Raw genomic sequence first — 288358 nt, 5'->3', positions numbered from 1 at the left:
CTACCTCCAGCCTGCCCTGAGGAAACAGCTTCCAGATTTCCAATCTATTCTAAGGAGTCTGCCATCCAAACTCCACCTAAAGAGATTTTTTCTTATAGTAGTAAATATTAATTTTATTTAAATAAACATGACATTCTCAAATCTGATTCTTCCCGTGTAGAAAAAATCTCTTAGCTGGTTTATATGATTCTTGGATCATCTGATCAATCCTGAATACTGCTGCCAGATGCTCCTTTCTTAAAACTGTTTTGATCACTTCAGGTTCCATTCAAAAACCTTTGATGGTGTCATTTCCTATTATATTAAGTACATTTTCTCTGCTTTGATTTTCATGACTCAGCATGACTTGGCTTCATCCCATATATTGATGCTAGACAACATTCTTTGGATTAAAAAAAAACATAAAACTACTTTAAAAATTTAAGGAAAGCATCATGTGAACAACAATTTTTCACATTGCAGTAGTCCTTGTCATGAACATAAAGCCTAAACAATAGTAATGCTCAAGAAATGGGGCTGGGAAGCAATTGGGGAGGAGCCAGTTCTCCAGTGGCATATCCTCTTCCTGTCTGCTTCCATTCTACCTAAGGAGTTTAACCCTTCTGTGTCTGCTAAACACGTAACCACCTCCCCTGGGGAAACAGCCCTCATTTCTTTGTCTGGAGACATTAATCCTGTTTCACCAGATGACACTGCAATGGAATGCCTTGAGGTAATTGGCTTGAAGAATATTTCTAATTCTTTTCATGACTCACCTCCACAACCCCTCTTTTATTCAAGACCTATAACTAGACTAAAGTCCCAACAGGCCCTGAAAGGTGAGATACATTGTGTAATCCATGAGGAAGTATGCTATACTCCAAAAGAACTGGATGAGTTTTCAAATTTATATAGGAAGAAATTAGGGGAATATGTGTGGGAATGGATATTAAGGGTGTGGGATAATGGTAGAAGAAATATAAAGTTGGATTGGCCTGAATTTATTGATGTGGGTCTAATCTCTAAACAGATTCTGCATTCAGTGCTGTAGCTTGAAGGGTTAGAAAGGGCATTAATTGTTTGGATGGTTGGCTGAAACATGGGTCAAAAGGTGCCAACATTACCTAAGGTCAAAATGCCAGAACCACCGCAGTATAATGTAGATGAAGAGATTCAAAGGCTTAGGGAATTTGGAATGGATTTATCATGAAAGACCTGCTCACACACTCCAGAAATGTCCAGAGGACACACCTTTTACCAGGACTGTGAAGAGTGAATTGGTGAGACTAGCTCCATCATCCCTGAGCAGTTCGGTAACGGGAAATGCTGTCACTGAGCTAGAATCCTTTTGCAATGGGGATGATCAGATCCCAAATTGGCAGAAGCCATGTGACAACACTAATTGCTAAAGATAAAGTGCACATGGCTACCATAATAGACAGAAGGTACAAAGCAGTAGTCAAAATAATCTGACTCTCAGAGACCGATGGCATTGCCTACTAGATCACAGGGTACCTAGAAGTAAATTATGTAGGCAATCTACTACATTCTTGGTTGAGCTGCACAAGCAGAAGAATTCTAGGTCAAGTGAACAGCAGTCTAACTTTAATTACAAAAACAGAGAGTCACAGTTTCTTAATCAATTACCAAACTTGCAGACTCAGGGCCCCTTGAATGAAGGGAAGACCAGGTCCCCTTGGGGAAGGACCCTGTTACACTGCCAAAAATTTATACTGTCAATCTTCCTCTCAACTTTCCCAAGGAGACCTATGGCCTTTTACCGTGGTAACTGTGCATGGGGGAAAGGAAATGATCAGATATTTGGGGGGATTATTAAACACTGGCTCAGAAGTGACATTAAATCCAAGAGACCCAAAAATCACTCTGGTCCACCAGTCAGATTAGGGGCTGATGGAGGATAGGTTATTGATGGAGTTTTAGTCAGGTCTGTCTCACAATGGGTACAATGGGTACCTAGACCCATTCTTTGATTATTTCCACAGTTCCAGAATGCATAATTGGAATAGGCATACTCAGCAACTGAAAGAACCCCCACATTGGCTCCCTGACTTGTGGAATGAGGGCTATTATGGTAGTACAGGCCAATTGGAAGCCACTAGAACTGCCCCTACCTAGAAAAGTAGTAAATCAGAAGCAATACTAGATTCCTAAAGGGATTGCAGAGATTAGTGCCACTCTTAAGAACTTAAAGGATGCAGGGGTGGTGATTCCCATCACATACCCATTCAACTCTCCTATTTGGCCTGTGCGTTAAACAGATGGGTCTTGGAGGATGAACATGAGTTATTATAAACTTAACCAAGTGGTGATTCCAATTGCAGCTGCTGTTCCAGATTTGGTATTATTGCTTGAGCAAATCAACATATCCTCTGGTTCCTGGTATGCAGCTATTAATTGGCCAAATGCTTTTTTTCTCAATAGCTGTAGTAAGGCCATCCCAAACAGTTTGCTTTCAGCTGGCAAGGCCAGCATAATACCTTCACTGTACTACTTCAGGGGTATATCAACTCTCCAGCACTATGTCATAATCTTGTCCTCAAGGAACTTGATTATTTCTCCCTCCCACCAGACATCACACTGGCCCATTATACTGATGATGTCATGTTGATTTGACCTAGTGAGCAAGTAGCGCAATTCTAAGCTTATTGGTAAAGCATTTGCATGTCAGAGGATGGGAGATAATCCAACAAAAATACAGGGCCTTCTGCCTCAATGAAATTTCTAGGTGTCCAGCAGTGTGGGGCATGTCAAGATATCCCTTCTAAGGTGAAGGATAAGCTGTTGCATCTGACCACTCCTACAACAAAAAGAAAGAGGCACAATACCTAGTTTGGGTGTGCTACTCTGGCCCATTTACCGAGTGACAAGAAAAGTTATTAGTTTTGAGTAGGGATCAGAATAAGAGGAGGCCATGTGACAGGTCCAGGCTATTGTGCATATGATTAGGCCATATGATCTAGCAGATCCAATGGTGCTGGAAGTGTCAGTGGCAAATAGAGATGCTGTCTGAAGCCTCTGGTAGGCTCCTATAGAAGAATTACAAGGTAGGCCATTAGGATTTTAAAGCAAAGCCTTGCCATCCTCTGGAGATAACTATTCTTTTTGAAAAACAGTTTTTGGCCTGCTACTGGGCTTTAGCAGAGACTTAACTCTTAACCATGGGCCACCTAGTTACCATGAGACCTGAGTTACCTCTCATGGGCTGGGTGTAGTCTGACCTGCCAAGCACTAAAGTTGGGTGTGCACAGCAGCACTGCATCACAAAATGGGAATAGTATATATGAGATAGGGCTTAAGCACATCCCGAAAGCACAAGTAAGTTATGTGAGGAAGTGGCCCAAATGCCCATGGCCCCCACTCCTGCATTAATACCTTCTCTTTACCAGCCCAGAGCTATGACCTCTTAGGGAGTCCCTTACAGTCAGTGGACTGAGAACGAGAAAACTCAGGCTTGGTTTACAGATGGTTCTGCATGATATGCAGGTACCACCTGGAAGTGGACAGCTGCAACACTTCAACCCCTTTCTGGGATGTCCTTAAAGGACAGTGGTGAGGGGAAATCCTCCCAGTGGACAGAACTTTGAGCAATGCACCTGGTTGTTCATTACACTTGGAAGGAGAACTGGCCAGAGGTGTGTTTGTATACGGACTCATGGGCTTTGGGTTATGTTTGGCTGGATGGTCAGGGACTTGGAAGGCAAATGATTGGAAAATTGGCAACAAAGAGGTCTGGGGAAAAGGTATGTGCATAGATCTTTCTGAGTGGGCAAAAAACATGAAGCCATTTGTGTCCCATGTGAAGTCACCAAAGTGTGACTTCAGCAGAGGAAGGTTTTAATAATCAAGTGGATAAGATGACTCATTCTGTGGATACCAGTCAGCCTCTTTCCCAGCCACTACTGTCATTGCCCAATGGGCATCCCTACCATGGAGGTAGGGATGGAGGTTATGTATGGGTTCAGCAAGGGACTTCCACTCATCAAGACTGACCTTGCTAAGGCCACTGCTGAATACCCAATGTGCCAGCAGCAGAGACCCACTCTCAGTCCCAGATATGGCATCGTTCTCCAAGGTGATCAGCCTGCGGCCTGGTGGTAGGTTGATTACATTAGATCACTTCCATCATGTAAGGGGCAGCGATTTGTTCTAACTGAAATTGACATATACTCTGGATAGGGGTTTGCCTTCCCTGCATGCAATGTTTCTGCCAAAACTACCATCTGTGGACTTACGGAACACTCTATCCACCATCATGGCATGCCACACAGCTTTGCTTCTGATTAAGGAACCCACTTCACAGCAAGTGAAGTGTGGGAATGGGCATGTGCTCATGGGATTCTCTGGCCTTACCATGTACTCTATCATCCAGAGGCAGCTGGGTTGATAGAATGGCGGAATGGTCTTTTTTTTTTTTTTTAAATAAAAAGCTATTTTATTGAGTTATAGTCACATACTATGTAATCATCCAAAGTACGCAATCAATGGTTCACAGTCTCATCATATAGTGGTGAATTCATCATCACAAACAATTTTTGAATATTTTCATTAGTCCAAAAACAACAACAATAATAATAAAAGTAAAAAAGCATGCCCAAATTTTCCCATACCCCCTATGCCCCCTTTATTTATTTATTTTTTTGTCTTTATTTTCTTACTCATATGTTCATACACTGGATTAAAGGAGTGTCAGTCACATGACTTTCACAATCACATGGTCATGGGTTAATATCTATATAGTTATGCAATCTTCTTCAGGAATCAAGTCTACTGGATTACATTTCAATGGTTTCAGGCATTTCACTCTAGCTGCTCCAATACAACAAAAACTAAAAAGAGATATCTATATAATGCATATGAATAAGCTCTAAATGACCTTTCGACTCTATTAGAAACCTCAACCACTGAAACTTTACTTTGCTTCATTTCTCTTCCCCCTTTCTGTCAAGAAGTCTTTCTCAATCCCATGATGCCAGGTCTCATGTTTCCAGGGAGATTTATACCCCTGGGAGTCTGTCCCATGTAGGGGGGAGGGCAGTGAGTTTACCTACAGAGTCGGCTTAGAATGAGAGGCCACATCTGAGCAACAAAAGAGGTCCTCTGGGGGTGATTTTGAGGCATAATCTTAAGTAATCTTAGCTCCTCCTTTGTAGGAATCAGTTTCAGAAGGGCAAGCCCAAGATCGAGGACTTGGCCTATTAAATTGGTAGCCTCCAATGTTTGTGGGAATATCAGGTCTTCCCCAGGTGAGGAAGTTTAATATTTCCACATCTTTCCCCAGTCCATTAAGGGGACTTCACAAAAACTTCTTAATCTTCTGCCCAGTTTACTCTGGAATGTATCAGGTACTAACCTGTACAAACCAACAAGATCTCAATTGCTTTTCAAGGTTCCATGTAATTATGGTGTTTGCATAAACTGACCATACAAGTTAAATTACAGAGTGTGCTATAGAAAATATAAATTTTGCACCAAATAAACATCTCTTCCTTTGGTCTCACACAGATGTTGAAGTTTTACAATATAGTCAATATCATCCTTTACCCTTTAGTTTGATTTACCTTAGTCCTAACCCCATCAACTTCATTTATATTTCTAAATGAAGTCTGGTCTCTTTTTCAGCTTTTAGAACAGTAGCTGTTTGGGTTAATGCTGACTTTCATAGCTGCAGAATTCCAGCTCTGAGTTTCAGGTGTCACCCAGATACCCGAAATTCCATGGAATGGCCAGGTTATACAAAAAGACCTCAGTATCTCAGAATTTAGAAACAATAATTACGACTCAGGATTAGATGTGACTGTTCTAAGAGGTTACAATCTAGAAAACTTTACAATAAGGCTTCCCCTGATAACCTATCATCTCCAGTTCAATTCTTAGAGTTTACACATTGTAGTTACTCCATATTAGTGAGGCAGTATAATATCTGTCTTTTTGTTTCTGGCTTATTTCACTCAACTTACTGTCCTCAAGTTTCATTCACCTAGTTGCATGCCTCACAACTTCATGGAATGGCCTTTTGAAGACTCAATTACAGCACCAACTAGGTGGCAAGGGCTTGCAGGGCTGGGGCAATGCTCTCCAGGAGGCTGTGTATGCTCTGAATCAGCATCCACTCTATGGTGCTATTTCTCCCATCGTGAGGATTCAGGGGTCCAGGAATCAAGGGGTGGAAATGGGAGTGGCATACTCACTAGCCCCCTTATGATCTACTAGAAAAATTTTTGTTTCCTATTCCTGTAACCTTAAGCTCTGCTGGTCTACAGGTCTTAGATCCAAAAGCAAGAGTGCTCCTATACCACAAGATTATATTGCACTGGAAGTTAAGATTGCCACCTGGCCACTTTGGGCTTCTCATGCACTGGCTCGGTTAACTGATCCCGACTCTCAAGGGGAAATAGGACTGCCCAATGGAGGCAAAGAATAATTCTCCCGGAATACAGCAGATCCCCTAGGTCCTCTTAGTACTACCATACTCTGTTATTAAAGGCAATGGAAAACTGCAACAACCCAAAAGGCAGTACCATTAATGTCCCAGAAACTTCAGGAATGAAGGCTTGGGCCGCCTCACCCGGCCTGCTGAAGTGCTTGCTGAGGGTAAAGGGAAAATGGAATTGGTAGTGGAAGAAGGTATTGTATGACCTCACTGTTTAGATACAATTAGAATAAGCAAACTCATAGAGTCAGAATCTAGAATATATGTAACCAAAGAATGGGATTGAAACAGAGAATGGGAAGCTATGGTTCAAAAACCTCAGGATTCCTGTTCAGAATGATGGAAATGTTTTGGCCATGGATGGTAGTGATGGTAGCATACCACTGTAAACACAATTAGCAGCTTTGAAAAATACATTTTTTTGAATATGATTCGTAGGGGCAATGTTAGATTGTATATATGGTAACAGTATACAATTTTTAAAAATACACAGAACTACACTACACAGTGAATGTGAAGTGAAACCATGGACTTTAATTAATAGTTACAATTATAAAAATGTGCTGTCATAAACTGTAACAAAGTTTCTACACCAATGCAGGGTGTTGGTGGGAGGGTGGTACATAGAAATCCTGTACTTTATTCATGTTTGTTCAGTAAATTCATAACTTCTCCAATCAAAAAAAAAAGAAAGAAAGAAAGAAAGAAAGGCTTCTGGTAAATGTAACGTTATAGGTAAATACAAAGGCCAGTATTATTGTATTCTCAATATGTAACTCTACCTTTTATTATTTTACAAGATTTAGAAAAACAATTAAATAAAATATCACATTTCCATGTTATGGGCACACAAAATATGAAGAGGTAATGTATGACAACAAAACAATGTAAAGAAGAAGAATGGAGGGTATAGGAGCAAAATCTGTGCATGTTATTGAAGTTAAGGTAGTGCCATTTCAAACTAGTTTTTGACAAATTTAGGATATTAAATACAAACCCCATTGCAACCTCAAAGAAAGTATTTAAAGTATATGCAGGAAAAAAATGAGAAAGGGATTGTGATAGCTTGATGCTATTACATACCCCAGAAAAGATCATATTCTTTGAATCAATTCCTGTGGGTATAGACCTATTATGAGTGGGAATTTTTTTTTATAGGAAAGATATATTCCTAGCTTTATTAACTGTAAGATGTTACATGTAAATTGCTCAGATGTCTAATAGTATTTTCAACCAATCGTATGGAACTGAACATAAAATACTGAAGTCCTACTCATTTTTTAAAAATGATCATTCCATTCTACATATATGATCAATAATTCACAATATTATCACATATTTGCATATTCATCATCATGATCATTTCATAGAACATTTGCATCAATTCAGAAAAAGAAATAAAAAGACAACAGAAAAAATTCTTACCATACCGTTACACCTCCCTTTCATTTTTTTAAAATCTATTTATTTTTAATTTATGGTATATAACTACATACAAACACAAACATTCTTATCATATGATTATTCCATTCTTGTTATATAATCAATAACTCTCACATCACATAGTTGTATATTCATCATCATGATAATTTCTTAGAACATCTGCATCAATTCAGAAAGACAGAAAAAATTTCATACATACCAAACCCCTTACCCCTACCCTTCACCAATTACTAGCATTTCAATCTACTAAATTTATTTTAACATTTGTTACCCCTATTATTTATTTATTTTTAATCCATATGTTTTACTTGTCCGTCAATAAGGTAGACAAAAGGAGCATCAAACACAAGGCTCACACAACCACACAGTCACACTGCGACAGCCATATCATCATACAATTATCTTCAAGAAACGTGGCCACTGGAGCACAGCTCCACATTTTCAGGCAGCTCCCTCCAGCCTCTCCATTACATCTCGGCTAACAAGGTGATACCTATTTGATGTGTAAGAATAACCTCCAGGATAACCTCTCAACTCTGTTTGGAATCTCTCAGCCACTGACACTTTATTTTGTCTCATTTTGCTCTTCCCCCTTTTGGTCGAGAAGATTTTCTCAATCCCTTGATGCTGAGTCTCAACTCATTCTAGGATTTCTGTCCCATGTTGCCAGGAAGGTCCACACCCCTGGGAGTCATGTCCCACATAGAGAGGGGGAAGGCAGTGAGTTTGCTTGCTATGTCAGCCGAGAGAAAGAGGCCACATCTGAACAACAGAAGAGGTTCTCTTGGGGGTGACTCTTAGGCCTAATTTTAAGTAGGATTAGTTTATCCTTTGTGGGATTAAGTTTCATATGAACAAATCCCAAGATTGGAGTCTTGGCCTATTGCTTTGGCTGTCCCCACTGCCTGTGAGAATATCAAGAATTCTCCACTTGGGGAAGTTGAATTTTCCCTCTTTCTCACCAACCCCCTAGGGGACTCTGCAAATACTTTCCCTATTCACTGTTCAAATCACTCTGGGATTTATCTGGACATCACTCTGGACAAACCTACAAAATCTCATGCCCTAGGCAAGGTTTCAAGTACTATGGTGTTCAATTAAGCTGTCCACATAAGTTATATTAGGAAATGCACTAGTCAAAATATACATTTTTTACCAAATAAACATTTTTTGCTTGTTTCACACATATATTAAAGTTTTAAAATATTAATTACCATCTATTTTCAACACCCTGCATTAGTGAAATTCCTTTGTTCTTCCTCATGCAGAAACATTTTTAAATTTGCACATTTAGCCACTATCATTATACACTCTAGGCATTCCTAGATTGAAGCATCTCAGTCTTTATTGTCTATCTTTCCTTCTGATTTCATTTGTGCCCCCAGCCCTCCTCCCTCTATCATTCTCACATTCAGCTTCATTCATTGTTCTAATATTATTGCATTACATTTAGGTAGTATTGTGCTATCCATTTCTGAAGTTTTACAATCAGTCCTGTTGCACAATCTGTATCCCTTCAGCTCCTATTACCCAATATCTATCGTATTTCTATCTCCTGATGGTCTCTGTTATCAATTGAAATTCTCCAAGTTCATTTGCTAAGGTCAGTTCACATCAGTGAGACCATACAGTATTTGTCCTTTTGTTTCTGGCTAATCTCACTCATCATAATGTCCTTAAGGTTCATCCATGTTGTTACATGCTTCATGACTTTATTCTGTCTTAACAGCTGCGTGATATTCCAACGTATGTATATACCACAGCTTGCTTAGCCACTCGTCTGTTGATGGACATTTGGGCTGTTTTCATCTCTTGGCAATTGTAAATAATGCTGCTATAAACATTGGTGTGCAAATGTCCATTTGTGTTCTTGCCCTCATGTCTTCTGAGTAGATACCTTGCAATGGTATTGCTGGATCATATTGCAATTCTGTACTTAGCTTCCTGAGGAACCGCCACACTGTCTTGTGAGTTGGAAAATTTTGATTAGGTGTGACCCACCTTATTCAAGGTGGGTCTTAATCCTCTTGCTGGAGTCCATTCTAAGACAATAAAATACACACACACACACACACACACACACAAAGCCAAGAGAAAAACACAAAGAGAAGTTAAAAGTCACAGAAGTGAAGAGAAAAGACCCCCAGAGAAGCTGAGAGAAGACACACAGATGACAGAGAAGAAGCCACTGAAGATAGAAGCTGAAAGCAATAAAACCTAGAGAGAAGGACCAGCAGACACCAGACATGTGCCTTCCCATGTGACAGAGGTGTCCCAGATGCCAGCAACCTGTCTTCAGAGTGCAGGTATCATCCTGTTGATGCCTTGAGTTGGATATTTTCATGGCCTATGAACTGCAAATTGTAAGTTAAATTCCCATTGTAAAAGTCAACCCATTTCTGGAATATTGCATTTTGGCAGCTTTACCAAATCAAAACTGTGATCAATCTGTTTCACTACAAAAGATCAACTATACACAAAAGAAGGTTACAATGAAGGAAATGAGGGACAAAAAAGATATGATATTTATAAAAAACAAAGGACAGAAGGGATGAAGTCCTGCCTCATCAGTAATTGGCCTGAGTATAAACACATTAAATTCTCAAATCAAAAGACACTGTTTGGCAGAATAGATAAAAAAGCATGATGCAACCATTCACTGCTTACAAGAAACTTACTTTAAACCTAAAGACACAAATAGGTTGAAAGTGAAAGGATGGGGAAAATATTTCATGCAAATAGCAAGCAAAATAGAGCAGGGCTGGCTATATTAATTTTGGACAAAATTGACTTTAAGTAAAAAAAAAAGTTATAAGAAACAAAGAAAGACATTCTATATTAATAAAAGGGTCAAGAAGATATAAAAATGAAAACATATATGCTTCAAAATACATGAAGTGAACATTGATGAAGCCAAAGGGAGAAACAGACAGATCTACAAACTGAAGTTGGAGATTTCAATATACACTTTTGATTATGGATCTAGACAGACCAATAAGGAACCAGAAGACTTGAGAAATATTATAAACAAGTTAGCCTAACAGGCATATACAGAACAGCAGAATACCCATTCTTCTCACATGCGTATAGATCATACTCCAGGAGAAACCATGTTAGGTCACAATAAATTTTAAAAAACTGAAATCATATAAAGCATCTTCTCTGACCACAACGGAATGATACTAGAAATCAATAACAGAAGGAAAGATGAAAAATTCACATTATCGTGGAATTAAGCTGCACACTCTTAAACAATCAATGGTCAAAGAAGAAATCACAAGGGAAATATCTTGAGATGAATGAAAAGAAAAAGACAACATACAAAAAACTAATGGGATGCAGTGAAGGTGATGCTAAGAGGGAAATTTATTGCTATGACTGCCTATATACATATAAAGAAAGTTCTCAAATCAATAACCTAAATTAACATCTGGAAGAATCAGAAAAGAAGAGCAAACTAAACTTAAAGAGAGTAGATGAAAAGAATTAATAAATATTAGAGTGGAAAACAATGAAATAGAGAATAAAAAACAACTGAGAGTATCAAAGAAACCAAAAGTTGATTACTAAAGTTGAAATAGAAAGTCACAACAGACTGATAGTAAGTAAAGATTCAATCAGTAATGAAAAAACTCCCAACAAAGAATTGTCCAGGAGTGATGAATTCTACCAAACATTCAAAGAATTAATACTAATTCTCCCCAACTTTTCCAAAACATTGAAGACAAGGGAACTCTTCCTCACTCACTTTATTAGATCAGCATTAACTTAATACCAAAGCCAGATAAAGACATCACAAAAGAAAATTACAGGCCAATCTCTCTTATGAATATAGATGCAAAAATCCTCAATAAAACACTAGGAAACTGAATTCCATGGCATATTAAAAGAATTATACAACACGATCACTGGGATTAATCCCAGGAATACAAAGGGAGGGCAACATAAAAAAATCAAGCAATGCAATATACCACATTAACAAAACAAAGAGGAAAAAAGTCACATGATCATCAAAATTGATGCTGAAAAGGCATTTGACAAAATGCAACATCCTTTTATGATAACAAAGCACTGAAAAATATAGAAATAAAAGCAACTTCCTCAACATGATAAAGGGAATATATGGAAAACCCACAACTAGCATCACAGTCAGCGGTGAAAGTCTAAAAGTCTTCCCCCTAAGTTTGAAGCATAACAAATATGCCTGCTTTCACCACTGCTATTTAACATTGTACTGGATGTCCTTACCAGGGCAATTGGGCAAGAAAAAGAAATAAAAGTCGTCGAAATTGAAAAGAAAGACATAAACTATCTCTATTTGTAGATGATGGATCCTTTATATAGAAAATTCCAAACAATCCAAAAGAAAATTATTAGGACAAATAAATTCAGTAAAATGGTAGACTATAAGATTAACATGCAAAAATCAGTTGTGTTTCTATACATCAACAAAGAATCTTGTGAAATGGAAATTTTAAAAAATTCCATTCACAATAGCACTTAAAAAAATAAAATACCTAGGAATAAATTTAACCAAGTAGGTGATGAACTGGTACACTGAAAACTATAAAACACTGGTGACAGAAATTATAGACTATCTAAATAAATGACAAGACATCTGTGGTAATTACATTCAGTTGTCAACTTGGCCAGGTGAAGGCACCTAGCTTTGTTGCTGTGGACATGAGCCAATGTTATGTGAACCTCATCTGTTGCTCATTACATCTGCAGTTGGCTAGGAGGCGTGCCTGCTGTGATGAATGATGTTTGATTTAATTGGCTGGTGCTTACATGAGAGACTCAACATAGCACAGCCCAAGCAGCTCAGCATACCTCATCTCAGCACTTGTAGCTCAGCCCAGGCCTTTGGAGATGCAGAAAGAAATTACCCCAGGGAAAGTTATTGGAACCCAGAGGCCTGGAAAGAAGGCCAGCAGAGATCACCCTGTCCTACCCGCATAAGAAAGAACCTCAGTTAAAAGTTAGCTGCCTTTCCTCTGAAGAACTAACAAAATAAATCCCCTTTTATTAAAAGTCAATCAATCTCTGGTGTGTTCTGGCAGCTAGGAAACTAGAACAACATCCTATGTTCATGGAAAGAAAAACTTATTATTTTTAATATATCAATACTACCCAAAGTGATCTACAGAATCAAATCAATACCTGTCAAAATTTTAGGATCCGTTTTTGCAGAAATTGTGAGGCTGATCCTTAAATCATATGGAACTGCAAGGGGCCCTGAATAGTCAAATCAATATTGCAAAGGAAGAACTAAGTTGGAGGTTTTACATTTGCCTGATCTCAAAATTTACTACAAAACCACAGTAATCCAAACAGCATGTGACTGGCATAAAGACTGAAATGTTGACCAATGGAATAGAATTGAGAGTTCAGAATAAAATCATGTATCTATGGTCAACTTATTATCAATAAGGGTATATCAAGTGCATTCACTGAGGAAAGAATAGTCTCTTCAATAAACGGTGCTGGGAAAACTGGATTATTCACTTGCCAAAAAATGAAGTTTGACCCTTACCTCACACCATATACAAAAATTAACTCTAAATGGATCAACGACCTAAACATAAGTGCTAAACCCATAAAACTTCTTGAAAAAAACATAGTGGGGACCTTCAAAACCTTGGATTTGGTAGCAATTTCTAAGATATGATACCAAAGCACAAGTATCAAAAGAAAAAAATAGATAAAATGGTCTTTATTGAAAACTTTTGAACATCAAAAGACAGCCTATGGGATGCATGGGTGGTTCAGTGGTTAGAATGCCCACCTTTCACGTGGGAGACCCATGTTTGATTCCCAGATTATGCACCGCCCCCCCCCCCCCAAAAAAAAGACAGTCTATGGAATGGGAGAAATAATTGCTAACCATGTATCTTATAAGGGTTTAATATTTAGAATATATAAAGAAATCATACAACTCAACAATAAAAAGACAAATAACCCAGTTAAAACATAGAGCAAAGAACTTTTCTCCAAAGAAGATATACAAATGGCCAATAAGCACAATAAGATACCACTTCACACCCATTAGGATGGCTATTATTATTATTATTATTTTCATGGGCAGGCACCAGTAATCAAACCTGGGTCTACAGCATGGCAGGCAAGAACTCTGCCTGCTGAGCCACCATGGCCTGCCCAGGATGGCTATTATTTTTATTGACAAATCTTCATGCACATACATTCATATATGGTGTACAATCAATGGCTCACAATATCATCACATAGTTATGTATTTGTCACCACGATTATTTTTAAAAACATTTGCATCACTCCAGAAAAAGAAATTAAAAAAAAACCTCATGCATCCCATACCCCTTACTCCTCCCTCTCACTGACCACTAGTATTTTCATCAACCCAATTTATTTTACCCCATTCTCCCCCTATTATTTATTTTTTATCCATATTTTTTTATTCATCTGACCATGCCCTGGATAAAAGGCACATTAGACACAAATTTTCCACAATCACACAGTCACATTGTAAAAGTTATATCTTTATACAATTGTCTTCAATAATCAAGGCTACTGGAACACAGTTTAATGGTTTCAGGTACTTGCCTCCAGCCACTCCAATACACCCCAAACTAAAAAGGAATGGTTATATAATGCATACGAAAAACCTCCATGATAACCTCTTGACTCTGTTTGAAATCTCTCAGCCACTGAAACTTTATATTGTCTCTTTTCTCTCTTCCCCCTTATGGTCAAGAAGGCTTTCTCCATCCCTTGATGCCAGGTTCTGGCTCATCCTGCAATTTCTGTCCCATGTTGCCAGGGAGATTTTCACCCCTGGGAGGTGGGCAGTGTGTTAACCTGCCGACTTGGTTTAGAGAAAGAGACCATATCTGAGCAACGAAAGAAGTTCTCTGGGGGTGACTCATAGGCCTAATTTTAAGTAGGCTTAAGGGTGGCTATTATTTTTAAAACAGAAAATCGTGCCAATAAGGATGAAGAAACATTGATATCCTTATACATTGCTGGTGGATTACAAAATGTTGCAGCCATTGTGGAAATCTATTTGACCGTTCCTCAGAAAGTTGAAAATAGAATTACCATATGACCTGGCAATCCCACTTCTTAGTATATTTGAAAAAAAAAACTGAAGGCAGGCTTAAAGTGGTTACATAAGTAAATATCCTTGTTTTTAGGAAATGTACATGACTGTATTTTAAGTATTCAAGGAGCATGATGTACACAACTATTCTAGTTTGCAAGCTGCCAGAATGCAATATACCTGAAACAGAACAGCTTTTAAAAAGGGGAATTTATTAAATTGCAAATTTACAGTTCTAAGTCTGTGAAAACTTCCAAATTAAGGCACCAACAAGAGGTTACCTTCACTCAAGAAAGGCTGATGAAGTTTGGGGTTTCTCTTTCGGCTGGGAGGGCACATGGTGATGTTTGCTAGCTTTCTTCCTGGTTTCTTGTTTCATGGAGCTCCCCTGGGGAAGTTTTCCTTCTTCATCTCCAAAGGTCTCTGGCTGGGTGGACACTGTTGGTTCTGGTGGCTCTAAAGCTTTTTCAGAAATGGTTCCCTCTTAAAGGACTCCAGTAAGCAACCCCACCTTGAATGGGTGGAAACACACCTCCACGGAAATCATCTAATCAAAAGTTACCCCCCAGAATTGAGTGGGTCCTATCTCATGGAAACAATAAAAAAGATACCATACAGCAATATCAAATGAGGATTAAAGGACATGACTTTTCTGGGGTACACAATAGATTCAAACCAGCACAACAACCTCCACCAAGTATTCAGAAAATATATTGATAAGTAGATGGGTAAATGAGAGATAGATAGATAGGCAGACAGATAAAATGAATGGCAAATGTGGGAAAAATTGCAATTAGTAGGTCTTGGTTTTGGAGGGGGAGGGCTATGTTGGAGTCCTCCATATGGAATTTGTATTATTTTTAAACTATCTTGTAAATTTGAAAGTATTTCAAAATAAAAAGTTAAAAATAGGAATTGAAAGCAGGGACTCAAACAGATACTTGTATACCAATGTTTATAGCAGCATTATTCACAACAGCCAAAAGGTAGAAGCAACCCAAGTGTTTACAGATGAATAGATAAACAAAATGTGATGTATATACACAATGGAATATTATTGAATCATAAACAGGAATGAAGTTCTGATGCATGCTACAACATCAATGAACCTTGAAAACATCATGCTGAGTAAAATAATCCAGGCATAAGAAGACAAATATTGTACAATCTTACATATATGAAATACCTAGTAGGAGCAAATTTCACAGAGACAGATAGTAGATTATAGGTTACCAGGTGGTGGGCGGGTGGGAGGGAGGGAGAAATGGAGTTATTGCTTAATGGGTACAGAGTTTTTGTTGAGGTGATGAAAAAGTTGGTGTAATGGATATTGGTGAGAGCACAATATTGTGAACATAGTTAATACTACTAAATTGTGTACTTAAAAGTAGTTAAAATGGGAAAATCTGAGTTGTATGGATGTTACTATGATAAAATTTTTAAAAAGTAGCCACCCCAAATCTCCCTTCAGCCTCTGCCCGAGTTATCCTCATTTATTATCGCTACTTCCTCACACTCCATCCAGCCTACTTCCACTTGCCCCCACCAGGAGTGGATCCTGCCCTCCACTGTCCTCACCAAGGCTACGAATGTCAGTGTACCCATTCCGATGGCTCCTGAGCCTGAGGCATGCCCCAGGTCAACCTGTGTGGTCTTCCATTGGCATGTCACACTCTACCCATCATTGACTAGACTCAGCATTGCTGTTTCACTTGCTCCTCCTACTGGGTTCTTCACCTAAACATTTGCCTGAGCTGGAAAGTTGGGAGCCTAAAGCAGATGTTTTTTGTGTACCAGCCACATCAGTTGGGCTCATCAGATGTCACACAGCAATGATCCTGTGCAAGGATATGCATAATGGGTCCCATTTCCAATATTCATTTCAGCATCTATCAGAATTTACGCACTCCACATGCTGGCACGGTGCATAAAGGAAGCGCAGGGGGTAAAGGGATAATACGGCTGAAGCAACCTTCAACCCTGGGGGGTGGGAGTCAGTGGATAAAACCCAGCTTCCTGTCCTATAAGGGGCATTTCATAGGTTTATTTCACATGGCTTCCCAGAAGGTCCCCAGGAGAGCTGGAGTTGTACTTGCTCCACATCGTGGGTTGAATTGTGCCCCAGCAAAAGATACGTTCAAGTCCTCAACCTCTAAACCTTTGAATGTGATCTTATTTGGAAATAGGATCTTGGCAGATGTAATCAAGTTAAGATGACATTTTACTAGAGCAGAATAGGCCCTATGCAGTGATGGGGTCTTTATAAGAGAAAGAAGAGGGAAGTTTTGACCCCGAGACACAAGGACACACAGCAATGTGAAGATGCAGGCAGAGATTGGAGAAATGCAGTTACAAGCCAAGGAACACCAAGAATTGCCAGTAGGCTCCAGGAGCTGGAAGAGGCAAGGAAGGATTTTTCCCAAGAGACTTCAGAGGGAACATGGTCTTCCCAACACCTTGATTTTAGACTTCACCAGGAGCTGGAAGAGGCAAGGAGGGATTCTTCCCAAGAGACTTCAGATGGAGCATAGCCTTCCCAACAAGCCTTCCCAACACTTTAACTTTGGACTTTGAACCCAGGACTGTGAGAGAATAAACTTCTGTTAATTTAAGTCACCCAGTTTGTGGTATTTTGTACAAACAGCCCCAGGAAACTCATACATCTACTGGTCACCAGCTTCATCATGCTCCTTTAGAGGAAACTCTTGCTTCCCAGTTTTATCCTTTCTGTGCTTCACGCACACGCGTGCACACAAACACACACACCACTCTTTGCTTCCTGATCTCACCTCCTGCACCCATGGCATCTCTAGAGCTTACTTTCAGAGGGACCTGACCTGGAGTCCACCTAGACAGCACCCAATCCCTCACCAAACATACTCATCAGTCCCCAGTATGGTAGTTTCCTGGGGCTGCTGTACCAAATGACCACAAACTTGGAGGCTTAAAACAAAAGCAATGTATTCTCTTACCGTTCTAAAAGTCAAAGTTCAAAGTTAGTATCGCTGGACTGAAATCAAGGAGTTGTCAGGACTGATTTCTTCTGGAGCCCATAGAGGAGAAGCCGCTTCTCACCTCTTCCAATTCCTGGTGGCTGCAGGGATTCCAAGGCTTGTGGCCACAGCACTCCAATCTCTGCCTCTGTGGTCACACCACCTCCTCCTCTTCTACCAGTGTCAAATCTCCCTGTGGCTTGCTCTCAAACGATACATATGATTGTATTTTAGGCCCGCCCAAATAATCCTGAATAATCTCCCCTTTTCAAGATCCTTAAATTAATCACACCAGCAAGTCCTTTTCTTTGGTGTTGGTGTTGTTGCCACAGAAGGTAGTATTTACAGTGTCCAGGGAATAGGACTTTATCTTTGAGTGGGAGCATTATTCAGCCTAGCACATGCCCACCACCACCTCTCACCTGCACTATTCCCTAACTATTACCAGAGATCTCTCTGAAAGCAAGCCTGCTCAGGCAGCTTCACACCCAAAGCCTCTACCCAGCTTTCTACCACCCTAGGACATGGAGCCTACAGCCTGGCCCAGCTCACTGGTGTCCCTCTGCCCTGCTTTTCTCACACTTCATTGTGGGCCCAGAAGTCTGGGGGATCAGGAAGGCTCTGTAGCCCCATGTACTGGGGAGCACAGTTGCAGCTGACTGCTCTCAGGGAACACGTATGCCAGATTTTTTTTTTTTTTTTTTTTTTTTTTTAAAGAAAAGACAGAGAGAAGGAAGGAAGGAAGGAAGAAAGGGAAACATTTTTTTAAACATTTTCTTGTTTTATTGTATTCTGTTTCTCCGTTTTTTTTGTTACATGGGCTGGGGCCGGGAATCGAACCGAGGTCCTCCGGCATAGCAGGCAAGCACTTTGCCCGCTGAGCCACCGCGGCCCGCCCGTATGCCAGATTTTGAAGAGAATCCAGGGGTGGCTTGGTTTTGTTTTCAAATGTGATATCCCTTGCTATTTAAATGCCAGCTCTAATTTTAAAAAAGAAAATTTGACATAGTTCAAGCCACACAAAGCAGTCTGAGAGCTGTCCCTGTGCAAACCTGGCCTGGCAACTGGAACATCCAGCAAAGGACCTAGGAAAAGCTAGGTTCTGCCTGCATTTTTTTTGGAAGATTCACTATTCAGCAAACTGCATGTGGTTTGCTGTGAGCGCTCAGCAGATCCACCCTGCCTTCAGCAATTTGGATATTGGCATCCATCTACACACACCTGCACTCACCTTTATGCAGGTTTTACCAGCACAATTACCCTCACTCTTGTGGATGTAGAAGACACTCACTTACCTGTCCTGAGTATAACAACGTGATTTTACTTGGCATTTTAGCATCCCAAACCACCTATTACAGAGGATGTAAGAATCACTAGGTAGATCCAGGTGCTAGAAGTTTAGACTCCTGTGTTAATTATTGCTGCAACGGTATACCACAAAGTTTAGGAGGCTCTCCTTCCCCCTTAAACAAAAAAGTTTATGGAAAGAGTTAATTTGACAAAAATTAATACAAAGTAATGAAGCTCAGTCTCAGAAACTAAAGTGCAAAACCAATTAGATTATAAGCAGAGCTTGGTATAGATGAGCTTGGAGGGCATATTTTTGGCCTAAACGCACTGGAAGAGTCCCTCCTGAAACAGAGTTCACCAGCTTTGTGCTTTTCAAATTATCTGCCATCCATATGCATTACTGTTATAATCAAGAAAATGACGGAATTTTTAAGTGTTTGAAGAAGCTTTTAATCAATTAACATCCCAAGAGCCCACAGAGCTGCTGGACTCTGGAAATTAAGGATTCTTAATTTCCTAGCTGTGTGAAACAAATACAATACAACGGATTGACTTAATAGCAGGAATTTACTGGCTCATAGTTTCACAGGCTAGAAGTTAGTGAGACTTGCTTTCTTCCTGACAAGTTTGGCATTCCGGGGCTGGCTGCAGTCAGTCCTGGGTCCTTGGCTTTTCTGTCACATGGCAATGCACTTGGCAGTGTCTTCTTTCTCTTCTGGGTTCCATTGACTTCCAGTTTCTTCTCATGGTTTTCTCTCTTTCTCTCTGAATTTCATTCTGCTTATAAAGGACTCCAGTAATTGGATTAAAGCCCAAACTGATTCAGTTGGCCACACCTTAACTAAAAATAACATCGTCGAAACCCATCATATTTACAATGGGTTCACACCCACAGGAATGGATTAAGATTAAGAACATGTTTTTCTAGGGTACATAATTCAATTCCCAACAGGGGGCTACAAGGATGCAGGCAGGCCTTTTACCTTCCGGCACAGTGCAGCTCCCAGTTCAGAGAAGCCCATGGAGGTCTAAGAGGGCCTATGAGAAAAGCTGATGAGGCCTTCAGTTACTATTTTAATATTGCCTTAATTTCACTTTTTTTACCCCCTACTTCACTTTCTTGTAACTCTTGGTACTGAAGCAAATTACTTGCTAAAGGAGAAAAAAAAAAGGTCTAGCACAGAGGCATTCTTTAAATGCAGGGAAACAGATTTTAGCCCCGAACACTAATGTTCCCAGTGAGAAATCCCCATCACATGGCCCATATAGAAGCTTCTCCCACATGTACTGGCTCTGCAATGGCTGGGACTGAGAGTGACCATTTTGGTGCCCCACACAGTGCTTGAATTATAGAAGGCACTCATAAATGGTGACTGAATGAATCTTGAAGGATTATAGATCAAATCCAAGCATGTTCTCTAATCCTGAAAATGGCAAGGCAATTGTAATCATCATATAGACACAAAGTCCCTGCCTCTTGATCTCTCTCAACCACAGGGGACTGAGCGGATTTGGGGGCCACTTGAATCCAGCAAGTCAATAGTTAGACATCATTGAGAGCCTCCTACAGTGGTCTGGAAAGCTCTCTCCACACACAAGATTTGTCAGAGAAGAAGGGTGTGGACTGCCATGGAGGTGACCTAGGGACTTGTGAGTTAAAAATGGTACCAGTTCTGCATCTCCTGGCAATTTCTTCCTCCTGGCTGGCAGAAGCTTGCCCATTAACCGCAGGAAAGAGGGACTTTGTAAAGAGAGAAAGACGTCAAAGAAAGTTGATGGGGATGTTAGAGCTTTTGCATCTTGCAACTGCAATTCCACAGCCAATGGAGAAGTGGCGGTGGAGCCTGGTGGTGTTGAAGTCACCATCCTATTCAGCAGGACCTGGACACTGTGTGGGAATGTGGCTGGATTTTCCATTTTCATGCCTGGAAACCAGTGAGCTGGGAAGCAGGAAGTTTCACAAAGCTCTAAGATGCAACAGCTAGACTCTATGCATAAAGGGTTATTAATTCACTATGATGTCCAGCCCTCCTTCAAAGCCCTCAGCCTCTCAGCACCCAAGTCCTGACTGTTCTGCCTCAGAAACTCCTCTCAGACTTGCTAGTTCAGGCTCTGGTTATCTCCTGTTTGAAAGTTAAAATAGTCACCATAATGGCACTGCAAACCGCCTTTAAAAACAAGGTGAAAAGTGCCTCTGGTGTTGGATATCTGTGGGGGTGCGGGGAGGGAGGCGGGATATAGCCTCCTTTATAAATTTAAATCAGAGCCTGTTTATGATCTGCCCCAAATCCTGCAATCCTAGTCGCTCTGGGACTTAATGCATACCCTCCAGGCTCCTTCCTGAGTCAGAATCACATCCTTGCTTTTGCACTTGCTGCTCCTCATCTAGAAAACCCCACTGTCTCAGTCTGGTAAATTCCTCTTCCTCTTGTAAAACTCAGTGGCAATGTCACCTCTCCCATGACATCCTCTCCCCAGGCTGCTGCTTGTACACTTAGCAGTACCTTCTGTACATCTCCATAAATAGGTGTCTGTACATCTCTATAAACAGGCATCCTATGGACCAGCCTGGGCCCTTGCTGGGCTAGAAAGCCCATCCCAGGAATCCTCACGTTGACTCCTCTGTCCACATGGCACAAGAGACTCAGAGCACTGCACACACTAATTACACTGCATGGAGAAACACACCCAGGTAACACTTAGAAGCTGGAAAGTCAGCCCTTCAGGATCTGACTGACACCTGCCTGCTTTTCAGCTTTACTCTTCTTACTCACCTGTTCTCTAACCTTCCCAAGCCACACTCACCCCTGGAATGGGCCAGGCATGGAAGCCTTTATACCTGCCTAGAAGTCCTTCCCCACCTTCTCTTGCATCTTGCTCAGGAGCCCTCACAAATGTCCCTCCTTCCACGATTTCACTCGCCACCCTGTGTGGAAACCATATACTCCTTCTCAAGTTCCTTCCTCCATGAGCAATGAGGACCTGAGGACAGGAAGGTCTTTGCCTCCTGCGGCTTCCCCTCAGGGCTGGGGCAGTGTTTTGCATGCAGCAGGCGCTCCATGCACGCTTGTGGGTACAAAATCAGATCTTGGGAATGGTGGGAGGAGCATTCTAAAGAACAACCGTCCTGGTCTATGCCCTTTCCTCTTTCTAAAGAAATATTTGCATATCTTTAGCCAAAATCTCTGCAAGTGAGCATGTCTGATTACTGTGGTAAATGCTGTGGATGAGTGAAAAGGTTAACTGTGTTGAAGATATTAATTAACCAGAAAGTCTGATAATGGGGTTATTTACTTAGGCTCCTCAGCAGAAGTGCTCAGATTTCATATGGCTGAGCCCGATGTGTTTCTTAGGGGAAGCCGCACCTTTAACACCACCTTCATTTCAACCAATAAGAGAGCACTCACTTAAGTATCATACCTCATTTTAATGCAATAATTGGAGAGAAAGCCACCGAAACTAAGCAGGTATGAAAAGAAGGCAACATATTGTTTAAAGGAACCATTGCTTCTGTGATTGGGGCCAGAGGGCTGACCAAGGGAAATTATCATTATCAATTTTTGATTTTTAAAATATAATTTGAGGGTTCAATTCCCAGCCCATGCATTCTCCCACCCCCATCCCAAAATTTAGCAAATGGTGCTGCAATAATGGGTAGTCACATGGAAAAAGAATGAACTGTGACCCCCACCATGCAAAAAAAAAAAATAGCAATAGTTTTGAATTTTAAAAAGATGCATGCTACATCTAAATCCTCAATTCCAATAGGGGAGGGTCTCTATTACGAAAGATTATCTCAATCAAAATTATCTGCGGTGCCCTGTTTGTTTCTGAACAAATGGGGGATCTGGGGCAGTTTAGGGGAGAAGGGGCTGATCAGACTAATGCTCCTCGGAAGTCCAGGTTTCCGTAGTGTCCTTCTCTTTCTGTAAAGTGAACAACAAACCACCAGAAGTGATTCCAGCAGCTAAAATAAAACAGCTGTGTTCCCAGCCGCCCCCCACCCCCACCCCTTTTGGCTGATGAAGGGCACTGATTCATGGAAAGGAGACAAATATTTCAGGCCGTTTTTCATACCCTGACAAGAAGTAAATTAGGAAATCATGTAAGTACAATACCCGAGTCATCCCTTCCTATTGATCACATGTAATTTACATCTTACAAAGATGTGAATTCTTGCATTCTCACTCCACAAGGAAAATCTCAATGATTTATTCATTTCAAATGAAAAATAGAAGGTAGATGAGAAGAATGACTTCACAGACTGCATCGTTCTCGGGGCACTGGTGCGAGGCTCTCTCGCACACTGCCCGAAGGCCTCCGTGTGCAAGTCCCTCTAATTAACAAGGTGAATCAGGCGGCAGCTCTCTAATTAGTGAGCATGACAAGCCAGTGGAAACAGGCAGGCAGACGGGTACACAGTGCTGGCCAACAAAGGCTGAGCACATTCCAAGTTAAAAATGCAGATTTCTTCTAAATAACTATAAAAAGTGTGAGTGTTGGGGGGAAATGCCTAATTTTAATGCTCATGTTTCATGTGTATTCCTCACTCGTTCTCAGGGATACACTAACTCCTTCTCAAAGACAGGGTTTGCCTCAGCTCTTTGTACAACCTTTCCAGGCAAAACGTCACTTAGAGCACAAGCATTTTTGCTTGAAATAAGAATCAGCTTCTTAGTTTGGGTTTTATGATCAATTTGCGTTTGTTTTAATCCAATAAACACTACCTGCCTTTTGTCTTTAATTCTTCCTAAAATCAGAGCTGTCTGATGTGAAGGTCTTTGGTGACTTACGCTATGCTCTTTCAGTCCTCAGGACACACTGAAAGGAGCCTCCAAAGGGCAGGAACAAATGAAACTTCCCTCTCTCCAAAGAGGGACAGTGCCTGCGGCCAGGGACCACCTTGAGAGACTCTCCCGGCCTCAAGATGAGCTTAGTGGAGACGGGTCTGGCCCACCCTGACTTATCTGCCCATCAGAGGCTCTCCTTCCTTGGTTGTCAGCTAGTTCTTCTGAACATGCCCAGTAGCTGGGGACATGTCCTGCAGGCAGCTGCCAAACCGGCTATCCCCTGCATCAGCCCTGCTGCATGGGTGTGGCCTGCAGCGCCAATGCCCCATCACACAGCTGTGTGCGTTAGAACTCACTCAGGCACACATGGGTGGGGACTCCACTACTTGTGTCCACCTCCTAACCAATGGGATCCAGAGGACATGGCTACAGTTGCTCCCTGTCAGCCTGATGGGCTTGATGTCGCTGAGGGCTTGTGAATCACCTGTGCCTCCTTTCCCATCCCATAACTTGAAAGGTGATTTTGTTTAGCATCAAGAATGGGCTTGTGGATGGAGAGCAAACGGATCCAGATTCAGATGCAACAAACATCAATTGAGCACCATCTCTTAGGCAATTACTGGCCACGTCCTCTGGGGCAGGCGTGGATGCTACTAACATTTTATTGCTGAAGAAACTGGGTGTCAGGAGGGTTACAAGAAAAATGATGCTGGCATCGAAACTTGAACTCTCTAACCTCAACTTGTACCACTCTTCGAAGATCTGGTCCCTGCCTCCCCAGTGGTGGACAGAAGGATGTCACTTCCTACAACTCACTGCTCTTCTCAACAGAGGCCAGTCCCAACAGCAAAATCTAACACCGGTGAGCAACAAAACTGTTCTTCACATGAACGGTCTTCTGGCTTCTCTCTGAAGAGAAATAAGAATGCCAGGCTGAGAAATACGGGGACCTTCACCTTACCCCTGCACCATCACCCGCCCCAACAGACGGAACCTTGCAAAAGATCATTTAAAGGCAAATATATGTGAAAGAATTTGAAAAGGAGTCACAGTGGAGAGTACTGGCCACAGCTGTGAACAAAAGCTGGCAAGGACGGGATTGCTGAGCTCACTGACCCTGTGCTGACGCCTGGGGGTCTGCCCTCCTGCTGTGTGACGTGGCGGCTCCCAGGTTTTTCTCTGCATCCAAGCAAACATTTCCATGCACGTTCTCTCTTTCTTCTCCAACTCTTCATTCACCATCAAGTTGATCTGTATTGCCTCTCATCTTTCAAGCACACACTCCAGCGTTGAAGAGTTTCTAGCACCCCCTGACCCATGAGAACAGTAGTTGCCAAGGGGGGAGGGAGGGCAAGCGCACCACTCTTGCCTTTTCTTTGCTCTCCCTTACTTTCCCTTCCAGCTCCGCCTCTGAAAGCCATGACGGTTCACCTCCATGCCCTTCCAGAAAGCTTTCTCTGGCCACCTCACTGCCAACCCCCTACCCGAGTCACTTCTCCCTCCTCTGAATCCCGAAGGTATTTAATGGCACTGTCTTGAGACATTCACCACATTTGCCTTTATACTGTGCTATCATCCATGTAGCGGAATAAACATGAGCTTCCAGCAGGTCGGACCTGGGCTCAAATTCTGCCTCTGCCAGATTCTGACCAAAGCACTTTATTTACATCCTTGAGTTTCTGTTTCCTTATTTGGAAAAAAAGTAGAAACAAGCTTCCTACCTCAAAGGGTTGTTAAGAGGACTAAATGAGATAAAGCTATGAATTGGCTTTATGCATATCTAGAATACAGTAGGCACTATGGAATAATAATTATTATTTTCACATGAAACATGTATAATGAAAAGATGATGATTTGAACTTCACTTTTGTCCAGTATCCAACTCCACATCAGTCATGAACTAGCTGTTTGACCTTAAGCAGGACACTAAACTTCTCCGAGCCTTCTTTTCTCATTTCATAATGTAGGAATGAACATACTCAAACCATAGGTGTGGATCAGTGAAGTGGCAATTGCCAGAGCACTCAGCATGAGGGTCATTCAATAAATGTTAGTCAGAGCAGGGATTTTGTCTTCATCTGTATTTGCTGAAGCTGACAAGGAATTTAAACAAGGGAGTTGCTCTCAATAAATGGATATCTGTGGAGGAAATAAGAAGAAAAGAGGTATGATAGATTCATGTTTCTTTTGCAATTTATATTCTTTATGGCTTTGGACCAGCTGCTTGTCCTTCCAGGGTCTCAGCATTCTCAACCCAAAGTGAGAGAATATTTATAAAGTGTTTATAAGTCTAAGATTCTACAAAGAGTCCATGCACTAGGGTAACTTTCCAGAACTTTACAACCTCCAGATGAGTCCCTGGACCAGATAAGTCCTGAAATTCAGGGGGGCTAGCCTCTCCAGAACATCAGCTAGTTCTGGATATCCCATATTATTGACATTATTGGCAGCCCCTTTCACCATGAAAAGTTAAAATGGGCATAGTCCAAATATCCCTAAAAGAGTGAGAGAAAGATCAAAGGTGATGGTGGAGTTATACAGAGAAGGTAGGGTTTAACAAGTGAGTATGATTGCTGAATCATTATACTGATATTTTTCTTACTCTCCAGTATCTTAGAGCAGCTAAAAGTAAAAACCTAAAATTGTGGAATTATAACCCATACCAAACTCTGAATTTTATTCTACAATTAATTGTTGTAATGTTCTTTGAAATGTATTGCTTTTTTGTATATGTGTTATTTTGCACAAAAAAGAAAAAAATCAATTGTGATAAATGCTCAGCTATATGAAAAAATGAGAGGGGGGAATGTGTCATTAAGTCAATTCTGCACTTTCATGTAAAAAATTCACATTTTCTAGGTAAGTACTCATGTTTGGCTCTACAATAATGACAAATATCACAATCTATTGAGACCTCAAGAGTAGGATATCTAATTTATGGTACATGAGAACTTATTGTAATAGTGAACAGGCTGCTTTATATTTAAACTAGTAGAAATTTGCTCTTGCAAAGTCAATTAAATTCATTCAAGAAAGGTAGAAAAGGTGAAAAAAAACCTGAAAACATTCAGTGCTGGCCATAGTGTGGGTATAATGGGCACATTCATAGCATTGGCAACAGTATAAATTACTATAACCCTAAAGAGAGACATTTAGTAACACCTAGAATTTAAAAAGTTTTCCACTTCTATGATGTTTATTTACATAAATACACAAAGATATAAGAAGAGATATGTGCAAGAGACTACCTGCACAGTACAGTATTATAATTTTTAAAACAAAACCAAAAAGAACCTATCAATAAGAGATTGATTAAATCATCTATGATGCAGCCAGATCCAGATGAAATGTTGGACATCATCAATGTAGATGATATTAAAAGTCACAAAGAGTAACGTAGACAGAGAAGAGGACCAGAGACTAAGTCTGGTGCAAGTTCATGTTCTGAGATCAGGCAGATACCAAGAAACCAGCAGCCAAATGAAGAAAGCATCTCCAGAAAAAGGCAGTGATCAACTGGCCACCTCATCTTCAGTAAGATGAAGCTCAGAACTGACCGTGTCCATCAATTAGAATGTGGTTAGTGACCATGAAAAGAGTAGACTTAGTGGCCTGGAGGGGTCTAGATTAGAGAACAGGAAGAAAGGAAGTGAAGTCAGTGACTGTAGAAAACTCCTTCAAAGAATTTTGCTATAAAGAGGAGTAAGTAATGGGGTGGTAGTTGGAGAAGGATATGGAGACAGTCAATTTTTGTTTTAATATATAAGATATTATATCATGTTTGAATGTTGAAGGAAATAATCTGTGGGAGGGGGAGAAAGTAAATGTGGTTTGAATGTTGTATTATGGAATTAAATATCTTGGGAATACAAAAAAAAAGTTTATAAGCCTAGGGGAAAATTTATGAAAGAAAGACTATTTCAGAAATTTAATGATTTCCACTTAAGTGAATACTATAGATAAAAGCATATATTGTATTTATTGCAATCCCATGTTTTCACTTGGTCAAAATTTGATGTAAACTTTTTGTGTGACACTAAACACTCCTGCCTTTAACTTGCAGAGGTAAGTCATTTCAGTTAATTCACTGAAGATATTTTTACATCAAAATGTGGGAAAATTCAAATTTCTTTTTACGAATTATGGCACCTTTTCGTGCAAATAGCTAAGAATAACTGTACTTCCTTAATGAAAAGTTAGAATATGATTAAAAATTCCAAAAAGGAGGAAATTTTTAGGAATCTGCAAAATATTGAAATAACTTGGTTTATTTGGGGGACAAAATTGTAAATACTCCATTTAATTAACCTCTAATTTGTCCTTAAGAATATCTTTTTGTACTAAAGACTTCTGTATACAAACTCTTTCCTGAAATGCTATTTCATCTGAACAAGAATTTTTTTTATTAATTTAAAATTTTTTTTAAATAGCAAAAAACACCAAACAAATGCAAACATTCGTAATTTTTGATCATTCCATTCTATATATATAACCAGTAATTCACAATGTCATCATATAGTTGCATATTCATCATCATGATAATTTCTTGGGACGTTTGCATCTATTCAGAAAAAGAAATAAAAAGAAAACAGAAAAAAGTTTATACATACCACACCCCCCACCCCTCCTCCTCATCGATCACCAGCATTTCACTCTGAATTTATTTTAACATTTGTTCCCCCTATTATTCATCTCTATTCCATATGTTTTACTCGTCTGTTGATAAGGGAGATAAAAGGAGCATCAGACACAAGGTTTTCACAATCACATGGTCACATTGTGAATGCTGTATCATTATACAATCATCTTCAAGAAACATGGCTACTGGAACACAGCTCCACATTTTCAGGCAGTTCCCTCCAGCCTCTCCATTACATCTTGACATCTATTTAATATGAGATCTATTTAATGCATAAGAATAACTTCCAGGATAACCTCTCGACTCTGTTTGGAACCTCTCAGCCATTGACACTTATTTTTTTCTCATTTCACTCTTCCCCATTTTGGTCGAGAAGGTTTTCTCAATCCCCTGATGCTGAGTCTCAGCTTATTCTAGGGTTTTTCTCAGTCCCTTGATGCTGAGTCTCAGCTCATTCTAGGATTTCTGTCCCACGTTGCCAGGAAGGTTCACAGCCCTGGGAGTCATGTCCCATATAGACAGGGAGAGGGTGGTAAGTTTGTTTGTTGTGTTGGCTGGAGAGAGAGGCCACATCTGAGCAACAAAAGAGTCTGAACAAGAATTTAAAGTAAAAAAAAAAAAAAAGCATCAGATGATCCTTATTTGCCCTGCAGAACATCTATCCCTGCTGGGTAGAAATTTCTCACAGACAGAGATTCTCCTGGGGCTATGCCAACTTTACCCAAGGATGGTTCATATTCTTAGGGCACTGCTTTTCACAACAGGCAAGGTCAGGGACCAGGGCTAGATGGTCAATGATACTTCATAGCTTTAACGTAGAGTTCCCTGGTGAAAAATAAACTCTCCAGGGCTCTGGCTGGGCAGGGGAACCACTATGGTCAGTATGACAGACCACACTGTCATACTGGCTTGTGGCTGGCTTGCTCTTGCCAGTCTCCCAGGAAGGAGTTGGCAAAATCATCCCAATACAGGGTATGCCCATCAGCCTGGCCAGCTGTATAATGGGGTTTGGCCAGCACATGGGGGACCAGCATCTGCCAGGGGCTGGGTCCAAGGAGGTAAGCTCTCAGGACTGATGTTTAATATCAGCATGCCCACTTATTGATACACAAAGAAGCCAATCACATGGAAGATGATGCCTGCTCTGAAGGTAAGGCACTGCCAGGCTTCTCCGGGTAGTGCATGGGCAGGCTTCTCAGTCTTGCTTCTTGCTGTTCTTGATTGAACCAGTCCTGCTTCTAAGAGACACAGCTTTTTGAGATTTGCCCAGGATCCATCCTGTCGATAAGCTTTGAGTTCCTACATTCCTCACTTTTCCAGATTCTTGAGCCACTTCCCTGTGGCCCCAACCACAAAACCAGTCTCCTGAAGAACAAGTTTACCTTAATTTATTCTCTCTTTAAAAATAAACAAATCTCACCTTTTGATGATAGTAAGAGTTAGAAATTTCCTCTCTGCTCTCCTTCACTCTCGAATGGCCAACCAGACAACCTTGCCAAGATCCACCACATCAGGCTCCCAATACAGCTGGCTCTGGGTGCAAATGGTGGTGGTGGTGGTGTCTCTCATTTGGAGAATGCAGGAGATATGGCTAAGAACAAGGAAGTGCTGCAAGAACTTCTCTGTTGGGCCAGTCATTTGTGACTCATGTAAAAGTTTGCAATGAGATCATTCCCCCTGCACTGCATAAAAGATTCAGTTAGAGCACTGATTTTTCCAAATGACATGACAACTGGACACACAATAAAAATAGTCTTATCCAAGATCAGTAATATATATTTCTATTAAAGCATAAATACTTTGGAGTAAGCAAGAATTAGTGGCACTGATCATGCTCCAGTTTAGAAAACCACTTTAAAATCATCATTCAAAATGAAGAATTGCGATCATGACAATAAATAACAACTTAATAATTTAACACTAACGATGAAATGATCCCTTCAATCTAGCCTCTATTTCATGCATGCCTTATTAAGAGTGAACATTTCAATCTTTACTCTTTGGCTGAATATAATTAGCACTTGATTCCTGCATTTAAGTTCAGGCTAATTTCCCATTTATATCTCTGACACCTCCTTGAAGTCTACTTGACTTGTCTGACACATTTCCCCAATATTAAGAGGACTCCATGCAGAAAAGAGATTCTTACCCTTATCTTCCAGAGGCATGAATAGGTTTTCATGAGGATTGATATGTGGGCAGAATCTTTGGGTATAAAGGGTGAAAAAGCCATTAAAATAGAATTGTCCCAACCGGAAGAATGATAGTTTTTGATATAGGAAGAATTTAAAGATGATCCTTAGATATTGATGCATTTAAAGGTTAAAATTCGAAGTGTGTTGCTGATGTAACAACAGAAACTGCACAGCAGAAAAGAATTTCCTTTATCTTGCCCCAAATGGGGTATCTAAGACTAAGATGAAGGATTCAAGGCTAGGGGAATCCTTCTAGTTGCCATGGCTAACTAGAATTAAGAATCTGTGTGATTCCACCTGGAAGAGACCGGCAAAGGACTCTGAAACAACAAACAGAAACTTACGGGGTTAGGAGTATGGGATTTTTTGAGTTTTGTGATCCTGGGTTTGAATTCCAGCCTCCCCTTCCCCTGCCTTCAATTAGCAGTCTCTAATTACTTTGAATTTCATTGGCAAAATGGGAATAATTATAGTGCTATTGAAATAATTAAATGGGATAATGTACCCAAAGTGCTTAGTGAAAATGCCTGGCATATAGTAAGTATCCAAAATTCTTTAGCCATCATCCATTGCATTATCAAATAGATGTTCCATTTGTCTGTAATGGTCAAAGTCAACTACAGTGGATGAAATCTAGGGACAGTGGTCTCAGTACTGCTGGGTGGCTGTGTGGCCCAAGCCTCAGGCCCCAGGGCCTTGTCTCTGTGTGAACTTTTTTTGTTACTGTTGTTATTTCTGTATGAACTTTTAAAACCTTTACTGTACTTACTGTTTCTCTGATTTTTTCAGGGCCCTCCTTTTTGTGATATGCATGACATTTGCCTATTGCACATCTCCACTTGTATGTCTAATGGTCAAGTCAAAATTAACGTGCCTGAAGCCAAGCTCCGGAAATTCTTCTCCAAACCTGCCCTGCTCAGTTAAATTCTTCCAGCAGTTCTATTCTTTCAGGTGCTCAAGCGTAAGATCTTGGAATCGTTCTTAACTCTTCCTTGTCTGAAACTCCATTCCAGTCGATAAATTCTGTTAACTTGGTCTTTGAAAAATATCCGGAATCTAATTACTTCTCTCTCCACCTCTATAGGCGTCACCCAGGTACAGGCAACAATCTTCTCATCCTGCTTACCAAAATGGTCCCTAACCGGCCTCCCTGCGTCCACCCAGACATCTTATAGTCTATTCTCAAAACAGCAGCCTAAATGGTCCTGTGAATCACTGAGTCTAATCATGACTCTCCTTCTGCTCAAAATCTCCCAGTGGCTCCCCATCTCACCCAGATTAATTCATATCAGATGCTAAAATTTGTTTGAACATTGTATTGTTGTTTTAGTACTCCGCTGTGTAACTGCGAGAAATGACACTGGCTTGGACTAAATGGTAGTGGTGGGGATGGAGAGGAGTGCATAGACAAGAACGATAAAACAGAGAAAGGAGAAAAAATGATGCAGGCAAATCTAACAAAGTTTTCCTCTGTAATAACTTTTACCACTTCTTAGCTTAGAAAGTCCTCCTTTCTCTAGAGATTTCGATGAATATTCAGTTGAAATTTCCATGTGCTTCTTTTCTTATGTAATGAACGTTTTTTTATCTGCTCCTCTCATCGCTAAGATGAAAAGATTCCACAAACTCTTTGCTTCCATTGAGCAGAAAAGTATTTGGGGAGAAGGAATAGAGTAAGAACGGGAGAGTAATTTCTCCTTTGTTGGCGCCAACCCACCTTTATATGCTAGAATAAATGTGTACTACACTAATTACCAACTTCCTTATTTCCTTATTCTTTACATTCATACAGAATTAGAAAAAAACAATGAATGAATATTTGTTAATCAATACAAGTATCTTCTTTTAGCCAGAGTCAACATAATCTACAGCTGTCAATAACTTTTAGAAAGATATTCAGTCATAAGATGCATATTTATCAGTCCAATTTGAACCTGTTCAGTATTTGGTCAATAGAAATATTTACCATATTTAAATTCATTTTCACATCTCACAGAGAAATCCTAATTTATTCTACTGGACCTTTCCAAATATGAAAAAAAAAATTCCCTCCCAACTCAAATTTCAAATTCACTCACTATAAGAGAGACAGATTTAAGAGAAACTTGAAGTTCTGTTTACATCAAGAATGGAAATAATGGCACCTATTGACTTAGAATAAATAGAGGGAGGAAACCTTTTTCAGCAACAACATGCTCAGCAGTATATCATTATTCAATTATGATGATATCCTTGTAAATCAGAAAGCTCTTTTACAGGCTGAAAGATAAGGAATTTCCCATGCAAATAAGAAATTAAAAATAGATATTCAAAACAAAGCTTCTTTAGTCATCTTGACACCAATTAGTGATACATTGCTTAATTTACACGTAAGCTGAGTTTGGAGAGTATGACTGTATCTTAGCATTAGGTTTTTTGATGATTTGGAAAAATTGGAGTTTACACATCTTCTTGAGCAATTGGCTACATGAATAGAAAATAGTGCTCCAGATGTGAATTTGCTGGTGTTCCTTGCCTGAAAGGCCTTAAGCCCAAAGAAGGCCCAAGCTGAAGTTCCTGGTCAAGCTTATATCTGTCCAGACATAGTTCATCCAAGCAAACTCAAAGTCAAAGCTAGATCCAAAAGACTTCTCAATTTCAATAACACCCCTTTGAATAATTTTGACTTCAAGAGGGCACTACCTATCTAGGGCCAGGAGTTTGATAGATTTGGCTTCTTCTTGCACAAAGTGGAGTTGACTTTCCTTTATCCTAGAATTTTCTCTCTTAAGAATTCATATTGCATATTCCAGGGTTCAGTGAACAAGACTATCTTCACCAAAATATTAGGAACCCTGGTCAAATGCCCTCCCAATTTTGCTCCTCCTCTTCTGTATCTGCCAAATCCAAATCACCTCTCAGCTGATGCTCCAGACCTAGTCAGTGAGTCCTCCATGGTGACTGCCCCAGGACACCCAATGACAGCTAGACCTGTTTCTCCTCTGTGGCTGGCATCACTACAACCCTACTCAGGAGAATTCAGATGACCCCATCTTTCCTAATCCTTGTCTACTCCATGGCCTGGTGAAATCAGCCTGAAGTCTCTCTCACACCTGAGAAGGGCATGGTGCCCTCTCCAGGCCCAGAGTTTCCCATACTTTGTGATCCTCAGTTATGGATAAAGATGTTAAGCAGGGTGACATTCCTGTAGTCCAAAGAACCCAGCATTAATAAGGTTCCAGGTCATTCATTCATGCTATTCCTCGTGTTTCTGTAAGCCAGCCTTCCACCCATGCCAAGATATCAACCTTCACTCACATTGGAACTAATTAAAAAAACAATCCTCCATATAAAATGTTGGTAATGCACCATCTCAATCCTTGAAGCTGTTTATGACACATAGGGACATTCATTGAGTGTAATTCCTTCTTTTCCTCTCTTTCTTAATGCCCCCCCCCCACATTTTTCTTCAAAACTTTGTACGTGTCAGAGTTGTGTTATGTGCATTTTTTTTAACTTAACAAAAATCTTAACATTATGCCATACTTGTTTTAAGTTAAGTTTTTATTTTTGTTGTTAGGAAATAAAGCATTCCCACTACAAGTGAACCCCTCTGTTCCCTTCCTCATCCCAACCCCTACTTCTCCCTTAGGGGTAACGAAAAGTTTGTGTTTATCATTTCCCCTCATGTTATATATTTACAACCTCTGTAAGTATCTTTAAAAAATCTATAGTACTACTTTCTTTATGTTTAAACTTTACAAAATGTCATACTGTACACATCCCCATGCAACACATTCCTCCCCTCATCAATATGTTCACAAGATTTGTCCATGTTGATGCACATAGATCTAGTTCAAGAATTTAAACTGCTTATTGGAGATTGAAACATTTCTTCCATAAAGATATGCTCAAGCCTTAATCTGCATTCCTGTGGGTGTAAATCCTTTTGCAAATAGGACCTTTTGAAGACATTATTATTAGTGAATTGTGGCCAAATTGAATCAGGGTAAGTCTTAATCCAAATGAATGGAGACCTTATAAAGATAGGACATTCAGTCAGTAGAAACCAGAAACTGGAAGAAACTAGAAAACATAGAAGCCGAAAGTCAGAGAGAGAAGGAGATCAAGAACACAGCCATGGGATGGAAGTAGAGATGGAAATCAATGAACCCCAAGGGTTGCAGCAAACTGCCACCTGAACACCGCAGACTCTGGGAGAAAGCACGACCTTCAGATGCCTTGATTTAGGCCTTCTGGCCTCTAAAACTGGGAGCCGATAAATTCTTATTGTTTCAGCCAACCCATTGGGCAGTACTTGTCAAAGCAGCCCTGGCAGACAAAGACACTGCTCTGTATTAATTCATTTTAATAATATACCTCGGTTTGAAAAATCTGTTTTCTTACTGAGGAGCACACAGATTGTCCGCTTCCCCCCCCCCCCCCGCCTCCTTTATTTTTCACTGCTGCTGAAAGTGCTTCAATAAAGTCTCTGAGACAAGTCTTTTTGTGCACATGTTCGAGAACATCTCACGGCTGCAGAAGTAGATCTGGAATGGCTGGGTTAATAGGAGTGCATGCACTCAACCTTCAGTAAGCATTGCCACCATAGGCGCCATTGGCTACATTAATCTGTGCTCTGGCCTAACAGGGTGAGTTCCTGTTTCTCCAGGCTGTTTCAAATACTGCGGGGAGAGGTGGGACTCCGCCGAGTCCGGTCCCGCTAGGCTAGCGAGGGTTCACTCCTCCTGCCTAGAGGGTCCAGGGAGTAGAACCGCCAGGCGCAGAGGGGGCTCGAGCTCGAGGGTCTGGGTCAGAGGCGTGCGCGCAGGGGACCACTGCGGGTCTGAAGGACTGGAGGCCGAGCCAATTAAGGCATGAAGCAAGGTAGCTTTATTGTTGGTAGAAGCTTATGCCAGGGCCGCCAGTAGCTAAAGACCTCGAGGCTCGGTGAGCCCCGGAATATATACAGTTGAGGAGAGGTGGAGTTAGGGCGTGGACTCCAGGGGAGGGTAGCCAATCACACAGGGAGGACGGATGGGGTGACTGTGACGTCTGTAGGCACCAGGGAGATGTTGTTTTTGAGTGTGCCTGTAGCTGCGGATGTTGGGCGGGTGGAGGGATAAGGAGGAGACCAACAGGGGTAGAGAGACAAGGCTGCGTCACTAGTCACCGGGTGAGGCTTGTAATTCAGAGGTCTAGAAGAACCGGACGTGCCAAAATGGCGAGGGAGGGAATGAAAAAGACTAAGCTATCAGGCCAAGAATAAAATTATGCCACAAAATACTTATCCAACATTTCAATTTTTCTGGTTTTCACAACATTTTATTTCATACAAATTTCCTGATACCAAAAAATTACCTATTCGAGCATGTGAACCTGTCTCCCAAATAGAAGAAGTTTCTTTCAGTTCCCCAGGTTGACTTTTCTTCAAAAGCAAGTAAATAAGAAACAAATCATATTAAGTGGAGTTTATATAGAAAAATTTATTTTGTAAGAATGAACATATGTCTGACATTTTATGCTTAGTTCAGCTTAGCAATTCAGTTTATGTTGACAGATTTAGTTAATTATTAGGAGGCTACTGGGGATTGAATCACGCCTCCACAAAAGGCACAGTCAGGTTCCAATCCCCGGTCCTGTGGGTACGAACCCATTTGTAAATGGGACCTGTGAGGATGTTTGTTAGTTAAGGTATGCCCAAACTGAGTAAGGGTGGGCCCACTCCAATATGGCTAAAATCCTTATAAGTAAATAAAATTGGACACAGAAAGAGAAGCCAAAGGGGAACTGCCAAAAGCTGGAAGTTAACGGAACCAGGAAGAGAAAGGAGAAAATGCTACCACGTGCACTGCTGTAAGATGGAGAAGCCAAAGGACCCCAAAATATGCCAGCCAGCCAGAATATAACAACCCTGGGAGGAAGCAAGTCTTCTAGCCTCTGAATCTGTGAGTTAAAATATTCCTGTTGTTAAGCCAATCCAGCATAGGGTATTTGTTTTAGCAACTAGAAAACTAAAAGCAGAGGTGCATTACATCAAAGAAGCCAATAGACAACAGGTATTTTAACCCTTGGTTAAGGACAAAATGCCTGACTTAAATTTTTCTCATATTTTTTGAAGAAGATACTCCAAATTTGGTTGGCCCTTTTTAGTCTTTTTGCTCAAAATTTTTTAACACTTCTATTTTTTTTTTCTATTTGACGAACCTCTGAGCTACCCTCTCTTGTATTCTTTTCTCACATTCTTGTTTCTTAGCACCACACTTAGCTTGTACCTCTTCATATTCTTCCTGTGCTTTTCGATTTGATGTTTTCTTTTTATTTTTCTTTGAAGTAACAATGGAGTTTACTGTTTTACTACTTTGTCCTTCTGGGGTAGCTTATCAATGCTGCATTGTTTTTTTTTCAGACAAAGCCTGATCAATGCTACATTGTTCTGGCAAAGGTTGGTCAACTTGTTCTTCTGACAAAGTTTAGTTAATATTTTTTCTTTTTTCTTTCTTTTTTTTTTTTTACATGGGCAGGGACCAGGAATCGAACCTGGGTCCTCTGGCATAGCAGGCGAGCATTCTTGCCTGCTGAGCCACTGTGGCCGGCCCAGTTATTTTTTTTAAGGTTACTTTCTAAATCTTTTCCCTCCACCTAAACAGAGATGTTTTAGATGATCTGCATATCAATCTGTGAATTGGGATTCTTGTGAGGTTTGAGCCTTTTTTGCCTACCATAGCATTTTCTTGGAATTTTGTTGAATCTTCCTTCCATTTTAAGTTTTGACAATATGATTCATATAAAATATTTCATTGTTTTAATTTGAAGTTCCTTGATTACCGGCAAGTTGAACATGTTTTCAAATGCAAATTCATCACTAAATCATCTGCTTCAGTTCATTGTATCTTTTGCCCTTTTGTGATGGGATTGTATATATTTTTTCTTTCTTTTCTTTATATATTATGGAAACAAATCTTTTGCCATTTATGGGGGTCTAAAATATCTTTTCCCAAAGTGGGTTTGTATTTTAACTTTACTATTGGTGATTTTCATTGTTAAGAACTATTAAATTTTATTCTGGTATACTTTATCAATTATTTTCCCAAAACTGTACTTTCTGGGTACTCCTAAGACTATTAAGATGGGGTCTTCTATTTTCTTTAAAAAGTTCTGAGGTTTTACGTTTCTTATTTTGCCTGTTAATCCATAGGGACTGTATTGCTGTTGATGAAATAAGGTAGAAATGTTGCATATAAAGTAAGGTAGAAGGGTATGTTGAAATTTTAAACTATAGTCATTATCCTTGCAGTTCTTTTGTTTTCATTTTTTTAACTTTTAATTTTGAAATAATTTTAAACATACAGTACAACTGCCATACAAAAGTAATACAAAAGCCATACAGAAAACTCCCATATAACCCCCTGCACACACAAAGATAACAACTTTTAATATTTTGATAGATTTGCCATTTCTCTCTTACTCTAGCTCTATTTTTAAATCTTTCAGAGTAAGTTGTATGCGTCATACTCCTTGAACACTTAATACTTCCATGTACATTTCCTAAGAACAAAGATATCAATTGCATAACTCCTTAAGTGCAGTTATCAAATTCAAGAAATTTAACATTGATATAAAACTTACAGTCTGTATTCCAATTTTTCCATATGTCCCAATAATGTCCTTTTGGGCCTTGATTCCTCCATTGTTAGATTCAGTCCAGGATCATGTAATGCATTGAATTGCCTTTGTCGCTTTAGTCATTTTTTTTTTAATTGTAGAAACATATATACAACATAAACTTTCTCATTGCAACAACTGCTGAACACATCATTCAGAGCATTTAATAACATTCACAATGTTGTGCTACTCTTATCACCAGAACTTTCCTATCACCCCAAATAGAAACCATATATACATTACTCATTAACACCCCATTCCACCCTCCACCCTCCCACTGCCCCTGATAACCTGTATTCCACTTTCTGTCTCTGTGTTTCCATATTCTAGATATTTCACCTAAATGGAGTTATGCAATATATATGTCCCTTTGTGTCTGACTTACATTATTCAACATGATGTCTTCAAGGTTCATCCTGTATTGAAGTTTCTTATGACTAATATAAAACTGCCAGTTATATCCTTCAAATCTGTTGATATTTGCATCACATATTTTGGGGTTCTGTTTATAAGCATTGTATCTTCTAGATGGATTGACTCTTTCATCAATATATAGTTTCCTACCTTATCCCTTCTAAGAGTTATGGGATTAAAGTCTATTTTGTCTGAAATTAGTTTAGCCACCCCTGCTCTCTCTTTTTTTTTTTTAACTTTTTTTATTAATTAAAAAAAATTAACAAAACATTAAGATATCATTCCATTCTACATATACAATCAGTAATTCTTAATATCATCACACAGTTGCATATTCATCATTTCTGAGAACATTTGCATCGATTTAGAAAAAGAAATAAAAAGACAACAGAAAAAGAAATAAAACAATAACAGAGAAAAAAAAAAGATTATACATACCATACCCGTTACCCCTCGCTTTCATTTACCACTAGCATTTCAAACTAAATTTATTTTAACATTTGTTCCCCCTATTATTTATTTTTATTCCATATGTTCTACTCTTCTGTTGATATAGTAACTAAAAGGAGCATCAGACACAAGGTTTTCACATTCACAGAGTCTCATTGTGAAAGCTATATCATTGTTCAATCATCATCAAGAAACATGGCTACTGGAACACAGCTCCACATTTTCAGGCAGTTCCCTCCAGCCTCTCCACTACATCTTGAACAACAAGGTGATATCTACTTAATGCATAAGAATAACCTCCAGGATAACCTCTCAACTCTGTTTGGAATCTCTCAGCCATTGACAGTCTCATTTCACTCTTCCCCCTTTGGTCAAGAAGGTTCTCTCAATCCCTTGATGTTAATTCTCAGCTCATTCTAGGGTTTTTCTCAGTCCCTTGATGCTGAGTCTCAGCTCATTCCAGGATCTCTGTCCCACATTGCCAGGAAGGTCCACACCCCTGGGAGTCATGTCCCACGCAGAGAGGGGGAGGGTGGTGAGACTGCTCGTCATGTTGGCTGGAGAGAGAGGCCACATCTGAGCAATAAAAGAGGCTCTCTTGGGGGTGACTCTTAGGCCTAAATTTTAAGTAGATTTGACCTACCCTTTGTGGGGTTAAGTTTCGTATGAACAAACCCCAAGACTGGGGGCTCAGCCTATAGCTTTGGTTGTCCACACTGCTTGTGAGAATATCAAGAATTCAACTTGGGGAAGTTGAATTTTTCCCCACTGTCATCATTCCCCGAAGGGGGCTTGCAAATACTTTTCCAGTCACTGATCAAATCACTCTGGGATTCATCGGGGCATCACTCTAGATAAACCAACAAAATCTCATGTGCTACCTGAGATTCCAAGTACTTATGACATTCAATCAAACTATCTACATGAGTTATATTAGGAAATGCTCTAGTCAAAATATAAATTTTGTAAAAAATAAACATTTTTTGCTTTAGTCTCACACATAAGGTAACATTTTAAAGTATTAATTATCATCTATTTTCAGCACCCTGCAATAATGACATTCCTTTGTTCCTCCTCATGCAAAACATTTTTAAAATTTGTACATTGTACATTTCACTACTATTATACACTCTAGGCATTCCTAGATTATACCATCTCGATCTTTACCATCTATCTTTCTTTCTGATTTCATTTATGACCCCAGCCCTCCTCCCTCTATCATTCTCACATGCAGCTTCATTCAGTGTTTTAACATAATTATATTACAGTTAGGTAGTATTGTGCTGTCCATTTCTGAGTTTTTGTATCCAGTCCTGTTACACGGTCTGTATCCCTTCAGCTCCAATTACCCAATATCTTACCCTATTTCTATCTCCTGGTGGTCTCTGTTACCAAGGAAATATTCTGAGTTTATTCACTAATGTCAGTTCATATCAGTGAGACCATACAGTATTTGACCTTTTGTTTCTGGCTAATCACACTCAGCATAATGTCCTAAGGTCCATTCATGTTGTTACATACTTCATAACTTTATTCTGTCTTACAGCTGTATAATATTCCATCTTATGTAAATGTCACAGTTTGTTTAGTCAACTGTCTGTTGATGGACATTTTGGCTATTTTCATCTCTTGGTAATTGTTAATAATGCTGCTATAAACATTGGTGTGTAAATGTCCATTTGTATCCTTGGCCTCATGTCCTCTGAGTAGAGACAGCATATAGATGGGTCCTGTTTTTTAATCCATTCTGCCAGACTATGTCTTTTGGTTGGAGAGTTTAATCCATTAACATTCAGTGTTATTACTGCATGGGTAGTACTTTCTTCTACTATTTTGCCTTCTGGATTTTATATGTCATATCTAATTTTCTTTCTTTTTACCTTTACTCATAGTCTTCCTTTCTACCCTCTTCTCCACACCTCTCTCTTCTGTCTTTGTATCTGTCTCTAGTGCTCCCTTTACTATTTCTGGCAGAGCTTGTCTCTTGGTCACAAATTCTCTCAGTGATTTTTTGTCTGAAAATGTTTTAATTTCTCCCTCATTTTTGAAGGACAGTTTTGCTGGATATAGAATTCTTGGTTGGCAGTTTTTCTCTTTTAATAATTTAAATATATTATCCCACTGTCTTCTTGCCTCCATGGTTTCTGCTGAGAGATCTGTGCATAGTCTTATTGGGTTTCCCTTGTATGTGATGGATTGCTTTTCTCTTGCTGCTTTCAAGATCCTCTTTCTCTTTGACCTCTGACATTCTGATTAGTAAATGTCTTGGAGTATTGTCTATTTCAATCTATTCTCTTTGGGATATGCTGCACTTCTTGGATTTGTAATTTTAAGTCTTTCATAAGAGTTGGGAAATTTTCAGTGACAATTTCCTCCATTAGTTTTTCTCCTCCTTTTCCCTTCTCTTCTCCTTCTGGGACACCCACAACATGTATATTTGTGCGCTTCATATTGTCTTTCAATTCCCTGAGTGCCTGCTCATATTTTTCCATTTTTTCCCTATAGTTTCTGTTTCTTGTCAGATTTCAGATGTTCTATCCTCCAGTTTAGAAATCCTATGTTCTGTCTCTCGAAATCTACCATTGTAGGTTTCCATTGTTTTTTTCATCTCTTCTACTGTGTCTTTCATTCCCATAAGTTCTGTGATTTTTTTTTCAGACTTTCAGTTTCTTCTTTTTGTTCTTTCCTTGCCTTCTTTATATCCTCCCTCAATTCATTGATTTGGTTTTTGATGAGGTTTTCTATGTCTGTTCGTACATTCTGAATTAATTGTTTCAGCTCCTGTATGTCCTTTGAATTGTTGGTTTGTTCCTTTGACTGGGCCATATCTTTAATTTTCCTGGTGTGATTTGTTATTTTTTGCTGGCCTCTAGGCATTTAATTACCTTAATTAGTTTATTCTGGAGATTGCTTTCACTTCTTTTATCTAGGGTTTTCTTGCTGGATGAATTTGTTGTCTATCTGTTCTTTGACATTCTGTTCTGCTTTATCTGGACCTTTAGCTTAAGTTTTGTTTAACAGAGGAGAATTTCTCAGTTCTTGTTTTCTTGTTTCTTGTCCTGCTTGTGTGGTGCCTTCCCCCCACCACACTTAGGAGGGTCTACTTAGATATTATATACCCCAGCCAAATTTTCCCAGACCAAACTGGCCTCCTATCAGGAGGAAAGAGTCACCTGCATCAGTTTTCCCTGAGGGTGAGACCCAGCAGGTTGCAAGACTTTCCTGTGAAGTGTCTGGACTCTGTTTTTCTTATCCTGCCCAGTATGTGGTGCTTGTCTGACTGCAGGTCCCACCAGCATAAGATGATGTGGTACCTTTAACTTTGGCAGACTCTCCCTGCTGGGGCATGGTGGAGACAGAGGAGAGGTTGTAGGCTGGTTTTAATGGCTTCAAATTACCAAGCTCTGGTGTCTGAATTCCTTGATGAAGGGATTCCACCTGGGTGGGGCTTCACCCCTCCCCTGGGGAAGGCACAGGCTCCAGACAAGCCCCCAAAAGAGCTCACTTCTGCCTATGCCTGGGGCAGTTGCAACCTGAAAAATACTGCCACTGTATCCAGAGGCCAGTCAAGCCTTTGTAGATACACAGCCACAAAAACCTCTGTTTCCTTTTTTTTTTTTTCCCGTTTTTCTGTCAGTCCTGCCCCCTTGGTGCCGGGGCAAAAATGAGCAACCTCCACTTTGATCAGGTTCACCTAAGCTGGGGCCTATTTTTAGTAGTCAGAATTTGTTAATTAGTTCCACAATTGGCGTTTGATTGTGCCCAGTCCCTGCTGCTGGTAAAGTCCTTTCCTTTCCCCCCTGGGAAGCGGCCTGTGGGGGAGGGGCGCTGGCTGCCGCAGCTTGGGAACTCACGGTTGGGGGGGGGGTGCTCGCAGTCAGTCCAGCTGGTCCAGACTGGGTTACGCTGTGTGTCTGGTCACTGACGTGGCCCCAGGAGCTGTTCTGTACTGTTTCTGGTTATTTAATAGTTGTTCTGGAGGACAAACTAAAACATGCACGTTGTTAAGCCGCCATCTTGACCTGGAAGCCCAAAGAATGCTCCCTGCTCTCTTTTTTATTACTATTTGCATGGAATATTCTTTTCACCCTTTCACTTTCAACCTACTTTTGTCTTTGAATTTAAGATCTCTTATAAACAACATATAGTTGACCCATGCCCTTTTTGAATCCATTCTACCAATCCCTGCCTTTTGAATGGAGATTTAATCCATTTACATTTAAAGTAACTGTTGATAATACATGATTTTCTTGTGCCATTTTTCCTTTTGGATTTTGTAAGTCTTACACCTTCTTTGCCCCTCAATTCTTCCATTGCTGCCTATTTTTGTATTTAGTTGATCTTTTTCTGTGAACCCTTTAGAATCTTCTCTCCTTTCCTTCTGCGCATAATATCCCCATATTTTCCTTGTGTTTACCATGGTTTAGGGTGTTAACACCCTAAACCTATAACAATATAATTTGGTTTGGTACAATCTTAACTTCAATAACATTCACGATGTTCCTAAACATTCCCCCTCCCTTTATGTTGTTCTCATGTCAAATTACATATTTATATATTATGAGTTCAAAACATTGACTTACCATTATTTAAAAAGTATTTTTATTGTAAAAACTTAACATACAAAAATATAAACACTCTTGACATAGAAACATTCCATACGTGGTCTACAATCAGAGGCTCACAATATGATCATATGGTTGTATATTCATCACCATCTTATTATTTTTAATGTATTTGCATTTTAGATCCCACTGGAAATAAAAAATGAAGTTACAAACAAAAAAGACAATAGTACTGGCATTTACATATACCCATGTTATTACCTTTATTGGAGATTTTTATTTCTTCAAGCAACTTCAATCTATTATGTAGTATCCTTTCCTTTCAATTGAAGAGCTCTCTTTAGCATTTCTTGTAGCTCCAGTCCAATGGTGATGAACTCTCTCAGCTTTTTTTATTTGGGAATCAATTACACTCTCCCTCTTTTTTTTTTTTGTATGCTATACAGTGGGGATCACATTTCATTCTTTGCCATGTGAATATCCTGTTATTGCAGTACCATCTGTTGAACTTTTTTTTTTTTGAGTGCATGGGTCAGGAATTGAACTTGGATCTCTTGCATGGCAGACAAGAAGTCTACCAGAAGACTACATGTACACCCTCTGTCTTCCTCATTTTTGAAAGACAGTCTTGCTGGATATAGAATTATTAGTTGGCAATCTTTTCTTTTAAGCACTTTAAATATCATCCCACTGCCTTTTGACTCTATAGTTTCTAACGAGAACCCAGCACTTAATCTGATTTTGTTTCCCCTGTACATGATGCATTCTTTCTTACAGCTTTCAGAATTCTCTTTATGTTTGGCATCCAACAGCTTGATTATGATATGTCATAGTGTGGATCAATTTGGTTCTGTCCTGTTTAGAGCTCATTGAGTTTCTTGAGTGTATGTATTTATACTGTGGTCTTCAGTTCTGTTTAGTGTTGTCTTGGTTTCTAGTTATTTATTGATATTCTCTTTGTGTTTATTTGCCATTTTCCTGATTTCCTTTAGTTCTTTGTCCATGTTTTCCTTTAACTCTTTGCCCATATTTAGGACTTCTAAAAAGTCTTCATTTGGTATGTACCTGGTCTGGTTGTCCTTATTAACAGTTTTTAATGCTTTATCCTCCTCCTTTGTGTTGGCCATCATTTCCTGTTTCTTTCTTGTAACTGGGATATTTTATATTTTTATGTGTTACCTCTGGAATTCAGACAATCAAGTGTCTGTTCCTTTGGCTTGTATCTAACTGGTGTTATAACAGATTTCCTTGAATTAGAGGAGCTAACAAAAAATAAGAAAAGAAAATATTTCCCTAATCTTTGCAGATTGGTCTATAGAATGTTCAGAGTGTTCAGAGCTTAGCCATCCTAATAACAAGTTTACAGAACAGTCCAAAGCAAAGTGTAAGGTCCTCCCTATTCTTTTCTGCACATTTTCTCATACTGAGAATGTGCATGTAGACTCAGTAATTCCCTATTTACACTCATATGAATATCCCCATTCTCCTAGGAAACAGTATTTCTTCATGGTTCCTGGCCCTACCCTGCATGTCCTATAGCTGGCAGTACTTTGCCCCAGGCAGCTGTGATTTGAATGTTCTCCACTAGTGAGCCATCTGTAAACCATCTCTCCATGAAGGGCAAGTTCTGGGACAGCATGCTTATGACACATATCCTGGTTCAGTACTTCAGGCTGACACCAGACAGATTAGCACAGACATACATGCACCCTAGTTTGTGCCCAAAGGCTACTCTGCTCCCTGCAGAACTGAGACAAGGGACCTGAACTGGGACTGGTGGCCAGCTCCAAACCAAGACAGTTATGGGAATGGGGGAGGGGCCAGCAAGGGTGTCATGAGATTTTCCTGTTTTTAAGTTTCCTTCTTGATTTGGTGCTTGTCCTGTGACTGCAACCCTTTAACTATTTTCTGGAGCATTAGGAATTATATTTCTTCCAGTTCTTGTTTATGCTTAAACCTTCTGGAGGGGGTGGAACCCTGAAGCATTTCACTCTGCCATAATTTCATGTCAGCATGTGTTCTAGTTTGGCTAGCTGCTAGAATGCAATATACCAGAAACGGAATGGCTTTTAACAAGGGGAATTTAATGAGTTGCTAGTTTACAGTTCTAAGGCCGAGAATTAAAACAAGTCTATAGAAAAGTCCAATCAAAGGCATCCAGGGAAAGATACCTTGGTTCAAGAAGGCCGATGAAGTTCAGGGTTTCTCTCTCATCTGGAAAGGCACATGGCGAACACAGTCAGGGCTTCTCTCTCAGCTGGAAAGGCACATGGCAAACGCAGCGTCATCTGCTAGCTTACTCTCCTGGCTTCTGGTTTCATGAAGCTCCCCGGGAGGCGTTTCCCTTCTTCATCTCCAAAGGTCGCTGGCTGGTGGACTCTCTGCTTTGTAGTGTTGCAGCATTCTCTGCTCTCTCTGAATCTCTCATTCTCCAAAATGTTTCCTCTTTTATAGGACTTCAGAAACTAATCAAGACCCACTCAGATGGGTGGAGACATGTCATCCCCTAATCCAGTTTAACAACCGTTCTTAACTAAATCTCATCAACCAGGGAGATGATCCCATCACAGTCCCAAATACACAGCATTGAATAGAGACTATTCTACCTTTAAGAAATGGGATTTATATTAAAACATGGCTTTTCTTAGGGGGCATATATCCTTTCAAACCAGCACATTCCACCCTCTGGCCCCTAAAAAAGACATGTTTTTCCCATATACAAAATACATTAATTTCAAAACAATATCAGAAACCTTAAACCTTTCAGTAGCAATACAAATGAAGTGCAAAGTTAAAGACAGTATAAAATCTCATCAAATCAATTACAGGCATGGTCTGTCCTAAGGCAAAATCCTCTCCATTTACTCTGGACCTTTGAAAACTCATAACAAGTTATTTGCTGCCAACATATAAAGGAGGAACATTCATAGGATACATGTACACATTTCCATAGGGAGGAAGGAACACAGGGGTCACTGGACCCACACAGTTTCGAAAACCCGCAGGGCAAAGTCCATTAGATTTCAAAGTCTGAGACTCATTTATCCTCAGGGCTTTAGAAAGTGGCAGTCCCACCCTTTCCAAATGCCTACGCCTGCCTCTCTCTGAATGCAACCTTGGGGGATATTGGGGAGACCACCTTTTTCTCGGCTCCACCCTCTCCAAGCATTGGGGCCACACCCGGGCTCTCTGCCATCTCCGGGGCACACGCTCAACCCCTCCATGTGGTGGCAGCCAGGCTCTCCCCAAACCCCAAGGAACGTGCTTCACTCGCTCCAAGACCTGAGGCGGCATGACTCTCCCACTGCAATGAGGTGGAAGGCCCATTCTCTGCCTTTGGGGCAAACTCACCCTCTCCACGGGCTTGGGTGGGTCCACTCTCCTGGCCCGAGGCTTCTTGACTTCAGACCTCAGCCTCCACGGTTTTGCCTCTGAAGTTATTTTTCCTCCAATGTGTCCCTTCTCTGAACCCCTCAGTCCAGACTGGCAGTGGCTCTGTTTATACAGGTCCCACAGCACTCTCGTCGGCTTTCTATGCAGTAGCCTTGGATCATGCCCATCAGACATAAGGAGTTTCCACAAATCTTTCCTGGATAACTCCATGTCCGATCCTGACTTTCTCTGAAATGGCTGGCTGGTTCCACATTTGGTTAAATCCACACTCAGGGCACTATACTCTGGAGTCTCCCTTTCTGTAGGCCCAGAATTTTCCAGGACCTCAATTTCTAGTTTCTTTTTACTCAAGAGTTCAGTTCTCAGCTTATCTCTTTCCTTTTGCATTTCACTATAAGCTGTGAGGAGAAACCAGGCTGCACTTTCGACACTTAATTTGGAAATCTCTTCTGCTAAATATCCAAGTTCATGGCTTTTAAAATCTACCTTCCAGCCAAAGCCACTAGTCAATTTTGCCAGATTATCTGCCATTTTAAAACAAGGATCGCCTTCCTTCCAGTTTTCAATAACACGTGCCTCATTTCTTTCTAAGGCCTCATCAGAGGTATCTTTAGAGTCCACATTTCTACCAACAGTCTCTCCAAAGCATTCTAGGCCTTCTCTATCAAGCTTCTCACAAGCTTCTCTATCAAGATTCTTCCAGAATCTTCCCCTTATCCACTTAAAAAGCCACTCCAACATGCTTGGTATTTGCAAACCACAGCAGCAGCACCCCACTCTCCGGTACCAAAATCTGTTCTAGTTTGGCTAGCTGCTGGAATGCAATATACCAGAAACGGAATGGCTTTTAACAAGGGGAATTTAATGAGTTGCTAGTTTACAGTTCTAAGGCCGAGAATTAAAACAAGTCTATAGAAAAGTCCAATCAAAGGCATCCAGGGAAAGATACCTTGGTTCAAGAAGGCCGATGAAGTTCAGGGTTTCTCTCTCATCTGGAAAGGCACATGGCGAACACAGTCAGGGCTTCTCTCTCAGCTGGAAAGGCACATGGCAAACGCAGCGTCATCTGCTAGCTTACTCTCCTGGCTTCTGGTTTCATGAAGCTCCCCGGGAGGCGTTTCCCTTCTTCATCTCCAAAGGTCGCTGGCTGGTGGACTCTCTGCTTTGTAGTGTTGCAGCATTCTCTGCTCTCTCTGAATCTCTCATTCTCCAAAATGTTTCCTCTTTTATAGGACTTCAGAAACTAATCAAGACCCACTCAGATGGGTGGAGACATGTCATCCCCTAATCCAGTTTAACAACCGTTCTTAACTAAATCTCATCAACCAGGGAGATGATCCCATCACAGTCCCAAATACACAGCATTGAATAGAGACTATTCTACCTTTAAGAAATGGGATTTATATTAAAACATGGCTTTTCTTAGGGGGCATATATCCTTTCAAACCAGCACAGCATGGTACAATTTTTTCCATTATTTTACTTTTGACCTATTTGTGTTTTTAAATTTCAAGTGAATTTCTAGTATATTGCATAAGAGATGGGTCTTGTTTTTTAGCCAATCTGAGACTCTCTTTTAGTTGAGGTGTTTAGACCATTTACATTTAATGCACTTATTGATGCAAGTGATTTTAAGTCTATCATCTTGCTACTTGTTTTCAGTTTGCTCCATTTGTTTTTTGTTCCCTTTTTCCTCTTTTTCTCTTTTCTTTTGAATTAATTGAATAGTTTTTCATAATTCCATCTTAGCACCTTTGTTGGCTTATTAGCCATAACTCTTTGTTTTGGTATTTTCATGGTTGCTTTAGAATTTATAGTATGCATCTTTAACTTATCATAGTCTACCATCAAATGGTATTGTACCACATAATATATAATACAAGAACCTTATAATAATAAACCTCTTTTTCTCCCCTCAAGGTCTTTGCAATAGTTCTTTAATATATTTTACATGCATTTACATTAATCAGCAAGCTTTGCTGGTCTGATTATGCTATGTATTGTTTCTGTTGGCTGTTTCTCATGGTGCCCCCCCCCCTTTTCTTGTAGATGCTTTAGTTTTGTTTTGTTTGCTCATTTTGCTCGTACTATGTGCTCATATATTGTTTTTTTAACTTCACCTTGGCAAATTCTTTGAGGTTTTAATGAAGGGGGGCTCCTCTAGAGAGGGGATTTTCATTTGTTTCTATGTCCCATTTTTCATGCCATCTGAGCACTGTAGGTTTTGAGTATAAACTTTTGTGATTATGTGTTTGCAGTTACAGCTTTTTAGGCAACATTCCATCTCAGCAGCAAAATTCAAGGATGACAATTTCCATGAAATTCCCTGTAGTAGGGAGAGCAGTTTTATTTCTAATTCATCCTTGCTGTAAGGGTATTATCCTAGGATCTCAGCTTTATGGGGCAATGTCATATTAGACTCTTCATATTGGATGGTCCCTGAGCTTTGTGTCCTGCATCCCACAGCCCAAAACTTCAAGTTCCTCTCATTTATCAGATGTCTTCAAGGTAAAAGGCAGTGTCTATACTTAACTTTCTGAGTTCCTATCTTCACTTGTTTTTTGGCTTGAGTGCTTCTTACTTTTTTGCCAGCTCACTAATTCATTTAATAACTTTTTTTTTCATCCAGCATTTCTAATTGTTTTCAATGGGAAGGTTGACCAGGGTCCTTAGTCTACTGCAGTGTCAATGATTAAAGTACCCCAGAGTGATGTTTCTAAGACACCAGTCAGTTCATCTATTCTAGTCTTTAAACATCACCAGTGGTTCCCCATTGTTTTCACAATCACATGGAAACTCTTAACCTGATATCCAAAGATTTTTTGATTTGCTCTCCACTCATCTCTCCAGTCTCACCTATTACGAGATGTATCACAACCTGCACAGCATTCTTACATCTCCCTGTCTTTAGAAATATAACCTGTTTTCCATTCCCACTTTAAGGCTCAACCTAGCTACAGCTTCCCTAGAAAGCCACCTACAACTCAGTCTGAGTTTGTGCTTTCATGGTCTATTCACAAACACCTCAATGCTTACCCTCACTGCACCACAGCATTTGATTGCTAGATCAGTCCCTTCCGCTGGACTCATCCCCAAGTTTCTTGGGATAAGTCCCAAGAAAATAGAAAATATTTTTTTCTAGCACAGAGTACAGCCCAAAAGAGATATTCAACAAGTATTTGTTAAATGAATGAAGGAAGGAACTAACCATTATTGCTATGACTCAATGGTTAACAAGTATTAGAATGAACTAAGAAGATTTGATACAGAATAGGGTATTTAAGCTGGTGTAATACTTAAGCTTAGAAAATATTTTGGTGGCCTTAATTTGCTACCAAATTTCAAAAAATTTCAATGTCTTAATTTTTCACAAGCCACATGTTCTGAATCTTCCTGCAGAAAAATCCCAAGCAGTTAAATTGAAGAAGCATTGTTTTCATAAGTTTGTGTATTCCTGGCAAAATTCTGAACAGCACAGGATTCCCATTTATGCTTGGCTTAGAAAATCAACACATGGCAGGTCAAGTCTCATGAATAAAGCAAAATGGAGGAAGAACTGTGTTGGGGGAATAGAAGGAGATATAGCCTCTCTTTATAAACATGGTGGTGGATTTTTCCTGGAGTTGATCTGAACATAAACTGATTTGGTTAGCATTAATCTTTATCATCATAGCTGCAGAGAATTGCCCCTTTCCTGCACCCCCTTTACATAACTATCTACCTGCTGCATTTTTACCTTATAACTTTCCATAATAACCAAAAAAAAAAAAAACCAATTCGAAATATAAACTCAAGAAACATGAAAATTCCAACTGGGGCAAGAATCACATGCAAAGACATTAATTTTCACTTTTATTGTTCCAGCTGTTATACTGTTAATTGATACAACCTATTTATTCATAAATAAATGTATTCATAGCAAAAATATGGATACTCAAGCCTCATGTAATCGTCTGTCTGAAGATTTAAATTCCTTCAACCTTAGAAAATTCTTAAACATAATTATTATTCAGTGGCAGGAAAATATTTCTTAATGTGCAGTACTTTCTGCCGTTTGGTAAACATATGAGTTCTTAATTCAGTAATTTGGGGTGGATTAGCATGTTTTTGTGTTATCAAGCTGAAGAGTTAAAATTAATTTAGGACACATAATATAATTAAATTATTATGCTAATATTTAAATCTGCTGGCCATGATGGTGCCAAGAGTATCTCTGTACATTTGATAGCATTTAAGATTTTATATGTTAAAAGTTATGGTTCTCTACTGCTACTCACTAAAAGCTAGAAACAAATAAAATAACCTCAAGGTCCAAGAGATGAACATGATAAAATGGTGTATCCAAAGTTAAAAAATGGTGAATTACAGTTGTCCACTCTATGACAATTCCTTATGACAAATGGCAGTTCAATCCCTGTCAGGTTAAATGTGGGCTGCTTTAAAAATGGATTTCTGCATGGCAGAGAGAGTTCAAATAGAGTCAAGAGGCTACTCTGGAGGTCACTCTTACACAAGTTTCAGTTAGACATTGCTACCTATCATAACATGCCAAACCCCAACCAACACCATTCCAGCCAATACTAAAGAACATCTAGGGCAATATATAAGATTCTACAAAGATTCATGTGCTAGGGTAACTTCCCAGAAACCTATGGACCACACAACTTCCAGATGGGTCCCTGGACCACATAAGTCCTGAAACCTAGGGGGCCCAGCTGCTCCAGAACGTCAGCTAGTTCCATTTCCCTACCCCATATTACTGGCAGCCTCTTTCAACATGAAAAAGTTAGAATGGCCATAGCCCAAATACCCCTAAAGAGTGGGATAGAAAGATCAAAGGTAATGTGGAGTTATAGAGAGAAGGTAGGGTTTAACAAACAAATATGATTGCTGAATCATTAAATTGATATTTATTTTAATCTCCAATATCTAGGGCAGCTAGAAGTAAAAACCTAAAGTTGTAGAATTATAACCCCTATTAAACTCTGAAATTTGTTCTACAATTAATTATCATGCTGTGTTTTGAAATTTATCGGTTTTTCGTATATATGCTATTTTTCACGAAAGAGAAAAAAAAGTTTTTATTGGAATGATAAAAAACATATTTATTCCTTCTAGCCTCCTATATTCTGGAGCAGCTAGAAGGAAAAATTTGAGACGATGGTATGGTAGCCCATGACAAACTCTTGGGATCTGTCCTGTAACTACTTGTTGAAGAATCCTTTGAAAACTATTGCCTTTCTCTTTCTTTGCTTTGTATATATGTTATATTATACAATAAAAAAAGTGAAAAAAAAAAGGATTTCTGGATCACAGGTGGCTGCCCACATGCCAGCCAACACTGCAACCACTCTAGGCTTTTCAGAAGTCACATGTCACATGAAGGCAAAGGTAAAGACAACTGTTCTCCGAGGCTGTATACAGAGAGGTTGGGTTCTCTGCTCCTAGGAAGGACCACATGCCAGCCCTACTACATTTATGTTCCTAATGGAATATCAGTATTAGTCTTGTTTTCTCTCTTGCATATCATGAAACTCAGGAGACTCTCAGCAAGATGCAGGCAACCCAGCTTAACTTGTATAAGCTATTTTAACATAACTGACTAACCTGTTGCCTTGAGCATGATGTTTAATCTCTCTGAGTCACTGTCCCCTCATCTGTAAAACAGAAATCGGCACACTGACCTTGTAGTGTTGATGTGGAGAAGGTTTAAGTAAAATTTGTGCATATCACAGTTCCCCTCCTAAATCACAGATTTTTGGGACAAAGACTCCTGTAGTGTTTGGCACACAGTGAAAACGTCATAAATACATGAAATAAATCTTAGTTAAATATTCTATGCATTTTTGCTGCATAATAAATTATTCCAAAATTAGATACTTAAAATAACAAACATTTATTATCTTACAGTTTCTGAGGATCAGGAGCCTGAGAGCAGCTGAGTTGGGTGGTTCTGGCTCACAGTCTCTCAGGGGGTTAGAGTCTAGCTGTTGCCTGGGGCAGCAAACATCCCAAAGTTCAACTTGGGCTTGAGAGTCCACTTCAAAGTTCACGCAGGCAATTGTTATTAGGTCTCAGTTTCTCATTGGCTGTTGGTTGGCAGCTTCAGTTCCTCAGGCATAAGTGTTGCTCATAACAGGCCATCTGGTTTCCCTTAGAGTAAGTGAGGGAGAAAGCAAAAGAGACCCCCTCCCCCCAAGGCAGAACCCACAGTGTCTTTTATGACCTAATCTGATAAGTAAAAAACCACTACTTTAGCTACATATTATGCATTACACAGACTCACTCTGGTACAGTAAAGGAGACTACCAAAGGGTGGGAATACCCAGAGGTACACATCATTGGGAGCCATCCTAGAGACTGACCACCACATGAAGTGAATGAATAAATGCATCCTTTATAAATGCTCTTGGCCTCTTATTCCACACTTAGTCCTCAGCTCAGATGTGAATGAGGTACCTGGATAATGGGTGACAGCTACTGGTCCATATTTTTGACCAGATGTAGTTGACTTCATCAAGTCTGTGACAAAGAATGCCCTCTTACTTCTGAGTTAAAGGTAAGGATCCTGATTAAATGGGTCCACCCTGCAGACCCAAACTCGCCTTTGTCATTAACTTAGTTTGCCAGCGCTTCTATGGCAAATACCAAACATTGGTTGGCTTAACCACAGGAATTTATTGTCTCATGTTTGAAGGCTGGAAATCCAAAGTCAAGATGTTGGCAAGGCCATGCTTTCTCCCAAAGTTGGTAATGTTCTGGCGATGGCAGTCCTCCATCACACTGGGTGATGTCCTTTGTCCTCCTGTGACTGTCTCTGACTTCTGGCTTCTCTGACTGCAACAGAAGATCCTTTATTAATAATACCTCCAGTGGTACAAAGTAAAGACCCACCCTCATTCAGTTTGGCTACGGTTAAATAGAATCTTTGATGATCCTATTCATAAATGAGTCCACACACCCAGAATTGCCTTCACATATGCAAAAATATACTTTGCAAATGAGTTCACACCCACAGGAAGGTGAATTAAGATTTGAACATGTCTTTTGAAGGGTACATGATTCAATCCTCAGTAGAAGGGCAGTTCCAAGGACTAACCTGGTCTGGCCACACCTTTCAAGATATCGTTGTCTTAATAGAAGTGATATTCTGATCTTCATCATCTGACCTTTGTTTCTTCCCTCAGTTGGTTCTGAACTCAGTAGGGATTAAGGGTACCTTTTATTAGCTCTTTAGTCTAACAAGAAGGAACGACATAACAGAGTAGGAAATTTATCTAATGGCACTGAGTTATTTCATACAATTACACTTGAATAAAATAATCAGTTTAGGAATTTTAACCATTGATTGTCCTCACTGAGATGGGGAGAAATTTTAACATTAATTAATAAGGTTACTTTTTTCCCCTGTAGGTTTTAAATCCTTAAAAGTGTTCCTTATCTTTGTATGGGTGTTTACTCCCTACAAAATGCAAGATCAGAAATTTAGCCATGATATTGGAATGCATGAAGAGTTTGTAATTTGCTTTCAAACTGCAGCGGAATAACTTAGAGATGCTAAAGGATTGCTATTTTATAAGGTTCAGGCACTCTGGTTTCTGTTCTTACATACTACTGGACTCCAGCTGAGATATTTTTGTGATCTTATTCTTGGGTTACTGTGAGATATTCATGTAATTCCTCAAGTTTAAGATATATTTCCCCTACATTTTAATGTTTCTGGGAACCAAGATGTCAAAAAAAATCTTGCCAGTGCTTTTTTGTCCTAAAAGTTTGTTATTAAAGGCATAATGCATTTTAAAATTAGTGGTAGTTTGGAATCAAAGAAATGTAAATTTAAAGTATCTGGGCTTATGGAAACTTTCCAGCCTGAACTGAATGAGTGAGGGTTGTTCAACAATAACATTGGTATGTTTTCTCTAGTGTTTTTATTTTTTTAATAGTTACTGAGGCTTTTTAAATTTTGCATGCAAAATCACCGGGGCCCTTTTTGTGGATACCTCAGGGTCCTGGTGGTTTTTCATATGTAATATTGCTATGCCAGTTGGTAATTTACATTGGTATTTATTTCTTGGGAAATTTGGGGAATACTAAACTAAGGACATGGCTAGCTGTACAGGCCATTCTCAGTCATATCGGTGAGGAATTCATCAGAGGACACAGGCTGTCCTTTGTTCCCAGGCTATCGTGAATTCCTGCCGGGGTTTTCTATGGAGTGAGTTCATCTGTTTATGCCCCTGAGCCCTGGAAATAGACCTTGATGTGACTCCTCCCAAGTGAGGCAAGACTAGGACCCCCAGAGAGGTGGTTGTGCTGATTTGAATCTGTTACGTACTCAAGAAGAGACCTTGTTCTTTTAATCCATTCTTGTGGGGTCAGACCTATTGTGGGTGGGACCTTTTGATTAGTCTACTTCAACTGAGATATGACCTAGCCCATTCAGGGTAGTTTCTTAATACCTTTACTGGGGTCCTTTATGAGGATAAGAGAAGAAAAACACCCAGAGAGAGAGCCACTGAAACCGGAACACAGGAGAGAAGGAGCAGTAGACATCACCATGTACTTTCCCATGTGACAGAGGAACCCCGTATGGCAGCAGCGTTTCCTCAGAGAAGATATCATCCTCTTGATGCCTTAATTTGGTCGTTTTCATGGCCTTAGAACTGTAAATTTACAACCTAATAAATCCCCACTGAAAAAGCCAACCCATTTCTGTTATATTGCATTCTGGCATCTTTAGCAAACCAAAACAGTGGCAGAGAAAGGAAATTGCTTTAGAATATCTAAATACTAAAAGCATAGCCTAGAGAAAGGGCTTTGGCCCAGGATGGCAGAATATGCTATAATACTGGTCTGAGTAAAAGGGAACATAGCAGAGAGTGGTGCTACTGTGAAAAGGGATAGAAAATGACAAGTTGCAGCCATTAGGAATGAAATTTAAGTTTGTATATGAAAACTAGGAATGGGGTGGAAACAAGCAGCTAACATTCTTGACTATGCCAAACATACTAGACCAATGTGAGAAAAAGTCAATAAAGAAAAAAGTAGAGGGTTGATTAGATTCATCCTGGAACTACAGTACTCATGGCTTAATGCTGCTGACTAGAAAATATGCTCCCCTTTTTGAAAATATTTATATTCAAAAGAATTTCTATATTGGATTTGTCTATAAGCACAGGCAGAGATAAAGGTGAATATAATTTAGAGACAAAAAGATTGCTCTAAGCCATACAATGACCCAAGGCAGTGATAAAAGTGCACTACCAAGCCCACGAAAGGCCAAACCTTAGGCCAACATCCTCATGGTAATTTACAGAAGCTGTAATTTGGAGGGACAATCTAACGACAGTTAATCTGTGCAGTTAGATTGTTACATGTGTAAAATGCACATATAAAATGTATTCCCTATAGCTTCATATTATTACTGCATAATCATAAAGTCAGGAGAATAATAAACATCACCCACTAGTATTGCCCACCCCAAGCATAAGGGTGGCAACCATATTTGCAACCATATTTGTACCACATAAACCAGGTTCTCTAGCCACAACTGGTTGAAGAAGGGAGGACAAGTGTTCAGCTGAGCCAGTCTGACGCTATCATGGCCTTGGGTAAATGCAGAAGAGAAGAATGGAGCCAACTCTTCAGGAGAAGTGGATGCAAGAGACCTGGAGAGGGAATATAGATATGAAAGGTCCTGATAGATCCTGGTTCCAGTCCTTGCTGACGCCTGAGACCCAGACACATGGCCTACCTTTGGACTCCATAGGACAGACTTGTGCCTTTATGATAGATACAGTTTCCCTGTTTACTTATGCTAGCTAGAACTTGTTATACTACTTGCCATTAAGAGTCATAACCATGATAGGCCCCAAGACTTAATATAACTTCATATAAATCACATTCCTCTTGTTTTAATTGTGAACCACACTACACCCCTTCCCCGAGTCCAGAGTGAGCCAGCAGGCTGAAGAAATGGGAAATACTCAATGGGTGCTAATGCAGAGACAGTTCTTGTAATAAATTACAGAAAAAAAGAAACAATCATAGCCTCTCATGTATTGCTAGCTATATTCCCAGCTTTATCACAGTGCCTTACACAAGGTACGTACTAATTAATATTTATTAAACTGAATTTATTTATATTGCACTAAATTAAATGTCTCCAGCTAACTTCACCCTGAACATCCATACTTCACGGAGTAATACTAGAGGAATTCGCAATGAGTGAGGATTGTGGAAAGGATAGAGGCTATTCCTGTTATTATTCAATGGTGTCCCAGAAATACTAGCAACTACACTAAGCGAGACAAAGACACGAAATAAAATGCTATATAAAGTTCTAGGAAGATGCGGTGGATGTACTTTTCCCTATTCCTCAAGCTAAGTACAACTAAAACCCATTTACTTTATATGTATAACAAACGTAAGAGTCTAAAAGGTAGAAAGAAGACAGCACATGAGCCAGGGACTTCGGGACCCAAGGAACAACATATCTCTAGATATCTCTAGATATCTAGATTTTCTAGAAAATCTCTAGATTTTCTTTTTGTCTCCTATATCCCAGACTTGTATCTGAAGATGCCCACAACCAATGGACATGGATTTAAAAAAACCAATGGACATGGATGAAAACAACAGAAACAACAACAAAAATCTGCTCTTAGTCAAAGGATCAGGAAAGAGGTAGCTTAGCAAGACAGAAAACTTTTAGATAAGACCCCTCTACTCCAGTCAAATACCATGGGAAAAACCTGTTGTCCCACTTCCACCCATGCTGGCAAAGGTTGAGTGGGAGTCTAGACTTCCACCCTCCCCAGGCTGTAATGAGATACCTCAAGCCTCCCTACTTGGGTCGTATCAGAGAAGGCTAAGTAGTAACCTGGGACTTCCGCCCCATCTGGAAATAATGAGGTATATCACTTTCTCTCCCCATTGGAGCAGTTTCAGACTCTTCCTAAAGAAAAGTCATCAGTTTCATTATTGCCCAGTGGTAATGAGTCTACCCCAGCCCCCACGGTATCGGTGGAGATCACACAGGGAGCAGTAATGAAACATTCCTACTCCTCCCAGTCAGGGTTCCTCAGTGGAAGCCAGGTGAGGAGCCTGAACTCTCACCATTCCACCTAGCAGTAATGAGGAATCCTTCTCCTTCTTGGGTGCCAGCTGAGTGAGAAACCTGGGCTTCTACTCCCACCTGGCAGTAATGAGGCAGCATCCCTCTTCCTCTGCCAGAGCAGTGTCAGAGGGAGCCATCTAATAGAGGAGAGTTAAATAAGATCCAGATTCTCAAAACATAACTTTGAAAATGTCCAAGTTTCAACTGAAAACCACTTATTATAACAAAACCTAGGAAAATCTCAACTTGAACAAAAAAAGACAATTGGCTGATGCCAATACCAAGATGACAGAGATGTCAGAATTATCTGACAAAGCCTTTTTAACAGGAAAAAGTAAAACTGTCTTTTTTCAGCTAACATGATCATCTATGTATAAAATCTTTAGGAATCACCAAAAATACCTTATAGAACTAATAAATGAAATTTGTAAAATGGCAGGATACAGATCATTTTATTAAAAAAAAGCTATTGCGTTTCCATATATTAGCAAAAAAAACCCCTCAAAATTAAAATAAAAAAATTAGCTTATACAATAGCATTGAAGATATAAACTGCTTAGGAAAAAAATTTTTAAGCAGTTTTATTGCGCTATATTCACACACCACACATCCATCAAACTGTACAAATCAATAGCTCACAATATAATTGGAAAGTTGTACATTCATCACCAGAATCAATTTTAGAACATTTTCATTACTGTAAAGAGTAAAACCCCATATCCCTTACACTCCCACTCTACTGTCAGCACTTAACATTGATGTGGTAATTCTTTCATCAACAATTGATGAAAGAATCTTAGAATATTACTGTTAACTATAGTCCATCACTTGCATTAGTTGTATTTTTCCCATATATCATCCTGTAATTAACACCTTGTAATAGTGATGCACATTTGTCCTAGTTCATGGAAGAACTTTCTTATACTTGTACTTTTAACTACGGTCATCATCCACAACAGAGTTCACTACGTGATACAGTCCCAATGCCTAATAAAGACTTTAAAGCATCCATGAAAAATATTCTTCAACAAGCAATTACACACTCTTGAAACAAACAAACAAACAAATAGTCTGAGCTAAGAAAAAGAAAACATAAAGAATGAAACAGAAATTGTAGAACTAGAAAATAAAATAACTGCAATTAAAAAAACTCAGTGGGGCGGGTCACGGTGGCTCAGCAGGCAGAATTCTCACCTGCCATGCCAGGGACCTTGGTTCAGTTCCCAGTGTCTGCCCATTTAAAAAAAAAACTCAGTGGATGGGCTCAACTGCAGAATGGAAGGAAAACAAAAAAGAAGCTGTAAACTTGAAGTTGGAACAATAGAAATTACCCAATCTGTACAACAAAGAGAAAACAGACAGAAAAAAATGAACAGTTTTGGGACATGTGGAACTAAAACAAAAAGTCAAATATTCATATCATCAGAGCCCCAGAAGTAGAGGAAAGAGGCTGTGGCTAAAAGGTATTCAAAGAAATAATGACTAACAATATCCCAACTTTGGTAAAAGACATAGACCTAGAGATTCAAGGTGAGTAAACCCCAAACAGAATAAACCCAGAGAAATCCACACTGAGACACATCATAGTCAAGCTTCTGAAAGCTAAGGATAAAGAATATGTCTTGAAAGCAGCAAGAGAGAAACACTTTTCCTACAGGGGAAAATAATTTGAATGACTGCAGACTTGTAATCAGAAATGATGGCATCTGGAGCAAATAGTACAACATTTTTCAAGTGCTAAAAGAAAGAACTGTCAATTCAATATTCTATATCCAGTGAAAATATTCTTTATGAATGAAGGAGAAATCAGGACATTATCAGATAAAGGAAAATTAACAAGATTTGCTGTCATCAGACTATACTTCAAAAGTAGCTAAAATAAATTCTCTAAATAGAAAATAAATGATAGAAGAAGGAATCTTGGAACATTAGGAAAGAAGAAAGAAAAATAGAAAAAGTAAAAATGCAGCTAAACACATTTTCCTTCTCCTGTGTTTTCTAAATTATGTTTGATGGTTGAAGCAAAAAATTATAACACTGTCTAATGTGGTTCTAAATTTATGTAGAGGAAATACTTAAGACTAGTATAATATAAATGTGGAAGGGCAAAGGGACATAACAGGAGGTAAGGTTTCTATACTTCTCTCAAACTGGTAAAATGTCAACACTAGTTGACTGTCATAAGTTCTGTATAAATAATATTAATCCTAAAGTAATCACTAAGAAAGCTACACAAATACAAACAGTGGAAAACTGTAGAAGAATTCTATCAAGATAGGAATTCTAAAAATTCCATGGAAAGACAGAAAAAGGAAAATAAAGAAAGCACAAAGCAGAAAAAACAAACAGGAAATAAAATGGCAGACTTAACTCTAACATATCAATAACATATCAATATTACATTTAATATAAAAGTCCCAAATACACCAATTAAAAGACAGAGATTGACTGAGTGGATTGAAAAATATAACCCAACAATATGCTGTCTATTAAAAACTCTCTCCAAATATAACAGTATAGGTAGGTTGAAAGTAAAAGGATGGGAAAAGATAACCATGCAAATATAATTCAAAAGAAAGCAGGAGTAACTATATTAAAGTCAGATAAAGTAGGCTTCAGTGCAAAGAAAAGGGTCATACATTAATGATAAAAGGGTCAATCTATCAAGACAGAGCAATCTTAATTTGTGTATGTATGTAAGGAAATGATAAATTTGTAGAGTCTTCTCTTCAACTGATGTTGCCATTGCATACAACTGATATTGCTACTGCATGGCCTTGGTAATGAACAGTTGAAATGTGCACTCTAGCTGGGAGGAATGGCTATCCTCCCTGAAGGAGGTGTACTTTGATAAAGATATCTAGGTCCTGGGAAGCTCCTCTCCATAGATAGCCAGTTCCCAGAGGACCAAACTGGGCCTAGTCACATAAGCTAATTGGAATTCAGCCACTACTGTGTAAAGATATCATAAAAACTGTATGAAAGCAGTAAGAAGAAGGAGAGAGGAGAAGAAGAACGGGAAAGGAGAATCTTATGAAAAAAGAGAGAGCATCTCATCAGAATCTTATCCAGGAAAAGAATGCTTTGTTGTGGATTTTTACTAAGGAGACTCTGAATTCTGAATGCTGTTTCCAAGATTGCTGTGGATTTTTAGTAACAAGACTTGGAATGCTGCTTCCAAGACTTCCCAGCACTTCTCTTCAGGTGTTGGTGCCATCTTATCTGGTGATGTAACTATGCCTTATTTTGAAAGCTCTTTTAATTACTTTCCTAATAAAATCTGTTTTTATATCACTGAATTCTGTGGTGTCTACGAATCCAAACTTATAAATTAAGTGGCCATAAGTATAACATTGAATTTTGTGTGTCAATGTACCAAATAACGGCTGCAAAATATGAGACAAAAGCTGACAGAACTGAAAGGAGAAACAGACAAATTCGAAATTTCAGTTGGAAACTTCAACATCTCTGTCTTTGATAGAATAATTGGTAGAATTACTAGACAGAAAACCATGACGACTATAAAAGAACTAAACAATACTATCCACCAGTAGAATCTAATCAATATTTATAGAACACATCATCCAACAACAGCAGAAAACACATTCCTTTCAAGCAACCATAGAACATATACCAAGATAGACCCTATCCTGAGGCATAAAACAACTGCTAACAAATTTAAAAGAACTGAAGTAATCATATAGGGTGTATTCTCTGACCACAGTGGAATTAAACTAGAAATCAATAACAGAAAGATAATAAGAAAATCTCAAAACACTTGGAAACTAAACAACACACTTTTAAATAATCCATGGGTCAAAGAAGAAGTCTCAAAAAAAGTAAAAATATATATTGAACTGAATGAAAATTAGAATACAACATATCAAAATTTATAACACAGCAACAGCAGTGCTGGTAGTGAAATGTATGGTACTAAATGTTTACATTAGAAAAGACAAAAAGTCTCAAATCAATAATCTAAACTTCAACCTCAAGAACCTAGAAAAAGAAGAGCAAAGTAAACCCAAAGCAAGTAGAAGGAAGGGAATGATAAAGGTAAGAGTGGAAATCAGCGAATTTGAAAACAGAAACAAATAGAAAAAATCAATGAAACAAAAATCTGGTTCTTTGGAAGAATCGATAGAATTAACAAGCCTCTAGCAAGACTGGCAAAGAAAAAAAGAAATACACAAATTATCAATACGAGGAGTGAAACAGGAGATATCACTGCAGACCCAGCAGACATAAAGCAAGATAATAAAGAGGATACTATGAACACCTTTATACACATTAATTTGACCATTTAGATGACATGGATCAATGTCTTGAAAAGCACAAGCTACCACAGCACACTCAGTATAAAACAATTTGAATAGTCTTGAAACTATTAAAGAAGTTGAATTGGTAGTTTGAAAACTGCCCCCCCCCAAAAAACTTCAGTTCCAGATGAAAACTCCTCCCCCAAAAGAAATCTCCTTTTTGTTTCATAGGAGAAAACTATCAAACATTTAAAGAAGTGACATCATTTCTACATAATCTCTTTTCGAAAAATAGAAGGGATTACTTCCCAATCCATATTATGAAGCTCATATTACCCCAATATCAAAACCACACAAAAACAGCACAAAGAAAATTACATACTGAAATCCCTCAAGAATACATATGCAAAAATTCTTAATGAAATGTTAGCAAATAAAATTCAGCAATTTATTAAAAAAGAACTATATACTATGACCAAGTGAGGCTTATTTCAAGAATGCAAGTCTTTTGCATTAAAGAATGATTTAAAAATCAATGAAATCTACCATATTAACAGGCTAAAGAATAAAATTCATACAATCATATCAATTGATGCAAAGAAAAGCATTTGACAAAATTCAACACCATTTCATGATCAACACTCTCAGAAATTAGGAATAAAGGAGCACTTTCTTTTTTTTTAGTTTTTAAAATTAAGAAATATATAACACCAAACAAACACAAACATTCTTAACTTTTGATCATTCCATTCTACATATATAATCAATAATTCACAATATCATCACATAGTTGCATATATACCATCATGATCATTTCTTGGGACATTTTGCTTCTATTCAGAAGAAGAAATAAAAAGAAAACAGAAAAAAAAAATTCCTACATAACATACCCCTTACCCCTCCCTTTCATTGATCACTAGCATTTCAATCTAAATTTATTTTAACATTTGTTCCCCCTATTATTTATTTTTATTCCATATGTTTTACTCATCTGTTGATAAGGGAGATAAAAGGAGCATCAGACACAAGGTTTTCACAATCACACAGTCACATTGTGACATGGCTACTGGAACACAGCTCTACATTTTTGGGCAGCTCCCTCCAGCCTCTCCATTATATCTTGACTAACAAGGTGATATCTATTTAATGCATAAGAATAACCTCCAGGATAACCTCTCGACTCTGTTTGGAACCTCTCAGCCATTGACACTTTATTTTGTCTCATTTCACTCTTCCTCCTTTTGGTCAAGAAGGTTTTCTCAATCCCTTGATGCTGAGTCTCAGCTCATTCTAGGGGTTTTCTCAATCCTTTGATGTTGAGTCTCAGCTCATTCTAGGGTTTTTCTCAATCTCTTGATGCTGAGTCTCATCTCATTCTAGGATTTCTGTCCCATGTTGCCTCAGGCTAGGCAAACAGTTCTTAGACTTGACACACAAAGCACAATCCAAACGAGGGAAAGTTGATTGACTGAACTTCATCAAAATTAAAAACTTTTGCTCTGCAAAAGACTCGATTAAGAGTATGAAAAGACAAGCTATACTCTGAGAGAAAATATTTGCAAACACATAAGTACAAAGACTTGTATCTAGAAGATATACAAAACTCTCAGAACTTAACAGTAAGAAGACAAACAATCCAATTAGAAAATGGGCAAAAGACATGAAGAAATATTTCACGAAGAGTATATGTAGATGACAGATAAGCATGAAAAAAATGCTTAGCATCCATCATCATTAAAAGAACATTAAAACAACAACATCATTAAAACAACAACTTTGGGGCCAAGATGGTGGCATAGTGAGGAGTAGAATTTAGTTTGTCCTCCAGAGCAGCTAGTAAATAGCCAGGAACTATATGGAACAACTGTTGGGGGACATCAAGGACCAGATACACATTGTACACCAGTCTGAAATGGGTGGAACAGCTGAGATCCCACACAGAACTGTAAGTCCCCCAAGCTGTGGAGTCTGGAGACCCTCTCCCATGGGTATGGCAGGCTGGTTCCCCAAAGGGAAAGGAAACAGACTTTACTATTAGCAAGGCACTTAGCTCAGCCAAGCTCCAACTACAGAATCAATTAACAAATTTAGACTGCTGAAAACAGGCCCCATGAACAAATAAACTTGGAATAAGAAGTAAAGGAACCCAGAGTTTTTGCTCTGGCAAAGAGGGGGTGGGGCTGAGGGAAAATAAACAGACAAAGAGGCTTTTTCAATTGGACGGCACAAAATTACCAGAAAAGGACTGGACCTGAAGAAAAAAGGGAAATAGAGCATGGGGACATATAGTGCCACGTAACACCTCCAGTTCTTGATTGGCAAACCTGGGGTGCTGGGGTCTGGTCCTGAAAAGGCCTTTTTTGCCTTTTAAAAAATATTCTTAATAACTCATTAGATAGAATTGTGAGTACTCTCTTGGGCCCCAGGCAAGGGCAGAATTAAGGCATATCTGAGAGACAGAGTAAATAGATGAATGGAGACAATTTCCTATAGGGTGTATCCTTCCCAAGAAAAGAGGAGCCAGGCCCAGCTCAAGTGGCAGCCCTCCTTCAGGGGATTCAGGCCCGAGGGGCTGGAAAACAGAAACAAACTAAGCTGACCCTCCACTCAGCCTCCATTTCAACCAAATCACTGGCAGGGAGAGGCTGCTGAAATTAAAGGCACCGCATCACTTTACACTGGTCGGCAGCTGCAGGATCACAAGCACCACATGTTGGGTGATCTGGATAGAAAACGCACAGAGTCTAGAGGCTACACTGGAAAGTCTAGCAACCTGCTGAACCTGCTGGGTCTCACCCTCAGGGACACTTGATACTGGCTACTCTCTCCTCCTGAGACATGGGCCCATATGGTCTGGGAAAATCTGACTGGGGTTAATCATATCTGAGGAGACCCTCCTCAAAAAATGGTTTCATATAGGTAGGACAAGAACCAGAAAAACAAGAGCTGAAAAATTCTGATCAGTAAAACAGAACCTATGCTAGAAGTCTAGAATAAGTACAACTGAATGCCAAAGAACAGATAGAGAACAAAGACCTTCAAAAAGAAAACCCTAGGTAAAAGAGTAAAAATGACCTCCATAATAAACTAATAAGCAAATCAAATGCCTAGACACCAGCAAAAAAATAACAAGCAATACAAGGAAAACCGAAAACCTGGCCCAAAGGAACAAATCAACATTTCAAATAAGATGCAGGAGTTCAAACAACTAATTCAGAATGTTCAAACAGACATGCAAAATCACATCAAAAATCAAATCAATGAGTTGAGGGAAAATACAGCAAAAGAGATGAAGGATATAATGAAGACACTGGGTGAACAGAAAGAAGAACACAAAAGATTGAAAGAACAAATAACGGAACTTATGGGAACGAAATGCACAATGGAAGAGATGAAAAAAATAGAGACCCAAAACAGTAGATTTGAAGAGGTAGAAGAAAGGATTAGTGAACTAGAGGACTGAATATCTGAAATGCTATACACAAAAGAAAAGCTAGGGAAAAGAATGGAAAAATATGAGTGGGGTCTTAGGGACTTGAATGACAATATGAAGCACATGAATACATGTGTTATGGATATCCCAGAAGGAGAAGAGAAGGGAAAAGGGGCGGAAAGACTAATAACCACTGAAAAACTTCCCATCTCTTAGGAAAGACATAAAATTACAGTTACAAGAAGTGCAGCATACCCCAGATAGAATATATCCAAATAGGCCTACCTCAAGACACTAATCAAACTGTCAAATGTCAAAGACAAAGAGAGATTTTTTTAAGCAACAAGAGAAAAGTAATCCATCACATACAGTGGAAGCTTGATAAGACCACATGTGGATTTCTCAGCAGAAACCATGGAGGCACGAAATGTTTCATGTATGATACATTTAAGTTTCTGAAAGAGAAAAAATGTGAACCAAGAATTCTATACCCAGCAAAACTTTCCTTCAGGAACTAAGGGGAGCTTAAAATATTTTCAGACAAACAATCACTGAGAGAGTTTGTGGGTAAGAGACAGGCTCTACAAGAAATACCAAAGGGAGCACTGCAGGGAGATAGGAAAAGGCAGGAGGGAGAGGTCTGGAGAAAGTGTACAAATGAAGACTGTCAGTAAAGGTAAAAAGAAAAAAATTAGATATGCTATATAAAATCTAAAAGACAAAATTGTAGAAGAAAGTGCTGCTTTATAGTAATGACATTAAATGTTGATGGATTAAACTCTTCAATTAAAAGACAGAAACTGGCAGAATGGATTGTAAATCAAGCCCATCTATATGCTACCTACAGCCCTACTTTAGATCCAAGGACAAAAACGGATTGAAAGTGAAAGGTTGGAGAAAGATATTTCATGCAAACATGAACCAGAAAACAGCAGAGATAGCTATACTAATATCTGACAAATTAGACTTCAGCTGTAAAACAATGAAAAGAAACAAAGAAGAACACTATGTACTAATAAAAGGAACAATTCAAAGAGAAGACATAAAAATCATAAATATTTATGCAATGAGCTAGAGTGCCCCAAAATACATGAGGCAAACACTGACAACACTGAAGGGGGAAGTAGTCACCTCTAGCATCATAGCTGGAGACTTCAGTTCCTCTCTATCATCAATGAATAAAACATCTAGACAGAGGATCAATAAGGAAACAGAGATTTTGAAAAATATGATAAATGAACATAACAGATATTTACAAAACACTACACCCCACAACAGCAGGATACACATTTTTCTCAAGTACTCATGGATCATTCTCAAGCATAGAACATATGCTGAGTCATAAAGCAAGTATCAATAAATTTTAAAAGATTGAAATTATACAAAATTCTTTCTCTGATCATAATGGAATGAAGTTGGAAATCAATAACAAGCAGAGGGCCAGAAAATTCACAAATATATGGGGCTAAACAACACACTCTTAAACTATCAGTGGGGTCAAGGAAGAAATTACAAGAGAAATCAGTAAATATCTCGAGCCAAATGAAAATGAAAACAACATATCAGAATTTGGGGGATGAAGAAAAGATGTTGCTGAGAGGGAAATTTATTGCCCTAAATGCCTATATTTAAAAAAGAAAAAACAGCAAGTATCAAAGAATTAACAGTTCACATGGATAGACTAGAGAAAGAACAACAAACTAACCCCAAAGCAAACAAAAGGAAAGACATAACAAAGATTAGAGCAGAAATAAAGGAAATTGAGAATATGAAAACAATAGAGAAAATCACAAAACCAGAAGTTGGTTCTTTGAAAAAAATCAACAAAATCAATGGACCCTTAGCTAGGCTGACAGGATTGAGGGGGGGGGGGGGTGATGCAAATAAATAAAATCAGAAATGAAAGCGTGGACATAACCACTGACTCCCATAGAAATAAAAGAGGTAATGAGAGGATACTATGAGCAACTATATGCTAATAAATTAGACAATGTAGATGAAATGGACAACTTCCTGGAAAAGAATGAACAACCAACATAGACTTGAGAAGAAATAGATGCCCTCAACAAGCCAACCACAAATAAAGAGATTGAATCAGTCTTCAAGAAGCTCCCCAGAAAGAAAAGTCCAGGACCAGATGGCTTCAGTTGTGAATTCTACCAAGCAGTCAAGAAAGATTTAGTACCAATCCTGCTCCAACTCTTCAAAAAAAAAACTGAAGAGGAGGGAAAGCTACTGAATTCATTCTATGAAGCCAACATCACCCTAATACCAAAGCCAGACAAAGATACTACAAAAAAAGAAAATTACAGAACAGTCTCTCTAATGAATATAGATGCAAAAATCCTTAACAAAATTTTTGCAAATCAGATCCAGCATCACATTAAAAGAATTATACACCATGACCAAGTGGGATTTATTCCAGATATGCAAGGATGGTTCAACATAAGAAAATCAGTTAATGTAATACACCATATGAACAAATCAGATCAGAAAAACCACATGATTGTCTTGATTGATGCAGAAAAGGCAGTTGACAAAATTCAACATCCTTTCTTGATGAAAATACTTCAAAGGAGAGGAATAGAAGGGAACTTCTTCAACATGATAAAGGGAATATATGAAAAACCCACAGTTAACATGATCCTCAATGGGGAAAGACTGAACACTTTCCCTCTAAAATCAGGAAAAGACAAGGATGCCCACTGTCACCACTGTTTTGCATTGTGCTGGAAGCTATAGATAGAGCAATTGTCAAGAAAAAGAAATAAAAGGCATCCAGATTGGAAAGGAAGAAATAAAACTCTTATTGTTTGCAGATAATACGATACTATATGTTGAAAATCCTGCAAAATCTACAGCAAAGCTACTAGAGCTAATAAGTGAGTACAGAAAAGTGGAAGGTTACAAGATCAACACCCAAAACCCAATAGCGTTTCTATACACTAGTAATGAGAAATCTGAAGAGGAAATCAAGAAAAAAATTCCATTTACAATAGCAACCAGAAGAATCAAATGTTTAGGAATAAATTTAACTAAGGATACAAACGACCTATACATAAAAAACTGCAAGAAATTGCTAAAAGAAATCATAGAAGACCTAAATAAATGGAAGGGCATACCATGTCCATGAATTGGAGGACTAAATATAATTAAGATGTCAATTCTACCCAAACTGATTTATAAATTTGATGCAATACCAATTAAATCCCAACAACTTACTTTGCAGAAATAGAAAAGGCAGTAACCAAATTTATTTGGAAGAGTGCCCCAAATAGCTAAAAGTATCTTGAGAAAGAAAAATGAAGTGGGAGGTATCACACTACCTGATTTCAAAGCATATTACAAAACTACACTGGTCAAAACAGCATGGTACTGCATAAAGATAGCTATACTGACCAATGGAATCGAAATGGGTCATCTCATATATGGACAATTGATCTTTGATAAGGCAGTCAAGCCAATCTACCTGGGACAGAGCAGCTTCTTCAATAAATGGTGCTTGGCTAACTGGATATTCATATGCAAAAGAATGAAAGAAGGTCCATATCTCACACCCTACTCAAAAATTAACTCAAAATGAATCAAAGACCTAAACATCAGATCTAAGACCATAAAACAGTTAGAAAAAAAATGTGGGAAAATATCTTATGAATCTTGTGATAGGAGGTGGTTTCCTAGACAGAATTATTCCCCAAAGCATGAGCAATGAAAAAAGAAATAAATGAATGGGATCTCCTCAAAATGAAACACATTTGTGTATCAAAGAACTTTGTCAGGAAAGTAAAAAGGCAGTCTATGTCATGGGAGAAAATATTTGGAAACCATCCATTAGATAAGGGCTTAATATCCAGAATATATAAAGAGATTCTATAATTCAACAACAAAAAGACAAACACCTCAATTAAAAAATGGGCAAGAGACATGAACAGGCACTTATCAGACAAGAAATACAAATCCCTAAAAGGCATATGAAAAGATGTTCAACTTCACTGGCTATTAGGGAAATGCAAATCAAACCACAATGAGATATAATCTCATACACAGTTGAATGGCTATTATATATATTAAAAAAACAAAACAAAACAGAAAATGACAAGTGCTGGAGAGGATGTGGAGAAAGAGGCACACTTAGCCACTGTTGGAGGGAATGTAAAACGGTGCCACCACTCAGGAAGGCAGTTTGGCAGTTCCTCAGGAAGCTAAGTACAGAATTGCCACACAACCCAGCAATCCTATTACCAGGTATATATTCAGAGGAACTGAAAGCAAGAACAAAAACAGACATTTGCACACTGATGTTTATAGGAGCATTATTTATGACTGCCAAGATAGGGAAACAGCCTAAATGTTCACCAATGGACAACTGGCTAAACAAGCTGTGGTATATACATACAATGGAATATTATGCAGCTGTGAGACAGAATAAAGTCATGAAGCATGTAACAATGTGGATAAACCTTGAGGGCATTTTGCTGAGTGAAATTAGACAGAAATAAAAGGACAAATACTATATGGTTTCACTAATATGAACTAACATTAATGAGTGAACTTTGAGAGTTAGAGTTAAGAACACAGGTTATCAGGAGATAGAAAGAGGATAGATATTGTGCATTTGGTGCTGAAGGAGTATAGAATATCCAGCAGGACTGATTGGAAAAATTCAGAAATGGATAGCATAATCTATCTGATGGTAGCACAATAATATAAGTACACTGAATGAAGCTGAATGTGAGTATGGTTGAGGGAAAAGGGCTGGGGGCACAAAAGGAAAAAGGCACCAAAAGGAAAGATAGAGGATAAAGATTGAGACAGTGTAACTTAGGAATGCCTACAGTGGACAAGATGGTGATTAAATGTACGAATATAAGAATGTTTTTGCCTGAGGGAAAACAAATGAATGTCAACATTGCAAGGTGTTGAAAATGGGAAGGTATACAGGAGAAAAACACAGTCAATGCAAGCTAGGGTGTATACTCAAGAGTAACATTGTAATATGCTTCCACTGAATGCAACAAAAGTATTATGCCAAAACTAAATGCCCACAAGCGAGGGAAATGGGGTAGGAATATGGGATTCTTTGCAGAAGGAATGGAAATGTCTTCACCTAGATTGTGACAGTGAAGACAATGAGTATGTGATTATACCAGGAACCACTGATTTTTTTACTTAGGGTGGATTGTATGATGTATGAATAAAACTGTTTAAAAATGAACAGAGGAAGCAAGTGCTAGAGAAAACGTGTAGAAAGAGATGTACCTGTTCACTGTTGGTAGGGAAGCAGAGAGGTGCAGCCCCTCTGGAGGACAGTGTGGTGGTTCCACAGGAGGCTATGGGTGGGGTTGCCATATGATCCTGCAACCCCGTTGCTAGGTATATACCTGGAAGAACTGAGAGTGGGAACACGAATGGACATTTGCACACTGGTGTTTACAGCGGCAGTATTCGTGATTTCCAATGGACAGAGGTGGCCTAGGGTACAAATGAAGAATGGAAGTGGGAACTGAGGTATATATATATAAAAGACTACTGAGTGGCTGCAAGAAGGAATGAAGTTGTGAGGCATGCAACCTGGTGAATGAACCTTTAAGACAGGATGTTGAATGAAATGTCAGAAACAAAAAGAGAAATACTATCATGCTTCACTCATATATTGAACTATAACATACAAACTCGGAGAATTGAAGTTGAGAGCATGGTGTGCTGTTTTGAAACTATTTATGTACGCCAGAACAGCCATGTTTTAATCCTGATCCAATCTCGGTGGGGCAGCTGTTTCTTTTAATCCTGATTCAATACTATAGGGTGAAAACATTTGATTAGATTATATTCAGACAGCGGTGTGGCACACCCAATTTTGGGTATAGCTTTCTTATTAGATAGAGATGTGACTCCACCCAATTAAGGTGGGTCTTGATTAGCTTACTAGAGTTCTTTAAAAGGGGAAACATTCTGGAAAAACCTCAGATGCAGGTGCTTGAAGAACAGTTGCTTCAGAGCTGACAGAGACACAAATTTGGGAGGATGCTTGGAGTGCCAACAGAGAGAGCAGATGCCTGGACATGGACAGAACCCAGCAGACATCACCATGTGCCTTCCCAGGAGATGCTAAGCAAGCAGAACCCAAAGTTGTGTCCTGGAGGAGCTAAATGAAGGCCCAGAGAGGCTTAGAGAGGAAACCACTGGCATCAGAACTGGGAACAAGGACTAAGCAGACACCAGCCATGTGCCTTCCCAGCTGATAGAGGTCTTCCAGACAGCATCAGCCTTCTTTGAGTGAAGGAAACCTATTGTTGGTGCCTTAATTTGGACATTTTCACAACCTTAGAACTGTAAACTTGCAGCTTATTAAATTCCCTTTTAAAAAGCCATTCCATTTCTGGTATATTGCTTTCTGGCAGCATAAGCAAACTAACACACATGGGTTATCAGGTTAGGGCCTATTGAAAACGGTCCTAGATTGTAAGTTCTTACAGCAGTCACATCTATCCCAGAATTGTAACTGTTATTTCTAAATTCTGAGAAACTGAGCTATTTGTGTATAACCTGGGTATTTCCTGGAACTTCGGGTATTTGGTAACACCGAAGACTCAAGAGTTGGAGCTCTGAAGCTGTGAAAGTCATATTACTCCATGCAGCAACTGTTTGAAAAGCTGAAAAGTGGCAATGCAAGGGTAGCTCAGTGTTAGAATTCTTGCCTGTAATGCTAAAAGACCCGGGTTCAGTTCCCAGAGCCTGCACATGCCAAACAATAATAATAAATAAAAATTTTAAAAAGTTGGAAATTGATCAGAGTTTGACTAGAGATATGAATGAAGCTGATCTGGGTAGGACTAAGGTTCAATAATAGAGGGTAAAAGTTGACATGGTCTATATTTTAAAAAATTCAACTTCTTTATGAGACCAAAGGAAGAGATGTTTATTTGGTGCAAAATTTATATTTTGTGCAGTGCATTATCTAATTTAACCTGTATGGTCAGTTTATTTGAACACCATAGGTACATAGAATCTTGACAGGGCGTGAGATCTCACTGGTTTGTACAGGTTAGTGTGATGCCCTGATACATTCCAGAGTAAACTAGCCAGAGAATAACAAGGTATTTGCAAAGTCCCTTGGGGGGCTGGGGAGGAAGGAGGAAATATTAAACTTCCCCATCTGGGGAATTCCTATTATTCTCTCAAGCAGTGGGGACAATCAATTCAATAAACTGAGCTCTCAATCTTGGGACTTGCCCCTAGGAAACTTATTCCTGCAAAGGAGAAGCTAAGCCTACATAAAATTATGCCTAAGAGTATCCCCCAGAGAACCTCTTTTGTTGCTCAGACATGGACTCTCTCTCTAAGCCAACTCAGCAGACGAACTCACTGCCCTTCCCACTACATGAGATATGACTTCCAGGGGTGTAAATCTCCCTGGCAACACGGGACCTGACTCCCAGGGATGAGTTGGGACCTGGCAGTATGGGACTAAGAAAGCCTTTTTGACTAAAAGGGGGAAGACAGAAATGAGACAAAATAAAGTCTCAGGGCTGAGAGATTTTAAATAAGTAGAGAGGTTATCCTGGAGGCTATTCTTATACATTATATAGATATCCGTTTTCAGTTTGTGGTGTAGTGGAGTGGCTAGGGTGAAGTATCTGAAACTACTGAACTTTGTTCCTGTAGCCTTGATTTCTTGAAGATGATTATATAACCATATAGCTTTTATAATGTGACTATATGATTGTGAAAACCTTGTGGCTATCACATCCTTTATCCAGGGTATGGACAGATGAGTAAAAAATAAGGACAAAAAATAAATAAATAATAGGGCAATGATAAGGGGGGAATTGGGTAGATTGAAATGCTAGTGTTCAACACGGGGGAGGGATAAGGGGTATGGTATGTACGAAGTCTTTTTTTTATTATTTCTTTTCTGGAGTGATGCAAATGTTCTAAAAATGATCACAGTGATGAATTCACAACTGTGATGATTAAGTAAAATAAATAAATATTTTTTACAAAATGGCAATGAGCTAATATTACACATCTATCAGAAAAAAATAGTGACAATACCAAATACTGGCAAGGATGTGGAGAAACTGGATCACTCAGGGTAATACTAGCTTCATAAAATGATTGCTGGGGGGAATATAAAATATTATACCAACTCCGGAAAACAGTTGGGCAATTTCTTTAAAAACTAAACATGTAATTATCATATGGCCTAGCAATTGCATTGCTAGGCATTTATCACAGAGAAAGAAAATTTATATTCACAAAAAAACAGTAAATGGATATTCGTGTTAGTTTTACTCATAATAGCTAAACAATCTGGGTGCTCTACAATGGGTGAATTGTTAAACAAACTGTGTGCATCCATACCATGGAATACTACTCAGAAATAAAAAGAAACAAACTATTTATAACCGAACAATTTGGAAACATCTCCAGGAAATAATACTGAACAACAAAAAAAAGCCAATTCCAAAAGGTTACAGATTATATGATTCATTTAACTATCATTCTTGAAATGTCAAAATTATTGAGGGTAGAAGGTGTGGCTAAAAAACGGGCAACACAAGGGATCCTTGTGGTGATGGAAATGTTATAGAGTTTGACTGCATCAGAGTCAATAGCCTGGTTTTGGAGAAAGTGGGTAAGGGTACAGGGTTCATTCTATTATTTTTTATAACTACATGTGATCTCAAATAGAAACATTAATTTGAAAATTCAATATGCTGGTTTCACATCTGGGGATTTTCTATGTATGATAATGCTACTGCAAATATCACAAAAGTTGAAGAAATATTTTGATTTATGTTACTATCTGATGTAAGAATGAAATGTGTACATAAGTATTATTTGGAAACTATACAAATATTAAGACACCGAAGTTTTAAAATCCAAAAAAAGCCATATAAAAGGAAATAAATCATAAGTATGTGCAGATGCTTTAATTGTCTCCCTAGAATATCCAAGCAAATCAGCTAAAAAAAAACCCTGTAGGAACTGGTAACAAAACTTTTGCATAATTACAAAATAAATACATAAAAACAACAGCAATATCCAATTAGAAAATATGATAGCAAAATAATCCTATTCACAGTAACAAAGAGCAAAGTAAAGTATCTAGGAATAAACTTAACCACAAATATGCCAGAGATATAAGGGGGGGAAATCATAAAACTTCATTGAGAAAAACAAACAAACAAAAAACTTCATTGAGGACCATAAAGGACAAACCTGACAAATGTAAATCTCGTAGACATAGACGAGACCACTCTAAAATTTATAAGGACAGGCAAAAGAACTAGAATAGCTAAAACAACTCTGAGAAAAAAAAACAAACAAAGTGGGAGCAGTCAGTCTACCTAATTTCTAGACTTAATAGCCAAAAGTATGAACAAAAATATGGATAAAAATAAACAAATTAATAGGGGGAACAAAGGTTAAAATAAATTGAATACATTGAAACACTAGAGGTCAATGAGAGGGAGGAGTAAGGAGTATGGAATATATGAATTTTTTGTCTTTTCTTTTTTATTTCTTTTACTGGAGAGATGCAGATGTTCAAAAAATATGACCACGGTGATGAATACACAATATGTGCTGATATTGCCAGCCATTGATTGTACACCATGAAAAGCCTGTTTGTATGTCAAGAATGTTTGTATGCTTGTTGGTTGTGTACAATACAAATATTTTTTAAAAATAGCCAACAGTAATCAAGACTGGGTGATATTTTCTGTACTTTTGGATGAGTAGATTTAATATTGGAAGAAATTCATTAATTTTCAGATAAATCTATAAATGGAAAATAATTCCAACAAAACCTTATGGAATTTTCCTAGGAAGAGAAACAACTGATTCAACAAAGAGCATAAATAGGATGAGACAGATAGCAGAAATTAAAATGTATTGTAAAGTTTCAATCATTATTTACTAGACCGACAGCAATGGAACAGAACAGAAGGGACAGAATCGGAGCCATACATTAATACAGATTTAGTAAGAGTTTATATAAGTAAAACAGTTGCTTCATATATTTTCTAGTTATTTGTGGTGATCCAGACGAGAGCTGATGGTGATTTGGAATAGGGGAGATGCAAGTCTATGTGAAAAGTGCTTGGATGCTGCACGGATTTTGAAGAGAGTGCCAAGGGAACTTACTGATAGATTAGATATGGGGGTGAGAGAAAAAGAATGTATTCCCAGATGTCTGAGCCACTGGAAGAATAGAGTCACCCATTACGAAGATGGGGAATCTGGAGAAGGGGTAGGTTTCAGGGTGGCTCAGGTCAGGTGCCTATTATTCCAAGTAAAGATGCTGAGCAGGCAGAAAATAAGGGACATGTATATAAACATACACATCCATATTTTTCAAAATTTCCATAATGCATATTATTATTCCTATATTATTGTATCATCTGAAGTAGTAATTAAGAAGGCCATTGAATATATTCATTAAATTCAAAACTTCAGAATCATCCTCATTTCTAGAGTTAGCAGATTTGTCCCTTAGTTCAGAAGAGATTGACAAATGTGTGTAGGCACCCCGAGCAGGCAGAGGCAGAGTCTTGGAGGAGAACTATACAAGAAAGACTCAACCCAGCATCCACACCACATAGTACAGCTGACAGGCCCAAACAACCTCTGAGACAGGACTCCAGCACCAGAAGTTTTCCTCTTTTCTTCTTTAAGCACAGAACCCAAAATTGGAGGATGATTTCTTCACTCTGCCCATGAAAACAAAATGGCAGCTTAAAGGTGGTAGAGACTTGGTTAAACCAAACACTGAGGTAAGGAAGTAAGCTGAGTTCTACAAACGTTTATTGAGTCATTGCTAGTTACTCACCAGGTGTAGGAGATACAAGCAGGGATATAACAAGGAGTTTGCAATACAGTTTGGCAAGGGGAAGGGATTTAAGTAATGAGCAAGAAGGGAAGAGAAAATGCAGGAATGTTTATTAGTAACTGCTCAGCACTTATTTCATCACAACAGCATTAAGGGTCAGGAGTCTGTGTTTGCCAACAGGGAAGTGGCAAACATTCCAGTACTAATGCCCAGGTGTAGAAGCAAATGCCAAGATATTTAACAACCTGACAGCACAGAACACTGATTGGTCACAGCATCCTGGCCAATCATTTCTGCCCCATCAACGCAGGTGATAGGGAAATCTACTGAGAAATGAATTTGCACTTTGTCCTAAAGGATAACCAGAGATTTCTTACAGACAAATAGGCTTCCTGGCTTTCGTCTCCCCAGAAACTGGAGCTCCTCAAGGACATTATACAAGGGAAGAGAGGAAAAAGGTAGAATAGACTGAAATCTGTAGGGAGAGGGCAGGGCAGAGACCAACGGAGCAAGAGTTGCCCAAATGGGGAGGGACTGAGTCAGCAAGTGTCACAAGCAGTGGGGACAGCAAGGCTTCAGAAGCACGCACTAGCTCAGAGTACTCCAAAATTTAGGCATCTGAACCCCAGACTTCCAGTGCTGGCCTTGATCCCAGGGCCAAGCTTAACACAAAAGCAGTAGAGCTGCCTCCCTTCAAGGAAGCCACCTGGAGTGGATATAAGGCCATGGGGTGACCGTGATGGACTGAAGATAGGTGTCTGCCACCACTGTCCAGCCATCAAGGAAGCCTCCTGGATTCTCATGAGACCCTGGGGAAAAGAGGAGGTGTTGTTCTTACTCCCCAGAATCGCAGGTATCCAATTTCTCTCCAACCTCCTCACGTGGGAATCCAGAATACAATTTATTTTGATTTAAAGGAAATAATGGGAAGCTCCATTTCTTTCACATGGAGGTCTATGGACTATGATGAATACCCTTCACAGAGATTTCAGAGCAAAACTGGACAAGGGGAATAGAGATGTTCAGCTGAGGCTGAGGTTTTATAACTCTCCAATGATGATTTGCTTCTTTATACAAATAATCCTTTCACTCCTGCTCTGGGCAGCCTCTGGACTGGATGCTGGCAACACAAGGACCCAGACCTTTCCATTGGGGTTATCAGTTTGGAAGAAGAGGCAGACCTGCCCACTAACAATTCCTGAGATCCTTGTGCCTGAAAGAGATGTAGTTCAAGAGTTACATTTGTCACTACTCAATTGAGAAGATCCCTACTGCTTGGTCAGTGGCTAATAACAAGGCCCCACCACCCAGAGGCAACTGACTAAATTTTAAGCTAAAGTTTCAAGGAAATGAGCACTCTCCAGGGTGTGCCTGGATAATTCAGTCCAATTCAGTGCTGCTTACAGCATCTCATATTGGGAATTCCACTTTCTAAAGGCCTCTACGACCAACAAATATTGTGAAATTTTAGGGAACTCTCAGGATCCCCTAATGAACAGTGAACCAAAGTGATAATACAGGTTTAGGATCCAAAAGTCTTACTTAGGTTGCAAAAACAAACAAAAACAGTCTATATGGAAAAGTTTTAATAACTATTGAAGATTCCCTAGTCCAATGCAGTGAACCACAAGACATGATTTATGTCCTCTTTGCATCACCCAGAGCTCCACTAGAAAACAGAGCACACCCAAATGGGATTAATCAAGGAAAATTTAATAAAGTTACTCCATGCAAAGATGTGGGCAGTGTGTAGGGAAACCACAAAGGGTGGGTGGTATTCTAAGGCTAGAAAGAAAAGGACTCTTTTGCCACATTTGGCCTGAAGAAATGAGACTACTGCAATCTGAAAACCGAGAGCTTTGTGAAGTGGGTCACCTGGGAAAAAGCTGTGGCCTGTGGTGAGGGAGTCAGCCAGGCCAAGGCAACCTCACAGGGAGGGAGCTAAAGGAATAGATATCCTAACATCTTTTTCTTCCCTCTGTTCTGTTGGGTTCCCCATTTACTGAACCTGACCAGAAGGCAGAGGGCAAGGAAGTGGGTTAACCAGGTCAGCCTTTGGGAACCCAAACAAGGATGGAGTAGGGTGAAAAATGATAACTAACACACTCTCTCCCCCAAGATAACAGGGAAATGATGGTAAAAGAATAGAAAAGCTTTACTCGCACACCATGAAGAGAACAAGAAAGGGGTCACTGGTGGAAAAGAGATTTCTGCTACCATCTAGCTGAAAGGAAAGGGACAGCGGAGAGTAGCTGGGAGGTTAGGGAAGAAAAAGCTGCAAACTTGAACACAGGCGGAGGGCCTGCAACTGAAAGTAGGAAGCCAGAGGTGAGATTCTAGACTCAGAAATGTCAAGTTTGACAACCAAAAAGTGTGCAGTAGAGCTGGAAATAGGAGAATTAATTAAGGATCTATATTCTGATCCTGCCACCTGCTGCCTGCCTTCTCAGCCCTAATTAATCAGCAGCCAGGCATTAATTGTGCCCTCGGGGGGTGGGGGGAAAGAGAGTTTTTTTCCCACCCCAAAGAAATGTCTGGGGAGAACCAGAGCATCTATCATGGATATTAACACTCCTGTGCAGAGCGCACCATGTTCCGGCATACGGGAGAGGGTCCAACAGAACATGCATCCCCTACTACTCCCTTTGAAGTGAGCCCTCCAGTCAACAGGTCAAAGCTGCTTGTATACTAGGTGTTCCCATCCCCAGGCAGGCTTTCTCTTGCCTAAAGTTGCTGCATAACAGAGAAAGGCCAAAATAAAAACTAAAGTTAACCCTTAAGGAAAAAGAAACAATTTGGAAAACAGAAGAGAACTTTTAAAAACTCTCTTTAGTATCTCCAGATAGAATAAGGAAAATACAGGGAACAGAGAAAAATGGAAGCTCTGAAATTAAAAACACGACTGTTGAATTGAAAATTTTTTAAAGATTTGATAGCTCAAATAGATTAAAGCTCACAAAAGATAGGAAAAATAGCCATAAAACTATGAGACAAAATATGAAAGATGTGAAAATTAATCCAAGACCAGACAGAAAAGACGGAGATCAGAAAATTATCAAAATATAAAGGAAAAAACCCACAGCTGAAAGGTAAAAGACTTAAAGCAAGTTGAATGTAAAACACTCAATCTAATCCAAATACACTAGTAAAATTTCAGAATACTAAGTAAAGAAAAAAAGATTTGAAGACTTTTAAAATAAAAAATAAAGCCATATATATAAAACAAAGGATCAGGTCCACATTACATTTATCATCAGCAATGAGATGTTGGAAGACAATGGAGCAGCACCTTCAAATTTCTTAGGGAAATTTATTTTATACCTATAATTCTATACCCAGCCAAATTATCAATCAAGTGTGAAGGCAGACTAAAGGCAAGGTTCAGACATGCAAACTCAGAAAGTTTCCTTTCCAAGCATCTCTTCTGAAGAAGTTACTAAGCATATAGTCCTGCATGATAAGGGTCTAACTGATACAGATGAAGACATGGAACTGGGGAAACAGGGAGGAACCAGAATGGCAGCTGTACAGTAACCATGGAAACAAGTCCTGCCTGGAGCACAAAGATTACAGGCTTTGGAAAGGGGAGTCTCCAGGGAAAGTGAAGGATGGTGATTCCAGAGGAGAGTATAATTGAGGTTTTATAACTCTTGAACTAACCAAGAATATGAAAAAATGCGCAGAGTACAGGGCAAAAAAGAGAAAAATAACTAGAAACACTAGGAAAAACTAATAGCTACACAGTAAAGTCATAATCCAAATACTGTGAAATCAGGGCAGATTTGAGCAGAAGTCAGTGGACTTGAAAAAAGAATGGAATGATTTCTAAGTAATGGAGAAAGTAAGTTGGAAGGTATTGGTGAACAATATAAAAAGCATGTGATCTGAATATAATGTAGAAGAAAATATGGCATGATTGTGAGCAATTAGTCAGGTAAGAATAAATTCTTTTGAATATTCTTGGGGGAGAGGCACAGAAGTGGGAACACTGGAATTACTGGAAAGGAAAGTAATCATAGTCTCTTATTGGCTCTTCAATAAACAATATTCACTCTATTTAGTGTACATATATTTGCTGCCCGAACCGCTCTTTCCTCAGCCACATTGTTTATTCCCTTAACTCCTTCATTTAGTCAAATTCACCTTTTAGAGAGGTCTTTCATGGCCACTCTTTCTAAACTGTAACATGCACGCACGCACACTCTCACACACATACATTCTTCGTACCCCTTCCCAAGTTTTTCTCCTAAGCATATCTAGCACAGCATACATTTTGTATATCTTATTTATTTTATTTCTCCCCTCCACTAAAAAGTATGTTCCACAAGGGCAGAGAATTTTACCATTATGTTTACTGTTGCTTCTCCAGCACCAAGGACAAGGACTGGCTCACAGTAGGTCCTCTGTAAATATTTGTTGAATTCATGAATATTGAATCAAGCCATAGGCAAGATCCTGAAACCACAATTCTGTTTCTATTATGGAAAGTAAATGTCATTGAGCTTGGCAATGTAAAAATAAAGCCACAGCTTACAGAAGTTAAGAAATGGAAAGTCAAAACAAAAAGAGAGAAAGAAAGTTATGAGTGCCAATATTCTCATTTTACCACATGGATAATTGAAATAGTGTCTTGGCTGAGACGGTATAATCTAGGAATGCCTAGAGTGTATAACGATAGTGACTAAATGTACAAATTTAAAAAGTGTTTTTGCATGAGGAAAAACAAAGGAATGTCATTACTGCAGGGTGCTGAAAATAGATGGTAATTAATATTTAAAATTTTTACCTTATGTGTGAGACTAAAGCAAAAAATGTTTATTTGGTACAAAATTTATATTTTGACTAGTGTAGTTCCTAATATAACTTATGTAGACAGCTTAACTGAACACCATAAGTGCATGGAACCTTGAGTAGGACGTGAGATTTTGTTGTTTTGTCCAGAGTGATGCCCCGATAAATCCCAGAGTGATTTGAACAGTGAATAAAAAAGTATTTGCAAAGTCCCGTTTGGGGAATGGTGAGAAAGGGGGAAAATTCAACTTTCCCAAGTTGAATTCTTAATATTCTCACAAGCAGTGGGGACAACCAAAGCTATAGGCTGAGCTCCCAATCTTGGGGGTTGTTCATATGAAACTTAACCACACAAAGCATAGGTCAAGCCTACTTAAAATTAGGCCTAAGAGTCACCCCCAGGAGAACCTCTTATGTTGCTCAGATGTGGCCTCTCTCTCCAGTCAACACAACAAGCAAACTTACCACCCTCCCCCTGTCTATGTGGGATATGACTCCCAGAGGTGTGGACCTTCCTGGCAACATGGGACAGAAATCCTGGAATGAGCTGAGACTCAGCATCAAGGGATTGAGAAAATCTCTAGACCAAAAGGGGGAAGAGTGAAATGAGACAAAATAAAGTGTCAATGGCTGAGAGATTCCAAACAGAGTCTAGAGGTTATCCTGGAGGTTATTCCTATGCATTAAATAGATATCACCTCATTAGTCAAGATGTAGTGAGAGGCTGGAGGGAATTGCCGGACAATGTAGAGTGGTGTTCCAGTAGCCATGTTTCTTGAAGATGATTGCATAATGATGTAGCTTTCACAATGTGACTCTGTGATTGTGAAAATCTTGTGTCTGATGCTCCTTATCAACAGATGAATAAAACATATGGAATAAAGATGAATAATAGGGGGAACAAATGTTAAAATAAATTTAGATTGAAATGCTGGTGATCAATGTAAGGGGTATGGGATGTATGAAATTTTTTCTGTTTTCTTTTTATTTCTTTTTCTGAATATATGCAAATATTCCAAGGAATGATCATGATGATGAATATGCAGCTATGTGATGATATTGTGAATTACTGATTATATATGTAGAATGGAATGATCAAAAGTTAAGAATGTTTGCATTTGTTTGGTGTTTTTTTGGCATTTTAAAAAAATTTTAAAAAGTAGTATCTAGGGTTGATGAAATAAGAAATAAAAGTTTAAGAATGTTCTTAAAAGTTACACAGGTTATTAATAAAATAAATAAAAATAATATCTTAACTGTACTGGTATGAGTAAGTTAGAGGACGTCAAATTTCATCTACACATCATCTAACATAGCAAAGACCACTAGATAATTCTATAGTCAAAACATGCAGAAATATCAGCATAAGTATAGTATTGAGAGTATGCCTGTAACATCAGAAGAATTTATGCCAGAAATGGTTGGACATGATTGCCTTAAAGTTGAGGTTTCAATAATGAGAAACTGTCCTGTATAACCCAACAATTATATAGGTAATTATTAGAAACTCTGGACAAACTGTTAAAAAATAGACTATTTAAAGTCACTAAACAGAAACAGAAGGGGATACAATTCTTTAAAGAAGGGAATTACCCTAGGTGAGATCTATATTTTCACTAAGGTACATCCTAGTCTTCATGGAGTGGAGCAGTCAGAACTCAAGCACTAAGTCTGCACTGGCTTGAAGTGTCAGAGTTTGGAGCAACCAAAGCAGCTGGGAATTGAGGAAAAAACTCCAGAAAAAAGGGAGTCACAGAGTGGGAGTCACAAAATTAGTATTAAACTCGTCTCAAATGCTTAGCTGAGCCTGAACTGTGCATGTGCAGGGAAACGCTAAGAAACTTGCTGGAAAGCAGCAGCTGGGAGACTGAAAAAGTTGAGTAGAAATTTAAGGTGCTACTCACTGCAAGGGACACAGTTTGGGTTTGGGATCCTGCCAAATTAGAGGGATCCAGCATACTTTCAGGCTTCCTACTAAAACCACAGAAGAGCCATATTTTAGTCTATATCCCTGGACTAAGGGCTTTCCCTAAGACTACGGGAAAAACTGAAACAGATTCACTCTAACAAAATGTAAAATGAAGCACCTTAAGGTCCAAGTAGTTAGACACTAATTAGACTGCTTGATTGAATAAAAAGAAACCTTTTAAAGAACTATGAAGAATCCAGTTTCTGCAATGCATCATCATTTTAGTTTGCTAAGGCTGTCGGAATACAATTTAATAGAAATGGATTGGCTTTTATAAAGGGGATTTTATTAAGTTACAAATTTACAGTGCTAAGGCCTTAAAATTGTCCAAACTAAGGCATCCAAAGACAGATACGTTGACTCAGAAAGAAGGATGGTGTCTGTCACATGGGAAGGCACATGGCTAGTGTCTGCTGGTCTTTGTTCCCAGTTCTGTTGCCTTTAGCTTCTGATTCCAGGGACTTTCTCTTTAGGCATCTGTGGGTCCTGACTTAGCTGCTCTGGGACAAAACTCTGGGTTTCATCTCTTAGTTTAGCATCTCACGGAAAGGCACATGGTGACATCTACTGGGCTCTGGTTCCTGTCTGTCTTCTGGCAGCTCTCTCAGCTTCTGATGTTTCCTAGGGCCTCTGAATTTCCAAACATCTGAGCCAAAGCTTTCTCCTAAATGTTCTCCTGTCGGAGGTCCTAAGGACTCCAGTAAAAAATCAATACCTTCTTTGAATGCGCAGAGCCACATCTCCATCTCATCTAAAAGCCACACCCCCAATTGGGTGTGTCATATCTCCAAGGAAACAACCTAATCAAAAGGTCTTGGGCGGGCCGCGGTGGCTCAGCGGGCAAAGTGCTTGCCTGCCATGCCGGAGGACCTCGGTTCGATTCCCGGCCCCAGCCCATGTAAAAAAACAAACAAAACAAACAAAATACAATAAAACAAGAAAATGTTTAAAGATGTTTCCCTTTCTTCCTCCCTTCCTTCCTTCCATCCTTCCTTCCTTCTCTCTGTCTTTCCTTCCCTTCCTCCCTCTCTCTTTAAAAAAAAAAAAAAAAAAAGGTCTTATCCTACAATACTGGATAAGGATTAGAAGAACAAGGCTTTTCTCGGGTACATAACAGTTTCAAATCAGAACAACCATTTGTAATGTTGAGCATACAACAATAATAACAAAAATATTAAATATACAAAGAAACAGGAAAGTATGACCAGTAGTGAAGAAATAAAAAGACCATTCAATCGAGAATGATCCCAAGATAGTCCAAAAAAATTTTTTTAAATAAAGATTTATTTGGAATAGGAACAAAAATTACATCACCCAAAATTAGCCAAATTTTGAAATTAGCAAACAAGGACTGTATATCAGCTATTATAAAATGCTTAAAGAATTAAATGAAATTTCAGCAGAGAAATGCAAAATCTAGAAATTTTAGAACTGAAAAGTATAATATACTGAAATATGTTTTTCAATATAAACGAAAAAATTTATTGAATGAGCTTAACAATAGATTAGATAATGGCAGAAGAAAGGTGAGTGTACTTGAAGAAGTATCAATAGAAATTGTGAAGAACAGCGATATGAAGAATATATGAAATAAATATGTTCATATGTTCAATATTAAGACCAGAGATGAAAATAGCTAATTAAATGAACAAAGCATCAACAAAATCTGAGAAAATATCAGGTTTGCCCAACTATATGTGCAATTGGAATCCCAAAAAGACAAAAAGAGGAACAGGAAAGTACTTGAAAAAATAATGACCCCAAATTTTCTAAATTTGGTAAAAACAAACATAAAAACAAAACTTACAGATTCGAGAATCTCGTCATACACCAAGAAGAATGAATACCCAGAACATCACACTAAGCACATCAAAGCCAAACTGCTAAAGATAAAGGTAAAAAGAAAAGTAGCCAGAAGGAGAAAAAGATGCACTATACAGAGTACAAAGTTAATAATAACCATTGACTTCTCAGAAGAAGGAAAGCTAGAAGACAATGGTATGGTATTTTTAATTGTGGAAGAAAAATGCTGACAGCCCTGAATACTATATTCAGTAAAAATATGACTAAAAAATGAGATGAAATAAAAACATTTTCAGAAAATGAAAGCTAAGACAATTTGTCACAATCAGACCTGTATTACAAGAAAAGCAAAGGGATATTTTTCAGGCTAAAGGAAAATGAAATCAGATGGAAAACTGGAGTGACAGAAAGGAATGAATAACATTAGAAATGTTAAATAAGTGCAAACAGGCAAAGCTTTTTTTCTCCCCATAATTTCCTTAAAAGAAAATGAATTTTTAAAGTAAAATAATAACATTGTACAGTGGGGTTTATAAAGTATGAAATAAAAGATATGACAGCAATACTAATTATACTAAATGTGAATGGAATATATATCTCAGTTAAGGCTAAGAATGCCAGACTGTATAAAAAAGTAATACCCAAATAGATGCTGTCTATAATAGATGTACTTTAATATAAAGACACTGATAGGTTGAAAGTAAAAGTATGGAAAATATATATACAGTGTTTATGTAAACAGTATGTATGTAAACAGTAAGTATGTAAACAGTGAGTATAGGAAGACTATGTAAACAATTATTATAAGAAGGCTGCTAATGATATATATATATATTTTGTGTTATGTGTGTACATGGTCTGGGAATTGAACCTGGGTCTCCCGCATGAAAGGTGATCATTCTACCACTGAACCACCCATGTAGCCCAATAATATTTTATAATATTTAAATTTAATAATAATAATGTAAGTATCTGAAAAGTAGACTTGAAAACAAAATATTATAGGGATAAAATGGAATATTTCACCATAATAAAAGGAACAATTCATCAGGAAGATATTATATATCTTATATATAATTATATATATATAATATCAGGAAGATATTATAACAGAGCTTCAAAACACATGAAGCAAAAACTAACAGAAGTAAAGGGAGAAGTCAACAACTCCATGATTGTAGTTGGATATTTTAACATTCTTTCTTTCAACAATTGATACAATAATATGACAAAAAAATACTAATTATACCAAATGTGAATGGATTATATATTTTCTATTCACATTTAGTATGTGAACAACATTATCAAACAACTTTGCCTAATTAACATTTATAGGCCACTATCTTTAACAAATATAGACTATACATTGTTTTCAAGTGCATATGATATGTTCAGCGAGATAAGACCATATTTTGGGCCTTAAAGTAGCTTTCAATAAGTTTTAAAAAAGTGGAGTCTATGTTTTCTGACTACAACAGAATAAAATTATGAATCAATAATAATATGTCCATGAAGGGATATAGAATGTGCAACAGGACCAGATGTAAAAATTCAGAAATGAATAGCACAATACTACCTAATTATAGCACAATAATGTTAGTACACTGAATGAAGCTGAATGTGAGAATGATAGAGGGAGGAGGCCTGGGGGGGGCACAAATGAAACCAGAAGGAAAGGTAGAGGATAAAGACTGAGATGGTATAATCTAGGAATGCCTAGAGTGTACAATGATAATGACTAAATGTACAAATTAAAAAATGTTTCTGCATGAGGAAGAACAAAAGAATGTCAGTATTGCAGGGTGTTGAAAATAGATGATAATTCAGATTTTAAGACTTTAACTTCAGTGTGAGACTAAAGCAAAAAATGTTTATTTGGTACAAAATTTATATTTTGACTAGTACATTTCCTAATATAACTTATATGAACAGTTTAATAGAACACCATAAATACAGGGAACCAGAATAGGGCATGAGACTTTGTAGGTTTGTCCAGAGTGATGCCCCATAAATCTCAGAGTGATTTGAACCGTGAATGAAAAAGTATTTGCAAAGTCTCCTTGGGGGAATGTCAAGAAAGGGGGAAAATTCAACTTCCCCATTTGGAGAATTTCTGATACTCTCGCAAGCAGTGCTGACAACCGAATCAACAGGCCGAGCCTTCAATCTTGGGGTTTGTTCATATGAAGCTTATCCCTGCAAAAACTAGACTAAGCCTACTTAAAATTAGGCCCAAGAGTCACCCTGAGAGAACCTCTTTTGTTGCTCAGATGTGGCCTCTCTTTCTCTCTCAGCCAACACGGTGAGCAAACTCACCACCCTTCACCTCTCTACGTGGGACATAACTCCCAGGGGTGTAAATCTCCCTGGTAACGTGGGACAAAAATCCTAGAATGAGCTGGGATTCAGCATCAAGTGATTGAGAAAACCTTCTCGACCAAAACAGGGAAGAAAGAAATGAGACAAAATAAAGTGTCAGTGGCCGAGAGATTTCAAACAGAATCAGAGGTTATCCTGGAGGTTATTCCTATGCATTTTATAGATATCCCCTTTTTAGTTTAAGCCTCTAGAGAGGCTAGAGGGAAATGCCTGAAACTGCAGAGCTGTGTTCCAGTAGCCATGTTTCTTGAAGATGATTGTATATTGATACAGCTTTTGCAATGTGACTGTGTGATTGTGAAACCTTGTGTCTGATGTTCCTTTTATCTATGACATTGACAGATGGGTAAAACATATGAATTAAAAATAAATAAATAACAGGGGGAACAAATGTTAAAATAAATTGAGTAGATTGAAATACTAGTGAACAATGAAAGAGAGTGGTAAGGGGCATAGAGAAAAATAGGGGGAACAAAGGTTAAAATCTATTGAGTAGATGGAAATACTAGTGGTTAATGAAAGGGAGGGATGAGGGGTATAGTATGTATGAATTTTTTCTTTTTATTTCTTTTTCTGGAGTGATGCAAATGTTCTTAAAAAATGATCATGGTGATGAATATATTACTATGTGATGATATTGTGAGCTATTGATTGTACACCACACATGGAATGTTAATATGTTAAGAATGTTCATGTTTGTATGTTATTTCGGCTTGATAATACAAAATAAATTTTAAAATAATAATAATAATATGTCCAGAAAATCACCAAATATTTAGAAATTACATAGCATGCTTCCAAATAATCTATAGATCAAAGAGGAAATCACAATGGAAATTATAAAATATTTTATAGTAAATGATAATTAAAATACAACATGCAAAATTAGAAAAATGCAGCTAAAAATGGGCTTACCAAGGAATTTACAATTTAAATGTCTCTAGTAGGAAAGAAGAAAGGTTTAAAATCAGCACTCTAAGTTTCACCACTTTAAGAAGCTAGAAAAAAAGAATGAAGTCAAAACAGGAAATAAAAAGGGGAAGAAAATTAATAAAGCCAAATTTTGTTCCTTGAAAAGATTAATATACTCATAAAAATTGGCAAGACTGATCAAGAAAAACAGAAAGAGGATATAAATTGCCAATATCAGGGATAAAACAGGGATACCATAACAAATTTTACAGAAAGTAAAAGGATAAGGTGGTAATGTAAACAACTTTAAAAATAATAAATTTGACAGCTTTGATGAAATAAATTTCTTGAAAAACACAACTTACCAAAAGAGACTAAAGGAGAAATAGAAAATCTGAATAGCCCTCTATCTATTAAGGAAATTTAACTAATAATCAAACAGTATCCCAAACTGCAACGTGGATAAAACTGAAGACATCATGTTGCCTGAAACAAGCCAGACACAAAAAAGATAAATATATGATCTCACTTTTATGAAAAAACTAGAATTAGTAGAATCATGGAGACAGATAGTAGATTACAGGTCACTAGGCGCCAGGGTAGAGAATGGAGAGGGAGTTATTTCTTAATGGGTACGGAGTTCCTGAATGAAGTTATGAAAAAGTTGAGAAATGGATGTCGATGATGGTAATACAATATTATGAATGTAATCAATACCACTGAATTATACACTTGACAGTGGTCAAAATGGTTAAAATTTTGAGTTGTATATATGTTAATATAATTAAAAAAAATTTTTAAATAACCTTCCCAAAAAAGAAAATTACAGACCCATATAATGTCACTGATAACTTTTATCAGTTATTTAAATGCAAGGAATAACATTTATTGTTATTAAGCTTATAGAAACTTTTTCAGAAAAATAGAAGAGAGAATGCTTTCAAACACATTCTATGAGACCAACATAATATTAATATATGTGCAATCTTGGTACATACAGGTTCATTTCCTTTTCAACAAAGGTACAAATGTTGTTCTATGGGAAAGGATAGTCTTTTCAACAGATGGTGGTGGGATAGCTGGATACTTTATCTATTATCCATCCATCCACCCATCCATCTGTCTACCTAAAGAATCTCTTTCCCATATAGCATGACAAGGGGGCATGAGGGTACTTTATGGAGTGATTAGAAATTACCTGTGTCTTGAGTGTAGTGGTGGTTAAATAGCTGTACTAATTTATCAGAGACTTGAGATCTGTGCATTTCACTGTGTGCATAATTTACTGCCATGCTGAGACCTGGGTTCGACTTCCGGTGACTGCCCATGCAAAAAAAAAAAAAAGGAGAAGGCAATGACTACGGTGCTAAGCCTTTCATTACAAGTCTTCAGTATTTGAATTTTTTAAGCCATATGTTTAAATTATTTTAAATTTTGAAAAAATGAAACTAATGCAAATGTAAACTTTTTATTATCATTGCTATATGAAAAACAGAAGATAAGAGAAGTCTGTTGTTTGGGAGGGTATCATTTGGCATCGTAGCCTGACTTTTCCTCAACTCCCCCCCACTGCCCCTAACCGCACCCACAAACCCCCAGTGTTCCAGCAGATCTCTGATCCAGGCAGACCATCTGAGCGTCTGAGGGTAGGTTTTTCAAGCTCCTGTAAGCTGCACTAGAAATGAAGTTGTAATCATTTATTCCCTGTCGTGGGGCTACTGTACCAAACACATAATCTCTGAAAAAATGAAAGTCAGAACCTCAAAAGCTTCCATCTTTGAATACTAAAGCTTATTTGCATATCAAAATTGCCTCAGGACAGTAAGCAGAATTAGAAATTTAAGGAACTACAGTAGAAGGGAAAGAAAGAAGTAGGACAAATATGCAAAAGTATAGAGTACTCCCCTCTTTCACCCAAACCAAGTTTCCATTTTAAACCAATCACCCTGCAACATTGATGAAGAGCAAGGCAAATTATCACAGCTACTAAATTCTGATAATACTATTGTCACAAGTTTATTTATTAACTTAATAATAATCCTTTTTCAATTAAAAAAACATATCAATACAGCATTACTCCCTCTAGTGGATCTAAATAAATAACCATATTTATAACTATTTCACCTTTTGGGGGAACAATAGTAAATTTTCATAACAATCACTCTGTTAATGGTTATTTCAACAGTCACCCTAGGGAATTAATTTTGCTTTAATTTAATAATTTAATTTAATAATGTGCTTTTTTTTTTTTTTAACATGGGCAGGCACAGGGAATTGAACCTGGGTCTCCAGCATGGCAGGCAAGAACTCTGCACTGAGCCACTGTCACACCACCCCATAGTATGCTTTTTGTCTATATCCTCCCCTCTAAGAAAAAGGTAGTTAACATTTATCTGAATAATTAATCATTCAGAAGTCAAAAAATGACAGACATTTCAAACATTACTTACTTGCAAGGATAAAAATTTGAAAACCATAGAAAATAACATTATATTTAGTACAAAACATAAATATTTAGACATTTACAGTCGCTTTCAACTGAAGCATAACTTACAGAACCATTTCAGCAGCCTATTCTACCACATGTCACTCACTGCAAGGTATTCAAAATTAAGTTAGCAATCATTTTTTGTAAGTAATATTGCAAGGTTCTTATCTGCTCATTTCAAACACTAAAATCTCTAATATCTGATAACTTATTAGACCCTCAAATCCCAAATGCCATTTAGAAGTTTTTGTGAACATTTTGTAATTCCAAGACAACATCTTGAACTGGGGACATATATATAACATATAGGTAACTATGTTAGTTAGTAAGCTGCCAGAATGTGATATGCCAGAATTAGAACGGCTTTTAAAAAGGGGAAATTAATTAGTTACAAGTTTACAGTTCTAAGGCAATGACCTTAGCTACTTTGGTTCTACTTTTGAAGTTATTTTTCTTTCAATTTGTCCCTTTTAGTTCAGACTGGCAGTGGCTCCATTTATACAGATCCCGCAAAACTCGTGTTGGTTTTTGATGTAGTATGCTGGTATCATGCCCATCAGAAAAAAGGACTTTCCACAGATCCTTCCTGGATAACTCTATCTCCAATCCTGGCTTTTTCTGAAATAGCTAGCTGGTTCCATTTTTGGTTAAATCCTCATGTGGGGCACTATTCTCTGGGGGAGTCTCCCTTTCTGGAAGCCCAAATTTTCTAAACCATCAGTTTCTGGTTTCTTGATACACATGAGTTCAGTTCTCAACTTATCTCTTTCCTGTTGCATTTCACTATAAGCTGCAAGGAGAAACCAGGCTGTACTTTCCACATTTAATTTGGAAATCTCTCCTACTAAATATCCAAATTTATGGCTTTTAAAATCTACCTTCCGTCCAAAGCCGTCAATTTTACCAGATTCTTTGCCACTTTAAAACAAGGATCACCTTCCTTTCAGTTTGCAATAACAATGCATCATTTCTGTCTAAGGCTTTATCAGAGGTATCTGTAGACTCCACATTTCTACCAACAATCTCTTCAAAGCATTCTAGGCCTTCTCTATCATGCTCCTCACAACTCTTCCAGAATCTTCCCCTTATCCATTTAAAAAACCATCCCAAAATGTTTGGTATTTGCAAACCACAGCTGCGCCCTACTGCTCCGATGCTAAAAATCGGTCTAAGTTTCTTAAATGTTGCCAGAATGCAATATACCTGAAATGAAATGGCTTATAAAAAGGGGAATTTATAAAGTTACAAGTTTACACTTCTAAGGCAAGGAAAACATCCAAATTAAGGCACCAACAAAAGGTTACCTTAATTCAAGGAAGGTCCATGAGTCAGGAACACCTCTGTCAGCTGGGTAGACACATGGCTGGCATCAGCTCGTCCCATGCTCCCAGGCTCGGTGCTTTTAGCCTCTGTTCCAGTGGGGGCTCCTCACTTTACTTCTCTGGGGCTGGCTTTCATCTCTTGGTTTCTTTTGGCTCTCTCCAGGTTCTGGCTTGCTTCACATCTCATGATGATATCTGCTGGGCTCCAAGCATCTTCGAGCATCCGTGTCCCTGTTCTCCAAGTGTTGGCATCTGTGTCAGCTCTGCTCTGAAGTTTCTGTTAGCTCTGCCATTTCTGTCAGCACTGCAGTTTCTCTCCAACATGATTCCTCTTTTAAAGGAGTCCGGTAAACTAATCAAGACCCACCTGGAATGGGTGGAGTCACACCTCCATCTAATCAAAAGGTCACACCCACAATTGGGCACATCACATCTCTGTGGATATAATCTAATCAAAATATTCCAACCGACAGTATTGAATCTGGATTTTTAAAAAATCAGCTGCTCCCACAAGACAGGATCAGGATTCAAACATGGCTTTTCTGAGGCACATAACACTTTCAAACCGGCACAGTAGCCAAAGAATATATTTTGGTTGGCATGACTTTTATTCCCAGGCCACTGCATTTACTGAGTTACAGATGCCACTATTAGCAGGATCTCAAAGTGAGGAAAGATAGTGGCATCTCGGTAGTCTAGAGCAAGTGAAATTTTAATAATTAGACAGCAAGCCCTGTAATTAGAGGTTTTGGGACTAGTTTCACTATTGCAAATAAATGAACAAAGTTTCACATATCTTATCAAAATGAGAAATTTAAAATGGCAATACCTCCTAGAAGTGTAGGCTTTTACAGAAGGGAATTGAGGTAAAATATTGATGACAAGATTTCATTTGCCTAGTAAAAGAACATTTAGCAGCAAGCGGAGAGATACATTGCCCACCAAAATCTAATACCACTGCCATCAACAACTCCACAGAGGCCCAGCTACCTAAAATGGAAATGAAAATATAATGTATGGAAATATTCTCTTAGAAAATCTCCTTAAGGCTTCACATGTATTAATGTATTAGTTTGCAAACATGAAGATCAAAGCCAAAGCAACAAATACATCCTAAAAAGTTTTTCGTCAAATTTTTATTAACGATATACAAGTAGCAAGGCATAAAAAATTAATAGGCTCAAGCCTTGAAATGTCAAACCCAATGATCTCTAGCCGTGCTCACCTCCTTTGCTTTTTGTGTAAGTCTTGCTGGCTCTGGGTCTTTTTGCCTTGAGTGACTCTACATGATTTACAAAAGGAGAAAGAAAGGTTAACAGATGGTTTAAGAACCCTCATCTGTTGCAGTAAGTTAAAAAATAGCAAAGGAAGGAGAATGGGATCCAAGGTGTCAAAAACACAAGGCCTAAATTCATAGAGGTGTCATTTCAAGCCTTCAGGCTTACCCAATAAACTGTTAACTACTCAGATTTAAGTAATGTCTACTGCAGATTTAAAAATTCAGCCCAATTTACTTATATTATTGCTGAGTCCTACATTTAAAAATGTTTTATTTCTTTTTTTTTTTACTTTTTATTGTAGTAACATACACATACCTCAAAATTTCCGATTTTAACAACTTTCAAGTATACAATTCAGAAGTATTACTCATATTTGCAATATTGTGCTTCCATCACCAATATCCATTGCCCCAGCTTTTAGATCACTTCGCTCAGAAACTCTGCACCCATTTAGCAATAACTGCCTTCCCTCACCATAACCTATAATGTACTATCTGGCTGTATGAAATTTGCTTCTCCAGGATCAACACTGAGTCTTTCCACATACATCATGATTCTATGATTCATATGATTCTATGAACATATGGTTCTATGCCTTCCATATGAGTCTATGTCCCCAAATCTTTTATTTCAAGGATGCCCAACTAATTTGATAGAGAAGCAACCATGATAAAGCAGAAAAGGAATGTATGCAATGCATTTTCTACTTCCTAGACCTGAAAATAAGCCATGATACCAAACTTTCAGTCCCCCAAATCTCCAACAATGAAATCAATCCCTAATTGCGAACAGATCTTTGTACAATGTCTATTACAGAAATATGCCAGTGACATGAGACAGGACTCCTTCCTGCCATGTTCTGAAACATGTGCTGACAAGACTAAGAGCTTAAAAAGCTATGTGAAGAAGAAAATAAAAATGGAAAATATTTTATTTGAAATCGCAAGGAAAATCTTGCCTGTTTCTAAATCTATACTTAGTAGCAACACATTTTAAACAGACAAAGAAAGTGCATCTATTTAAACAGAGAACAATGGCAGAGACCAATATCTAGAGGAACCTGAACTGAGACACTAACCACCAATGCAGAGTTGTAATGGGAAAGAAGACAGCCTCACCGTTTACAGAAGAATGAAACTCCTGAAACTGAACTCATGGGGAGCTCCCACCTCTCCCCAGAGGAGCCCTAAGCTGCCCCATGATAGTTACCAGTGCCCATCCCCAGTCCTGGCTGCAGTGGCCAGCCCCTCCCCACCAAGCCCCCAGCTGTCCCTTGGGAGCTTTTGACATAGAAACTGCCTGCAGAGTCTAGCTTTTCCTTCTTTGGATAATCTGCACTTGATTTTCCTGGTTACAATAAGATGTGCCAATAGGTTTCATTATCACCTCCTCCTCGCCATCGCCAAAGCCTCCTTGCTTTGCTGGGAAGAGAGGCAAGTGGAGGAGAAACAAATGAAGGCAGAATAAAATGTGCAGCAACAAGAATTACTATAATTCCTAGTTTTCTGTTGTGAAGAACTGGGTGCATGGGGATGCCGTTAATTCAAGAGTTTGTATGGGGACACATGAAACTTACTTTAACAATTAGACAGCCAGGGAGATAATGTCAAGTAGGCAGTTTTAGGAACTCAGGGGAGAGGTTCTTATTGGAGATAAAACATCTGGGAATCACCATTTATATGAAATTTCTAGAATAGGTAAGTCTATAGAAACAGAAAGCAGACGGTTGCCAGGGACAGGGGAGAGGGGAAAATGGGAACAGACTCTTAAGTGGGTGTGTTTTTTCTTTTTGGGGTGATGAAAAGACCTTGGAACTAGACGGAGGTGAGGGATACACAACATCTTTAATGTAATTAGCACCTCTTAATTGTACACTTGAAAGCAGTTAAAATGGGAAATGTTGTGTTGTATATATGCTGCAATAAAAGTTTACACAATAAAAATTTTTAAAAAACTGTGAATGCACTGAATGCAATGAATTGTACTATTTAAAATGCTTAATGGTTAATTTTATGTTATATGAACTTTACCTCAATAAAATAAAAGGAAAAGGAAAAATCTGAGAATCATAGACAAAGAGATGACATTTAAAGGCATGGGGTTGAATTAGATTCTGAACAGCGTGGGAGTAGACAGAGATGAGAAGGGGCTCAAGGATGGAACCCAGGGGCACTCTAACACATGGATGTCAAGGAGAGGTAGGCCCTGGGAAGCTGAGAAGGAGCAATCAATGAAGAAAGAGAAACACCAGGAGAGAGTCCCAGTGTTCAAGTGAAGCCTGTTTAAAAGAGAGATTGTCAGAATGTCTCAAATCTGCTGGGAGCTTAAGTAGCATGAGGACCAAGTATTAACCAACCACTGGATTTGTGAAGGAGCAGCTCACTGGTGTCCTTCTAAGATAGGTTTCATAGGTATGGTGTGGACAAAATCTGAGAACAGTGGTTTAAAGAGAAAATCGGGGGAGGAGTGGAAGCAGTGAGTCTATACAACTCTTGAGGAGTGCTGTGATGAAGGGGCCCAGGGAAATGTGATTGTTGATAGGGGACCTATGGAAACAAGAAGTGTTTTGAAAATAGAGTAAAAGGAGGGAGATTTTGTTTCAAAGGGAGAGAGTGCAGAATACTTTTTTATGCTTCTGGGAGAAAAATGCAGTTGAGAGAAGAATCCATGGGTGGCAGAAAAAAGGATGGTGGTGGGCACAAAATCCCCGAACAGGAGAAAGGATGGGATGCAGTGCTAAGTGAGAGTAGGAACAGAGGCAGACTGGTGGATTCAATTTGATGGTTGGGTGATGAGACAGTTGTCATTTTATTGCTTTTATTTTCTTAGTGAAATAAAAAGCACAATCATCATCTGAGCATAAAGAAAGGAGAGGGTGTTGGAGATTGGATGAGGGAAAAGAAGGCATGAAATGGTGTCCTTGGGGAATGTCCGAGTGAACCAAAAGGGGAAAATGGATTTGTATTGCTGTGCTGTGCTGTGCAAGGGTCCACTTGAGATTCAGTTACTGGACAAAGGCCATGGATTTTTTTGCTCGACATGCTCAATAACCAATTCCTGAGACACTGGGGTTTCAAAGAAAGAAAGAGTTAATTACTAGACATGTAGTAGGAGAGCAGACAGCCTATCAGCCTAAAATCTTTCTCCCCAACCTGTAGTAATTCTGATGCTTTTATCAGAGAAAAAGATGGGAAGGATTTGGGATGAGCAACAGTGACTCCAGATGATGTCATTAAAGATGATCTAATTATTGAGCATGCGCAGATTGATTACACGCTTAGTCATAGAACATGTCTTAGAAAATGGCAGAATGAGGTATATGTGACTTGTAGGTTAAAGTCGAAGCTACTGCACATGTTAGGTGGGCCAACCTTGGTTAGATCCAGTCTCGTTTATCAAGATAACTTTGGACTTGGGGTGGGTTAGTTCTGGGCTGACCCAAGACCCTTCATTAACAACATTAGGGGCTGTCTTTAGTGATTACAAGACTGTATAGTTGAAAAACTGGATAAACGGGTGCAAGCAAAGATTAGTCACAAGGTTTTTACAATCATAGGGGCAGAAGATAAAGGCTATACAATCACTATCAGAGATCAAGGCAGCTGGATTATAATTTAGAGATTTCAGATATTTCCTTCTGTCTATTCCAATACACAAGAAAGCAAAAAGGAATATCTATATAATCACTCAGTAATCAAAATCATCCCTTAAATCCTCATTTCTCGGTTACCGTTCCTCATCATAAAATTAAAGTAAGGCCATGTTAACATAGGATTTGTGGACTAAGAGGGGCAAGGGAGTTGGGAGTATCCTAAGGGGACGGTGTACTTATGGAACACACACACTAGACAGCTATATTTCTAGTTACCTTGAAAGGACCAGAAAAATTTATATCAAGTGGGAAAAGAAATTATCTCCAGGAAGTAGAAGTATGGGCAATCTTTGATAACCCCTTTATATTTTTCAGGATTTTCTTAAGTTTTTACAAAAAGTATGTAGCTCATCTTATAAACAGATAAAAACAACAGACCTGTTTCAAAAACAGAAATAAAAATTTAAAACCAGCAAAATCAGGTTTTGTTAGGAAAAAAGCAACTAACCCAGTTTCCTGTAGAAAAACTGCTGCCCTAAATTTGGATACTTTCCTGACTATTAATTTGGATATTAATGAAAATCCTCTATGAACAGGAAAAATACTAATGAATCACATGGGAAAATGATGAAAAACACAACAGTGCTTGGAAAACAGACCAAACACCAATCTGCAAAGCTACTTAAAACATAAAAGGAGTCTGAATAGAACATGTATGTCCTCCACAGAAATTTCCAGGTGAAATGGTTGGAGATCATTTTCCAGCTGTCACTGGAAAGTGGTGTAATGTGGAAAGAATCCGTACCAAATCCATCTACAAAATAAAATAGCAAAGGATGAGGCAAGCCTTGGAAAAGGTGATAGTATTCAGAAACCCATGCAAGGGTTTTTGCAGTTTGTGTGAAGCTCAGCTCTGCAATACAGTGGCTAGGACAGATGGACCCCACAGCCCGTTCCTTGTCACATGGCAGACTAGCTTGGCAGGCTTCAGTTTGGGAAGGGATAGTGGGTGTCTCCCATTCTGGGTTCCATTGGCCAGAGGGAAGTGGGAGTCCCACTAGCTCTGGATATCCACGAAAGGCCCTCTCTTTCAGCCACAGTGTTCTGGGTACTTAACATCTGCAAGCTTGGTCACCTATGTCAAGAAGAACCGGTCTGTAGGCTTAAAAAGAAAATGCCTGATATGTTTACATAAATACACCACTTTTTAGTTTGTTTTTACTAAATCTTAGCTTTAAGTTCTTATTGGAAGATGTGATAAAGGTTCTTAACTGAAAAATCCTTTGCCTCCTCCCACTTTAAATTTTAAGGATACTAAATCACAATGAAATTAATTTAGCTTTACTATTACACTTTTACTGTGAGTCCTGAGCCAAGGACATTTTAATGTTAAAATCTTTGTAGATGTAAAGATTTAAAGGTAGGTAAAAAGTACCTTTGTGCATAATACTGATATTGAAAAAATCTGTTAATATTTTGTAAAATGACATGTCTGGTATGGCATTTTGGCTAGTACTGGGGGGAAGACATAATTCTGCAAAATGCTCAGAATTCTTTTGGGCGGATCGCACAGGCCTGACAGATACACTGACCCCAGGAAGTAGAGGTTTTCATGAATGGGAAATTATTGTTTGAAAAAGATAATTTCTGATATAATTGGAAAATAGGGGAGGGGGAATCTTAAGACTCTCTATGTTAAAAAAATATACTTTTCGGAATACTCAGCTTTTTAGTTAGAAAAAATTAACTCCTGGAGCCGCTCCAATGGGCACAAAGACCCCACATCAGGGTTTCTCTCTGAGACTTTGTTATGACAGGGTACAGCACATTCTAGAATGATTGATTGTTTCAAACACTTGCCAACTTTATGAGGTTGGTAAAAGTTGGGGAAGAATTCTGTTTTGCCTGACCTCATTTAAGAAAGGGAATACATATTATTTTAGAGTTTGAAATTCAGAGTATTCATGCTTTAATCTTTCAGCCCCCTACCTTCCAGGGCATCCTCAGCTTTCATCAGTGATTTTCTCATAGTCATGCCTCTTATAGTACAAAACTATATACTTTTAAAAAAGGTAATACTGGATGAGTTTAAGGCATTGGTATCCATTTTTCCATTAAATAAAGTGCCAAAAATTCCTGATACTGTACTACAGAGTTGCAACATGCTAACAGTTTCCATTTTAAACCCATTTTGCCCATTCTGATGACATTAGAACTTCACCCAAGGCACTACTACCTTATAACTTTCATTTTTAATTAAAGAAGTTAAATTGGCAACCAAAAACACGTTGCCTTCAGATTAGTTTTGTTAATAAAAAGTTAAAGTTAAAAAGCAATGTCCTTGTGGATAAAAATCTAGTTCCAAACTCCAATGTCACCTTTATCTCATTAAAGCATTAAGTCACAAGTCTAAACTTATGATAATCTTAAAATAAAAAGAACAAGGGAACATGAGAATATTTTAAAAACAACAATATTTTCATTGACTACTAATCTAGAAACTAGAACAGGTATTTCCATTCAGCAAGTATTTCACAACTATAGATACACTTTGCAAAATGGCACTTAGATTATTAGTAATGAGAGACAGCAAAAATCCCAAAAAAGTGAAAGGAAAATAATTCTTCTAAAACAGAAGCATGATAAATGTTGATACATAAGGAGAAAAATCTGTGACTATCAAATCTAAGGAACCAGTGTCATCTTAAAAGCAATAGACAGATGTAAAGGGTTTCTCTTACCACATGTGCCAGTTTGAATCTGTTGTGTACCCCAGAAAAGCCAAGTTCATTAATCTTCATTCAATATTGCTGGATGGGATCTTTTTTATTGTTTCCATGGAGATTTGACCCATCCAGTTGTGAGTAGGACCTCTGATTAGGTGGTTTCCATATAGCTGTGTCTCCACCCATTCAAGGTGGGGTTACCTACTGGAGTCCTTTAAGAGGGAACCATTTTGGGAAAAGCTTTAGAGACAACAGAGCCCACATAACCAGAGACTTTGGAGATGGAGAAAGAAAATGCCCCCAGGGAAGATATTTGAAAGAGGCCAGAGACTCCAGCAAATGCCAGACACTGTCTTTCCAGCTGACAGAGGTGTTCCTGACCCATTTTCCTTAGTTTGGACATTTTTATAGGTTAGAACCGAAAACGTGCAACTTAATATAAATTCCCTTTTTAAAAGCTGATCCATACCTGGTATATTGCATTCCAGCAACTTACAAACTAAAACAGATTGTGGTATGAGAAGTAAGGTGCTGCTGCAGTTTATAAATACCAAACATGTTGTAATAGCTTTTTAAATGGATAAGGGGAAGATTCTGGAAGAGTTGTGAAAAGCTTGATAAAGAAGGTCTAGAATGCTTTGAAGAGACTGTTTGTAAAAATGTGAACTCTAAAGATCCTCTGATGAAGCTTTAGACAGAAATGATGAATGTGCCATTCCAAACTGGAAGGAAATCATTCTTTGTGGATGGAAGGCAGAATCTGAAAGGAATGAATTTGGATATGTAGCAGAATAAATTTCCAAACTAAATATGGAAAATGCAGTCTGGCTGTTCCTTGGAGTTTATTATAGTAGAATGCAAGAGGAAAGAAAAAAGTTGAGAACTGAACTCTTTGGTAAAAAATCAGAAATTGATGATCTGGACAATTCTGGGCTTCCAGAAAGTGAAACCCCAGTGAATAGGGCACCAAACAAGGATTTAAGCAAACATGGAAGCATTCAGCCATTTCAGAGCAAGTGAGAATTTGAGATGGAGTTATCCAGAAAGGATTTATGGAAAGTCCTTTTGTCTGATGGGCATGATCCCAGGATACTACTAGAAAACCAAAAAGAGTGTTGTGGGATCTATATAAATGGAACCACTGCCAATATGAGCTAAAAGGGATAGAAAAAGGAAAAAAGATTGAAGGAAAAGCATTTTCAGAGGCAAAACCATGGACGCTAATGTCTGAAGCAGGAGACCTAAGGCCAGGAGAGCAGACCCATCCATCCATGTGGAGAGGATGAGTTTGCCCCAGAAGCAGAGGGTGAACCTTCTGTTTCATTGCTGAGGAAGAGTTATGCCACCTCAGGCCCTGGAGAGAGGAGAGTGCATAAATGGGAAATCGGGGTAGCCTGGCTGCCACCTCATTGTTCTGGAGGGCTTGAGCGTGGGTCCAGAGATGGCAGATATCCCAGATGCTGCCCTGATGTATGGAGAGGTTGGAGCCAAGAATAAGGTGGTCCCACAATGAACTCCAGTGCTGTAACACACCCTAGCATTTGGAGAGAAATCAAGGCCACTGAGAAAGCAAGGCCACCCTTGGAAAGGGTGGGACTACCACTTCCTAAAGCCCAGAGTATAAATGACTCTCAGACTTTGTAATCTAATGCAGTTTGCCCTGCAGGTTTTCAAAACTGTCGGGGTCCAAGTGACCCCTGTGTCCCTTCCAGTTTCTCCCTATGGAAATGGGAATATGTCTCCTATGACTGTCCCACCTTTGTATACTGGCAACAGATAATTTGTTCTGAGTTTTTACAGGTCCGGAGCCAGAGAATAATTTTGCCCTAGGACAGACCATGCTTATAGCTGACTTTGATGAGATTTTGTACTGTTTCTGACTTTGCATTGTATTTCTATTGTTACTGAAATGGTTTTAGGCTTTGGAATGAATGCATTTTGCATTTGGAAAGAACATGTCTTTTGGGGGTACAGAGTGTGGAATGTGCCAGATTGAATCCATTCTGTACCCCAGAAAAGCCAAGTTCTTTAATCTTCATTCAGTATTGCTGGGTGGGATCTTTTTTATTGTTTCCATGGAGATGTATCCACCCAATTGTGGGTAGTAACTTTTGATTAGATGGTTTCCATGGAGATGTGTCTCCACCTATTCAAGGTAGGGTTGCCTAGTGGAGTCCTTTAAGAGGGAACCATTTTGGAAAAAGCTTTAGAGCCCACAGAGCCCACAGAGCCAGAGACTTTGGAGATGGAGAAAGAAAATGTCCCCAGGGAAGACGTTTGAAACAAGAAGTCAGAGACCCCAGCCAATGCCCACCACATGACTCACCAGCTAACAGAGGTGTTCCTGACCCATTGGCCTTTCTTGAACCAAGAAATCATTTTCCTCTGGATGCCTTAATTTGGACATTTTTATAGCTTAGAACTGTACACTTGCAACTTAATAAATTTTCTTTTTAAAAGCTGATCCATTTCTGGTATATTGCATTCTGGCAGCTTACAAACTAAAACCCCATAGCATGAACAAATTAAAATCTTTTTAATTTGCTTAATGTAAAAGGAGGGAAAATGTGAATGTCTTCTTTACCAAACTAGCTTTATATCTTCTGAAATGGTGAAAATTCCTATTTCAAACTAACAAGCTAAAAAACAAAACACCACATTTCCAATCAATTATTTTAATATTCCTCACTCTTCAACTTCTCTAACACAATGTTATTTAAAACAAAACAAAAAACCTAAGAGCTTGAAATGAAACTAAAATATCATTTATCACATTAACTAAGAAAAGCAAGAAAAAAACATCAGTTTTCATAAGACACAATTTTATCAGACTTCATGAAAGGAGGGTGGAGTCTCCTCACTCTCTCTCTCTCTCTAGATCATATTAAAATTGTTAGGAACTTTAAGCAAAAGTGTAATTTCATGAAGACAAAGAGAATTAGAGAAGAAATACCTGTAGAAGGATGTGTCAAGTGTCAACAAATATTTGGAAGAAAAAAATAGACAAAGGAGTTCCAGTTCCGATATGATGGAAAAAGTACACTCCATTCTGTCTTAGATACTGAATGCAGATATGAAATCTAGACAGAACGTATAGTTCAGCTACTAGCGGATTCTGAGAAGAAAATGGCAGATTAGGGGGAAAGGACATAATTCCAAGTACCATCAAACCATTTTTTCCCTCTAGTATCCCCCAGCCTGGAAGCAACACAGCCCAAGCCTGGAATGGGTACTGGCACAGAGAAAGCTCCAGGACAAGCTTCCTTGCTCTGGCTTGAGCAGTCAGAAAGGAGTCTGTTAACGCTCAGAGTGGGTGGGAGAAATATATTTCACCCTCTTTTATGTCCTCCATTCCATATAGCCCGTCCACAGTGACCCACACTCAAGTATCTAAAACTCTGAGGCAGAGGAACTTTCCTCTATCCTCAGAGGAGCTGCCGTCCAAGAGAGAGAGGAATTCCTCCCTTTCTCTTTCTCCTCCCACCAACTGGCCATGAGAAGCATAGCACACCGCAAGATAAATAACCCCTCAGCTTTCTGGCCAGAGAAGATCCAGAAACAGGAAAAAGGGAGATGGGGAGAAACTGTAAGTCTGAGAGACAGTGAAGAGGGAAGATCTGGGGAAAGTAACCCCATAAAGTTATTCATAACCCCCTGGGCAAGACCCTGAGCGGTGCCTGCATGGATCTTAACTTTAAAACACAGACTTTGTGAACTGAACAGGACAGTTCACCACTCACCAGATGGGCCACTAGTGGTGTGTGCATGGGATAGATCAATAGCTCTATAAAGGCTTTGAATAATGAACTGACATTGGAGCCACAACCTATAGACCTCATTGAAACTAGCAGCCTGAGTTCAAAAGGGAAGACAAGGGTGTAATACATAAGATAACTATAGAGGGTGTGACTACAAATGGATAGCATGATGTAATTCTTTGGAGTTTGGGAATTATTTTGTATCTTGATTATGGCGGTGGTTGCATGTGCTAAAATTTATAGAACTATGAACATGCCCCCCCAACCAAAAGTTCATTTTACTGTATGTTAATTTATAAAATAAAAAATAATTTTAAAAGTTGATGTAGGAGTTGAGACTTATAGACGGAAGGGAAGTACAACTCAAAGTTCCTGCAGAGGGACATACAGGTGAAAAGTGAGCTCTTTCATCTCAAGTACCTGGGAGACTCAGGACACAATGGAAAGCATCAGCCAAGAGAGACTTTAGACTGAAAACAATGAAAGTCTTTTATAGAGGGATTGATCTTTAGGAACCTCTTGTGGGTTGATTTGTGTTGCTGAAAAAGATATGTTCGAATCCTAACCTCTTCCCCCACCCCCACCCCTGCCCCATACCTGTGAAAGCGACCTTATTTGCAAAAAGTCTTCACAGATGCAACTAGTTAAGTTAAGATGAGGTCAGACTGGAGTTGAGTGGGCCATAATCCAATAATCCCAAAGGACACCTAGGGTAATATATAAGATTCCACAAGGGTTCCATGCACTAGGGTAACTTTCCAGAAACCTGTAACCTCTATATGGGTCCCTGGACCAGATAAGTCCTGAAACCTAAAGAGTCCAGCCTCTCCAGAATATCAGATAGTTCCATCTCCCCACCCCATATTAATGATAGACCCTTCCAACATGAAAAAGTTAGAAGGCCATAACCCAAACATCCCTAAAGAGAGGGACAGAAAGATCAAAGGTGATGGTGGAGTTATACAGAGAAGATAGGATTTAACAAATGAATATCAATGCTGAATCATTAAATTGTTATCTCTTTTATTGTCCAGTATCTTAGATCAGCTAGAAGTAAATACCTAAAATTGTGGAATTGTAACCCATGTCAAATTCTGAAGTACGTTCTACAACTAATTGTTGTGCTGTGCTTTGAAATTTATTGCTTTTTTTGTATGTACGTTATTTTTCACAGAAATGAAAGAAAAAAGTCGATTGTGGTGATAAAAAAGATATTTAAGTCTTCTAGCCTCCTATATTCTGGAGCAACTAGAAGGAAAAATATGAGAGGATTATATGGTAGCCCATGACAAACACTGGGATCTATACTGCAACCACTTTTTGAAGAGTGCTTTGAAAACTGTTGCTTTTTTTATTTCTTTGCTTTGTATATATGTTATACTATAGAATAAAAAAGTTATTAAAAAAAAAAAAGAAGATGGCCATGTGAAGACAGAGACAGACATTGGAGTGGTGCATCTAAAAGCCAGAGAATGCCAGGAATTGTCAGCCATCACCATAAACTAGAAGAGAGACATGGAAGAGGTTCTCCCTCAGAGCCCACAGAAGGCATCAACAGTCAACACTCTGATTTTAGACTTCTAGACTCCAAAACTGAGAAATAATAGATTTCTGCTGTTTAAAAGTCACCCAGTTTGTGGTACTTTGTTATGGCAGCCCTACAAAACTAAGAGAGAGCTTATAATCTTTTTTTCTGTTTGTTTGGCATATCTCATAATTTAAGGGAAATTAGAGAATAAAAAAGCACCTTTGAGAATTAAAATATGAAAATTAAAGTAATTTTAATTCATTCAACAGAAAGACAGAGTTTAAGTCAAAGGAGACTTCCAATAAAACAGGACAAAATAGAAATAATTGAACAGAAGGAAAATAGGAACAAAATTTTAAGAGAATTGATCACTCTAAGGTTGGAAACTATCATAAAACAACACAAGAAAAATTTCCAAAATGAAAGGACAATGAGTTGCCAGGTTAAAATAGACTCCCAAGAGACCAGCACAATGAAAGAAACAATATTTGTTCAAGATACATCACTATGAAATTTCAAAATGCTAGGGATAAAAAGAACGTTGTAAAAAATAGGTCGCATACACAAAAAAATAAAAGCTGAATGACATTGACTTCTTTTCTTTTTTTTTTTTTTACTTGGGCAGGCACCGGGAATCAAACCCAGGTCCTCTGGCATGGCAGGCAAGCATTCTTGCCTGCTGAGCCACCGTGGCCCACCTTCTCCCCCCCCCCTTTTTTTTTTTTGATATCGACTTCTTAACAGCACAACTAGCTTCCATTATTGCTGTTGAGAAGTCTGCCATTAGTCTAAATGTTGTTTTTATGTAATCTCTCATCTCAGCCTGCTTTCAAGAAAATCTGTAAAATCTCTTTGTATTAGGTCATCTGCGGTTTCACAATGATGGATCTTAAATATGGGTTTCTTTTTATTTATACTGCTTGGGATTCATTATATTTCCTGAATCTGGGGTTTCATGTTTTTCATGAATTCTAGAAAATAACAGCCATTTTTTCCTCTTGTTTTCTGCCCTCTCTCTTCCTAAAATACCAATGAAATATATCTTAAGTATTCTTACCCTATTTTTTAGGTCTTTTAGCCCTGTCCCTCATAATGTCTATCTCTTTATCTCTTTATACTAGGTCCTGTGTAACTGAGTTCTGCTTTCCTATTCATTCATTCTCTCTTCAAGTATGTATAATCTGGTATTTAAGCAATGTGTATTTTTATTTCAATGATTATATTTTTTCGTATTTTGAAGTTCTATTATATTTTTATTCAAATCTGCTTGATCTTTTTTCCATGCTTCTGATTTTGTTTTATTCTCTTATTTTTATTTATGAAAGCATATTTATTTTGTAGTCTTTATTTCATAATTACAATTATACTTTGCTTGTGTTTTACTTGATTGTTCAATATGAGCTGTGTTCATTAGGGCTTTTCTGTGTAATTCCATAAGGCCTGTGTTGGGGAACATTCCTCCAGAGAAGATCTGTATTTGTTCCTTCCAGGTTACTGAAGATATTTCCAACCTAGAACCACTTTACATGATTTTTTTTGCTGTGGAATTCTGACCATGCTAGTGATTTAAGTAAGAAAGCCAAAACTTGTAAGTGCTGTTGTAGTATTTTAGTTTCTTAGTTGCTAAAACAAATACCACACAATGGGTTGGCTTAAACAATGGGAATTTATTGGCTTAAGGCTTTGAGGCTAAGAGAAGTACAAGGCACCAGATGGTGATATTTTCTCCCACAAGACTACGGCATTCTGGGGCTGGTTGCAAGTGATCCTTGGTCCTTGGCTTTTCCATCACATGGCAATGTACATGGTGGCATCTTCTATTTTCTCTTCTGAATTTCAATTTCTTCCAGCTCCTGGCTATTCCCTGTGACTTCTCTCTTTATCTGACTTCCACTCTGCTTATATAGGACTCCAATAATCAGGATTAAAACCCAACCTGCTCCAGTGGGGCCACATCTTAACTGAAGTAGCCTCATCAAAAGGCCCTATTTAAAGAGAGGATAGTGGGAAGATGATGAAGTAGAAAGCTCCAGGAATTCGTCCCTCCACCAGAACTATTAAAAAGGCAAGAACTGTCTGAATCAATGATTTCAAAACTCCAGAGTCTAGTAGAACATTGTACAGCATCCAGAGACTAGTGGGAAAAGGCTGGTAAATTATAGTGCTTTGGTTTCCTAAAGATGCCAGAATGTAATATACCAGAAATGGGATGGCTTTTTCAATGGGGTTTTACTGCGTTACAAATTTACAGTTCTAAGGCCATGAAAAGGTCCAAATTAAGTCATCAAGAGGAAGGTAACTTCTCTGAAGAAGGGTTCCTCTGTCACATGGGAAGGTACATGGCAACATCTGCTGGTCCTTCTCCCCAGGCTTCTGGTTTCAATGGCTGTCTCCAAAATGTCTCTGGGTATTTCTTTCTCCCTCAGCTTCTCCTGGGGTGTTTTCTTTTTCAGCTCTCTCTCTCCCCCTGAGCCCTCTTAAAGGACTCCAGTAAAGGATGAAGACCCATCTTGAATGGGCTGGGTCATATTTCTATGGAAACAACTTAATCAAAAGTCCCACCCAACAACAGGACTGCCCCCATCTGGATGGATTAAAAGAACATAGTCTTTTCTGGGGTACATAACAGATTAAAACAAACACACACAGTAAATACACTTGTTCCAACCCATCCCAGACAAAGGCAGTGGAAGGGACTTAAAGCTGGTATATTTCCTCAGTGCTGCAGAGGACAGTTGAAGGGCTGCAACTGCCAGGCAAATCCAGAAAGCTCAGCTTTGGGGTGCCATGGGAAAAGCTGCTGACACACTTCTTGGCCCCTCCCTCAGCCCTATCCAGAGTTTGAGGCTAGAAGGCATTCTCTTTGTTCTCCAGAGTTTGGAGCTGGAAGACCTTGTTCCAGCTGGGAAAGACTGACTTGGGAAATTCCTCTCTGGCATGTCTCCTCCCTCCTCTCCACTCCAGGCAAAAGGAGCTTGAGACAAAAAACAAACAAACAAACAAAAAAAACACTGTAAGAAATGGTATCTGTTAGTTTTTAATACTTAGAATTTAAGAACTTTGTTATCAAATATGTAGATTTTTTTCCTTGTTGCCTTAATTTTAAATTGGTTTATGAAACTTATTGTGCAAACATAGGCTTTACAATAATTACACGGATACTTTATTTCAATATGCCTATGGTTAAGCTAACTAAGATATCCATTTCTGGTGGTTCTAAGTGTATTGTTCATTTTCTTAAATAAAAAATATGAAGAAAAAAAAAGAAACAAATGAAGCAGATGGCCTGGGGCAAAGGCTTACCTGCTTCAAGTCCAGAAGGGGACACCAGGGAGAGGGAGAAGATCTGTTTCCAGAGAAGTAGAGGGGGGCATTTAAACTGCTGTGAAAAACAAAAAAAAAACCTCCTAAGCCACTAGCAAACACAAATCCAGGACAAGACACAGGCCCAGAAAAGGAGGACCCTGAACTCTGTATTTTCCTTGGGTGGACAGTCCTGATAGGAAGGACTGATACTCAGGGAAATCCCTGTCTTATCACTAGCTGGTCACCAGTTAAAGAAACAGACATCTCAAGAAATAAATCCCAGAGTTATGAGTTTAAAATGTTAAAATGTGCAGTGTGCAACAAAAGATTACAGAACAAACAAAGAAACAGGAAATTATGGTCCATCCAAAGGAATAGGATAAAAATTTAAAAATAAAAAAACACCAACAAAAAAAGACCAGATGTGGACATACTAGACAAAGACTTTTTTAAAAAATGATCTTCTATGTGCTCAAGGAAATGAAGGAAAACATAGAGAAAGAACTATAAAAATCAGAAAAACAATGAATGAACAATATGAGAATCTCAATAAAGAGAATTTTTCATAGCAAACCAAACAGAACTACTGGAATTGAGGACCACACTAATTGAAATGAAAATTTCCTAATAGGGTTTCAACAGCAAATTGGAGCTGGCAGAACTTGAAGACAAGACAAATGAAATGACTCAAGCTCAGGAGCAGAAAGCAAAAAGGAACTATAAAAAGTGAAAACAACCTAAGAGACCTCTGGGACACCAACAAGTATATGAATAGATGCATTATAGGAGTCCCAGAAGGAGAAGAAAGAGAGAAAGAGGCAAAAGGAGTATTCAAAGAAAAGGTGGAAAACTTCCTAAACTTAGCAAAAGATTTGAATATGTACATCCAAGAAGCCCAGAGAACACTAAACAAGATAAACATGAAGAAAAATGTGGCTCTTCACATATTAATTAAACTGTCAAATGCAAAGAAGAAAGAGAGAGTTCTGAAAGCTGCAAGAGAAAAGCAATGTGATATATATGAGGGAGGTTCAAACAGATTAAATGCCAATTTCTCATTAGAAACCATGGAGGCCAGAAGGCAGTGGATCAGAATTCTTAAAGTGCTGAAAGAGACTTCCAGGAAGATGGCCAACTAGAGTAGCTCCAGATTATCCCTGCTTCACAGAAGAGTTAGAGAAGGACAGGAAGGTGACTGGGGTGGAAATTCAGGAGTGAGGCTGACCTGGGAGAGCCTTCTGTACCACATGCGGCAGTCACGGTTGCAGAGGCCAAGGAACTGAGAGGCACAAAGCTGGAGCCTGGCACAGAGGCACGGAGCCCACGGGAGTGCACAGAATGGAGCCCAGGACTAGGAAGTAAGCCAGGCCGCATCTCTAGGGCACGCTATCCTCACCAGCACAGCCCCGTAAGCGGTGACTCACCCCACACCCCACACACCTAAACCCCACTACCCGCTCCCATTCCCCACGCTCAGACACCCCCACCCCACCAGCCCCCAGTACCCATACCTGTCCCCCACCCCCACCCCAAGTTCAGCCCAACCCACTTCTCCTGCACCCCTCCCGAGCACCACCTCCCCCTCCCTGTTCCCTGCAGGCTGTTGCCAGTGCATGAAGGCTGCAGGAACTCAACTCCATACCTAGGCTACCCCCACCCCCTGCCCATAGTGTCACACAGCCTCACCCCACCCTCCCTGAGCTCAGCATATCTGTTTATGGCACTCCTAGGCCCACACATGCACACGGGTCCCCAATCACATCATTCAGCTCTGGGAACAACACTTCACAGCAGTCCTAGAACCGCACATGCGCACAACCCTCAGCCTCACTTCCCGGCTCCGAGAAAGTGCCGACCTGCACAGTCGGGTCACATCTGCCCCCAACCCACAAAGCAGTAAGGCCAACCTGCTGCCACAACTCTACACATGTGCACAAAGGGCCCAGTGCCTTAGACCAGCGCACACCAGGTTTACACCCCCCAGACTGGTGCACCCGCACAGCTACATCCTCCCTGGCTGCTGGGTGCCCACATTCACAAGCATCAGCGTAACATTCCCAACCTGTGCCTATACCTGCCCTGAAACAAATCACCACACTGAGTGCTCCACCCTGTGCCCTGCTCCCTGCTGTACAACCATCCCACAAACACAAGGCCTTAGACTACTGAAAGAAATCAACTCCCAAAGCAAATCAATCAAGATATTTACATGCCACAAAGATTACATGCTTAGCAGAAGAACACTAAGCATATCACAATGCAGACAGATATAGCCCCACCTAATGACCAAATCAAAACACAGAGGAGACACAGACATTGGGACAACTAATCAGAGATGTTCATACAACTCTACTTAATAAAATAAGTGGGTTAGCAAATGACATAAAGGAGATCAAGAAGACAGTAGAAGAGCACAAAGAAGAATCTGAAAGAATAAATAGAAAAATCATGGCAATCACAGAGATTAAAGACTCTGTTGACCAAATAAAAAACATACTAGAGGCACACGACACCAGATTTGAAGAGAAAGAAGAAAGAATAAGTGATACAGAGGACAAGATAATTGGCTTTGAAGACTCAAAACAGCAAATCGCCAAAAAGATGGAAAAAACTGACTGGGAATGATAGAAAATCAGGGAAATGATAGAAAAAACAAAGTGCACAAATATAAGATTCATTGGTGTTCCAGAAGGAGAAGAGAGGAGTAAAGGCCTAGGAAGAGTAGTTGAGGATATAATGGGGGAGAACTTCCCAACCCTCATAAAGGACATACATATACAAGTCAAAGAATCCCAAAGAACTCCAAACAGAATAAATCCAAATGGGCCTTCCCCAAGGCACATACTAATCAGTCTGTCAAATGTTGAAGAGAAGCAGAAAATCCTGAAAGCGGCAAGAGAAAAACAACCTACTACATACAAGGGAAATCAAATAAGACTGAGTTCAGACTACTCAACTAGCACCCTGGCGGCGAGAAGGCAGTGGTATGATATATTCAAGGTCCTGAAAGAGAAAGATATCCAGCAAAGAATTGTGTCCCCAGCCAAGAATTCTGTACCCAGCCAAACTGTCCTTCAAAATTGAGGGAGAGAGTAAGCTTTCACAGACAAAGCAGTCCTGAAAGAATTTGTCAACAAGACACCAGTCCTACAAGAAGTACTAAAAGGAGTTCTGCCAGCTGAAAAAAAGACAGGAGAGGAAGGTCTGGAGGACGGCACAGGATTGAAGAGTACCTAAAGCTAATTTAAAGAACACAAAGAGAAAGAGGGAAAAGAATATATGTATCTGACCAATAAAATTAAAAAAATAAGATGGTGGATTCAAGAAACACCTTTTCAATGTAGAGCTGTGTTCCAGTAGCCATGTTTCTCAAGGATGACTGAGTAATGATATAGCTGTCACAATGTGACTGTGTGATTGTGAAAACCTAGTCTTTGATGCTCCTTTTATCTACCTTGTCAAGAAACGAGTAGAACATATGGAATAAAAGTAAATAATAGGGGGAACAAATGTTAAAATAAATTTAGTTTGAAATGCTAATGATAAATGAAAGTGAGGGGTAAGGGGTATGGTATGTATACTCTTTTTTTTCTGTTATTGTTTTATTTCTTTTTCTGTTGTCTTTTTATTTCTTTTTCTGAATTGATGCAAATGTTCTAAGAAATGATGAAAATGCAACTATGTGATGATATTGAGAATTACTGAATATATATGTACAACAGAATTATATGTTAATGTTTTTGTTTGTTCTTAATTTTTTTAATTAATAAATAAATTTAAAAAAAGAAACACCTTTTCAGTAATAACTTTGAATGTTAATGGACTAAATTTACCAATTAAAAGATACAGATTGGCAGAATGGATTCAGGAACATAATCCAGCTATATGCTGCTTATAAGAGGCTCATCTTAGACACAAGGATACAAATAGATTGAAAGTGAAAGGATGGCAAAAGATTTTCCCTGCAAGTTGTAGCCAAAGGAAAGCAGGAGTAGCTATACTAATATCAGACAAAATAGACTTTAAGTGCAAAGGCATCATAAGAGACAAAAAAAGGCACTATATACGAATTAAAGGGTCAATTCACCAAGAAGATAGAACAATCATAAATGTTTATGCTCCCAATCAAAAAGCTCCAAAGTACATGAGACAGATATTGGCAAAATTCAAGGGAGTGATAGATGTTTCAACAATAATAGTAGGAGACTTCAACACCACTGTCCTCTATAGATAGAACAACCAGACAGAAGATCAACAAGGAAATAGAGAAGTTGCATAAGTTGATAAATGAATTAGACCTAACAGACATATATAGGTCATTATACCCCAAAGCACAAGGTTATACATTCTTCTCTAGTGCTCATGGAACATTCTCCAAGATAGAGCACATGTTGGGGCAGAAAACAGGTCTAAATTTTAAAATACTGCAATTATTCAAAGGGCTGAAAGAAAACAATTGCCAAGCAAAAATTTTATATCCAGGAAAGCAGTCCTGGATAAACAAAAACAGAGGGAGTCCACGCCACTAGACCTGCCTTATAAGCAATTCTGTAAGGAATTCTTTAGACTGAAAGAAAAGACACTTCATAGTAGTTCAAAGCAGGATAAAAAAATAGAGACATTCAGTAATGGTAACCATTTGGGTAATGCCAGTAATATTGGATTTTTATTTATTTATTTATCTTGGTTTGTAACTCCATTTCTTACTTCCTACAGATGCTAAACTGCAAATCCATAAAAGTAATGATAAATCTACAGTTCTGAATATACAGTGTACAAAGATATAATTTGTAACAAGTACAAAAGTAGGTGGGGAGGTGGAGGGGTACAGGAACAGTGTATATGTATCCTACTGAAATCAAGTTGGTGTCAAATCAAATATAATTGTTATATATTTAGGGTGTTAGATTTTAACCCCATAGTAATCACAGGAAATAGTATGAAAAATATATCTGGATAGAAATTAGAGGGCACTCAATATGGTACAATACAAAAAATCAAATAAATATAAAAGTAGGTATTCATGGAAGAATTGAGGGACAAAAAATGCACAAGACCTACATAGAAAAATAGCGTAAGGTGTACAGAGACTAAATAGAAAAATAGCAGAAGAAAGTCCTGCATTATCAGTACTGACTTTAAATGTCTATGAGTTAAACTTTCCAGGCAAAAGGCAGAGATTGGCAAAATGGATGAAAAAGAATGACCCAACTATAGACTCTAAAAGCGATTCACTTTAAATTCGAAGACATAAGTAGTTTGAATGTAAAAGGATGGAAAAACATACCATGCAAGTAGTAACCAAAAGAGAGCTGGGGTAGCTCTTCTAATACCAGATAGAATATAAGTCAAAAACAGTTAGAAGGAATAAAGACTGTCACTATATACTGATAAAGGGGTTAATTCAACAAGAAGACAATTATAAATATATATGTACCTATCAGCAGAACCCCCAAAATACACAAAGCAAATACTGATAGATTTGAAGGGAGAAACTTAGGGTTCTACATTAATAGTAGAACACTTTAATACACCACTTCCAATAATGGATAGAACATCTAGGCAGAAGATTAATATGGAAAAACAGGACACAAACAATACTTTAAACCAATAGACCTAACAGATATACAGAGAATGCTTCACCCAACAACAGAACACATAATTCTTCTCAAGTCCACATGAATCATTCTCCAGGATAGACCACTCTTAAGTCACAAAACAAGTCTCAATAAATTAAAGACTTTGAAATCATACAGCAACCATCTCTGACCACAGTGGAATGAAGCTAAAAGTCAGTAACAGAGTGAGGAATTGAAAATTCACAAATACGTGAAAATTAAACAACACATTCTTTTTTTTATTATTATTTATTGAACATACCAACATGCAAACACAAACATTCTCACCATATGATCATTCCATTCTACACATATAATCAGCAACTCACAATATCATCACATAGTTGTATATTTATCATCATGATCATTTCTTAGAACATTTGCATCAATTCAGAAAAAGAAATAAAAAGAAAACAGAAAAAAGATTCACACATACCATACTCCTTACCCCTCCCTTTCATTGATCACTAGCATTTCAATCTACTAAATTTGTTTTAGCATTTGTTCCCCCTATTATTTATCTATTTTTAATCCACACATTTTACTCATCTGTTGATAAGGTAGATAAAAGGAGCATCATACACACAATTCTCACATCACACAGTCACATTGTGAAAGGTATATCATTATACAATCATCTTCAAGAAACATGGCTACTGGAACACAGCTCTACATTTTCAGGCAGTTCCCTCCAGCCTCTCCATTACACCTTAACTAAAAAGGTGATATCTATATTTTATGTAAGAATAACCTCCAGGATAACCTCTCAACTCTGTTTGGAATCTCTCAGTCATTGGCACTTTATTTTATCTCATTTCACTCTTCCCACTCTTGGTCGAGAAGTTTTTCTCAATTCCTTGATGCTGAGTCTCAGCTCATTCTAGGATTTCTGTCCCATGTTGCCAGGAAAGTCCATACCCCTGGGAGTCATGTCTCACGTAGAGAGGGGAAGGGCAGTGACTTTTCTTGCTGTGTCGGCCGAGAGAGAGAGAGAGAGAGAGGCCACATCTGAGCAACAGAAGAGGTTCTCTTGGGGGTGACTCTTAGGCCGAATTTTAAATAGGCTTGACCTATCCTTTGTGGGGTTAAGTTTCATATGAAAAACCCCAAGATTGGGGGGTCAGCCTTTTGTTTTGGTTATCCCCACTGCTTGTGAGAATATCAAGAATTCTCCACTTGGGGAAGTTGAATTTCCCCCCTTTCTCATCATTCCCCCACGGGGGCTTAAACAACACATTCTTTTTTTTTTTAATTAAAAAAAAACAACAACAAACAAACAAAACAATAAGATATCATTCCATTCTACATATATAATCAGTAATTCTTAATATCATCACATAGTTGCATATTCATCATTTCTTAGAACATTTGCTTCGATTTAGAAAAAGAAATAAAAAGACAACAGAAAAAGAAATAAAACGATAATAGAGAAAAAAACGTTATACATACCATACCACTTACCCCTAGCTTTCATTTACTACTAGCATTTCAAACTAAATTTATTTTAACGTTTGTTCCCCCTATTATTTATTTTTATTCCATATGTCATACTCTTTTGTTGATATGGTAGATAAAAGGAGCATCAGACACAAGGTTTTCACATTCACAAAGTCACATTGTGAAAGCTATATCATTGTTCAATCATCATCAAGAAACATGGCTACTGGAACACAGCACTACATTTTCAGGCAATTCCCTCCAGTCACTCCGCTACATCTTGAACAACAAGGTGATATCTACTTAATGCGTAAGAATAACCTCCAGGATGACCTCTCGACTCTGTTTGGAATCTCTCAGCCATTGACACTTAGTCTCATTTCACTCTTCCCCCTTTTGGTCGAGAAGGTTCTCTCAATCCCTTGATGTTAATTCTCAGCTCATTCTAGGGTTTTTCTCAGTCACTTGATGCTGAGTCTCACTCATTCCAGGATCTCTGTCCCACGTTGCCAGGAAGGTCCACACCCCTGGGAGTCATGTCCCACTCAGAGAGGGGGAGCGTGGTGAGACTGCTCGTCATGAACAACACATTCTTAAACAATAAGTTAAAGAGGCATCCAAAGTGACAGTAATCAAAACAGCATGGTACCCCATAAAACAGTAAGAGGAAAATGTAGGGAGATATCTTATGAATCTTATAATTGGAGGCGGTTTTATAGACCTTACACCTAAAGCAAGAGCACTGAAGAAATAAATAAATAAATGGGAGCTCCTCAAAATTAAACACTTTGTGTATCAAAGAACTTCATCAAGAAAGTAAAAAGACAGCCTACACAATGGGAGACAATATTTGGAAACGACATATCAGATAAAGGTCTAATATCCAGAATTTATAATGAGATTGTTCAACTCAACGACAAAAAGACAGCCAATCCAATTACAAAATGGGAAAAAGACTTGAACAAACACTTCTCAGAAAAGGAAATACAAATGGCCAAAAGGCACATGAAGAGATGCTCAATGTCCCTGGCCAGTAGAGAAATGCAAATCAAAACCACAATGAGATATCATCTCACACCCACCAGAATGGCCATTATCAACAAAACAGAAAATGACAAGTGCTGGAGAGGATGTGGAGAAAGAGGCACACTTATCCACTGTTGGTGGGAATGTCAAGTGCTGCAACCACTGTGGAAGGCAGTTTGGCGGTTCCTCAAAAAGCTGAATATAGAATTGCCATATGACCCAGCAATACCATTGCTAGGTATCTACTTAGAGGACTTAAGGGCAAAGACACAAACGGACATTTGCACACCAATGTTTATAGCAGCATTATTTACAATTGCAAGGAGATGGAAACAGCCAAAATGTCCATCAACAGACGAGTGGCTAAACAAACTGTGGTATATACATACGATGGAATATTATGCAGCTCTAAGACAGAATAAACTTATGAAGTATGTAACAACATGGATGGACCTAGAGAACATTATGCTGAGTGAGGCTAGCCAAAAACTAAAGGACAAATACTGTATGGTCTCACTGATATGAATCGACATTAGTGAATAAACTTGGAATATGTCATTGGTAACAGAGACCATCAGGAGATAGAAATAGGGTAAGATAGTGGGTAATTGGAGCTAAAGGGATACGGACTGTGCAACAGGACTGGATACAAAAACTCAGAAATGGACAGCACAATACTACCTAACTGTAATGCAATTATGTTAAAACACTGAATGAAGCTGCATGTGAGAATGATAGAGGGAGGAGGGCTGGGGACATAAATGAAATCAGAAAGAAAGATAGATGTTAAAGATCGAGATGGTATAATCTAGGAATGCCTGGAGTGTATCATAATAGTGAGATGTACAATGTACAAATTTTAAAAATGTTTTTGCATGAGGAAGAACAAAGGAATGTCATTATGGCAGGGTGCTGAAAATAGATGGTAATTAATATTTTAAAATGTCACCTTATGTGTGAGACTAAAGCAAAAAATGTTTATTTGTTACAAAATTTATGTTTTGACTAGAGCATTTCCTAATACAACTCATGTAGATAGTTTGATTGAATGTCATAAGTACTTGGAATCTCAGGTAGCACATGAGATTTTGTTGGTTTGTCCAGAGTGATCCCCCGATGAATCCCAGAGTGATTTGATCAGTGACTGGAAAAGTATTTGCAAGCCCCCTTTGGGGAACGGTGAGAGTGGGGAGAAATTCAACTTCCCCAAGTTGAATTCTTGATATTCTCACAAGCAGTGTGGATAACCAAAGCTATAGGCTGAGCCCCCAGTCTTGGGGTTTGTTCATATGAAACTTAACCCCACAAAGGATAGGTCAAGTCTACTTAAAATTTAGGCCTAAGAGAGCCTCTTTTGTTGCTCAAATGTGGCCTCTCTCTCCAGCCAATATGATGAGCAGTCTCACCACCCTCCCCCTCTCTGCATGGGACATGACTCCCAGGGGTGTGGACCTTCCTGGCAACGTAGGACAAAGATCCTGGAATGAGCTGAGACTCAGCATCAAAGGACTGAGAAAAACCCTAGAATGAGCTGAGAATTAACATCAAGAGACTGAGAGAACCTTCTCGACCAAAAGGGGGAAGAATAAAATGAGACAACGTGTCAATGGTTGAGAGATTTCAAACAGAGTCGAGAGGTTATCCTGGAGGTTATTCTTACGCATTAAGTAGATATCACCTTGTTGTTCAAGATGTAGTGGAGAGGCTGGAGGGAACTGCCTGAAAATGTAGTGCTGTGTTCCAGTAGCCATGTTTCTTGATGATGATTGAACAATGATATAGCTTTCACAATGAGACTCTGTGAATGTGAAAATCTTATGTCTGATGCTCCTTTTAGCTACTGTATCAACAGAAGAGTAGAACATATGGAACAAAAATAAATAATAGGGGGAACAAATGTTAAAATAAATTCAGTTTGAAATAGTGGTAAATGAAAGCGAGGGGTAAGGGGTATGGTACGTATAGTTTTTTTTTCTATTATCATTTTATTTCTTTTTCTGTTGTCTTTTTATTTCTTAATCTAAATCGATGCAAATGTACTAAGAAATGATGAATATGCAACTATGTGATGATATTAAGAATTACTGATTATATATGTAGAATGGAATGATTTCTAAATGTTTTGTTTGTTAATTTTTTTAATTAATAAAAAAGTTAAAAAAAAAAAAAAACCCAGCATGGTACCCACACAAGGACAAACAGACCAATGGAACTGAATTGAGAACTCAGAAATCAACCCTCACATTTATGGCTAACTGATTTTTGACAAAGGTACAAGACCACGTGATTGGGAAAGAATAAAAAATCTCTTCAACAAATGATGCTGGAAAAACAGGATCTCCATTTTCAAAAGAATGAAGGTGATCCCCTACCTCACATCATATACAAAAATCAACTTAAATGGATCAAAGACCTAAATATAAGGGCCAGAACTATAAAATTCTTAGACAGAAGTGCAGGGAAGCATCTTCAGGACCTTGCATTAGACAATGATTCTTAGACTTAAAAACAAAATCACAGGCAAAAAAAACCCATGCAAATGGGAATGCATCAAAATTAAGAACTTTTGTGCCTCAAAGTTTTTTACCATGAAAGTAAAATGCCACTCTACACTATGGAAAAAAATATTTGGAAACCACATATCTGAAAAAGTTTTAATATCCAGAATATATAAAGAAATCCTTCAACACAACAACAAAAAGACAAACAACCCAATTTAAAAATGGACAAATTGTGCTTTGAAAACCATTGCTTTTTTATTTCTTTGTTTTGTTTATATGTTAAACTATACAATAAAAAAGTTTTTTTTTAAATGGGCAAAAGACTTGAATAGACATTCCTCCAAAGAATATACGAATGGTAAAAAAAACACATGAAGATGCTCAACATCATTAGTCATCAGGGAAATGCAAATCAAAACCACAGTGAGATACCTTTTCATATCCACTAGAATGGGTATTAGTCAATAAAATGGAAAATTACAAGGGTTGGAGTGGATGTGGGAAAATAGAAACACTCATTCATTGCAGGTGGAAATGTAAAATGGTGCAACCACTGTGGAAGGCAGTTTGGCAATTCCTCAGAAAGGTAAGTATAGAATCATTATATGACCTAGGAATACCACTACCAGCTACAGACCCAAAAGAATTGAAAGCAGGGAGTTAAAAAGATATTTGTACATTGATATTTATAGCAGCATTATTCACAATTGCTAAAAGATGGTAGCAACCCAAGTGTCTATCAACAAATGAGTGGATAGACAAAATGTGGTATGTACATACAATGGCATGCTATTCAGCTGTAAATAGGAATCAAGTTCTAATCCATGCAACAATAAGGATGAACCTTAAAGAGATCATGCTGAGTGAAATAAGCCAGACACAAAAGGACAAATATTGCATGATCTCACTGATATGACCTGTGCTGGTTTGAAAAGAAGTATGCCCCCTAAGAAAAGCCATGTTTTAATATAAATCCCATTTAATAAAGGTAGAATAATCTCTATTCAACACTTCATGTTTGAAACTGTAATGAGATCATCTCCCTGGATGATGTGATTTAGTCAAGAATGGTTGTTAAATTGGATTAGGGGATGACATGTCTCCACCCATTTGGGTGGGTCTTGATTGGTTTATTGGAGTCCTATAAAAGAGGAAATATTTTGGAGAATGAGAGATTCAGAGAGAGTAGAACGATGTAGCCATGAGATGCGGAGAGTCCGCGAGCAAGCAACCTTTGGAGATGAAGAAGGAAAACACCTCCCGGGGAGCTGCATGAAACCAGAAGCCAGGAGAGAAAACTAGCAGATGACAATGCCATGTTCACCATGTGCCCTTCCAGCTGAGAGAGAAGCCCTGACTGTGTTCGCCACATGCCTTCTCACTTGAGAGAGAGACCCTGAACTTCATCGGCCTTCTTGAATCAAGGTATCTTTCCCTGAATGCCTGTGACTGGACATTTCTATAGACTTGTAATTGGGACATTTTCTCAGCCTTAGAACTGTAAACTTGCAATTCATTACATTCCCCTTGTTAAAAGCCATTCAGTTTCCGGTATATTGCATTCCAGCAGCTAGCAAACTAGAACATGACCTTTTATCATAAGTGAACTCATAGAGTCAGAATCTAGAATATAGGTTCCAAGAGGCCAGAGTGGGTATAGGGAAGAGGGAGTTAAGTCTTAAAATATACAGAGTTTATATTCAGCTCAATGGAAAGTTTGAGTAATGGATGGTGGTGGTGGTAGAAGTACAACATATAAATGTAACTAAGAGCACTAGATTATGTATTTGAATGTGGTTAAAAGGGGAATATTTAGGTTATATATATGGTACTAGAATAAACATTTTTAAAAATCCATGGAATTTCACAATGCAAACAGTTAACCCTAAGTTAAACCAGGGACTATAATTTAATAGTACAATTATAAAGATGTGCTTTTGGGTGGTGGGCTCATCATCCAGCCTGAGCTGCTCATCCAGCACTGAGATGCTTCAGAGCATTATTAAAAATGGGTCCCCATGAAGCCCTACTACACCCAAGTCTACCAGGAGATTTGGGCAGGAAGGAGTTTGATGGCCTTCATCGTTTATAAAATCAGGAGTGCTGATAAAAGAAGTAAAGCTTTGAAAGCTTCGAGCCCAACACCTACCTGCTCACAGTCACCATTAACCAGCTCCAACATGGAGAGCACGTCAGATGCTACAGCAGTCTGGTTGTGAATGGACAGCAGCCTTGTTCGAGAGGGCCCAGAGCGTGAATGTACACTCGTGTAAGCACTGTGGCTTCATGGCATGAATAAACATGACTGTAAGGCAACCCTCTGCCTGTGCTTATGCTTTATGCTCCCTAATTAGGGCCTAAACCCTTTGAGGAAGCAGATGTAGTTAGAATCTCACTGAGCCTTCCCACTTTTGGGAAACACAAAGACTGAAGAATAAATAGCTCCCTTTTCCAGGAGTTGGCAGATCAGGATCTGGGTGGGCACTCCCACTTCTGAAGCTCAATGAATGCTTGACAAAAAGAAAAAAAAAAAAAGTGTTTTCATCAATTGTAACACATTTACTACACCAACACAAGGTGTTGATAATAGGGTGCTGCCTGAGTTTGTTAAAGCTTCCAGAATGCAATATACCAGAAATGGAATAGCTTTTAAAAAGGAAATGTACTAAGTTGCAAGTTTATAATTCTAAGCCTATAAAAATGTCCAAACTAAGGCATCCAGGACAAAATACCTTGACTCAAGAAAGGCCGAATGATCCAGAACACCTCTGTCAGCTGGGAAAGCATGTGGTTGGCATCTGCTGGGGTCTTTGCCTTCTGATTTCAAACACCTTCTTCAGGGGCATTTCTTTCTTCATCTCCAAATGTGTATGGTTGTGTGGACTCTTGAACTTTTTTCAAAATGCTTCCCTCTTAAAAGGTTCCCTCTTAAAAGACTCCAGTAAGCAACCCCACCTTGAATAGGTGGAGACATTTCTTCATGAAATCCACCTAATCAACAGGTACTACCCAGTCACATCTCTATAGAAACAACTTAATCAAAAAGATCTCACCCAACAATACTGAAACAGATTTTTTTAATGGGTTTTTCTGGGGTACACAACAGTTTCAAACTGGCACAGGTGGTATCTAGAATCCTGTATGTTATGTGTGATTGTTCTGTAAACCCACAACTTCTGCAATTTAATAAAAGAGTCTTATCTGCAATGGACTCACACCCACAGGAACAGATTAATATCATGTTTTTCTGGGGTACATAACTCAAGCCATGGAACCTTGGATAACAAGTTATTAGAGAAGATTTCTTCTTGTAATTACCCAGAGGCCCAAGCTGAGAAAGACGTTTCCTTTTTGAGTCATCACTTTTAATTATGCAAATACTTTCCTAAGTCAGTAGGTGTAATCCTGCGGGGTTTTCAGCTATATGTAGAACCCTATTCAAACCCCTCTTCTGTCACAGGACTGTTCCTTGACACTTGCAAGTAGCAGGTAAAATCCAAGGCTACAGATCACTGAAAATTAATCAAATCACTTTACACAGCTACCTTATAACAAAAGAATCCCAGGATATGCAGTCTATCATATTTCTGGAAATAGCAGTAGCCATCCTTCTATTCACTTTCTCTTGCTTTCAAGTGCAGGCCTGCTGAGAGAACTGAGTGAGACAAAATCAACTTCCTAGATGAGAATGTGGCACTGAGGAAAGAGGATTTGATCCACAATTTTTTTTCCTTAATCTTACATGGATCTACATAAAACTACAGTCTCTTGTAATGAAGAAACATTTATCTGAAGTTTAGCAATTCCTACTGTATCATTTTGCTATATATTTAACATTACATTAAGGCAAAATTAAACATAAGCACTTTAATTTTAAATGGCATGTGCAATATGACCCAATTTAGTGAAAATATCTCGACCTATCTACTCTTGTATTTGCATACATACATAAGAGTATTTTTAGATCTTTTTAAAACTAATTTTTCAATGGTGGGATTTTAGTTGGCTTTTTACATCTTTTTGTACCTTCTATATTGCTTGATTTTTAAAAGAATGAATATGCATCTGTTCAAAAACAAATGAGATCATTTCTCTTTTTTTAAAAAAAAGTCTCCTGACCAAATGACAGTTTGCACTGTGTGCACCTAATTCCATTCTCTTCTTAAACCTCAGTAAAGTTATATAGTAGAGGTATTTTCTTTACTCTCTCCTTAAACCTCAGTAACATTATAGAGGTATTAAAAAAAAAAAAGGACATGCACCTTCAAGGACAGGAAGACTAACAGAAGCAACAAACTTTTGGAAGTTGGAAAGCAAGTGAATGAATGACTTAACAGACCCAAGAATGTCAAATTCTAAACTGAGAAATCCCTTTATCTGTGCAAATTCCATTCATTCCTCAAGGACCTCTTCCTTTCAGACATCTCCAACATTCCAGCTCAACCTCAGTTCACTCTGAAATCCTACCTCTGTGGTCCAAATAATACTAATAACAGCTACCACCTATTGAACACTTATAAAATTGTCCCAGCATTATTCCAAGTCTTTATAAAATGGATAGACTTTCCTGTCTGGTGATTCTCAAACTGCTTCATATTGTTCAATATTATTTCTCTCACATAAGTATCAATTTCTTGAGAGAAAAAATTCTGTTCTATCCAGCTCTAAAATTTTTCATGATACAAGCTCCAAATCAGTAATTAATAAATACCTACTTTGGATCCTTTCATAGACTTAAACACCTACTTATTGTAATTAAAACCAGCTAGCTAATGTCCAATTCACAATTGAAAATAAAGGGATCATGCCTGTGTAGCCATTTTAAGTCCTGCCACTCAAAAATTTTTTCAGTTGTCCTGAAGGACAGCAGGTGGCACATAAGAGACCTATCTACCCATTTACTGCAGGGTGACCTGCCTATTTTAGCATTTAGCAGTCAGACGTCTACATAGCAATAAACCCCATGCTGAGTAGGCAACAGATGAAAAAAAAAAAGAGAGAGAGATGCTTTTTATGGCACTTCATGATAATGGCTTTATTGCCAAAAGCCATATTAGCAGAAGATGGAAGATTCAATTTATAGAATCTCCTGAATGTCTGCATGTTCAGCAACAGCCTGTTTATGCCTGAGAAGAGATCTGTTCCTGTGGAAAATGTATATGAAGGGCAACCCATAATGCTACTCTGCTATGCCAAGCCAAAAGGGGGCAAAACTAACCAAATGAATTAGTGCATCCTTCTCTCAACTTCGTGGTGAAATTGGAGCATTAAAAATCAAGGCCACCCCAACCACCTCACTCACTGTGATGATCTAAAAGTCACTTAAGACAATTCAGAGAAATGCCAGGAAAACGTCCTTTTTGAGACAACAAAAACAGATGGAAAACTGCTAAAATGGCTCAAGTATGTGGCACTTTTACAACATTTATGTGGCTCTTTTAAAAATCAGCTTTAATTGACTTTTTGCTTCCCATGTCCTAGTTCTGTCAAAACTCTTCGGGTTTTTTAGGGATTTAAGTTGGAGAACAAACTATTCAGAATACACCCATAATTATTACAATTCAGAAAAAAATGCAGTCTTCTCAGGTCCTTGCCCAAAAAAAAAAAAAAAAAAACAGGAGTGGCAGCAGCAGGAAAACATATAAATAAAACCCATTCAAAGATGGCATTTAAGAAAAAAAACACATGAATTATGGGCGGGCCGCGGTGGCTCAGCGGGCAAGAGTGCTTGCCTGCCGTGCCGGAGGACCCCGGTTCGATTCCCGGCCCCAGCCCATGTAAAAAACAAACAAACAAACAAAATATAATAAAACAAGAAGATGTTTAAAAATGTTTCCCTTTCTTCCTCCCTTCCTTCCTTCCATCCTTCTTTCCTTCCCTTCCTCCCTCTCTCTAAAAAAAAAAAAAAAAAAAAAAACACATGAATTAAACGGACAACACTTTATCTCAAAATCTAAAATGAAGACATCACTCAGTTAGAAGAAATGAAAAACCCTTATTTTGGGAATAGATGAGTTAAAACCAGAAAACCAGGCAAAATATTGTAAAATACAGTTCTAAAAGGATGGCAAAAGAAAGCAGCAAAATGTGATAGTACTGTTTGAAATTTTATCTGAGGAACCAAGACATACAATTTATTAGGTACCAGACAATGAGATGGGAGGCAGATATCACGTGGAAATTTGTAAGTAGGAAGTCAAGAAACCCTTACTCATAGGAAGAGCAGGAAAAGGTCAAGAAGTAGACATTAAAGAGAAGATTTTATGAAAAAAAATTGCTTTGCAGTAAGCCGCACCAAAAGTTACACTTGGTTGACGTACGCACCCCCCTGCATTCCAAGCCTTACAAGCATCACAGGAGCCAGCTGGGAGCTCAGGGTGACGACACAGATGCTGGGGCTGGACGTGAGGCTGGGGCAGCAGAGTGGAGGGCAGCCAAGAGGGAAATAAGTACATCTCCTTAGATGTAGGAGGTCAGTCAAAGACTGGGCAGGGACATTTAAGAAGGGATTCACCCCCAGAGGGCAGCTTTCTGAGCAAGTAGTCCCCAGCAGGGAAGGTTGTAGGGCATTCTATCAGGGTAGAAGCTAATAGGGGATCAAAGGGCCAGGCTGAGGTGAGACCCTGCCTGTGTCAAGGGACAAGCAGTAAAAGGAGAAAGGAAAGCTCCATAGAACGATGAAAGTGTTCACAAAAGGAATTTGCTAGGCCCAGGCAGGCCAAGGTCAACTTCTAAAAATATTCAAATGCAGGGAAAGGGGGCAGGGAAAGGGAGGAAGTGGAATTGGCACAGGCACAAACACACCTCCGCTCAAGGTCAGGGGCAAATATTTAACTTAAATCAAGGTCATAGATTTGATTATTATTCAGGACTCAACCTTTTAAATGACTGAATTGAGACTGGGGTGTCAGAACTGAGCAGAAACACCACAAACTTTTAGTAACAATTACCTCTGAGAAATGGAGGGATGAGTGAAAAGGAAAAGGCAAGAAGTTTACTTTTTATTTTATTGCTGACATTTCTTTTTAATCATGTGTTTCTTTTGTGATTTTTAAAAAGGTAACTGGAAAAAAAATGGAGTCTTTTAAACTAGATAAACTTTAAAACCGTAACTATCATCTCTGATAAAGAGATACTGCCCAGTTCTTCTAAGTCCAGTAAAGCGGACAGGTTATAATTTACAGGATTATATCTCTCATGCATGCTTACACAGAACTTAAATACAGTATCCAAAAGAAAAAGAAAGATAATTTATTAAACAATTTTAAGAAAATGTCATTTAGTCAGAGGTTTAATAAGCCGGACATTGAAAGTGAGTATACAAAGAGGATGAAAAAAAAAAAAGTACTTGCTCAGGTTTTGTGGTTGAAAAGTAAGCGCAGCTGTAGGGTTAATGGAAGCTGCTTCATGGTTGGGTGGCCTAAAACAGCCTTCAACTTCCTGGGTAGTCTCAAGAACACCACTAAATCTCTCTGTTTCATATCATCTCTCTATAAAAAATAAGGAATTTAACATACTTCTACCTCAAGTCCTGAATATCAGAGCTGAAGGAGGCCTTGATTCTAATCATATTTACCTGCCTTATTCTATATACAAGAGACCCTGAGAGGCATGCTGTGAAAATAAATGCAAGGATTACAGATCTCTAAATTCTTAGAAGGTGTGAGCAATGGATTTAGAAAGCAAAGAAACAAGTAATTTTTCTCCTTCTTTATAGACAAATTTGACTTTAAGTTAACATTCTAGCTCCAGCCTCCTGAAAACTGCAGAAGGTGGAATGTCAGCTCCGTTAACAGGTCTTCATCAGGAGGGGAGAAGGAGACAAAGAGGACGGCCCCTGGAGTGAGTAAATGGCGTGAGGTGCGGTTAATTTGGATCTTTTGGGCCTAAATGTCTAGTTACACCTAAGAAGACCCTGCAACATAGGGGCTTAAGAGGACAAAGAACACTATATAAATTTAAAATATGAGTATATTATAGTCACTTTATCATTATTTTTTTCCTCTCTCTTTATAATACAAAATAGATTTTTATTTAGAAACAAAACCAAAAACCTTGTAATGGCCACCAAAGTCAAATGGAAATTTACCAGCCACATGGGAAATCCTTCTTATGCCTTGTTCCAGTATCAACACCCTCTCACACCTCAAAAGGAACCACTATGCTGGATTTTATCACTAAGTGTGCATTCCTAGACATATAGAACTGATCTTTAAAAAAATTTGATACGACTTTTGGGTCTCTCTTAATTTTACAGTTTCCCTCTCCATCCCTTTCATTTCATTACAGTTTATCTGTTGACAAACCTGAGGCATTTGACCTGTAGAGTTTCTCACATTCTGGTTTTTCAGAGTAATTCTTGGTTCAGTTCAACATTTTCCTCTGTATGTCCTGTGAATTGGTAACTAGTTAAGTAGGCTTTTGGCAAGACCATAAGGTGCCATTCAGTTCTTTCATTGAGACATATAAAGTTTGGTGACCTCCTTTCGTATGATGCAAGCAGCTGTCAGCGTACCATTAAAATGGTGATATTCTAACTGCCATGTTTTTCTTTGAACTTTTTATTCTGAAATAATTCCAAACTTACAGTTGAGTTGCAAAAATAATACAAAACCCATGCACAGAACTCCAACATATGCTGTCTGCCTACCTCCAGATACCCAGATCCACTATTCTCAACATTTTGCTATATTTGCTGTATCATTCTATCTATCTATCTGTCGACCTATTTTCTGAACATTTGAGACTAAGTTTTATACATCATGTTCCTTGGTCACATACTTCCTTGAACAATTCCTAAGAACAAGACTATCCCCTTATGCAACCACCTGAAGGGCAATTATCAAGCTCAGGGAATTTAACACTGAAATCAAGATGTGAGATTTCCTGGCTCTGTTCCCCTCCCTCACTTTTATCTGGACTTTTTCCTTCCTTGCTCTCTGTGGTTCCCATTCTGCTAAATTTAATTTCCATTGCCAGCAGTTTTTTCTCAGTGTGGGGCCCTGACCGAGAAGGGACACTTTCAGACAGTCCACGGAAGTCAATCCCCTCCAGCCCCTCTAGACCTTACTGCAGTCCACCCATGATTGGAGAAGGTGAAGCCTCTCCCAGTTTCAGCTGCTAGTCTCATATTTGCCCTCCACCCTTTACAGTGAGCACCTTGTTGGTTATTTGGGGATACACCTGTTCTCAAGTTTGTCAAATGCCCTGTTGCTTCTCTCTGCCTTCTTCCACACAGGAGCTGATTTCTGAAGGCCTTGTGGCTGTTGCCTGGTCTGTCTTCACCTTTAGAATTTAGGAGTCTGTAGTGATATCTTCTCACCGGCTTTGTTATAAATATCTTCTATGAGTTTTTGTTTTTGCCATTCGGTGCTCTATTTTTATGTGTAAATTTGAAAAGATTGGGAAACTCTGCCAATCACTGCTGCCATCATCTTTCCCAGAATCTCTTATTTTTACTTTAATATATTCATGCAAGCAGCTGATATGACACAAGATAATAAGATGGATCTACCCAATGCATTTATAATATCAATATAAGAAGTTGGCAGGGGGGTAAAATGTCCAGGTACTTATACCTATAAATCTCCAGGTAATATACATAAGAACTGAAGAACTATCCTGCCAATTTTTATCAAAACTCTAGTGTATGTGGGATTTTTTTTGTTTCAAAGCTTAGCAGGTTTGTTGGGGTGAAGGAGCAGGGAAAAAGCAGGTGGAAGAGCAAAAGAGAGAAAGCAGGTGGGAGCCTGAAAATGGCTCCAGCCTAAGAAGCCAACAAAAGGAAGAAGAAAATGGCTCCTGTATGTGTTTTCTAAGGTACTGAATTTCTATATTTACTTCAACGTCTCTGTAAAAGGCTCACATTTACTTTTCATTTATGCCTTAATTCCACCACCCATGTAATAAAGGTAACATTTTAAAATATAAAACTGATATAATTTTTATTTCCTTGTAAGCCTACCAAGCAGGCAATACTGAATTCTTATTCAGTGTACCAGGAAAGGAGTTAGGGCATAGCCCAGAACAGAGAATTCCTGATCCAGCTTTCCATCTCAAACTGACATTTTGGAGGCCATAGGAGACTAAGGCCCTGAAGGCTGAGTTTTCTTGAGAAAGGCTCCTCCCATCTTCAGTTCCAAAATTCCCTTAAAAATGTCCATAATCTAAGCTGGAAGGATTTACCCTAGGGAAGACCATTTCCTGAGGCAAAGCAGAATCAATCTGTGAGATGAAGGAAGGCCCCACTGTCCAGGAGGGGAGGGAGAGACATCAAGGGTGTGAGAAAAATTCAGAAGGGACTCATCTGGGTGCTCACAAAAGCAAAGCCAGAGACACGGGTAAATTCATGATCCCAGGCAGATGTTTGGGTACAGGAGCAATAAAACAGGAAGATAGAAGAGCCAATTCACAGTGCTCATGAAGCTGGCAACCACCTCAGATGGCAGGCTTCTTTTTATAATCTGGGGTCCTACCTTGATTCAGCATTTCATTAAGCTTTGGACCAGGCAGGCTTGGGCCAGTCTCTGATGCCAAGAACCGACCTCTACCAGATGCTTACCATGTACTGAGCCAATATCTACAAGGTGCTTACCATGCACCAGGCCAGTATCTACTGGGCACTTAACCACAAGCTAAGCCAACATCAGCGTGATGCAATGTACTGAACCAACATCTTCTGGGTACTTACTGCACTTGAGCCAACATCCACTGGGTGCTTCCCATGTGCTAGACATCACTCTACATTCTCTATATGTTTCAACTCATTCAACACCTTCATTATCATCGCCATCGTACAGGGGAGAAAATTAAGGAACATATAAATTAAACAACTTACTCAAGGTCACACAACTAGAAAGTGGTGCTTTATATTCTGTATTTAAAATGGTTTTTAGATCAACAATGCCATCCTCACCAAAAGGGGGAAGAAAGTATAACAAATAAGGTATCAGTGGCTGAGAGAGTTCAGAGTCGAGAGGCTACACTGCAGGTCACTCTTATACAAGCGACAGTTAGACATTGCTACCTATCATAGCTTGCCAAATCCTAGTCAAAACCATTCCTGCCAAGCCTAAAGAACACCTAGGGTGTTTTATAAGAGTCTACAAAGGTTCCATGCATTAGGGTAATTTTCCAGAAACCTACAACTTCCAAATGGGTCCCCGGACCAGGTAAGTTCTGAAATGCAGAAGGGCCAGCCTCTCCAGAACATCAACTCATTCCATCCCCCTACCCCATATTATCAACAGTGCCTTCTCACATGAAAAAATAAGAATGGACATAGCCCAAATATCCCTAAAGAATGGGAGAACAATCAAAGGTGATGGCGGAGTTATACAGAAAAGGGAGGGTTTAACAAATGAGTATGATTGCTGAATCATTGTATTGACATTTCTTTTAATCTCTAGTATTTTAGAGCAGCTACAAGTAAAAACCTAAAATTGTGGAATTGTAACCCATACCAAACTGAAATCTCTTCTACAACTAATTGTTGCCACGTACTTTGAAATTTATTGCTTTTTTGTATATATGTTATTTTTCACAAGAAAGAAAAAATACATTTCTTCCAGCATCCAGTAATTTGGAGCAGTTAGAAGGAAAAATCTGAAATAGTAGAATGGTAACCCATAACAAACTCTGAAATCTGTTCTGTAAATATTTGTTGAAGTGTACTTTTGAAAATCATTGCTTTTTCTTTCTTGTCTTTATATGTATATTTAACAATAAAAAAGTTTAAAAAAAACAAAAAGGGGGTGAGTTGGGGGTAGGGAATGGTGGGTGGTGAGGCTTAAAAAATATTTAAAAGAAAATAAATTAATTAATTAATATTATGAGAAAAAAATTTGTCAATGAAGAAAAAAAATCAATTGGCCATGGATATGAGAGTCTGTCTCTGGGCTCTTGCTTCGATTCCAGTGATTAATCTATCTTTGTGCCAGTGCCATGCTATTTTGACCATGGTATCTTTGTAATGTTCTTTTGGGTCAGGAGGTGTTGGTCCTTCCACTTCATTCCTGTTTTTCAGGAGTTTTGGGGTGTTTGGGGCCCTTTGCCCTTCCTGATGAATTTGATAATTGGTGTTTCCATTTCTACAAAAACAAAAAAATGTTTTTTGACCACTTGTGCTCTGAAACCTGAATCACGTATCTGCCAAAGCACTTTGTGCTTCTCTTGAATGCTTCTCTTGGATACTCCTTAAACTTTCTATCTTTTCAAATGCTTTCATTTCCACACAGGCTCAGTTTCCTTTCCAAGAAATTAGAACCACATACACACAAAATATGATTCTTGCTAACTTGATCATGGATCCCACTGCCTGCCACAAAGGATAATTCCTCCTTGGTTGGTGGAAGCTGAATGTTTATTGGGTGTTAATGGCCTTCACTGTAAATAGATCACAGGTGGAGGGAAACCTGTGTGGAGCTTGGAAACATGCCCCAAACACGTGAGCCCACAAATAATGCAAGGCCTTGAATAAGATAGACAGACAACATGCCAACAGTGCTCAAAGAAGGAAAAGACATTTAGACAGATGAAAAAGAAAGTAGATAGCCTTTTAGGTAGGGAGACTGTGTTAATCGGGGTTCTCTAGAGAAACAGAAACAACAGAAGAGATCTGTAAATATGAGATTTATAAAGGCGTGTCACGTCACAGTGGGAATTGAAGAGTCCAAAATCTATAGGGCAGGCTGTGAAGCTGGTGGCTCCAATGAAAGTTCTGGATAAACTCCACAGGAGAGGCTTACTGGCTGAAGAAGCAGGAAGAGTCTCCCTTCTTCCTGAAAAGGCTTCAACTGATTGGATTATCTCATTGTGGGAGACACGCCTTAGTTGATTGTAGATGTAATCAGCCACAGATGCAATCCACTGACTGATGATTTAATATGCAAGCCTTCCAGTTTAACAATCAGCCATGAAATATCCTTGCAGCAATGGTCAGGCCAGGGCTAGCCTGATCAAACAATTGGGCATCATCATTTGGCCAATTTGACATCAGAACCAAACCATCACAGTCCACCCTTGTCAACTTGGCAGCTATACACATCACCCTGAAACACACTTAATTTCCAAATAGAGCACAATAACAGACACATGTTTCACCTAACAATATTTAACTGTCCTGCATACAATCGGAAACACATTACATCTCTCCAGAATAAGCTGCTAGTCCTTAGGTAACATTCACTCTATCACAGTATCACAAAAAGCCTTAAACCATTTCAGTAACAATACAGATACAATACAAGGTTAAAACCAGTACAAAGTCTCATCAAAGTCTGTTACAGGTCTGTTCTAAGGTAAAGACGTTCTGCTGGCTCTGGACCTGTAAAACTCAGAACAAGTTATCTGCTGCCAATATATAAAGGAGGGACAGTTATAAGATACATGTCTCCATTTCCATAGGGAGAAATCAGAAGGAACACAGGGGTCACCAGAGCCATACAGCTAAAACCTGCAGGGAAAACTACATTGGATTTCAAAGTCTGAAAGTCATTTATACTCGGGGCTTTAAAACATGGCAATCTTACCCTTTCCAAGGGCCTACACAGTGGTCTTGCTCTCTCTAGAAATGCTGGGGTGTGTTGCAACACTGGGGCTCATTGAGGGGACCTCCTTTTTCTCAGCTCCAACCTCGCCATACATGGAGGCAACACTTGGGCTCTCCACCATCTCCGGGGCACACGCTCAACCCCTTCAGAACAAAGGGGTGGCAGCCAGGCTCCCCCTAATATCCGGTTTATGCGCTCAATCCTCTCTGAAGCCTGAGGTGGCACAATTCTTCCTGAGCAATGAGGCAGAAGGCCTGCCCTCTGCTTCTGGGGCTAACTCACCCTCTCCCTGTGTATGGGTCAGTCCACTTTCCTGGACTGAGATTTCCTGGTTCCAAACCTTAGTGTCCATGGTTCTGCCTCTGAAGGCATTTTTCCTTCACTGTGTCCCTTTCCTGTCCATTTTATTCCATACTGGTAGTGGTTCCATTTATACAGATCCCACAGCACTCTTGTTGGTTTTTCTGTCTAATATGCCGTGATCATGCCCATCAGACAAAAAGAATTTCCAAAAATCCTTTCTGGATAACTCAATCTCCAGTCCTGGCTTTTTCTGAAATGGATGACTGCTTCCAGGTTTTCTTAAATCCTCACATGAGACCTTATTCACTGAGGTCTCACTTTCTGGGAGCCAGGAATGTTCCAGGCCACCAATTTCATTTTCTTTCTACCCAAGAGTTATGTTCTCAACTTATCTCTTTCCTTTTACATGTTACTATAAGCTGCAAGGAGCAGCCAGACTGCCTTTTCCACATTTAGTTCAGTAATTTCTTATGCTAAATATCCTGGTCCTTCACTTTCAAATTCTGCCTTCCATCTACAAAGAATACCTTCCTTCCAGGTTGGAACAACACGTTCATCATTTCTGTCTAAGGGCTTGTCAGAGGTATTCTCTCGAGGTCGTATTTCTACCAACAGTCTCCTCAAAGCATTCTAGGGCTTCTCTATCACGTACATCACAATCCTTCCCGAATCTTCTCCTTCTCCATTGAAAAAGCTGTTCTAACATGTTTGATATTTACAAACTGCAGCAGCACCTCACTTCTCTGGTACCAAAATCTGTGTTAATTTGCATGCTGCCAGAATGCAATATGCCAGAACTGGAATGACTTTTTAAAAAAGGGGATTCTAATGAGTTAGAAGTTTACAGTTCTAAGCCTATGAAAATGTCCAAATTAAGGCACCAGCAAGAGGTTATCCTCAGTCAAGAAAGGTGGATGTGTCTGGAACACTTCTGTCAGCTGGGAAGTCACATGGCTGGCATCTGCTGGTCCCTTGCTCCTGGGCTCTGCTGCTCTCAGCCTCTGTTCCTGTAAGGGTGCCTCATTTGTTTCTCTGGGGCTGGCTTTCATCTCTTGGTTTCCCTTGGTTCTCCCCAGATTCTGACTTGCTTACCATCTTATGGCGACATCTGCTGGGCTTCAAGTATCTCCAAACATCTCTCTCTGATGGCTCTGAGGTTTCTGTCATTTCTGTCTTTCTCCAAAATGTTTCCTCCTTTAAAAGATTCCAGTAAATTAATCAAACCCCACCTGAAATGGGTGGAGTCCTATCTCCATCTAATCAAAGGTCATACCCACAATTGGGCATGTCTGTGGAGATAATCTAATTTAAGTTTCCAACCTACAGTATTGAATAAGGATCAGAAGAAATGGCTGCCTCCACATGATTGAATCAGGATTAAAACATGGTTTTTCTGGGATACATAATACCTTCAACCAACAGAGACCAGCTTTAGAAAAGGCACAGAAGTAAGACCCCCTTACTTCTAATTCTAATTCTAGGCTTAGTGGACACCTTTTGGTGGAGGGGACGCAGGGACTTCCTCGAAAAAAAGCTCAACAATAATTCAGACCAGGGGTTGGTAAACCATACCCTTTGGATCAAATCCTGTACACTGCCTGTTCTTATAAATATAATTTTATGGATCAACCATACTCATATGATTTATGGCTATTTTCATACTACAGCAGCAGTGCTAAGTGTTTGTGTCAGAGACCATAGCGTCTCCAAAGCCTTTCACCAGACAGCCTCTGGTTTAGAATATTAACCGCCCCCACCCCCCCCCAAAAAAACCTAAGAAAGCCGACTCATCTGCACCACAGTACACTATACTAAAAAAAAAGGTTTATCTAAAACGTAGAAGAAATTCAAGATACCTAAGTTAATCATATCCTTGAAAAAGGTATCCAACACAATCTGGAAAAAACTGATATTATAGACTCAAAGGTGACCACTTCCCACACTGTTAAAGATCGTAAAACTCACTCTAATTGGCATAAATTCTATGGTTATGGGACTGAGACTCCCAGAGGATTTTGGAATTCAACAACCAAATTCTCTCATTCATTTCTATAATAAATATAAAAATATTTAGAGGTTATTGGTAAGCATATGCTAAATAAAAGAAAAAACACACGATCCATAGATGTGAAATAACTCTAAATAAGAATTTAGTTTAAAATGTTTTACAGGGATAAAAATGACAAACTCAAAATTTTATTTTAATGACAAAATTAAAAAGCCAAAGTCAACTTACCAAAAATGTCACTAAGCAAGACAATTTCCCATCTCCCCAAAATGATGATTAAAGGAGAATGTGGGTACCTACATATGCTTAGGTATTTACAGGATAGGGGGAAGACATGATGATCATGGAGCTAAGCAGAAAAAGCCTGGGATGAGGAGACATAAGTCTTAAGCACAGCTCTTTAACAGGAATGTCATGTGTCTGAGCACAAGGCACTGAACTATCATGGGTCTCAGCTTCTCTGATGAAGGAATTCTGCTAGGTTAACTCTAAGGGCATTTCCATTTTGAGATTCATGAGAACTAGCAGAGCATTTTAATATATTTTTAGAACAAGGGGAAATTTATTAGTGTAATGACCATAAAGAAAGGAAATCCTTTCATGGATATTTTTTGGTTTTGTTTACAGTATTTAAATAGACTTTTACACTTGAAATTATTTCATGTGAGACACAGTATTATCTAGACTTCCAAGAACCCTCATGCATTGGATCCTCCCAGATCAGAAAGAAAACTGTAGAGCAAGAGAAAGGAATAAACACAGAAGTCTCCTGAGAAGAGTAGTGCGGTTAAGAAACAGCCTGTGGCCTTAAGCAGCTGTATGATCATCGACTAACTGTGCTCACTTTAAGAATATGGCAGAAGTGAGGAAACTGCACGCCTACATTCCCTTCTCGGTGCTCATCAACAGCGGCAATGAAGGCTGCCTTCCAGGGAAAATTAGAATGAGATTTGGGAAATGGCACCAAGCACATCATAAAAGAATGGGAAACATGTTAAAGAAAAGCTCAATGTTAGCAAAGAGCAAAGATAATAAAAGGGGGACAAAGATGTTTCTTCCGTGACTCTTTCTCCTAACAGAGGAAAACATTCTGGATGCATAGATTTTTGGTTTATGAACAACAACAACAGCAACAAAATAGGGACCTGGCAGTGGGGGTGGAGGGTGTAGTGCCAGGGAGGTAATGGGCTGGCAGTGTTCAAAAATGGAAAGCTGGGAAATAAGCATGTAAGCAGCTGCAAAGCCAGGCTGGGAATCAGATCAAGGGGCTGTCAAATAGGCTGGTCAGAAGCTCAGATTGGAGGTTTGGTTAGGGATCTGTCCTGCAATCATCTGCACAGGAGTGGGTGTGACTGATTTCACCTAGAGAGAAAGTGTAGGGCAAGGACCAGACCTTGAGAGGGGAGAGTCTGCAAAGGAACACAGGGAAGACAAACACCAGGGCAGGGGAGTAACTGGGAAGCCAAGAGAAGCACACAACTGAGCTGATAGAACCAGTTAGGAGAGGCCTGAAAATCAGCTACCAGAATTAGTGACAACATAGTCAGTCATTTGTGCCTACTAGTGAAGGCATGGCACTGAGAGCCAGAAGGGAGAGAGTGAATGAAAAGAGAGGGAGAAGAGGGACGTGGAAGAGTGCATGCAGAAAACTCTTTCCAGAATATGGCTGTGAAGGGGAATAGAGTTTGACTGGAGGGTTCTTTAAAAATCCAGACAGACCTGAGCTGGTTCAACCACCAGGGAAGGACCAGCTTAAAGAAAAAAGTAGAATATACAAGAAAAAGAAGAGATCTTCTGCAGCAGTGTGGTTCAAAATGTGTCGGGATTCCACAAGTGGACTGTAACATCAAATATTGGCCAGCATTTTAAAAATTAAATTATATGGATAGGAAAAAAAATTGAAAATATCAGAGAATATTCAAATAAATATGTAGCTTCCTGAAACACATAAACCAAGTGTATGTGCAGGCATATACCCTAGAATGCAACATAAAATGTGGGAATCAGTCAAAAAGTCTGGAAGTCACTGATGTAAAGGGCATCCTCCATGAAGATGTAGGAGGGAGGGTATATGGCATCCAGGGTACAAGGGAAGGCGTATGTTGCAGAGCATAACAGCCCTTCTGTTGTAACAGGAACAAAGGAGGGGAGGATGGGGTGTTCCTGTAAGCCACAAATAAGATATTTGGGGATTCCTTCTGATTTAGTCTGTCCCCACTGTTCCCTCTCTTTCTCTCCTGCTCCATCTCTCCCTTCCTCTTAGATCCCATTCATCATAAGACTTGACCATGAGGCCAGAAATGAGTAGGACAATTTAATATAGAAGAGGTAGAAAATCAAATGTCAGCACCTTCTATTTGCAAGAAAATTTAAGGGAGTGGGTGGGAAGGAGAGAAGGGGCCTACAGGACTGAGAAGAAGCAGCACAGTTAATGCAGGACCTCTATCAAGGAACAGCTGGAGTAGAGGCAGTTTAACTGGCAGGAGATGTAGCTGCATTCAGAATGCAACGCTTTGAGTAAATCAGCAGATCTCGGTGATGACCAGGGGCAGTGGCTGAAGCGCAGTGTGAGAAGGTTGGTGGAACCACAGTGTCAACGTGCAGGTAGGGTTATCCACATAGACAGTGAAGTCCTCCAGGATGCTCCCACAAGGCTCAGGGAGAACCTGAACCAGATGCTGCTCAAGTCCTTGGTGAACAGCCTCTGACTTGGCCTCTGTAGATAGCAGAATCACTGTCTTTCATGGGGAAGAAGAGGGGCAGTCATGAAGAGTGCAGCCAGTGTGAGGATCTGGGGCTCTAACTGGCTTTGAGACAGTTTTTCATAAAATTCTCTTGTTTTTAGGTCCATGTTAAGCCTCAGTCCACCTATTCCTAACCCTTTTCAGGATTGTGTCATGTGAATTGGCATGCTTCTTAGCTTTTCCATTCTCACTCTAAGATACAGCTTTCTTGTGTCGGCTAAAAAGTCACCTCTCACCCATGTGCTTTCTAGCTTCCAAAATTTTGTTGCTGCTTTCTTCTTTCTTGTACTTTTTTGTACCTGGGAAAATTTCACTATTTTGAAAGGGTTTCAGAAGGAACAAAAAGTAAATACATACGTTGAATCCACCATCTTTATTCTTGGATTACTTTAATAATTGTAAACGACAATAATACTATATTCATTTCCACACACAAAATATGTGCTGTCCTTGGTGTGTTAACAAGATTGCCCCAGCCTCCTTCCCCAGGGTAGGCTAATAGAGTTGGCTGATGGGTGTCCAGTCATGCAGTTAATTTGCCCCGAGCAAAGCACATCCTCCTGGCCAGACCCCTTGGGACTATGTCTCTCAATGAAAGTTATCACCCCCCTGGGAAGAAAATCACCAAACTTGTATGAGCATCACAGTAGGGTGGAATCTTCATCTATGCAAACAGAAAATGTTAAAGCAGCCCTTCATTGTGATGTACACATGTAACCCAAACGAATGATTCAAGAAAATGGTTTCATAAGATAACGTAATTCCTTCATGATTAAATAAAATGTCATCTAGTTAATCGTTCCTAAAGCTTTGCTTGACATGAGACACACACGCAAAGAGAAATTTCAGATGCTTCACCATTACGTTTAGAAGGCAGAAGTGTAATAAGAGAGATGATAAAATTGAGGGACTTCAGAGGCGGAAGGAACCTTAGCTACCATTCATTTCTAATTAGGGAAACGCACCACCTGGAAAGCCATATGGGAATGTTCATGCCAGGGGCCCATACCCAGACCAAGGGGATAAGCTCACCAAAAACAGGGCCCAGGTGTGGGCATATTTGTTAAACTACTCAGTTGGTTGTATGAGGTATCCCCAGGAAACCACCACTTGTCTTTCAACAAGCCCATCCTAGCACAGGAGCAGAAATTTGGCAATTTGCCAGAAATGGAGTCTGGCAGGTTTGGCAGAAGAAGCATTGAAAATCAGGCTGAGCTGTATACTGGTTCTTTTTGTTTTCTTTTTTTACATGGACAGGCACCAGGAATCGAACCCGGGTCCTCTGGCATGGCAGGCAAGCATTCTTGCCTGTGTATACTGGTTCTTTATATAACATTTCTTATTCTTTCATTGACTCATTTATTCTTTCAACAAAATTTACTGATATCTACTATGTCCTAATAATGATACCAACATTTATCGAGGGTTTGCAGTCTACCTGGCATTGTTACTACTTTACAGATGTTATCAGATTTAATTCTCACAGCAGTGTCATGAGGCGAGTACTCCCTAACATGCCCATTTTACAGATGATTAAAGCATGTTCCCAAGTATGTTACTTAATCATCTGTAAAATGATTACAGAAAGGTTAAGTAACATACTCGAAGTCGCACAGTCAATAAGTGGTAGAACTCAAAAATAGCCCCGGCATCTGAGCTTCTTCCTAACTGCTAGCTGTTAATTCCCTCTCAACTGCCGTACTTCCAGGAACCTTGCTTGTGAGGAGGCACAGAGAGAAAGAAAGTATGCACTGGGAGACACGTGGGTGGCATCCCAACCATAACATGGGGGCAAATGATGGAGCCGAGGCGGCCACCCATGTGCATAGGAGCATATAGGTGGAACCATCGCACCTGGTCTTGAAAAACAGAAGGCAGGGCATGCACAGCCTAGAAGGAAAAATAACAGGACGACAACATTGGGAGTACCACAAAATGGTACTCACTGTATCCAAAAAAATGGGTTCAGAGTTTAGCACATATTCTCAAGTGGCAGGATTTAATAGCTATGAGGATCCCCCATTCCTCCAGATGCAGAAATAATTCCCTTCAATTCAGAGACTGGTCCCACCTTGACCCTGGAACAGTTTCCTCAGCTGGGGCTTCTGTGGAGTCACTATGTGTATCTATATGGAGGACAAAGGTGGAGAAATACCCTAATTCATCATCTGTCCACAACATTCTACTAAGCCTGCCCAAAAGGGGTCCTTGACCATGGTCTATGATTTTTCTCTTCAGAATATCATCTTGCCTTAGTAAGGTGATATTCTTACTTACCTGACCTCCTGTCCTCCTCTAGCTATAGTTCTTTCTCTTCAATCCTTCACTTCTCTTTTCTCTTCTCTCCTACACAGGCTTCTCCAAAGATTCACATCACCATGCTCCATTTCCTTACCTCCAGGTCTTCACCCACTATTTGACACATGGTAAGACGGATTCTGTCCCCATCATTCCATGTTATTATTCTGCTAAGTTGCATCTATGGCCAAATACATTTTTTTAATGTTTTTTTATTGTGAAATATAACATATATACAAAAAAGAAATAACTTTCCAAGTACAGTGTACCAAATAGTTACAAAACAGATTTCAAAGTTGGGTGTGGGTTACAGTTCCACAATTTCAGATTTTTTCCTTCTAGCTGCTTCAAGACACTGAAGACTAAAAGAAATATCAGTATAATCATTCAGCCGTCACACTCATTTGTTAAACCCTATCTTCTCTGTTATAACTCTTTCTTCTCCTTTGATCCTTCTCCCAATATTTAGAGATGCCCATTCTAACTTTTTCATGATGAAAAGAGGTATGAACAATATAGGATAGGGGGATGGAACTGTTGATGTTCTTGGAGAGGCTGGATTCTCTGGGTTTCAGAACTTATCTGGCCTAGCTACCATCTGGAGGTTATAGGTTTCTGGAAAGAAGACTTAGTGCGTGAAACTTTTGTAGAATCTCAAATAGAGCCCTAGATGTTCTTTAGGGTTAATAGGAATGATGTTGGTTGAGGTTTGGCAAACTATGGCAATTAGCAATATCTAACTGAAGCATACATAAGAGTAATATCCAGAATAGCCTTTCAACTCTATTTGAACTCTCTCTGATACCTTATTTTGTTACATTTCTTTCCCCCTTTTGGTCAATCACACCATACCAGGGCCAGGCTCGTCCCTGGGATTCATATCCCACTTTACCAGGGAAACTGTCACCCCTGGATGTCATGTCCTACGTAGTGGGGGAGGGCAATGATTTTCTTTACAGGGTTGGGCTTAGAGAGAGAGAAGGCACATATGAGCAGCAGAAGAGGTTTTCTGGGAGCAACTCTTAGGCATAATTATAAGCAGGCTTAGCTTCTCCACTACAGAAGTTTCATAAGGGCAAGCCTCAAAATCAAGGCTTGGCCAACCGATTTTTAAAAATTTTTAATTAGAGAAGTTGTGTGTTGAAAAAACAATCGTGCATAAAATACAGCATTCCCATATACCATCCCACCTCCGACACCTTGCATTGGTGTAGAGCATTTGTTACATTTGAAGACAACCCCTTTTTATAATTGCACTTTTTTTTTAACAGTAGTTACATCTGTTACAACTGATGAAAGACTTTCAAAATCATACTATTATCTATTGTTCCTAATTTACCTTAGGTGTATTTTTCCAATATACCAGCCTATTAACACCTTGTATTAGTCCCATACAATTGCTATAATTCATGAAAGAAATATCTTATAGTGTACTATTAACTACATCCCATCATCTACACTAGGGTTCGCTGTGTTGTACAGTCTTGTGTTTTATCTTTTAATTATTATTCTTGCAAATATACATCCTAAAGTGTCCCAATTTAACCACATCCACTTCTATAGTTCATTGTTGTTGATTACACTCATGTAACGTGCTCCCATTATCACCATCTGTTTCCAAATCTTCACCATCAACCTAAATAGAAATTCTTTGCAAGTTAAGCACCAACTTCCCATTCTCTAACCCCAATCTATATCCTGGTAACCTATATCCTAGATTCTAACTCTATGAGTTTGTTTATTATAATTTGCGCATATCAGTGAGATCACACAATATTTGTCCTTTCGTGTGTAACTCATTTCACTGAAAATAATGTCCTCAAGGTTCATCCATGTTGTTGCATGCAACAGGACTTCACTCCTATTTAGGGCTGAATAACATTTAGTTTTTAATTTTTTATTCCCATTTCTACACCTATTTGAATAGATATTGCATATATATATATATATATATAGCACATTTTGTTTATCCACTCATCAGTTTATGGACACTTGGAATTCTTCCATCTTTGGGCAATTGTGAATAATGTCGCAACGAACATCAGTGTGCCCATATCTGTTTGAGTCCAACTTTCAGCACTATACCTAGTGCTGGGATTGCTGGATCATATGGTAAGTCTATACTTAGCCTCCTGAGGAACTACTAAACTGTATTCCACAGTGGCTGTACAATTTTACCTTCCCACCAGCAACCTCTCCAATAGTTGTTTTTCAGATTTGTTTGTTTTTAATAATGGGCATTCTAGTGAGTGTGAAAGTGATATCTCATTGTGATTTTGATTTTCATTTCCCCAATAGCTAGTGATGTTGAGCATCTTTTCACATGCTTTTTAAGCCATTTTTATTTCCTTTTGGAGAAATATCTATTCAAATCTTCTGCCCATTTTTAAATTAGGTTGTTTTTCTTTTTATAGTTGAGTGGTAGGATTTCTTTATATATTCTGGATATTAAACTCTTAACAGATATGTGGTTTCCAAATATTTTCTCCCCTGAGTAGGCTGTCATTTCACTTTCGTTAACAAAGCCCTTTGAGGGACAAAAGTTTTTAATTTTGAGGTGGTCCCATTTCTCTATTTTTTCTTTCATCTCTTGTGTTTTAGATTTAAAGTGTAAGAAATCATTGTCTACCACAAGAGCTTGAAAATGCCTCCCTACATTTTCTTCTAGGAGTTTTATAGTCCTGGTTCTTATATTTAGGTCTAATCTATTTTGAGTGAATTTTTGTATATAGTGTTAAATAGGGGTCCTCTCATTCTTTTGCATATGGATATCCAGTTTTCCCAACACCATTTATTGAAGAGACTATTCTTTCCATTCGTTGAAGAAACTATTTTTTCAGTTGAGTTGATTTGGCAGCATTGTCAAAAATCAATTGGCAAAAAAAAAAAAAGTTTAAGAAAAATAAAAGTCACTAAATGAGTGTGACAACAACAACAACTAAAAAGACAGGAAAAGGTCTGTAGTCCAGCTGGTATTTTACCAGTGGTAATTTATTAGTTGTTATTAGTAAAGTTATTAGCATTAGAGGAAGCTGGGTGAAAAGTGGAATGCAAGAATTGTCTGTACTGTTTTTACAACTCCTCTGTAAGTCTAAAATTATTTCAAAATAAAACTTTTTTTAAAAAAACATAAGTAGGACTTCCTGGAAGATGGCGGCTTAGTAAGACGCGCGGATCTTAGTTTCTTCTCCAGGACACCTACTAGGGGAGTAGAAACGATACAGAAAGCGCCCAAAGCCACAACAGAGATAAAAAAGACAGCGTACCCCATCCTGGAACGGCTGGCTGGCTGAGAGAAGCAGCTCGGGTGAGATCGCCAAGGCGCGCGGGCCTTACCGGGCGGGGTGGCAAGCGGCCGGAGTTACTCCCTTCCCCCTTCCCGGGCCGGCTGGGAGAATTGGAGAGGCGGTCCCCTGAAACAAAGACGGCTGGCGCCCACACCACGCGCAGCCCCCGGACCAACTGAGAGAATTGGATCGGAAACCCCCAGGCCGCAGAGAACGGTGACGGGTGGGGGAGGCCCCTTCCAAACCCGTGACTCCCGGGGAACGTGCACTCTCTCGGGCGGGCCGCTGCCGCTGGCGCCCTCCCGCCACGCTTGTTGCCCAGGGCCGACTAGGAAATTCGGACGGGCTCTTTCCCTGGCTGCGGCGACCAGCAACCCTCCCTGCGTTCGGACCCCGGGCCGGCCCAAGCCGTTTCGGCTAGCGAACCCCCAGGACGGCGAGAGTTTTCCAAAGTTTAAGGTCCCACAGCACCTTTTACTGGTGGGACCCGCAGACAAACGGGTGCCACGAGCGCCACCTACTGGGCAGGATAAGAAAAACAGAACCCAGAGATTTCACAGAAAAATATTACAACCTTGCCGGGTCCAACACCAAGAGAAATCTGAATAAATGCCCAGACGCCAGCAGCAGAAGATAACTGTCCACGCTCAAAAGATTGAGAATATGGCTCAGTCAAAGGAACAAACCAATAGCTCAAATGAGACACAAGAGCTGAGACAACTAATGCTGAATATACGAACAGAAATGGAAAACCTCTTCAAAAATGAAATCGATAAATTGAGGGAGGACATGAAGAGGACATGGGCTGAACATAAAGAAGAAATAGAAAAACTGAAAAAACAAATCGCAGAACTTATGGAAGTGAAGGATAAAGTAGCAAACATAGAAAAAATAATGGATAGCTACAATGATAGATTTAAAGAGACAGAAGATAGAATTAGTGATTTGGAGGATGGAACATCTGAATTCCAAAAAGAAACAGAAACTATAGGGAAAAGAATGGAAAAATTTGAACAGGGTATCAGGGAACTCAAGGACAATATGAACCGCACAAATATACGTGTTGTGGGTGTCCCAGAAGGAGAAGAGAAGGGAAAAGGAGGAGAAAAACTAATGGAAGAAATTATCACTGAAAATTTCCCAACTCTTATGAAAGACCTAAAATTACAGATCCAAGAAGTGCAGCGCACCCCAAAGAGATTAGACCCAAATAGGCGTTCTCCAAGACACTTACTAGTTAGAATGTCAGAGGTCAAAGAGAAAGAGAAGATCTTGAAAGCAGCAAGAGAAAAACAATCCATTACATACAAGGGAAACCCAATAAGACTTTGTGTAGATTTCTCAGCAGAAACCATGGAAGCTAGAAGACAGTGGGATGATATATTTAAAATACTAAAAGAGAAAAACTGCCAACCAAGACTCCTATATCCAGCAAAATTATCCTTCAAAAATGAGGGAGAAATTAAAACATTCTCAGACAAAAAGTCACTGAAAGAATTTGTGACCAAGAGACCAGCTCTGCAAGAAATACTAAAGGGAGCACTAGAGTCAGATACAAAAAGACAGAAGAGAGAGATATGGAAAAGAGTGTAGAAAGAAGGAAAATCAGATATGATATATATAATACAAAAGGCAAAATGTTAGAGGAAAATATTATCCAAACAGTAATAACACTAAATGTCAATGGACTGAATTCCCCAATCAAAAGACATAGATTGGCAGAATGGATTAAAAAACAGGATCCTTCTATATGCTGTCTACAGGAAACACATCTTAGACCCAAAGATAAACATAGGTTGAAAGTGAAAGGTTGGGAAAAGATATTTCATGCAAATAACAACCAGAAAAGAGCAGGAGTGGCTATACTAATATCCAACAAATTAGACTTCAAATGTAAAACAGTTAAAAGAGACAAAGAAGGACACTATATACTAATAAAAGGAACAATTAAACAAGAAGACATAACAATCATAAATATTTACGCACCGAATCAGAATGCCCCAAAATACGTGAGGAATATACTGCAAACATTGAAAAGGGAAATAGACTCATATACCATAATAGTTGGAGACTTCAACTCACCACTCTCATCAAGGGACAGAACATCTAGACAGAGGATCAACAAAGAAATAGAGAATCTGAATATTACTATAAATGAACTAGACTTAATAGACATTTATAGGACATTACATCCCACAACAGCAGGATACACCTTTTTCTCAAGTGCTCATGGATCATTCTCAAAGATAGACCATATGCTGGGTCACAAAGCAAGTCTTAACAAATTTAAAAGATTGAAATCTTACACAACACTTTCTCGGACCATAAAGGAATGATGTTGGAAATCAATAATAGGCAGAGTGCCAGAAAATTCACAAATACGTGGAGGCTCAACAACACACTCCTAAACAACGACTGGGTCAAAGAAGAAATTGCAAGGGAAATTAGCAAATACCTCGAGGCGAATGAAAATGAAAACACAACATATCAAAACTTAGGGGACGCAGCAAAGGCAGTGCTAAGAGGGAAATTTATTGCTCTAAATGCCTATATCAGAAAAGAAGAAAAGGCAAAAATTCAGGAATTAACTATCCATTTGGAAGAACTGGAGAAAGAACAGCAAGCTAACCCCAAAGCAAGCAAAAGGAAAGAAATAACAAAGATTAGAGCACAAATAAATGAAATTGAAAACACGAAAACAATAGAGAATATCAATAAGGCCAGAAGTTGGTTCTATGAGAAAATCAATAAGATTGATGGGCCCTTAGCAAGATTGACAAAAAGAAGAAGAGAGAGGATGCAAATAAATAAGATCAGAAATGGAAGAGGAGACATAACTACTGACCTCACAGAAATAAAGGAGGTAATAACAGGATACTATGAACAACTTTACGCTAATAAATACAACAATTTAGAGGAAATGGACGGGTTCCTGGAAAGACATGAACAACCAACTTTGACTCAAGAAGACATAGATGACCTCAACAAACCAATCACAAGTAAAGAAATTGAATTAGTCATTCAAAAGCTTCCTAAAAAGAAAAGTCCAGGACCAGATGGCTTCACATGTGAATTCTACCAAACGTTCCAGAAAGAATTAGTACCAATTCTCTTCAAACTCTTCAAAAAAATCGAAGTGGAGGGAAAACTACCTAATTCATTCTATGAAGCCAACATCACCCTCATACCAAAACCAGGCAAAGATATTACAAAAAAAGAAAACTACAGACCAATCTCTCTAATGAATACAATGCAAAAATCCTCAATAAAATTCTAGCAAATCGTATCCAACAGCACATTAAAAGAATTATACATCATGACCAAGTAGGATTCATCCCAGGTATGCAAGGATGGTTCAACATAAGAAAATCAATTAATGTAATACACCATATCAACAAATCAAAGCAGAAAAATCACATGATCATCTCAATTGATGCAGAGAAGGCATTCGACAAGATTCAACATCCTTTCCTGTTGAAAACACTTCAAAAGATAGGAATACAAGGGAACTTCCTTAAAATGATAGAGGGAATATATGAAAAACCCACAGCTAATATCATCCTCAATGGGGAAAAATTGAAAACTTTCCCCCTAAGATCAGGAACAAGACAAGGATGTCCACTATCACCACTATTATTCAACATTGTGTTGGAGGTTCTAGCCAGAGCAATTAGACAAGAAAAAGAAATACAAGGCATCAAAATTGGAAAGGAAGAAGTAAAACTATCACTGTTTGCAGACGATATGATACTATACGTCAAAAACCCGGAAAAATCCACAACAAAACTACTAGAGCTAATAAATGAGTACAGCAAAGTAGCAGGTTACAAGATCAACATTCAAAAATCTGTAGCATTTCTATACACTAGTAATGAACAAGCTGAGGGGGAAATCAAGAAACGAATCCCATTTACAATTGCAACTAAAAGAATAAAATACCTAGGAATAAATTTAACTAAAGAGACAAAAAACCTATATAAAGAAAACTACAAAAAACTGCTAAAAGAAATCACAGAAGACCTAAATAGATGGAAGGGCATACTGTGTTCATGGATTGGAAGACTAAATATAGTTAAGATGTCAATCCTACCTAAATTGATTTACAGATTCAATGCAATACCAATCAAAATCCCAACAACTTATTTTTCAGAAATAGAAAAACCAATAAGCAAATTTATCTGGAAGGGCAGGGTGCCCCGAATTGCTAAAAACATCTTGAGGAAAAAAACGAAGCTGGAGGTCTCGCGCTGCCTGACTTTAAGGCATATTATGAAGCCACAGTGGTCAAAACAGCATGGTATTGGCATAAAGATAGATATATCGACCAATGGAATCGAATAGAGTGCTCAGATATAGACCCTCTCATCTATGGACATTTGATCTTTGATAAGGCAGTCAAGCCAACTCACCTGGGACAGAACAGTCTCTTCAATAACTGGTGCCTAGAGAACTGGATATCCATATGCAAAAGAATGAAAGAAGACCCATCTCTCACACCCTATACAAAAGTTAACTCAAAATGGATCAAAGATCTAAACATTAGGTCTAAGACCATAAAACAGTTAGAGGAAAATGTTGGGAGATATCTTATGGATCTTACAACTGGAGGCGGTTTTATGGACCTTAAACCTAAAGCAAGAGCACTGAAGAAGGAAATAAATAAATGGGAACTCCTCAAAACTAAACACTTTTTTGCATCAAAGAACTTCATCAAGAAAGTAGAAAGACAGCCTTCACAATGGGAGACAATATTTGGAAATGATATATCAGATAAAGGTCTAGTATCCAGAATTTATAAAGAGATTGTTCATCTCAACAACAAAAAGACAGCCAACCCAATTACAAAATGGGAAAAAGACTTGAACAGACACCTCTCAGAAGAGGAAATACGGATGGCCAAGAGGCACATGAAGAGATGCTCAATGTCCCTGGCCATTAGAGAAATGCAAATCAAAACCACAATGAGATATCATCTCACACCCACCAGAATGGCCATTATCAACAAAACAGAAAATGACAAGTGCTGGAGAGGATGCGGAGAAAGAGGCACACTTATCCACTGTTGGTGGGAATGTCAAAGGGTGCAACCACTGTGGAAGGCAGTTTGGCGGTTCCTCAAAAAGCTGAATATAGAACTGCCATACGACCCAGCAATACCATTGCTAGGTATCTACTCAAAGGACTTAAGGGCAAAGACACAAACGGACATTTGCACACCAATGTTTATAGCAGCATTATTTACAATTGCAAAGAGATGGAAACAGCCAAAATCTCCATCAACAGAAGAGTGGCTAAACAAACTATGGTATATACATACGATGGAATATTATGCAGCTTTAAGACAAGATAAACTTATGAACCATGTAATAACATGGATGGACCTAGAGAATATTATGCTGAGTGAATCCAGCCAAAAACTAAAGGACAAATACTGTATGGTCCCACTGATGTGAACGGACATTCGAGAATAAACTTGAAATATGTCATTGGTAACAGAGTTCAGCAGGAGTTAGAAACAGGGTAAGACAATGGGTAATTGAAGCTGAAGGGATACAGACTGTGCAACAGGACTAGATACAAAAACTCAAAAATGGACAGCACAATAATACCTAATTGTAAAGTAATCATGTTAAAACACTGAATGAAGCTGCATCTGAGCTATAGGTTTTTGTTTTGTTTTGTGTTGTTTTGTTTTGATTTTACTATTATTACTTTTATTTTTTTCTCTATATTAACATTCTATATCTTTTTCGGTTATGTTGCTAGTTCTTCTAAACCAATGCAAATGTACTAAGAAATGATGATCATGCATCTATGTGATGATGTTAAGAATTAATGATTGCATGTGTAGAATGGTATGATCTCTAAATGTTGGGTTAATTTCTTTTTTTCCGTTAATTAAAAAAAAAAAAAAGAGAAGGGATAATTGGAGATGAAGGGATACAGACTGTACAACGGGACTGGATATAAAAACTCAGAAATGGACAGCACAATACTACCCAATTATAATGCAATTATTTTAAAACACTGAATGAAGCTGCATGTGAGGTATAGGTTTTTTGTTTTTGTTTTTTTTGTTTTTTTCTTTCTATTATTGTTTTAATTCTTATTCTGTTGTCTTTTTATTTCTTTTTCTAAATCGATGCAAATGTACTAAGAAATGATGAATATGCAACTATGTGATGTTATTAAGAATTACTGATTGTACATGTAGATTGGAATGATTTCTAATTGTTTTGTTAATTCTTTTTTTAATTAATAAAAAAAAACATAAGTAAGGAGTGCACTATGACACATGTATATTTATATATTTAAACGTTTTCACAATATTAGAGACTAAAAACAATAAATAGGTCATAAGGATCTACTTCTGAACTCTCACTTCTATTCAATTGGTCAATATATTTATTCTTTTGCCAGTTCCAGGCTATTTTGACCACTACAGCTTTGTAATATCCTTTAAAGTCAAGAAGTGTGAGTCCTCCAATTTCATTCTTCTTTTTCAATATTTTTGGTGGTTCAGGGCCACTTACCTTTGCCAGCAGATTTGATCATTGGGTCTTCCATTTTTGCAAAGTAGGCTATTGGAATTTTGAATGGGATTGCATTGAATCTATCAATCAATTTTGGGTAGAATTGATATCCTTATGCTATTTAGTCTTCCAATCCATGAACATGGAATGTCCTTTCACTTATTTAGGTCTTCTTCAATTTATTATAGTAATGTTTTGTCATTTTTTGTGTACAAATCCTTTACATCCTAGTTAGGTTTATTCCTAGATACTTGATTCTCTTACTGATAATGTAAATGGAATTTTTTTCTTGATTTCTTCCTCAGATTGCTCTTTACTAATGTTTAGAAACACTACTGATTTTTGTGTGTTCATTTGTATTCTGCCACTTTTCTGTACTTTTTTGTTTATTAGTTCTAATAGTTTTGTCATAGATTTTTCAGGACTTTCTCTATATAGGACCATGTCATCTGCAAATAGTGAAAGTTGTACTTCTTCCTTTCTAATTGGATGTCTTTTATTTATTTTTCTTGCCTAACTGCTCTGGTTTGATCTTCCAGCACAGTGCTGAATAACAATGGTGACAGTGGGCATCCTTGACAGTTCGCCAGAAAGGTAAGTGTAGAACTACCACGTGACCCAGAAATCCCACTTCTAGGTATATACTCAAAAGAACCGAAAGCAGGAACTCAAACAGATATTTGCACTCCAATGTTCATAGCGGCATTATTCACAATTGCCAAAAGATGGAAGCAAGCCAAGTGCCCATCAACAGATGAACAGATAAGCAAAATGTGATGTATACATACAATGGAATCTTATGCAGTCATGAAAAGGAGCAAGGTTGTGATACATACAACAACATGGATGATCCTTGAAGACATTGTGTTCAGTGAAATAAGCCAGACACAAAAAGACACCTATTGTATGATCTCACTGATAAGAAATCATTAGAATAAGCAAATTCATACAGTCAGAAACTTGAGTACAGATTATGAGGGACTGGAGAGAGCTAGAGAAGGGGAAGTTAAAGCGTCATTGGTACAGAATTTCTGTTGTGGGTGATGAAAAAGGTATGGTAATGGTGATGCAATGGTTGCACAGTATTGTGAATGTAATTAACACCACTGAATTATATATCTGAATGTGGTTAAAGTGGGAATTTGGGGATATAAATATATATATAAATGTATATATACACTAAAATGAATTTTTTTTAAAAAAGCAGATGTTAACCCTCAAAAAAAATACATATGTATATATATATTACATAAAAAAATATATATATATATATATGTCCTACTAAGATCACCAGAAGCTTCCTTGTGGTTAACGCCAACAGATGCTTTTTTCTTCAACTTGGTTAATCTTGAGCTGTATTAATCTTCCATGGCCCCATGTTCTTCTCCTCTTCCTCTTCCTCCTTTGACCATATCCAAGAGTTTTCTCTCTAATTTTCTCTCTAATTTCCACCCAACCTTTAGTTCATCAACAAGTTCTACCAATTCTGTTGTCGAAAATTATATGTCAGGCCTACCAACTTCTCTTAGTGCCACTGCTAATACCCTGGCATATGCCACTATTATCTCTCATCTGGATTAATGAAACAGCGTCTTCATTGGTCTCTCTACATCCACAGTTGCTTCCAACAATCCAGTCTCTACAAAACAAAGTTAGCTTTAAAAGAAAACCCATATCTGATTGTGACAGTCCCCTTTCTGAAGCCCTTTCAGTGGCCTCATGTTACTGTAGGATAAAATGCTAAATTCTTGGCCTATGAATATCTGATCTCAGTTCCTCTTGCCGACTCCTTCCAGACACCCACATCCTTGCTGCCTGTTCTCATCCTCACTGGCTTTCCTTCAGCCTCTCCCCTACGCTCCTTCTGACCCTAAGCCTAGGCACTCACTACTCACTCCAGAGCAAGGGATCTTCTCCCAGCTTTGAGCCCACTTGTGACTCTCAGATCCTTTAGGCCAGAATTTAATTGTCTCTTCCTTATGGAGGGATTCCTTGAATCTCCAATTCAAATTCAATCTTCTTTTTCTATTCTGCCTAAAACCCTACTTTTTCTTCCCACAGAGCTCACTACATTTCAAGGTTTTGATTAAATATAAACTGTCCCCACTAGACTTTAATATCTAGCAGATCTGGGATCACATCCAAACTAACTAGTCTGCTTTCTGCAGAATCAAATTCAGAAAATATTTGTTGATGAATGATCTAAATGACATAAGGGTCTAAAAAAGAAAATTTAAGAGTAATGATAATTGACTTCAAATATATGCAACACATATGATTAGCTCATTGTTCTCTATCCTCACAGAGAAGGGGAAATAAGCTTAAAATACAGCAATTGCAACTATCTTAGGTATGAAGAAGTTTTCCTGAAGCTAAGACTGACTACATTTGGGGACTGGTTCACAGAAAGGTGTGTGACATCATCTTCCTGGCAATCACTGAAGAATAAAGTACCACCTTCCATGGATGACTTCCATGGTGCAAACTTCCATGCTTGTCTTACAATCTCATTTTAGAAGGTCCTTTCTAGTTTCTTCCACCAGCTATTGTCTCATTTCTTTTTTTTTCCTTTTTACAGTAAAACTCCTAAAAGAGTTTATCCTCATTGTCTCCCATTTTTCTTCCCCCATTCTCTCTCATTCTCTCCATGTCTTACCTGTACACAATCTCAACATTCAGAAGAAATAGTTTATTTCTCTTGAATCATTGGTAAGAAGTTTGCCAATGTGACGTTTCATCATACCTGAAAACTTTAGTGTACAGTTCCTACAAACAAGGACATTCTCCTATAAACTGTAATACAGACATAAAAATCAGAAAATTGACATTAATATTCATTACTACCATCTAACTGTTAGATCTCATTCAGATTTTGTCAACTGGCCAATAATGTCCTTTTTAACAAAAGAATTCAATCAGAATCATGTGCTGTACTTTGTTGTCATGTCTCTTTAGTCTTCTGAGGTTTGGATTGGTTCCTTAGTCTTTCCTTGGCTTCCTAGACCTGGATACATTTGAAAATTATAGGCCAGTTAAATTGTAGAATGTCCATCAATTTGGACTTGCCTCTTTAGATCAGGTTATGTATCTTTGGCCTAAGTGATGTTTATTACACTCTTATTGCATCCTATCAAATGGAACATAGTTTTGATTTATCCTTTTGCTGATGATGTTCAGTTTGATCTGTCTTTGATTAAAGGATATTTCTATTGTAAAGTTACTTTTCCTCTTTATAATTATTAAGTATTTTGTAGGGAGATACTCTGAAACTATGTAAACATCTTGTTCCTACTTGAACTTTCAATTCATTCATCCATTCACTTACACCAGTGTGAACCTATGGATTTCTATGTTCTTCAATCCATTATTCCCATTATTCTAATGCTTAAATTGTCCCAGACTTGACTAATGAAGCCCCCTCATGATAGTGCCTGTATCCTTTTGATATGTCTCCATCATTCTTGGAACACAGATATTTCTGGTATATAAGGTCATCTTGTACTTTCTGCCCCAGCTATCCTTTTCCCGCTCCATCTTTGAGTTTCCATGCTGGGTGATCCTTCCACTCCCACCACATGCATACCTTCTTCATTCTGCTTGGACTCTGACACCCACCCCAGGCTGCCCAACATGTGTGGATGCCCTCCCTCATCCCACTAGAGCTCCAACATCCCATGGCAGGATGTTCTCCTATGTGAGCATCTTCCTTATGTTGTTCAAATTCTGATAACGTGTGTGGACATCTCTCTCAACTGGTCAGACTCCCAACACCCCACACCAGGCTATCCTCCTATGCAAACCACGTTCCTTACCCCACTCAGGTTCAGAGACGCCATCCTGGGCTGTCACTCTCCCGGCCTCAGTATTCCAAGTAAGAGCATCCATTTGCAGGGAGGACTTCTCCATCCCACTCAGGCTCCAGTGCCCTGTATCAGAACACAACATCTCACCTTGATTGGCAATCTCTCCCCATGTGGACACTCTTCTCACCTACTTTTGGATAACTGGGGCTTCCTACCACTTTGTGTGAATGGCTACCTTGCTTCATCCCAGCTAGTGGCTTTCACACTTATTTGTTCAGGAAAGGGAAGAAAAGAAAGTGGGGGAGGAAGAATAAAATGAAAAAGAAGAGGAGGAAATGCCCATTTTCTTATAAATTCACTGTAATCAGACTGTGTCCCTGTCACTCCACTGAAACTTCTTCTGTTAAAGTAACAAATACCCTTCACAAAGATAAATTCTCAGTCCTCATTCTACAGAGTTATCACTTCTCCATCCTGATAAACTTTCTTCATTTGGATTTGAGGACACATGTTCTCCTGCATTTTCCTCCTACCTCACCAGAAGAGTTACCCATTCATGAGCCCAAGACCCTAAAATCCTAAAACGCATACTACATTCCTAATTAAAGGCTACCAAAAATGTCTACATTGACCACGCAATTAGACCCACCTCCTCTGGGAGCAAAAGTAAATGGATCATTTTTCATTATAAAGCAATCACCTTCACCTGAGGTTGAAGTTAAAATAACAATCTAAACACTAATTTGGTCCTTAGTTTTAATTAATTTTCCTTAAACACGATCGTCTTCATTCAAAGACCTGCACAAATGAATGCTAATTCATATCACTGAAATAAAACGAGAAAAGGGTTTTTTGTTTAAAGTATTTTTCTAATTGTTTAAGCAAAATTAATACTCAAACTATTTCACCTTTAAAATCTTCTCTGCCAAGGCTAAAGTTAGATTTCCCAAATGAACAAGAATACAGCTCCTGAGAATTAGAGAAAAATGGTTTGTTGAGTGAAGTTAAGAGGCTGAAATACAAACATTTTGTGAAGTGTTCATATTTTATCAGCCAAACTGAACTATAGCAACTCATCACATGTCTAAAAAATGTAGCGAAAACTGTGAGCTGCTCATTTTATATCGATTCAACCTTCTGTGACTTTAATGACCTGATCTAAAATGACCTGGCAGGCTCAGCTTCACCCCCCGGCTTCATGTCAGCAAAGGGACCCACTCTGTCCTTCACTGACATGATGCAAGCGCTCAGCTGCCACTCACCAGCAGGGGGCACTGCACCGGGGTCTTTCTGTAGGCAAAACCACTCAAAAGCTGAAGATTGAAACACATGCATTTCAGGAGACTAAAATATATATGTCACCATCTCGGACAAATATGTTACCCAACAATCAATAAAGCATCTCCGTGTGCACTTCAGTGGCAATAGTCACTGCAGGGTGTTCTTAGGCCTGCAAAAGAATATTGTAGACCTAAAAATAAACGGGCATCAAGGTTGGGGCTTAAACACCATGTCTTTCTGGAATATTTTCCGTGACAATGAAATTATAAAAGATGGTGTTACCTAGCTCTTCCTCACTAAGATGTCTTCAGTTCATAGTTTATTGGGCCTGAATTGTTTCCTCAGTAGGCTAAGCTGTAAACCAGGAAAGTGCCCTAATATGGAAGAAAATGGCCCAACTATCAGGGTTTAACATAAACTCAAGGAAATTAACTTGAGTAATATATCATATTTGTTATTAATAAAATAAGATTACTAAGTTTAGGGGAAACTAATAAATACTAGATTTTGCGCAAGGAAAAGTAATTTTTCAAGAATAATTTCAAACTTTAAAATCTATAAGCGGGAAGTTCTTAAAATCACATAGAATTGTGACAGCACAAGCGGTCTGTCATAATCCAGCAATATCATTTCATAAATGTGAAGTCTTGAGTAGAAAAATTATTTTAAATGATTACTTCCAAGACTCATTCTGCAAAGAAGCCAAATAGAATGAAATCTTTTCCCCAAACACACATTTATAAATTTGGAAAGGCACTTTGCAAATTTTTTTTTATTAAGTAACTTATCAGCAAAAAACACAAGGACCTACTCCAAATGTATATTTTGTTTATAGATTATATTATAAAATTGTACTGATATATTTTTATAATATAAAAGATACACAAAATAAAAATTGTTAAAAGGTAGCATAAAAAGAAGAAAAGATAAGCTCTAGAGTTGTTTTCTCATACCCGAAATAATCCTCTTTTCTTGAACATTCCCTGGAATGTATCTTCCCTATGCAAAAGACCACTGAGCTAGACCAACACCACCCACAGAGAATGAGGTCAATAAATTCTGTATTTTCTGATATCAGAGACAAAACAAGAATTTGTGCTGCATTTAAAGAGACTATAATGGCTCAACGTAGCATATCATCACACTTTTCTTATCTACTAGATCATTCCCATCAGCATACAAACTTTTCCCAACTCAAAAACAAACTTTTTGACCCTTCCTCCCCCTCTATTCATTGTCCTGTTCCTCACTTTCCTTTTATAGTGAAACTTCTTCAAAGAATAGTATAGTAGACGCACTCAAAGTTGTGTGTCTATCAACAATCCCACCTCCCGGTATCCACACTCTTTATTACCTCCTCCCCCTGAATATGGGTGCACCTTTGACTTGCTTCTAACCAAGTGTAAAGATGATGGGATGTCACTTCAATTTTTAAGTTACATCATACAAGATGCCCTCTTGCTAGCAAACTCATTCTAGAGACTCTTCTATCTGGCTTTGAAGAAATAAACAGCCATGATGTGAGGTCCATATGGCAAGAAGCACAGGTAGAAGCCTGGACTTGGAGGACACTACTGGTAATAGTTCAGAAGGAGATGGGAATGTTACTGGAAACTGGAGTTTTAAAATAGGAATGACCATCTATTTTCATCACCCTGCAATATTGACATTCCTTTGTTCTTCCTCATGCATAAACATTTTTTAATTTGTACCTTTAGTCACTATCATTGTATACTCTAGGCATTCCTAAATTATATCATCTCAGTCTTTATCGTCTATCTTTCCTTCTGGTTTCATATGTGCTCCCAGCCCTTCTCCATCTATCATTCTCACATTCAGCTTCATTCAGCGTACTTGTATTATTGTGCTACAGTCAGGTAGTATTGTGCTATCCATTTCTGAATTTTTACATTCAGTCCTGCTGCACAGTCTGTATCCCTTCAGCACCAATTACCCAATCTCTACCTTATTTCTATCTCCTAATAACCTCTGTTCTTAACTGAAATCCTCCAAGTTCATTCATTAATGTCAGTTCATATCAGTGAGACCATATAGTATTTGTCCTTCTGTTTCTGTCTAATTTCACTCAGCATAACATTGCAAAGGTCCATCCACGTTGTTACATCCTTCTTGACTTTATTCTGTCTTACAGCTGCATAATATTCCATTGTGTATATATATATATATATATATATATATATATATATATATACCACAGCTTGTTTAGCCACTTTTCTGTTGAGGGACATTTGGGCTGTTTCCATCTTTTGGCAATTGTAAATACCGCTGCTAAAAACATTGGTGTGCAAATGTCCATTTGTGTCCTTGCCCTCATGTCCTCTGAATAGACACTTAGCAATGGTATTGCTGGATCATATGGCAATTCTATACTTAACTTCCTGAGGAATTACCAAACTGCCTTCCACAGTGGTTGTACCATTTTACATTCCCACCAACAGTGGATAAGTGTGCCTCTCTCTCCATGTCCTCTCCAGCACTTATCATTTTGTGTTTTTTTTTTCATAATGGTCATTGTAGTGGGTGTAATATCTCATTGTGGTTTTTGTCATTTGCATTTCCCTAATAGCCAGGAAAGTGGAGCATCATTTCATGTGTCTCTTAGCCATTTGCATTTCCTCTTTTGAGAATTGTCTGTTAATGTCTTTAGCCCATCTTTTAATTGTGTTGTTTGTCTTTTTGTTGTTGAGTTGAATCTCTTTATATATTCTGGATGCTACACCCTTATCTGAACCTCATCGGCCTTCTTGAATCAAGGTGTCTTTCCCTGGATGCCTTTGATTGGACATTTCTATAGACTTGCTTTAATTGGGACATTTTCTCAGCCTTAGAACTGTAAACTAGCAACTTATTAAATTCCCCTTTTTAAAAGCCATTCCGTTTCTGGTATATTGCATTCTGGCAGCTAGCAAACTAGAACACTGCCCTTCCAAATTTGGCTATTTGCTTTTCTATTTCTGCAAAGTAAGTTTTTGGGATTTTAATTGGTATTGCATTGAATCTATAAATCAATTTGGGTAGAACTGACGTCTTAAATATATTTAGTCTCCCAAACAATGAACACAGTATACCCTTCCATTTATGTAGGTCCTCTGTGCTTTCTTTAGCAATTTCTTGTAATTTTCTTTGTATAGGTCTTCTGTATCCTTAGTTAAATTTATTCCTAAATATTTTATTCTTTTGGTTGCTATTGTAAATGGAATTTTTTTTCTTGATTTCTTCTTCAGATTGCTCACTATTAGTGTATAGAAACACTACAGATTTTTGAGTATTAATCTTGTACCCTGCCACTTTGCTGTCCTCATTTATTAGCTCTATTAGTTTTGCTGTGGCTTTTGGGGGATTTTCAACATATAGTATATCATCTGCAAACAGAGTTTTACTTCTTCCTTTCCAATTATGATGCCTTGTATTTATTTTTCTTGTCTAATTGCTCTGGCTAGAACTTCCAACACAATGTTGAATAGCAATGTTGACAATGGACATCCTTGTCGTGTTCCTGATCTTAGGGGGAAAGCTTTCAATCTTTCCTTATTGAGGATGATGTTAGCTGTGGGTTTTTCATATATTCCTTTTACTCATGTTGAGGAAATTCCCTTGTATTCCTATTCTTTGAAGTGTTTTCATCAAGAAAGGATGTTGAATTTTGTCAATTACTTTTTCTGCATCAAAAGAGAGGATCGTGTGGTTTTTCTGCCTTGATTTGTTGACACAGTGTATTACATTAATTGATTTTCTTATGTTGAATCATCCTTGCATACCTGGGATGAATCCTACTTGGTCATGGTGTATAAGTTTTTTAATGTGCTGCTGGATTCATTTTGCAAGAATTTTCTTGAGGATTTTTGCATCTATATTCATTAGAGAGATTGGTCTGTGATGTTTTTTTTATAGTATCTTTGTCTGGCTTTGGTATAAGGGTGATGTTGGTTTATAGAATGAGTCGGGTAGCTTTCCCTCCTCTTCAATTTTTTTGAAGAGTTTGAGCAGGATTCATACTAATTCTTTCTTGAATGCTTGGTAGAATTCACATGTGAAGCCATCTGGTCCTGGACTTTTCTTTTTGGTGAGCTTCTTAATGACTCCAGCTTTCTTTTTGTTAGTACTTAAATAGTATCTCTTTTTGTAGTCTTTTCTTCTTAATCTACATATATCATTGTATTGAAGTGCATTTTTATAGTCAGCATATAGTTGGCTTCCATTTTTCAGTCCAGTCAGATAATCTCTGACTTCTAAATTGTGTATTTAGACCACTTACATTTGATCTAATTATTGATATCTTTGGACTTGGGTTTCCTATTTTGTTATATATTATCTACTTTTCCTTTGTTTTTCATCCTTCTGCTTCTTCTTTCCTACTTTCTTTTGGTATACGCAAATGTTTTCAGTATTCCACTTTAATTTATATAGTGACTGTGGTGGTTTGGCACTGTATGTACCCCAGAAAATCATGTTCTTAAATCTAATCCATTCCTGTGATTAGACTAAAGCTAATCCAAATCTATTGTAAGTAGGATCTTTTGATGAGGTTATTTCAATTAAGGCATGGTGCAGGGTAAGTCTTAGTCCTCTTACTGGAGTCCTTTTACTGGTAGGATGGTTTGCCTTGATGATGCCTTGATTTGGACATTTTTCTCAGCCTCAAAACTGAAAGTGTGTAAGTTGATAGATTCTCGTTGTTAAACCCAACACATTTCATGGTATCTGCTTTCAGCAGCCTAGCAAACTAAAATACTAGTGCTTTTTCACTATATCTCTTTGCAAAGTTTTTTGTTTGATTGATGTTTGTTTTTAGTGGTTACTCTAAGGATTACAAGATACTACGATTTTCACTGTCCACTTAGAACTAATAATTTCAAGTCCTTAATCCCTCTACATTAATGTAATTACTGTAAGGGAGAATTTACAGTTGTTTTCTATAGGTTTATTTTTTGGTTCTTCCATCACTTTATCACTTTTTTGTTTTAAATGGATATTTTTTATTGTACCATTTTAATTCATTCGGCATTCATTTATATTATATATATTAATTTATTTTCTCAGTGGTTGCCCTAGAGATTACTATCAATATCTTAATACCCTAATGTATAACAATCTAGTTCACATTTGTACCATCTTAATTTCAATAGTAGTAAAAAAAACTTTGCTTTTATATAGCTCCATTCTTCCCTTCCTTGTGCTGTACATCTTTATACACTGTATGCCCATCAACATTTTTGATTTATAATTTTTGTTTTAAGTAGTTGTCTTATCAGACAAGAGAAAAAAGAGCCACAAACAAAATATGCGTGCATATTTTTGTTTATATTTGCATATATAGTTACCTTTATCAGTGCCCCTATTCTTTTCATGGGGTTCTAATTATTCTAGTGTCCTTTTATTTCAGCCTAAAGGACTCCTTTTAACACTTTTTGTAGGCCCAGTGTTCTCTGTCTTTGGGAATGTTCTAAATACTTCTTCATTATTAAAGGATAATTTTGCTATATAGAGAATTCCTCATTAAAAGTTTCTTCTTTTACTCCTTTGACTATGTCATCCCCGTCTCCATGATTTCTGATGAGAAATCTGCTGTTAATCTTATTGAGGACCCCTTGTATGTGATGAGTCACTTCTATCTTGTACTTTCAAAATACTTTGTCTTTTGAAAGTTTGATCATAATGTGTCTATGTGTCTGTTTATGTTTATCCTATTTGGAGTTTGAGCTCCTTGGATATATGAATAATGTTTTCCATAAAATTTAGGAAGTTTCTTGCTATTATTTCTTCTAATATTCTTTCTTTCTTTCCTCTCCTAGGATTCCCATTATTTATGTTGGTATCCTTGATGGTGTCCCAGAGTTCTTGGAGGCTCTGTTCATTTTTATTCATTCTTTTTCCTTTCTGAATGGGGCACTGAATGGGTTCGTCAGACTGGATAATCTCAGTTGACCTGAGTTTCTTCAAGAATCTTCAAGTCACTGATTCTTTTGTCTGCCTGCTCAAATCTGCTGTTGAACCCCTCTAATGAATTTTTTAATTGTTATTGTACTTTTCTACTCCAGAATTTTTACTTGGTTCTTTTCAATAATTTCTACCTCTTTACTGATGGCAAAACATTGTTCTAATACTTTCCTTTAGTTCTTTAGCATGGTTTCCTTTCATTCTTTGAAGTTATTTTAAATGGTTGCTTTAAAGTCTTTGTCTAGGAAGTCTCATGTCTGGTCTTCCCTAGGGAGTTTCTACTGGCTTCTTTTTTCTCTATGTATGAGCCATATATTCTTGTTTCTTTGCCTATCATATAATTTTTTATTGAAAGCTGGACATTTTCAATAATATGATGTGATGACTCTGAATATCAGATTCTATCCCCTTCCCAGGATTTGTCACCATTGCTGTTAGTTGTTGTTTGTTTAGTGACTTCTCTGAGTTAATTCAGTAAAATCTATATTCTTTGTTGTATGTGGCCACTGAACTCATTGCTCAGTTAACAGTGTGGCCAGCTAATGATCTGACAGAGATTGGCTTAAATGTGTGGAACCAACAAATCTCCTAGACTTTGCTGAGGGGGTTCTACGTGCATGTTAATGCATATCTTCAACACTCTGTGAGGCTGTTCAACTCTATCTTAACCTTCGCTTCCTGCTCAATGAGAGCCTCAATGTTAGGCATAGAAAGCCTAGGCCTTTCTCAGGTCTTTCCTGAGCATGTGCATAGCCCTGGTTATGCACACAATCCCATGCATGTATGTGGCCTTTCAGATTCCTAGGATTATGGCCAAGCTTTTCAAAGCCCCTGATGGACATCTCATTCCCAGATTTTCCTTTTAAACTTTTGGCTACTGTACTGTTTTTCCCAACTCTTACCCACTGCCTTAGGTAAGCAATTTTAAAAATTGCCACTGACTGTTTTCCATAAATACCCCAAGAGAAAAGGCTGTTGGCATTAGAAGAATTCTTAGCTAGATCAAATAGAGACAGCCTTGTGAATGGGGCCTCCAGGGATCACCAGACAGGTAAAAATAATGAACAGTTTTTTTCTGGAATGAGGCACTGAAGGTGCCCCCATCAACTATCCTAAAGGCTTCTGGGCTACTGGTTTTCACCCTAATTGCAGGCGATCGGATTTATAGCCTACCATGGAGCTGAGAAGTGGAGGATGGGAATAGAGCATGTTAAAATGCTACAAAGCTGACTGCATTTACTGAGATTCAGTCTTTTTCTTGAATAAGTGCTCTGCAAGCCTCTAACACTCTGGAAAAGTTGTTTATAACTATTTTTGCCAATGTTCTCATTGCTTTTATGAAGGAAAGGCTTTTCAGAAGCTATCACTCCTCTACTTTCACTGGCATCACCCTCTACCACTTTAAGTGGAAATGGGGAAAGTTTATCCCCATGTAGGTCCCTTTATCTTACCCTATTTATGTTGTAATTGTCACATGCATTATAACTACATACATTGAAAACCCCACCAGACAATACAAATTTTGCTTTCGGCTACCATATATATTTTAAAGAACTTAAAAGGAGGAAATAGTTTATTATATTTTTCCAGATATTTTACACTTCTGTTGCTCTTCCTTAATCCTGAAGTTCCATGTTTCCCTCTAGCATCATTTCCTTTCTGCCTGAAGAATTTCCTTTAGCATTTCATTGGGCAGGTCTGTTAGTGATGAATTTTCTTAGTTTTACTTCACTTGGGAATGATCTTATTTCACCTTCATTTCCAGTGCTTTTTTCCCTGAATGTGGAATTCAGGGCTAACAGTTTTTTTCTTTCAGCCTTGTAAAATGTTGTACCACTTTCTTGCTTCCATGACGATTTTAAAGATATTTTCCTTGTCTTTGTTTTCAGCAGTTTTATTCTGATGTGTTCTGTCTGGATTTCTTTGAGTTTATCCTGCTGAGGTTCACTAGACTTCTTGAATCTATAAATGTGTCTTTCACCAAATTTGGGAAGTTTTCAGCCATTACTTCAAATATTATTTTTTTAATAGCATCTTCTTTCTCCTCTCCTTCTGGAACTGAGATAACAGAACTGTTGGCTCTTTTGGTATTTTCCTACTGGTTTCTAGGACAATGGTTCATTTTTCTTTCAATCTTTTTTGTTGGTTTTGTTCAGATTGATAATTTCTGTTTTTCTATCTCCAAGTTCATTGACTCTTTCCACTGTCATTTCCATTCTGCTGTGGAGTCCATCCAGTGAATTTTTTTTTACTTTTTAGTTCTAACACTTCCATTTAGTTATATATTTTTTAATAACTTCCATCTCTCTGCTGAAATTTTCTAACTTTCCATTTGTTTGAGCATGGTTATAATAGTTGCTTAAAAGTTTTTGTCTGATATTTCCAACAACAAGGATGATTTTGGCATGCTGGCTTTTTCTTACCTTTTGAGTTGTTGAGATTTTTCCTGGTTCTTCACATGTTGACCAATTTTGGATTTTACCCTGAATATTTTGATTAATATGCTATGAGATTCTGGCTTTTGTTTAAATCCTATGTGGAATGCTGGTGTTTATTTGTTTATTTGAGCAGGCAACCAATCCAGTTAGGTCCAGGATGAAAGTTCCAACGTACTTCTAATGACTATGATTCCAAAGTCAGTTCAGCTTTGAAACCTCTGCATTGCTATATGGATATGTCCTAAATGTGTGCCACACATAGGTCAGTTTGGGTCCTAGTGGGCAATCTACCTTTAATTCATTTTTCAAAGCCTTTGGTATGATGTTTAGGTTCCTATCTTGGACAGGTCAGGGGTTCATCACAACATTATGGGCTCCTTTCTCTAGATTCCTCTCCTGCATGACCTCCCCAACAATCCAAAAAAGACCTGCCTTCCTGTTCCTCTAATTAAAAGGCTTGGGGGTTAGTATCCTCACTCTGCTGCATACTTCCCACAACTGGGTCTGCTCTGGGTCCAACTGGTGAGAGGAGAGAGAACAAAAGCAGCAGGATTCCTTCCACTTTTTTTTTTTTTTTTTTTACCATAGTTGTTTTATTTAGAGAGAAAGATTCTCCTCTTTCAGTGTGTTTGGCCACTACCACCTTATAGGATTCATCAACGATTCTGGGACTTGTCTGAGGTCTAGAGACAGAGAGAAAGAAAAGGGGAAAGGAAAAAAGGGGATTTTCCTTACTCTCACTGTCTTGTAGGGGGCTCCCTTTTTAGTCCTAAAACTAAAAAGAGAGAGCGTCCCTCCAATGGATCCAGAAACTCACCAATGAGTCTTGTTTCCTTCCCCAACCAATCTGCCTGCTACCCTTCACTTTTCAGAGTCCACAGAGAGCTGCTTTTGCATTCTGACCAGGATTTTTAGTTGCATTTCAAAAGGATCAATAAGGAGGAATGTGGTTACTCCAGCTTCACTGGAACCAGAATCTCCCATTCTCTCTCAAATCTCCTACAGTCAGGCTTTGCCTCCACTGTTCTGCTGAAAGTACAAATCACATAAATACAATTGAGTTTTTTTTATATTGACCTTGATCATATAGCCTTTCTATACCATTGACTCTAGCATTGTTTTCTGGGTTTCTTAGGATTTTCTATATGTTCAATTGTGTCATCCCTGAATAATGACAATTTTACTTCTTCTTTTCTAATATTTACACCATTTATTTCTTTTTCTTAACTTGTTTGCTTTTAACAATAACCAGGACCTCTAGTTCATTGATGAACAGTGGTGAGGACAGACATCACCCATTTTCCAATCTTAGTAGAAAACCTTTCAGTATTTCACCATGAAGTATGATGTTAGGTGTCCATCATGAGATTTATCAATAATCAATAATGAGATTTAAAAAGTTACTTTCTGACCCTAGTGTGCTGAATTGGTTTAGAAATTTATTATATGCCTTTTTCTCCTTTATTCCATTAATATGGTGACCTATATTGATTGGTTTTCAAATGGTAAACCAGCCTTGCATTCCTGGTATAAATTCTATTAGTCAGATTCATCTGATTAGATATTATTTTTTTCTTCTGTCTTCTCCCACTCAGTTTAGTCACAGTTTTCTTCTTCTGGCTTAGTTTTCCTACCCACATAATTGAAAACCATCAAAATTTATTGACTTATGTAAAGTACAATGAACACGATAAACTATTTTGAAAATCAAACTCATACCTTAGGAGAAGAAATTATAATTTGTGATAAATAATACAAAGATTATATGATACCATACTTTACAAAATACTAATGAGTTCTTATAGATGTCTGAGAACACCACCCATTACTGCTACAAGAAAGTGACTTTCAACAAATGCACCGAGGCTTATGAAAAAGGCCTTAATAACAGTCCCCCCAAAATACAGAATGATGACCCAAAAGCTAGTTATGAACTCAAGCTCAGAGCAAACACATGGATCAGAAAATTTTAGAACAGGATGCTACAAAAATATTACAGTGAATTAATAAAACAAAGCTAAAATTTTAAAAACTCAAAGCATCAGAAGAAAACTGGACAAAAACATAAGTAAAGCAGAATACTTCTTCTGTTTTAAATATGAGTGTGTATGGCACTGAATCAGATATATTAGTGTGAAAACATTGCAATGTGATCACATCACAAAAATGTACAGTTTTCCTCACATTCTATAAAGATGATTTGCTTTTCCTTTTTCCTCCTAAGAAAGCTGAGAATTCACTGTTCCGTTATCTGTTTCCTACTCTGCCAATACCTCCAGCATGAATCTAAGTTGGTGATTTCACACACAACCTTCAAGAGAACAGAATTTATCCCTAGAGGTTGAGATGAGACATTTCTATATAGAAAGGGTCCCTAAGGGTTCTTTCAAGCCTCAATCAGAAAGCACACAGAGATAGATGGGTTCTCTGTGAAAATGAAGAACAGGAAGAAAGAGGCAAGATGGAATTGATAACAGCATGATTTTGTAATTGTTTCAAAAACCTTCATAAAACAAAAAGGTTAAATAGAATAGCAAAAGAAAGCCCACGATGACATCAACAAAGGAAGTAGGTCACAAAAAATTCCTAATAACCCTATAACATAAATGGTGATGCCAATCCACTGACAGAAGTAAAACCCACAAAGGAATGACAGTGCAGAAGGAAGCAGGGGGAACACCAGGATCCTTAGAGCATGGGAACTGAGATAATGCCAACAAGTACTCAACCCCCCAACACGTGGACCCCACTCAGACATGAAGCCAGGCACAACAGACGGCATCAAAGATGAGAGATTTGTACATAAAAGGGATTAAGCAAATAGTAAATATACTAAGGATAATAGGTGTCAGGTTTTCATTGTTGGATAAAGGGGATGCAAATATGGAAAAGAACAAACTGGAATGAGCCTGGTGATGTTGGACTGGAATTGGACGCATAGGTGCGAGTCATAGTTTGAATAGAAAGATAGGTGATAGATATAGATAGACAGACAGACAGAAATGAGGAATGGATGGACAGAGGACAGATGGATGGAAGAATGGATGGATGGAAGAATGGATGGATGGGCAGATGGACATGCAAATGTGTTTACAGAGGGTATATTATATACATATGTCACCTATCCCATTAACTGAGATGGCTTGGCGGCAACTAACATGTATTGATGAGCAACTAGCACCCAGAATTTAGTTTCTAAGTATCATCCCATACTGTAAGAAACCAGGGCTCCTGGAAAAAAAATGGCTTATTCCAGGGCTAGGACAAGAAAAGTACAAGGTGAGCTCAGAATATCTTGTTGAACCAGAAAGTTAAAAAGTGTTCAGTGAATGATGGGGATATGTCAAAAGGACACAGGAGTGAGCTTGAAGAAGCTCCCACTGGCCAAATCTGGAATAGTTACAGCATCAAAATAAATAATGATGATAACGGATTATAGTTCATCAAATAAAATAGGAAACATTGAATTTGCTATAAATCAATAGTGAATAAATTTAAATTTTGGTGAGAAACAGGTATTTAAACAGTTTTGAAGTACTTCCCCACAAAATAATTATTAATTACAAAGGGAAAAGAGTAAATTTACAGTAGAGAATACTGGCAAGCACCACTTTAATCAGTAATGGAACAAATCAAAATTGTGTGACACCTGAAGCGGTGCCTTGAGAACGAAACATCACTTTTGTAATAGTTCTCCAAATCATACATAAATGAATCCAATCATAAGATGGTATCAGACAGATCCAAAGCAAGGGACAGTCTACAAATCAACTGGTCTGTGATCTTAAGTGTTAAGGCCATGCAAATCAAGGGAAAACTGAGGAATATAACTGCTAAGTGCAATGCAGGATCCTGTTTATATCCTTTTGCTATAAAAGGCATTATCAGAACAATTGGTAAAACTTGAACATTATCTAAGGACTAGATGTTAGTAATGTATTAATATAATGTTCCTAAATTTTCCTAATATTGAGGTTATTGCAGGTGAAAGCCATTGTTTGTAGGAAATATACACCAAAACATAGGGATCAGGTAAACAACTTACCCTCAAATGATTTGGAGGGGGAAATGTTTTGTACAGTACTCTACAGTTCTTTAAAATTGTGATTGCTTGAAAATAAAAAATATATATTAAAAATGATACAAAAAATATTCAAGGGATATTGTTTCCAGGAGCCTTCCTGAAGGCATTTATTTTATTTTATTTTTTTAATATAGTTTTACTGCGATACACTCATACACCATAGAAACCATCTGAAGTATACAATCATGGGCTCACAGTATCATCATGTAGTTGTGTATACATCCCCATGATCAATTTTAGAACACTTTCAGTACTCCAGAAAGGAAATAAAAATAAACAATGAAACCCAAATCCTCCCATACCCCTTATCCCTCCCCACCCATCTACACATCGACCCATAGTATTATTGGTGTGGTACATTTGTTAACTGCTAATGAGAGAATATTAAAATATTACCATTAACCATAGTCCACAGTTTGCAATAGGTACGTTTTTCCCCATGTATTCATCTAGTATTTTTTTAACATTTGTTCCCCTTATTATTTTTAAATTTTAATCCATATATTTTACTCATCTGTCCATACCATAGATAAAAGAAACAACAGACACAAGTTTTTCACACTCGCACAGTCACACTGCAAAAGCCATATCATTATACAATCATCCTCAAGAAACATGGTCCTGACACACAGCTGTACAGTTTCAGGCACTCCCTTCCAGCCTCTCTAATACACCTTAGACTAAAAAGGGGATATCTATATAATGCATAAGAATAACCTCCAGGATAACCTCTTGACTCTGAAATGTCTCAGCCACTGACACTTTATTTTCTCTCATTTTCCTGAAGGCATTTACTAGACACAGCATAGGACCAGTAGTGGGCATGGAGTATATTTAACTATAGAACTAGGACAAAGTGATGGAGATTAGTACATGACAGTACACGTCATATACCATCCCTAGACAGGACAGTATATGGCATGCGTGGCAATGTAGATAAAATACAACCATCAAACATGGGAAGGGGTGCACAGGTAGTTCAGTGGTTAGAATGCCTGCCTTTCATGCGGGGATCCAGGTTCGATTCCCAGACCATGCACCCAAAAAATAAATAAATAAAATCAGGAAGGGGCACAATATGCAGAAAAATAAACTTAATCAATTTCTTATTGATATTAACTGGGTATAAAATAATTTTATTTTAAATTAGATGCTGAAGGGAAGGAAAGAAAGGGACAAGAAGAGTTAAAAGCTATTTAATATATTGCTTATGATACCCAGTATCCCACAAACACCCAATACACAGTACCAAAATAATAGGGCATTTAGGGTATTACATGAAGTTGTTACTATAAAGACAACCGTAAGGTCCCATCCCATGCACTTTGCACCCAAACAAATAAACAGGCAAACAAACAGAAAACTAAAAAAACAAAAATTCAACAAATGGTGCTGCAATTAGGGGATACTCACATGGAAAATGAATGAAATGCGACCCCCACCATACCACATACAAAAAATAATAACAAATAAATAAAGACAACCATAAGGACAAAAATCTAAACTTTTCTAAATGTCTGAGAGAGAGAAAGAGAGAGAGAGAGAAAGAGACTGCTTACATTCTACTAGACCATGATTCTAAATGTATCAAACACACTGCAAAACCAGGGATCCTGGAAAATAGGCCCTGAGACTAAATAGGTAAAGGGAAAGGACAAAAGTTCACATCACTTTTCAGGAAATAGAACAGGACAAATCTTCAAAAAAAGTTTTAGAGCTTTCTGCATCGTAATGATCTATTTTGGGAATAGACACCTTTTCAAGAGAAAGATTTCAATCAAAGATGCCAATAGAAAGGGAAAAAATACTCCTGGGATGATGATTTCCCAAAGGGTCTGTATAAAAGATTCTTCAAAAGAGAAATTATATTACCTTTCCTCCACCAGCAGACACCATGCTCTAAGGCTTGCAGTGATGTACAAGACAAGAGATTGTCTCAGCAGAAGAGGAAGCTGAAAATCATATCCCAATTAAATAAAAAATAATAATCTTAAAATACTGGTTAGAATGCTAATTAACTAGGTTTATTTAGCAAATCTTCTGCTTTTATATTTTCTATTTAGGCTCTAATAGAAACCACTGCATAGAGATGAATTTCTCTTTGAAGTACTTAAGTAATTACCTAAGGCGGGGAAAAAGAAGGAAAATAATTTTTCCTTCCACATTTAAGCAACGAAGTATGTGTTCTTTCCCTCTCTTGACCTCAAGAGACAAGGGCTGCCAGTGACCTTTCCAGGAGACTGTTCCAGGTCCTGAGGGTTCATGTGCCATGATCTGGTGTGGCCACCCTGTTCTTTGGTCCCAGGTGGGCACAAACCCAAGATAGGCTTTGGGTCTGTGACCAACAGCCAATGCCTAAATTCTTCCCCATCCTCTCTAAAGACCATCATTTTATTCCTACTTGTTCCAGTCCTGAGTTAAGTCAACACAAGTAGCATTTATCTAACACACAACCTACATCAGGCCCTGGAGTAGGCACACAGGACACAAAATTAAACTGTGAAGAGCTCAGTTTAGTAGGAGAAACAGACATGCAGAACAAACAACTGCCACACAAAGTGCAATAAACACCTATGGAGACATGACGTAAAGATACTGATGGCACAAAGGAGGAATACTCCAACTCTGCTGGAGTGATTTAAAGGAAACTTCAAAGAAGAAGAAATATTTACACTGGATACTGAAGAATGACTATGAATTTGCTAGGTATTTGGGCATGAGGAGTTGCCAGGGGAAAAGACTAGCAGATGAAAATTCAAAAAGGCATGGAAGAGCATGGCATTTTGGAGACCTGCCAGCAGGTCAGGAAAGCCAAAGCATATACAATATATGTTAGGTAAGAGACTGGGGACTGGCTATGTGGGCAGAAGCCAGATACTAGAAGGTCTTAGGCTCTATGCTAATGAGTTTAGACTTTATTAAAAGGCAATAGCACAGAAGAGGCTTCCATAGGAGAGTGATGTGGACACACTTTATTTTCAGAGAGATTATTCTGTTGATCGAATGCAGTAGAGCAAGACCTGAGACAGGGTAGTGCAGAAGAGTGGTTAGAGAAGTAGGCCTCGGAAGTCTGCAGACATGGATTTAAGGCCTCTTTATCACCTCTTAAGTGTGAGACCTCTAGCAATTTTCTTAACCTAACTGCCTCAAATTCTTTACCTCAGAACTGGCTTCATGGGCAAGCAACCTATGCAGTAATACAAGGTCCCACACTTAAGAGTTCTCTGTATTTGATTTAATGCTTGGTTCTTACCATCTTGAAATTCTAAATAAGTTTGAACAACTGGCCCCACATTTTCATTTTGCACTGGGTCCTGAAAACTGTATTGCCAGTCCTGCCTCATCCATGCAATGGAAGTCATAACAGCACCAACTATAACCACAAGGTTATTTGGAAGATATAATAACTAAATGCATGTAGAAAACACAGGTCTGGCACACAAAATCTCAATAAATGAAGCCATTTTATTACTATTATTATTATTATACTCCAGAGAAAAGAGATGAGGGATCTGGAGTAAAGTGCTAGCAGAGGAGAAGAGAAGCAGGGGATGAAATGGACAAGAATCTTTCTAGATGGTGGAAAAGTTACCTGAGAATAGAACAGGCAAGTACAACAACCTGCATTCACAAGGCTGTAAGCTAATGCACTTTAAACATTTACAGCCAAATACATTTTTCTAAAAATGAAGCCTCCTTGCTATTTTTATGTAGGTTTTTAACAGTTTCAGAACATCGTGAAAGTCTAAAAAATGTATACCATGTGGCTTACGGTTCTGAAAAGTTAAAGGAAGGATGAGTAAGCCAAGCAATTCATTGAAAAAAGAAAGCACATTGGAACAAGTTTCAGCAAACTGACCAGGCTCTTGTTACATTTGTCTGAGATGACTAAAAGTCGGACATTAAATTGAAAGGCTAAATGAAGGTTTAGAGAAATTACTAAAGCAAACAAAAGTATTAGGCTGAATCATTTGAAATTCCCATTTCTATAGATCAAGAAAGCTCAAGTGTCAGCAATTTCATATGGTTCAGCCTAATACTTCCTAAAAATATAGGTAGCTATTATAAGGCAACACTAACGCAAAACATGACAAGTTAAAAAAAAAAAAAAGAAAATTAAAATAACAATAAAGTATCAAATAACCCAAGGAAAAAAAAACGGCAGAAGACTTGAGTAGATGTGACTCTAACGAAAATAACAGAAATGGCCAGTAAGCACATGAAAAAATGTCCAACATCACTAGCCAGTAGGGATTGTGAGACGCCATTTCACATACATTAGAATGGTTACTGTTTTAAAGAACAACAACAACCAAAAAAAAACTGAAGATAACAAGAGTTGGAGAGGAAGTAGAGAAATATGAATACTTGATCATTATTGGTGGAATGTGGAAACAGTTTGATAGTTCCTAAGGAAGTTAAGTATAGAACTAACTGGCAATCCCACTTCTAGATATATACCCAAAAGAAGTGAAAGCAGCAACTCAAAGAGATATTTGCACATGAAGTTTATTGTGGCATTATTCACAATTGCCAAAGATGGAAGTAACCCAAATGTCCATCAGCAGATGAATGGATGAACAAATATGTGGTATATCAGCATCAAAAAAAGAATGACATACGGATACATGCAGCAACATGGATAAACCTTAAAGATATCATGTTGAATGAATTAAGCCAGACACAAAAGATCAGTTATTGTATGAACTCACTGATATGAAATAATTAAAACATGCAAATTCATAGGGTCAGAAACTAGAATACAGGTTACTAGGGCCCAGGGTGGGATAGGGAATGCGGAATTAATGCCTGACTGGTAATGCATAATTGAAGTGATGGAAAATTTCTGGTAATGGATGGCGGTGATGGTACCACAAAATGGGGAATGTAATTAATGCCACTGAATTGTATACTTGAAAGAGGTTAAAATGGGAAATTTTAGGCTGCATATATGTTGCCAAAATAAAAAAATTTTTAAAGAATACAACTGTACAACACAGTGATCTCTAATGTAAACTACAGACTACAGTTAGTAATATAATTATAACATTGTTTCATCAATTGTAACAAAGCTTCCACATTAACACAAAGTGTTAATAATAGAAAACTGTGTGAAGGGAATGTATGGTAACTGTACTTTCGGAATGATTTCTCTGCCAACTACAACTTCTCTATATATAACCTGACTTCTAAGGAACGGACATTTTGGAATCTTTAAAAAGAAAACATTTTCTACTTTTGTGATCAGAAAAAGATAAATATTAATTTCAAATGCAATAATTCAGGAAAAAAAGCAAACATTTTACTAGAAGACATCTCAAGAATAGGACAAGAGAAGCAATAAACTAGCAAACATCCTGGCAAAAATCATAGCTGTAGAAAATATGTGTGGGTAAAGAAACAAATTCTATAATAAAAATAGTTTTATGTTTGAATTACAGGCATATTATAGCACATACTCAATAATACAGATATGGCAACTTATTAAATCAAGAATGAATTCTGCTTGATAAAGAAGCAAATCAGTGACTGGGTAATTCCTCTATTTATTATTTATTGAGCTAATAACAAATGCACAAAGAAATGAGACAGAAGGCTCTAAAACCTATTGGAACACTTTTCGTGGAATTGAGCCAATCAGATCTGCCAGGCAGTTCTAACTCATGATATAAAAAGCCCTCTAGAGCATTCAGATGGGCTTTTTAAAAATATACACAGCTGCTTGACACTAGGATGCCACTATGGGGTAGGTTAAATGGTTACCAACAGACACAAGGCCTCCAGCACTTTTTAATTCTTTGATCTTTTTCATTCGTGGGCTAATGATATATTTAGAATAGGATGGGAGGTGTGGGGTGGGTTTTGCTTTTTTTCCCCTTAGAATATTAACAAATACTGAGGACTACAATTAAGGTGTCAAAATATAAGAAAATAAAAGATTAAAAGTATCCAAAGGGTTCAGATGATTTGGGTCTATTCTCAGAGATCATCTTAATCTATCAGCATTCATCTTTCCCTTCTTCTTTACTATTTTCATGTGACTCCTGAGCCAACACTCCCCTGTTTTTATTTCCCTGTTGACCAGCCAGTACGTCTGAGTTTCCCCTTCCCTGCCTCTAAATGTTGGACTTCCCCAGGGCTCAGTCTTAAGTCCTCATCTTGGCTATACAGCTAGACAATCTCCTTCAGGCCCGTCGTGGCTTCAAATGCCATCTATATCCTGAAGACTCTCTCTCCCCCGAGTTCCCAGCATGCATAGCATACAGCCAATCCCATATTTATTTGTATGACTGTTGGATATTTCAAACTTAATACAGCCCAAACAACGCTGGCTCCCTATGTCCAGTCTTCTCTATTTCGCGGTGAGACTAAAAACTAAGAGTCATTCTATCACAGTCCATATCCAATCCATCAACAAGTTCTGTGAACTCTAGCCTCAAAATATATCCCACTATTTATCACTGTCTCCATCATACCACTATACTATCCAAGATACTATTGTCTCTCACCTAGATTATTAATGGCCTGTATGGTAGTTTGAAGCTGATATGCATCCCAGAAAAGGTCATGTTCTTTTAATCCACTCCTGTGGTGGGACATTTTGCTTTGGTTATTTCAATTGAGATATGACCCACTTCATTCAGAGTGGGTCTTGATCCTCTCACTGGAGTCCTTTAGAAGAGAAATAACACATTGACAAGCTAAGAGATGAAATTGAGAAAAGCTCATAGAGAAAAAAATCCCAGAGAAGCTAAGAGAGGACTTACAGAAGCTCAGAAAGGAACACAATGAAGCCAGAAGCTGAAGTCAATGAAACCCAGGAGCAAAAGAGCAGCAGAAGCAGTTGCCAGCCATGTGCCTTCCCATGGGACAGAGGTATCCTGGATGCCATTAGCCTGTCTTCAGAGTCCAGGTATCATCCTGCTGATGCCTTGAATTGGACATTTTCACAGATAAGAACTGTAAATTGTAAGTTAATAAATCCACTTGTAAAAGCCAACCCATTTCTGGTATAGTGTATTTCATTAACTTTAGGAAACCAAAACAGCCTCCTAAATGGCCCCTGCTTCCATTCCTAATGCACTCACTCCCAAGTCCCCACAAAGCAACCAGAGTTACCTCTGAAAATCTAGATCATATGGTTCTCCCACTCAAGCCCTCCAGTAGTCTCCCACCACTCTGGGAACAAAGTGCAAACTTGACACTGTTTCAAGACATGGGAATATAAATTGTTGCAGTTACATGCCTAGTAAACTACGGACCCAGCAATTCCTCATCCAGACGACTTCCGTAGAAAAACTTTTTATAAGATTCTGAACAAAGATGCTCATTGCAGAACTGCTTCTAATAGCCAAAAATATATAAAACACCTAATTGTCCCTCCATAGAGAAATTGTTAAGTAAGTTGTGGAGTTTTTTTCCACATGGTAAAATGTTATATACTAGTGAAAATATGTAGATTAGATCGATACTTACTATCATAAAAAATCTGACTTCATTTTCCATGTCTGACCCCTAACAGCTTTCAAGCCCCACCACTGTCCATTTCCCTTTTGCCTCATACCTGGGGAAGCATATTGAAAAGTGTGGGCACTCCCTCCCTTGGCACTGGTTCAAACCACATAAACCCAGTGTTCTAGTTTGCTAGCTGTGGGAATGCAATATACAAAAAAGGAGAATTTAGTATGTTCCAAGTTTACAATTCTAAGGCTGTGAAAATCTTCAAATTAAACCAAGTCTATAAAAATGTCCAAACTAAGGCACTCAAGAGGTTACCTTCACTCAAGAAAGGCCTATGAGGTCAGCATTTCAATCTCAACTGGGAAGGCACGTGGCAAGCATGGCACTGTCTGCTGGCCTCCTCTCCAGGCTCTCTGCTTCATGAACCTTCCAGGGGTATCCTCCTTCTTCATCTCCAGAGGTTACTGGATGGTGGACTCTGGTTCTCGCATCATTCTGCCGTGGTTCTGTAGCTCTCTCCTCATTTTCCAAAGGCACTCTCTCCAAAATGTCTCCTCTTTCATAGGATTCCAGTAAACTAATCGAGACTCATGTAGAATGGGTGGAGACCCAACTCCCATCTAATCAAGTTTAATATCCATAATCAATTGAGTCACATCTCTGTGGAGATAAACTAATCAAGTTCCTATAGTGCTGAATAGGGATTAGAAGAAACTGTTGTTCCCACAAGATTGATCAGGATTAAAACATGGCTTTTCTAGGGTACATAAATCCTTTCAAACCAGCACATCCAGGTAGGAATCCTTACCCAAGTCCGTTTGCCTAATCTTGATAAAATCAGAGTGACCAACTCCCCTAATTCATGTTTTACTCCAGACTGAAACTGAGCCTTTCTCCTTGGGGGAATTCTGTTGCATTTGACTATATGAGTAACAAATTTTATTTACTATCCATTAGTCCCTATTCATCCCACTATCTGCAAACTACTGAAGGGAGGGCTGCGCAGCATCCAGCAAAGAATGCTAGGTACCCCAATAAAACACTCGAATCAGATAAATCTAAAAAATATAATGGTGACTGGAAGAATAAATGTTGTAATATGATACATACTGTATAATATCATTTATGTAATGACCTGCATGATTTCTAGTAATTTTTTTTGCTTTAAAATATATTTTGTCTGTTGTCAATCTTTCTTTTAAAAGTATTTGCTCTATCTTTGACCATTCCTTTATTTTCAACCTTTCTGTATTCTGTGACTTTAGAAGTGCCTCTTTGTAAGCAGCTAAGTTTTTTAATATTTTAAAAATCCATTTGGACAATCTTTGTCTTTTAATTGAAACATTCGTTGTATTATACTTATTTAAGTTTTATATATAAATTTATGTACACCATTTTATTTTGTGCTATCTATCCTGTCTGTTGCTTTTTTCTCTCCTTTCTTGGCCTTTTTTTTCGAATGGATTTATTGTTTACCTTCTCAGTACATTCTTTTCCTCTACCAGATAGGCTATTATATATTCCACATTCTTTTTGAGTTGATCCTAGAAATTTTAACATTCATAGTTAACTTACGAAATGCTAATTTAGTCTATATCTTTACCCTCCTCTAGAACAACACAAAGATTTCAGATTACTTTAACCCTAATCACCCCTGCCCCAGACTTACAGGCTACTATTATTATATATTTCTAATTCACCTTGTTTTTTTAACCCCACAAGACATTTTTATTAATATTTTATACAGTTATGTTTGTCCAGGTTTATCCACATATATACCATTTTCTTTGCTCTTCATTTCTTCTCATATATCAAATTTTTATCCAGGATCACTTTACTTTGGTCTAAAAAGCATTTTTATACCAGTGCTGTCCACTAGAAATATAATATAACTCTGTATGTGATTTTTAATTTTCTAGTAGCCAAATCACAGAAGTAAAAAAGGTGACATTAATTTTAATAAAACAAAAATATCCCATGACAAAAACTTAACTTGAGGCAGTTTTTCTTAATTAAAATAAGTGTCTAAGAATTATCTTTGCTCTAATAGTACTTGGTCATTTCTAACAAATCAGTATGCCTCGATTTCCAAGATAAAGCAACAAAATATTTTCTTTAGAAGCTACCATATTAACAGACAGCTACGTGTTGACAGTGAATGCTGAATTCTGCTGGACTCAGGTTGATCTGATAACTGATTTTTTTTTTTTGCGAATCTATTTCATGTTAAGTCTCTGTTTAAGCTGTATCTCTTACTGTACAAATATATGATATGCCCTATGGAAATTCCTCAGATTTTCAGAGAAATCTTTCTGACATCAGAACTAAAGTGTTTAGCCCATTGGTGAGCTGGAACCAGCTTGTACAGATTCACAACAGCCAACTGTTAAATATCAGGAATTATGTGAGCCGGTTGTTAAATCACTGGTAACTTCAGAACTTATTTGCCAGCAGACCACTAGTACCACTATTTTAAATCCTTATGCATTTACACTACTGGTTTTCCATCACAACTTCATCATCTAATCCAATGTTTTTTGAGTTGCAAGTAGTGGGTGCATGAATACATCATAAAATCAGTGTAGAAGGTCTGAAGTAGCATTTTTTAGCCAAAAAGAACAGATTATGATAGAAAATACCAAATTTTATTAGATTTAGAAAGGATAAGTATCATTACATAAAAATTTTGCTTCAGTCCTTTATGTATGTATTACATTTGTATGTGTATGTTCTTGATTTCACATAAAATAAATTTTCCAGGTTTGGTTTGAACTAAAAAATTGAAAGCCACCATTAACAGGACAAGTTTTGCAGTATATAAGATTTATAGTTACAAACAAGAAGCACTCAAAGTATGCCACAAAAACTCATGAGGAATAACAAAAGAATTATTGATATTTTCTATCAACAGTATTAATATAATGGTCATAATGCTAATAAAATCCTTAATCACAGATACATTATCTAAGTGGCAAAAATACATAAAAATATCACAGTAATTGATGCTTTAATTGAAATTTTAAGAGAAATAAAAATAATCTACATGCTCAAAAGGATTTTCTGGTTCAATTGGACTCCATATGAATATTCAACTGAAATAACAGAAGAAAAAGCAGGCAAAAGAATAAATTGATGGCAATATTAAACAAAGAGAATGTCGTTTGAAAATTCTGAAAACTTTCAGAAAGGGAATATAAGGTGAATGAGTAAAAAGATTAATTAGAAAATGAACTAAAGCAGCGAACAGCCTGACACTCCAGTGGGAGACGATGCGGGAGACGTGGGGACTTCCATGTAGTTCTGAGCTCAGAGATGACAGGTGTGGTCAATTGAAACTTTCTCCAGAATGAGGAACCAGTTAGTCTATTCCTCTTCCTCCACAAAAATGGGGTCTCTGGCTACAACATTTTCCCTTACCAGAGCCCAACAAACTGTTTTCTTTAAAGACCGTAGGATTTTCTGTGTCAGAGACCATGAGTAGCTATGGGGCTGGAGAAAGAGATGTGAGCTGGTGGTGACTGGACTTACACCAGAGGCAAAGGGAAAAGGGCCCCCATCCACCCACCCCCACTTCCCAAGAAACACAGCAGAGTTCTGCACACCCAAGATGCTTTCGAAACAATGGATTTTCCCAGCCAGTCGAACTGCTTCCCTACATGCAAACCTTAAAGGGATGCCTGGCTCACAGTAGAATCAACCCTCTACTCAGAGTCTGTAGCACGCTCCTCGCCCCCCATTCAGGAAAGAGGCCTCTGGTTAAACAGACTTATTAGCTAAAGCGAGAATCCTTCACTTTTACCTTGACAGTCTTGTGTTCATAAACATGCATGGATATTTCAGGAAGACCAATCAAATGAAAGAAAAAGCTAAAAAGAAAAATGGATCTAAAGGAAATAAAGATAATGTAAGGAAAGTAATGACTTTTTAAAAACTCTGGTAAATCTCCTTTGAAACTCTACTAAGTCTCCTGGGAAAAAGGAAACTCACAGAGCTCTCTTGGAAATTAGCAAAATGGTTGCTGAAACTCAAAAGCCAAAAAGAAAAACAAAAACCTTAGTAACAGATTGGACACAACTGAAATCCAAATTAGTAATCTAGAAGATAAATTCAAAGACTCATCCAAAGTACAGTGCAAACAAAAGGAAAGGTTTGACATGTAGAAGATAGCTTCATAAAGCCCAACACTCATCTCATTTGAGTTCTTGAAGAATGGATGAAGGGAAAGAGATAACAGAAGGAAATTTCTCTAAACTGAGTCTCTGAGTCTTCAGATAGTAAGATCCCATCAAGTAGTTCATAGGAAATGCCCTCAGAATTGTAACCCATACTAAACTCTGAAATGTGTTCTACAACTAATTGTTTTGCTGTGCTTTGAAATTTGTTGCTTTTCTGTATTTATGTTATTTTGCACAAAAAAGAAAAAAAGTCAATTGTGATGATGAAAAAAATACTTATTCCTTCTAGCCTAATATATTTTGGAGGAGCTAGAAGGAAAAATCGGAAAGAATGGTATGCTAGTCTATGAAAGACTCTGGGATCTGCCCTGTAACTACCTGCTGAAGAGTGCTTTGAAAACTAAAAAAAAAAAATCCTCCAAGAACAACTAAAAGGCTGGACTAAATAGGTTTTTTAAAGACCTTTAAAACATACTGGGGCTTGTAGAGTGTATTGAATTATATAGGAGAAGGTTAGAAACTTCTTTCAAAAAAAAAAAAAACTTTCTTTCAAAAGTCTGCTTCATCTGGGTAATGCTGGGGACCTCAAGTCTTGAACCTGCCATAAGTGACCCCAGTCTAGAAGAACCCTCAGTCTGTTAGTATATGTAAACAAAACTTCACACTGGAGGAAGATTCAATTATCCTACCTCTCAAAATTTTCCAACAAATAATTTTCAAATACAGTGACCATAATACTGTTAAAGAGAACTAGACATACAAGGAAACAAGATTCTGTGGGAAAGAACCAGCAGAAAAAAAGGGACTACAGAAGGACCTTGACACAAGAACTTTGGGTTTTCAGGCCCAGACTATAAAACTACTATTTTTCCTATGATAAATAAAATAACAAGAATTTCAACAGAGGACTGCATACTTCAAAAAGTCCCACTGAAAAATTGAAAAAGAATCAAGTGGGACTTCTAAAACCGAAAAGTACAATAAACAAAATTAAAAGTTCAAGTTCAAACAAAAGTAAAAGTTCAGATTTAACAGCAGATTAGACGCAAATGAAAAAAATTGATGAATCAGAAGATAAATCAGAAGAAACTACCCAGAATGAAGCATACATAGGGGGAAAAAACTGAGAAAACATAGCTGAGAAGGAACAAAACATAAGGAATACAGTGACAAAGTTTAATATACATTTCATTTGAATTCCAGAGAAGAGGACAGAGGGGCAAAATATGAAGATATAATTGCTGAGAATGTTCCAGAACTTGTGAAATTCACAAAGCTTACCATATCCCAAGCAGGATAAGTGATTTACAAAAGCAACACCTATACATATCATGGTGAAACTGTAGAAGCCAATAATAGAGAATAAATCTTAAAAAGGAGGCAGTGACATTACCTTCAAAGTAGCAACAGCTAGTCTGACTGTGGATAACTCAACAGAAAATATGGATGCATAAGACAGTAGAATTATACCATCAATGTACTGAAAGAAAACTAGCTTTTGACACTATATATCCAGCAAAAAACAGTCTTCAAGAGTAAAGGTGACTTAGGGAGGACTGTGGGAAGTTAGCAGAGTAGGAATTTCCAGGAATCAGTCCCTTCACCAAAACAACTATTGAACTGGCAGGAACTATTTTAAAACGTAGCCTAATGGAATACTGTGCAGCACTCAGGGAGGAGTGGAGGAAGAAGCTGGTAAATTATGGTAAATACCTATAAGTTCCACCCTCCCTGCAGGGGCTATAATCTTACATCCCCCAGCATCATGGTAGGTAGCAGTGAGCAACTACAGCTTTGGCTCCCAGCACAGCACGCTGGTGCTGGAGTGGGACATAAAGACAGTCTCCCAAATTCCAGGGGTTTGTGGTCTGATCTCTGATCACTGCTTTTCATTAGCTATTTCAGATCACTAAACGCCAGCATTGCAGGCAGTCATTCTTCCAAACCTCCACAGGTAAAGGTGGCAAAGGAATCTTAAAGACAGTAATAATAAATTCCTCAAAACTATGGAAAACATTTATAGGGCTGCATCACTTGGGAAATGGTGAATCAAGAAAACACAACTTTTGATTCCACAGTTCTCTTTATTTCAGTATATGGCAACTCCACTCCTCTAGTTGTTTAGGTCAAAAACCTTGAAGTCATCCTTGACCTTTCTTTTTCTCTCACACATTTCACATCTGATTCCTCACCAAATCCTATCAGCTCTACCTTAAGGATGTATTCAGAATCTGCTGATTTTTCACTATCTCCACTATTACCACCCTCAATCAAACCATCATCATATCTTAGCTGAAATTTCACAGTAGCCTTCTGTTGAGGGTTGAATTGTGTCCACCAAAAAGATATGTTGAAGTCCTAACCCCTGGTGCCTGTGAGTGTGAACTTACTTGGAAATAGGGTCTTCACAGATGTAATTAAGTTAAGATGAGATCATACTGACTGGTGCCCTTATGAGAAAGCCATGTGAAGACACAGGAACACAAAGACACAGAAGGAGAACATCATGGGGTGACAAAAGCAGAGATTGGATGCATGTACAAGCCAAGGTACACTTAGGATTGCAGGCAATGACCAGAAACTGAGTCATGCAACAGAATCTCCTTTAGAGCTTCCAGAAGGTATCAACCTGCTGACACCTTGATTTCAAACTTCTACCCTCCAGAACTATGAAACAATAAACTTCCGTCATTTTAAACCATCCAAAAAAAAAGAAAGAAAACACGGTTTCAAAAGCCATAGAAGAAGCTCCTGGTGCCCTTGATGGCCTGTTCCTCATCCCTGCCACAACACAGGCTGGAGCCAGCTTGCACTCCCACTGTGGGTCCCTGGCCTGTGCCAAAGGGAGCAGAGTGGCCCCTGAGCACATAATGGGATGTATGTATATCACTGGCAGTTTTTCGGGTGGAATTCTGAGGAACTGATCCAGGGGTCTTGTCTCAGGCATACCCTCCCAGAGTTTGTCCTGAGAGCAGAGAAGCAGCTTGCAAACAACTGAGACAGTGTAAGAAACAATTAAATCTAAATGGCCTGGGACAAAGAATGACTTGCATTAAATCACACAAGAGATTGCCCAGGAGGGAGTAAAAGAGCTCCCAGATATGTGAAGCAAATATTGACAGATTTGAAAGGAAAAACAGATGGTTCTACATCCACAGTAGGAGACCTCAACAGACCACTATAATAATGGATAGAACATCTAGACAGAAGAGAAAGCAGGAAAACTGTAGAAGATCAAAAGCCCATAGAAATGAGTAAAACACATGAACAGACAAATCACCAAAAGTATATAAATATAACTGGTACTTAAAAATTCAGTTTAACTCCTAATGAGAAAAAATGCAAAATAAAACTATACTGAAAAGCTGTGACTTAGGTATAAAACTGGCAAAAATTAAAACACATATATATAACAACACACTCTATTGGTGAGACTGTGGGAAAACAGACATTCTCACTGACTGTAGATGGGAATGTAAATCAGTACAATATGTCTGGAGAAGATTTTTACACTCTCTAACAAATACATATATGTGCTTACCTTTTTTTTTTTTTTTTTAACATGGGCAGGCACCGGGAATCGAACCCAGGTCCTCTGGCATGGCAGGCAAGAATGCTTGCCTGCTGAGCCACCGTGGCCTGCCCTGTGCTTACCTTTTGATCCAACAATCCCATTTCTAGCAATTTATTCTGAAGATACACTTTCAACAATAAGATATTACATATGTTCAAGGTTCTTCAGTATAGAATTGCTTGTCATTGCAAAATATTGGAAACTGCCTAAATGTCAGTGCATAGGAGAAAAGGTGAATAAATGATGATGTATATATGATGGCATTCTATACAGCTGTTTGGGTGGGGGAGATGAGGAAGATCACCACAGAATTATGTGGAGCGATTTCTAGGAATATTGGTAAGAGACAAAAGCAGAATGTAAAAGAGTATATATGCTACCTTTTGTATAAGAAAAAAAAGGAAATAAAATATGCATACATCTGCTTATTTGAGCAAAAAGAAACAAAAGAAAAGGACAAACCATGGGAAAAAAGAGAAAGGTTATACATAGGGAATGGGTGGAAACTGGGTGGGTAGAAAGCATAGAGTGAATTCTAGGGAGAGGACGGTGACTTATCTAAACATACCTTTTTGTAAAGTCCTGACATTGGAACCAAGTTAATGTCTCATTTTCTCAAAAAAAGAATACACATAATATCAACAAGGATGAAAGAAAACCCTTGGATACAAACTTAAGAAACAGACAGTTCAGAGACTAAATCCAAGAATTAACATTTTTAAAAATTAAAATGTGCAATGTGCCCCAAAAGATGATAAGACAAACAAAGAAACAAGAAATGATGGCCCTGTTGAAAATGGGGTGGTATACAACAAAAACTACAATCAATGCAACTAGGATCTTTAGTTAACAGTAGCATTGTAATATGCTTCCATTCAATGTAACAAAGGCAATGTGACAAAATTAAATGCCAATAAGTGGAGGATATGGGGGAGGTGGCTGGGATTCCTTGCAGGAGAAAAGGAAATGTACTCAAAAAGATTGTGGTGCCGAAGGCATGGCTATTTGATTATACCAGGAACCATTGACTTTTTATTTATGTTGGATTGTATGATGTGCGAATAAAATTGTTTAAATATAAACAGAGAGAAACAAGTGCTAGGGGAAATGTGAAGAAAGAGATGTACCTATTCACTATTGGTAGAGAAGCTGAGGTGCAGCCCCTTGGAGGGCAGTGTGGTGGTTCCACAGGAGGCTAGGGGTGGGGTTGCCATGTGATCTTATAATCCCGTTGCTAGGTAAATTCCTGGAGGAACTGACAGTGGGGACACAAATGGACATTTGCACATTGGTGTTTATGGGGCAGTATTCCAAGTTACAGTGGATGGAAGTGACCTAAAGGTATATCATCTGAGATATGGAAGGGAGAATTGTAGTGTATATATGCAACAGATTACTGAGTGGTTGGAGGAATGAAGTTGTGAAGCATGCAACTAGGTGAATGAAACTTGAGGACAGTATGTTGAATGAAATGTCAGAAATAGACAAATATTATCATGCTGCACTCATATGGACTAACTATAATATAGAAATTTAGAGAAGTAAAATCAAGATGGGTTATCAGGTTGGGGCCTATTGTAAAGGTTCCTAGATTGTAAACTCTTACAGTAGTTGCATCTATTCCAGAATTGTAACTGTTATTTCTAAATTCTGAGTTAGTAAGCTATTTGTGTATAACCTGGTGGTTCCCAGAAACTTCGGGTATTTATGTGATGCCTGAGACTCAGAGTTAGCGCTTTGAAGCTATGTAAGTCAGCATTATCCCATTCAGCAACTGTTTAAAAGTCAAAACAGTGGCTGACTATGACTAAAGGTATGAATGGAGCTGATCTGGATAGGACTAAGGTAAATCAGGATACTGGGTTAAGGATGATATGGCCTGTTCTATTTTGCTAGTTGCCAGAATGCAATATACCAGAAACAGAACAGCTTTTATAAAGGGGAATTTAATAAGTTGCTTGTTTACAGTTATAAGGCCGAGAAAATGTGCCAAGTAAAACAAGTCTATAAAAATGTCCAATCTAAGGCATCCAGGGAAAGATACCTTGGTTCAAGAAGGCTGATGACGTTCAGCATTTCTCTCTCAGCTGGAAGGGCACATGGTGAACATGGCAGCATCTGCTGGCTTTCTCTCCAGGCCTCTTACTTCATGAAGCTCCCTAGGAGGTGTTTTCCTTCTTTATCTCCGAATGTTGCTGGCTGGTGGACTCTCTGCTTTGTGGTTCTGCAGTGTTCTGAAGCTTTTGCCAAAATACTTCTTCTTTTATAGGTTTCCGGTAAACAAATCAAGACCTTCTTAGAATGGTTGGAGACACATCTCCATCTAATCAAGTTTAATACCCACAACTGATTGAGTCATATCACTGTGGAGATGACCTAATCAAGTTTCAACCTATAGTACTGAGTAGGGATTAGAAGAAATGGTTGCTTCAAGATTGATTAGGATTAAAACATGGCTTTTCTAGGGTGCATAAATCCTTTCAAACCATCACATAGCCCATATTTTCAAACTTCAACCTCTGTGTAAACCCAAAGGAAAAGATGTTTATTTGGTGCAAGATTTATATTTTGGCCAATATATTATCTAATTTAACTGATATGGTCAGTTTACTTGAACACCATAATTATATGGAATCTTGAATAGGGCATGAGATCTTGCTGGTTTGTACAGGTTAGTGTGATACCCCAATATATCCCAGAATAAGGGAAAAGAAATTATTTACAAACTCCCCATGGGAGATTTGGGAGAAAGGAAGAAATATTCAACTTCCCCATCTGGGGAATTCCTTATATTCTCACAGGCAGTAGGGACAACAAATTCAATAGGCTGAGCCCTCAACCTTGGGGCTCACTCAAATGAAAGCTTTTTTTCTGCAAGGGAGAAGCTAAGCCTACTGATAATTATGCCTAAGAGTCACCCCCAGAGAACCTCCTTTGTTTCTAAGATGTGGTCTCTCTCCCTAAGCCAACTTGGCAGGTGAACTCACTGCCCTTCCTCTATATGGGACATGACTCCAGGGCTGTAAATCTCCCTGGCAATGTGGGACCTGATTCTTGGGGGATGAGCTGGGACCCGGCATCATGCGGATGAGAAAGATTTCTTGACCAAAAAGGGAAGAGAAAAATGAGACAAAATAAAGTTTCAGTGGCTGAGCGATTTCAAACAGAGTTGAGAGGTTATTCTGGAGGTTATTCTTACACATTATATAGATATCCGTTTTTAGTTTATGGTGTATTGGAGTGGCTAGAGGGAAGTACCTAAAACTGTTGAACTGTGTTCCAGTAGCCTTGATACTTGAAGAAGATTGTATAACTATATAGCTTTTACAACTGTATGATTATGAAAACTCTGTGTCTAATGCTCTTCTATCGAGGGTATGGACAGATGAGTAAAAAAAAATAATAAGGATAAAAAAATAAGAAAATAATAGCATGAGATAAAGGGTAAAAATTAGGTAGACTGTGGTTCAATGAGAGAATGGGTAAGGGATATGGGATGCATGAGTTTTTTTCTTTTCTCCTTTTATTTCTTTTCCTGGAGTGATAAAAATGTTCTAAAAATGATTATGGTGAAGAATACACATCTATGTGATGATTTTGTGAGCCACTGATTGTACAGTATGGTTGGTTGTATGTATGTGGATATTTCTCAAAAATATATATATATTTTTAAAAAGATGAGGCCTTCACTCTCTCTAAGCCCAACTCATTGGCCTCCTCCCTATGTGGGACATGACATCCAGGGGTGAAAGTCTCCCTGGTGGTGTGAGAGATGACTCCCAGGGATGAGTCCAGACCTGGCACCATGGGATCAACAATGTAATCCTGACTAAAAAGAGGAAAAGAAGTATAACTAATAAAGTGTCAGTGGCTGAGAGAGTTCAAATAGAGTCAAAGGCTACTCTGGAGGTCACTTGTACGCAAGCTTCAGTTAGACATTGCTACCTATCATAACTTGCCAAACCCTAACCAAAACCATTCCAGCCAATCCTAAAGAACACCTCAGGCAATATATAAGATTTTAGAAAGGTTCCATGCACAAGGGTAACTTTCCAGAAACCTACAACCTCCGGATGGGTCCCTGGACCAGGTAAGTCCTGAAACCTAGAGGGCCCAGCCTCTCCATAACATCAGCTAGTTCCATCTCCCTACCCCATATTATTGATGGCTCCTTCCAACATGAAAAAGTTAGAAAGGCCATAGTCCAAACACCCCTAAACAGTGGGATAGAAAGCTCAAAAGTGATGGTGGAGTTATACAGAGAAGGTAGGGTTTGACAAACGAAAATGATTGCTGAATCATTAAACTGCTATTTCTTTTAGTCTCCAGTATCTTAGAGCGGCTAGAAGTAAAAACGTAAAATTGTGGAATTGTAACCCATACCAAACTCTGAAAACCAAACTCTACAGCTAATTGTTGTGCTGTGCTTTGAACTCTATTGCTTTTTTGTATATATGTTATTTTGCACAAAAAAAGAAAAAAGAAGTAGATTGTGATGATAAAAATATATATTTATTCCTTCTAGCCTCCTATATTCTGGAGCAGCTAAAAGAAAAAACTGAGAGGACTGTATGGTAGCCCATGGCAAGCTCTGGGATCGCTCCTGTAACTACTTGTTGAAGAGTACTTTGAAAAGCATTGCTTTTTTCTTTCTTTGCTTTGTATATATGTTATATTACACAATATTTAAAAAAAATAAAGATGAGGCCTAAATGAATCAGGATGGGCCTTAATCCTATATATCGGGGGTCCTTATAAGCAAAGGAAATCTGGTCCCATCAGTAGAAACTAGCAGAGCTGACCGAAGGAGATACATGGTCAGGTGATAGAGGCAGAGACTGATTGCCAGCAAACCACAAGATCACTACAGATTTCTGAGAAAGCATGGCTTACTGATACCTTGATGTAGAACTTCTAGCCTCCAAAATTGTGAGGCAATAAATTCCTGTTTAAGAAAAAAAAGAAGAAAGAAAGGGATCCTCAGAGAAAGCTGTCATATGCCACTATGAAGTGTGATATTTGCTGTTCCTTCAACTGATGGAGATTATTATGAAAAGGTACAGGTAAAATAATGATGAAAGGACAAGAGTTTTCTTTTTAGTATCAAAAATAAACCACTGGTAATCACCCATTATCAATCCTCCTCAGAACTGTACTCTAGTCAGCAGAGAAAGGCAAGAAAAGAAAGAAATTGTACTAAGGTGTTCTAGTTTGCTAGCTGCCGGAATGCAACACACCAGAGACGGATTGGCTTTTAATAAAAGGGGATTTATTTTGTTGGTTCTTCAGAGGAAAGGCAGCTAACTTTCCACTGAGGTTCTTTCTTACGTGGAAGGCACAAGATGGTCTCTGCTGGTCTTCTCTCCAGGCCCCTGGGTTCCAACAACTTTCACCGGGGTGACTTCTTTCTGTATCTCCAAAGGCCTGGGCTGAGCTGCAAGAGCTGAGATGAGGAATGCCGAGCTGCTTAGGCTGTGCTACATTGTGTTCTCTCATTTAAGCACCAGCCAATTAAGTCAAACGTCACTCATTGCAGCAGACACGCCTCCTAGCCGACTGCAGATGTAATTGGAAACAGATGAGGTTCACATACCGTTGGCTTACGTCTGCAGCAACAGAACAAGGTATGCTCACCTGGCCAAGCTGACAACTGAATCTAACTAACACATAAGGTTAGAAAAAAAGAAACAAAATTGTCATTAATCAGAGATGATATGTACTTAGGAAATCTGAAAACATGTACATGAATAAATTTAACTTTATTAAATTTAATAAAGCACTGTGGCAGAATACACCATCAGTGACTTGGACCACACCATTATGAATCCAAATTCTATTCCTGTTCATTGAGTACCTGTTACTCATGAGTTTTTTTGTTAGAGCACCTATGTCTCAGTGAAGCGCTTCTCAGTGGTTAAAAATGCAGAATTGTGGGCCCGACCCAGAGTTATGGAAGCAAAATGTCTGCAATCAGGACCTGGGAATCTTCACTGTTTACAGTCTCTCAGGTGATTCTTCTGTATATTAATCATATGACGGAGTCAATAAATATGCAAAATTCTGTAATTATTAATAATTTCTTAGGAATGTTAGTTACATTCATTCACAAGCTTTATTGGCTTAGAATTGATAAAATTGGTCAGTTACAAGTCAATAAAGAAACTCCTCCCTTCAGATCCTAACCCATCTCATATACAAATCACATACTTTAAACTGTTTTTTAAATCTCTCACTTAGTCAATTAATTTCCCTGGCCCTTCTGAAGCAAGTACACCAGAATGTCTGCAAAGCGTGTGCTCAAGGTAATGTTCTTTTCTCAGTCAAAACTATATTGTGCATAATTCACTGTCTTTTAATAATACAACAGAGCAAAAATAAAATCCCAGTTAGAATTTTTTAACAGAAAGACAATTTAATTTTATACCTCTCTTACTCTATAAGTGAAATAATTTAGTTCATTGAAACAGTAAATTGAAGTTGCTTCTCAAAAATCATGATACAGTTAAGACCATTTGCTGCTAATCGTGGTATATGGCCTAGACTAGGTGATAAATTCCTAGTTTAAAAGTACAGGCAAATAAAATAAAGAGATCCAGAAAGCACAGTCTGTGTAATAGGACTTAACTTCCTCGTGCCACTGACCTAGAGGGCAGCATTACTGTAACTATTTATAAGAATTACAACATAGAGCTCATTATGTGTCAGTCACATTTCAAATTACAAAATATCTAACAATGGATTTGACATTCACTTTGTAATAAATTTAATCATCATCCCTACAGTTTAGGTTCTAATTTTACTTTACTGTGAAAGGAAAATATACACTGCAATTCTTCTAAAAGACCTCAAATTTAAATCGTTTTTCAAAAGTCATCTCCCATTTCCCCCCTACACTTTTGCCAGCCTAAGTGAATCATCAATTCCCGTCTCTCTCCCTCTTCCCCTGTTCCTCTTCTCCTCCTCTCCTCCCTCATGCCCCCACCAATTGCAGCCATAGCTACTTTGTTGAAATGACATCAAGCCTTTAAGGCTCATCTCCAGCTCTACCTCATCCACAATATCTCCAATGAGATTCTTTCACTGATGGATAAACTCTTCTGGCATTTTCTTTATTTCACACTGAACCACGAGCTCCTGAGGACAAGGTCTGGATTTTACTTCACTTTGGATCATACCTTGCCCTCTTCATCATTACAATGCCTAGAAATCTCCAATTCCTCAACAAATTCATTCCAATGGCGACCCTTAAAAATAATATGCCCATTCATCAAATTATTTTGTTTTTTCCACTCAAACAATTCACACTTCTATAATACATGCTTCTTTGCTAAAAGAATAAAGGGCCAGTTAAGGAAAATACATTTGTTTAGCTCTAAAAGTAGGTATAAAAAGAGTTTAAATTGTTAGAGGAATAAATCCACAGCCCAAAGCTGTGCTATTCCTGTTGTATATGCTACAAACCTAAACTGTCACCGTCCAGTTCCTGCTAAAGCTTCCAACTGCGCCCTTATTCGCGAAGACAGAAGGCCACATAGACATCTTGTGTGAAAATCACCAAGCTTTCTCTACCGGGGGAAAAATATCGAAGACCCCCTCATCAATGGTTGGGAGTTTAAATGAGAAAGGAACAAAGACTATTAAAAAATCAAGACTGCATTCAACCACAAGCGACCAAAAATTCAGCCTTGAGAATATCAAGCAAAATTAAGCTCTTTGCAAAGAAAGTAGAAATAAAGGAATAATGAAATAGGCAAGAATAAAACACTAAAAGCAAAATAAATTCATACATAAGACAACTATTTTTTAAAATTCTTGCTTGACTTTGGATGTTCTGTTTGCCTCCCAGCTACAAACACATTCTTCACCCATGCTGGGAGTGCTGCAGAAAACTAGTCAGCATTCAGAGGCTTAATCCACCGTCCCAGTGTTGTGCCTGTGGGCATGAGAGCCAGACAGCCATTTGTCCTCAGGAGAGGTTAGAGGTTGAAATGCAAGTATGCAAACAGCTGAGTTCTTACCATAAGATTGGTAAAATAGCAATGATTCCTTCTGCTATTAAAAAAAAAAAAAAGAGTTAGCAGTCTTAGAGATTTGTTTAAACATCTTAGTATCTTACAATTTTTAAGTGAGAAAACAATAGAAAGGAATAAACACACTGGTCCTGGGTAAAATCTATTCTCTGGAGAAAAGGTTGACGTGTGTGACAGTTGATTTACCAGACTCACTAAAGATTTATTATTGATTTATCAATCAGCGCCTTCGGCACTTGACTCTCCCCAAGAGAAAATTAACAATTCTAACTAAGCTAATATATTCTATTATGAACTAAAATGAATGCAAGAATCAATCATGTCACTGTGTACAACATCCAATTATGAAAAAGGTATGTTTATCCTTTTGGGGTACATCTAAAATTAAAAGTTATTTAATGAAAGGAAAATTTATTAAATAATCACAATTGAAGCCAATAGACAATTTTAAAGGACAGTTTTAACGGCTTTAAAGGCATCATAGGAACATAATTGCATAAATGGGTGAAGAACATGATCTTTTATATTACCCCAATTGACCTCTGTCTCTCCACTTACTAGATGCATTGTATTGGGCTTCTCTAAACCTCAGTTTTGTCAATTGTAAAATGGGCACATACAGTTGCCCTTGGGAGAATTAACAGTGATGATTTTGGCACAGCAGCTGGCAAACAGTCAACAATCCATGACGGTAGATCTATTTTCATTACTGTCATTCTAAAATCATGTGAGGTATAATATGCTGACTGTGGACTACAACAGACAGGCCTCAGAGTTAAAGCAGTGCACAAAGTACAACAAAGTGCCTTTAAAGCTTTTCAAGAGTCTTTCAATGTCAATTAATTACAGCTTAAAAAGATTTACTAATTACCTAATACATACCAAACTTTCTTTAATGTGAACCATTGACCAGAAAAATCTACATCTATGAGGATGTTTTAAAGTAGGGGTCGGGGCAGTGCAACACTGGCTCAGTGGCAGAATTCTCACCTGCCATGCCTGAGATCAGGGTTCAATTCCTGATGCCTGCCCACACACACACAAAAAAATTTAAGGAAGGGGTCAGTAAAGTACAACCTGTGAGCCAAATCTCACCTACCAGTTATTTTTATAAATAAAGTTTTATTACAACACAGTCACACCCTCTCCATCGCCTATTGCCTATGGATGTTTGGGCTCTACTATGCCAGAGTTTAGTTGTAACAAAACCCATATGACCCACAAAGTCTAAAATATTTACTATCTAGCCCTTTACAGAAAAAATTTGTTGACCCCAAGTCTAAAGAGGAAGTCTGGACATGCAGTTCAAATTGGAGATCACAATCCATACCTTAACTGTGCCACTTTCCAAATATATAAAGAAATGAGGGAATTTAAAATAGGTAAAAGGTTGAATTCATATTGGAACTGAGGGGAACATGCTCTTAAAAGATGAATATGAATGCTGAATCATTAAATTGATATCTCTTTTAGCCTCCAGCACTTTAGAGCAGCTAGAAGTAAAAACCTCAAGTTGTGAAATTGTAACCCATGTCAAAGTCTGAAATATGTTCTACAACTAATTGTGGTGCTGTGCTTGGAAATTCATAGCTTTTTTGTATATATGCTATTGCTCACAAAAAAAGAAGGAAAAAATGTCAATTGTGATGATAAAAAAGTATTTAAGCCCTCTAACCTTTTATATTCTGGAGTAACTAGAAGGGAAAATATGAGAGGATCATACGGTAGCCCATGACAAATTCTGGGATCTGTCCTAGAACCACTTGTTGAAGAGTGCTTTGAAAACTATTGCTTTTTTATTTCTTTGCTTTGTATATATGTTATACTATACAATAAAAAATGTTAAAAACAAAAACTAAACAAAAATCTGACAACAAAAGACATTGTAAATAGTGCACAAGTGGTGTAGAAGAAGGGCTTTGGATATAATGAATTATATGAAAAGAACTGCAACAAAGATAAATAAAAATTTGTATACTAAACCAAAAAAAAAAAAAAAGGTGGAGGTTCTGTTACTATGATCAGAGCAATGGAGCCCAGTGTTCATGAACCCAGGCTCTGAAGTCCTACAGATGCAAATTAAGATTTTAGATCCACCATCTATCAACAACATGATCTTGAACAAGCTACCTATATTAGCTATCTACTGCTGCATAACAAATTATGACAAACTTGACAGCCCAAAACAATAAAGATTTATCATCTCATGCAGTTTCTGATGGTCAGGAATTCAGGAGCAGCTTAGCTGCATAGTTCTGGCTCAGGGTTACACTCAAGCTGTCAGCCAGGGCTGCAGCCATCTGACAACTCACCTGGGACTGGAGAATCTGCTTCCAGGCTCATTTATGTGGTTGCTGGCTGATCTCAATTCTTCATTGGCTGTGGCCAGAGGCCTCTATTCCTTACCCCTTGGGCCTTTCCACAGGCTGCCTGAGTATCCCCACAACATGGGAGCTGATTTTCCCCAGAATATATGATCTCAGAAAGAAAGAGAACAAGAAAGTATACAAGATGGAATCCATGGTATTTTATAACCTAATCTGATAAGAAACATCACTTTTTCTGCCTGTGTTATTGGTCATACAGACCAACCTTAATACCATATTGGGGAAAATCTTGGAAATTGGCTACCATTCTAATTCATACAAACTTCAATTATATCAGCTATAAATTTGGAATAATAATAGTACCTGGATCTTAAGGGAATTATAAGAGAAAGCATGTAAAGACCTATCATAATACTTGGCACTCGGTGAAACACTCAATGAATGTTAGCAATTGTTATCAACCTCATTGTTGTTACACCAACTGCTGCAACTTCCAGAACAATAAAGAAAGAAAATAATCCTTCAGTACCACAGGGAACTGCCCTGTCCTTGGCTGCTTCTGATTAAGCTCTTTCTACTCTACCCAGGAAATTTTTTAACTCTACCTTGTAAAAGAAACCCCCAACAAGAGAGAGAGAGAGGATGCAAATAAATAAAATCAGAAATGGATTTTAAAATCAATTTCTTTAAGATTTTGTTAACCTTAGCTAGGTTCACAACAACAACAAGAAAAAAAAAAAAAACAAAAGAGAGGGGATATAATGACTGACCCCACAGAAATAAAGGAGGTAATCAGTATTAGTAACTATATGCTAATAAACTAGACAACACAGATGAAATGGACCACTTCCTAGAATGGCATGAACAACCAATATTGACTCAAGAAGAAACAGACAGCCTCAACAAACCAATCACAAATAAAGAGATTCAATCAGCCGTCAAGAAGGTCCCAAAAAGAAAAGGCTAGGACCAGATGGCTTCACATGTGACTCCTACCAAGCATTCAAGAAATAATTAGTACCAATTCTGTTCAAACTCTTCAAAAAAATTGAAGAGGAGAGAAAGCTACCTAGCTCATTATATGAATCCAACATCACCCTTATACCAAAGCCAGACAAAGATACCACACAAAAAGAAAATTACAGACCAATCTCTCTAATGAATATAGATGCAAAAATGCCAAGAAAATTCTTGCAAATCAAATCCAGCAGCACATTAAAATAACTATACGCTATGACCAAGTGGGATTTATTCCAGGTATGCCAGGCTGCTTCACCATAAGAAAATAAAATAATGTAATACACCGTATCAACAAATCAAAGCAAAAAAACCACATGATCATCTCAATTGATGCAGAAAAGGCATTTGACAAAATTCAACATTCTTTCTTGATGAAAACACTTCAAAGAATAGGAATAGAAGGGAACTTCCTCAACATGAGTAAAGGAATATATGAAAAACCCACAGCTAACATCATCCTCAATGGGGAAAGACTGAAAGCTTTCCCTCTAAGATCAGGAAGAAGACAAGGATGCCCATTGTCACCAATGTTACTCAACATTGTGCTGGAAGTTCTAGCCAGAGAAATTAGACAAGAAAAAGAAATACAAGGCATCAAAATTGGAAAGGAAGAAGTAAAACTCTCACTGTTTACAGATGGTATGATATTAGATGTCGAAACCCCTGAAAAATCCACAGTAAAAGTACTAGAGCTAATAAACGAGTACAGCAAAGTGGCAGGTTAAAAGATCAACACCCAAAAATCTGTAGTGTTTCTATACACTAATAATGAACAATCTGAGGGGGAAATCAGGAAAAAAAATTCCATTTACAATTGCAACCAAAAGAACAAAATATTTAGGAACAAATTTAACTGTGGATACAAAAGACCTATACAAAGAAAACTACAAGAAATTGCTAAAAGAAATCACAGAAGACCTAAATAAATAGAAGGGTATATCATGTTCATGGCTTAGAAGACTAAATGTAGCTAAGATGTCAATTCTACCAAAATTGATTTTTAGATTCAATGCAATGCCATTTAAAATCCAAAAAACTTACTTTGCAGAAATAGAAAAACCAATAACCAAATTTTTTTTTCTTTATGCATAGGCACAGGGAATCAAACCCAGGTCTCCAACATAGCAGGCGAGAACTCTGCATGCTGAGCCACCCTGGCCCACCCCCAATAACCAAATTTATCTGGAAGGGTAGGGTGCCCCAAATAGCTAACAATATCCTGAGAAAGAAAAATGAAGTCGAACATCTCATACTACTTGACTTAAAGTAGTATTACAAAGCTATAGTGGTCAAAACAGCATGGTACTGGCATAAAGATAGATATACTGATCAATGGAATCAAATACAGTGTTCAGCTATAGACCCTCTCATCTATGGATAATTGATCTTTGCTAAGGCGGTCAAGCCAACTCGCCTGGGACAGAACAATCTCTTCAATAAATGGTGCTTGGAGAACTTGATATCCATACACAAAAGAATGAAAGAGGATCCATATCTCACACCCTATACAAAATTTAACTCAAAATCGATCAAAGACCTAAACATAAGATCTAAGACCATAAAACTTTCAGAAGAAAATGTAGGGAAATATAAAACTTGTAAAAGGAGGCAGTTTCCTAGACCTTACACCCAAAGCACGAGCATTGAAGAAAGAAATAGATAAATGGGAACTCCTCAAAATTAAACACTTCTGTGCATCTGCTGCAGTTTGCAAATACCAAACATGTTGGAATGACTTTTTAAATGGATAAGGAGAAGAATGTGGAGGAGTTGTGAGGAGATTGATACAAAAGGCCTAAAATGCTTTGAAGAGACTGTTGGTAGAAACATGGACTCTAAAGATACTTCTAACCAGGCTCTAGATAGAAATGAGGGATGTGCTACTGCAGACCAGAAGGAAAGCAATCCTTGTTTTAAAATAGCAGGTAATCTGGCCAAAGTTGACTAGTGGCTTTGGCTGAAAGGCAGATTTTAAAAGCCACGAACTTGGATATTTAGCAGAAGAGATCTCCAAAATTTTGTTGAAACTACAGCCTGGTTTCTCCTCACAGCTTATAGTGAAATGTGACAAGAAAGAGATAAACTTTGAACTCTTGGATAAAAAGAAACCAGAAGTTGAAGTTCTGCAAAATTCTGGGCCCTAGGAAGGGAGACCCCAAAGAATAGTTCCCCATATAAGGTCTTGGCAAAATGTGAAACCACTCAGCTATTTCAGTGAAAGCCAGGATTGGACATGGAGTTATCCAGGAGGATTTGTGGGAACTCCTATGTCTGATGGGCATGATCCAAGGCTGCTGCATAGAAAGCCAACGAGAGTGCTGTGGGACCTGTATAAACAGAGCCACTGCCAGTCTGGACTGGGGGGCTCAGAGAAGGGACACATTGGAGGAAAAATAACTTCAGAGACAAAATCATGGAGGCTGAGGTCTGAAGTCAAGAAGCCTTGGGCCAGGAGAGCAGACCCACTCAAGCCCAGTGCGTTTGCCCCAAAGGCAGAGGATGGGCTTTCCACCTTGTTGCAGTGGAAGAGTCATGCCACCTCAGGCCTTGGAGAGGGTGAAGCACATTCCTTGAGGTTTAGAGAGAGCCTGGCTGCCACCACATGGAGGGGTTGAGTGTGTACCTCAGAGATGGCAGAGAGCCCGGGTGCAGCCCCAATGCTTGGAGAGGGTGGAGCCGAGAAAAAGGTGGTCTCCCCAATGTCCCCCAAGGTTGTGTTCAGAGAGAGGCAGGCCTCTGCGTAGGCCCTTGAAAAGAGTGGGACTGACACTTTAAGAAGGCCCGAAGATAAATGACTCTCAGAATTTTAAATCTAATGGACTTTGCCCTGTGGGTTTTCAAAACTGATTGGGTCTAGTGACCCCTGTCTTCTTTCCTCCCTTTGGAAATGGGTATATGTATCCCATGACTGTTCCTCCTTTGTATGTCGGCAGTAAATAACTTGTTCTGAGTTTCACAGGTCCAGAGCCAGCGGATAATTTTGCCTTAGAACAAACCATGCCTGTAATTCTAACTGTGTATTTGATTCATATTGCTACTGAAATGATTTAAGGATTTCTAATATTGTGATGGTATTAATGTATTTTGTATATGGGAAAAACATGTCTGTTTTAGGGTCCAGAGGGTAGAATGTGCCAATCTGAAAGGATATATGTACCCTAAAAAGCCATGTTTTAATCCTAATCCCATTTTGTAAAGGCAACCTCTTCTTCTAATCCTTATTCAGTACTGTATGTTTGAAACTATAATTAGATCATCTCCCTTGGGATGTGACTCAGTCAAGAGTGGTTGTTAAACTGGATTAGGTGATGACTGCACCCATTTGGCTGGGTCTTGATTAGTTTCTGGAGTCCTATAAAAGAGGAAACATTTTGGAGAATGAGAGAGATTCTGAGAGAGCAGAGAATGATATAGCCGTGAGAAGCAGAGTCCACCAGTCAGCGACCTTTGGAGATGAAGAAGGAAAATGCCTCCTGGGGAGCTTCACGAAACAGGAAGCCAGGAGAGGAAGCTAGCAGATGATGCTGTGTTCACCATGTGCCCTTCCAGCTGAGAGAAGAACCCTGACCATGTTCACCATATGCCTTTCCAGATGAGAGAGAAACTCTGACTGTGTTCACCATGTGCCTTCCACTTGAGAGAGAAACCTTGAACTTCATTGGCCTTCTTGAACAAATATCTTTCCCTGGATGCCTTTAATTGGACATTTCTATAGACTTGTTTTAATTGGGACATTATCTAGGCCTTAGAACTGTAAACTAGCAACATTAAATTCCTCTTTTTAAAAGCATTCCGTCTCTGGTATGTTGCATTCTGGCAGCTAGCAAACTAGAACAGCATCAAAGTACCTTGTCAAGAAAGCAAAAAGACAGCCTACACAATGGGAGACAATATTTGGAAATGACATATCAGATAAGGGTCTAGTACCCAGAATCTCTAAAGGGATTGTTCAACTCAACAACAAAAAGATAAACAACCCAATTACAAAATGGGCAAAAGATATGAACAGACAATTCTCAGAAAAGGAAATACAAATTGCTAAAAGGCACATGAAAAGATGCTCAACTTCCCTGGCTATTAAGGAAATGCAAATCAAAACCACAAAGAGATATCATCTCACACCCACCAGAATGGCCATTATCAATAAAACAGAAAACAACAAGTGCAGGAGAGGATGTGGAGAAAGAGGCACACATCCACTGTTGGTGGGAATGTAAAATGGTATAACCACTGTGGAAGGCAGTTTAGTGTTTTCTCAGGAAGTTAAGTATAGAATTGCCATATGACCCGGCAATAGCATTGCTAGGTATCTATTCAGAGGACATGAGGGCAAGGACACAAAAGGACATTTGCACACCAATGTTTACAGCAGCATTATTTACAATTGCCAAGAGATAAACAGCCCACATGTCCATCAACAGAAGAGTGGCTAAACAAGCTGTGGTATATACATATGATGGAATATTATGCAGCTGTTAGACAGAATAAAGTCATTGTTATTGTTAACAATGTGGGTGGACCTTGAGGACATTATGCTTAGTGAGATTAGCCAGAGACAAAAGCACAAATACTGTGTGGTATCACTGATATGAACTAACATTAATAAATGAACTCGGAGAATTTCAGTTAAGAACAGAGGTCATCAGGAGATACAAATAGGGTCGATATTGGGTAATTGGAACTGAAGGGATACAGATTGTGCAACAGGACTGATTTTAAAAATTCAGAAATAGATAATACAATACTACCTGATTATAGCACAATAATGTAAGTACACTGAATGAAGCTGAATGTGAGAATGATAGAGGGAGGAGGGCTGGGGGTACATATGAAACCAGAAGGCAAGGTAGACAATAGAGACTGAGATGGTATAATCTAGGAATGCCTAGAGTATACAATGATAGTGACCAAATGTACGAATTAAAAAATGTTTTTGCATGAGGAAGAACAAAGGAATGTCAATATTTGTAGGGTGCTTAAAATAGTTGGTCATTCGTATTTTAAAACTTCAACTTCTGTGTGAGACGAATGCAAGAAACATTTATTTGGTACAAAATTTATATTTTCACTTGTGTATTTCCTAATATAATTATACGGACAGGTTAACTGAACACCATAAATACATGGAACCTTGAATAGGGCATGAGATTTTGTTGGTTTGTCCAGATTAGTGTGATGCCCTGATAAATCCCAGAGTGATTTGAACAGCGAATAAAGAAGTATTTGCAAAGTCCCATTGGGGGAAAGGCAAGAAAGGGGGAAAATTCAATTTCCCCATTTGGAGAATTCCTGATATTCATGCAAGCATGGGGACAATCAAACTAATAGGCTGAGCCCTCAACTTGGGGTTTGTCCATATGAAACTTATCCCTGCAAAGGATAGGCTAAGCCTACTTAAAACTAGGCTGAAGAGTCACCCCCAGAGAACCTCTTTTGTTGCTCAGATGTGGCCTATCTCTCTCTCTCTCAGCCAAAACATCAAGCAAACTCACTGCCCTCCCCTTCTCTATGTGGGATATGACTCCCCAGGGTGTAAACCTCCCTGGCAACATGGGACAGAGATCTTAGAATGAGCTGTGACTCAGCATCAAAGGATTGAGAAAACTTTCTCGACCAAAAGGGGAAGACAGAAATGAGACAAAGTGTCAGTGGCTGAGAGATTTCAAACAAAGTTGAGAGGTTATCCTGGAGTTATTCTTACGCATTATATAGATGTCCCCTTTTTAGTTTAGGGTGTATTAGAGAGGCTAGAGGGAAGTCCCTGAAACTGTAGAGCTGTGTTCCAGTAGCCATGTTTCTTGAAGATAATGTATAATGATACAGCCTTCGCAATGTGACTGTGTTATTGTGGGAAAAAAAGGGATCAGAAACAAGACAAGGATGCCCACTGGAAGTTCTAGCCAGATCAAGTAGACAAGAAAAAGAAATAACAGGCATCCAAATTGGAAAGGAAAAAGTAAAACTTTCACTGTTTGCATATGATATGATATGTCAGAAATTCCCCCCCCCAAAAAAAAACTTATAGCAAAGCTACTAGACCTAATAAATGAAATAAATAAAGTGGCAGGGTACAAGATCAACAGCCAAAAATCAGCAGTGTTTACTATACACTAGAAATGAGAAATCTGAGGAAGAAATCAAGAAAAAAATTCCATTTTACAAAACCAACCAAAAGAATAAAGTGTTTTTGGAATAAATTCAACTAAAGACACCAAAGACCTGTATGCAGAAAACTGCATGAAATTGCTAAAATAAACCATGGAAGACCTAAATAAATGAAAAGGGATACAATATTCAAGGATTGGAGACTAAATATAGTTAAGATGTCAATTCTACCCAAATTGATTTATAGGTTCAATGCAATACCAACTAAAATCCCAAAAACTTACTTTGCATTAATAGAAAAACCAACAACCAAATTTATTTGGAAGGGCAGGGTATCCTGAATAGCTTAAAATATCTTGAGAAAGGAAAATGAAGTGGGAGGTCACACACTACCTAACTTTAAAGCATATTATGAAGCTACCGTGGTCAGAACAGCATGGTACTGGCATAAAGATTGATGTACTGACAAGTGGAATCAAACAGAGTGCTCAAATATAGATCCTCTCATCTATGGACAATTTAACTTTGATAGATAAATTCTAGTCAAGCCAATCCACCTGGGACACAGCAGCCTCATCAACAAATCGTGCTTGGAGAACTGGATATCCATATGCAAAAGAATGAAAGAGGATTCATATCTCACCCCCTATACAAAAATTAGCTCAAAATGGATCAAAAACCTAAATACTAGAGTGAAGACCACAAAACTTTTAGAAGAAAATGTAGGGAAATATCATATAAATCTTGTAAAAAGAAACAGTTTCCTAACCCTTACCTCCAAAGCACAAGCATTGAAAAAACAAATAGATAAATGGGAACACTTTGTGCATCAACAAACTTCATCAAGAAAGTAAAAAGGCAGCCTATGTACTGGAAGACAAAATTTGGAAACCACATATCAGATAAGGGTTTAGTATCTAGAATATATAAAGAGATTCTTCAACTCAACAATAAGACAAACAACTCAATTTTAAAAAATGAGCAAAGATATGAACAGACACTTCTCAGAAGAAGAAATACAAATGGCTAAAAGGTACATGAAAAGATGCTCAACCTCACTGACTATCAGGGAAATGCAAATCAAAACCACAATGAGATATCATCTGACACCCACTAGAATGGCCATTATCATAAAAACAGAAAATGACAAGTACTGGAGAGGGTGTAGAGAAAGAGGTACACATATCCACTGCTGGTGGGAATGTAAATGGTACAACTGCTCTGGAAGGCAGTTTGGTGGTTCCTCAGGAAGCTAAGTATAGAATTGCCATATGATTCAGCAATCCCATTACTAGGTATATATTCAGAGGAACTGAAGACAAGGAAACAAATGAACATTGGCACACCAATGTTTATAGCAGCATTATTTATGAATACCAAGAGATGGAAACAGACCAAATGTCTATCAATGGACGAGTGGCTAAACAAGTTATGGTAGATACATATTATGGAATATTATGCAGCTGTAAGACAGAACAAAGTCATGAAGCATGTAACAATGTGGATAAACCTTGAGGACATTATGCTGAGTGAAATCAGTCTGAAACAAAAGACAAATACTATATGGTCTCACTAATATGAACTGACATTAATGTGTGAACTTGGAGAACTGAAGTTAAGAACACAGGTATCAGGAGACAGAAATAGGGTAGAGATTGGGCAATTAGTGCTGAAGGAATACAGATTGTGCAACAGGACTGATTGTAAAAATTCAGAAATGGATAGAACAATACTACCTGATTGCAGCACAATGATATAAGTACACTGAAGGAAGTTGAATGTGAGTATGATTGAGGGAGAAGGGCTGGGGGCACCACTGAAACCAGAAGGAAAGATAGAAGAAAGATACTGAGATGGTATCATTTAGGAAAGCCTAGAGTGGACAATGATGGTGATTAAATGTACAAACAAACAAAGAAACAAAAAACATATTTGCATGAGGGAGAACAAATGAATGTCAACATTACAGGTTGTTGAAAATAGACAGTGTATGGGAAAAAGTACAGTCAATGCAAACTAGGGTCTATAGTTAACAGTAACATTGTAATATGCTTCCACTGAATGTAACAAAGGTATTATGCCAAGACTAAATGTCAGTAGGCAGGAGGGCATGGGGAAGGGATTCTTTGTGGAAGAAAAGGAAATGTCTTCAATCAGATTATGGTAGTACAGTCATGTCTCTACACTTAGGTTGGATTGTATGAGGTGTGAATAAAACTGTTTAAAAATGAACAGAGAGAGGGTGGTACAATGGTGGCTCAGCAGGTAGAATTCTCGCCTGCCATGCTGGAGACCTGGGTTCAATTCCCAGTGACTGTCCATGTAAAAAAATACAAATAAAAAAAAAATTTGAACCGAGAGAAACAAGTGCTAGAGTAAATGCAGAGAAAAAGATGTACCTGTTCACTCTTGGTAGGGAAACTGAGAGGTGCAGACTCCTGGAGGGCAGTGTGGTGGTTCCATAAGAGGCTAGGGGTGGGATTGCCATCTAATCTCGAAACTCTGTTGCTCAGTATACATCTGGAAGATCTGAGTGTGTGGACACAAATGGACATTTGCACACTGGTATTTATGGTGGCAGTGTTCCCAATCACAGTGAATGGAGGTGGTCTGAGAGTACAATGATCGAGGAATTGAAGGGTATACACATAGAATGGACTACTGGGTGGCCACAAGAAGAAATGAAGTTGTGAGGCATGCAACTAGGTATATGAACCTAAGGACTGTGTGTGGAATGAAATGTCAGGAACAAAAAAGACAAACATTATCATGCCTCAATAATATGGACTAACCATAATATAAAAACTCAGTGAACTGAAGTAAAAAGCATGGTTATCACATTGGGGCCTTGTGGTAGTTAAGTTCAGGTGTCAGTTTGGCCAGGTGAAGGTACATTGTTCCATTGCTGTGGACATGAGCCAATGGCATGTGAATCTCTACTGTTGCTGATTACATCTGCAGTAGACTAGGAGGCATGCCTGCTGCAATGTCTGATGTTTGATTTAATTGGCTGGTGCTTAAATGAGAGAGCACAACATAGCACAGCCCAAGCAGCTCAGCATACCTCATCTCAGCACTCGCAGATCAGCCCAGGCCTTTGGAGATGCAGAAAGGAATCACCCCAAGGAACGTTGTTGGAACCCAGAGGCCTGGAGAGAAGGCCAGCAGAGATTGCCCTGTACCTTCCCATGTAAGAAAGAACCTCAGTTGAAAGTTAGCTGCCTTTCCTCTGAAGAACTATACCTTTTCAACTAAATAAATCCCTTTTAATTAAAAGCCAATCCATCTCTGGTATGCTGTATTCTGGCAGCTTTGGTAGACTTGAACAGGTCTATTGTAAAGTGTCCTGGATTGTAAGCTCTTACAGCAGTCACATATATTCAGGAGATATAACTGTTATTTCTAAATTCTGAGATACTGAACTGTTGGTTGATAGCCTGATCATTCCCAGAAACTTCAGGTATTTGTGTGACACTTGGAACTCAGAGTTAGAGCTCTGAAGCTCTGAAAGTCAGCAGTACCCCACCCAGGAACTGTTTAAAGTTGAAAAAGTGATCAGACTTTGAGTAGAGATATGGATGAAGCTGGTATGGATAGGACTAAGGTATATTAGAATACAGAGTAAAGGATGATACTGTCCATATTTTAAAACTTCAGCTTCTGTGTGAGACCAAAGGGAGAGATGTTTATTTGGTGCAAAATTTATATTTTGGGTAGTGCATTTCCTAATTTAACTTGTATGGTCAGTTTAGTTGAACACCATAAGTGCATGGAATCTTGAATACGGTGTCAGATTTTGTTGGTTTAACCAGGTTAGTGTGATGTCCCAATATATCCCAGAGTAATCTGGGCAGTGAATAAAAAAGTATTTTCAAAGTCTGCTTGGAGGACTGGGGAGGAAACATTCAACTTTCCCATTTGGAAAATTTCTGATATTCTCACAAGCAGTAAGGACAAACAAATCAAAATGCCAAGCCCTCAATCTTGGGGTTCGCCCCCATGAACCTTATTCCTGAAAAGGATAGGCTAAGCCTACTTAAAATTAGGCCTAGGAGTCACTCCCAGAGAACTTTTGTTTCTTAGATGTGGCCTCTCTCTCTCTCTCTCAGCCAACATGGCAAGCAAACTCACCGCCCTCCTCCTCTCTACATGGGACATGACTCCCAGGGGTATGGACCTTCCTGGCAACATGGATATCCTAGAATGAGCTGGAACTCAGCATCAAGGGGTTGAGAAAATCTTCTTGACTGAAAGGGGGAAGAGAGAAATGAGACAAAATAAAGTATCAGTGGCCGAGAGGTTTCAAATAGAGTTGAGAGGTTATTCTGGAGGTTATTCTTATGCATTATATTGATAACCCCTTTTTAGTTTAAGGTGTATTAGAGAGGATAGAGGGAAGTGCCTGAAACTGTAGAGCTGTGAAAAAAATAGCCAGGTCTCTTTAAGATGATCGTATAATGATACAGCTTTCGCAAAGTGACTATATGATTGTGAAAACCTTTTTCTGATCCGCCTTTTATCTACGCTGTGGATAGATGAGTAAAAAATAGGGATCAAAAATAAATAAATAAGAAGGGGAACAAACGTTAAAATAAATTGAGTAGAGGGAAATACTAGTGGTCAATGAGAGGAAGGGGAAAGAGGTATGGTACGTATGAGTTTTTTCTTTTTATTTCTTTTTCTGGAGTGATATAAATGTTCTGAGAGATGGTCATCATGATGAATATACAACTATGTGATGATATTGTGAGCCACTGATTGCGCATCAAGTATGGAATGTCCGTACGTTAAGAATGTTTGTGTTGTATGTTGATTGACTTTATTAATAAAAATTTTTTTTTTTAATTTTTTCCCAGAACTCTGAAAAATGATGAAGAATAGACAACATCAGTGAACACCAATGATTTGATTTCAGGAAAACAAAAACCTAAAAGCAGTAGAAAAGCTATGGGACATATTTATCAGTCCCAGCCCCACTGCCCTTCCTCAACTTGACTCAGCAGTCTGTGGGACCAAGGCAACTTGGCAGCCCATCCACATTTCCAGTGCAAGCCCCTGGTGTCTTGTTATTAGCACAACTAAATGAACAAATTGGCTGTGTTTGTGTGTGGATCCAAACCTGCTGCTTGGAAGATTAACTCAAGATGCATATTTGGATTTCCTAAGCTGGAATTTATCTGGAGTGGAGATAGAGTGCAGAAAGGTGGAGTGAAGAAGCTGAGAAAACCACAACCAACTGGGGCAAAAGACTGAGACTGAGACATACAGTATAGCACCTGCAGCCTGGGAGAAAAGTTAGAGAGTCAAACTTCTTTTTTGGAAGGGAAACATTTGTACATACTAATTCTTCTAGGCTACTGTGCATGTCCAAGGCAAGATACATGCTCAAAAAGATATGAGAAGAATCTAACTGCTCATCACTGGCTTATCTATACTTTCAGTATAAATTGGGCTAAGCACTGAATGAAAGCCTCACCACAGAGGCAATCTACACTGAAATTCTAGGAACAGGGGAGAATCTGACTTACAGAGTTAAAATAACAAAATATTCAAAGGTTGTGATTTGAAACATTTGAAAGAGATGATCCAAACAAAGGAAAAAAAATAAAACAACAGAAACTATCTCTCAGGACAGAGATATTGGAACAACTTATAAAATATGTAAGTCAACTTTTCTAAATAAGTTCAATATACTAAAGGAAAACATAGACAGACCTATGGAGAAAAAAACAAGGGAAATGATACATGAACGAAAGAAAATTTAAAAGGAAATAAACAGAAATTCTGGAGATGAAAACACACAAATGGAAATTTAAAAATACACTAGAGGTGCTCAACAGCAGATTTGAACACACAGAAGAAAGAATGTAAAATGTGAAGATAGGATAACCAAGGCTAGAAGAATGAAAAAAGTAACCTGTGGGTTGACATGAAGCATACCAACATATGCGTTACAGGAAACTCAGAAGAAGATGAGAAAGAAAAGGGGGAACAAATTATATTTGAAGAAAGTAGGGCAGAAAACCTCCTAAATTTGGGAAAAGACACGAATGTACATATCCAAGAAGCACAGTGTACTCCAAATAAAATAAACTCAAAAAATTCACATGAAGACATATTGTGCTCAAACTGATGAAGGCCAAAGGCAAAGACAGAATCCTAAAAGTAGTGAGAGAAGCAACTCATCATATACAAGGATCCTCAATAAGATTAAGCACCACTACCTCACAGAGACTAGAATGGCAACTATTAAAAAATGGAAAATAATAAGTGTTGTCAAGGATGTAGAGAACTGGGAACGCTCATACACTGTTGTGGGAAAATAAGATGGCACAGCCACTGTAACAGACAGTTTGGTTGTTCCTCAAAAGAAATTTTAACATAAAACTACCACATCACCTAACAATCCCACTTCTAGGTACATGCCCAAAAGAGGTGAGAGCAAGGACTTGGACCGTAACTTCTGCACCAATGTTAATTGCAATGTTATTAACAATAGCCAAAAGGTGGAAGCAGCCTAAATGTACATCAGCAGATGAACAGATATTCAAAATGTGGTGTGTATATATATATATATATCACATATATATATATATATATATATATATATATATATATATATATACACAATGGATTATTATCAGTTGTAAAAATAAGTGATGTGGTGGTACATGCTACAACACCAGTGAACCTTGAAGATATCATGTTGAGTGAAACACAAAGGAAAAGATATTGTATGATTATTCACATGTGAAATAGCTAGAATGTTCAAATGCATAGAGGCAGAAAGAGTATATGTTTTATCAGGGCAGAAGGTGTGAAGTGGGAATGTAGAGTTAATGCATAGTGGGTGTAGATTTTGGGGCAATGGAAAAGTTCTGGCAATGATATGTGTGGACATAGTTGAGATGGGAAAGTTTATACTGTACATATTTTTCCACAATTCAACAAAAGAAATGAAAGAGTGGCTAAAGACACACTGACAATTAAACGCAATTCATGATCCTGTAATGGGTCTAATAATGGAGGAGGAAAAGTCCAAAAGGACATTATTTTAGGGACATGAATAAAACTGGAATATAGACTGAAGGTTTCCTATAATGTTAAATTTCTTGAACTTGATAACCGTATTCAAGTGGTTATATAAATGAATATCCTTGTTCTTAAGAAATGCACATGAAAGCATCACGTGTTCAAAGAGCATGATGTATAAAACTACTCTCAAATGTTTAGAAAACTGACAGACAGACATAGAAAGGATGCTATGGCAAATGTGGGAAAATGTTAAAATTGGTGAATTTATGTATCCAAGGATATGTTAGAGTTCTTTATATGGATTTTGTATTATTGTTGAAACAGTTCTTTATGTTTGAAAGTATTTCAAAGTAAAAAGTAATTGCCTAATGGTTACACTGTTTCTTTTTGGGGTATTGGAAAGTTTTGGTAATGGGTGTGGTGATGGCAGCACAACATAGTGAATTTTACACTTGAAAGTTGTGAAAATTTAAGCTGTATATGTGTTGCCACAAAAAAAAAGTTGAAAAAAAATAAAGAGGTGGTTGAAGTTGAAGTTTCCTACTATTGATGTAAAACCATCTATCTGTTTCTCCCTTGAATCTGTCAATATTTAGTTCATATATTTTAGGGCTCTGACATTAGGTGTGCATATATATATATAAATTTGTTATATCTTCTGGTTGAATTGGCCTCTATATCCTAATAGCTTTTGACTTAAAAGTCTATTTTATCTGTTATTAGTATAGCTACCACAGTTCTCTTTTGGTTACTATGTGCATGGAATCTTTTTTCCATCCTTTCATTTTCAACCTACTTATGTCTTTGACTTTAAGGTGAACCTTTTGTAAACAGCAAGTGGTTGGGTCATGCTTTTTTTTTTTAAATCCATTCTGCACATCTCTATCCTTTGACTTCAGAGTTTAAGCCATTTACATTTAACATAACTACTGATGATGCATGACTTTCTTCTTCCACTTTGCTCTTGGTCTTTCTAAGTCATATATATCATTTTTGCCCCATAATACTTCCATTAATGCCTACTTTCACATTATTTGATTTTTTGTAGTGTACCATTTTGATCCTGCTTTTTTTGTGAATTTATTTTCTTGGTGGTTACCATGGTGTAAAATTTAAGATCTTAAATCTATAACAATTATATTTTATTTAATGCCAACTTAACTTCAATAGCATTTACAAGGAAGTGGGGCAATGGTGACATAGGGAGGCCTAGAATTTAGTTAGTCCTCTAAAGTAGCTAGTAAATAGCCAGTAATTGTCTGGAACAGCTGTTTGGGGGACATTCATGACCAGACATACATCATACACCCATCTGGAACAGGTGGAAGGGCCACAATTGCAACACAGAACTGTAAGTAAAGTCCCCAAATTCTGGAGGCTGGCACACCTCCCCAGCTGACACAGAAGGCTAAGTTTGGACACACTTCTCCAGGGATAAAGAAGCCCTCTCTACTAGGACCAAGTGAAGGCAGCTCAACCAAGCTCTAACTGCAGTTTTAATTAACAAATTTGGACTGCTGAATACAAGCTCCAAGCACAGATAAACCTAGAGAAAAAAGGAAAGTAACCCTGGCAGAGAGGAAACAGGGCTGACAAAGAAAAAAAAAAAAACACAGAGGTGGTCGAGCTCAGAATATGGGAAAAGAGCAATGCCCCAAGATAAGGGGGCACACAGAGCCAGGTACCAACTCCAGCTCTTGACGGGCAAAAGATGGGAGCTAGGGACTGGCTCTGAAAAGAGATTTTATTTTATTTTATTTTATTTTTTATTTCTCTCTCTTTTTTCTTTCTTCTTTTTTCCCTTTTTTTTTTCCTTAACATTTTCTAAGAAGCTCATTAGAGAAAAGCTTGGCCATTTTCAATAGTCAGTGCTAACCCAGGCAAGGATGGAATTAAAATAGGTCTGAGAGTCAAAGTAACCAGTCAAATGAAGGAGATAATCAAATGGGTTTAAAATGGGAGAAAATGGAGGGGAGAGCCCAACTCAAGTGATGACCCTCCATAAGAGCATTCAGACCTCAGGGTCTGGGATCCAGAAAAGACCTTGAACTTGTCTTCTGCCTCAGTCTCTGTCTCAATTATGCCCCTGGCAGGCTGAGAATTAAAGGTTCCACACCACTTTATGCCAGTAAAACATAACTGACAATTTCCACCTGCTGGGCAGGACAGGAAAAGCACAGAGTCTAGAGGCTCCACAGAAAAGTCAGAAACCTGAGCATCTCATCCTCAGGAGAATGTAATGCTAATTACACCCTTCTCCTGAGGCCTGGGCCTGCCTTACACAGGAAAATCTAATCAGGGTCTTTCACATCTGAGGAGATACCCCTCATGAAAAGGTTCCATATAGGCAGAGCAAGAACCAGAAAAATGAGAGCTGAAAAATTCTGACCAGTTAAGCAGTAGCTATCTATGATAGAGTTCTAAATAAGTTGAACTGAATGCCAAAGAACAGATAGCAAAGCCAACCAAAAAGAAAACTCTAAGTAAAAGAGTGAAAATGACCTCCAGAATAAACTACTCAAGAATATCAAGTGCCTACACACCAGCAAAAATTTATGAGTCAAACTAGGAAAAATGAAGATATGGCTCAAAGGAACAATCCAACATTTCAAATGAGATACAGGGTTTGAAACAACTAATTAATGGTTAAACAAACATGCTAAGTCAGTTCAAAAATGCAAATAAAAAAGTTGAGGGACAATATGGCACAAGATACAAAGGATATAAGGAAGACATTAGGTGAACATAAAGAAGAACTTAAAAGCTTGAAAAAACAAATGGAAGAACTTATGGGAATGAAAGATACAGTAGAAGAGATGAAAAATACAATGGAGACCTACAACAAAAGACTTGAAGAGGCAGAAGAAAGGATTGTGAACTAGAGGATAGGATATATGAAATCCTAAACACAAAAGAACAGATAAGGAAAAGAATGGAAAAAATATGAGCAGGGTCTCAGAGACTTGAATGACAACCTGAAGCATACAAATATACATGTTCTGTGTGTTCCAGAAGGAAAAGAGAAGGGAAAAGGGGCAGAAAGAATAATAGAGGAAACTATCACTGAAAATTTCCAAACTGCTATGAAAGACATAAAATTACAGTTCCAAGAAGTGCAGCATACCCCAAATGGAACAGATCCGAATAGGCCTACTCCAAGACACTTACTAATCAGATTGTCAAAAACAAAGAGAGAATTCTGAAAGCAGCAAGAGAAAAGCAATCCATCACATACAAGGAAAGCTTGTATGTGCAGATTTCTCAGCAATCCATGGAGGAAAGAAGGCAGAAGTATGACATATTTAAGATACTGAAAGAGAAAAATTGCCAACCAAGAATTCTATATCCAGCAAAACTATCCTTCAAAAATGAGGGAGAGTTTAAAATATTTTCAGACAGACAGACACTGGGAGAGTTTGTGAAGAGAAGACCTGCTCTATAAGAAATACTAAAGGGAGCACTACAGGAAGATAGGAAAAGACAGGAGAAAGAAGTCTGGAGAAGAGTATAGAAATGGAGACTATCAGTAAAGGTAAAAAGAGGGGGAAAAATAAGATATATCAGAACAAAGTCATGACACCTACAACAATGTGGATGAACCTTAAGGGCACTATGTTAGGTGAAATTAGCCAAAAACAAAAAGGAAAAATACTGTATGGTCTCACTAATATGAACTAACATTAATGAGCAAACTTTAAGAGTTAAATTGAGAACACAGGAGATAGAAAGAGGTGAGAGATTGGGCACTGAATGCCAGAGGACTACAGAATGTCCAACAAGATTGACTATAAAGATCCAGAAATGGATTGCACAATACTATCTGAGGGTAAAACAATATTGTAAGCACAATGAACAAAGCTGAGTGTGAGTATGGTTGAAAGAGGAAGGCTAGGGGCATGTATGACACCAAAAGGAAAGATAGAAAATAAAGCCTGGGACTGTATAACTTAGCAAAATCTAGAGTGGACAATGATGGTGATTAAATATACAAATATAAGAATAATTATATGAGTGAGAACAAATGAATGTCAGCAGTGCAAAGTGTTGAAAATGAGACGTCATATGGAAAAAACATGTAATCAATGCAAACTAGGGTCTTGCATAAGTTTGCTAAAGCTTCTGGAATGCAATATACCAGAAATGGAATGGCTTTTATAAAGGAAACTTGTCATGTTAAGAGTTTACAGTTCTAGGGCCATGAAAGCATCCAAATCAAGGCACCACCAAGAGGTTACCTTCATTCAGGAAAGGCTGATACTGTCCAGAACATCTCTGTCATCTGGGAACACACATGGCTGGCATCTGCTGGTTCCTTGTTCCTGGGCTCTGTTACTTTAAGCTTCTGTTTCCTGTGGGGGTTCCTTACTTGGCTTCTCTGGGGCTGGGTTTCATTCCTTGGCTTCCTTTGGCTCTCTCCAGGTTCTGGTTTGCTTAGCGTTTCATGAGAGGGCACATGGCAATGTCTGCCAGGCTCTGCCCATGTCTAGGCCTCTGCTCTCTCTGTCAGCATTCCAAACATCTGTGGCTCTGTCAGCTCTGATGCAGCTGTTCTCCAAGCAACTGCATCTGAGGTTTCTCCAAAATATTTCCCCTTGTAAAGGACTCTAGTAAACTAATCAAGACCCACATTGAATGGGTGGAGTCACATATTCATCTAAAGCCACAACAATTGTGTGTCACATTCTCCATGGAAGCAATCTAACCAAAAGGTCACATCCATATTTGAGTGGGCTGATCTCCATGGAAACAATCTAATCAAAGGTTTCCACCCTACAATATCAAATCAGGATTAAAGAAACATAGCTGCCCCCACAAGATTGGATCTGGGAAAAAGATATAGCTTTTCTAGAGTGCATAATAGCTTCAAATTAGCACAGGTCTATATTTAACAGAAACATTGTAATATGCTTCCATTAACTACAACAAAGACAACAGAGCAAAGCTGAATGTCAATAAGAAGGGGACATAAGGAGGAGGTAGGGAATTCTGGGTGATGTTTCTTCTTTTTATTTTATTTATTTTTATTTTTTATTCTTTTCTCCTCTTCTTTCTTTACAGAAGAAATAGAAATGTTTCTCATATAGACTGTGATGGTGAATGCATAACTATGTGACTATATCAGGAACCACTGATTGTTTACTTAGGATAGAGTGTATGATGTGTGAATAAAACTATTTGAAAATAAACAGAAAGATATAAGTGCTGGAGAAAATATGGAGAGTGAGACCTACCTAGTCACTGCTGGTAGAGAAGTAGAATGGTGCAGTCCCTCTGCAGGGAAGTGTGATGGTCCCACAGGAGGCTAAGTATAGGATTGCTATATGATCCTGCAGCTCTATTATCAGGTATATACTTGGAAAAACTGAAAGCAGTGACACGAATGGACATTTGCATACTGATATTTATGGTGGCAGTATTCATAATTTGCAGTGGATGGAGGAGGCCTAAGGGTACATCAACTGATGAACGGAAAGGGTAACTGTGGTGTACACATTCAATGGCATATTGAGCCCTGCAAGAAGGAATGAAGTTGTGAGGCATGCAACTATGTGAATGAACTTGAGAATAATATGTTGAGTGAAATAAGCCAGAAAAGAAAAGGCAGATATTATAATGCCTCACTAATATGGACTAACCATAATGTGCAAAATCTGAGAATTGAATTTGAGAGCAGAGGTTATCAGGGGAAGGCTTATTATTGTAAAGGTTCCTAGATTGTAAGCTCTTATAGTAGTCACATCTATTCTACAGATGTATTTTTTCTAAATTCTGAGATGCTGAGCTCTTTAAGAATAACCTGGTCATCCCTTAGAACTTTGGGTAACTGTGTGACCCCTGAGACTCAGAGCTAGAGTCTGCAACTATGAAAGTCAACATTACCCCATACAGGAACTGCTTTAAAAGTTGAAAAAGAGATCAAACTTCAATTAGAGATCTGAATGAAGCTGATCTGGGTAGGACTAAGGTAAATCAGACTATAGGGTAAAGGATGATATTGACTGTATTTCAAAACTTCAACTTCTGTGTAAGACAAAAGGAAGAGATGTTTATTTGGTGCAAAATTTATATTTTATGTAGTGCACTGTCTAATTTATGTGGTCAGTTTATTCGAACACTATAATTATACGGAAACTTGAATAGGGCGTGAGATCTTGTTGTTTGTACAGGTTAGTGTGATGCCTTGATACATCCCAGAGTAAACTTTTTAGAAGACTAAAATGTATTTGCCAAGGCCCCTCGTAGCACTCGGGGAAAAAATGGAAATATTAAACTTCCCTACCTGGGGAAGACCTGATATTCTTGCAAGCATTAGGGACTACCAATTTAATAGGCCAAGCCTCGATCTTGGGACTTGCCCTTATGAAACTTATTCCTGCAAAGGAGAAGCTAAGCTTATTTATTATTATGCTTAAGAGTCACCCCTAGAGAACCTCTTACTGCTCAAATGTAGTCTCTCTAAGCCAACTCTGCAGGCAAACTCACTGCCCTCCTGTCCCCTACGTGGGACATGACTCCCAGAGGTGCAAATCTTCCTGACAAGGCGGGACATGATTCCCACGGATAAGCCTGGCCGTGGCATCATGAGATTGAGAAAGACCTCTTGACCAAAAAGGGGAAGAGAAATGAAACAAAATAATGTTTCAGTGGTTGAGAGATTTCAAATAGAGTCAAGAGATCATTCTAGAAGCTATTCTTATGCATTACATAGATATCCCTTCTCGGTTTTGATGTATTAGAGTAACTAGAGGGAAATAGGAAATATCTGAGCCTGTTGAACTGTAATCCAGTAGCCTTGATTCTTAAAGATGAGTGCATAACAAAATAGCTTTTACAGTTTGTCCATGTGATTATGAAAACCTTGTGACTGGCATCCAGTATATAGACAGATAAAAAAATAAAGACAAAAAGTAAATGAATAGTAGGGGAGGTGGGGGAATGGGAACTTTTGGGTGTTCTTTTTTATTTTTATTTTTAGTCTTATTCTCACAGTTTTTACAGTAATGAGAATTTTCAAAAATTTATTGTGATGATGAATTCACAACTATATGATAACACTGTGAAGCACTGATTGTATACTTTGGATGATTATATGGAATGTGAATAGAACTGAATAAAATTGCACTAAAAAAAATAGTATATACATATACTGTTTCTATACCCCTCTGTCCCCCACCTTTTTGTTGTTCTTGTTACAAATTATGTCTTTGTCCATCGTATGTTCAAAACCGTAGATTTACTTTTTTTCATTTGCATTTTAGAGCCTATAAGAAGTAAAAAGTCAAATTATAAACCAAAACATACAATACAATGATACTGGCATTTATAATTACTTATACAGTTACCTTTACTGGAGACCTTCATTTCTTTATGTTGCTTAGCTTTTGTTTATCTCAGAATGTCTTAATCGCTCCCTCATTTTTTGAAAGCCAGATAAAATTCTTGCTTGGCAACAGTTTCCTTTCAGCACTTTTAATATTTGGACCCACTGCATTCTTGTCTCCATCGTTTCTGATGAGGAATCAATCAGCACTTAATCTTACTGGGACTTTCTTATATATAACAGGTTGCTTTTTCCTTGGAGCTTTCAGAACCCTCTTCTTGCATTTGGCATTCAACAGTTTGACTATTAAGTGTCTAGGTATGGTTCTCTTCATGTTTATCCTGTTTGGGTTTGATGGGCTTCTGAATGTGCATATTCATGCCTTTTGTTGAATTTGGGATGTTTCCTGTCATTATCTCTTTGATATCCCTTCAGGCCCTGTCTCTCTTTCTTTTCCTTTGGAAATTCCTATAATGAGTACTGGTCTTCTAGGTGATGTCCCACAGATCTCTTTGGCTGTGTTCTTCACCTCCCCCCATTCTTTTTTCTTTCTGCTCCTCATCCTGAATCATTTCAATTGTCTTGTCTTTGAATACATTGATTCTTTTCCTACCAGGTCCAATATGCTGTTGAAACTCCCTAGGGAATTGTGGTCTTTAACTATAGTATTTCTCTAGCTCCTTTTGTAAATTTTTTCTTTATCAGAATTTTCATAATGATCATTCATTGTTTTCATCACACCTTTTAGTTCTTTCTCTGTGTTTTCCTTTATGTTTTTTTGAGCATACTGAGGATTGGGTTTTTTTTTTTTATTTGTAAATCTTTGTGTGGTATGTCCAAAGTATGGCCCTCTTCATTAATGATTTCTAGATTTTTATCTTGTTCTTTGGGATAGGCCATCTTATTCTGTTTCTTTGTTTGTTTTTGCAATCTGTTATTTACATTGTATACTTTAATATTTTAAGGTATTAATTCTGGGGTATAGTCCCTGAGCTGCCTCTTCCTTAAGTTTGTATTAGCTAGTAATATGATATTGATTTCCTTGAGTTCCAGTAGCTCACAAAAACAAACCAACACAAAAAACAACTTGCTAATTGGCTCTGCATTAGCTGGTGCTCTCCCTCAGAGTTTAGCTCTCCTATCAGGAACATCAGCCTGAGACAAATGTGAAGTACTGGGTCCTCTTCCTGTTTCTGAACCTGGGCTTTGTCCTAGATTGTGCTTGCCCATAGTCTTCAGAATTCCCCTTTTACAGGAATTTGAATGCCCCCTCTACTTCCTATGATATAGACTTTTTCCTCTTCCTGATACTTTATGGTATGACTTAAAGCAGGCAATCATTTGCCCCAGACCACTCTGACTTAAGTAATTCACACTGCTTTAGTTCTCTGTAAGGTGCTTCTGTTTGCAGGGCAAGTTGATGATAGTGAGACAGAGATGAGTGTCCTGATTTGGTCTTTCTCGTTGCCACCAGATAGATTGGGTCCACATCCAGGCACCCCGATATACGCATAGGGGCCACACTGCCCCCTGCAGAACAAGGCAGGGGCCATAATGGGAACGCTGGCCGGCTCTACACCACATAAAGGGATTGGAGACAGCCCAGCAAGGGCACCACAAGTTTCCTCTACCACTTTTAAAGGTGCATTTTCTTAATTTGGCAGTTACTGCAGTTACTATACCCCTTCAACTGTATTCCAGACTTTTGAAGTTGTCTCTGCCTATTTTTGCCAGCTGTTCAAATATTGTGGGAGAACGCCACCCTGGGGCATCTTATCCTGTGTCATCTTGGTTGAGTGGAAGCCCAGCTGTTGGGTTTTGAGCAGAAATGGGACATAATCTAAGTTACATTCTGAAGACTTGCCCTATCTATGGCATTTATAATATAATATCAAGAGTAGTGAAAGAAGAAGCAGGGAGAATAAGGAGGTCGTTATAAAAATCTAAGTGAGAAATAAGGTGGCTTGAAAAGGGTAGTAACATGGGGGCAGTACACAATGGTCAGATTCTGAGTTTCAGTGACAGAAGTAACAGAATTTGCAATGGATTTTATGTGGTTATGAGACAAAGAAGAGTCATGAATAGCCTCAAAACTTTTAGCCTGAGCAACTGAAAGAATAGCATTACATTTACAAAGATGAAAAGGGAGGTAAGAAGAGTCACTGAAAAGGTATAATCATGAGTACTCTTGGTACATATTAAGTTTGAGGTGCCTATCAGACATCCAAGTGACATGTAAGGGGACACATAGATATTCAAGTCTAGACCGTAGGGGAGAATTCTGAACAGGAGATAAAAATTTGGAGTTTCTATTATAAAGATGATATTTAAAACCATGAGACTGGATGTGATAACCAAAGAAATGAGCACAGACAGAAAATAATGGGCCTGATATCTAAGCCCTGGGATTTTTCAGCATTTAGAGATGGGAAGGCAAGCATAAAGCAGCTAAGGACTCTGAGAAAATGTGGCCAATACGGTAGAAGGAAAACCAAGAGAGAGTCAACCCCAAAGGCCAAGTGAAGAAAGGGTATCAAGGAGCGAGGGATCAGTTGTATAAACACTGTTAATAGGTAAAGTAAGATGAGAACTGGGTACTAACCAATGGATTTAGCAACACAGAAGTCATCTACTTTTTTTAAATGTAATTTTATTGAGATATATTCACACAGCATAGAAACCATCCAAAGTATATAATCACTGGTTCACAGTATCATCACTTGGTTGTGCCTACAGCCCCATGACCAAATTTAGAACATTTTCATTACTCCAGAAAAGAAATAAAAAGAAAGCCTAAATCCTCCCATAGTCCTTATGCCCCATATTATTGACCCAAAGTCTTGGTGTGGGATATTTCTTACTGTTGATGAAAGAGTATCAAAATATTACTGTTAATTCTGCTCCACAATTTGCAATAGGTACATTTTCCCCATCTATCTCTCTATTATTAACTCCTTATAATAGTACCATACATTGTCTCTAGTTCCTGCAAGAACTTTTTAATATTTGTACACTTAATCTCAGATATTGTCCACCATGAGAGTCTTTATGTTATACATTCCCATGTTTTAACCTCCAACTTTCCTTCTGGGAAGACTCTAAACTTCCCCTTTTCATCACATGCACACACCATTCAGTAGTCCATCCACAGTAACAGGAGGGAGGGCAGAGAGCATGGACTCAAAGGCGGGAAGGTTGGTAGATGTGTCCTCAGAGCTCCTTCTCCTCCCTACTGTTCAGACAAGGCTGTGATTGCCCCTCTGTTGGCCTGCATACTTCTCGAAGTTCTAGGAAAGAGCAACCATGTTGACCAGTATCATATCATCAGTGCCTAGAATAAAGCCTGACACATCCATCGTTACTTATATTAGTTTCCAGGTTAGTAAAACAAAGGCCATGAAATGGATTGGCTGAACAACAGGAATTTTTGGCTACTTGTTTCAGAGGATAGAGGCTTTCTTCCTCTCAGGGTCATTATCTTTTGGTTGGCCACCAATCTTGTGGTTCCTTGGCTTTTCTGTCACATAGCAATGTACATGGAGGCATCTTCTCCTTTTCCTTCCAGGTTTCATCAACTTCCAGCTCCTAGCTACTCCCTGTGGCTTCCTTTCCAAGTCCAATTTCCTTTGCTTATAAGGACTTCAGCCATATTGGATTAAGCCCCACCTTCGCTCAGTTTGGGCACACCTTAACTAATAACATCTTCAAAGGTCTTATTTACAAAAGGGTTCACATGCTCAGGACCAGGAGTTGGGACCTTAGTTTCTTAGGCTTCTTAAAGCAAATAACAACAAAATGGGTCAGGTTTAACAATGGGAGTTTATTCACTTGCAGTTTGGAAACTAAGAAAATGTCCAAATAAAGGCATCATCAAGTTGATGCTTTCTTGCTGAAGACTGGTTGCCACAATCTGGGCTCCTCTGCCACATGGCAGCCTCTGCTGGCTTCCTTTCTCTTCCAGTTTTATTTCAGCTTCTTGATTCCATGGCTTTTTCTCTCTGTATTCATCACATTTAAAAGGGACTATAGTAAGAGGAATAAGACCCAGCCTGAATGAAGTGGGTCATACTTTAACTGAAGTAGCTTCATTAAAAAAATCCTACTTACGAAAGGTACACACCCGTAGAAATGGATTAACTTTAAGAATATAGCTTTTCTGTGGAACAATCAATTTCAAACCACCCCAAGAACTAAACAGGTCTTTTGTGGAGAACCTGACAATCCCCAAGAGTACTCAACAAATATAATAAATGTATGAATGAATGCCTCAACAAATGAATAAGTGAATGTGAATTATACCTTCCAGACATTAAAAAATTGTAAAGCTAGAAATTTTAATACAATTTGGTAATGACACACACAAAACAATGGAACAGTAAAAAGAATCTAAAAAACAAACCTATGTGTGTGTGTTTGTCACATGAAAATACACGCAATATGACAAAAGTGCCAGTGCCAATAAGCAGTAATAGCATAAAAATTAATAAATGTTAACAATCTGTTAATATTTACTCAGAAAGAAATAAAGTTCATTATGTCATACCACATATAAAAATGAATCACATATTGATGTTAGCATCCTTGAATATCTCCCAATGGGCTGTGTTTGGCTACTGCTTCTGTTTGAACTGCTGTGTTTTCATTGTGTTCCAAAGCTCTGAATTGCTATTTGGCCTATCCTTTCTTCCATGGAGCTCTCACCATTCAAACATGACAGATTTGGCAAAATTCTAGTTAGGTTGAGTCCTGCTTGCCTCCACTCCATCATCTTTGTATGAATCAAATGTTTTTCATTTGTTTGTTTTTAAACAGTTTTTAGTTGATGCTCAGTAAGAGCAATGTCATTAAGAACTGTGCCACTAATTAAAGAAAATCTTTTCTAAGAAGGAGAATTTCTTCACCAGAGCTGTGTCACACCAACCTTTGGGCCCTCTGCTGGAGAAGTGGAATCAAGTCTCAAAATACATCTTTTTCATTGTATCCTCTAGTATTATAAATGTAGGACAAGACTGTATCATACCTCTGTGAATGTAAAATATTTTGTACCTACTTTATGATACATAATAGTGACCGTGCTTTATCAGACCTGTTCTTTATGACATTATTCCAAAATTTTTTCTTTGCAGAAGATTATTGAGAAGCTAATAAAAAAATAGTGTCAGGGGCATAACAGTAATTTAAAAAATGAATTACAGGTGAATTAGAAATTTACATTTTTAAATGATGGGATCAAAATATGTTATATTTGTAGAATTGTAGATCAATACTAAGAGCAGAAATATAAAAAAAAGAAAATTACAACAAAATTTTAAACATCAAAATATCATAGATAAAATTATCATGTAAGGAGGGGGCCAAGGTGGCGGTTTAGTAAGGTGCGCGCATTTTAGTTCATCCTCCAGAGCAACTACTAAATAACCAGAAACAGTACAGAACAGCTCCCGGAGCCACGACAGAGACCAGATACACAGCGCACCCCAGTCTGGACCAGCTGCACCGGTGGCGAGACTCCGCAACAGTGAGTTTTCTGAGCTGCGCGCACTTTCCCAAGCCTTGGAGGCCGGCAGCCAGCGCCCCTCCCTCACTGGTGGCTTCCCGGACCAGCTGCTGGTCTTGGAAAAGCGAGTTCCCCAAGCCGTGGCGGCCAGCGACCAGCGTCCCTCCCCCACAGGCGGCTTCCTGGACCGGCTGCGGGTCTCGGAGAGACAGGCTCCCCAAGCCACGGCAGCCAGCAGCCGGCACCCCTCCCCCACAGGCAGCTTTCCGGACCACGAGTCTGGGAACGGTGAGAGTTCCCCAAGCCGCGGAGGCCAGCGACCAGCTCCCCTCCCCAACCGGCGGCTTCCCAGAGGGAAAGGAAAGAGTCTCCAACAGTGGCAGGGACTGGGTCCAGCCAAACACCAATAGCGGCATTAACAAACAAATTCTGACTGCTAGAAGTGGGCCCCCAGCTCAGGCGAAACTGATCAAGGCGGAAGTCACCTATTCGGCTGATTGAAAGGGAGGAAAGGGGATGAAGCGGAGCCTTCTGTGGCTGTTTCTGCGGAGACTTGGTTCCATCTGGACTCGGCGCTGGGATTGCACAGGCTGCAACTGCCCCGGGCGCGGAAACAGGCTGCTTTCAGGGCTGTCCACCACCTGAAACTTCCCCACAGGAGGGGTGAAATGCAACTCAGGCGGAATCCCTCTCTCAAGGAATTCAGATCCCAGGGCTTCACAATTTGAAGCCATTAAAACCAGCCTACAACCTTTCCTCTGTCTCCACCACGCCCCCAGCAGGGAGAGCCTTCCAAAGTTAAAGGAGCCACAACATATTTTGCTGGTGGGACCCGCAGACAGACAAGCGCCACATACTGGGAAGGATAAGAAAGCAATCTCCAGAATAAACTAATTAACGTAATTAAATGTCCAGACGCCAGCAAAAAATAACAAATCACACCAGGAAAATTGAAGATATGGCCCAGTCAAAGGAACAAACCAATAGTTCAAATGAGACATAGGAGCTGAGAAAACTAATTCTGAATATACAACCAGAAATGGAAAACCTCTTCAAAAATCAAATCGATAAATTGAGGGAGGACATGAAGAAGGCAAGGAATGAACAAAAAGAAGAAATGGAAAGTCTGAAAAAACAAATCACAGAACTTATGGGAATGAAAGATACAGTAGAAGAGATGAAAAAACAATGGAAACCTACAATGGTAGATTTCAAGAGAAAGAGGTTAGAATTAGTGAACTGGAGGATGGAACATGTGAATTCCAAAAAGAAACAGAAACTATAGGGAAAAGAATGGAGAAATTTGAACAGGGTATCAGGGAACTCAAGGACAATATGAACCGCACAAATATACATGTTGTGGGTGTCCTAGAAGGAGAATAGAAGGGAAAAGGAGGAGAAAAACTAATGGAAAAAATTATCACTGAAAATTTCCCAACTCTTACGAAAGACCTAAAATTACAGATCCAAGAAGTGCAGCGCACCCCAAAGAAAATAGACCCAAATAGACGTTCTCCAAGACACTTACTAGTTAGAATGTCAGAGGTCAAAGAGAAAGAGAGGATCTTGAAAGCAGCAAGAGAAAAACAATCCATCACATACAAGGGAAACCCAATAAGACTATGTGTAGATTTCTCAGCAGAAACCATGGAAGCTAGAAGACAGTGGGATGATATATTTAAATTACTAAAAGAGAAAAACTGCTAACTAAGAATTCTATATCCAGCAAAATTGTCCTTCAAAAATGAGGGAGAAATTAAACCATTTTCAAAATTTTTGTTCAAAAACAAAAAATCACAAAAAATTTGTGACCAAGAGACCATCTCTGCAAGAAATACTAAAGGGAGCACTAGAGACAGATATGAAAAGACAGAAGAGAGAGGTGTGGAGAAGAGTGTAGAAAGAAGGAAAATTGGATATGATATATAAATACAAAAGGCAAAATGGTAGAAGAAAGTATTACCCAAACAGTAATAACACTAAATGTGAATGGACTGAATTCCCCAATCAAAAGACATAGACTGGCAGAATGGATTAAAAAACAGGATCCTTCTATATGCTGTCTACAGGAAACATATCTTAGACCCAAAGATAAACATAGGTTGAAAGTGAAAGGTTGTGAAAAGATATTTCATGCAAATAACAACCAGAAAAGAGCAGGAGTAGCTATACTAATATTCAACAAATTAGACTTCAAATGTAAAACAGTTAAAAGAGACAAAGAAGGACACTATCTACTAATAAAAGGAACAATTCAACAAGAAGACATAGCAATCATAAATATTTATGCACCGAACCAGAATGCCCCAAAATACGTGAAGAATACACTGCAAATACTGAAAAGGGAAATAGAAACATATACCATAATAGTTGGAGACTTCAATTCCCCACTCTCATCAATGGACAGAACAACTAGACAGAGGATCAATAAAGAAACAGAGAATTTCAATATTACAATAAATGAGCTAGATTTAACAGACATTTATAGGACATTACACCCCACAACAGAAGGATACACCTTTTTCTCAAGTGCTTATGCATCATTCTCAAAGATAGACCATATGCTGGGTCACAAAGCAACTCTCAACAAATTTAAAAAAACTGAAATCATACGCAACACTTTCTCAGATCATAAAGGAATGAAGTTGGAAATCAATAATAGGCAGAGTGCCAGAAAATTCACAAATACGTGGAAGCTCAACAACACACTCTTAAACAACCAGTGGGTCAAGGAAGAAATTACAAGAGAAATTAGTAAATATCTCGAGGTGAATGAAAATGAAAACACAATATATCAAAACCTATGGGATGCAGCAAAGGCAGTGCTAAGAGGGAAATTTATTGCCCTAAATGCCTATATCGGAAAAGAAGAAAGGGCAAAAATTCAGGAATTAATTGTCCACTTGGAAAAACTGGAGAAAGAACAGCAAACTAACCCCAAAGCAAGCAAAAGGAAAGAAATAACAAAGATTAGAGCACAAATAAATGAAATTGAAAACATGAAAACAATAGAGAAAATCAATAAGACCAGAAATTGGTTCTATGAGAAAATCAGCAAGATTGATGGGCCCTTAGCAAGATTGACAAAAAGAAGAAGAGAGAGGATGCAAATAAATAAGATCAGAAATGGAAGAGGAGACATAACTACTGACCTCACAGAAATAAAGGAGGTAATAACAGGATATTATGAACAACTTTATGCCAATATACAACAATGTAGATGAAATGGACAACTTCTCAGAAAGGTATGAACAACCCACTTTGACTCAAGAAGAAATAGATGACCTCAACAAACCAATCACAAGTAAAGAAACTGAATCAGTCATTCAAAAGCTTCCCAAAAAGAAAAGTCCAGGACCAGATGGCTTCACATGTGAATTCTACCAAACATTCCAGAAAGAATTAGTACCAACCCTGCTGAAACTCTTCAAAAAAATTGAAGTGGAGGGAAAGCTACCTAACTGATTCTATAAAGGCAACATCACCCTCATACCAAAACCAGGCAAAGATATTACAAAAAAAGAAAACTACAGACCAATCTCTCTAATGAATATAGATGCAAAAATCCTCAACAAAATTCCAGCAAATCGAATCCAGCAACACATTAAAAGAATTATACATCATGACCAAGTAGGATTCATCCCAGGTATGCAAGGATGGTTCAACATAAGAAAAACAATTAATGTAATACACCGTATCAACAAATCAAAGCAAAAAAATCACATGATCATCTGAATTGATGCAGAGAAGGCATTTGACAAGATTCAACATCCTTTCCGGTTGAAAACACTTCAAAGAATAGGAATACAAGGGAACTTCCTTAAAATGATAAAGAGAATATATGAAAAACCCACGGCTAATATCATCCTCAATGGGGAAAAATTGAAAACTTTCCCCCTAATATCAGGAACAAGACAAGGATGTCCACTATCACCACTGTTATTCAACATCATGTTGGAAGTTCTAGCCAGAGCAATTAGACAAGAAAAAGAAATATAAGGCATCAAAATTGGAAAGGAAAAAGTAAAATTCTCACTGTTTGTGGATGATACGATACTATATGTCGAAAACTCTGAAAAATCCACAGTAAAAGTACTAGAGCTAATAAACAAGTACAGCAAAGTAGTAGGTTACAAGATCAACATTCAAAAATCTGTAGTGTTCCTATACACTAGTAATGAACAAGCTGAGGGGGAAATCAAGAAACGAATTCCATTTACAATTGCAACTAAAAGAATAAAATACCTAGGAATAAATTTAACCAAAGAGACAAAAGACCTATACAAAGAAAACTATAAGAAACTGTTAAAAGAAATCACAGAAGACCTAAATAAGATGGAAGGGCATACCATGTTCATGGATTGGAAGACTAAATATAGTTAAGATGTCAATTCTACCTAAATTAATTTACAGATTCAATGCAATGCCAATCAAAATCCCAACAACTTATTTTTCAGAAATAGAAAAATCAATAAGCAAATTTATCTGGAAGGGCAGGGTGCCCCGAATTGCTAAAAGTATCTTGAGGCAAAAAAACGAAGCTGGAGGTCTCACGCTGCCGGACTTTAAGGCATATTATGAAGCCACAGTGGTCAAAACAGCATGGTATTGGCATAAAGATAGATACATCGACCAATGGAATCGAATAGAGTGCTCAGATATAAACCCTCTCATCTATGGACATTTGATCTTTGATAAGGCAGTCAAGCCAACTCACCTGGGACAGAACAGTCTCTTCAATAACTGGTGCCTAGAGAACTGGATATCCATATGCAAAAAAATGAAAGAAGACCCATATCTCACACCCTATACAAAATTAACTCAAAATGGATCAAAGATCTAAACATTAGGTCTAAGACCATAAAACAGTTACAGGAAAATGTAGGAAGATATCTGATGAATCTTATAATTGGAGGCAGTTTTATAGACCTTACACCTAAAGCAAGAGCACTGAAGAAAGAAAGAAAGAAATGGGAGCTCCTCAAAATTAAACACTTTTGTGCATCAAAGAACTTCATCAAGAAAGTAGAAAGACAGCCTACACAATGGGAGACAATATTTGGAAATGACATATCAGATAAAGGTCTAGTATCCAGAATTTATAAAGAGATTGTCCAACTCAACAACAAAAAGACAGCCAATCCAATTACAAAATGGGAAAAAGACTTGAACGGACACTTCTCAGAAGAGGAAATACAAATGGCCAAAAGGCACATGAAGAGATGTTCAATATCCCTGGCCATTAGAGAAATGCAAATCAAAACCACAATGAGATATCATCTCACACCCACCAGAATGGCCATTATCAACAAAACAGAAAATGACAAGTGCTGGAGAGGATGTGGAGAAAGAGGCACACTTATCCACTGTTGGTGGGAATGTCAAATGGTGCAACCACTGTGGAAGGCAGTTTGGCGGTTCTTCAAAAAACTGAATATAGAATTGCCATACGACCCAGCAATACCATTGCTAGATATCTACTCAAAGGACTTAAGGGCAAAGACACAAACGGACATTTGCACACCAATGTTTATAGCAGCGTTATTTACAATTGCAAAGAGATGGAAACAGCCAAAATGTCCATCAACAGACGAGTGGCTAAACAAACTGTGGCGTATACCTACGATGGAATATTATGCAGCTTTAAGACAGGATAAACTTATGAAGCATGTAATAACATGGATGGACCTAGAAAACATTATGCTGAGTGAGACTAGCCAAAAACTAAAGGACAAGTACTGTATGGTCCCACTGATGTGAACTGACATTCGAGAATAAACTTGGAATATGTCATTGGTAACAGAGACCAGCAGGAGTTAGAAACAGGGTAAGATAATGGGTAATTGGAGCTGAAGGGATACAGACTGTGCAACAGGACTGGATACAAAAACTCAGAAATGGACAGCACAATACTACCTAATTATAATGTAATTATGTTAAAACATTGAATGAAGCTGCATGTGAGGTATAGGTGTTTGTTTTTTTTCTGGTTGGAAAGCTTTGCGGATTTTTTTTATTAATTAAAGAAGAAAAGAAATTAACACAACATTTAGAAATCATTCCATTATACATATGCAATCAGTAATTGTTAACATCATCACATAGATGCATGATCATCATTTCTTAGTACACTTACATCAATTTAGAAAAAGAACTAACAAAACAATAGAAAAGATAAAGAATGTTAATATAGAGAAAAAAATAAAAATAATAGTAAAAACAGGAAAATAAAAGAAAAAAAAGACACAAACAGACAAACAAAAAAAAAAACCTGTAGCTCAGATGCAGCTTCATTCAGTGTTTTAACAAGATTACTTTACAATTAGGTATTATTGTGCTGTCCATTTTTGAGTTTTTGTATCTAGTCCTGTTGCACCTTTCCAATTAGGCTTGCCTTGACTTCTCTAATTAAAACTGCAACCCCCTTCACTCCCCACTCCCTAACTCTGTTTTTTTTTCTATACTAAATGATTAACTTATTCATTATATTTATTATTTTTGTTATCTCCTCCAATAGAATAAAAGTTTCGTGAGGGCAGGGATTTTCTTTTTTCACTAATCCCAAGCACTGAGAATGGTGTTTGGTACATGGTCAGCAATCAACATATCTGTTGACTGTTTGAAGCAAACTGACAAAAAAAAATTTTTAACGGCAATAATACTCCCTTGTGGGCAAGAGTATGACTAGCCAGACTCTCTCATGTAGTTCTGCCAGGAGGGTAAATTTATTCAATGAACCCTATACATTCAAGACACAAAATACTAGGCAACCATTAAAAGTGATTCCATACAATGTGGCAAGATGCTGTTTATACTGTTATATGAAAATACGAATTTTAAAATAGCACATGCAATATGTTTCTACTGTATTTACAAAAAGAGGAAAAGAAGAAACATTGAAAATAAACAGAATATATACAACAAAATCTTAGGTACAGAGTAAGATTACAGGGTTTTGTTTTGTCTTTTTTTTACTTCTTTTGCCAGATTTATTTTCTCTGATGAATATTCAAATGAGGGGAAAAAATTTAAAGAAGAAAATAGGAATTATCCAATGAATACAAATATGCTTTCCTGTTTAACAAGGATACCAAAAGAGTAAGAAAGTATTTTAAAAGATTCAGTATATGGCTATATTAATGGAAAGTAACAACCACAAAAAAAGATGTAGAGAATCAACATAATACATTCAAATATCCTCACAAATGCCTTTTATTTTTAGCCTGCAAAATATGTAAATGTATGTTCAATACATTTATGAAAGTTTCTTGATAAAAGGCCCATTCTCTTGTAAGACAAGGACATTCTTCTGGAACAAAATTCACAAATTGTGACCGTCCCTGAAACTGAACCAAGGTTTCCGATGGAGGCTGATTTTTCCTACTTAAAGGAGTAGGGCTTCCTTTCGTCTGTGATGAGAGCACGCAGTGCTAAACAAAAGCCACTCTCCTTACCATCCAGAATAGCCACTGGAAACAGCACGGCTTATTGTGGAAATTAATTCCAGGAGGCTTGACTCTACAAAGCAGCATGGTTTAAAAGAAAAAAAGAAGGAGCCTGTAGTATATGAAATTCTAGACTCATTATATAATTTAGGTATCAATCACAGAACCAGTGCACAGCATGGCAATATGGGAGAAAACACCAAATGGGCACATCTTTTTTTTTTGAATCTATCAGGTAATTACACAGAATATAAGAACATTTTGGCAACTACTATAAAATACTGCCCTCTGGTGTTAGGTCATTCGGTGTTTATCAACATCACAAAAAGAAAAGAGCAGACCCCCTTTTATTAAAATTAATAATTTTTTAAACATAGCAACACACAAGCACAAATATTCTTAACATATCAGCATTCCATTCTTGGTATATGATCAATAACACACAATGTCATCACACAGTTGTATATTCACCACCATGATCATTACTTAGAACGTTTGCATCAATTCAGAAAAAGAAATAAAAAGAAAAAACTCATACATACCATATCTCTTACCCCTTCCTCTCATTGACTGCTAGTATTTCCATCTACCCAATATATTTTAGCCTTTGTTTCCCCTATTTTTTTCTATACCCCTCACCACTCCCTTTCATTGATCACTAGCATTTCAATCTACTAAATTTATTTTAACATTTGTTTCCCCTATTATTTACTTATTTTTAATCCATATGTTTTACTCATCTGTCCATACCATAGATAAAAGGAGCATAAGACACAAGGTTTTCACAATCACACAGTCACATTGCAAAAGCTATATCATTATACAATCATCTTCAAGAAACATGGCTACTGGAACACAGCTCTACATTTCCAGGCACTTCCCTCCAGCCTCTTCATTATGCCTTAACTAAAAAGGTGATATCTATATAATGCATAAGAATAACCTCCAGGATAACCTCTCAACTGTTTGAAATCTCTCAGTCAATGACACTTTATTTTGTCTCATTTCTCTCTTCCCCCTTTTGGTCAAGAAGGTTTTCTCAATCCCTTGATGCTGAGTCCCAGCTCATTCTAGGATTTTTGTCCCACATTTCCAGGGAGGTTTACACCCCGGGGAGTCATGTAGAGAGGGGAGGGCAGTGAGTTTGCTTGTTGTGTTGGCTGAGAGAGAGGCCACATCTGAGCAACAAAGGAGGATCTCTGGGGGTGACTCTTAGGTCTAATTTTAAGTAGGCTTAGCCTATCCTGTGTGGGGATAAGTTTCGTAGGAACAAACCCCAAGATTGAGGGGTCGGCCTATAGCTTTGGTTGTTCCCACTGCTTGTAAGAATATCAGGAATTCTCCAAATGGGGAAGTTGAACTTTCCCCCTTTCTCGCCATTCCCCCAAGGGGACACTGCAAATACTTTTTTATTCACTGTTCAAATTACTCTGGGATTTATCAGAGCATCTCTCTGGACAATACTACAAAATCTCATGTGCTACTCAAGGTTCCATGTACCTATGGTGTTCAATTAAACTGTCCATATAAGTTATATTGGGAAATGCACTAGTCAAAATATAATTGTACCAAATAAAAATTTTTTACTTTCTTACCCATAAGTTAAAGTTTTAAAATATGAATTACCATCTATTTTCAACACCTGAGCAGACTCTTTTTAAAGTATAAAAACTACTACTTTCAGGTACTAATGTTTCCAACTTGCAAAAATCTGAACACAAAACCCTGCAGGAATTTTACTGGCATATATTGTGAATACCTTTCCTACCGTGCCTGAAAAATACCAAGCAATGTTATTATAAGCTGTCTAAGCCAATTCACATCAGAGAATCTTTTCTCCAGGAACTACATTTAACCATCTACTTTTAAAAAAGAAGAAAACATATTTTTAAAGACTTTCTATTAAAGGGAGTTTCTGGAAAATAAACTAAAGATTTTTCCTATTAATTTCGGTAGGAAGAATAAAAAATAGGAGTGATACTATATATACTATATATTTTAGAAATTTAAAATGTGAGCCAATTTAAACAAAAAAACATCAACAGAGAAGCTGGTAATAATATATGTAGTGATCATCTTATCCCTGCTTAAAAGTTTTTCACAGAAAGTAATCTGAGAGGGTGGGGTCTGATGGTTATATACACAGGAACTACAGGTGCAAATTCAGCAGCTTGGGCCAGGGAAATTCAAATGGGTAATTAAACATAAGTAACACTGTACTATCCATTCAGCTAAAAACAATCTCTAGGTTATTTTTAAAGAGGTTATTTTTAAAGCAGGTAAATAATGTTTTAGGTTCTCCCACATAAACAGAGTTTATAACATATAATTTTCAGTCTGGATATTCATAAGCTCAAACAGGTATGATTGAAAATTCTGTCTGATCTGAAACTTGGAATGCATAGGTATTGTAATTCATATTAGAAACATATATTTACCTAAATTTCATCATTTTTGAAAGTTATTTTGTAAGCAAATTGTTTCTGTATGCTACTCCTTAATTATAATTTCTTAATAAATGTTTAAACAAAATGCTTATTCAAATTAATAAAAATATTTTTTAACTTAAGAATTTTTTGGCATAACTATGTGAGAGAAATTACAATAATAATACCTCCTATTTATTGACTATAATAAGTATCAGATCCTGACAAGTACTTTGCTAGAATTATCCAATTTAATCATGCCCAAAATCATAAGGTAGGGATATCCCATTTTACAGATGAGGAAATTTCACAAACAGATGTTAATCACTCTGGCAGAAATCATGCTCTCAACTCTGCTATATTGATCACTACTGCAAAGTGCATTTGTGCAAAGAGGTTACTGAAGTCTAGACACAAGATAAAATGAGCTTTATCTTGTGTCTCTGCCCTCATATACAACAAAACATTAATATCTGGAATTTATAAAAAGTTCCTACAAATAAATAAGAAAAACTATTCAAATAGAAATATAGGGAAAGAGTATTCTGTTACCAAATTTACATCACTTGTACTGACCTCTGCCCTGAATTTTTGGGTTCTATAACCCCTTGCCTACTTGTTATCTCCATTAGAATGTCTAATAGCCTTTCATCATAGCTGCCAAGAACTTACTATAAACTGGCCTTTCAGGTTCTTGAGAGTTTATAAGTCCCACCAATGGGCCATGTGTATACATATGCATATTTCAAATACATATTTATACACATTTGCATGCATGCAATACATAGGCATATATCCACAAGGACATCCATATTTAAAGAAACAGATATTTACAAAAAGTAACAATTTCTATAAAGGGTAAGCTTTAGATTACACTGAAATAGTTTACTTGTTTTAATATCGTTTCTGCTTATGCATAAAAGGAAACTTATCTAAGTATTACTGATTTAACAATAAAATTTTCTTATCAGATATTTAAAGCACCAAATCCTTTGATTACATGACTTTATTTTTCTTTACAATTAAAAAAAAAAAGGCAATGCAGATGTTCCACAGCAGGGAGTAATTGGTATTAGATTGCCCTCCTTCTGTAAACAACTAGAAAACTGGGCAAAATGTATAAACCAACTGTTTTCAGACCTTGAACAACAGGCAGCACAAGACTATGATCCCAGAGAAAAGGGAAACAAGCAATGTGAACCTTACAATTACCCTATAATTTTCTGCCTGGAGGTTTTTACCAAGACAATGGTAAGGTAGGGAGATTCCAAAAAGATTATAGCAGCCTCAGTGAAAAGAAAGATGTCAGGATTTTGAAAGGGTGAAGTAGCTGCAACTTCTGGAGTTGCAGAACTTGCAACTTCAGAGTACCAAAGAGGAGGGAGCTACACAAAAAAAAGAGCTCCAGGCATGTTTATAGGGGTTCCCTTAGACATTCGGCAAAATTCCAAGCCATGCAAGTACAAGGTGAAATACATGAAGCACGGAAAAGAAAGTTTTCTGAAAAAATGCTACCAGCAAGATACAAGCTTTAAAAAAGTACTGGAACTTACAGTATTGGAAGATACTTGAATAAATTAGAGGACAGTGACCTTGTTGAATACTCTAGGGATGGAGGAGAAACACCAGAAAGGCTATGTAGTAGTGGGGCTAAACCAAATTATGCTTTAAAGTCACTCTGGACTCACCCTAAAAGTTTTTAGAAAAAGCCTTAATAGGATCAAATTAAATCCACAAATCAACTTCAACACAGAATTAAAGGAAAATAAACTCTAGACACTAAGCAAAGTAACATTTACCTCATCTAGCATGCAATAAAAGCTTAGTAGAAATGTAAAGAAACAGAAAAATATGAGCTACAACCAAGAGAAGATTCAGTCAATAGAAGTAGACCCACAAATTATGGAGAGGATGAAATAAGCAAACAAAGACTTCAATACAATGTTATAAATATGTTCAAGGATTTAATCACAATGAAGATAAAAACAGAGACATTTTAAAGGAATCAAATAGAACAGCAAGAGATGAAAAATACAATATCTGAATAGGAAAATTCACTGAGTGGGCTAAAGAGCAGACTAATTATTACAGAAGAAAGGACTGGTAAACTTAAAGACAAGGTAGTAAAAACTGTCCAAACTGAATCACAGAGGAATAAGAGAACTCTCTCAAAAACTAATAGAGCCTTTGTGACCTCATCAGACAATATTACATGGTCTGACACGTGCAATTGAAAGGAAGGCTGTAGATAGAAAAAAATGTTTATAGAAATAAATGCTGAAACTTCCAAATTATCTGAAACTATACAACTCCTATTGAAGATGAACTCACAGTGAGAAAAAAAAAGAATAGAGTCCACAAAAATGGAAGTCACCAAAGGGAGAATAAGTAGACCAAGAAGTAGTGATAAGATATTTTCAAAAGACTCTATGAAATAAATATTGATAAAAATATTTAACGAGACTTTTAAAAAGGAGGCCTTTTTTATTTCTTTTTTTTTAGAGAGAGAGAGGTAAAGAACATGGTACATGGAGGGTGAGTGAAGACAGAGGAAGGTGGCAGGTAAGGCAGAAGGTGAACGGAGAGTATGACGCTAGTAACAACGGGGGCTACAACCACCAGGAAGCGTAAGACCTAGGAGAGAACAGAGAGAGTGAGCCAGGAGCAGCTGGCGCAGTTCATGGCGACAAGGAGAAGGTCTCTCGCAGGTTGGAGGAAGTATGGAACAAAGGGCCTGCATGCAGCACAAGTAAAGTACTCACACAAGACTTACTTCCTAGCATTTATTTATCACTTGAGCAAAACCTGGGTTGGCCATCGCCACAAATAAAGGACGTGTCAGTACAAAAGAAAGAAAGAGACGAAGAAGAAACGACCATACAAGCAGCTCAGGGGGAAAAACACGAAGAGAGCTGTAGACATCCCGGTCTGGTAAAGAAAAGAAGCAAAGCAGAAGAGCAAGGAAAAATTAAGTCTGTCAGTTCACACTGCAATTGAGGAGGGGGTGCACCGTTCCTGGAAGTACTGCAATACCAGGTCGATGCATGGATTGGACGGAGCAAGCTCCTATTCCATCTCCCTGCTCCAAAAATCCATTTAATATACTGTCCTCGGATAGAGGATGTATCAGATATTAAACTGATAAGAACAGATACTACACTTGATCTTAACCAAAAGGCCAAGAAGCGATGGAGGAGGCTTATTTTAAGAAAAGAAGAGGTAGACTTTTAAGGAAACAAATCAAACTTCTAGAAATGATAATCATTAAAATTTAAAAGTTGATGGTTAGATTAAATAGATTAGACAAAGTTGGAGTGAGAATAAACAAACTGGAAAACATATGCAAAAATTACCCAGAATATGGGAGACAGAGACAAAGGCATGGAGAGTACGAAAAGTGATTAGTATATATAAAAACAGAATGATAAGGTCCAACATGTATCTAATAGGAATGCTACAAATTAAGAACTCAGAAAGAGGGGACAAGATTATATTTAAAATATAATAGCTGAAATTTTTCCAGCATTAAAGAAGCTACGAGTTCTTATTGTTGAGTAGGAGAAGAAAACAAATCCATCAACATATCCTAGTAAAACTGGAGAATATCAAATATAAGAATATAATCTTAAAATCTACCATGGAGAGGGTGCCTGGGTGATTCAGTGATAGAATGCTCACCTTCCATGTGGGAGTCCTAGGTTTGATTCCCGGACCATGCACCTAAAAAAAAAAAAACTACCATGGACCAGAGCCCATTAAAAAGCATCTGGTAACTTTCAGCAGGATAGCAGAATAGGAAAGGCTGAGTTCACCCTGGCTCCATGCAACAACATGAGAAAAAATGAAGAATGACTGGGACAGTAGTTCCAGGGTCTGAATGATGAAGGCGGATCTTCATCTCTATGTAGGGAGATCCTGAAGGAAAAAGTAGAGATATTAGATTAGAAAGAATGGGGTGAGTGAGCTCTGCCATGATTCCAGCCTCCTCTGCAGCTGAATAGAGACATTTTTCCTTATGGCTCTGCAAGCCAGGAGTTCCCAGGGGGAACCTGGAAGCTAACAGACTTGCTTTCCTTGCATACAAAGACCAATTAGCCAGAGTACCGTGTCTGCTCCCCACCCCTGGGACCGGCTGCTGTAGGAACCTGGTTTATTTTGGTAGAGACTATGGGGACTTCCCCCAGGGAGAAGGGAGAAACACAGAATGCTGCCAATCCAACAACTGGTCAGCAAGAGGGAATTGTTTTGTGTTCCAATATCACTTCCCTACCCCCACAGAGGCCTGGAGACCTCAAGCATATGGCAGATAGAGAAATGAGGCTTACGAATATGCCAAACTATGATGCAACTACCCACCAGATATTTCTGGATTGGCTGTGTGGGCAAGGGAAGTTGAAATACCTGGTCCCCCAGCCCAAGCTGATCCCAAGCGAGAGTTTGGGGGCCACCAGAATCATTAGGCATGCAAGGGGTGGGCCTTGGCTGGAATAACACTGGCTGTCTGATTAATTTAGCCAACAACTGCAGTCAGGGACAGATGGGCCTGAAGGGAAGCGATGGCTCAAGAGTGCCATCTGCTGGGAAGAAGTGAAAAGTGCAGTCTGACAAATTGCCCGTCTGCCCAGCTCTCAAAAGAGATTTAAGGAGAACTGCAATCACCACATGAGATCTGGGACTTGGTTCGTGGGAAGAAGACTGACAAACCAAATCTAAAAGGCGATTGTCAATGCAAATCTAAGTACAAAACCATAAATGCATGAGGAAATTAACTTACAAAATAACCTTATTAGATGCCCAGTGTGCAATAGAAAATCATAAAGCATGTTAAGACTCATGTAGATATGGCCCAGTCAAATGAGCTAATTAAATCACTAGAGGGGACACAGAATCTGGAATAACTAATCAAGGTTATTCATAGCAATATAAAAGATATTAAAGAAACACTGGAAGAGCATAATTTCAATTTAAAAGAAAAAATAGAAAAATAGGCGATCTCATAGAAATGAAAGACACTGTAGACCAAATTAAAAGTGTACTAGAGACATACAACAGCAGATTTGAAGAGGCAGAAGAAAGAATAAGTGAATGAGAAGATAGAATGGAACTTGAAAATATAAAAAAACAAATGGCAAGAAAGATGGAAAAATGGAACTAGAGCTCAGGGAAATGACAGGTAAGATGAAGCACATAAATGTAAGAATTACTGGTGTCCCAGAAGGAAATAGAAGAGTAAAGAGATAGGATGGTTAGTTGAAGAAATAATGGGGAAAAACTTCCTGTGCCAGTATGAAAGTAATGTGCACCCCGAAAAAGCCAAGTTTTAATCCTGATTCAACCTTGGGGAGGCAACCATTTCTTTTAATCCTGATTCAATATTGTAAGTGGAAACTTTTGATTAAATTATCTCCACACAGAGGTGACGTGCCCAATTGTGGGTGTAGCCTTCTGATTAGATGGAGATTTAATGCTGCTCATTCAGGGTGGGTCTTGATTCATTTACTGAAATCCTTTAAAAGAAGAAATATTTTGTAGAAACCTCAGAAATGACAGAAGCCTCATGGAGACAGCCAAGGGAAGCCAAGAGATGAAAGTGAACCCAGAAGCAAAGTGAGGAAACCCCACAGGAACAGAGGCTGAAAGCAAAGGACCCCAGGAGCAAAGGGATCAGCAAATGCCAGCCATGTGACTTCCCAGCTGACAAAGGTGTTCCTGACCCATCGGCCTTTCCTAAGCAAAGGGAACCTCTTGATAGTGCCTTAATTTGGACACTTCCACTTCCTTAGAACTATAAACTTAACTTATTAAATTCCCTTTTGAAAAGCCATTACATTTCTGGTATATCACATTCCGTCAGCTTATATTAAAACAGTTCCCAACTCTTATAAAGTGCTCTAAGACATGTACTACTCAGAATGTCAAATATTGAAGAGAATCAAAAAGTCATAAAAGCAGCAAAGGAAAAGTGATTCGCTATTTATAGAGAAAACTATGTAAGACTGAGCTCAGACTACTCAACAGCCACCATGGACATGAGAAGGCAGTGGTATGATATATTTAAGGTTCTGAACGAGAATAATTTCCAGCTAAGAATTCTTTATCCTCTAAGCTGTCCTTCAAAATTGAGGAATAGATTGAAATCTTCACTGAAAAAGGCTAAGAGAATTTGTCAGCAAAAGACTGCCCTACAAGAAACACTACTGGAAATCCTGTCAAGTGAAAAAAAAAAAAAACAGACAGGGGAGGGAGGTCTGAAGGAGAGTACAGAATTGAAGAGTAATAGTAAGAGTAACTTAAAGGATTATAAGAGAAGGAAAATAATATATAGATCTGATAAATAAAAACTAAAGGATAAGATGGTAGATTCAAGAACTGCTTTTACAATAATAATTCTGAATGTTAATGGACTAAACTCACCAATTAAAAGACACAGATTAGCAAAGGGGATTTAAAAATATGATCCATCTATATACTGCTTAAAAAAGACTCATCTCAGACCTAAGGATATTGGGTTGGTTTGAAAGGATGTATGTACCCTAGAAAAACCATGTTTTAATCCTAGTCCCATTTTGTAAAGGCAACTGTTACTTCTAATCCCTATTCAGTACTGTATGTTTGAAACTGTAATTAGATCATCTCCCTGGAGATATGACTCAGAGAGTCACATTTTGATATGATCTTGATGTAATCTTGAGTGATCAAGAGTGGTTGTTAAAATGGATTAAGTGAAGGCGTGTCTCCACCCATTTGGGTGGGTCTTGATAAGTTTCTGTAGTCCTATAAAAAAGAAAACATTTTGGAGAATGAGAGATATTCAGAGAGAGCAGAGCAGAACGACATAGCCACGAGAAGCAGAGAGCCCACTAGCCAGTGACCTCTGGAGATGTAGAAGGAAAATGCCTCCCAGGGAGCTTCATGAAACAGGAAGCCAGGAGAGAAAGCTAGCAATGATGCAGTGTTCACCATGTGCCTTTCTAGATGAGAGAGAAACTCTGACTGTGTTCGCCATGTGCCCTTGCACTTCAGAAAGAAACCCTGAACTTCATCAGCCTTCTTGAACTAAGGTATCTTTCCCTGGATACCTTTGATTGGGCATTTCTAGACTTGTTCTAATTGGGACATTTTCTCAGTCTTAGAACTGTAAACTAGCAACTTATTAAATTCCCCTTTTTAAAAGCCATTCTGTTCCTGGTATACTGTATTCCAGCAGCTAGCAAACTAGAATAGATATAAATAGAATGAAAGTGAAAAGATGGAAAAAGACGTTTTCTGCAAGCTCCAACTAAAAGAAAGCAGAGGTAACTATATTAATATCAGATAAAATTGACTTTAAATGTAAAGATGTCATAAGAGACAAGGAAGGGCACTATATACTAATAAAAAGGACAAGTCACCAAGAAGAAATAACAATCATAAATGCTTAAACTCCCAATCAAGGAGCTCCAAAGTACATGAGGCAAATATTGGCTAATTCAAGGGAGCAAATGACATATCAACAACAATAATGGGAAATTTCAATACACCACTCTCCTCTATCAATGGAACAACCAGACAGAGAGCCAATAAGGAAATAAAGAATTCAATCAATGTGATAAATGAATTAGACCTAATTGTTATATATATAGATCATTACACCCTAAAACACCAGGATATACATTCTTTGCTAGTGCTCACGGAACTTTCTCCAGGATAGATCATATGATGGGACACAAAATCAGGCCTTTATAAATTTAATAAAATTGAAATTATTCAAAACACTTTCTCTGACCACAACAGTATTAAGTTGGAAATTAATAATCACCAAACCAGAACTTTTACAAATACATGGTGATTAAAGAACATATTTTTAGACTATCGGTGGGTGAAAGAAGAAATTGTCAAGAGAAATTAGTAAATATCTGGAAATGAATGAAAATGAAAACACAATATATCAGAACTTGTGGGATGCAGCAAAGGCAGTATGGACTTTGGTTAATAATACATACCAACACTGGTTCATTAATTGTAACAAATGCACCATACTAACATAAAATATTAATAAAAGGGAGGCTGGGTGCAGGAAACATGGGAGCGTTCTACACTATCTTTCCAATTTTCCTGTAAATCTAAAGCTGTATTTAAAAAAAACTAAAGGCTATGAGCAAAAAATATAGATATGCACCTAAGTACACAAAGGAGAAATGAAAAGTAGAGGGCCAGAAAAAGAAATATCATGCAAATACTCACCCATATAAAACTAATATAACATAAGACAAAATGGGACTTAAGGCAAAATGCCTTATTAAAGATAAAACTAGTAATTACTTATCAACAATTCACCAGGAAAATATCATGATGCCATAAGTACCTATCAATACTTCCTAAAAGTATATGAATGGATCCTCTTTTTATTCCCAAAATCTTTAATTCTGGCCAACTCCCAAATAAAGTCCATAATGTTATCATTTTTTTCATTATTTCCAACTTTCTGTCCTAAATTGCACTTTGAAATTCTGAAAAGAAATATTACAAATTTTACTTCATGTAACAAGTAAAATTATGAAATTCTACTCATTCCTTTGGACAAAAAAAAAATGCCATAAGTGCAATTCACCTGGAGAAGTACCCAGGATATTCCAAGATTGGACTTGAATTCTTGAGTTTATAATTTAACACTAGCCTGAAGCAAAAACTCCTAACTCAATGATTCACTTGCTTTCCTCTGTCTCCACTCAAGAACACTGCCTGAAATTTGTCAGGAGTCACAGAGTACTTGGGGGGTCTCAAGAAAGCCTCTGGTGACTTCATGACCAAGGAGGAATTGATTCCCAAGAAAATGTCCAGACCTCAGTATCTAGAGAGTGAAAGTAAGGGATAAGTGAACACAAAAAGAACAGGCTGGTTTTAAAAAAAAAAAAAAAGACTACAGAAAGAAATACAGGAAGTCCTGTATTTTATGTATGATTTTTCTGTAAATTCACACCTTCCGTTAAAAAAAAAAAAAAACTACATGAAAAAAAGAGATAAAGCAATCAAGAGAACCAGACTAATATATGACATAGATGTTGGAATTATCAGACAGGAAATTTCAATAACTATGACTAACATCTAATGGAAAAAACAGAAGATATGCAAGAAGAGATGGTTAAAGTAAGCAGAGAAATAGAAACTGTAAGAAAGAATCAAAGGGAAATTCCAGAAATCAAAACAATGTAACAGAATTGAATAATGACTTTTATGGGCTTATTAATAGAAGTGATGCAGTCAAGGGAGGAATCAGTGAACTTAAAGATAGAGTAATAGAAACTTCCCACACTGAAATGCAAAAGGAAAAAGAAAAAAAAAAAAAAGAACAGATCATCTAAGACAACTTGAAGGGTATAACCTATGCACAATTGGAATACCAAAGAAAAAAGAAACAGAATAGAACAGATGAAATATTTGAAGTAAGAATGATCAAGAACATCCCAAAATTGACAGATATCAAACCACAGATCAAGAAAGGTCAGAAAACACCAAGCAGAATAAATACCCACCCACTCAACAAAGACCAGCACACATCATATTCAAATTGCAGAAAACTAAAAAGACAAAGAGAAAATCTTGAACGAAGTTAGAAGAAATAGGGACACCTTATCAAAAAAGAAATAAGAATAAGAACTAGGGTGGACTTCTTGTCAAACACCATGCAAACAAGGAAAACTGAAGTGAAATATTTAAAGCACTGCAAGAAAAAATCCATCAACCAAGAATTCTATATCCAGATAAAAGCGAAGCAGAAATACTTTCTCAGACAAACAAAACAGGGAATTCATCACCAGTAGACCTGCCTGAAGAAATATTAAAAGTTTTTCAGGCAGAAGGAAAATGATACAAGTAGAAACTGAATCTATAAAGAAAGGAAGAACATTAGAGAAGGAATTAATGAAGGGAAAATAAAATATTTTATTTTTCTTCTTTTAATTGATCTAAAACATAACTGTTTAAAGCAACCATGCACAGGGTAATTATAGCATATGGATAAGTGAAATGTCACAATGGATGGAAGGGAAGAATTGGTAATATTCTGTTACAAAGTACCTGGAATGATATGTGAAATAGTATGCTGGTGGACTCAGACTATTTAAAAATATATATTGTGAATTCTAGAGCAACTATAAAGATGTTTTTTAAAAAGGATAATTGATGCACTAAAAGAGGAGATAAAATGGAATTTTATAAAAATGCTCAATTACAATCAGGGAAGACAAAAAAGAGGAAAAAGATAACAAATGCAACAAATAGAAAACAGCTTCAACTATGGTAGATATTAACCCATCTATACCAATAATCAGGTTAAATGTGAATGGTATAAATGCACCAACTAAAAGATAGACATTGTCAAAATACATAAAAAATAAGACCACAAGACCTAAGGATATGTTTTCTATAAGGATCACTAAATTTGAACACATATCAGTAGAAAATATACAATCTGAAAATCAGAGATAAAAAAAAGTGGAGAAAAATAAACAGAATCTCCAAGACCTGTAGGGCAAACTCAAGGAGTCCAAAATGCATTTAATTTAATTCCAGGAGAAAGAAGAGGTGGCAAAAAAAAAAAAAAAAACCTAAAGAAATACTGGCTAAAAGCTCCTAAATTAGGGGTAAAAACATAAACTTACAGATCCAAAAATATTAACAAATCATAATCAAGATAAATAAAAAGAAAACCAAACCTAGGCATACCACTGTCAAACTGCAGAAAGCAAAAAATAAGAGAAAACATTGAGAGTGGCAAAAGAAAAATAGTACATTATATAAAATAGTACAAGGACATGATTAATAGATAACTTCATCAGAAAAAATAGGAGCCAGAAGACATGGGATGACACAGTCAAAGTTTTGAAAGTCAAGGATGTACTCTCACCATGTCTATATAATATTATACTAGGGATGTTAGCCAACAGAATAGGCAAGAAAAAGGAGTAAAGATTGGGAAAGAGGTAAAACTGTCTTGTAAATGAAATGACTGTGCACACTAACAGATGCAAACAAATCTACAAAAACATCAATAGCTATAATAAGTCAACTGAGAATGGTCTCAAGATACAAGGTCGATATTCAAAATTCAATTGTATTTCTACATATTATCAACAAACAATTGGAAGATAAAATTTTAAAATCAATTCAATTTCCAAACATATCAAAAGCATAAAATATCTAGGAACACTTTCAACAAGATATATACAAGAAACCTACACTGAAAACTACCAAACATTGTTGAGAGATATTAAAGACCTACACAAATGGAGATATACACCTTGCTCATGTGCTGGAAGATGCAATATTGTCAGATTCCCCAAATTAATTGACAGACTCAATGACATTCCAATTAAAATTCCATAAGTTTCAGTTTGTTGATTTTGACAAGTTGATACCAAACATTTCATGGAAATACAACAGCCCTGGAATAACCAAAAAAATCTTGAAAAAGAATGACATTGACTGATTTACACTACATAATTTGAGAGGGAGAGAGCCAAGATGGCAGCTTAGCAAGGTGTGGGATTTAGTTCGTCCTTAAGAACAGCTACTAAATAGCCAGGAACAGTACAAAACAACTCCTGGGGCCATGTCAGTGACCGGACACACAGCATACCCCAGTCTGGACCAGGTGGAATGGCTGCAAGTCTCCCCAGAACCATGAGTTCCCCAAGCCATGGCAGCCAGCGACCCTCCTCCACAGGTTTCTTCCCAGAGGGGAAAGGAAAAGGACTTGACCAGCAGCAGGGGCTGAGTGCAACTAAGTTTCAACTGTGAAATTAATTCACAAATTCTGACTACTAAAAATAGGCCCCCAGCTCAGCTGAACCTGGTCAAAGCAGAGGTTGCTGATTTTTGCCCCAGTGCAGAGTGGGCAGGGCTGATGGAAAAAGAAATAGAGGTTTTTTGGATTGGATAACACATAATACTTGAAAGGGTCTGGGCTGTGAAGGAAAGGAAGGGGCATATAGGATCCAAAGGTACACAAAGCAAAATACCAATTTATTCTCTTGATTGGCAAACCTGAGGAATGGGGGTCCTGCTCTGAGAAGGATTTTTCTCTTTCTTTTTTTTTTTTTCTTGTGGTTGTGTTTCTACAAAGGCTGGACTACCTTTGGATACAGCTGCAAGGCTTCTCAAACTGCAACTGCCCCAGGCATAGGCAGAAATAAGCTTGTTTGAGGACTTGTCTGGAGCCTGTGCCTTCCCCAGGAGAGGGGTGGGACCCAGCTCAGGTGGATTCCCTCCCTCAAGAAATTCAGACCCCAGGGTTTGGAAATTTGAAGCAATTAAAGCCAGCTACAACCTCTCCTCAGTCTCCACCACACCCCCAGCGGGAGAGTCTGCTGAAGTTAAAGGTACCACATCACTTTATGCTGGTGGGACCTGCAGGCAGACAAGCGCCACATACTAGGCAGGATAGGAAAAACAGAGTCCAGAGATTTCACAGTAAAGTCTTTCAATCTGCTGGATCTCACTCTCAGGGAAAACTAATGCAGGTGACTCTTTCCTCCTGACAGGAGGCCAGTTTGGTCTGGGAAAATCTGGCTGGGGTCTGTAATACCTAAGGAGACCCTCCTAAGGGTGGCGGGGGAAAGGGCACCACACAGGCAGGGTAAGAAACAAGAAAACAAGAACTGAAAAATTCTGCCCTGTTAAACAAAACTAAGCTAGTGGTCCAGAATAAGCTGTACTGAATGTCAAAGAACAGATAGACAACAAAGTCATCCAGCAAGAAAATCCTAGGTAAAAGAAGTGAAAACAATCTCAAGAATAAACTAATTAAGGTAATTAAATGCCTAGGCACCAGCAAAAAATAACGAATCACACTAGGAAAATTGAAGATATAGCCCAATCAAAGGAACAAACCAATAATTCAAATGATATACAGGAGTTCAAACAATTAATTCAGAATGTTCGAACAGACATGGAAAACCTCATCAAAAATCACATCAATGAATTGAGGGAGGATATAAAGAAGGCAAGGAATGAACAAAAAAGAAATCAAAAGTCTGAAAAAATAAATCACCAAACTTATGAAAATGAAAGGCACAGTAGAAGAGATGAAAAAAACAATGGAAACCTACAATGTCAGATTTCAAGAGGCAGAAGATAGGATTAGTGAACTGGAAGACAGAACATTTGAAATCCAACAAGAAAAATAAAATATAGGGAAAAGAATGGAAAACTATGAGCAGGGACTCAGGGAATTGAATGACAACATGAAGCACAGGAATATACATGTTGTGGGTGTCCCAGAAGGAGAAGAGAAGGGAAAAGGAGGAGAAAAACTAACAGAGGAAATTACCACTGAAAATTTCCCAACTCGTATGAAAGACTTAAAATTACAGATCCAAGAAGTGCAGTGTACCCCAAAGAGAATATATCCAAATAGACGTACTCCAAGACATTTACTAATCAGAATGTCAGAGATCAAAGAGAAAGAGAGAATCTTGAAAGCAGCAAGAGAAAAGCAATCTATCACATACAAGGGAAACCCAATAAGGCTATGTGCCTTATTTCTCAGCAGAAACCATGGAGGCGAGGAGACAGTGGGATGATATATTTAACTTACCAAAAGAGAAAAACTGCCAACCAAGAATTCTATATACAACAAAATTGTCCTTCAAAAATGAGGGAGAAATTAAAACATTTTCAGACAAAAAAAAAATCACTGAGAGAATCTGCAACCAAGAGACCGGCTCTGCAAGAAATACTAAAGGGAGCGCTGGAGGCAGATACGAAAAGACAGAAGAGAGAGGTGTGGAGAAGAGCGTAGAAATGAAGACTATCAGTAAAGGTAAAAAGAAGAAAAATTAAATATGACATATAAAATCCAAAAGGCAAAATGGTAGAAGAAAGTACACTACATAATTTGATTTTAGACCTACTATAAAGCTTCAGTAATCAAGACAGTATGGCACTAACATAAATATAAACAAATAGATCAATGGAAAGAACAGAAGTTCCAGAAATAGACCCACACATAACAAAAAAAAAGGAGATGGGAGGGTCCTTCACTCAAGCCCAGAGTGGATCCAAGTGGTGGGGCGGAGGCAGGGAAAGGCTGTCGAGGAGGCCACTTCCTGACCTGGGTCGCTCCTCGCAGCCCTCAAAGCCTCATGCACTCTCTGCCAGGCTCGTCGCCCCCCTAGCCCTGCACACTGCCCCCAGCCCCATGAGCCATGGAGAAGACGGAGCTCATCCAGAAGGTGAAGCTGGCCTAGTGCTACGACAACACGGCCACCTGCATGAAGGCCATGACTGAGCAGGGGGCCGAGCTGTCCAAGGAGGAGTGCAGTCTGCTCTCGGTGGCCTACAAGAACGTGGTTGGGGGCCACCAGCCCGCCTGGAGGGTCATCTCCAGCATCAAGCAGAAAACTGACACCTCCAACAAGAAGTTGCAGCTGATTAAGGACTATCGGGAGAAAGTGGAGTCGGAACTGAGATCCTTCTGCACCACAGTCATGGAATTGTTGGATAAGTATTTAATAGCCAATGCAACTAATCCAGAAAGTAAGGTCTTCTATCTGAAAATGAAGGGAGATTACTTCTGGTACCTTGCTGAAGTGACATGTGGTGATGATCGAAAACAAATGATAGATAATTCCCAAGGAGGTTACCAAGAAGCATTTGATATAAGCAAAAAAGAGATGCAGCCCACACACCCAATCCGCGTGGGGCTGGCTCTTAACTTTTCTGTATTTTACTAGGAGATCCTTAATAACCTTAATAACCCAGAGCTTACCTGTACACTGGCTAAAACGGCTTTCAATGAGGCCATTGCAGAACTTGACACACTGAATGAAGACTCATACGAAGACAGCACCCTCATCGTGCGGTTGTTTAGAAACAGCCTAACATTATGGACATCAGACAGTGCAGGAGAAGAATGCGATGCAGCAGAAGGGGCTGAAAACTAAATGCATACAGGGAGTCATCCATCTTCCCCTCGAGAAACCTTTTTTACGCATCTCCATTCCTTATTCCACTTGGATTTCGTATAGCAGAGAAACCCATTCATGTGTATGGAATCAACTGTTTATAGTCTTTTCACACTGCAGCTTTGGGAAAACTCCATTCCTTGATTTGTGTTTGTCTTGGCCTTCCTGGTGTGCAGAACTGCTGTAGAAAAGTATTAATAGCTTCATTTCATATAAACATAAGTAACTTCCAGACACTTATGTAGAGGACTGAAATGAATCTGGTATTTGAGTAATCTGAACCAGTTCTACAAGTGACTGTGTTTGGTATTACTATGAAGATATAAAAATGTAGTTATTACAATTGAAGAGTATTCTATATAACTTCTTAATTTCTACATTCTCTCCCTTATTTTTCTTCAGATTTCCTTTCAATAAGCAACTTTTCCAATTCTTAATGTATTCCTATTTCTTTTTAGTAGGAATCCAGAAGTATTAGATTAATGGAAAAGCAATTGACATTTCTGGGCTGTGGGGGTCACAAATTGAAATGCCCCCTACATAATATAGCATGGAGGTCATGTATTTCTGTGACACCAGGGAGTTTCCTTATTCACTCTTCATATGCTGCTGTTTAGGTTGATAACTTCCCTTCCCAATAAAAATTCACTTAGAAAAAAAAAAGCGTTTGACAAAGACCTCAATGTAATTCTATGGGGAAAGGAAAATCTCAACAAGTGGCAATGACCAACTAACTGGCATATGGAAAAAGCTAAACTTTATTACCTCACACCATTCACAAAAATGAATTCAAGATGGCTTACAGGGTGGTGCAATAGTGGCTCAGTGGCAGAATTCTCACTTGCTATGCCAGAGACCCATGTTCAATTCCCAGAGCCTGGCATGCAAAAAAAAAGATAGCTTACAGACCTAAATGTGAAAGTTAAACTATAAAGCTCTTAGAAGAAAACATGGAACAGTATCTTTGCAACTCAAAGAGAGCCTAGATTTCTGAGACAGAACAAAAAAGTACTAATCATAAAATAAAAAGTTCAAAGGCAAGTCAAAGACTGTGAGAAAATATTCACAACACATTTATTCAGAATATATTAGACTTCCACAAGTCAATAATACAAATAAAAACAATACAATTTTTTAAATGGGCAAAAGATCTGTACTGACATTTCATAAAGGAGGAAAATGAATGGCCAATAAACACATTTCAAAAATGCTCAATGTCATTAGTTATTGGGTCTCAAAGTTCGTAAGTCATCAGAGAAATGCAATTTCAAGCCCCCATAAGATACCACTATCCACACACAAGAAGGGTTAAAATTTAAAAGACTGGCACCATCAAATGTTTCTCAGTAGTCATGTATGACTACTGAGAGTACAAAATGGAACAATCACTTTGAGAAAATATTTGACTGTTTCTCAAAAAATAGGATAAATATATATTTATCCTATAAGACAACAATTCTTCTCCCAGGTATTTACCCAGGAGAAATGAGAGGATATATCCATATAAAAAATTGAACAAGAATGTTTATAACAGCTTTATTCACAGTAGTCAAGAACTGAAAAACATCAAAATATTCATCAATAGGATAATGGGTAATCACCTTGTGGTATATCCACACAATGGAATACCACTCAGCAATAAAAAGGAACAAATTACTGACTCAGAGGAATATGGATGAATCTCAAAAGCATTATGCACAGTAAAAAACAGACATAAAAGAGTAAAAACTGTGTACTTTATGATGCTCGAGAGGAAAAAAAACTAACTATGGGGATAGAAATCAGAATAGTGGTTCTTCTACAGGGAGGGAAAAAGAATAGAAGAGAGCCCAAGGGAATTTTCTAGGGTGGTGCCAATATTCTCCTTCTCTAATGCGTTTTAGTTCACAGGTGAAACTATTTGTTAAAACTCTTTGAATTATACTCATTTGGTCTGTGATTTTAAAGTATGTAATTATACCTCAATAAAAACCTATATGTTCTGAAAAAATAGCGATGATGCAATTAAGAAAAACAAGAATGGCAAAAAAGGGAAAGAGGAAAATGGCATATATTCACTGTTGGCTATTTAGGACATAGGTGTAAGTTAGAGAACGCCAATAAAAATAGACAAAACGACATATTAAGAACATAGTATCATAATGGCATATTTTTTAAAGTTTAAGACAAAAATAATTACTAAAACAAAAATATAAACCTCCCTAAATAGCTAAATAAATTCAGACAATAAAAGAACAAAGGAAATATCAAGTAAAAAAGAAACACTGCAAATATACCACACATAGTAATTATAAAATAATATGACAGAATTGAGACCCAATGAAATAGTCATATAATATGAATGGGCCTTAAGCCCATTAGGAGGATTAACTAATGTATTAAAAGAAAAGGATGTCCAATTTGGCTCACAAAGCAAGACCCAACCATCTGGTATATAAAAGAGACACACAGGAATAAAGGGTAAAAAATGAGGGATGGTCAAAGGTATAAAAGGCAAATGGAAACAAGAAGAAAGCAGTGGAGTGGTCTGATGTGCACTTTAAAAAGAATTCTCAGGCTTCTGGGTGAGAATGGATTGAGAGGGCAGTCACCCAGGTGAGGGATGACAGTGGCTTAACTGGAAAGGGTGGATATGGACCTGGAGAGAAGTGGATGACTTGGTGCTGCAGACTCAGCTAAAGAAAACAGTGGTAATGTTAGCACCGATAAGAAAATTAGGAAAAGATGGCAGTGCTTCTCAAAAGCACCCAGGCAGTAGGACTAGCAAACGAGAGATCAGAAGTGGGGCTTTCACAGTAAATACAGAAGTCCCATGCAATGGGGAGGACTTAACACACAAGCCAGAGTGTTTATCAAATTTCTTTGACAGCAATCCCTGGTAGGAAATACATTTTACATCAACTTCCAGCCTGTGTATGTGTGTGTGCATACAGGCAACATACACAGACACACGCATAATCATGAAACAATACTTACCTCCACTTTGTCATTTACAATGCTCTTTGCATTTTCAACAATCCCACTGAGGATTTTTCTTTAATACTGGTCATGACCAGTATTAAATATAAAATTTAAATTAGGGTTCATTGTTCATTTTTTACTTCTTTGAATATTTCCTTGGATTTATGATGAAAATGAAAAAAAAATCTGATTTTTTCAGAAGTCACTACTCTCTTTTCTATGTTGCTGGTCAGCTCTAATTGTTTGACTGGAGCTTCCAAGAACTGAATTAAAGGAGTAGCTAGAAATTCCTGGCTAGCATAGCCCCGAGCCAAAAGGGAAGAAGGGGGATGTAGCAGATCATCTCTCTTTGCAATCAAGAATGTTCATGATACCCTGGAAACCTGCACAGAAAGGTCCATGTAAAATTGGACTCTGAATCACATAACCATCAATCCTCTCTGTGATTTTTCTCAGAATACACGCATGTTTTCTAGGGAGTATATTTTAAATTAACTTATAATTTAAATTATAAGTTAAATTAAGGAATAAGAAAAATTGCTTAAAAAGAGAAGTTTGAAGTACAGTCACATATTCCTTTGTATGAAATAGTGCATAAGAGGATATGTACATAAGAACTTTATAGAAGTTCTTTAGCTAATAAAGATGAGACTCTCAAAATTAAAGTTACTGAAAACAGATTTTAAAAAGGATCCAGATGCCCACAAACTTCTCTTCACTCATATTTAGATTGAAAATATCAGATATATGTATCAGAAGAATATTATGTAAATAAATACATACAACAACTGAACTAAGGTTTGACTCAACAGCCTAGAGAATCCACAGAATCATTTTTTTCAACACAATGTATTTTATGGATAAACTTCCACTCTTTAAAAATTGAGTTTTCTCTTTTTGAAGTATGGCTTCAAGCAATTAAAAGTTTCCATCCTGCTAACCCCAGGCAGCAGTTGCTTTTAACTTCTTTTACTTTAAAAACGTAATTGGAAGTTTTTGTAGCCAGAAGGAACACTTTAAAAAGGGGGGGGAAATGCCAAAAATTAATACTTTATGTCAGAGGTTAGTAGGGAAAGAAACAAAGATTAGAAAAACTAGGGGTTAATGGATACAAGAAAGTGGTAGAAGAAGGGAAGGAGGCAGAAAATCATCAGAAAAAAAAGGAAAAAGGGAAAATGATGGCATTAAAAATAAAATTAAGATATTTCCTCACTCTGAACACGTTAAGACAACTGAAGGCTTACAGTAGCATTTCCTATTTCCCACACAGCCCAAGGCCCTATGGGTGAATCCCTGCCTTTGGCTCGAGTCATTCCCCTCTGTTTGCAATTACACATGAAGGGACCACAGCTATTCCTGTACTTTAATTCCTAGACATTCCTGTCAGTACAGATTCTGCATCAATGCTGACAAAACAATATTGAAAACAAAACGATACATGCAACGATGTGAATGAACATGTGGGACATTTGGTGAGGCAAAATAAGCCAGAAACAAAAGAACAACAATGGTATGGTCACCTTTAGAAAATGCTTATAAGAAAACAGGGCCTAGATTGTAAGCTTTTAGAGCAGACACATTTAAGTCTGAAATGGTGATCATTAATTCTGGATTTTGAGAGGGCGTTATATATATAACCTGATATTTAGAGATAAGAATGAAGCCGATCAGGTTGCAGTTAAAGTAATTCAGAACACAGGGGTAAGGAAGACAGTGTCTATACATTAGGACAACACATAGTCTTTGCGAGAAAAGGAAAAAAGTTTTATCTGGTCTGGAACTGAAATTTTCTGTAGTGCATAATCTAACAACCTATTTGCATGGCTCATTTGAACAACTGAAACACAGGGAACCCAGAATAAGAAAGAGGTCCTTTAATCCTGTATAGATTATTGTAATGCCTGCATACATCCTAGAGTATATTAAGCAGATAATCAAAAAGTATAGGCAAAGTTCCTTGAGAGATGGGAGAAGGAATATGGAACAATTAAACCTTACCATCAGGAAATTCCCGTGATACTGTGTCAAACTTTAGGGATACCCAAATCAATAGGCCATGCCCTCGATTCTGAGGCTTACTCTTGTGAAGCTTATGTAGGTAGTGGAGAAGCTTAGACTACCTATAGGCATGGCTAAGAGTTACTTCTGGAAGACCTCTTTTGTTGCTCAGATGTGGCCTCAATCTCTCTAAGCCCAACTCTGTAAGTGAAATCTTTGCCCTCCCCACTAGGTGGGACATGATGTCCAGGGATTAAAGTCTCCCTGGTGATGTGGGAGATGACTCCCAGGGATGAATCCAGCACTGGCACCATGGGATCAACAATTCCAAAAGGGGGAAAAGAAGTATAACTAATAAAGTATCAGTGGCAGAAAGAATTCAAATAGAGTCAGGAGGATACTCTGGAGGTTGCTCTTATGCAAGATTCAGTTAGACCTTGTTACCTATCGTAACCTGCCAAACCCCAACCAGAACCATTCCAGCCAATCCTAAAGAACACCTAGGGCAATATATTAGATTCCACAAGGATTCCAGGCACTAGAGTGACTTTCCAGAAAGCTACAACCGCTAGATGGGTCCCTGGTCCAGATAAGTCCTGAAACCTTAGAGGGCCCAGCCTCTCCAGAATATCAGATAGTTTCATCTCCCTCCCTACCCCATATTAATGATAGACCCTTCCAATATGAAAAATTTAGAATGGCCAAAGCCCAAACACCCCTAAAGAGAGGGATAGAAAGATCAAAGGTAATGGTGGAGTTATACAGTGAAGATAGGATTTAACAAATGAATATGAATGCTGAATCATTAAATTGCTCTTTTAGTCTCTGGTATCTTAGAGCAGCTAGAAGTAAAAACCTGAAATTGTGGAATTATAACCCATGTCAAACTCTGCATTATGTTCTACAATTAATTATGGTGCTGTGCTTGGAAACTTATTGCTTTTTTTGTATATATGTTACTTTTCACAGAAAAAGAAGGAAAAAAAGGTTGATTTGTAATGATAAAAAAAATATTTAAGCCCTCTAGCTGCCTATGTTCCAGAGCAGCTAGAAGGAAAAATCTGAGAGGACCGAATGGTAGCCCTTGACAGGGTCTCAGGGTCTGTCATGTAACTACTTGTCGAAGAGTACTTTGAAAACTATTGCTTTTTTTATTTCTTTGCTTTGTATATATGTTATACTACACAATAAAAAAGTTTAATAAAACAATATTAAAATTTCAATCGTGATTTGATGCTCTGCCTGTGAGGGGAGGGCAAGGAACAGGAGACCCTTGACAGGGACAGGTGGAAGACCAGGATCCTTGCCCCAGCTCTGCCCCAGCTGACATGGGGTTTGACTCAGGCGCCTTCCCCTCTCGGGACCTCAGCCATGCCACCACAAAACGAAGAGGCTGGAAGAGATCCCTAAGAGTCCTTTCAGCTCTGATAGCCTATCACTGTGATTTAATGAGATTAATATCCAAGATGTGCTCCTAGAATTCTTATCGTTAAGTAAACGATAGATCCTGTGGCTTCAAATGGGAAAAATTTCCCACACTTGGCTGTGACAACCAAGTTAAAAAATAGTCCTCAAGATCAGAATAGTTTTGAAATATGACTGAAGGCTTCAATGGTCTCTGGCAAGCAAGACTTTTCTTACATAAAAAAAAAAAAATCATCAAGGCTGTTTTCCATACTCTATAAGACCTTATCAGCTGTCAATTTCAGAACCATTTCCCACGTGACCAAACAGATTCCATCTATGATAAAAAGAATTTGGAAATGGATGGTGATGAAGGTAGCACAACACTGTGAATGTAATTAATATACTGAGTTGTATACGTAAAAGTAGTTAAAATGGGATATTTTATGTTTTATATATATATATATATATATATAGCCACAATAAAGTTTAAAAAAAACCTTTGGAGCAGGGGACTTGAGTAATGGAGAAGGCCTGATAAGCAACAACGTGCAGGCTTGAAAGGCAAGAGCATTGACTGAGCACAGCACCCCTGAGACAGGAATCTTCAGCTGTCCTCAGACCCTGGCAAAACACCCTGGATTCCAGACCCAGTGCAAACAGCAAGGCTCTGCAAATGTAATGAGGCACATGCTACACTGCAGATCCTTGGTGGGACTCTCCTTGACACAGAGCTGAGGCTAACGACCAAATGACAGGTGCCTCTTTTTTTTTTTTTTATGTACAGTGAGACTAGTTCAAAAATGAGGGTGAAGTTAAGACATTCTTAGATCCTCTAAAACTTCCCTACCGGCAATACTAAGGGGAGCTCTTCAGACTGAAAGAAAATGATACCAGACAATGATTCAAAGTGGCAGAAAGAAAAGCCTGTGTTAAAGTAACTATAAAATGCAAGTACTATTTTAATATATTGTTTGGTATGTAACTCTACTTCTTACTTCTTACAGGTGCTAAAAAGTAAATGCATAAAAATTATAGATCCCATTTATGTTTTTGGACATACCATGCATAAAGATATAAGTGACAAGTCAAAAAGAAGGTGGGGGGACAGAGAGGAATAGGAAATAGTATATGTGTGGGCTAATGAATTTAAATTGGTATCAAACCAAATATGATTGTTATATATTTTGGATTTTAAATTTGTTTTTCTTTTTTTTTCAGGTGGCTCTTCACAACTAACAGTCCACAAGTCATGAGAAGGGCCTAATCGGCTGATTGGTTACCCCACAGCCCTCTGAAACTGCCCAGCACACAGACCCGTTAGACTAGGGATGGGCACCTGTCGCAAGGACAACTAGCTCAAACACAGTCCAGGTCTCAGATGGTGGGATCTGGAGCAAATAAGCTCCACCAATCAGGGCACCTTCCTGGGGAATTTGAATGGGGACATGAAATCAAAACACTTAGTGACTGGAGAGGAAAGTAAGAGGTCACAGTGAAGAGAGAGGCTAGAGAGACCCTGATGGACCATGTACCCAGAGAGTAAACAGATCTGAGACAGCAAGCCCCTAGTTCCTCCCCAACACAACTGCAAGCACACTGAAATACTGCCTCAAATGGGTGAGGCAATGTTATATATATAATACAACTCAACAGAAACAAAGGGAAATTCCTACATATCAGAAACAAGGATGAAACCCCAAGCCAAAGTGAGGAGTATAAACTGAAGCTAAATAAATTTGAAGGCTAAGGAACACTACATGAGATAAAGTGGGTCACCAGCTCCTAATGAAAGGTACAATTTTAAACTTGTACACACTTAAAAGCATGACTTACAATATGTAAAGCAAATATTAAATGATTTCAAGGAGTAATTGGGAGCCCACAAACAAAGTGGGAGATTTTAACATGCTTCTTTCAGCAATTTATAGATCAAGGGAAAAAAATTAATTGGGATTTACAAAATACAGGGATAAGGATGACATTGTCTATACTTCAGAACTTCACCTACTGTGCGAGACCAAAGGAAGAGAGATTTATTTCACCCAAAATCTAATTTTTTCTATAGCATTCAGCCTCTCTGGGAGGGTCATTTAAACAATCCAGATGCATGGAGCCCAGAATAGGAATGAGGACTTGTAATTCTGTACAGCTTAATGTAATACCCAGAGTGCTGGTTTGAAAGGATGTATGGACCCTAGAAAAGCCATGTTTTAATCAAAATCCCATTTCATAAAGGCAGAATAATCCATATTAAATACTATATGTTTGAAACTGTAATCGGATCATCTCCCTGAAGATGTGATGTAATCAAGAGTGGTTGTTAAGCTAGATTAGGTGATGTCTCCACCCATTTTGCTGGGTCTTGATAAGTTTCTGGGGTCCTATAATAAAAAGGAAACATTTTAGAGAATGAAGGAAATTCGGAGAAAGCAGAGAATGCTGCAGCACCATGAAGCAGAGAATCAATCAGCTAGCGCTTTGGAGATGAAGAAGGAAAACGCCTCCCAGGGAGCTTCATGAAACAGGAAGCCAGGAGAGAAAGCTAGCAGATGATGCTGTGCTCACCATGTGCCCTTCCAGCTGAGGGAGAAACCATGACTGCGTTCACCATGTGTCTTCTCAGATTAGAAAGAAACCCTGAACTTCATCGGCCTTCTTGAACTAAGACATCTTTCCCTGGATGCCTTAGATTGGACATTTCTATAGACTTGTTTTAATTGGGACATTTTCTCAGCCTTAGAACTGTAAACTAGCAACTTATTAAATTCCCCTTTTTAAAAGCCATTCTGGTATATTTCTGGTATATTGCATTCCAGCAGCTAGCAAACTAGAACACCCAGAGTATGTTGAGCAGATAATTAAAAAGTATTGGCAAAGTCCTTCAAGGGACTGGAGGAAAAATATGAAACTATTAAGCTTTACCACTAGGTATACATCTGAAACTGTCTCAAACATTAGGGACTCCCAAGTTAATAGACCATGCCCCTGACCTTGGGACTTGCTCTTGTGAAGCTTATTTCTGTAGCGGAGAATAGAAGCCTACCTACAGTTATACCTAAAAGTTATTTCCAGAAAATCTCTTCTGTTGCTCAGATGTGGCCTCTCTCTCTCATGGAACATGACAACCAGGGATGAAAGTCTCCCTGACAATGTGGGACATGATTCCCAGGGGAAAAGAAATGTAACAAAATAAGGTAGTGTATTAGCTAGGTTCTCTAAAGAAACAGAATCAGCAAGAAATATCCATAGACTTAAAATTTATAAAAGTGTCTCACGTAACCATGGGAATGTAGAGTCCAAAATCTGTAGGGCAGGCTGTGAAGCTGACGACTCTGATGAAGGGTATGGATGAACTCCACAGGAGAGGCTTGCTGGCCAAAGCAGGAAGAGAGACTGTCTCTTCTGAATCCTCTTCAAAAGCATTCCAGTGGTTTGTTCACATGAAACTTAATCCCGCAAAGGATAGGCTAAGCCTACTGAAAATTCATCCTAAGAGTCACCCCCAAGAAAGCCTCTTCTGTTGCTCAGATGTGGCCTCTCTCTCTCTCGGCCAACACAGCAAGCAAACTCACTGCGCTCTCCCTCTCTACATGGGACATGACTTCCAGGGGTGTGGACCTTCCTGGCAACATGGGACAGAAATCCTAGAATGAGCTGGAACTCAGCATCAAGGGATTGAGAAAATCTTCTCGACCAAAAGGGGGAAGAGCGAAATGAGACAAAATAAAGTGTCAGTGGCTGAGAGATTCCAGAGTCGAGAGGTTATCTTGGAGGTTATTCTTATGCGTTAAATAGATATCACCTTGTTAGTCAAGATGTAATGGAGAGGTGGACGGAATTGCCTAAAAATGTGGAGCTGTGCTCTGGTGGCCATGTTTCTCGAAGATAATTGTATGATGATATGGCTGTCGCAGTGTGATTGTGTGGTTGTGAGAGCCTTGTGTCTGATGCTCCTTTTGTCTACCTTATCTATGGACAAGTAAAACATATGGATTAAAAATAAATAATAGGGGGAACAAATATTAAAATAAATTTAGTAGATTGAAATGCTGGTGATCAGTGAAGGGGAGGGGTAAGGGGTATGGTATGTATGAATTTTTTTCTGTCTTCTTTTTATTGCTTTTTCTGAATTGATGCAGATGTTCTAAGAAATGATCATGATGAATATATAACTATGTGATGATAGTGAGTCATTGATTATACAACAAGAATGGAACGATCATATGATAAGAATGTTTAGTGTTTGTATGTGGTTATGTATCATAAATAAAAAATAAATTAAAAAAAGAAAGGGAGGGGTAAAGGGTATGGTATGTATGAATTTTTTCAGTTGTCTTTATTTCTTTTTCTGAATTGATGCAAATGCTCTAAGAAATGATCATGATGATGAATATGCAACTTGTGATGACATTGTGAATTACTGATTATATATGTAGAATGAAATGATCATATGTTAAGAAAGTTTGTGTTTCTTTGTCATATTTTTTAATTTAAAAATTAATAAAAAACATTTTTAAAAAAGGTGATAGTTGAGTTACATAGAGAAGATAGGATTTAACAAATGAATATGAATACTGGATTATTAAATTGATATCTCTTTTAGTCTTCAGTATTTTAGAGCAGTTAGAAGTAAAAACCTAAAATTGTGAAATTGTAACCCATGCCAAACTCTGAAATATGTTCTACAAGTAATTGTTATGCTGTGCTTTGAAATTTATAGCTTTTTGTATATATATGTTATTTTTCACAAAAAAAGAAGGAAAAAATATTTTATCATTGTGATGATAAAAAAATATTTAAGCCCTCTAGCCTCCTATATTCTGGAGCAGCTAGAAGGAAAAATATAAGGGGATCATATGGTAGCCCATGACAAACCCTGGGATCTGTCATGTGACTACTTGTTGAAGAGTGCTTTGAGAATTATTGGTTTTTTTATTTCTTTGCTTTGTATATAATGTTATACTATACAATAAAAAAGTTAAAAATAAATAAACAAAACTTAAAAAAAAAAAAAAAAGCCTTCCAGTGATTAGATTAAATGTCACTCATTGCAGAAGACACTCCCCTTGGCTGATTACAAAAGATACCTTGATTTAAGAAGGCTGACGCAGTTCAGTGTTTCTCTCTCAAGTGGAAAGGCACATGGCAAACATGGTTAGGGTTTCTCTCTCAGCTGGAAGGAGGCATGGCAAACAGAGCATCATCTGCCAGGTTCCTGTTCAGCCCCCCAGAAGGCATTTTTCTTCTTCATCTCCAAAAGTCGCTGGACTCTCTGCTTCATGATGCTGTGGTGTTCTTCGCTCTCTAAGAATCTCATGGTTTTCTCTCATTCTTTAGTTTTTTCAAAACTGCTTCTTTTTTAAAGGTTTCCAGTAAAACCAATCAAGACTCACCTGGAATGGGTGGAGACACATCTCCACCTAATTCAATTTAACACCCACTCTTGAGTGAGTCACATCTCCATGGAGACAATCTAATGAAAGTTTCCAACATGCAATAGGGATTAGAAGAAATGGCTGCCTTTACAAAATGGAATTAGGGTTAAAACATGGCTTTTGTAGGATACATACATCCTTTCAAACTTGCACATTCCACCCTCTGGAACCTAAAAAAGATATGATTCCTCATGTACAAAATACATTCATTCCACAACACTATCAGAGAACCTTAAGCCATTTCAGTAACATTACCAATACAATACAAGGTTAAAACCAGTACAAAATTTCAAAGTTAGTTACAGGCATGGTTTGTCCTAAAGCAAAGTTCTCCTCTGGCTCTAGACCTATAAAAACTCAAAACAAGTTATTTGTTACCAACATACAAAGGAGGACAGTCATAGGATACATATACACATTTCCAAAGGGAGGAAAGAACACGGGGTCACTGGACCCATACAGCTTTGAAAACCTGCAGGGCAAAGTCCATTAGATTTCAGAGTCTGAGAGTCATTTATCTTCTAGACTTTAGAAAGTGGCAGTCCCACCCTTTCCAAGGGCCTATGGAGAGGCCTTTCCCTCTCCAAACATAACCTTGGGGGACTTTGGTGAAACCATCTTTTTCTCAGCTCCACCCTCTCCAAGGATCGGGGCTGCATCTGGGCTCTCTGCCATTTCTGGGGTACATGCTCAACCCCTCCATGTAGGGCAGCCAGGCTCTCCCCAAACCCCAAAGAATGTGCTTCACCCTCTCCAAGGCCTGAGGTGGCACGACTCTTTCATTGCAATGAGGTAGAAGGCCCATCCCCTGCCTGTGGGGCAAACTCACTCTTTCCATATGCCTGGGTGGGTCCGCTCTCCTGGCCTGAGCCTTCTTGACTTCAGACACCGGCCTCCATGGTTTTGCCTCTGAAGTTATTTTTCCTCCAATGTGTTCCTTCTCTGTCCCTGTCAGTGCCAGCTGGCAGTGGTTCTCTTTATACAGATCCCACAACACGTTTGTTGGCTTTCGGATCACGCCCATCAGACATAAGGAGTTTCCACAAATCCTTCCTGGATAACTCCATGGCCAGTCCTGGCTTTCTCTGAAATGGTTGACTGGTTCCACATTTGTCAAGTCCTCATGTGGGGCACTGTTTTCTGGGGTCTCCCTTCCTGGAAGCCCAGAATTCTCCAGAACATCAATGTCTGGTTTCTCTGTACCCAAAAGTTCAGCTCTCAGATTATCTCTTTCCTGTTCCATTTCACTATAAGCTGTGAGGAGAAACAAGGCTGTACTTTCCACACTTAATTTGGAAATCTCTTATGCTAAATATCCAAGTTCATGGCTTTTAAAATCTGCCTTCCAGCCAAAGCCACAAATCAATTTTTCCAGATTATTTGCTATTTTAAAACAAGGATCACCTTCCTTCCAGTTTGCAATAATACATGACTCATTTCTGTCTAAGGCCTTATGACCAGTATCTTTAGAGTCCACATTTCTACCAAATTCTTTCTTCAAAGAATTCTAGGCTTTCTCTATCAAGCTCCTCATAACTCCTACAAAATATTCCCCTTATTCATTTAAAAAGCCATTCCAACATGTTTGGTATTTGCAAACCACAGCAGCATCCCACTCTCTCAGTACCCAAATCTGTTCTAATTTGCTAGCTGCTGGAATGCAATATACCAGAAACTTAAAGGCTTTTAAAAGGGGGAATTTAATAAGTTGCAAGTTAACAGTTTTTAGGCCATGGAAATGTTCCAATTAAAGCAAGTCTAAGAAATGTCCAATCTAAGGCATCCAGGGAAAGATACCTTGATTCAAGAAGGCCAATGAAGTTCAGGGTTTCTCTCTCAAGTGGAAAGGCACGTGGCAAACACAATCAGTGTTTCTCTTTTGGCTGGAAGGGCACATGGCGAGCACGGCATCATCTGCTAGCTTTCTCTCCAGCTCTCTGAGCAGTGTTTTCCTTCTTTATCTCCAAAAGTCACTGGCCAGTGGACTCTCCTTCATGGTTCTGTGGCATTCTGTCATCTTTCTTTGCCCTCTGAATCTCCAGCTTTCTCCAAAGTGTTTCCTGTTTAATGGGATCCCAGTAAAGTAATCAAGACTCACCTAGAATAGGTGGAGACATGTCTCCACCTAATCTAGTTTAACACCCACTCTTGAGTGATCACATCTCCATGGAGATAATCTAATGAAAAGTTCCAACATGCAGTACTGAATAGGGATTAGAAGAAATGGCTACCATTACAAAATGGGATGATGATTAAAAACATGGCTTTTCTAGGGTACATACATCCTTTCAAACCGGCACACCAACCAAAACCATTCCTGTTAACCCTAAAGAATACCTAGGGCTCTATCTGAGATAATACAAAAGTTTCACACACTTAGATTATTTTCCAGAAATCTGTAACCACCATATGGATTTCTAGGCCAGATAAATCCTAAAATCCAGAGAGGCCAGCCTCTCCAAGAACATCAACAGTTTCATCTTTCTATCTCATAGTATCGACACACATTTACAAAATGAAAAAGTGAGAATGGGCACAGCCCAAATACACCTAAAGATTGGGGAAAGGATCAAAGGAGAAGAAGAAGGAGGAGTTATAACACAGAAGATAGGATTTAACAAATAAGTATGACCGCTGAATCTTTATATTGATATATCTTTTAGTTTCCAGTGTCTTAGAGGAGCTGGAAGGAAATAAACCAAAATTGTGGAAGTGTAACCCATGTAATCTGTTTTAAAACTACTTGTTACAATGTACTTTGAAATCTTTTGCTTTTTTGTATATGCTTTATATTTCACAACAGAAAAATGTTTAAAAACACACAAAAAAATTTAATTGGGATTTTAAAAGATTTGGGCAATAAGCTTGATATAATCTACCAACAACTAGAGAATACATACTCTTTTCATTTACATGGGATATCTACAAAAACTGACTATGCCAAGGGCATAAAGCAAATCACAACAAATATCCAATACTGCAAAGCATACAGACCTCGTTCTCTACTAAAATGTAATTGTTAGGAATCAATGATAAAAAATAATTTTAAGTGGGTATGTTTGTAAATTTTAAAACATTTCAGAATACACAGAAGTCAGAAAAAAGATCATCATAGAAACCAGAAGTTGTGCAGAGGAAATTAAAATATAGCTTGTCAAAACCAGTAGATCCTTCTCCTCCCACTTAGGATGTAGAAAGTTGTAAGAGACTTTTTCACTTTAACAACAAGAAAAAGATGATTTTTGGTTAACCAGAAAATCATAGTATTTTCAAGTGTATCAGAGAGTTGAGCATACAATGAAACCTAGAAGCATGGCTGACTTCACCGTTAGTAGGGCAGCAAAGAAAGAGGAGGCTACCATAGATGGGTATAAAGAAAAGCTCTGACTTTCAGTAAGTTTATAAAGATGAAGCAAAAGCTAGCATAATGCTTTAGAATCCCTAATGGCTCCCCACACAAAGAGTATGTACCCACAGACAACTCTACTCCATGGGCCTTTACCAAGTGTATGTGAGAAAACTTAGAGACTGACAGGAGAGACGCGAGAGACCCCCTCTGAGGCACATGTATGGAGATCCCCTCTGAAGCACATGTGTGGAGACTCCCTCTGAGGCACAGGTGGGGCCTTTGTGGTCTGTGAAGCAATTAAAAAATATATATCTAGCATGTGTGCAATTAAAGTCCTAGAAAGAAAGGACAAAGGGAAAGAGTGAAAATAGACATTTGAAGAAATAACAGCTGAAAATTTTCCAAATTTGATGGAAGAGAAAACTATACAGATTCAAGAAGTTCAGCAAACCACAAATAGAAAAACACCCTTATGCACATCACAGTCAAATGGATGAAACCAGTAGGAAAAAGAAAATCTTGAAAGCAACCAGAGAAAAAGTAATCCACTACAAACAAGGGAACAACATTTCAAATTTCCACTTACTTCTCATCCGAAACTATGAAGGTCAGAAGACAATGAAATAACAGCTTTAAATTGCTAAAAGAAAAGAAAATTGCCAACTTAGATTTCAATATCAAGAGGAAATATCAGAGTTGTGGAATTTAGTTTGGCTTCCAGAGCAGTTAGGAAATAGCCAGGAACAGTACAGAACAACAGCTGGGGCTACATCAGTGACCAGACACACAGCATACACCAGTCTAGACCAGGTGGAATAGCTGAACTCTCACACAGAACTGTAAGTCCCCCAAGCCATGGAGGCTAGCACCCCTCCAAGGGCACATCAGGCTAGTTCCCCAAGAGGAAAGGAAATAGACTTTACTAGTAGCAAAGACTTGTGTGCTGGGTTGAACCTACGGTGGACCTCAGAAAAGCCAGGTCCTTTACTCCTCATTCAATATTGCTGGGTGGGAGCATTGTGATTGTTCCCACGGAGATGTGATCCACCCAATTGTGGGTGGTAACTTTTGATTAGATTATTTCCACGGAGGTGTGTTTCCACCCATTGAAGGTGGAGTTGCTTACTGGAATCCTTTAAAAGAGGAAACATTTTGGAGAGAGTCCCGTTTTGGCAGAGCCATGAGAAAGTCAGCAGATGCCACCATGTTCACCATGTGCCCCTTCAGCTGAGAGAGAAACATTGAACATCACCGGCCTTCTTGAACCAAGGAATCTTTCCCTGGATGTCTTAAATTGGACATTCCTATAGACTTGTTGTAACTGGGACATTTTCTTGGCCTTAGAACTGTAAACTAGCAACTTATTAAATTCTCTTTTTTAAAAGCCATTCCGTTTCTGGTATATTGCATTCTGGCAGCTAGCAAACTAGAACAGCTTGAGAAAAACTGCTAACCAAGAATTCTATACCCAGCAAAACCGTCCTTCAAAAATGAGAGGGGGAGTACAATTATTGCTGTGTCCAAGAGGGCAGCTTAGAGAGGTGTGGGATTTAGTTCATCCTCAAATAGCCAGGAACAGTACAGAACAACTGCTGGGACCACATCAGTGACTGGACACACAGCATAACACCAGCCTGGACAAGCTGGACCAGCTGCAATCCCACCCAGAGCTGTGAGACCCCCAAGCCGCGGAGGCTGGCATCCTTCCTCCACAGGCTGGTTCCCATAAGGGATAGGAAAGAGACTTTACTAACATCAAGGGGCTAAGCTCGACCAAGCTCTAGTTGTGGAATTAATCAACAAATTCGAACTACTAAAAATAGGCCCCCAGCTCAGTTGAACATCAAGTAAAAGCTGAGATTGCTGGGTTTTGACCCAACACAGAGGGGGTAGGGCTGATGGAAAAAATGGGGGGGGGGGGGGATTTTTTTGGATTGAACAACACAAAATACTTGAAAGGGTCTGGTCTGGGCCCCGAAGGAAAGTAGGGGACACATAGGACCTGGAGATATACAAAGCAACATACCAACTTAAGTGCTTGATTGGTAAACCCGAGGGATGGGGGTCCTACTCTGAAAAGGATTTTTTTTGCTTTTATTTTTCGTGGCTGTGTTTCTATGGCTTGACTGTTCTTTGTATACAACTACAAGACTTCTCAGGCTCCAACTGCCTCAGGTAAGGGTAGAACTAAGCTTGTTTGAGAGCTTGTCTGGAGGCTGTGCCTTCCCTAGGAGAGGAGTGGAGCTCAGCTCAGGTGGAACCCCTCCCTCAAGAAATTCAGATCCTAGGGTCTGGAAAACTGAAGCAATTAAAGCCAGCCTACAACCTCTCCTCTGTCTCCACCATGCCCCCAGCAGGGAGAGTCTGCTGAAGTCAAAGGTACTGCATCACTTTTTGCTAGTGGGACCCACAGGCAGACAAAAACCACATACTGGGCAGGGTAGGAAAAAACACCTTGAGGCTTCATAGGAAAGTCTTTCAACCTGCTGGGTCTCACCCTCAGGGAAAACTGATGCAGGTGACACTTTCCTCCTGATAGGAGGCCAGTTTGGCCTGGGAAAATCTGACTGGGGTCTATAATACCTAAGAAGACCCTCCTAGGGGGAAAAAAGGCTCACACAGGCAGGGCAAGAAACAAGAAAACAAGAACTGAAAACTTCTGATCTGTTAAACAAAACCTAAGCTAGAGGTCTAGAATAAGCTGAACTGCATGTCAAAGAACAGATAGACAACAAAGTCATCCAGGAAGAAAATCCGAGATAAAAAAAAGTGAAAACCATCTCCAGAATAAATTAACTAAGGAAATTAAATATCTAGATGCCAGCAAAAAAAATAACGAATCATACTAGAAAAATTGAAGATATGGCCCAGTCAAAGGAACAAACCAACAATTCAAATGAGATATAGGAGTTGAAACAATTAATTCAGGATGTTTGAACAGACATGGAAAACCTCATCAAAAATTAAATCAATGAATTGAGGAAGGATATAAAGAAAGCAAGGGATGAACAAAAAGAAGAAATCAAAAGTCTGAAAAAACACATCACAGAACTTATGGGAATGAAAGACAGTAAGAAAGGTGAAAAAACAATGGAGGGTGCATGGGTGGGTCAGTGGTAGAATGCTCGCCTTTCATGCAGGAGACCCACATTCAATTCTCAGACCATGCACCTCCCCCCCTCCAAAAACAAAGTGAAAAAAAAACAAACAAATAAAAAAAATGGAAATACAACATTAGATGTCACAAGGCAAAAGACAGGATTATTGAACTGGAGGATGGGACATCTGAAATCTGACAAGCAAAAGAATATGTAGGGAAAAGAATGAAAAAATATGAGCAGGGACTCAGGGAATTGAACAACAACATGAAGTGCATGAATATAAGTGTTGTGGGTGTCCCAGAAGGAGAAGAGAAGGGAAAAAGAGAAGAATGGAGGAAATTATCACTGAAAATTTCCCAACTCTTATGAAAGACTTAAAATTACAGATCCAAAAAGTGCAGCATTCCCCAAACAGGATAGATCCAAATAGACACACTCCAGGACACTTACTAATGAGAAAGTCAGATGTCAAAGAAAGAAAATTTTGAAAGCAGCAAGAGAAAAGCAATCCATCACATATAAGGGAAGCCCAATAAGGCTATGTGTAGATTTCTCAGCAGAAACCATAGAGGCGAGAAGACAGTGGTATGATATATTTAAGATTCTAAAAGAGAAAACTGCCAACAAAGAATTGTATATCCAGCAAAATTGTCCTTCGAAAATGAGGGGGAAATGAAAACATTATCAGACAAAAAATCACTCAGAGGATTTGTGATCAAGAAACCAGCTCTGCAAAAAAATACTAAAGGGTACACTACAGACAGATAGGAAAAGACAGGAGAGAGAGGTGTGGAGAAGAGTGTAGAAATGAAGACTATCAGTAAAGGTAAAAAGACGAAAAATTAGATATGACATATAAAATCCAAAAGGCAAAATAGCAGAAGAAAGTACTGCCCTTATAGTAGTAACACTAAATGTCAATGGATTAAACTCCCCAATCAAAAGACATAAACTGGCAGAATGGATTAAAAAATAGGACCATCTATATGCTGCCTACAGGAGATGCATTTTAGACCTAAGTATAAACATAGGTTGAAAGTGAAAGGTTGGGAAAAGATATTTCATGCAAATAACAATCAGAAAAGAACAGCAGTAGCTCTACTAACTTCCAACAAATTAGACTTCAAATGTAAAACAATTAAAAGAGACAAAGAAGGATACTATGTATTAATAAAAGGGACAATTCAACAAGAAGACATAATCATAAATATTTATGCAACGAGCCAGAGTGCTCCAAAATACATGAGGCAAACACTGAAAAGAGAAATAGACACATCTGCCATAATAGTTGAAGACTTCAATTCCCCACTTTCATCAGTGGACAGAACATCTAGACAGAAGATCAACAAAGAAATAGAGAATTTGAATAATACAATAAATGAGCTAGACTTAACAGACATTTATAGAACATTATACCCCACAACAGCAGGATATACCTTTTTCTCAAGTACTCATGGATCATTCTCAAGGATAGACCATATGCTGGGTCACTAAAAAAGTCTCAATAAATTTAAAAAGATTGAAATCATACAAAACACTTCCTCAGATCATAAAGGAATGAAGTTGGAAATCAGTAATAGGAAAGGGGCCAGAAAATTCACAAATATATGGAGGCTCAACAACATACTCTTAAACAACCAGTGGGCCAAGGAAGAAATTACAAGAGAAATCAGTAAATATCTTGGGGCAAATGAAAATGAAAACACAACATATCAAAATTATAGGATGCAGCAAAGGCAGTACTAAGAGGGAAATTTATTGCCCTAAATGCCTGTATCAAAAAAGAAGAAAGAGCAAAAATCAAGGAATTAACTGTCCACTTGGAAGAACTAGAGAAAGAACAGCAAATTAACCCCAAGACAAGCAAAAGGAAAGAAATAACGAAGATTAGAGCAGGAATAAGTGAAATTGAGAACATTAAAACAAGTGAGAAAATAAAAAAACCAGAAGCTGGTTCTATGAGGAAATCAATAAGATTGATGGACCCTTAGAAAGGTTGACAAAAAGAAGGTAGAGGATGCAAATAAATAAGATCAGAAATGGAAGAGGAGATATAACCACTGACCCCACAGAAATAAAGGAGGTAATGAGACGATACCATGAACAACTTTATGCTAATAAACTAGACAATGTAAATGAAATGGACAACTTCTTAGAAAGGAATGAACAACCAGCACTGACTCGAGAAGAAATATACGACCTCAACAAACAATTGTAAGCAAAGAAATTAAATCAGTCATTAAGAAGCTCCCCAAAAAGAAAAGTCCAGGACCAGACGGCTTCACATGTGAATTCTACCAAACATTCAAGAGAGAATTAGTACAAATACTGCTCAAACTCTTCAAAAAAACTGAAGAGGAGAGAAGGCTACCTAACTCATTCTATGAAGCCAACATCACCTTCATACCTAAGCCAGACAAAATACTACAAGAAAAGAAATTACAGACCAATCTCTCTAATGAATATAGATGCAAAAATGCTAAACAAAATTCTTGCAAATTGAATCAGCAGTACATTAAAAAAATTATATACCATGACCAACTAGGATTCATCCCAGGTATGCAAGGATGATTCAACATAAGAAAACAATTAACATAATACATTGTATCATCAAATCAAAGCAGAAAACCACAAGATCATCTCAACTGATGCAGAAAAGGCAACAGACAAAATTCAACATCCTATTTGTTGAAAACACTTCAAAGGATAGCAATAGAAGGGAACTTCCTCTACATGATAAAGGGAATATATGAAAAAACCACAGCTAACATCATCCTCAATAGGGAAAAACTGAAAACTTTCCCCCTAAGAACAGGAACAAGACAAGGATATCCACTATCATCACTGTTATTCAACATTGTGTTGGAAGTTCTAGCAGAGAATTAGACAAGAAAAGAAGTACAAGGCATCAAAATTGGAAAGGAATATAATATATAAATATATACAAACTCTCACTTATTTCAGATTATATGATACTATATGTCAAAACCCCCAAAAAATCCACAGCAAAATTACTAGAGCTAATAAATGAGTACAACAAAGTGGCAGGTTACAAGATCAACACTCAAAAATATGTAGTATTTGTATACACTAGTAATTAACAATCTTAGGGGGAAATCAAGAAAAAAATCCATTTACAATTGCAACCAAACAATAAAATATTTAGGAATAAATTTAATTAAGATTACAAAAGACCTATACAAAGAAAACTACAATAAATTGCTAAAAGAAATCACAGAAGTCCTAAATAAATGGAAGGGTATACCATGTTCATGGATTGGAGGACTAAATATAGTTAAGATGTCAATTCTACCTAAATTGATTTATAGATTCAATGCAATACCAATGAAAATCCCCAAAACCTTACTTTGCAGAAATAGAAAAAACAATAACCAAATTTATCTGGAAGAGCAAGGTGCCCCGAATAGCTAAAAATATCCTGAGAAAGAAAAAATGAAGTCGGAGGTCTCACACTACCTGAATTTAAGGCATATTACGAAGCTACAGTGGTCAAACAGCATGGTACTGGCATAAAGAAAGATATACTGACAAATGGAATCAAATAGAGTGTTCAGATATAGACTCTCTTATTTATGGTTAATTGATCTTTGATAAGGCAGTCAAGTCAACTCAGCTGGTACAAAACAGTCTCTTTAATAAATGGTGCCTAGAGAACTGGACATCTACATTCAAAAGAATGAAAGAGGATATATATCTCATACCTTATACAAAAATTAACTCAAAATGGATCAAAGATCTAAACATTAGAGTTAAGACCATAAAACTGTTTGAAGAAAATGTGGGGAAATACCTTATAAATCCTATAACATTTCCTAGACTTTACACCCAAAGCATGAGCACTGAAAAAGGAAATAGAAAAAGGGGTCTCCTCAAAAAGTAAACACCTTTGTACATCAAAGAACTTTGTCAGGAAAGTAAAAAGGCAGCCTATTCAATGGGAGACAATATTTGGAAACCACATATCACATAAGGATTTAGTATCCAGAATATATAGAGTCTTCAACTCAACAGCAAAAAGACAAACAACCCAATTACAAAATGGGCAAAAGACATGAACACTTTTCAGAAGAGGAAATACAAATAGCTAAAAGGCACATGAAAAGATGCTCAACCTCACAGGCTATTAGGGAAATGCAAATCAAAACCACAATGAGATATCATCTCACACCCACCAGAACGGCTATTATCAATAAAACAGAAAACGACAAATGCTGGAGAGGATGTGCAGAAACAGACACACTTATCCACTGTTGGTGGGAATGTAAAATGGTATAACTGCTCTGGGAGGCAGTTTGGTGGTTCCTCAGGTAATTAAGGACAGAATTGCCATATGATCCAGCAATCCCATTACTAGGTATATATTCTGAGGAACTGAAGGCAAGGAAACAAATGAACATTGGCACACCAATGTTTACAGCAGCATTATTTGCAATTGCCAAGAGACAGAAACAACCCAAATGTCCATCAACAGATGATGGGCCACACAACCCACAGTATATACCTACAAAGGAATACTACACAGCTGTAAGACAGAATAAAGTCATGAAGCATGTAACAATGTGGATGAACCATGAGGACATTACACTGAGTAAAATTAGCCAGAAACAAAAGGACAAATACTAAGTGGTTTCACTAATATGAAGTAGTATTAATGAGTGAACTTTGAGAATTAAAGAACACAGGTTCTTATGAAATAGAAAGAGGGTCAAGATTGGGCATTTGGTGCTAAAGGGATACAGGTTATACAACAGGAAAGATTGTATAAATTCAGGAATGGATAGCACAATACTACCTGATGGTAGCACAATAATATAAGTACAGAATGAAGGTAAATGTGAGCATGGTTGAGGGAGAAGGGCTGGGGTCACGTATGAAACCAGAAGGAAAGACAGAAGGAAAAAACTGAGACTGTGTAACTTAGGAATGCCTAGAGTAGACAATGATGGTGATTAAATGTAAAAATATATAATCATTTTTGCATGAGGGGGAACAAATGAATGTCAATATTACAAGGGGTTGAAAATGGATGGTATACAGGAAAAGGTATAATCAATGCAAGCTAGGATCTATAGTCAACAGTAACATTGTAATATGCATCCAATGAATGTAACAAAGGCATTATGCCAAAACTAAATGTCAACAGCAGAGGGACTGGGGTGGGGGGCAGAAGGGGGCATGGGGAAACGGTATGGACTCTATGCAGAAGAAAAGGAAATGTCCTCATATATTATGCTGGCATATGCATGCCTATTTTCTTAGGTTGGATTGTATGACGTGCGAATAAAATTGATTAAAAATGAACAGAGAAACAAGTGCTAGAGAAAATGTGGAGAAAGAGATGTGTGTATTCACTGTTGATAGGGAAGCTAAGAGGTGCAGCCCCTCTGGAGAGCAGCGTGGTAGTTTCACAGGAGACTAGGGGTGGGATTGCCATATGATCTTGCAACCCCATTGCTAGGTATATACCTGAAAGAATTAAGAATAGGGACATGAACATTTCCACACTGCTATTTATGGTGGCAGTGTTCGTGATTCACAATGGATGGAGGTGATGAGAGGTACATTGACTGAGAAATGGAAGGGAGAACTGTGATGTATATATACAAAAGACTACTGAGCAGCTGCAAGAAAGACTGAAGCTGTGAGGCATGTAACTAGGTGAATGAACCTTCAGGACAGTATACTGAATGAAATGTCAGAATCAAGAAGATAAATATTATCATGCCTCATTCATATGGATAACTATAATATACAAACTCAGAGAACTGAATAGAGAGCATGGGTTGTCAGGTTGGGGCCTACTGTAAAGGTTCCTAGATTGTAATCTCTTACAGCAGCCACATATATTTAGGAATTATAACTGATATTTCTAAATTCTGAGACACTGAGATATTTGTATATAACATGGTTGTTCTCTGAAACGTCAGATATTTATGTGACACCCGGGACTCAGAGTTAGAACTCTGAAGCTATGAAAGTCAACATTACCCCATTCAGCAACTGCTTAAAAAGCTGAAAAAGTGTTCAGACTTCATCTAGAAATATGAATGAAGCTGATCAGGATAGGACTAAGGTAAATCAGAATACTGGGTAAAGGATGATATGGCTCATATTTTCAAACTTCAAGCTCTGTGCTAAACCAAAGGGAGAGATGTTTATTTGGTGCAAAATTTATATTTTGAGTAGCACATTATCTAATTTAACTCGTATAGTCAGTTCACTTAACACCATAATTATATGGAATTGTGAATAGGTTATGTGAGATCTTGTTGTTAGTATGATGCCTTGATATATCCCAGAATAATTTGAGCAGAGAATAGAAAAAGTATTTGCAAAGTCCCCTTGAGGGACTGGAGAGAAAGGGGCAAATATTCAATTTCCCCAACTGGGGAATTCCTGATATTCTCACGGGCAGTGGGGACAACCAATTCAATAGACTGAGCCCTCAATCTTGGGGTTCACCCCTATATAGCATATTTCTGCAAAGGATAAAATAAGCCTACTGATAATTAGGCCTAAGGGTCATCCCTCAGAGAACTTCTTTTGTTGCTCAGATGTGGCTTCTCTCTCTCCAAGCCAACTTAGCAGGTGAACTCACTGCCCTGTCCCCTACGTGGGACATGACTCTCAGGGGTGCAACTATCCCTGGTAATATGGGACCTGACTCCCAAGGATGAGCTGGGACTCAACATTATGAGAATGAGAAAGCCTTCTGGACCAAAAGGGAGAAAAGAAATATAAGACAAAATAAAGTTTCAGTGGCTGAGAGATTTCAAACAGAGTTGAGAGGTTATCCTGAAGTTATTCTTATGCATCATATAGACATCCCTTTTTAGTTTATGGTATATTGGAGTGGCTAGAGAGAAGTACCTGAAACTGTTGAACTGTGTTTCAGTAGCCTTGATTCTTGAAGAAGACTGTGTAACTATATAGCTTTTACAATGTGACTGTGAGATTGTGAAAATCTTGTGTCTGATGTTCCTTTTATTCAGAGTATGGACAAATCAGTTTTTAAAAAAAGGATTAAAAATAAATAATGGGGGAAATAAAGGCTAAAAAAATTGATAGATTGAAATACTGTGGGTCAATGAAGGGGGTAAGGCATATGGGACATATGAGTTCTTTTTTTTTCTTTTTCTAGAGTGATACAATTGTTCTAAAAATGATCATTGTGAAGAATACATAACTATGTGATGATATTGAGTCACTGATCGTATAATGTGGCTGGACTGTAGGTACGTGGATATCTCTCAATAAAAATATTTTTTTTAAAAAAAAGAGAAAAAATCCTTGAAAAATGAAGGACATTTTCAGGTAAAATAGATTGAAAATAAAACAAAATGAAAAGGCTTCAACTACAAAGCTTTTAGAAGAAACATGGGAGAATATTTTCACAAACTGGGGATAGGCAAAGATTTCTTCAAACACCATCTCTCTTGAGCAATGCCTCTGAGAAGGCTAAAGAAGATGGGAGGTAATCCACAAGAGGAAGTGTTTTTTTAAAGTAGAGTAAGTGTATCCAAAGTAAAAAGCGGGGAGACACAAGCATTAAGTAGATGTAGTAGAGACACACTCTTTTCATTGAACATGAGAACATCTAATAAAAATGTTCTCATGACTAGGAGGTATTTGAAGTTGCAGAGAAAAGGAGAAGTTGTTAAAGAAACATAAAGGAGAAATCCATTGCTTTCTTCCCTCAACTGTGAGCCCAGAAAAATTTAGCCATTTCAAGTACCTTCTGCTTTCAATATACCACCTAATGAAAAGGATTCTTATGCATCATACTTGGTGTGTATACTTAATTTTTACCATAAGATTACAGAAGTGATGAACATTCCTTACATAAAGTAATTACACTGTATTTCCCACTCACACTGCCCTCAAATGCACAGGTTAGTAGCTATCGCACTAAAATGGCCCTTAGTACACATCAAACTCATTGAGGTTAGTCTCTTTTAAGGAGGTAAACCTAATAATCTGTGTGAATGAAATCATGTTCCAACTTCCCTGTAAATTAAGAACAAAACTATGATTTAATACCAAGTAAATTTTAAATATTAGAACTTAAAACATCTTGTTTGCATAAACTACGTAACTGTCTGGATATTCAGTAGAAAATAATGTAGCTTTCAGCATCAATCATGACAGGTTCATTTCCTCCCTGTTTCTATTGCTCTTTCCTAAACAAAGTATGAACAAGTTCATAAATATAATTCTTCTGAGTGAGATTCTTTCCAGTCTTTTGATGTTGAAGGCAGAGGACCAAGGTGCTCTAAGCAATAGCTAAGGAACTATGTGTATGCTCCTCCCCTTCTTCCCATATACACACAAGACTGGGAGTAAATATACCTGAAGACAATGTGGTTCAGCAGAAACTGCACCAGATCAAGAATTTCAAGTTGACCAGGATGGCAGTATAAGATGCTCCAAGCTAAGGCCAATGATGGAAATCCTTTGGTAATGGACGGTGGTGATGGCAGCACAATATTATTACAATTATTCTGTTACCATATACACAATCAACAGCACTGAAAATATACAGAACCTGATTAAAAGATGAAATGTTAGATTGTGTATATGGTAACAGAATAAAAATGTAAAACAAAAACCAAAATCCATGGAACTATACTATACAGTGAACCAATTATTTAATTAATATTTTAACTAATAGTATAAAAATGTGCTGACACCAATTGTAACAAATACCCCACACTGATCCAAGGAGTTGGTAGTGAGGCAGTGTACAGGAATCCTGTATTTTATGCACAATTACTCTGTAAACCCACAACTTCTCTAATAAAGAAAAAAGTTAAAAAAAAAAATTAAAAGATGCTCCAGTTTGCCTTTCCCTCACAGAATCTTTGGACAAGTAGCAAAAACAGGCAGAGCCATCTACTTCAAAATTCCAAAAACCAGTTAAAGGGTTGCAGTGATTGGACTAGTACCGAATGAAGAAAATGTAAACTTTTAAACAGTGGGGAGGGTAGGCCATGGTGGCTCAGCAGGCAGAGTTCTCGCCTGCCATGATGGAGACAGGGGTTCGGTTCCTGGTGTCTACCAATGCAAAAAAAAAAAGGTGGGGAAAGCTTGTGGTTCCCCCTGCTGATCGCTGTCCCATCCCCTTCCAGGTGCCTTGTGGAGCCAGCCTGTGCGACTATTGTGGGGCCCTGATCCAGTTCTGAAGGGAGCAGAGTAACATCCATGTGCATACTGGGGTGCCTTGAAAGTTGGCGCCAATCTATGCGAGTAGCCTTAACCATCGAACCAGAACACACATCTCTCCACAGAACTTACCCTGCAGACAGAAGCAGCTTGCGCATAACTAATGCAAAAATGTAAAAAAAAAAAAAAACCTGATACATGCAACATGGTTGAATCTTGAATACATCACATTGAGTAAAATAAGCCAAAAGGACAAATACTGTATGATCTCACTGATATGAAATTCTTAGAATAACCAAATCCACAGTCAGAAACTAGAAAATAGGTTACTAGCAGCAGGGTTGGGACTAGGAGTTAATGCTTAAATGGTAGAGTTTCTGCTTGGGGTGATAGAAAAGTTTTGATAATGGATAGTAGTGATGGTAGCACAATATTGTGAATGTAATTAACACCAATTAATTGCATAACTGAAAGTGGATAAAATGGAAAAATTTAGGATGTACATGTTACTAGAATAAAATTTTTTTAAAACCACCATAGAACTGCACAGCACAGAGTAAACCCTAATGTCAACTACAAACTATAGGTAACAGTATAATTGTAATAATATTGTTTCACTAATTGTAACAAAGGTACCACATTAATGCAATATGTTTATAACAAGGAAAACTATATGGAGGGGTATACGGAAAGTCTATTCCTGCATCATTTTTCTGTAAACATATAACTGCTCTAATATAAAAAGAGAAAGAAAAAAATCAGTTGGGCATATCTGTATAGCTCTATTTCTGGGTTCTTTATTCTATCCCATGGATCTGCGTGTTCATCCCTCTGCCAATATCAAGCTGTCTATATTACTGTAATTACATAATAGACCTTACTATCAGAGTAGAGTGGTTTCTCCCACTTCATTCTTCTTTTTCAAAGTTGTTTTAGGTATTCTAGAGCCTGCATCTTTCAATATTTAAATTTTAAATAAGCTTGCCTATGTCTCCAAAAAAAAAACCCTCACTGGAATTTTAGTAGGTATTGCATTTAAGCCTATGGATAAATCTGGGAGGAAACTGATATCTTTGCCATGGTGAGTTTCCCAGTTAATATCCTCCTTTTACAAATGAGGTCCTGAAATTCAGAGATACTCAGCATATTACATGAGGTCACAACGGCAGAGCTGTGCAGAATCCAGGTCTTCCTGGCTATAAATTCAAAGGATTCTTTCTGTCATTCAGTTGACAAAGTTGGGCACTCAGTCCCTAAGATAGACTCCTGCTCACTATCCCTAATCCCGCTCCATCCAATCACTGCCCCATCACTCCATTTATTTCCTTCCAAAATTATTTTATAATTATATATTTTATCAAGTCATACGTTCTATCAGTGTAGGGACCTTATCCGTCTTGTTCACTGCTGAATCCCCAGCACCAACTGCATTATCTGGAACATAGAAAGCATGCAATAAAAAGAAAAAGAAAGAATGAACAAATGAGAAATTTCTGGAGCATAGGACATGTTCAAAGGTCTCAAAACAGAGCATGCCTAGGACTCACAGCTAAATAGGGCATTAGACATTAATAGACTTTTGAGACTCATTGTTGGATCTGGAAATCAACCCAAGGTTACTGTCTTTCTTTAAGACAGGTTCCAGAAAACATGGTATCCTAAATTCTTTGCATCATCACATCATGTCTGGCTTCAGGGAAATTCAATTCTGTGTTCCTTTTGAAAATCTTTGGCTTATAGAAGATATCCTTGATGTTTTCTAGCATACAGCTTCATTTGTCTTTACTTTTACTACCAAATTAAGATAGACGCACTTGCACATACACACACACACACATACATCCTTGTTAAGGACCTATCATTTGCAAATTATTAGTTTGAGATAGTGAGGCATAGAAAAAGAAACGATTTAAAAAAAAAAAGAATTTGACAGCAGGGACCCTGGCTTAAGTTGTAGGACCCTGGCCTACAAGTTGGGGGTGGGGTAGCAGACAATGAGCAAAGAGAGAAAGATTTAACAGTCCAATATAATAAAATATCATCACAAGGTAGCAGAAAGTTTGTTTCCAAATTATATATGAACAAATTATTTGCTATAGAAATTCACAGGAAGGAAAACAGCTAAAGGTAGGCTGGAAAGGAAAGACTTCAGGGAAGACAGAAGACAAATTTGAATGAACTCCTGAAGAATGAGTAGAAATGAGAATGAGAAGAGTTAGAAAAACATAAAGAACGAAAAAAGTCATGAAAATCACATGTTACAGAAGAGAGCTGGCTTAGTGAATAAAATGAAAGAAGACTCTACACAGGATGGTGTTATGTCAATGGGGGTTGCCAACAACAGTTTCTGAATGAACATCTCCATGACGTTCACTGCTACACATACCTTGTTTAATTGGAAGAGACTTCAGATATACAAATCACAGGTTGGCAAATGCAAGTTCTGTCTCACATTGAGGCTAAAGAGGACAGGGCTCTATTCAGTCCACATTCACTGGACAGGCAGGTACCTTTCATTCTCCTACCACAATACCTACATCCAGACAAAATACACAGCATCTCTAAACCAACCCACTCTGTTCCAGTCACATCTATATGTTAATTTTTTATGAGATCTATGAGCATTATGTAAAGATCCTGATGGTGTTTTTACCCTCCCCTTGTACCTAACAACAGTATTCATGCTATCAGGTCCTAAACTTTTGAGCTTCAAATCCTTTGGCTTTGCCTTTCTTTGACTGTAACAACAGTGGTCATCTCTTTACAGCTGAGACAAAGTCCAATTATTTGCATCTTGCCCCTACTCTACCTTTGAGGGCCTCATCCTCTGGGGCAAATGCTCCAAAAAGAAGAATGCTGAAACACTGTTGCTATATATTGACAACAAAGTTGTGTCTACTCCTTAAAGCCTGGTAAGCATAAGGCCAAGTCCACACAGCTCTGAAGGTCTATAAAGCAGTATCTTGAGAAAGAAGTTTAAATCTCTCTCATTCCTATTCTGTGTTCAGCATAAAATGCATCCACCAGCAGAAAATTGGGAGACCATAACTCTAAGACTTCAGGTTACCTTTATTTTATTAAACACTCTGAAAGGTATAAATAGTCCATGACAAATCTTCCTGCCCAAATGTTACCAATATCTTCTATTATCTCCAAATGAAATTCCTTAAGGGGAAAGAAATCTCCCAAATATTTTTTTCAGGATATCTTATATGCCAGGTGCTCTACTAAGCATTTTTCATACATTATTCATTCAATCTTCACAACGTTCTTCTAGGTAGGCACCATCCCCATTTTATGGATGAGCAAAGGCTGAAGAAGGTTAAGTAAGTCAGCCAAGGTAACCCAGAGGGCAAGTAATGGACCCAATATTCCAGCCCTGCCCATCCTCACTGTGCTACTCAGTCCACTCTTCCCGGCATGTTATTCAGGCTCTGGACAGTCTGGCATCAAACTGCTTTTCCAATCTATTATACAGTTTCATATCTTGTATTCTGTTATAGATAAATTCTACCCCAAGATAAACATCCAATAGAAATATGTATTCATGTTCATCAGAAGGCAGGCGCAACAAAGCTTATAGCAGCGCTACCCATATCACCCACAAAAATAAAACCCAAATGTCCATCTACAATACAAGGGACAAACAAATATTTATAAAAGGTGATTTAATTTGCTAATGCTGCCAGAATGCAATATACCAGAAATACATTGGCTTTTATAAAGGGGATTTATTAAGTTACAAGTTTACAGTTTTAAGTCCATAAAAATGTACAACCTAAGGTATGCAGAGAAAGATACCTTGCCTCGAGAAAGGCCAGCTGGATCTAGAACACCTCTGTCAGCTTGGAAGGCAGATGGCTGGTGTCTGATGGTCCTTTGGCTTCTCATTTCAAACAGCTTCCTTGGGGGCATTTTCCTTCTGCATCTCCAAGTGTCTGTGTCTGTACCACCTCTGAGCTTTTTCCAAAATGGTTCCCTCTTAAAGGACTCTAGTAAGTAGATTAAGACCCATCTTGAATGGGCAGAAACACAGCTCACGGAAACCACCTAATTAAAAGGTCCCAACCACAATTGGGTAGGTCACATCTCCATGGAAACAATTTAATCAAAAAGATCCCACCCTATGTAAACCTCCCTGGCAACATGGGACAGAAATTCTGGGATGAGCTGGGACTCAGAATCAAGGGACTGAGAACATCTTCTCAACCAAAAGGGGGAAGAGAGAAATGACACAAAATAAAGTGTCAGTGGCTGAGAGATTTCAAATAGAGTCGAGAGGTTATCCTGGAGGTTATTCTTATGCATTATATAAATATCCCCTTTTTAGTTTAAGGTGTTTTAGAGTGGCTAGAGGGAAGTACCTGACACTGTGGAGCTGTATTCCAGTAGCCATGTTTCTTGAAGATAATTGTATAAAGATATAGCTTTTACAGTATGACTAAGTGACTGTGAAAACCTTGTGTCTGATGCTCCTTTTATCTATGGTATGGACAGATAAGTAAAAAAATATGGATAAGAAATAAATAATAGGGGGAACAAAGGTTAAAATAAATTGAGTAGATTGAAATACCAGTGGTCAATGAGAGGGAGGGGTAAGGGGTATGGCATGTATGCATTTTTCCTTTTTTCTTTTTTATTTCTTTTGCTGGGGAGATGCAAATGTTCAAAAAAATGATCATGGTGATGAATACACAACTATGTGATGATATTGTGTATACCACTGATTGTACACCATGCATAGAATGTTTGTCTGTCAAGAATGTTTGTATGTTTGTTTGTTAAGGTTTACAGCAAAAGTATATATTTTTTTAATTATCCCACCCTAAACAATAGGTGTGCCTCCACAAGGGTGGCTTAAGATTGAAAGAACACGGCTTTTCTTGGGTACACAACAGTCTCTAACCAGCATTCAAAGAAAATATAAATAGGAGCGAGAATGAACAAACTCCAACTACATGCAACATGTATGAATCTCACAAACATAATGTTGAGTGATAGAAGCAGGACTCACAAAGCTACATACTCTATGATTCCACTTATGTGAAGCTCAAAAATAAATGAAAGTTACCAAGCATATTAGAAGCTAGGACACAGGTTATCTGGCCAGGGGTGGGGCAGCTGATATGACTGGAAGGGAGCTGATGCCTTGGCACAAATCAAGGCAATGGCACCAAACTCTACTAGAGTCGTTGTATTCTTTACTCACATTGAAAATAAAAATTCAGTTGCACTTAAGAATGTTCCTGATGAAGCAGTAAAAATTAACTTTGTTAAATCTTGATCCTCGAGTACATACTTTTAAAAACATTTCAATATAATATTCAATATGTAACTGTACTTATTGGTTTGAAACTGTTAAGTACCCCAGAAAAGCCATGTGCTTTTTCCTAATCCAATCTTGTGAGGGCAGATTGTTTACGTTAATTGTTTCCACGAGGATGTGAAACACCCAATTGTGGTCAGGACCTTTTTGATTAGATGGAGATGTGACTCCACCCATTCAAGGTGAGTCTTAATTAGTTTACTGGAGTCTTTAAGAGAACTCATGAAGAGGGAAAAAGCTCAGAGGCCACAACAATGACAGAGAAGTTTGGAGATGGAGAAAGAAAACACCCCCAGGGAAACTGAAACTAGAAGCCAAAGGACCAGCAATACCAGCCATCTGCCTTCCCAGCTGATAGAGGTGTTCAGATGCCATCAGCCTTTTTTAAGTCAAGGCATCTTTCTCTGAGTGCCTTAGTTTGGACATTATGCCTTAGAACTGTAAACTTGTAATATAATAAATTCCCTTTACAAAAGCCAACCCATTTCTTATATGTTGCATTACAGCAGCAATAGTAAAGTAAAACAGTGACTAAATAGGAATGTGCATGAAGCACTTCTATTACATACTGAAGTTCAATGGTTGTCTCGAGTAAAAAGTATTTGGGCAATCATTTGAAGTGTGAGCTGACCTAGCCACTCTTCTGATGGAACACCATTTTTATTTGAAGGAATGTTTGACAAACTCCAGTTACTCACTCTTGGATATTTGTCACACAATTTCTTAAAAATCAACTGAATCTATCACTGCAAGGAAAACAACTGAAAATATTTGTCGGCAATGATAAAATCCAAGCCTTCAGCCAAAATTATTTTGGAATACTTATAGTTAACACAACGAGTCTGAGAGTTTTCTAATACTTAAAGACTTTTCTGATAAGTCAGTGAAAATGAAAAGACAACTCACAAAATGGGAGGCAATGTTTGCAATCATATATCTGACAAGGGACTTATATCCAAAATTATAAAGAACTCTTACAACCCAACAATAAAAAGACAAATAACACATTTTTTTAATGGGCAAAGAATTTAAATAGCCATTTCTCAAAAAAAGATAGGCAAATGGCCAACAAACACATGAAAAGATGTTCAACATCATTAGTCCAGCAAAGAAAGGCAAATAAAACACAAAAGGTACCATTTTGCACCCACTAGGATAGCTAAAATAAAGAAACGCAGGCAATAACAAGTGCTGGTAGAATGTGGAAAAATTGGAACCCTCACACATTGTTGGTGAGAACGTAAAATGGTGCAGCCACTTTGGAAAACAGTTTGACAGTTCTTCAAAATGCTAAACATGGAGTTACCAGATGACTCAGCAGTTACATTCCTAGGTATATCTCCAAGAGAAATGAAAACATATGTCCACAAAAAAAAACCTTATACCAAATGTTAATAGCAGTATTATTCATAATATCTAAAAAGTAGAAATAACCCAAATGTCCCTCAAATGATGAATGGGTAAAAGCAATGTAGTATGCAATATTACTCAACAATTTAAAAGAATGAAGTACTGATATATGCTACAACATGGAGGAACTTTTAGAACATAATACTATCTGAAAAAAAAATCAGTCCATTTATATGAAATATCTAAAATAGATAACTCCATATAGATAGAAAAATTAGTGGTTGAAGGTAAGAACAGAGAGTAACTGCTAATATGTACGGAATTTCATTTTCTGGTGTTGAAAGTGTTCCAAAATTAGATTGTGGTAATGGTAGCACAACTCTATGACTACTGTTCTAGTTTGCTAGCTGCTGAAATATAATGTACCAGAAACAGAATGGCCTTTAAAAAGGGGAATTTAATTAGCGCTAGTTTACAGTTCTAAGGCTGAGAAAATGTCCCAATTAAAACAAGTCTATAGAAATGTCCAATCAAAGGCATCCAGAGAAAGATACCTTGGTTCAAGAAGGCCGATAAAGTTCACGGTTTCTTTCTCAAGTGGAAGGGCACATGGTGACCGCAGTCAGAGTTTCTCTCTCATCTGGAAAGGCACATGATGAACACGGTCAGGATTCCTCTCTCATCTGGAAGGGCACATGGCAAACACAGCATCATCTGCTAGCTTCTTGGGCTTCCTGTTTCATGAAGCACCCTAGGAGGCATTTTCCTTCTTCATCTCCAAAGGTCACTGGCTGGTGGACTCTGCTTCTTGTGGCTATGCTGTTCTGCTCTGCTCTCTCTGAATCTCTTATTCTCCAAAATGTTTCCTTTTTTATAGGACTACAGAAACTTATCGAGACCCACTCAAATGGGTGGAGACATGGCATCACCTAATCCAGCTTAACAACCACTCTTCGGTTGTTAAAATGTGATTAAATCACATCTCCAGGGAGATAATCTGATTACAGTTTCAAACACACAGTACTGAATAGGGATTATTCTGCCTTTACAAAATGGGATTTAGATTAAAACATGGTTTTTCTAGGGGACATACATCTTTTCAAACCAGCACAACTACAGTAAAAGCCACTGAGCTGGATACTTTAATGGTATGTGAAATACACCTCAATAAGGCTGTAAAATAAAAATTCTGACACTATGATAATACCATAACAATTAGAGTTTGTTTAAAATAAATAAATAAACAAACAAACAGGTTTCCAGGCCACTGGTTATAGCTGGTTGACCCCATTTTGATCTAATAGTCTACCAATACCTTTAAGCTTCTCATTTTAGAACATCTTTGGCATCCAGTACTTCAAAGTCTACATTGTTTCTTACTTTTTATTCTTCCACATGCCCTCCTCTAATCTGTACAGCAAACCACTTTCTTTAAAGTCAGAATTCCCTCTATTTGTAAAATGAGCTCACTACCAACCAATAACTCACAAGCCATACACACTCACCCCCAATAACAATAAATGAAAGATATCATCTGGGCTACAGTCATCTGAGGGCTTGATTTGAGCGGAAGGATCTACTTTTAAGCTCATTCATGTGGTATCAACATGAGACCTCAGTTTCTCATCACAAGGTTCTCCCCACAGGCTGCTGGCGTTTCCGCATGTCACATCAGTTGGCTTCTCCAGAGAAGTGATTCGGGAAAGAGCAAGGAGGATGCCTTTGATGACCCAGTTTCTGCAGCGTACAACCTCGTTTTTACTTTACTCCATTTGTTAGAAACAACACAACAGCAGGACGCTAGAATGTTCATAGGAGTTTTACTCACAATAGTGCAAAAATTGGAAACAGCTCAGGCATCCATCAACAGGAGAATAAACTGCGGTATAGTCATACAACAGAAACCCACTCAGCAACAAAGTGGAATGAATTGCTGCAATGCACAACAGCATAGATGAATCACAAAACATTATGCGGAGTGAGAAAAGCCAGTCACAAAACAGTTTGTAGTATATATTCTCATTCATCTGAAAGTTTAGAATAGGCAAAACCAATAGTGACAGAAATCAGAGTTGTGGTGCTTTTGCAGCAGAGGTTGACTGGGAAAAGAAATAGGAAACTCCCTAGGGATACTGGAAATACTCTATAATTTGATAGGGCTGTGAGTTATAGCTGACAAAAGTGATTAGATATTACACTATATGTGTATAGATATCCATATTTTTCACTATATGTTAATTATGCCTTAATTAGGGCAAAAAAATCAAATTTATCATGCCTCCTCCAAATCTTCACCTCCTTTTCCCACACATCATTCTTAGTTAACACATCACCACCTATTTAATATTTCTCAAACCCAACTCATCTTAGACTTCTTCCTCTTCCTGCCACCTTCATCCAGTCTATTGCCAAGTCCTCTGGAGTCCATTTCCTAAACAACTCTCAAATCTGTCTTATTCACATTACTAAATACCCAGATTTAGTTCACATCCCTTGACAAATGGACTTACCTTACCTATAATTGGACTTACCTTTCCCTAAAGCCTCTACAATACCAGCAGAGTGATCTTCATAAAATTCCAAACTTGCTATGTCACTCCCTCCCTAAAAATGCTTCAATAGAATCATACTTTTTATAAGAGATCACCTAAACTCCCAGCAGAATAACACACCAAGAAGCTATGTGGTCTAGTCTGTAAGCATGTATGTATAAGGGAGTTCATGTCCAAAGTAGTCTGGTCCCCAATTAGAGGCCTAGTTAACCTCATTTCCTCTCTGATGAATTATGTGTTTACGTTTCAGGTTCAGATGTGATAACCTAGAACTTATGATCATCTCAGTGCAGTAACAGCTAAACAGCCTTCTCCTTCCCCATCTCATTGAAAGGAATTTCCATCTCCAGCCACCAAGACTCAAAACCTGAAGGTACCAGCACTTGCCTGTCCTACCCATTCAGCCTCAAAAGCATCCACTGTGGCTGACTGGTTGCCTATCTCCTACTGTCAGGACCATGTCACCTCTCTTTAAGATCATGGCCAGGTTCCTCCACTTTAATGCCACTTAGAAAATTTATATCCAAAACAACAACCTATAGGACTCAGATTTTCACCTGGCCATTCCCGCTTTCCTCGCCATAACTATTATGTAAATTGAATTTTCATATTACCAACTTCAAAAAGATTTGCTAAAAGAGGCCTCCTCGTTCCATCTCACCTGCTTGGTGGTGGCGGCAGCAGTTGTCCCTGCCTCCCCACCTCCACCCCAGCTAGCTTCCTGGCCTGTGGCATTGGCAAGGAGGGGGACAGTAGTTTGTAGATGCCTGCCCTTGCCTCGGAGAAGATGCCTTTGTGAAGTATGTGGAATAGTACTACAGTTTGTACCACAAAGGATTTCATAGGAGGTGAATGGGAGTGAAGTATTGGACACTAACAGATTTTGTAATCTCTGCATCATGATTTTTGGCTTCCCAGATGTGGCACAGTCTCACTATGTAGAGAAAGTTTATGCTAAAAACTGAAGCACTTAATGGGCAAATATGACGCGATTATTCCACCAAGTTCTCAGCCTGATAAAGAGAGTCCCTTGTTGTCAACCTAATGAAGTATTCAAAGAAAACACATGACACTTTTCAAGACAAACTTGAAGATTATATCAAAGTGCAGAAAGCCAGAAGCTTAGAACCAAGGACTTGTTTCAGAAAGATGAGAGAGGACTATTTAGAAACCTATGGGTGCAAAGAAGAGGTTAACTCCAGACCCAGACATAGAATGTTTGAGCAAAGATTCCCATCTGGAACTGCCCAGAGTTAGGGACCATCATACAATGTTTCACAAACAGTGGAAAACCAGTTATCACAGGGCTCCCAGCTTATGACAACAGACGCCTCTCTGAGCTTCTGCCAGCTCCCCAGGGCCTACTCAGAAAAGCCTGTACACCTGAACGTTAGTCAGCAAGAATATAATTGTGGCTTCTACAATGTAGAATCTGGAGTTTACAAGCACCACTCCTTAGAAAACAATACAAATTCCCATTAAGCAATCACAAACAGACACATCAGAAGAATAAAATGTACAAGGAAGACAGAGGAAAACATACGAGGAAAAAAAAGTTATGAGGAAATGGATTTAGACAAACACAAGAGCATTCAAAGAAAGAAAGCAGAGATGGAAACAGTATCTGTTCAGGAAAGCTTAAGAATTGAAAGGAGAAAAAACCCGACATGTAGCCTCTAAGAAAAAAAAAAACATAAGCACAGAAAAGAGAAAAAGGAACAAGGCCAAAAAAGGGCAAAGGAAGAAATTTGGGACCAGTCTATCCTCGGATTTTGAAGCTATTTATCTGGTTCTTCCAAAGTTGAATTGAAAAAAAGTAGTTGAGGGAATTGGTTTCATGAAGTTTGTGTTCACATCACTTTTCTTATATGACTAGGTACTTCAACCTCTAACAAAGGCTGAGTAAATGGAAAGTACTTAGTATGCTTGCTCCCAAACACAGAAATTACTTTTCTTCATTTACTAAAAGTATTATTATTACATTTTTCTTACATTGTGTAATTTCCCTTAATGAGGGTGGTTCTTCTTTTACTCACCAAATTGCATGACAGTGGAATTGCTTTCCCTTGGGAAGCCATTTATTATAAATTGGAGGATTAATAGGCTTGGCAGAATCTATTTCTTGATTGGGTTTTAGTTTTGGTGGGGTATTTTTATGTTTACTGGTTTTCTCTACTGAAGCAATTTAGATTGTTTTTCTTCTTTTTTAGATCTAATTTGCAGTATATTTTCTAGGCTGGAAAGTAGAAAATGAGATACATTTTAATATTAAGCTTAGATAACATATAGTTTTAAAAGTTATCAAAGAGTCCTGATACAAAATCAGTTTATAGTCTTGAAAAGTTCTAATTTCTGCAAAAAAAAAAATTAGCTAAAATAATGACAGCTATTTTAGTGACCAAATCAATTGTGCATTTTTTTTTTTGATTCACTTCTATCTCAAAGTTAGCATCAGAAACTGGTATTACACCAAAACAAAAGGTGGTTTTCTCCTATTGAAAACATTCAAGTAAAGCCTGAACTGATTTTGTTGGGGACGATATTTATAAAAGAAATGTCTAGGGCATGGAAAGTTGAGTGACATTACCACAAAGATACCTCCTAACTAGGGCACAATGATTGCACTTCTTTCTAATATTCAAGTGGCACCTGTTCCATCAGAGGTAGAGTCTACGTCACCCTCCTTAAATTTAGTGTGAGTGCTTTGGTCAATAGAATGCTGTAAAAGTGATGCCATGCCAGCTTCCAGGCCCAGGCTTTACCTGACAGGCAACTTCCATTCCTTGCCTCTTGAAACACTTGCTCCTAGACCCCTCAGCAACCATGTAAGAACTACCCTGAGACCACCATGCTAAAGACACACAAAATGTCCATCGATAGGAGAATAAACTATCGGCATAGTCATATACAAAGGGAGATCCTGAGACTACATGAATAGAAAGAGATGTCCAGCCAGCCCCTTACTGAGGTCTCAGACGTCATAGAGTGTAAATCAACCTTCCTGTGTTCTATATGAATTCCCATTCCAAAAAATCTAAGAGAGGATAACAAAATGATTGTTGTTTTAACTCACTAAGTTTTGGGATAGTTTGTTACCAGCAATAGATATCCATAACAATAACACTTAATAAAATTATAAGTTTTAAACTGAATTCATCATTCTATAGAAATATATTGCAAATGAGAAGAATCTGATTATACTTTTCAGTTATCTTTATGAAATTATAAAGTAAATCTATCAGGTAGAAAACAAAAATAAAACTGGTGAGTTTAAATGTGGTTTCAAAAAAGAGAATTAGAGTTTAAATATTGGAATACTGTATTTCATTCTTCAGAATGCACATCAGAGCAAACATGTCAAAATTCAGCTTTTGGCTTACTCCTAAGTTAACACTTTGGCACACCCCTTTTCAAACAAAGTGTTTCATTTATTTATTCAAGGAATATTTGTAGGATCTATGTCAGGCTCCATCCTAGATGCTAGACAGGTCATTTCAGCCCTCTGATAGCTTACAACAGGTGGTAAATAGATAAAAGAGAAAATCAATAACAGTTGAGCTCAGAATAAGAAAAATCATCTCAGCAGACAAAGTATAGACATACGCAGTAGTGGTGAGAGAACAGGCCTAGGCTTCCTGGGGTTTAGGGAATAAGCCCAAAACTGGCAGCCAGGAACTCAATTCCTATGGGTAAAGGAGTCTTGCTCTGTGCAACGCTACAGTCCCAAGCCAAACTTAAGGCTTGCAGCCCCTTCCCCTTGAAAAGGGGCTGTAAAGGACAGCTGACCACGCACGCAGGCAAAAGAGCCTTGACTTCACAGGAAGCTGTGGGCCTGGGGAAGTGAGGTAAGAACAGAAAATCCAAGCCACACTGAATCTGAGTTTTCCCAATAAGATCACAGAGTAAGAGCAGAAAAAATGTACAACACAGACTGAACTCTAATATGAACTATGGATTATAGTTAATAGTAGCATTCTAATAATATTGGTTCACCAATTGTAACAAATGTACCACACTAAAGCAAAATGTTAATAATAGGGAAAACTGTGGGGAATACAGAAACTGTATTTTCATCATTTGCATACTTTTTCCACAAATCTACAATGTCTATAATATAGATATATACATATGCATATATATGTATTTTTTTTTTAATGCCATGAGGAGATCTAGTTCTGGGCTGGGTATGGGTGGGAGATGTGATGGCAATTATAAAACCACTAGATTGGAGGGAAAGTGAAAACTATACATAAAACCATACATTTATCCCTGACAAACAAACTTATACTACTGAAATTAAATACAACCAGAACCTCTGAAATCTACCTAAAATGTTTTGCCTACATAGAAGAAGAGCTATAGTACTATATTGTAAGGAAAGTTTGAGTTCTGGTTTATCTACTGAGATTTTTTACTTTTGTTCCTAAAGTGTTCAACAATTGCTACAGCGGAAAACCAAAACTCAGCAAAGCAGCCTCCCAAACATAAAGAGAAGTCTAAGTGGTCATAGCCACTCACTAGTGTATTAACTGACCAGCAGCCAGAGGACTGTGGGGCCAGCCTGAAGTGAGGGTGAGTCTCCTCTTTAAGGGGAGCCACTATAACTCTGAGGAATGGAACAAAAGTCACAATAAAATTGCAGGTATTCTCACATACAGATTTGGCTATTTTAAGACAAAATGAAAGGAGTGTTTTGAATCACAATACATTCACTGTTCATAACTTGGTCTCAAGTAAACTAAGAATTCCCTAACAAGGCCTTTCAAATTCAGGTATAAACGGAACACAACAATGGGTTACTGTGGCTCACTTTTGACTCGCCTATGGGAAATTCGTATGCCAAAGCAAGCATTTTATTCTTAAAAAAAAAAAAAAAAGCAATTGAAGTAAATGAAATAAATACCTAACCACAGTTTGAAAAGACACTGGCCTGGAGGCAGGACTGAACAGTTCCGAAGAGCACCAGCCGTGAAGCCAAACTACTGCGATTTGGATCTTGAGTCTGCCACCTAACAGCTGTGAAATCTTTGGCAGCTGACTTTGTTCAAAACCTGTTATCTCAAGATGTCCTATTTTACACTGGCCCTCACATATTACATTTTGAGGAGGTCTACGCAAACGAAACTGGGTGGTAGAAAATACTTTGATAAGAAAATGCTGTATTTGTTTTGCATCGAGGAAAAAAATACGAAAACTTTCCATTAAGGTGATAATCTAATTAGGTGCCACTAAGAGCTCTCTTGCATTTTCAGATGGAACTGAGGAATTTCTTTACTTTTTAAACAGGTTATCTTTCACAAACTCGGTGAAGAACAAATGCATTTAAACCGAAACTCCTCACTCAAAAAGAAGCATGCACGTAACTACTGCATCTGTTTTTCAATCTTGTGTGCGAGGATGCCCGGAGCGCCTCGGGCGGTAGCCGCCCCACTCAACGACGGAACTGCGGGGTTCGGTCCTAACTAAGAGGAGGGAACCTGGGGGTAAGCGGCCTGCCTCACATTCCTGCAATCTACCCCATCCAAATAACTCCCGGCGTTGGCAACCACCGGGTCGCACTCACCTGACGGTGGTCCTGCAGCTGTGCCTCCTTGAAGCCGCCCAGACCTGGGGCAGGAGGGGCGGCGGGAGGGAGGGGGGTAGTGGACGCGCACGGGGCGGAGCCAAGTCCCTGGCCACGCCCGCTGGGCCTTGGGGGAGTGTTTCCCCTCTCTGGCCCCCACCCCCGCCTCACTGCGCCTGCGTCCAAAGCAAGGGGTAGGCTGGGAGACGGCAGTGTCAGGTTGTTGGTGTTTTTGTGGGTAACCTGCCCCGCGGATCAGGTGGCCGCGCGGGAATCTGCCTGCTGCTGTTCCCTCCACACCTGCTCCCGCCCTCTGAGCTTCCCAGCTTTCCCGGGCCCTGCGATAGTCGCTCGCGCGCAACGTTTTGCCTCCTTGCTCGGGATCCCAGTCTCCTTCCACCTGCTAGTTCTGTTAGATTGACCCAGACGATCTGGTGCTCTCTTCAAGTACAGAACGATATATAAAGCTGCTGACACCTCCTCTCTGTCTACTGTGTATGGGACACCACGCTGATTAACATTCATTGTGACATTTAATCCCTTCTGCAATTGAATAACTGAAACGGGAGTTAAGGGACTGCCTTATGGTCACAAAGCGGAAAATACGCTAGAGCTTGAAGCTGATTGCAGGCTGCTCGCTACCATTCCACCTTGCATGTCGCACAAGTGCTTAGCCAGGTACCAGGTACAGGTATTAAGTAAAGTGCTTAGCTTTACTTAAATTTTCACCACATGTGCGCTTCCACCTCCTAGCCCCATCCCCTTTTTAAAAAAAACAGCTTGATTGAGATATTAACAAACAAAATACCTGCACATATTTAAAGTATACAATTGTATTTTCTTACATCTCTGAAGCCGTCACCACGATCAAGAGAATGAACATATCCACCACCTCTCAAAGTTTTCTTCTACCCCTTTGTATCCCTCTCTCAGTCCCTCCCTCCCATAATTACTCCCCAAATAACCATGAGTCTGCTTTTCATCAATGTGATTTAGTTTGCATTTTTATGGAATTTTATATTAGTGGAATCAAATACAATGTACTGTTTAGGGAGCTGGAGCTTAATAATTTTGAGA

General features: G+C 38.2%; 1 protein-coding gene, 1 non-coding gene and 3 pseudogenes across 2 annotated transcripts; 2 read left to right on the top strand and 3 right to left on the bottom strand.

Moving 5' to 3' along the window:
* Window positions 1-36943: 36943 nt before the first annotated feature.
* LOC143658414 (thyroid transcription factor 1-associated protein 26-like) lies at window positions 36944-45058 on the bottom strand (annotated as a pseudogene).
* Window positions 45059-107082: 62024 nt separating this feature from the next.
* On the bottom strand, window positions 107083-287806 carry LOC143658412 (uncharacterized). The gene is made up of 6 exons (XM_077130485.1): window positions 287582-287806; window positions 287282-287480; window positions 233924-234026; window positions 233790-233831; window positions 108824-108902; window positions 107083-108494 (listed from the first exon to the last, which is right to left on the bottom strand). The coding sequence occupies exons 1-6, from the start codon at window positions 287804-287806 to the stop codon at window positions 108351-108353; spliced, it is 792 nt and encodes a 263-aa protein (XP_076986600.1). The 3' UTR covers window positions 107083-108350.
* On the bottom strand, window positions 233111-233301 carry LOC143660457 (U2 spliceosomal RNA). The gene has a single exon (XR_013164056.1). It is a non-coding gene; the product is annotated as a U2 spliceosomal RNA (small nuclear RNA).
* LOC143660246 (14-3-3 protein theta pseudogene) lies at window positions 244298-245303 on the top strand (annotated as a pseudogene).
* Window positions 282763-283494, top strand: LOC143660244 (lysine-rich coiled-coil protein 1 pseudogene; annotated as a pseudogene).
* Window positions 287807-288358: the final 552 nt, after the last annotated feature.

Source organism: Tamandua tetradactyla, chromosome 16 (assembly GCF_023851605.1).
Source record: "Tamandua tetradactyla isolate mTamTet1 chromosome 16, mTamTet1.pri, whole genome shotgun sequence".
Taxonomy (NCBI): Eukaryota; Metazoa; Chordata; class Mammalia; order Pilosa; family Myrmecophagidae; genus Tamandua; species Tamandua tetradactyla.
The sequence above is the reverse complement of the archived record's forward strand: the minus strand, read 5'-3'. Positions and strand labels throughout refer to the sequence as shown.

Coding starts and splice junctions, on each gene's coding strand:
- LOC143658412 (XM_077130485.1), bottom strand. CDS start 287,806: ATGAATGTTAATCAGCGTGGTGTCCCATACACAGTAGACAGAGAGGAG. Junction 287,481..287,581: donor AGCTCAGAGGGCGGGAGCAG/GTGTGGAGGGAA, acceptor GCCGTCTCCCAG/CCTACCCCTTGCTTTGGACG. Junction 233,832..233,923: donor TGTTGTTGCATGGAGCCAGG/GTGAACTCAGCC, acceptor TTTTTTTTTTAG/GTGCATGGTCCGGGAATCAA.